Source organism: Homo sapiens, chromosome 1 (genome assembly GCF_000001405.40).
Source record: "Homo sapiens chromosome 1, GRCh38.p14 Primary Assembly".
Lineage (NCBI taxonomy): Eukaryota > Metazoa > Chordata > Mammalia > Primates > Hominidae > Homo > Homo sapiens.
The window spans coordinates 110133000-110356593 of NC_000001.11; the positions used below are offsets into that span (position 1 = coordinate 110133000).

A 223594-nucleotide genomic window follows, 5' to 3' on the forward strand; every position below is an offset into this window, starting at 1 on the left:
TTAGCTTTGAAATCCCTGGCCTCAGGAGGACCAGCCATGTGCTTCTCATTTGCAGAGTAGAGGGGAGGCTGGATCTGCTGGCCTGGAGCAGTTCCTAGGGACTGGCCTGGCAGGCTGGAATGCCCAAGAGGTTTTGAGGGGGCAGGAGAGATGACCTGGAAATGTTTAGGATACCTAGTTTATAGAAGAGTGCTTCTGGGACTTAGAGGCTGGAAAAGCAAGGCCCTATTTGCAGACCTGTACTTGGGGGTTCAGCCTCGAATGGAAACTTATTTCCTTGACTCCAGGCAGCTGAGAGTGAGGACACATTAGGCTGGGGATTCTGAAATGGGCAGAATAATCCTCGGGGGCAAACACTGAGTGGAAGTCATCTTGATGGGAGGGGATGCCTTTCCCACGGGGCACCTGGGCAGGTCTCACCATTCTGCAGTCACCCCCAGCATAAAATATGAAGTGGAACAGCTTCCCTGCCAGATCCCTGGGAGGCTCTGGCTCCGTTACAGCGACTCGATGAAAATATCTCTGCTCAGTGCTGAGAACTTGGTCTTAGTAATTGACTTGTATAATGTCCAAAGACTATGCATGTAACTGGCCCAAAGTGATGCATCATCTTTCGCAAAAAGATTCATCATGGAATCTGCAGCAGCCTCCCATTTGTCTGGAGCAGAAATAGGAACAACTCCCCTTGCCAGGAGTCATCCTTTGTCTTCAAAGCAAATTCCTCCATGGTTGGAAGCTTCCTGGGCCCAGGCTGAGGCCTATGGCCAACTTCCTGGCCAAGGTCCCAGAGTCCCAGCATGTCTATCTCAGGAACCTCAGCCACAGGCAGCAGCTCACAGAACGTGGAGCACTGGGTTTAGGAGTCCTGAGTTCTAGGACTGACTCTGCCATCAGCTGGCTTGTGACCTTGGACAAGTCACTGAATACCCCCGGGCTTTTCCTTCTCCATCTGTAAGATGGAATTTGTGATTTCTGCTTGAACTATCTCACAGGAGAAATGGATGAGGAATTACCCATCACCCACTGTGTAGAGGGGCCCCATAGTATCATGGTTTAGAGCATGGGCTTTGGGATCCGAAGGATCTAGGGTCAAATCCCAGCTCTGTTGTTTGGTGATGTCACATTGGACGAGTTTCTTAACCTGTTGAGAAAGTGGGGACACTAACAGTATCTACTCTGTAACGTTGTAAGGAATAAAATGAACGGATGCACAAGGAGCGCTTAGATTATGCACTCGGGTATTAGCTGGAGCTTTCATTGTGTACCCAGCTGCCTGGGAGCAAACAGGAAGCATGAGTGCAAATGTTTGTTGTTATAAAACAGCTCCATCACTACATGTCATATCATTTAAACGAACCCTTCAGTAACTCAAGATGACGAAACTGAGATTGGAGAAGGTAACGACTCACACAAGGTCACCCACCCAGTCAGTGGCAAAGGCAAGCTTTCAACCCATTTCGAACTGAGTCCAGGGCTTGTGTTTTTCCTGACACACACTGGCTTATAATGTAGTTGGAGTAGTTGGAGAGAGTCAAGATGTTCAAGTGAGTAACAGTAAGGATGCAGAGCAGCGATGTGCAGCATGTGTAAGCATGGGACTGTAGGGGCTTGGGCTTATTTTCCACTTTTGCCACCTTTTAGCTGTGTGATCATGGACAAGTCACTTACCCTCTCCAAGTCTCATATATGTCAGATTCTTGGTACAGTAAATGGTGTTCCATGAGATACTTCTCACTGTTGCTGTTAAAGGCAGGGTGTGCTGTGTGCTGAAGGATGGTGCTGTGGCCACGCATAAGTGCTGGAAGAGTTGGCCTGTGGAACATCACTCTGGGTTGGAGGTGATCAGGCAAGATAGGTAGGAATGACATTTAAATGGGACTTTGAAGGACAGAGAGGCTTTGGATGAGTGGAGCCAAGTGGGAGGACCTCCTGGGCAGAAGGGATGATGCACAGAAAGGAGCTAGGTATGAAGTCTCAGGAAAATTCGAGGTGAGGTGGAAGCTGGAAACCCACGAGGAAATGCTCCCATTCATCCGCCTACTGTAATAGAAGCTACTACCTTCAAAATCACTTTCTATGTGCCACTTTGTAATCATCGCGTCTACTGTTCACAGCCATTCATCAGGGCAGGTGACATTATCCCCTTTTGCAAGATAAGCAGCTGAGGCTCAGATAGACTAAAGAAGGTCCCCAAGGCCACGAAAGTAAGTGACACAGCCAGGACTCAGATTCAGGTCTGTCTCCAAGGTGTGCCCTGTCTGCACTGGCATACTAAATACCAACCCCTCCCGGGCCCACCAAGATGACTTTGTGCTTCCATTCAATGCCCCTTGTTATAAGCCAGGGGAGGGGTTTATAGAATTAGGTTGGGCATTGTCTCAGGACTCCAGCAGCTTGCAGTTCTGGTAAACACACACAGCATGGGTGCTCAGCTGGTTGAGAAGCACAGAGGAAGTGTGGCATTCACACGGGCTGGCACAGCCTCCCTTATCAGACTACGTGCTGTCACCCTTCCAGGTGGGAGGAGGCTGTGATGGTCAGTCTACTCTGCCGGCAAACAGATGTTGGGGTGGGGGCAGGTGAGGTGCTCTGCCCTCTGCTTCATCCCTGCCTTCTGCCCTTACCCCTAAGATCCACCAGGATGGCATAAGTGAAGAAGGAGAGAGGAAGAGCCTCAGGCTGGGACACTCTGGCTGCTACCAGGCTCCAGCATGGGGAATTTTAACCTCCGTGAAGCCTGCTGGACTGCTGTCTCAAGACCAGGTGGTGATAAAGCTCACAACGGCTGCTGACGGTCTTCCGGCCCCGTGATGATGTCTGCTTTGTTCTTGGTCTCTTTCAGGAATATTTCAATGCAAGTATTTTTTTGTCTTCTCTGAATCCATCTCTTCCTGGACCCTCACTGCCAGCTGCTTGCGCCCACGTGATTGAACCATATGAATCAGCTATGCGGTTGGCAGCCGACCTATCTGAAGGCTTGGCCACCTCAGTCAAATATACTCTCCCCTACCCCGCCCACTTAATTCCTGCTCCACTATCTGATGCCCCTGAGAATGCTCCTTCTCATCTGCCTGCCAGGCCACCTCCTTCTCCTCACCTCCTCCTGGAAGCCTTCCCCAACTCCAGTGGCCTGTCCTATTTCTAGACCTGAGAACTCCCTAGAGCATAGCTTGTTGGGTAACAAGATTCTCTTCTACTTTCTTATCCATACGTACGTAAGCATGGGAGGTCTGTGAAGGCAGGAAGCGTTCTTTTCCTGCCTCTTCATCTTATCCCCAACACCCAGCAAGGAAGGGTACAGGACTTGATGATGTTTGAGGGATTCAGCAGTGGAGGCAGATCTGAGACATTCTGATCAAAAAGAGATTTCCATAGATTACCAAGGATGACGTCTAACTTTGCTCAATAATGCAAGACCTCTCACGATTTATTAGCCACTGTCTCCCACATTTATTGGCCAAGGGGCCAGGACTGAGCCTTCGCACAGATGAAATGATCTGTTTTTACCTCCTTTGGAGGACCTATGACTCCAGCTGTGTTGAATCACCTGGGTGCAAAGGTACCTAAAGTTCCACTCATCAGAGTCACACTTAAATCTGTGGCCCACCACAGACCCCAGCCCAGAGGCCCCAGTTAGATGGAGAGGAATCTGACAATGACAAATAGCCTGGTTCTTGCCCCAGTTTTGCAACTGACTTGCTGTGTGACCTTGGAAGAGTTAGTCCACCTTTCTGAGTCTTCTTGTTTTCATCTGTATAATCAAGGGTGGTGGCCTAGAGGATTGTTACGATGCTTTCCAGGTCTAAACCTTTGATTCTCTGACTCAAAGGCAAGGCTTCTTGAATAAATATATTCCTCTCCTGACAGCCAGCCTGGGGAAATAGATAATTCTGTCAGAGCATCCTTGCACTAAACCTAGAGCTCTGCAGTCTCCCCCAAGGCTGGAAACTTTATCTTTATTCATTGTTCATCCTTGTTCTCCCTCTCTTTGGCTCTCCCTCCAGCCGTGTTTTGCTACCCCACCCCCAATCCAGGACACTGCAACCTGTCATGAATGAAGAGTGGCTGGTCACATGGCCCGGTCACCATGGCGACGGATCCCCGCAGACGAGGTAGGCATCAAAGTCACATGAGAACCCCGGAAAACTGGCTGAGGTATTTATAGAAGCAGTGGCTGGTGCCTTTATGGAAATGGGTCTATATTTGACTCTGGTACTGAAACCTCCATGCTGTCCCTGGGGCAAGGCAGGTTTTGCATCTGATTCTCTCTCCTCATGCCTGGTGGGGCAAACATTCCCCTCCCCTTCTTGTTGTCTCCTGGCAGAACCCCCCCACCCCTACTCCCAGCTGATGCCGGTCCTGCCAGAGCTGACTCCCCTATTCTGTTTACATTGAACGATGCTTCCTTCCAGGCTGGAGTTTGGGGCCCCAGGATGCTGGGTGTGTTGGGAATTTGGGACCCCTTCTTCACCCTTTTCCCCATGTACAAACTGGAGGAATGTCCTTGCTGCTCTCTAAATATTAGAGGGATACTGCTTTCCTCAAAGACTTTGCCACTTGTTTCTTCCTTAAGAGTTTGGAGGTTGCTGGTAAAGGGAGGGAGGATATTTCTGAGTCCAAGCCACAGAAAGGTTCAGCCACCTCTGCCCTTCATGGGTATGATAGTCGTGTTCCAGAAAAGCGAGCCAGCAGGAACTGTTGTTTTTGAGCACTCACTTTATAAGTTATCTCATGTAATTCGCACCACATCCTATAACATACTGCTTTTATCCCCATTTTACAGATGAGGACGAGGACGCTCAGAGTCCGTGTGAGAACCTGGGTCATCCAATCCTAAAGTCCATGCTCTTCCCAAGGTGCCCGGCCATGGAGTGTGGCAGACAGTGTGCTCAAAAGGAGGAGGCAGGAGGGAAGGCTGGTGCTGAGGACAGAGCCGAAGAAAGGGCAGTCTAGAGGAGCAGGGAGAAATGCATTTTGTTATTTTAATGAACAGGTAACACATGCACACAGTCAAGAAAAAGAAATCAAACAAAATTAAAATAAGTCCAATACTAAGTTTCCCTTCTCAGCGTCGTCTAGTGTCCGGTCCGCCTCTGCAGAGGAAGTCACTGTGGCTGGTTTCAGATATTCTCCTTCTAGAGATCTCATGTGCATATAGGAGCAGACATGGATGTACTGAATATATATGGTACAGACATATGGCATGAAATTCAAAAGGCGGATGATGAAAAGTAAATCTTTCTCCCATGCCTGCCCCCACTCGTGTAGTTCTTCACCCTAGAGGCAAGCGCTATTATGTTTCTTACGTACCATTCCAGAAGTATTCAATGCCTCTATAAGTACATGTTTCATATACAAATGGCCATACCCGCTCTACACTATTCTGCCTTTTTTTTTTTCACGTAACAATGTGTCTTGGAGATGTTTCCAGATCAGAACCTATAGGGCAGACCTGTTCACTTTAATGGTTGCAAAGAATTTCATTGCTGGAGGTACCATAAATTATTTAAATGGTTTCTTGTTGATAGACATCTAATTGTTTCCTTTTTTTTTTATTACAAACACTGCTACAAGGGGTATCTTTAAACGAATCTCTTTAAACAAACACATGTGCAAAATGAGTATGTGACTTCATAATCTTGATAGATATGGCCAAATTGTCAATGGGTATGTGCCTTTATAATTTTAATAAATATGGCCTAATTATCTTCCACAGAGATTGTATAATTTAACTCTTCTCTCATTAGGAACATGTGTGTTATTAACTTTTTGTCATTTGTTTTAGTTATTTGCCAATATAATAGGTAAAATGGAATCTCATTATTTTTCAATTTGCGTTTCTCTGATTATGAATGAAATTAAACATCTTTTTACATGTGCAAGGGCCTTTATATTTCATTTTCTATGAGATTTCTATTCATATCCTTTTCTATCTTTTTCTTACTGATTTTCAGGAGGTTTTTGCTCATCAAAGAAACCTGTCCCCCTTCTTTAACAATCACTCAATGAATATTTCTGAACACCTACTATGTGTCAGGACTGTTCTAGGCGCTGGTGATACGGCTTTCATCTAGTTTGCTTTCATCTTCAAACAAATGAACAGGAAAGTGAGTGGAATGCCAGATGGTGATACGTGATTTCAAGAGCAATAAAGCAGGATGAGGCAAAGGGAAAACCAGTGATGATGTCATATTTAGAGAGGTCTCACCACCCATTTCACCCAACATGATAACAATTTTTTCTGTGTTTTCTTTTTCCATAGTATTTTTATGATTTTTAAAAGAATAATTGGACTTTGCAAAAAACAAACTTTTTTGACACAATTGTACATATTTATGAGGTACATAGTGATGTTGTAATACATATAATGTATAGTGATCAGATCAGAGTAATTAGCATATCCATGATCTCAAACACTTATTATTTCTTTGTATTGGGAACATTCAATATCTTTCTTATAGCTATTTGAAATCATATAATATATTATTGTTAACTGTAGCTGTAACTGTAGTGCTATAGACACTAGAGCTTATTTCTCCTATCTAGCTCCTATCCCTCCCTTCTCTCTACCCTTCCCAGCCTCTGGTATCCCCTTTTGCAAAGAACAAACTTCTGACTTTGGTAATCCTTTCTATTGTATGTTTGCTTTCCTATTTGATTATTTTCTACATTCCCTCCTTCTATTTCCTTTGGGTCTATTTTGTAGTTCTTTCCCTGCATTTTTGAGATGGTTGCTTGGTTCATTGATTTCAACGTTTCTTCTTTTCTATCTATTTAAAGCTATAAATATCCCTCTATATACTGCTTTTGATGCATCCCTGTGGCTTAATTTTTTTCTTTTATCAATATTGATACATCTACAATTTATTTTGGTATGAAGAGTAAGGTAAGGAGTCAGACTTACTCTTTTCAAATGACCAAATCAATATCATTGATTAAAAATCCATCTTCTGCTCATTTAAAATATAACCTTTATCATGTTCTAAATGACTGTATCTGAGTTTACTTCTGGACTGTGTGTTCTGCCTCATGTATTTCTCATAACTAAGTCCACATTAATTTATTTTTATTTACTTATTTATTTATTTCTGAGACGGGGTCTCACTCTGTCACCCAGGTTGGAGTGCAGTGGTGCCATCTCTGAGTCCACACTAATTTAAACTTGCAGCTTTGTAATGTGTTTCACCCTCTGGTAGGCTAATTCCTCACCTGACACCCACTAATTCTCCCTTTCCTAATTCCACTGCTTTTTCTTTGTTTCTTTTTCTATATGAGTGTTAGTTTAACTAGCTTGTTTAGTTAAAAAGAAGAAAAGCTTTTGTTATTTTCACTGGGGTCATTTTAGAATTATGGATTAATTCAGAGAGAATTAACATGTTTCTTCTGTTTTGTCTCCCACTCTGAGGACATATAATTTCTTTTCCTATGTTCACACCTTCTTTTGGATCTCTGAGTAGCATTCGGAAGCTTTCTTCACATAGACTTTCTAGAAACCTTTTAAAGTTTATTCCTAAGTATTTTTCTTTTTTGTTGTTGTTGCTATTGTAACTGAACCATTTTTTATATCTTCTTACTACTGGCTGTTGTATATCTGAAGGTGTAGATATTTAATAGGTTAATTTTGTATCCAACCATGTTACTGAATTATCTTGTATAAGTTTTTTAGTTGTAAATTATTTTTTATTTTTATTTTTATTTTTTGAGACGGAGCCTTACTCTAGCCCAGGCTGGAGTGCAGTGGCGTGATCTTGGCTCACTGCAGCTCTACCTCTCGGGTTCAAGCGATTCTCATACCTCAGCCTCCCGAGTAGCTGGGATTACAGACCGCACCACCACACCTGGCTAATTTTTGTGTTTTTAGTAGAAACGGGGATTCACCATGTTGGCCAGATTGATCTTGAACTCCTGACCTCAGGTGATACGCCCACCTCGGCCTCCCAAAGTGCTGGGATTATAGGTGTTAGCCATCGCGCCCAGCCAGTTGTAAATTATTTTTTAAATGAGGCTTTCAGCCTTTAAGGGAAGAATGCACATTATATTTAAAACCCCCAGGGTAAATGGCTATTTAAGGATTCGATGAGCTAATAAAGGTAAGTTGCTTAGAGTAGTGCCTGGCACATCTTCTGAGCTATCGCTAATAGCAACAGTGATAATATTGCCTTGACTGTACAGAGTTTCATCTCATTTAATCTTTACAATGACCCCCATGAGGTTAGAGGACAGATTTTACTTCCATTTTCCAAATAAAGATTCTGAAGGTCACATTCTTTTGACATAGTGATATGTCAAAAGTCACCTGTTAGGCCAGACATGGAGTGGCTTACGCCTGTAATCCCAGCACTTTAGGAGGCCAAGGTAGGCGGATTGCTTGATTCCAGGTGTTTGAGACCAGCCTGGGCAACATGGCAAAACCCCATCTCTACAAAAAATACAAAAAAATCAGCTGGATGTGGTGGTGTGCACCTGTGGTTCCAGCTTCTTGGGAGGCTGAGGTGGGAGGATTGTTTGAATGTGGGAAGTGGAGGTTGCAGTGAGCTGAGATTGCGCCCCTGCACTGCCTGGACGCAGAGTGAGACTCTGTCTCAAGAAAAAAAAAAAAGTCATCTGTCAAGGTAGTGCTTGGGTCAGAACCTGAGTTTTTCTGACTATATACATCACATTGTCTTGAGGAAAAGAAAGAGAGGGGAATCTTTTTGTAAAGTGAAGCGTCCTTTAGAATCACTCGTTCCAAAGGTCTGCTTTGATTTTCACTCTGGATGTTCACACATAGGTATGTTTAGCTGGGGGCACGCCTGCCCTGCTCGATAAGGATTCTATAGAGTCAGATTCTCTAGGGGCAATATGCGGTGCCTCTGAGCTCCAACAAGCCAAAGAGGCACGCTGCCTTTGGAGTTTGGGCAAGGGGGCCTGACCTCTACTTGCGTGTGCCTCTTGGTCCTGTGAAGAGTTGTCCAGTTGTCCCCTTCATCATGGGGCATGGTGGTTCCGAGGCTCCTCTGAGTCATGATGGAGGAAGGTGAGGTGGTGGGCATGGGAAAGGATTTGGAGGCACTTCCTCTTGGCCTCCAGGGCCTCTGACCCCTCTCTGCCCCTCTCTGCCCCTCTCTCTCCTCACATTCTGCCCCATTTCTCCTCCACCTCCCCCAACCCTGCTCGCCACTGGGGTTTGTTAGTGTCAGGAATCCTCCTCAGGCCCTGCAGGGAGGCTTCCATTTTACAGTCTGAATGAAGAACTTTCTAGAAGTTCCTGTGAGGTGGAACCTGGGAATAGAAATTGAGGTCTCCTCTGAGGGAGTAGGGATGCTTCAGAAGGGTTCTGAAGTTTCTACCTCCCATTTAAGCCTAGATAGAAAGTCATCCCCACAATGTCACTATCATGCTCTAAAGCTCTCAGTGGCTCCCTATTATCCTCTGACGTAAGTAGAGGCTTTCCACCATGACATGTCAGGCCTCCACATTAGAGAATCAAGATCACCTTCCAGCTTTAGTTTCCACTAGTTCCCTAAGTCCACAGCTTCTAAATGGCACACCTGGATCCAGACCCAGGTCTGTGAGATCGGGGACATGCTGATCTTCATGAGCTAATCCCTGCTTGTTCTCTGTTTCTTTACAGTGGTTTCCTAGCTCTGATAGGAAGCTAGATGGACTTGTTTAATCATTTTTTGTCTGAAAAATGTAATTCTATTAATGCATCTCAAATTTAAGTTTACTGTTTTAGTGGCTGTTTTACATTGTTGCCTCATTTTTCTTTAGCTTGGAATAAACTAAAACTCTAGGTAGTTTTCATATAAACTCTGATGGAATTGAGAGATGTATATGGAGAGAGAGAGAGAGTATCAATTTTATTTCTTTCTTCAAAGCAACATAACAAAGTCCCTTTGTCACTGCTTTAGGAAACATCAGGAAACATCTCTTATATCTGAATGAAGTTTGTCACTGTCTCCTTTCCTCTGGGGCTGCTTTGGGGCTCTTATTAGGCCCTGGTCCCTACAGAGGAAAGTTGTTTAGCTCCTTGACATCTTCCAAGTTGTCCTTGGCTGACTGTAAAACCTTTCCTCTGGATTCTGCCAGGAGCTGGCTGAACTTAGCACAGTACCTGACGGACAGTAGATTTCCCCCAAATATGACTTGCTGGACTTGAAACCCAGACCACTGCCTGCAGACAGGAGCAGGTGGGCATGGAGATGTGGGAAGGGCTGCCACATCCAAGCTTGGCACCAGGTGGGCCACGGGAGAAGGGGCAGCTGCCCACTCTCTCCTGAGTCTGCCCGAGGAAGTCCCTGTCCCCTTTCAGATTTTCACTGCTCCCCGCTCAACACATGGCTCATGTTGGGACAGGTGACCTTCTGGACAGCCTGGCTTGCAATGCAGAGCTCCCTCTGTGGGATCAAAGTTCTGTTCCATCCACACAGGATCCCTGGATGAAGAGCTGTGACCTGAAGCATCCCTCCCCGCCGCCCCCCGCCTTCCAAGCTCCTGATCCCGCCCCTCACAATGTTGTCATCTTCATCATCATCATCACAGCAGCAGCAGTTTACATATATTGAGTCCTCGCAGTGTGCCAGGCTGCTGTTATAAACGTGTTGCTTGGAAAAATCTCATTTATTACTCAACACCCTGTGAGGGAGGGAACTGTTATTATCTCCATTCCACAGGTGAGGATATGCAGGCCCTGAGACATCCCAAGCTGGTAATAATGGGGTGAGACGATGAACGCTGGCACCTCCACTCCTGAGCCGAGTTTTTAACCACATCCTCAGTGTGCTGTCTTACCATGCTGCCCCCTCGTCCCTGCCTCTGAGAGCTGAAGCTTCATGTCTCCTCATTTTCCAACCCAGGATGGCAAATGTGCTTCATTTCTTCTGCTGACTCCAACTGATTGGTGATGTAATGAGGCCAAGTAGGGTCTCAATGGGAAATCAAACCAAAATGTATTAGGGATGGTGGCCATGGGCAAGGAAAGGGAATGAAGGAAACTGAAGTGTCATGGATGTGGGTTAGCCCTGTAGAAGCATGGAGCTCATGTTCCAGGTCCCAGTTTCTACTTCCCCCAGGGAATGACACTGGCATTTGCCTCTTCCTTCAGGTAGAATGCCACCTACCCACACGGATCAGCTTTCTTCTCAGAGGCCACAAGAGGATAACCATATCTCAAGGCACCACACAGCCGAGCATTCATTCTACAGATACATTTATACGGTAACGATGGTGGCTGGGGACTTTCTTATCAGCTGTGTTTGAGATTTTGAATGCTAATTTGGTGAGGTTTACTCATCCTCTTTGCTGATCTAACACAATCTAGGAGGATGGGGTTCTTATGATGGCTATGGGAAGAGGCCCCTCTTACTGCTTACTGGGTGAGGGAAATCTCAAAGGTGTGGAGGAGCAGGTGGATAAGTGGTCCCCGGTCATCTTGCTACTTCCACACTTATTCAATGATTACATGGCTGTTCTGGTTATTTATTGCTGCATAACAACTCGTCCTACAGTGTAGTGGCTTAAAACAACAGTCATTTTTTCTCCCTTGTGGTTTCTGTGGGTCAGGCGTTTAGGAAGGACTGAGGGGCAGTGGTTCTGCTTCATGCAGTGTCAGCTGTGAGGCTTGGCTGGAGGCTGGAGGAGCTGCTTCCAAGATAACTCACTCACATGGCTGGCAGGTTGGGGATGGTTGTAGGTCAGGAGCTCAGCCAGGGCTGTGGGCTGAGGGCCTCAGTTTCTCTCCCATGGGCCTCTCCATAGGCTGCTTGGGCTTCCTCACAGAATGGTAGGTGGATTCCAAGAGCAAGCATACCAAGACAGAGATAATGGAAGCTACTGTGTTCTTATGGTCTGTGTCCAGAAACAAACATGATATTAATTATCTTGTTTACATAGTCTCAGAGCATAGATTCAAAGGGAGGGAATATAGACTTCACTTCTTGAAGACAGCATTGTCAAAGAATTTTGAGGCCATGTTTTAAAACACACACAGTGAGGAAACTCTAATAATTGTGCCACCAAGAACAAAGGAGAGGGTGTATCTCAGCAGCTGTATGTTTAAGACACTCAGAAACACAAACACGACTTAGGTGAATTGCAATTTGGGTTGTTTCCATGTCCTGGGAAAAGGCCAATATGTTCTCCTACATCTTCCTACTTAACATATTTGGGAATAGTATCTTTGAGGCTATGTAGCAGGAGATGAACATTAGGAACATCACTTCAATGCCTTTCTTTTCAGGAAAGCAGGCTTGAGTGGATGGGGGATAGCTGGGAAGGAAAGGTTAGCCAGTACACGTGTCTCCTCTTTCAAGGAGGACTAGTGCTGGGATGAGTGGATTAGGTCATCGTGTTGGATCCACCATGTTTGACAGGGTTGCCCAGTGTGTAAGCTTTGACTGAGCACCTACTGTATGTAAGTCACTGTGCTGGGGCTGTACGGCATGAAGCTATGAAGAAGAAAAGATCCCTCCCCTGTAAGGAATCACACTCTAATTTGAGAGGAAGGCATAGACACATGAAGGCAGACTTATGTTATAAAGCCCTAAAGGTCGGGATTGAGAACAAGGACTTTAGACCCAGGATGCATCTCACTGTATGGCTTGGACAGATTATTTAACCACACTAAGCCTTGATTTTCCCTTTAGTGAAATGGGAATTTGAATAATACTGACCTTATAATATTACACTGTATAAGTTTATGTATTTCCATATGCCATAGAAAAGGAAGAATTTGTTTTCTAGATGCTCAGAGGAGAGTTGGCCACTGACAGCTGGAGTGTTCAGGAAGATTTCATGGTGGAGGCCTTTCTTCCCATTTCCATCTCAGCCCCTTCCTGTGGCTTCAGGCCCACCTCCCCATGAGTGCTGTCATCGAGGACACCTCTCAGGCTTCATCTTTTTAACTTTGCTGCAGATTTCAACACTGTGAACTACCTTTCCTTCTTACAATTCTCTTTCTTTTGTGATACATGTCATCTTCTCAGCTCTTGACTCTTCTCTGTCTTCTTTCCTGCCCCTCCTGCTCCTCAGAAATAAGCATGTCCTGCCAAGCCTCTATCCTCATGACCATCTTCTGTGTGCTTCCTCAAGAGAGTCTCGCCTTCCCCCAAACCCTTTATGGTTATGACTTCCAAGTGTGTGTCTCCTGCCCTCTTTCCTGGACTTTCTACTCATATTTCTAACCACACCTTAGGTATTCTTTCATCAACTATTTTTTTTCACATTGTTTTTCTTTTTATTTAAACAAGGTTGAACTTACAAATCAAAGCAATATGGGAGTGATTTTAGACTAGCAATATTATTTTTAGTTATTCAGATTTCATCAACTATTTATGGACAGTCTACTGTGTGTTAAAGTTGGGCATGGCCTCTGTCCTGTGGAGCTTCCACATCAACCAAGGAGACTGTCCCTAAGCAACCAGTCATGCCCTCAGTACTTAATTACAATTGTGACAAGGGCTAAAAAGGAGAAGAAAAGTCCAGCTGGGAGGTTGACCCAGTTCTTCTCCATGGTCAGGAGAGGGTCCAGTTCATGGTGAACTCTGTTGGACGAGTGGGCAGGCAGTGAGGGAAGAGAACAAGGGGGACTGAGCAGATCCCTGTCAGGGCTTATGGGCTAAAGTCTGAGTCAGGAAGGAGTGGGGGGGGTAGGAAGAGCTGAAAGAAGGGTGGTGTATTACAGGGAAGTCCATGGGGGGAAGGGTGTGAGATGAGGCTGGAGACAGGGAAGGTCCCTGAAAGACATGCTAAAGATGTGGGTGCAACTCTGCAAGCTTAAAAAGGTTGTGATTATATTTGTACTTCTAAAAGATCACTCTTGCTGCTATGTGGAGAGAAGGGAGTAAGACTGGAGTTAGTGTCAAGAGGGGACTGTGAGTCCAGGTGAGTGATTATTATAGTTTGGAATAGGCAGTTGGGGGCGGGAGGTGGTGGCAGCAGAATTAAAGAGAAACGACCAGATCCCAGAGGTATGTAGCAACTAAGATCTCCAGGATTTACTGATAGATTTTATGAAAGGGGAAGTCTCAAGGGTGATTATTGGGGTTTTGGCTGGCTCAACTATTCACAGAGCCAGGGAGCACAGGAGGAGAAGCAAGAAGCCAACTGCTGAATGTTCTGCAGGGTAGATCTTTGAATGTTGAGTTCATTTCTTCAACATGTGTAGCTCTGTGGAGCCAAGTGGAAAGGTGGAGTTGGAGGGTGAATATGTGGAGCTCAGAAGACTGTCTGGAATGGAGACAGACATGCAGAAGTCATCAGTGTAGGAGATGGTCTAGGAAGGGTACAGAGTGAGAAGAGGGTTTGGCTGCGAGACGTCCAACACTTAAAGATCAGCAACGGAAACTGAGGGGTGAGCAGAAGGCTAGGAGGAAAACCTGGGAGCGCAGAATTCCAGAAGGGGAGGGAAGAGAGTGTCAGAAGGAAGGAGAGGGCACCCACAATAAGCATTACAGAAAGGTCAGTAAGATGAGGACTGGAAGATGTCCTGTGGATTTAGTGACACAGAAGTCACTGGTGACCTTAGTGAGACCCTTCTTGGCAGCATGATGGGGCAGAAGTGTGTTAAGGAGTGTGTAGGGGTGAGGAAATGGAGGCAGAAAATGAAGAAATGAGGGATGAGAGCCTAGTGACATTTTTTTTTGAGATGGACTCTAGTGACATTTTAAAGGAAGATATTTGCATATGCTCTCGAGCTGCTAAAAAGCATCCAGAGAAAGGGAAAGTTAATGAGACAGACAGGAGAGACTGGATTAACTAATGGGTAGCTGAGGTTCTCAAGAAGGTGTGGGGCCATGGGACCCAGGGGACAGGTGGAGGCTGGTCTACAGAGGAGAGACTCTCCCTACCATATCCAGGGAAGAGGGAGAAGAGGGTATGTGCAGATGGAAACGGTTTAATTCTCGTTGGAAAACCGAGGGGTCTTCCAAATGAAGTAAGGCAGTTCCTGAGACAGCAGGGAAGTATGACGTGGGGGGAAAGTAGGATGAGTGTTTGGGGAGAGTTCTGGTTGGAATGGCCTTGATCAGAGTGGGGAAGTAAGTTGACCAGAGAATTACAGGGAAGTCCTTAGGAAGTGTGAGGAGCCCACTTGAAGTTGGTGGCCATGAAGGCAGACAGAGACTGGTCTGTGGTGTGTTTCTGTCTAGAGAACTTGGCACAAAGAAACCAGGTATTAAGTTCATTCAAGGGTGGGGTTTCACTGGGTAGATGTGATAAAAGGCAGTGAGGCAAGGGCATCTTCTAGTTGTCACCTTGATATCCCACAGACATGTCATTTTCAATATGTCCCAAATCCATTATCTCTTTACCTTCTTCCCCAAATCTGCTCCTCTTTCTAAATTCCCCATCTTGGTTAATAACAATACAATCACCTAGTAATACCCCTAATAACAGTTATTTATTAAGAACATGTTATCAGATATGATAACAGATATTTTACTATTTTTTTTTTTTTAGAGAAGAGCACTTGCTATGTTGCCCACGCTGGGCTTAAGCAATTCTCCCAACTTGGCCTCCCAAAGTGCTGGGATTGCAGCTGTGAGCCACCGTGCCTGGCCAATAACAGATATTTTAGAACAATCATCTCATGATCATCATAACAACCTTATGAGGTATGTACCATTCATTTTACAGACACGGAAACAGAAGTTCAGAGAGGTTGTGTCACTAGCTCAAGGTCTCTAGTAAATGGCAGTCAGGATGAAAACTTAGATCTATGAGGCTCCAAAGTCCTTCCCCTTTCCATGACCACACCACCTGTAAGTTCTCTTGCCTTAATACTGCCTATCTCTGATAGGTTCCTTCCTCCCACCTCCCATACCACGTCAATTGTCACATTCTATTTGTTCATCTCTGTCCTGTCTCTTGCTACTTCCTGCCATGCCACTCCACCCCATCTGCTTCCCTGGTTGCTTCCACCAGAATGTAAACCCTATAAGGGCAGAGATTATTATCTGTCTCATTTTTTGCTGTCTCCTTAGGGCCTGGAACAGTGTAAAGTAACCATTAGGCTCACTAAATAATTGTTGAAAGAATTTTTCTATCAGGAGATAATTCTCTATGGGTTTATTGTGTTCCCACAAGTCTTGTGGGCAGAGGCACTGATGGCTTTTTTGTTCCCATTATCTTTTAGAGGATGGTTGCATAGCAAACAGCCTCCAACGATAGCGTCTCCCTCTAGTGGAGAGCAGTTCTGTTTGCTGTCCAGTATAATAAAGATATGTCTAAGGCAAATGTCGGGCAAGTTTGCTTGCAGCGCATTATAAAAGATTGAGGTTTCCTAAGCTTGGAGTTTCTCAGTGTGTGTGGTCCAGTCTCATGTCCCACCCATAGGACTTCAGAGTTAAGGGAAGGTGATCTGAATGTGAAGCTCTTGCAGCCTGCTGTGCCATGAGTAATTAAAGTCCTTTGTGTCTGGCCCAGAGTTTCCTGTCTTCTGATGGCATCCATGAAACTGGCAGGGTAACTTAGATTGTAAGTGTAAAATCTCAGACTCTTCAGAGTTCTTGACAATGGCCCTTACCACCTTTCACTAAGACAACCTCCATCTCCCATTCCTCCCAAACACCTCCCTTGGATGCCAAAGGCCCCCTTAGTGTTCCCTAGAAGAGAGATAATTCATCCAGACTCTCATAACAGCCCCCCAAGGCCCTGGCAGGATGGCTCCTGCCTCCCTGTCTAACTTCACCTCTCATCATCCCCACCCCTGCTCCAGCTCAGGCAACCACCACCCCACCCCACGCATACGTTTCTACTCTCTTGCATCTATGCCCTTGCCATGCTGTCCACTCCACAGGGGTCATCCTTCTCCCCTTCTGACTGTCCATCCTTTAGGCCAGGATCTTCCAAGAGGCCTACTCAGAGACCAGTCAGAATTTCCCTGTCACTGTCTCCCCACTTTACTCATCTTGTACGGTTCTCCAATCCTTTCGCTTTGTACTGTAAAGACCTGGGTCAACCCACACTGCCTCTCCAGGAGGTTCCCTCACGTCTGTGATCCTTTCAGCCTCTGCAGCCCCTGGCATACAGTAGGTGCTCAACAGATGAGTGATGTCCTAAGAGTTGACCTGCACAGGGAACGGCCTTGCAGAATGGTAGGATGGAAGGACGGAGGAGTGGAAGGACATCTAGAGGAAAGGGAACAGAAGCACGGAGGTGGAAATGTCTAGGGCAGGGGAAATAACCACATGAATTGAGATTGAGTTCATTAAAGAAGGCCAAAAGAGGTGAGTCTGAAAAGAAGAAAGTGAGGCCCAGGGTCCAGGAGGGCTTTAACCATTGGGGCCCCATTCCTCTCCGAGGGCAGAAGCCCTGGCGAGGGCTCCAGGGTCTGCATCCCCTGACCAGGGGCCTCAAGAAGCTAAGCCCCCTTGCAACTCCCTCTCCCGCCCCACGCCCACCCTCTCCGCCTACGTCGGCCATCAGAGCCTCGCTCGCTGCCCGAGAGCCTCGCATTGACGCCGGCCCGCGCGTGAGTCAAGCCTGCGTCACGGCGCCCCGCCGCCAGGGTGGCCTTTCGGAAAGCGAGGGAACAGTGCGCGCAGCGCTCCGCCCAGCTCCGTTCTGCTCCGCAGAGCCGGCGCTGCCAGGGCGCAGGGAGGGCGGCACTCGGCCCCAGTCTTCGCAATCCCGCGCGCTCTCTCCGCCGTGGGACCTGGGTCCCCGCGCCGCTCCCCTGAGCCCCGAGCGCGCGGCGGGCGGGAGCCAGGTTGGGACTGGTGGTGAGGCAGGGAGTGAGGAGCGAGCGGAGTCGCGTGCGCCGGCGCGCAGCTCCGGGTCGCCCCAGCCCCAGCCGGGGGCCTGTGGCCCGGGGGAGGAGCTGTGCGTCCGCGACCCGTCGGGGATCGCAGCTGCTCGGCCGGAGTGCACGGGCCGAGTCTGCGCGACTACCCACGCGTGACAGGTGAGTCGCTGGCCGCGCCCCGCCTGGCTTTACCGGGCCGGCCACTGCAACTTTCCCTGTTCTGGCCCCGCCCCAGCCAGGGAGGGCTGAGGACCAAGGTGTGAGGCGGCGCTGCCCCCGCATCCGCCCGACCCTGCGCTCGTCCCGGGCTCCTCTCGCCGCTCCAGCCGCCGTTGCCTGGCGACGGAGCCCCGGGGCCCGCTCTCCTTCGCGCATCGGGGTCCCCAGCGGCGTACGCACGGGTTGGACACCGGGCTTCAGCTTCTGGTGCTCAGAAGGGCCCAAGAACTCCGGAGGAAATTGGGCTTAGCTGCGGAGGCAAGCGCCCGCGGAGAACCGGAGGGGGCCTGTCCGGCCCATCCGCGGCTTGAAACTGCGCGCCCAGGGCGCAGTTCCACTGGGAGCCTCTTACGCAGCTGGAGACCCCAGCCCCAGCCGCTCGGCCTCAGGCCTGTGACCTTGACAGTAACATTGGCAAGCGAAGCAGAACTGTCACGCCCGAGATGAATATTTAATTCTCAGTCCTGGGGCTGGTCCTCGCTGGATTCGGAGCTAGCAGAGAGCCCTTCCTCCCTCGTGGGAAGCGCATCTGGGGAACGGAATGGCTGAGACAGGGGACGTGCGTGTGGTGCCCATCTGGAGGGGGCGCCGTCCTGGCGGGTCGAGAGGCCTCTGCTGCATTTATGCCTGTGTGCGCCGTGCTCTGAAGCGATGCTGGATGCTCGCAGTACTATGGGTGGGCCGCTCCCCAGGGGCGCGGCTGCCTTGGAAAGAAGCGTGATGTTTCCTTTTAAAGCCCAGACAGCCCTGTCAGAAATCAAATTCAGAAATCCCAAGGCCATTCACCTTACAGGACCTAGGCCCTGTCAAGTTGGCTTTAGAAAATATTTTTTGATGCCATTCCTCTTTCCTTTTTTTTTTTAAGAAATACTTTAACAGGCCTTTTGGATTACGAGATTTCTAACCAGAGCTACCTTTGGGCAATTCAGCTGTGAACTTGAGGCAGATGGGGGTGGGTTGGGGAGACAGGGAAGTGGTAATGAGGAGGAAGATTCTTTTCCGGGCATTGTCCTTGTTAACAGGAACTTCAGGAACAAAGACAATCCTGTAATGGCTCCAAAAAAATTCGGCCAAAACTTTAGTTAGCGCCTAACTGTTAAGGCCTTGCTGGACACGCTCACTGATGTCTGGAGAACAAGGTCAGAGTGTGTTGAGGTTAACAGTGGGGAGTTCTTGTGTCTCGTTCTGTGCTTACATTATCCCATGGCTCTGTGAGGCGGACCCATCACCTGGGCAGGAAGAGCTTTGAGGTCACACCTGATTGTCCTTGGCCATGGCTCATCCACGAGGACCGTCAGAGGCTTTAGCTCCACTGCCGGATTTTTCTCCAATGGAACATCTGTGGCTAAGTAGGTGGTTGAGTTTCAGCGAATCCCTGAAGCTCAGCCTGGAGGGTGACTCAGTGCAGGAGGCAAATGGTGCCCACCAGCTCTGATTGGAGTGAGTTTGTTTGGCCTGAGTCACACACAGAGTCGTGTGTCAGCTGTTTGTGAGTTGATTGGAGTTCTTTAGCAGGACTCGTGAGCAGGAATGGCCTGAGCCCAAGTGTTTTGGGCAGAGGTGGGCAAGTCCTCTGAAGGAGCTAAGCAGAGCTCTGGCTGTTGAGCAAGGGTCCTGGAGCTCTGACTCCTTGGGAAGGTGAGCAGGGCCAGGCTGGGCTGGGCAGGGAGATGGGGAGAGGTGAAGGGGAGGGTAAGGAAAGGCTCTGTGATTGTGGTCAGAACTGGGCCCAGTGTTCTGCCATGTGCCAGTGGGGTGACCTTGGGCAAGTCAATTCACCTCGGGAGTCTCAGAGTTTCCTCAGTTGTAAAACAGGGATGCCTATGATATTATTTCTGCAGGCTTATTTTGAGCCAGGTGCTAGACACAGCAGGTGCTCATTAGATGTTAGTTCCCCATCCCTTCCCTTATGGGCCTTAACCAGAGGCAATTCTTTCTCTCATTGCTTCTGCTCCATCATGAAAGGGGTTGTGGGGACACATGAAGGTTCGGTGCTTCCCATGTGATTAAGAAGGACCTGTAACTCAGCTTCACATAGACCTGTTTCCAACCCTCAAGTCTCCCCATGAGACCCTAAATTGGGAAGCCTGCTTAAGAGCAGGATTAGTGTTGGGGTAGGGGTGGGGTTCAGCTGTGCTGGGTCTGCTGGCTGCCCTTGGCCACCTGCAACAGCTCTGGGGTGACTCCAGCACCACAGACCTTGACTCCTTGGGGTTGTTTCTGACTGTAGCCTGGTCCCAAGCTGCAGCACGTGCTGGGTGGACTTCAGGGGTCACTTCTCTTTGTTCAGGTCTTACCATCCTCCTCCCCACCCATTCTATCCATAATAGAATTGAAAGTTACAAGAGAACTGTTCAGGAGAGCTGAGACTGGCCTCTCCTGGAAAGGAAAGTGAGGTGTGTGATTCCTGTTTTCCTGAAGGACCCTGGGCCCCTAGTTTTCTCCGTCTATAAAATGTCCAGATTTGGTGCTGAGCTAAGATGTGTGTGCCTTAAGAGTGAAGGAAATAAGGGGATCCCCAGTGCAGCAAGAAAGAAGCCATGCTGGCTCAGGGGACTCCAATCTGCTACTGGAAATGTGTGTGTGTGTGTGTGTGTGTGTGTGTGTGCATTGCATTCACCATTCATTCTGTAGCCAATGCCCTCCCCATTGGATCCAGGAGCAAATTCCAAGGATGGCAGAAACAGAGATGAGAAGATTCCAGAGAAACAGGTTCCTTCTGCCTGTGTACCCTCCCTTCCTTTATACTCCTTTTCTGTCCAGGTTTGCTGCAGCAGGACAATTCATCATTAATCCCTTTAAAGCTGCTAAGATAAGCAGCAGAATAGTTTAAGGGGAAGATGGATTTAAGCTTTTTTGCTAGAACTAGCTCTGAGTTATCACTTGCTCCCAGGCTGAGCTACAAGAAGTCCTCACAGCCAAACATCTGGAGCACCAGGATGGGGGAAAAAAAACCTGTCACCTCAGCCCCTGTGTTTCCCTCCCCTGAATGATGTTGCTGGCTGCCAGAGGTCAGAAGCACAGAGCCATAGGTAGATGTGATTGCTAGAGCAGTATCCCAAACTCAAGTGGGGCAGTGATATGTAAGGAAATGCCTACTTTGCATGCTTTTAGGAGGGGTGAGTGCTGTTCTGGATTCCAGTGGCTCACACTGTGCTTGGCACAAATTGATAATATCCAGTTGCTTATTGAGGCTTCTGTGCTGTGCTAAGTGCTTTATTCCCAGACCATCTCATTTAATCTTCACCACAATCCCAGGAGACAGATATTGCTATCTCCAGTTTACAGATTGTAAAATTTAAGGTTCAGAGAGGTTAAATAATTTGTTCAAGGTCACACAGGTGAGTGGCAACTAGAGAATTGGAACTCTATCAGTCCAAACTTCATGTTCCTAACCTCTATGTGATACTTTTCCGCAATACATTCTTAATAAATGCTGACAACCTAGGCATTTACCCAAACAAGATTGTCTAGAGCTGTGGGTCCAGTTTTTTTAAGTTAGTGCCCCGGGAAAAGGGGAAATCGGCCTGTACTAATTGGAAATTGGTGGAAAACAAACATAACCAAACGTCCAAGGTTTGGGGAACATGGTATTTGGCTCCAGGTGGGTTGAAATACAGAAAAAGATCCCAGGCTTCATCTTGGTGCTTTCTTGTCCTTTCCCTGCCCTTCTCTTCCTGACCTCTACTGCCCTTGACCTCATTCCCTTAAAATCTGTCTAAGCTAGGGGTTCGTGTGTAGAGCAGTGAGAGGAGTCAGAGCCGGTGGATGTTGCCCTGAGAATTTCTGCATATGCAGAATCAAGGACGGCCACTTGCTGATGGGAGCTTGGTGGGTCAGATTTCTCTGCTGAAGAGTGTATGCCAGGGATTTGTAGCAGTTTCTGGTGAGGCCCCAGACCCCAGAGAAAACTACTAACACTTCAAGGTTATTTACAGCAGCTGCTGGCAGGGCTGCTTGGGGAGATTCCACTTGCTTCTTCCTGGTCTTTTCCCACAGAGAGCCCACTTTCTCCTCACTCCAAAACTCTGCCACACGTGTCCGTGGCCGTTCTGGGAAACATGGCACCTGATTCCTCCAGCTTCTCTGTCTCTTCTCTTTCTCTGAAAAATCGCCATCCCCAGAACAGGCCCATGCTGTCCTAGCCTGCCCATCATCTCCAAACCACCTGAGATCTCAGTGGGGAAGTTCCTGAAGGTGGATAACTGAATGTAAGTATTAATGCTCCTCACTGGCAGTGGACGAAAAGGACTTCCCAGAAACCCTTGCTTCATAGGCAGCCATTTTGTGGAGATAAGTCCTTTGATAATTCTCTTTCTCTTCCTTCTCCTCCTCCCATGAGTGATTCTTAAAACATTGCTCATTTATGGGCAAATCCAGTTTTTTTTAAAAAATACATAGTTAGACGTTCAATATGTACAGAAAATTCACATGTAAGAACATAAGCTCAGATGCAATATGAATTACTGTATACACTTACTCTCATGTTCAGAACCAGGTATGTTTTGTTAGAGAATAATTCTGGGTCAGGTGAGTTCTAGGCTGCCTGAGTCCCTAACTAGGGAGTTGAGGCACAAAGCCCTGTCCAGTCTATGTCCTCTTGTGGAGTGGGAGTGAGGCACATATAGAGCAGAGGAGTGAGTACCCCAGCTCACAGGCCCTGGGGTCACCTCATTAGCTGCAGTTGTCCCACTGAGCTGCCACTCTGCCTTCCCGAGCCTACCTAGCAGTTTATTTGAAGATAACAAGTTGCCTGTCACTGTACGCCATCATTTCTAATTAGTGGTTCAATTAGAATTTCTGCTGGATTCTGCATCCCACCAATTTACCACCTTCTATTTTGCTTGCAAGTGGAATTCACTGGTCCACACCCCAAAATTCTGCCAGTTACATTTTTCTTTAATTATAAGACTCCTGGGTTCCTGAGGCTTTAAATCCCACACCAGCTCTAAATGGAGCAGAAGCAATGTTTGCTAAAACTACCTTGCAAGAGGAATGAATAGTCACTCGATAGGGTGGTTCCAGAATGTACTGCCAAGTGAGTATTCATTGAGGACATGGGTCTCCCTTCCTTTGCCCAGGTCTAAAGGAAGGAGAGCAGATGTTCTGTACTGCGCAACCTGGGGCTGGCTCGCAGAATAGCCCGGTGGGCGCTGTCCATGGTCCTGCCACACCACTGGGGCCATCTGCCTGCTAGTAATTTGGGACTCCACATAACAGCTGAAAGGAATCTCCTTGACCAGTTCCCCAAATTGCTTTATATTGTGAGTTTTGGAAGAGAACTTGGTCAAGTGAGGAAGATCCTGCTCTCTGGGAGAAATGGTGGTAGATGAGCTCAGTCCACTGTTGACTTCCTGAATGTATCATTTTGCAAGGCTGCATGGTGCACTGCAGAACTTCCCAACCAGTGCCACAGATGGGTAGCATGTGGCCCAGAAATAATGATGCCCTCATCCCTTGGAGTAGCCTGGGATGGCCTAGCATGGTGGCGCCTCCTCCGTGTACCCCAGTGTGCCATGATAGTGTTATTTTCTGTGTCATGACATGCAAAAGATTGGAACATACCAGTATGTCAAAAAGAATATAGCTACAGTTTGGTAGATGACAGTCTGAATCCCCGCTCTTCCATTTTATGGCTGGGTAATCTTGTACATGATAGAGGCTTCTTTGTCTTGAAGATAAGAATTGTATTTTATCGTAAGTTGTTGGGAGGATAAATAACACATGTAAGCACAGTGGGTCACCTGTGGCTTGTCCCAATAGGATGCTTTTCTGCCCAGCCCTCTACAAAGCTGCACTGGAGGCTGATGAGAAAAGAGACACAAACCCTTCTCATTTTCAGGAAAGAGACATCATGTTGGGACTGTAATTAAGGGTTTCTGATCACTATTCCTTCAAGAGCTCTTCAGCAGTCCGTTTGGTAACTCAGGTAATTGAACACCCTTGGTTCCCTCTGTCTCTTTCTAAGACAACAGAAAATAGTGGTTTTAAGAAAATCCAGGTCAGATTATTTTGGCAGATGCTGTGAGGACTCATCTGTCCCCATGGTGGTCCCCCCATGAATGAGGAAAGAAGGGAATGAGGCTTTCACTAGTTATTCCTGGACTTTTATTTGCACATCTGGTTTGTAAAATTTTTCTTTTTCCAAATTGGTATACTCTCACAGGTCCTTTATCTGTCTGAGACCTGGTGTGCCCTTCAGCACCTCACGTCCTCATTTCCCTTTCTCTTCAAATCTCAAGTCTCATCCAACAGCCTGATCCATATCACCATCATCGCTTACCTACCCTCCCTGTTTCTTCACTTGTCCTACCAGCAGCCATTGATCCCTATAAAAACAGTCAGGTCAGGCCAGGTGTGGTGGCTGACACCTGTAATCCCAGCATTTTGGGAGGCCGAGGGAGGTAAATCACGAGGTCAGGAGATCCAGACCATCCTTGCCAACATGGTGAAACCCTGTCTCTACTAAAAATACAAAAATTAGCCGGGTGTGCTGGCATGCGCCTGTAATCCCAGCTACTCAGGAGGCTGAGGCAGGAGAATCTCTTGAACCCGGGAGGTGGAGGTTGCAGTGAGCCGAGATTGCGCCACTGCACTCCAGCCTGGGCGACAAAGCAAGACTCCATCTCAAAAAAATAAATAAATAAAAATAAAATAAAATAAAAATAAAAATAGTCAGGTCACATTACTCCTCTGCTTGAAAACCTCCAACAGCTTCCCATTAGCCTTGAAAGAAAACCCCAACTCCTTTCCATGCTCCTTGAGTCCTGCCTGTTCTGGACACTCACTGTCTTCCTAGCCCAGCACCTCCCACTCTTCCATTGTTCAGGGTGCTCTAGGCACATGGCCGTCTGTCTGTTCCTTGTACTCACCAGGCATGCAGGTCCTGCCTCAGGACATTTGCACTTTCTGTTCCCTCTGCTCTGAATGCTTTCCCAGGACATCCACATGGCCCACTCTCTCACTCCGTTGAAGTCTTTATGTCACCTTATCGGAGCATACGTCCTTACCCCCATCTCTGTTGTAGCATCCCTGCTGTGCTCCATCCCCTCATACTCTATATTGTATGTGTTTATTTGATATATATACTATCAGATATAGTGTATGTTTATATGTACACTATAAATTATATATTTGTCTGATTTCTATTTGTCCCTCTGCACTAGAAATAAATCCAATGGAGCAGGGACATTATTTGCTCTGTTCTCTGTTGTACTAGAACAGGGCCTAGAACATAATGTTCAGCAAATATTTGTTGAAAGAAGTAAAGGAAAAGAAGGAGGGAAAGAGATTTAAAAATATTTTAAATGCCATATTTTAAAATCCCATATTTCAGCAGTACCTCTAGTTCATAGAAGTCGCTGGGCTCTATTCTCCTTCCAGGCCAAAAGGGGAGTAGAAGTCGGAGAACTGAGCCCCAGTATCCCCTGTCAGCCCACTGTGTCCTTGGGCTTGCACGTGCATGTCCCACCCAGCTCCAGGGCGTTGTGGGATGTGGGTGAGTATGCCTTGATTCCTGGCTAAGCCCATTTCCCACATGTTCTCACATGAAGGTGGTAGCTGGCACTGGTTGATGGCATGCCCCTGAGGGCCTGGCCTGAGTTGAGCATAACTCTTTTGTTACCTCATTTTATACTCATGACAACCCTACGAGGTGTAGCATCCTTCATCCCTATCTTTTCAGGTCTAGAAGGTAAAACCAAGAGGGGTTATGTACTTTCCCAAAGACCAACATCTCATAAATGGCAGAGCAGGACTTTAGGTTTTCCTGGCTCTAAAACCCATGATAGCATTGAGGTTGAGAGTCAGGCTCCAGGGTCAGTCTGTCAGTGCAGATCCAGGGGCTTTGGATGACTTGCCTTATTTCATCAATTCCAAAATGTGTATTTTTGCACATTGCCACATCTTAAAATCAGGACATGACATGCAATCAATAGCTGTTTCAAAATGGCTGTGGGTCTATGGCAGCTCACCCTAGTTGGGTGGGAAACTTTGATGAACCCTTTCTGGTAAGTTCAAGAAAGTGCCAGCATCAAAGGATCCTAGATTCAATGAAATATAGGTAATTATCCCTCTCAGCTTCCATGTCTTCATTTGTAAAATGGGAGTAACAGTGGTATCTACCTGATATAATTACTGGCGGGATTAAAGGAGCTAATATCTGTTTGGTGCTCAGCATGGTGGTTGCCACAGAGATGGGACTCAAGAATTATGGCCTATGTGCTGTGTTGTCATTGTTATTATTACTACACCCCACTCTGCCTTCAGAAGTTCCCCCAGTGGATCCCTCAGCACCTGAATTCTAGTAAAGAGAGAATGCATGGGTTGGGGGGGTGCTTTCTGGGGCTGCCCTTGTTTACATGCACACAGAGCATGCGTTCTCCCACGTGAGATGGTAAAATGGAACCACAAGATCTGTTTGCACTGGCCACACCCACATTTTTCAGTGCCAGTTCCTCCCCCTCTGGACCATCTGCCCCCTTTCCTGCTTCCCTTCCTTCTTGACAAAGAAAACAAGATATTGACTCAAGAGAACAGACTCAGCAAATGCAACAGGAAAGTAAGAAAGGGCTGCAGAAGTTGCCACTGGCTCCTCAGCTGGATTTCTTGTTTGGAATGGTCCCACAAGTCCCAAGCCATGCTGTGTGTCAGGACTGTGCCCACCCAAAGATGATTTCCCTGAGGTGAGGATGGATTCTGTCTACAAAGTAGGGAAGGTACAGCACAAATACTGGCTCTTTTGAAAGTGGCCAAAAGTCACAAAGGGATGGCCAGGCTTCTTAGTGTATCCTGGCTTTCAAACTGTCACTTGGGGCATCCTTGGGGCATGATATGGTCTTGGCATCAGAATATTGCATCAGAAAATGGAAAAAACTAGAAGTTGGAAAAACACATCGGACTCCAGGAACTTTGGGGTGTTCAAAAATGGATCAATTCATTTATGCACTCATTCAATTCCATCATATCATATTTATCATGCTCATATTATGATAAGATACCAGGATTTGGCCTTGCAGAAGCAAAGATGGTGTCAATTGAGGTATGAAATGGAAGACCAAAACACAAACCCGACAAATCTGTGAAATGGAATAAAAAGAAATCACCACTCTGTTCATTTGATTTTTCAATAAGCTTTTCTTTCTCTTTCTCCTTCCATCCATGTGGTAACCAGATGCAGCTGGTAGGTAAGCAGGCAAGCACTGCTCCTCATTTTACAGATGAATAAGAAACAAACTGGCTTCCAAGTCTTGGGGCTCTCCCCATGTGTGCTGCAGGGCTGCACTGGATTAGAGTCCCCCTGGCTGGGACATGCAGACTTCCGGTAGGTTCAAATGTCTCTCTAGTCACTGCTGTTAGTGTTTTACCCCGCCTCTTTGTTTCAAATGTGAGGCAGTAGTAAGATTTCAACATGGCAAGCAGGTTGTTCTCAGAGGGTTGGAAGGCAGGGACCCTAGAACACCTGTAAATACCATGTTCTGCCCACAGAAATGTGTAGGATAATCTGTGTGTGCGAAGCACTGGTTGGGTAGGAAGCAGTGAAGGGTGGGCACAAAGCTGAATGCACCTTCGCTCCTGCCTCAAGGAGATTGCTGTTCAGAAAAGGGATCAGGCGTAACGACAACTAGTTGTACCAGACAGCCAAATAGTAAAATAGTGTAAAAGGGTGTTACAAGGAGTGTGCTGAGAAGGGCAGAGCGTTAATGCTCACTCACAGACTCGCAGGAGTTGTCATAGAGGCGAGGCAGGGGACCTAGAAGGCTTCAGCTGTCAGGGGATGGGAAGTGGTTAGTCTAGAGTGAGTGGTGAGTGGGCTGGGAGGAAGTGGAAGCCGAGGCCCGGGAGATAGAGGGGGCCCAAATGCCTGGGAAAGGGCCTTGGGCTCCCTTCAGTAGGCAGTGGGAGTGGGGTGGCGTGGCATTTCTAGAAGATGCCACTGAAGGCAATGTGTAGGATGCCAGCGGGGAAAGTGAGCTGGGAGCCTGCTGTAGGCATCTAGCCAGAGAGCAGGCTTGAACTAGAGCAGAGGGGTGGGAAGAGGACAGAGCTGAGCACGCCTACAGGACTTGCAACACCTGGTGGGGGTGGAGGCAAGAGAGGTCAAGAAGGGTGTGGGGTCCCTGCCTGTGTCCTGGGCCAGCAGCATCCAGGGGCAGCAGCCTCCAAGTCAAGGCCAGGCCCTGTCAGGAGCAGTTTGCCCCAGGTGACTGTCAGAGGTTTTAATAAAACAATTAAAAATAATTTGTGTCTCTGATAATAGTCCGGCCTGTTTTGGGCTCAGTAAAAGCTCAGGGGCTCTGAGGTAATTAGGAGAACAGTTTGGGCCACAGCTGCCTGTCATGAAGAAATCAGGAAGCTGCCAAGCATCCTCTGACTTGGTTTCTACTCACCACCAATTATACCTGAGTTAGATGTTGGCTTTGAGGTCCTGAGTGGGGACCACTTCCACTGATTTCCTCTTCTTGGGGGCTCTTCAGGGTGCCTGTTGGAACACCCTGAAGAGGTGCTTTTTAAGGATGTGCTTGGCCACAGCCACTCTTTCCAGAGCCACAAGACCCAAGGGTAGCAGGATCAGGAGCACGGGGAGGGGCGGGGCAGGGTAGGCACTGTGGTGTCTGTGGTCGTTGTAATTAGGTGACTGCCTGCTTCCCCAAAGATGGTGGCTCCCCCACTCACCTCCCCTGGGGAGTCTAACTTGGAAAATAAATGATTCTCTTTGTCCCTTGAGTTACCTGAACCTTCCCCAGCAAGAAACACCCCAGGCCCAGGAGGTGGGTGCTCAGGGAGCTGCCTTCATCATTACAAAAGTGCCCCTCTTCCCTTCTCCTCCTCCCCGGCTGCTGTGGGGTGGAGGGGCTCCAGGCTTTGTCCTGGTGCCAGGGTGAGAGCAGCCATCCCCCACCACCTTGAGCTTATTGCCGGATGCTGTGCTTGAAAAATTTTCGTGGAGCCCTCACCCCTCTGGCAGGAGATATTTTTACCTGTCTGCCTCCCAGTCACACTATTTTTTCTCCTTTCAAGAAGATTCGCAGTTCACTTGCTCCGACCTCCTTCTCTCACAGGAGCTATTCTGAGCTGCAAGCCACCTCTGTTGCTAAGTGACAAGCTGGCACCAAGGGCCTTCTCGGCACTCGTGCCCCTCTGCGCTGTGCTTTCAGGGATGGAGGCACTCCTTTCAGAGAGTACCTTGCAGCTTCATCATCCGACGTGTTGCTCGTGAAAGCCACTTCACAACCCACCCCAGCTACTAAGGGGGGGATAATTAGAATACGGCTGGGCTGGCTGTCACCACATCTCTACCATGCTCCAGTGGGCTCTCAGCTGATGGAGGGTGGCAGGGCAGACAGAACTTACCTTTCGCATCCATTGTTACAGGTGCCTGGGGCAGGTGGCTTCTTGCTCACACCCATAAGCAGGAGGGACTCTCAACAGATATATGCTAGAGCTGAAGGGGGTCTTGGAGGCCATCCATGCCAACCCATTTTACACACAGGAAAACTGAGATCCGGAGAAGTTAGGGCAATAGTACCAGTTTGCACGGTAGGTTGGTCAGGCCCAGCACCTAGCTGGCCTGCTGATGCCTGGATTATGGCTGGTTCCATGAGATACATGGGTACGGGAAGAGAGGAATCGCCCCTCTCAGGGTCCTTCTCTGATCCTGATGCTTCTCCCAGACAAGGCTTTGGGGTCATTGGCTGGGTACACTTTGGATTCCCAGGCCCTGCCTGCTCTAAAAGCTCACCTTTCACCAGCACATGGCTTCAGGGAACTGGGGGTGGAGCAGGGAGGGTTATTCCAAGTCACTATTTCCACTGGGGTATGAATTGAATGAGAGCTGAAGAAGAGGTACCATTCATGAGCACTTCTTGGGTGCCGGCATGGTTCTAAGACCAGTACAATGTATCCTCCTCACAGTATGGTGAGGTGGGCACCGCTGGCACCCTCCCTTGACACATGAGGAAACTGAAGCTCAGAGAGGCTAGAAAAGTTGCCCAGGCCAGGTGGCTGGCAAGCAGTGAGCTGGGGTTGGAACCCAGGCCATCTTACTCCTGAGCAGGATCACCAACCCATGTTGGTAAAAAAAAAAAAAAAAAAAAAAAATGGTTTTAAGCGGTCTCAAGCTATTCCAAACATGAGGTACATTTTAATAACAATAATGCTAAACTTTTAATACAGGCCGTGTTTTTATTAATAATAATATTGCTGGTCTTTTGGGTCCAAGCTGGTAGCTGCGGGACCTTTGCCTGGCTTCCTTTGACACTGGGGTGTGGTGCATGGTAGGACTTTCTAGGGGGTGCCCTAGGTGGACACCAGTTCTGGAGAAGAAAGTGGGCATTGCTGAGGTGGTGCAGGATGCTTCTCTCCACCCACCTCCACTCCCATGGTCAGCTCTCCTTGGCCTTTCTTGAGAAGAAATGGGATTGATGGGACCAAATATCAATATGGGGACTTACATATTTTTTAAATGCATAAAGGTAAACAATGCAAGGCTTCCAGGCAGTGGCTGCTACCATTTGGGTCCTTTCTGTGTGCCAAGCTCTATGTCAGGCACTCTGTGTGCGGCTGCTCATTGGACCCTCACAGCAGCCCTCCCTGGGAGATGGGAGCCATCATTAAATGCAACCTTTTCACCCATGAGGAGACAGACGCTCACATAATTAAAGTGCCTTGTCCAAGAGCACACAGCTAGTGTGTGGCCAAGGCCCCAGGGCTGCCCACCTCCCTCAGAGCACCTGCCCCAGTCCTCACACACAGCACAGCCGTGCTCCTCCCTCCCCAGCACACCTCTCCCTGTCTCCGCCTCTCATTCTGCCCCGGGGCTCTGGCCACCTTGCTCTTCCTGGAATTCCCAGGGCTGTTTCCTTTTTGGGAGCTTTGTGTCTGCTGTTCGCTCTGCCAATGCTCTTTCCTGTCATTCACGCCTCTGCTCAAATGTCACTTCCTCAGAGATGCCCTTCCTGACTGCCCCCCAACCCCCGCATCCAGCATAAAAGAGCCACCTGCCAGCTTGCTCCACCCCTCCGGTGTGACTCCCCTGGAGTCACATGGAGATACATGGAGTCACCCCATGTATCACCCCTGGCCATTACATTATCCATCGATTTCTTTAGTATCCGGCCCTTCCACATGAAATGCAAACTCCACAAGAGGAGACACTTTGCCTGTTTTGTTTGCTGCTGTATCCCTCACACCTAGAACAGAGGCTGGCATATAGGAGGCACTCAGGAAATGTATGTCAGGTGAGTGAGTGAGTCAATGAATGAAGTGAGAACTCTCAACTCCAGGCCTGTCTGGCTTCACAGCTCATGCCTCCCACTCCCACACCCAGTGATCTTCTCCCTGTGTCCCCCACCTCTACTGAGTCTGACTCTGTCCCAGACAAGGCTCTGTTCAGGGTGTTAGGAGAACCTGAGTAGCTTTGGGCAATTCAGTTCCTCTCTCTGGGCCTCAGTTTGTTCAGAGATAAAATGGGAATGTTGAGTCGGACAATTGCTAGGGTCCCTCAAGCTTTAATTTCTGAGTCTGACCCTGTTGTCACCTGGGCATATTCACTGGACACAGAGGGTTCCAGTCATGACTGCAGCCCAGCCCAGTGCCTCAGCCTGGAGGTTTGTGCGAGCCCTTTGCATCCTGCAGACCTAATGGCACAGGAGTTCTTGGGCCCCCATCCCTCAGTGCGGGATGCGCATGGCGTCAGTGACATCTTGGGAAGAAGGAGGAAGCTCGTATTAGCTGATGCCCTGTGGTTGCTGGATGCTGCTGTAGGTATCCTCCTTCTGCTTTACCAGAATGTCCTGGAGTCCTCTTCTTTTAAAATGATGCTTTTTTCCTCCCAGCCCTTTCTCATCTTGGTGACCGAAGCTGCCACTCACTAGGCTATTTATGGAGAAACATGTGCTCCAATTGGTCAGCAGCAAGATAAATTCTGCAGACTTGCAGGAAACTCCCTTGGTTTTCTCTAGTTGTGGCTTGATGATCAGTAAATCATACCTAATGCACTGCTCTGATCAAACCCTGCTGCAGGCAGAGTGGCTGGAGACAGGCTCTGAGCCAAGGAACTCTAGTGATTGCAGGCTCCAGAGGGACCCCCACCCTTCTTCCCAGATCTCATCTTTAGTAACAGCTCTGTATGTAAGCTGTAGGGGACGGGGAGATGCCTTGACAGGCAGCCGTTTCTCTGTTTGCATGCCCTGCAGACGGGGACCTGCTGAGTGAGGAGAGGAGCTCGCCCTGGCAGCCCAGGCAAGGACACAGGCCTCTCCGTTGCGTAACTCCTAGGGCCGTACTTCACTTGTGTAGCACAGGCAACACGGCAGCCCTGGGGGGAGGCCCAGGGCTGAAAGTTCCACAGATGCACAAGTGCCACCCGTGGGGCACCTTTTAGGATGCAATGGGGTGTTCAACTGACCCACTGGGAAGTGAGTCCCAGCAGAGAGCTTCTTATAGGGAATTCTGTGGTCCTCTAACCAGGCTGGCCCTGTCATAGTTACCCCAAAGCCTAACCCTGTCTATGCTTGAGGTGTGAGGGGGCAGTCACTAAAGACTCACTGTTCCCTTGGAAGAGGAGGGCAGCAGGTGTCACCTGCTAATGTGGTCCAAGACCTGGCCTACGGAGGGCTAGCCAACCCCATAAACCTCCCAGTTTCATTACATGTGTAACAGGGCCTGGCTGGCAGGTCTCCTTGATGGTCAGGCCTTGGCTGGGGTCAGCCAGGATGTCTGGGTCAAGGCTGGCAGGAAGGACGGGCCTGGCCCTTGAACTGCACAGCAGCCTTGCCTGTGCCATTCAGGTGGCACGTACCTACGAGGAGAACAAACGGAGCCCAGCTTCCAGAGACAGCTCTTTCCCTTAATAAAGTAATTACAGAGCTGGGTAAGTTACATCCCTAGAAAGATGCAGGGCAACCGCAGGCTGGGGTGTGTGTGTTTAATTTTAAATCCTCCAACCTTCCCTTAATGAGGGGGTGCCTTGAAATATAACGGAATGGTGGAATTCTTCAAAGGCTTCGTTTTCTTGGTGCTTTATTTCTTTAAGGGAAAGCATGAAAGACAAATGAGGACTGGCAGGAGTAGGGGAGGGTTTTGCCTCCTCCGCCCATGTCGTGCAGACATTATCTGCTGTAAAACTGTCGCTGAAGGATGGAGAACCAGCTCTTGGCTGCAGAAGTCCTCAGATAATGTCAGTGCTGAGCAATGACCCAAGATTCATTGGCACTGAGCAAACAGCCCTTGGCTTCTGGTGCCAGAATCTTTAGCTGAGCCTGGTCAACCAGTCCAGCTAGGGGAATGGAGATGCCATCGGCACTGGTGTCCAGGGGCCCCCTGGTGATGGCTCAAGAGCCTTTTTTTTTTTTTTAAATCACCTGGGGATCCTGTAAAAAGGCAGAGATTGATTCAGGAGGTCTGGTGCGAGCCTAAGATGCCCCTTTCTAACCAGTTCCTGGTGCAATCCCTGCATTTTGAATGAAAAGGCCCTAAGGAAGGAAGGCGCTGGCTTCCGTGGCTTCCGCCATGTGGTTTTGGCTAAGCAGAACACCTGGAAGGGGAAGGCTGTATGGGCCTCCAAAGGGGCTTGAGCACTCTAAGCTCTGCAGTATGGAAGAGGGAAATGTCTTCACGGATAATGCTCTACTTGGGTTCGGAGTATGGCTTTGCCTATTTTGCCCCTTTAGGTTTACTTTTCAAATAATGCTCGGGTCAAGCCTCTGGAGAAACTGAGTCTGTAGGCCTTGAGCTCCTCACCGGGCAGCCCCTGATGGGGAGCTAGGGCAAGCTGCATATATGAGGCCCTTGACCTGCCTCACAGTGTGATGGGGAGTTAATTTGGGTTGTGTCCACGTTGGGCTCCTCACCTTCCTGGTGTGGTCAGATAATCCTTTACTGCTCACCTGGTTTCCTAGGTCCCTGAATGAGAAGGAGCTGACAGCAGCTGAATTCCATCTTCTCTGTGTGCTGGGGAGCAGGGCTACACGGCCCAGGTGGCATCAATGCCGAAGAACAGCAAAGTGACCCAGCGTGAGCACAGCAGTGAGCATGTCACTGAGTCCGTGGCCGACCTGCTGGCCCTCGAGGAGCCTGTGGACTATAAGCAGAGTGTACTGAATGTGGCTGGTGAGGCAGGCGGCAAGCAGAAGGCGGTGGAGGAGGAGCTGGATGCAGAGGACCGGCCGGCCTGGAACAGTAAGCTGCAGTACATCCTGGCCCAGATTGGCTTCTCTGTGGGCCTCGGCAACATCTGGAGGTTCCCCTACCTGTGCCAGAAAAATGGAGGAGGTAAGAGACAGCTCTGCCTGCATCAGGGGTCCCCTGCAAATAGGCCGGGGATGAGGGGTAAAAAAGAACACCCCTTTGCTGAGGCAGAACTGGAGCCCTTGTAGGTTGGAGCTCAGGATTCCAGAGTAAGACAGCCCAGGAATAGCTATAATGATGGTTAGTAGCTACCAAGAGACTACAGGACATGATAAGAAAGTGGGCTCTGGCCCCAGACTGCCTGGGTTCAGATTCCAGCCCTGCCAATCAACTTTGGGACCTACTACAAATTGCTTAACCTCTCTGTGCCTCATCTGCAAAATGAAAATAATAGTAGCTCCTGCCTCATAGGATAGTTGGGAAGATTAAATGAGCTTTACGTGCAGAATGGGCAACACGCTACCTGACACGGTAAGGAGCACCTGTTGGCCATTATTACTAAATGCTTATGAGGTACTAGGCACTGTTCTAAGGGCTTAATGGATATTAGGGCTAAGTGCCTGAAACTGCTGATATTTGAGCATCTTAGAACAACAAAGCACCAATTTTATGTGATTCAACCATCGAATCCTCCCAACAGCCTTATATGAAGGAGTTGTTATCATCCTTGTTTTACAGACTACAATACTGAGGCACAAATTGGTTAGATAACTTGTTCAAGGTTGTGGGTGATCAAGGTTACAGCTAGTGATAAAGTCAGGATGCAAACCTGGACAGGCTTGCCCAGAGCCTGGGCACTTAGCCTCCACACCTATTGCTTCCGGGTAGGAGGGGCCTTCACACTGCCCCCTAGGCTTGAATCCCTCTTGAGGATGTTGCCCCTGGTATCAAACCACTACCACCACTTCCAGCCCCCAGGAATTGTCCAAAGGCAGCTTTCCCTGAAACCAGAGATCAACTAACTAAAAATAAAGAAAACCCCAATAGGCTGGAAACAAAGAGTTTTGCAAGCCCAGACCTCTGGTCCTGGGAAAGTCAACTAGCAAGAGCTCTTGTGCTCCTGAGTCCCTGTGCCTGGCATGGCATGCTCCAGCCTGTTGGGTGGCCCCAGCTTGGCAGGCATTTTACCCCAGTCCTTCCTTCCTTGCTTGTGGAACTCTTGCCATGTAACCTTTTCCAAAGACGCAGTCCCCTCCTCTCCAGGATGCATCTTTCCCTAGTTTAGAAGGCCACATTTGGCTGGGAGGCTTCTCCTTTCCAGTTTCTTTTGAAGGGCAGGGAGTGAGAATGCCCACCTGAACTCTTGTGATTGAATTAGGCCAAAGGCTTCCATCTTTCCCCCATAGCATGTTATATTAGCTGCATGGTCTCCTTGCTTGAAAGATCTTTTTTACTTTTTAATAAGTAACTGTCAATCAGAGCTTGTGGCCTGCATGGCATGGTAACTGAGTTGATGTAAGACTAGCCCAAAGCAAAGATATACAAGTATATGGTTTCTTTATGCCCTGTGAGATGTTGAGAAGAGCTCCAAGGCAACCAAAATGACTTCAAAGGACGTGTGGCATTGGAGGACTTAGCTGGGAACTTCTAACCTTGTTCTTTCTAGCTTAGATGATCAGTTCTGCCTGGGCACTTGGTGATGAATTCCAGAATCCCTTTCTATGCCACACACAAGCACTCACACCCAGGGCAGTGTTCTTGCCACAGTCTGATTGTTCACAGTGACACCAATCACCATGGCACCAGACATAAAGAACTACCCTAGAGGAAAAGCATTGTCAACTCTCAGAATTCTGAGCTTTCCATTCCACATTCCTGCCTTCCTTTTTCTATCTTCTCTGATTCCTGCAATCCCTTTTTATCTCTACCTTTAACTGTCCAGTATTTTTACAGGTTTTTCTTTGTTTGTTTTTTGAGACAGAGTCTATATCAAGTTGTCTTAAATATTTTTTAGGAGGAGGCAAATTATCACAGGAAGGAGACAGCTGTTTGGTCTGAGAGTTGAGTCTGTGCTTTTGAGCCATAGTCGATGTAATCAAACTTTGCATAGTTCTGGACAGAAACTCTGGAACACTCTCCTTAGCTCCACGAAATGTTGACATCTTCCTAGTTTGCTTTTTCTTCTGTTTATTTTTATGAGAAAAAGGCAAATGTTCAACCAGTGCTTACTATGGGTAAGCCACTCATTCAATCTTTGCAACAGCCCTGTGTGATAGGTGTTGGGTCAAAGCTTATGAAATGGCCATTTTTGTAAGTCAAAAATGGTCAAATATCAGCAATTTTATACGTAACATTTTCATCCTCTTTACCCAGATGAGAAAACCAGCAGCACAGAGAGATTAAATAATTTTCCCAAAGTCACACAGCTAGTAAGTCATTAAAACCAAGAGGTCTGACTTCGGGACCTGGCTCTTACCACCAAGATGGTCTTTTAAACCCCAGGAATAACCTCGGGGTTTGCCAGAAGTAAGGCTTAGAATACTGACCGAGGCATAGATGATTAGAGATCCAGAAGGCCTCAGAGATCCTGGATCCTGGCCCTGTCCTGATAAATCTCCTAACATCCTGAACAGTGCTCCCCGCTATTCGGATGAACAACTTTAGGCTCCTGAAAGCTGTTGAAACATAAAAGGAAATCCAGTTGTGTCCCCAAGTTGTATTTTCTAAGGCGGAAGAGGATGCTGTTGCATTTCAAGTGATTGCAACAAAGGTTGATATGAAAAAATACCTCTTATTAACCACAAATTCTGCCTATCTTGACCGCGGCCCCCTGAGCACTCTGGTTAGTTTAGGCCTTGGTGTGGTAGAGAGACCTGCAGTCACTTCAGGGCCTGGCGGCCTGCCTGAGGTGGACAGAGCCTGGATGGTGAGGGGCCAGTACCTTGTCTTTGCTCTCCCACCCCTGTCACTCTTTGGCGGCAGTTACCTGGAGGCTTTCCCTGGTTCTTTGGGGAGAAAAAAGAGGCATCCATAGAAGGTGCCAACCCACTTTGCAGACACCCTGAAACTCACATCCCTGCACATCTTGCCCCACCCAGAACACTGGGGCGAAATACAAAACCAGTGAGGCTGGCTGGGCGCAGTGGCTCACACCTGTAATCCCAGCACTTTGGGAGGCCGAGGCGGGCGGATCACGAGGTCAGGAGATCGAGACCATCCTGGCTAACATGGTGAAACCCCGTCTCTACTAAAAATACAAAAAATTAGCCGGGCGTGGTGGCGGGCGCCTGTAGACCCAGCTACTCGAGAGGCTGAGGCAGGAGAATGGTGTGAACCCGGGAGGCAGAGCTTGCAGTGAGCCGAGATCGCGCCACTGCCCTCCAGCCTGGGCAACAGAGCAAGACTCCCTCTCAAAATAAAAACAAAAAACCGGTGAGGCTGTCTCCGTTTGCCTTCCTGCAGCAGATCACTTAGCTTCTTTTCCATTTCCCCACACCCAAAACCAAGAGACCGAGTTAAAGACAGACCCAGGGGTCTAAGCATGTGGCCCTTTGGGCCCTCTCTCCTTTGAGCCCTCTCTCCTTTGAGCACCATGATGGGGCTGCTTGTTAGTGACGAGTTGAATGTATGTGTGCGTGTGCATCTAGTGAGTTAGATGCTGTCATATAAAGCTCGGTGGGTTGCCTCCCCGATGGGCTTTCCTGACTAGCTCCATTGGACCCTGGCCCATTCCTCAGCATGTATGTGCATGGTTGGCTTGTGTGACTAGTCTGTGGTGTGTGTGTGTGTGTGTGTGTATACATGTGTGCTCATATTGCTCACGTGACTCTGCCTGCCTCCCCGGCAGATCGTGAACTGTTCTAGGATGGTGTCTGTGCCTACTGTTACTCCACTGTCCCCCCGCTGCCTGTGCAAGGCTCAGAGTGGACCTGCAGTAAATAGCTGATTGTTGCCAACTGCCAGAATTTGTGCCTAGGAGATGGCTGATTGCCAGTGTTCATTGGCAGATTGGGCACACGTTGGTGAACATGTGGGATGTTATGTTATGGGGGCAGAGCAGTGTAGCTGGGGGCTTCTGGAGGCTCTCTACTGGCAAGGCTTAGTCAGAGGGTGCTGGGTGACCATCAGGGCCCTGGTGACTGGGGCTGGCCTGACAGTGTTTGACAGACAGGCAGGGCCTTGCTAACAGGACTAGGTTGTTGGCACAGCTCTCAGCAGGGTGCACTCATCTGTGTCCAGACATGGTTTTAATTCTCCTGCTAAATGCCCTGTCACTTGGAATTGAGATTGTTTCTGCAGTGAGGCCCAGGACAGCGAGATTAATTTATCATCTGGAATCTTTAGCGAGACCCATTCTATCCTTTATGATCCTCCTGGCTATGCTTTCCTGAACTGCTAATTTCTCTCCCATTCCTCTCAATTAGCTGTAGATTAGTGGCAAAGCTGGTCAGACCCCCTCTCCCTGGAGAGCTTCCAAGCTCAGCTTCCCTGGAGCTGCCCAGTCTGCTGTGTCAGCGTCTGGTTCAGACGCTGGGAAGGCTGCACCCGGTGTCTGTGCATCTGGGGGCGAGTAAGCCCCCATGCCATCTGGGGCTGCTTCTCTGTGGTCAGGAGGGGGTGTGAACAGCTGTCCACGGAGCGCCTCATGAGGTGAGTGTGTCTGCTGCGTGTGGCTTGACATGTGGATTCTGGAGAGGCAGTGCAATGTCTGTCTGTTTCTGAACCTAGCCTTGTGAGTTGACATACATACACTTCCTCCCTTAGTGTTTCGGGTCAGGGGAGTCAAGGGGGAGAAGGAGGGTCTGGGTGGGCTGCTGTGTGGTAGGCCACACGTATGGCCACATCATTCATGGAGGAGCACCGGGACTGGTGACAATTTGCGGATGACCAGAGATGTGGCTGAGACTGGAAGACATGGCTGCGGCCCCTTCCCTCACTCTGCTGCTGTGCTCCAGAGCCCCTCTGCCATCCCTCTGCTCTCCCCACAGGTGCTTACCTGGTGCCCTACCTGGTGCTGCTGATCATCATCGGGATCCCCCTCTTCTTCCTGGAGCTGGCTGTGGGTCAGAGGATCCGCCGCGGCAGCATCGGTGTGTGGCACTATATATGTCCCCGCCTGGGGGGCATCGGCTTCTCCAGCTGCATAGTGAGTCAAGGGCTGGGGCAGGCACTGAGTGGGAGGCAGGGGGCTGCTCCTGGGCATTGGAGACGAGGTCACCGAGTTTCCAGGCCAGAGTCCTACGTCAGGACAAGGGCAGGGAGGGGGATCCTCAACATGGGAATTACTCACAGCTGGGGTTCCAGGACCCCAGTCACCATGTTTCCTAAACTGAGAGTCGACCACGTTGCCTGAAACAGCATGGAAGATTTGCCATTGGTGCTAAGGAGGAAAAGCTGGGACATATTCACATGGGGCCGCCTGGGACAGCTCAGCCAGAGTTCTCTGGGAACATATGGACTAGCCCAGATGCCCTTCTCTGCTTATCAGTCCCTCAGCTCCCCATGAGGGAGGTCCCTCCTCTTTCCTTGGTCAAAGAGTATTTTAAGCAGGCAAGCAGGGAGCTCAGGAAAAGGCAGGCCTGGGGCTCAGGGTCTCCTTGCCATTTTGCTATGCCAAAGAGCAGAGTTGGAGAACTTACACAGGAAACTTAAGGTCAACCCAAGGTGGGTGAGGCTTTGGAACAGTGAGAGACAGGGAGACGCCAGTGGCCCTGGATGGAGAACTTTGTGAGGTCTCCAGGCTCATCCACAAGGCTACAGATGAGAACCTGCTCAGAGCTCTACGTGAGGAAACAGCATCCCTTAAGGGCAAAGCCTACAGGGAACCATGCTCACTGCTCACACCTGGGATAAAGACTGAAATGAACTTCTGGAAGGGACTAAGGATTCTGCCAGGCCTGGCAGTAGGGCCAGCCCAAACTTGCCTCAGGCAGAGACTGGGAGAGGGCCTATTGCAGCCCCCTGCTCTCACGTCAGCCATCAGCTTTGCACTGGCCAATGCCGTGTATTCTGCTGGGGCTGGCTGTGTGCTGATACACAGGAGTGTGTGTATGGTCTCCCACTTGGACTGAAAGAACCCAAGTAAAAGAAGTGGGTGTCTCACTCTGTCTGTGCTCCCAGAAGGGTCTGCTCTATGAGCAGCTGCTCCTGCACACATGTGCTCAGGTGAGACTGATGAAGCAAGCGGCCCTCAGCTCTCACACTGGCGCCAGTCTCACTGATGCAGGAGACAGCCAGGCCTCTGGAAGGGACCACCCTGTGTCCAGAGTGGATGCAGCAAATCCCTGCCCATAGAAACATTGCTTTCAAAGAAGCCCCTTGGACCCTCAGGCAGAGTCCATGCACTCCTATTTTAAATAAAATTCTACCAATGTTAGTTATTGTGTTTCCAAGAAATGACAAGTGCCATCTTTCTAGAGGCAGGCTGCTAACATGCCCGAGAGAGTGGAATCCACAAGAAACACCCACAAAGTCTCTAAAAGCACAGCAGTCTGGGTTTGTTTACCATAGGGGCCAAAGCTGTGCATGCCTTCACAGTCCTGGAGGGCATCTCTGTCATTACAATCCCCAGTCATCAGGAAATGAGGAGGAGAAAGTACTTCAAGTATCTTAGAAGAATTTCAAACTGGAAAGGATTAACATTTTAAGAGTTTGTTGCTTAAAAGAGAGAACTTTAACATCTGAAAAATTCCTTTGTGGATTTCCTGAATACCAGATGAATGGAGCGTGAATGGAGCGTGAGGGGAGCTCCTCCACGGCCCGCACCCTATCCCTCCTTGCCTCTCTTGAGGCTGTGCTGCTGTGTTTATGGCGCTGCCGACGTGCTGGGCCTCGGGTGGAGCGTGGGGGCAGGGTGGAGTTGCCTGCAGCCTCAGTGACCCCGCAGTGGGCTTGTCCCCAGGTCTGTCTCTTTGTGGGGCTGTATTATAATGTGATCATCGGGTGGAGCATCTTCTATTTCTTCAAGTCCTTCCAGTACCCGCTGCCCTGGAGTGAATGTCCTGTCGTCAGGAATGGGAGCGTGGCAGGCAAGTATGGGGCCCAGCTGGGGATGCCAGCCAGCCCTGTCCCAGGAAGGGGTCTCACAAGCTTAGCGCACACATTTGGAATTTCAGACTTGTTGTGTCCCCTTGGATAAGTCACTTAACATCTCTGATCCTCATTTCCCCTTCCCCAGTGGGAATGGTCTCTTTTCCAGCCTATTTCTGACAGGATTGAATAAGACAGTGAGTGTAGGTAAAACTCTGGAAAGCGTGACTTTAACTGTTATTACTCACCCTGTTATTCCACTTCACAGATGAGGAGACTGAGGCCCAGAAGCGACTTTCCCATGTTCACACCACTCATCTAACCAATGATCTGGGATGAGAATCCAGGTCTCTAGCTCCCAGCTCAGGACCTTCCCCGAGGAACTTTAGGCCAATTCAGCCTCACGTTTCCTCCCTTCCATAGAGAGACATGGGCAGCAGGAGGCATGGGTGGGAATCAGCCAGGCTGGTGTGTCCTGAAGCCTCCCAGACCCCAGTGGGAGCCTAGGATTCCTCAGGGTCTGCCAGATCCCGGCTAACCCAAGATGAGCACAGCCCCTCCCAGCTGCCCACCCTCAGCAGCTCCCTCACCCACTGCTGCCCTGAGTGGTGGTCCAGCAGAGGAAGTGACCCCATAGGCCCTGCCACTGAGGCCCTGTGACCTTTGCTGCTATTTCAGTGGTGGAGGCAGAGTGTGAAAAGAGCTCAGCCACTACCTACTTCTGGTACCGAGAGGCCTTGGACATCTCTGACTCCATCTCGGAGAGTGGGGGCCTCAACTGGAAGATGACCCTGTGCCTCCTCGTGGCCTGGAGCATCGTGGGGATGGCTGTCGTTAAGGGCATCCAGTCCTCGGGGAAGGTGAGTGCTGAGGGGGGCACCCAGGACCCAAATGGGGAACAGCAGAAAGGCACAGAGGGCACAGGGCTAAGAATTCCAGGCTGCCCTTTGCAGGGTCTTCTGGGTGGATAACACAGGCCCCCAGAGGAGGGTGTGGAAGTATCATTCCTATAGTGTTGCTCACCATGGACAGCCTACCCGGAATGGAATAGCTGGAAAGTCATTGCCCTGGACCCCAGCTGCTTCCATGCTCAGATAACTCAGTCCTGCTCTAATGCAAACATTAGAGAGGAGGAAAACTAGAAGTATTGACCCAGGGACGTCTGTCTAGATTCTAGACCCTCAGGTTCCCAAGAGCAAAAGCCCTAGAAGAGCCTGCTTTGAGCAGTTCTTGGTGAAAACCAGCAGCTTGCCATGCCTACAGCTAAAGGGCCCTTTGAGCAGGTAGACGCTATGAGTGAAGGGGGCCTTAGAGGCCTCAGGGGGCAGCTCCATAGCAGTCTCTGAGGGGTAGACCAGCCAAGCCCCACACCTCTTCCCAGCATTTCAGATCCCCTTTAAATAAGGGCCCTTTCTTACTTGTCACATACCAGTATTCATGGGCTGCCAGGGATGAGAAGGATTGGATTAGAGATCCTGTATCCCAGACTACTCATTTTACAGATGAGGAAAGTGAGGCCCAGAGAGGGGAAAGCACCTCAGCTAACATCACGCAGCCAGTCAGTCTCAGAGCTGCAACTAGAACCCTGGCTGTTTGAGGCTTCGGGTTCTTTTCCAGATTTGATGAGCAAGGAAGCTAAGCTCTAGAAAGGTAGAGTGACCCCAGCCATTGACCTCTTCCCTTTCCAGAGGCTGAAATAGTAGCTGATGCTTTGTGGCACTTCTCAGGTACTGCCACCTGTATGAACGCATTTGGTCCACAACAACGTTATGAGTTAGGGATGATTACACCCATTTTAGAGATGAGGAGATGGAGGCTCATGGAGGTTAAATGAAATGCCTGAGGCCACATGTTGGTAAGTGGTAGAGCCAGGGTTAGAACTCAGGCAGCCTAACACCAGACTTGCATTCTCTTAGCCTTTACACCACCCTGCCCAAACAGCCCTCTTCCTTTGTTTCAGTGCAGCAAACATTTTGTGAGCATCTCGTGTGAGGCCATGTACCACGCACGCAGGGATATAGACATGTGCGAGAAATGCTGTGGTAGAGAAGAGCACACGATTCATCCTCACAAGGGGCTAGGGACTTCTTCAGATGTCTTCTGTTTGGGAGCCGTGTCTATAACCTCCTGAAGGTCTTCCGTCAAAGGAGCTCTAAGGACAGGGGAGATCCTTAGGGGGCCCACTGGGGGAATGAGACATGGGAGAATGAGGAGGGGACAGCAAAGGACTCCCTTACCCCCTTGGCAGCCCTCTGGGGTGAGGAGGCTGTTAGCTCAGCCCCAGAAGCTCTGGAAGGGAGAAAACCAACCCCGGGCACAGCCATGCAGACTCCAGCTTGTCCTGTTCCTGCTTCTGCCTTGGCTCCATGCCAGATGTGTGGCAGTTTTGGCCCTCTGCCCAGGGGTTCCAGGGCTCTGTTTTCTGCTGCCATCAGGGGCGGCTCATGTGCCCCAGATGTGAGCAGGGATGGGGGGTGCCAGCTGCAGGAAGGGCTCTGCCTGATGGGGGTTCCCTGTCCTCTCTGCAGGTGATGTATTTCAGCTCCCTCTTCCCCTACGTGGTGCTGGCCTGCTTCCTGGTCCGGGGGCTGTTGCTGCGAGGGGCAGTTGATGGCATCCTACACATGTTCACTCCCAAGGTAAGGGTTTGGGGCTCCCACATGCCAGGGAACAGCAACAGGTCTACTGGGCCTGGTCAGCTTCCTGCAATTTCATGGAATTTAATGCACTCCGAACACCTGCTATGTGTTGGGTATCGTACCAGGCCCTGGAGAGATGCACAGGGAAGGGGGCATGGGCCCTGCCCTCCAGGTTCCAAGGAGAGGCGTGTCACATCGATTTGGGTGAAATTAGAAAAGGCTTCAGAGAGGAGGTAACATCTGAAAGAGCCTTAGGGAGCAGGTAGGATTGCAGTGAGCTGCCATAGGACATTATAATCAAAGGGAACTGCATGAGCAAGGGTGTGGGAAAACACTGGGCGTGCTTGAGGCAACAGTGGGAAGTCAGGTTTAGCTAGGGTATGAGAGCAGGGAGCTTCATTCATTCATTCATTCATGGGGGCTTTCATTGTGTGGCAGCAGGAACCAAGAAGATGCCTAAGAGAAGAAAGCTCCTGGGAATCTCCCCTTGTACCCAAATCAGAGGAAAGAAGTTACTATTTTATTAAAGATAATAGACTACATGAGTGGTGACTTTAACCTTACCAAAGCCATTCACACTTCCTCTTAATTCTCTCAATAGCCCGGGGAGCAAGATGAGCAGGATCACTGTTCACATTTCACAAAGGGTGCAGCAGAGGCACGGGCATCCTGAAGATGTATACCCAGGTTCCCTAAAGACGGTCTGTCTCCACCCATGGCCTTGCCTCTCTATGACCCTTCAGACCACTGGGCACAACTGGCATGCCTCAGTCCATGGAGGACTAAAAGATTTTCAAATGCAGATTGGCACTCCCTCTAAGTTGCCCCAAGCCCTGTACATCAGAAACCCCAGCTGGTCAGGCTGAGAGTCCATCTCTAAATGCCAGCTGATCAGTAGCAACCAGCAGGGACCTGGTGAGACTATAGCCCATGGGCACAGGGTCAGAGCTCTGTCAGGCCAGCTTGAAGGCCTCAGTGTTCATTGGTGCCACCTTGCACATGTGTGTACACACACACACCCCTTTACACAAACAGTTCATGCAGGATGACACAGGAAGAAGAACCCAGATCTGATAGGGTTGGAAATCCCTGTAGGCTCCTGATGTCTCAGGGGTAGTACTGGCTAGGGCACACGCCACTCCATAGTCACCAGACAGTGCCTAAATGGTCCCTCAGTGTTCTTGGATATAACATCAGAGGTTTACACGTGACCAACTTCAAAGGTCCACTTTATGAAGCACTTAATGAATCTCCTGAGGCATGAATGTGAATCCTGAGCCATGTGGCTGGCCGTAGGGTTGTTGTAAACACATGATATCTGACAAAGAAAAAATAAAAAACCTGGTTTCTTTGGGAGAAAATAGCCATGAAAAGAAAGCCAACTGTTTTTAACAGATTACAACTGTATTTCTAGAACCATGATCAGTCTAAAACGTTCACTTCAGTTTTCCAATTCTACTTTACTAAACTTTAGGAGGAAATTATATGCTCTGGTGTTGTTCCTGAGTGTGGACTTTTACAGAGGTCTCCAGATGGGCCCCTCAATGTTGTTAAGGGCCCCCTGTATGTAACTCTAGGAGCAAGAGGAACAGATTCACAGGAGCAGCTGCTGGTCCCAACACACACAATACTGCTCCCCACTGGATTCAGACACACTTTATCTCTTTAATTATGAAATATCTCAGGCATGTAAACACATATCTAATAATAGAATAAAAATTCTTAGGAAATAAAATATTACAGATGCCATTAAAGTGCCAGTGTAGCCCTCCCTGATCCCATTCCCTTCCCTTCCCAAAGATAGCAACTGTCTTATTCCATTCCTGCTGCTACAACAAAAATTCCTTAGACTGGATAATTTATAAACAATTGAAATTTATTGCTCACAGTTCTGGAGGCTGGGAAGTCCAAGATCAAGGCACCCAGCTTCAGTATCTAGTGAGGACTCTCTGCTTCAAAGATGGTGCTTTCTCACTGCATCCTCACATGGCAGAAGTTCAAGGGAGCTCACTTGAGCCTCTTTTTATAGGGGCACTAATCCCGTCAGGGCTCCACCGTCATGACCTAATCACCTCCCAAAGACCCCCACCTCTTAATCTATCACACTGAGTATTAGGTTCTGTCATGGGAATTTTGAAGGGATACTAACATCCAGATTATAGCAACCACTTTCCTGAATTTGGGATTTGTCTTGATCATACATTCTTTGAAATTTGTTATACATATATGTGTATCCATAAACAATGTTTAGCATTTCTGCATACCTTTAACCTTTACATAAATGACATCATATTATATGTATTCTGCAACTTGCTTTTATTTTTGCTTAACATGATTTTCTAAGATTTACCAATTTTGGTGTATAGCTCTAGTGCATCAGTTTTCATGGATGCATAGTATTTCGCTGTAGGACTAAACTGAAATGTATTTATTCATTCTCTAGTAAATGATCATTTAAGTTGTTTCCAGTTTTCACCATTGCTAATAATGTTACAATAAACACTACGCAGGTCTTCATGCATACATGTTTCTCTAGGGTATCTATGTTTAGGAATGGAATTGCTGTCTCAAAGGGTATGCATATCTTCAGTCTTATTCAATGTTGACTAAATTGCACTCCCAAATGGTTGTATCTGCTAACACTCCCACAAGCTGTACATGAAAATCCCAGTTGTTCCACATTTGTCAGTCTTCAATTTTTGCCAATTAGGTGGATGCAAAATGGTTTATGTACACTTTGAGCAGTAGGGGGTGCTTCTTTCCTTCCTTCTTCCTTTCCCTTCCCCTTCCCCTCCCCTCCCCTCCCCTCCCCTCCCCTTCCTTTCTTTTTTGAGTTGGAGTTTCACTCTTGTTGCCCAGTCTGAAGTGCAATGGCACGATCTCAGCTCACCACAACGTCCACCTCCCGGGTTCAAGCTATTCTCCTGCCTCAGCCTCCCGAGTAGCTGGGATGACAGGCATGCGCCACCACACCTGAGTAATTTTGCATTTTTAGTAGAGACGGGGTTTCTCCATGTTGGTCAGGTTGGTCTCGAACTCCCGACCTCAGATGATCCGCCCGCCTTGGCCTCCCAAAGTGTTGGGATTACAGGCGTGAGCCACTGCGCCTGGCCTTGGGGTGCTTCTTTCTAAAACAGTTTCCTGGATGTTCAGGAAACCATGTGAATCCACTTTGGCATTTGCAGAGGCCAGGGTCTTCATGAGACTTTAAAAAATCAAATCCAGGAGCCAGGCACGGTGGCGTGTGCCTGTAATTTCAGCTACTTGGGAGGCTGAGGTGGGAGGATCCCTTGAGTCTAAGAGTTAGATACCAGCCTGAGTAACAATAGTGAAACCCCATCTCCAAAAAATAATTAATTAAAAATCAACATAAAAATAAAGTGACTCTCCCGAAGCTACACAGCTGGCAAGAAGCAGAGGCAAACCTGAACTCATGTCCACAGACTCCACATCCCATGCTCTCCAGCTGATAAACTGGCTTCATGAAAATTGGTGGCTGAAGGCCAGGTGGCAAGAGTGGAGGGTTAAATAGAAACGTCCCCTACCTTACAATTTCATCTAAAATCATTCCTTCTTATATTCCTGGGAATGGCTAAAAACAAACCCACATTTTGGGGGATGGGCAGGAGAGGTTTTGCAGGAACAAAAACCCCAGCACACTACTGCTAATCTGCCTTTCCCCATCTTACACCCCATGGTTGAGCTGAGCTGGCTGAGAAGGAAGCTCTGGGGGGCTCCATCCAAGCCCCCTCAGGGAGTCAGGCAAGTGAGGCCAATGGTGATGGCTGGGGTGAGGTTCCTATTTACAAATCCCTCCAAGTCATTTGCAGAAAGGGTAGGCCGACTCTCAGAAACAATGGCCTGACAGTCTATATGTGGCAAACTACTGTTGCAGAGCTGTGACTGTTTTCAGCACAGGATTGGGGAGATATGAGGGGTCCTAGGAGCCATTTCAAGTTCTTGCCCTACAATGATGCTGTAAAGTACCAGGTCACTGCCCTAGCTGCCCGTGCTGTGCACTGCTCCATTCATATAGACTATAATATAAATGACATCCCCAGGGGTCATGCTGTTTGGTACCTCTGGCAGAGTCCAAGAATTTTTGGCCAGGGCATCTCAGAGCCCATGTGGGAGAAGCATAGGCTCTCCATAGATTGTGCTAAATGACCTGGAAGGCCTTCCCTTCCATAGAGCCTTCCAACATCAGAAATAATTCAGGCTATCGGACCTGGACTTTGCAGTCCATGTCTTCAAGCAGACAGTTACCGGGTATGATGAATGCGATGTGGCCAAGCTGCCATGATGACCCATTAGCATCGTTGGTAGGACAGTAACTCGTGTTGACGGCTAATGAACTTCTTGAATTCCTCGGGCAGCTTTTCTCCTGATTACTTTCTTTCCATGTAGGTAAAAACCCAGGTCAGCATGGGCTACCTGCAATTAATCATGTGATTTGCTTGATATAAAGTGGTAGATTATGGTCGGATTTTTAACCACCAAAATGTTCAGAGAATGTTTATCAAAATTACAACTGTTCATATCCTTCAGCCCAGCAATTTAACTTCTACATATTTGTCCTACAGATGTACTCATACGTAAGCAAAATGATCAGTGTACAATGTTGTTCATTACAGCATTTGTTTTAGTGGAAAAAGATTGAAAACAACCCAAATAACCATCATTCACTTATTCATTCAACAAAGGTTTATTGAACACCTGTTACGTGCACTGTTCCGAGTCACGGGATCCAGCAGTGAACAAAGCAGACAGACTTCCTGGTCCTCATGGAGCTTACGTTCTGGTGGAGGGAGACAGATGTTGTCAGATAATATAAGATAAAGAATTGTCATTAACTGTTGATGCCAAGGGGAAAAATAAAGCAGAGAAAGGAGGTTTAGGGCATTCGGTGAGAAGAGTTGCAATTATGGACAGTACCGTCAAGGAACGCCTTGCTGAGAAGTGACGTATGAATGAAGACCTGAAGGAGGCCAGGGAGCAGGCTATGTGGATATTTAGAAGTAATGCATTCCATCCTGAACAGAGGGAACAATGAGTGTGAAAAGGACTTGAGACTGGCTGTGGCTGGCATATTCAAAGAGGCCAGTGTGGCTCGAATAGGAGGGGAAGGAGGTAGGACGTATGGTCGGTAGTAATGTACAGCCGGATCATGAGGGTCCTGTGGTTAAGGTAAGAAGTTTGACATTTACTCTGGTGAAAAGGGAGCCATCGAGAGTTCTCAGCAGAGGAGTAGCATGATCTGACTTCTTAGGACGATCATTCTAAGCCTCTTAAGTGGCTTCTGTAGAAAATCTGAGGGAATGAGGACAGGACAGGGAGACCTGTCAGGAGGTCCTCCAGGTGAGAGATGACTGGGGTTTGAGCCCAGGTGATGGCAATGGGAGTGATGAGAGTTGGTTCGATGGAAGATACATTTCAGAAGCAGAGTCAAAAGGGTTTGCTGTTGGATTGGTTGTGAGGTGTAAGAGGAAGAGAGGAGTCAAGGATGACTGTGGCCCTTTACATGAGCAGTTGGAAGGATGGAATTGACATTCATGGAGATGGGGAAGACAGTGGAGGGAACAGATTTGGTGGGGAACATCAAGAGTACTCTTTTGGACATGGCAGGCTTAAAATATCTAATAGATCTCCACATGGAGATGCTGAGGAGGCAGTTGGATGTATGGATCTAGAGGTCAGGTGTGGAGGTCTACATTTGGGAGTGCGGGATAACAGAGAGAATTTAAAGCCACAGATTGGTTCACAATCACCTAGAGAATGAACAAAGACAGAGAAGAGAGCTGAGCACTGGGGCCCTGGTGTTTAGAGGCTGAGGGCGGGATAGCTGTGGGTGGGCGGTGGCGGGGAGGTCGAAGAATAGGAGCAGAGAGAGAGACAGGCAGGCCGACAGACAAACAGACATTCTAGATGCAGAGTGAAGAAAATGTTTTAAGAAAGAGGGAACAATCAGCCATGTCCAAAGCTGCTGAGAGGTCAGGTGATGAGGTCTGAGAATTGACCGAGGCACTTGGCAACAGAGGGGTCACTAGTGACCTCAACAAGGGCTACTTGGGTGGAGTGCTGAGGACAAATCTAATAATAATGGGTTGAAGGGAAAATGGGAGCGAGGAATTGGAGACAAGTAATAGATACCAGTTATTCTCAGGAGTTTTGCGATACAGGAGCAGAGAAATGAGAAATGGGATGGTAACTGGAGAGGGTCATGGGGTCAAGGGTGTTATTTCACAATTTATATGATAAAAATAATCCATCATACACCACTGGTGGGAATGTGAAATGGTATAATGGCTTTGGAAAACAGCGTGGCAGTTCCTCAAAAGGTTAAACAGAGTTAGCATATGACCCAGCCATTCCACTCCTAGGCACATATCCAAGAGAACTGAAAGCATGTTCACACAAAAACTTATACACAAATGTTCATAGCAGCATTGTGTATTATAGCCAAAAAGTAGAAACAACACAATGTCCATCAACTGATGAATAAATTTTTAAAATGTGGTATATGCATACAGTGGGATATTATCCAGCCATAAAAAGGAATGAGGCAGTGATACACATTGCAACATGCAACTCCTGAAAACTTTAAGCTAAATGAAAGAAGCCAAACACAAAAGACCACACACGGTATGAGTCCAATGATATGAAATGTCCAGAATAGGTGAATCCATAGAGAAAGAAGGTGGATTAGTGGTTAGTACTGGGCTTGTGGGGAGGTTGGGGGAGACATGGGGAATGACTCTATGTGTTTGGGTTTTCTTTTTGGGGTGATGAAGAGGTTTTAAAATTGAGTGTGGTAATAGTTACACAACAGTGTGATACGCTAAAAACGATTGAATTGTGCACTTAAAAAATTCAAAAAAGAGAAGGTAGTTTGTGTCATAGGAGAGGAGAAATAAGCAGGAGGGAGAGACTGCAGTGCTCAGCTGGAAGAGTTGGTCTCAGCTAGGACCACACACAGTCCCCATAGTAGCAGGAGGGAAAGGCTGGGCCACGGCGCATGGACGCTGGCAGGTGAGATGCTGTGGGAAGGAGCTCTCTTCTGATTGTGTCATTTTTCGCAGTGAAGTAGGAGACAAGGTGATTGTCTGAGAGCAGGAAGGGAGGAGGAGGACTTGGAGGGCTAAGGAGGAGTGAGTGTGAAGTAACTGTGTAAGAGATGGGAGAAATGTGTGGGCAGTGGCAGCACGAAGGGCCCCCTGGAGGCTAGGGGTCAGGAGTGTGCAGTGGACTCTCTAGCATGGAGATCGCCAACACTTCCGCAACTCCAAGATAGACAGTTTTTCACATTTGAACATCTCTGAAAGCACGCTGTTTCCGACGATCAGTGAGGCAATTATACAAGCCTGTTTTTTCTGTTTTTGTTGGTTTTTTTTGACGGAGTCTCGCTCTGTTGCCCAGGCCAGAGTGCAGTGGCGTGATCTTGGCTCACTGCAACCTCCGCCTCCCGGGTTCAAACGATTCTCCTGCCTCAGCCTCCCAAGTAGCTGGGACTACAGGCATGTGCCACAATGCCCGGCTAATTTTTTGTATTTTTAGTAGGGGTTTCACCATGTTAGCTAGGATGGTCTCGATCTCCTGACCTTGTGATCCGCCCACCTCGGCCTCCCAAAGTGCTGGGATTATAGATGTGAGCCACTGCGCGCAGCCCAGAAGCCCGTGTTTTACAATGGATAGTGCTTATTCTGTAGCAGGCACTTTTGTGTGCACTTTGCATATATAAACCCATTTAAACCTCCTAACAACCCTGGAGAGGTCGGTACTCTCATTATCACCACTGTGCAGATGGGAAAACTGAAGCACAGAAAGGGTGGATAACTGTAGGGAGGAGGCTATGAGTGGGCAACAGCAGAAGGGGCAGTGTGCCAGGAGCTCTGGGACTCTGTGGGTTCCCAACTTAGCATGTTGAGGAAGTGCCGAGGCTGGGAGCAAGGGCAGTGGCCCCAGGAGTGTGGAGAGTTCCATGACCACTCTGATGTGGACAGTAGGGAAAAAGAGGAACACACCCACACATATTCACGTGCGTGTATGTATATGTGTATGTAATGTATGTGTGTGTGTATACTGCTGGTATACGCATAAAATATCACAGGGGGGTACACCGGAAACTGACATCATGGGTACATCTGGAGAAGAAGAACCAGGTGTTACAGGATACAGGGATGAGGAAAAGGAGACTGAGGGATCGGGGTGTGCATCAACTCCTAGAGAAGAGAAGTGGGTTCTCTGCAAGTTCTGAAGGCCCAGGGGTGGAGGTTAGGGGTGGAGCTTCTTGACTCCCACAGTTAGAGAGAGGGCTTCTCAGCAGGATGATGAAGGTGGCCCAGCCTCATTACCAGAGCGTGGGCTCTGGAGCCAGACGATCTGGTTCAGACTCTACCTCATCACTCAGCAGTTGTTGGGCAAGTTCCTTTGCCCTGAGGGTCTCAGTTTCCGCAATGGCAAGATGGGGTGGACAGTGGCACCTCCCCAATGGGGTTGTCGGGAAAGTGCTTAGGACTGCTCCTGGCAAGTGGAGAGCATGTGGTAAATGTTAGCTATTATTATCCTCGTCCCTTGTGAAGGTGACACTGTTCTTGGGCAGCGGGAGCCCAGTGCTCCAGTGCCATCTGGTGCTTCGTGGCCCCGGCTGGCTCCACACCAGCAGGTGCACAGCAGTGCTGAGAAGCAAGGTGTGTGCTCCTGTCACGCATGCGCTCAGGCTAGGGCTCAGCAGCTGCTTGTGGGCTCAAAAGCATCATCATGCCCACGAGTCAAACGCCTTGATACACTTTGTTTCCCTGAGTGAGGAAGTAGTTCAGCCATCATGCTGAAGAATTGGCAGGAAGCTGTTCCTCTGTTTTAGAGCAGACACCCCGAGGAGGGGGCGAGCCGCCTTTTCTGAGGGAAAAGCCCATTGCCCATCCTCCTCTTGCAGTCACATCCTGATGCCTGGAAGGGGCGTGGGGTTTTCTGAATCTGGCCGGGGGTTCATCCTCTGTTGTTGCTTGTTAGAATCATGCACCATCACCCAGGAATCCTGGAAAGAGCCCCTTTAAATGCAAGGAACAATAAGCATTCTGTACTGAAGGTGCCAGGCTCAATTTACCCCCAGATTAGCACTGGGCATCTGTGGTCATCTCCATCAGCAAGAGTACCCCTCTGAGCTGCAGGCTGGAAGGGAGGGTGCCCAGGGACCACCTGCACCAGGCACTTTTCTCCTCAAAGGTCAAGTTCACCCTCAGATGCTTTCCTGGGCCCTATCAACATCAGATTTGGTTCCATCAATTTGCTGGGTGATACGTATGTGGGTGATAGGTATTCATTACACTATCTTCTCTGCCTTTGTACATTTTATAATAAATATTCCATAATTTTTTAGTGGAAAAAGAGCAATCTTAACAAACAAATTTTTTTTCTATCCAAAGTTGTTGAATATTCCATCCTCCAAGAAATCTCCAAGCTATATAGGGCCAGCTCTGATCTGCAGTTTGGGATTGTGGTATCCTCCCAGGAGTGGCTGCCTCCATTTATGAAATTTGACCCTGAAGTGTGACTAGGCTGAGGAATTTATTCACATCTTTATTGATCCTAAACCTTTTAGGTTTAGGGTGTGATGGAAATCTTAATGATGGTATGAATTTGGGTCTCACAGGTAGTCTGGACCTTTTTGTGAAAATGATTGACATAGATAAAAAAGGAAATAATTACCAAAAAAAAAAAAAAAGGAAAGAGAAGAGGAAAGGATAATAAAATGAAGCCAGTATTAAAATAGCCATGTTTTAGAAAGTAGAAGTTTGAAGTCCTAAGATCGTCCTCTTATTCTAGAAGACAGCATCTTAGCCCAAAAGGCTGGTACAACTTTGTAGCCCCTTGTCTGGTCCCTCCTGCTCAGCTCACAACTCATAGAAAAAGGTCAGCTTTTGTCTAGTCTCTCTCTCTCTCTCTCGCTCCCGACTCTTTCCTTCTCTCACACGTGCCAGCACTGTTCATACAAACAGGAGAGGAGATGGGCTCCACCCCTAAGCACAAAGTGTTGAAAGGAAGACGAGACACATAAACCTGTGACGTGGGTATTGACAAGAGCTGTGAGAGCTCAAGGACCAGAGGCAATTAGGAAAAACTTTAAAGAAGAAATGATATTCATGGTGGGTTTTGAGAAATTTGTAGGAGTTTACCAGAAAGTGAGTAGGAGGAAGGGAATTTCAGGAAAAAATTACAGCCTAGGCAAAGGCCAGAGGTGTGCTTTTGAAGAGGAGTAAGTTACCTGCATGTAGAATGTTCAGAACATAAAGGAATGGAAAAAGATTTTCTAGAAGACAGTGGGGAACCATCAGATATTTTTCAGCATGCAAGCGACGTGACCAGAGCTGTGTTCATCTTGTTAAAAAAAAACAAAAACAAAAACAAAAAACCACTTCAGCTAGATTAAATGTAAAAGTTTAATTGAGCAATGAACAATTCGCTAATCAGGCAGAACAATTCGCTAATCAGGCAGAACAATTCGCGAATCGGGCAGCCTTCCGAGCCAGAGTAGGTTCAGAGACTCCAGTGCAGTCATGTGATGGAAGAAGATTTATGGACAGAAAAAGGAAAGTGACTTACGGAAGATGGAAGTGAGGTGCAGAAACAGCTGGATTGGTCACAGCTTGGTGTTTGCCTTATTTGAAGTTGGTTCGAGCAGTTGACCACATTTGATTGGCCAAAACTCAGTGATTGGCACAAGGGTAGGCTACAGTCTGTTTACACCTCCACTTCTTACAGTTCATGATGTACAGAGAAACCTTTAGGCCAAACTTAAAATATCTAAGGAGGCAGCTTTAGGCTAAACTTGATTTAATAATCTCAACATACCTTCTTTTAGAAAATTTCATAATTCTTCCTAGTTAGAACTCACCAAACTGCTCAGAGCCCTCCCATGAGGTGCTGGTTTCTAGCCTAGGAGAAGCGCCCAGGCTCCAGCAGATTGTGGTAGGGCTGTTGTGATTGACATTTGCGAATACCAGAGGAGGCCAGCCAGCATGCCTTCCAGGCATAAGTCACCCTTATGCCCATTTCTGGAGCATTCTTGAAAAATTATTTTTCAAAAACTCACCCAAGAGATGGGAATTAACACAAGTCCTTTCCCAGTGGAACTATGATTGTTTTCTTCTCCTTTTCTATTCTCCAGATTTCTACTAGGCACAGTACAGGCCCCCATTTCCTTATCCACAATACCAAAATCCAAATAGCCATGAAAAACAAAAATTGGTTTGGTTTGGTTTTGATCCTCCAGAACTCACTTGGAAGCAAAATGACCTGCACAGATGTGAGGCTATTTATAGTCTTTATTGATTCACTTGGTGTGAATATTCATATTTTGCTGCAGAAATACTAACGTGTTTGATTACAGGGTGCTGCCCCAGACCCTGCTGGGGGTGATATGTAATTAAGTAGCATATGCATCACATTACCTTTCTAAAATTAAATTAGAAACAAAAGCTTGTATTCCAAAACCAGTCAGCCCCCAGGGCTTTTAGATAAGGAACCGTGGGCCTGTATTACATTTGTAAAGAAGGTAACATTTCATCTTACTTTAAAAACCAGACATCCGCCTATGCAAGGGGGTGGGCCCCCAGCAGTACAGGACAGCCCTGCCCTGTTTCTCTGGTCACCTGGCTCTCCCATGCTCCGCTGTGGCTATTTTAAACCCTTCCAATCCTTCACACCCTCTGACCTTCCTTCCGGCATACTCATCCCCAGCAGATGATTTTGCCTCCTGCTTTACAGGGAAAACAGAAGCTGCCAAGAAACTCCCTCAGATGACAGAGACAGAAACCGACCATAAAACCTGCCTGCAGCTGCCCCATCCTGTCCTCCCTCCCTCCTCTCTCAAATGAGCAGCCCAAGGGTGGTCCTATGGAGGACAGCTTCCCACCCCATCCCGATCCCTACCCTCCAGCTTTTCAAGACACTCCATTGAAAACAAAAACAAAAAAGAAATCAAGACAACATATAAAAATGCAACCCTTTGTTGATTTCATAGCCTTCTCCGGATACTGCCCTTCTCCTGATCCGAGGCTTGCTTCTCCGAGGACCTGCTTACCCACATTGCCTCCATTTCCTCCCCTCTGCCTCTCTCTTTTCTTCACTTCCCCTGGCTTCTTGCCAGGGAGCAACTCCGAGGAAGCCTCTGAAGCCCCCTGTGGCCTCCTGCGTGGACTCCCTCAGGGTCTTTCACTGGCAGCACTGACCCTTCCTCCTCCAGGCTCTGGGTTTTCCTCTTGCCTCTGCTGCTTCTCCTTCTCTGACTCCCTTTCAGGAGACTCTCCCTCTTCCCTGCATTCAGTGTTGGAGATAGGAGCAGGCTTTTGCTTCTTATCCCTCTGTAACTACAGCCACAGCCTCAGCTCCTGCCAGCACACCTGCTACTCAGAAAGTCTATCTCCAGCTTGTCTCTCTCTGGCTCCAGGCTCATCTGTCCAGCGGACCACTTGGCATTTCATTTTAGATGTCTTAAAGACACATTCAGCTCAACCTTTGTAGAACTAATGTCCTGATCCTCCCTGCCCAACACCATCAACCTGTTCCTCTCCCACTGTCCCCATCTCCACCTGCTCAGGTATGCAGGCCAGAGACATGGCCCTCACCTCGGCCTCTCCCTCTCCAGCATCTCCCATCTCCAGTCCATCCCGAAGGTCTCCTTGGTTTGTCCTGCGAAGATCTCTCCATTGGCACCACCCAGCCCCTTAGCAAAGCCACTGTCCCCTCCAGCCTGGACCCCAGAAGCCGCTTCCTCGAAGGTCTGCTGAATCCACTTATTTCTTTTGGAAATGCACATGATTGTGTCCCCACTTCTTTAAACCCCTCGGTGGCTTCTTGGGTTAGGTGCTTTCTTAGGGTGAAGACAGGATCTGTACAGGCCTTTGATCTAACTTCTCTCCTCTCCCAGCCCTACCTGTGCCACCCCCACCTCGTCCTCACTGCTTCAGCCACCCTGGCACCTTCCATTCCCTTTTACACACCATCCTCTGTCCTATCTCAGGACCTCTGTCCATGCTTCTTCCCGAATGTTCTTCCCTCCCCTTGTGGCCTCGCTTTCATCAGCTTTCAAATGTCAGCTTGAGGACCCCTTCTTCTGGGAAGCCTTGCCTGGCCTCCCAACTTGTTCAGATCCCCTTCTTATGGGCTCTCCAAGCACTGGGTGCCCAGCCTTCACAGCCCTTGTCACATTTGCAATTTAGCATTTGTTCGTGGGATCATTTGACCAATGTGTCTCTCTCCAACTAGAATGTAAACTTGGAGAGCCTGATTGCTTCTATTCCCCATGGCCTCTGCATCGCCTAGCACCAGGCCTGGCCCACAGCAGGTGCTCAGAGATTGATGGATGAGTGGCTACATGTCATTGCCACAGGGAGGCCTTGACACCTTATACCTAATAAGTACACAGGGGTGGGCTGGGGAGAGGGTCTCCTCATAGATGCCAAGGGGCCCTTAGATCCTTAAGGCCTGGGTTCTGGGCTTTCTTGGTGGACTAAAGATGGTTTTACTTATTTTGTGCTGGATGGGGGACCTTAATCTCCCCTGGAGTACACATGCTGTCTGACCAGGCAGTCCTCCTGGGTCTCCATTTGTGCCCAGGCCCTGAAGCTCAAAGGCTCGACTACCATCCCCCACCTCTTTCCCCTCAGCATGGGGGTGCCGCCCTCAGCCTCACTGCTCTGCCAGCGCTCTGAGCTTGCCAACATCTCAGCTGTTGGAGTGCTGCCAGGAGTTGAGACATGCCTAGGAAGCTGCTGAGATGATGGCAGGTGGGCCCTGTGTCCTGGATGTTATTTAGGGCTGTGATATTAAAGACAGCTAAAGTCCAGACGGACCCTAGAGTCCAACACCTCACTGTTCAGGTGAGGACTTACCCACAGGTACTCAGAAGGGGCAGCCGGGCCAGGACCCACACAGGGCTTGTCACCACAGGGAAGTGAACTCTCTGAATTGGCTCCTTGCCTCCTTAGTCTGTCTGGAGTGAGGTCACTTAGGTTCACCTCAGCAGCAAAGGTCACAGGGGAAAATGCTTTAAAGAGTATAGGTGATAGAAAAACTGAGTCAGGAGTTGGTGCTGGGGCCGGGGGCGGGGGCCTGGCCCAGAATATCTATATTTTAGTTATCACTCTGCCCCGACTAACCAGCTCCATTACCTTGAGCAAGTCATTTCATCTTTGGGGTCTCAGTTTACCCTTTAAAAACATGAATAGTAATCCTTGCTTCCTGCACCCCCGCAAAACACAAAACACCCTGTCCTGACGAGGTCAGCCTCATTCTGTTGGGATTGAGTGCCACTACGTACAGGCATTACTTGTTGCTATACATTTGATCCTCACGTTCACTCCGAGACTCTATTACTATTCCCTTTTCTTCAGATGAGTAATCTGAAGCTCATAACACAGTCAGTGCCACTTACCAAAAGCTTCATAGCCATTTAAAGATGGGAGTCAGGATTTGGATCTGGATCTGTCTGAGACTCTAAAGCTCTGTGCTGGGTCCAAGGCTTGGTCCCTGCCCCAAGGAACAAACAATAAAAGGAAAATAGGTTGGAAAGGGGCTTTGGAAATTGCTCCATGCCATCCCAATGCTGTTGCAGTTCGGGCTCCTGTCAGGTGTGAGGGCAGATGGAAGCTTAGGCGGAGGCCCTTTCTCCAGGAATTGTCTAGGTTCTGTGCTTCAGGTTGGGTGATGGTGGGGAAAAGCAGGCGGTTTGGGTTTTTTTTCCTTTCATGAGGTAGAGGAGTTTGAGGTGGAGAAGGCGTCAGGGAGATTCTGGTATTCTCAGTTTTCTTGTGCTGCTGTGCAAGCTGTTCACTGCAGGACTCTAGGAGGCACCTGTCACACTGTAGTCCAAGTGAATGGCACTCTCTAGAGCTGTGTACTACATGACCATATGTGATGGCCTTGACGATGTTCCTTAGTATGATGGCTGCATGGGAAGCCATGGTAGCAGTTAAATTACTATGTAAGCACTCAGCATTTATGTTGTCTTACCAAGTCCTCACAGTCATCCTCTGAAGTTGATACTCTTGTGATCTGCGTATTGGGGAAACTGAGGCTCAGAGGAGTAGGGAAATTGCCCAAGTTCACACAGCTTCTTACCACTATGGGCTGCTGCCTCTGAACTCTGTTGAGGCTGAGAAAGGGGGTGTGCACATGAATAAAACCATCCCCTCTGTGTCTCTTTTCTTCCTCCTGCCTTGGTCTTCTGCCATAGCTGGACAAGATGCTGGACCCCCAGGTGTGGCGGGAGGCAGCTACCCAGGTCTTCTTTGCCTTGGGCCTGGGCTTTGGTGGTGTCATTGCCTTCTCCAGCTACAATAAGCAGGACAACAACTGCCACTTCGATGCCGCCCTGGTGTCCTTCATCAACTTCTTCACGTCAGTGTTGGCCACCCTCGTGGTGTTTGCTGTGCTGGGCTTCAAGGCCAACATCATGAATGAGAAGTGTGTGGTCGAGTAGGTGGCATCTCTCCTCCTGTCCCTCCTTCTCCCTGTCTACCTTACCTGGGAGTGGGCAGGGGTGGGGGCGCAGGTGTGCATGGGGAGAGAGGTCCCCTCCACTCAGACTGAGGAATGGAGATCAGAGGAGCACTCTCTGTCCCCAGCTCCGGGCCACAGGGACAAGCTCAGAGATGCCTCTGTCAGTGACCCATGAGGTTCCCACCTGGGTGCCTGGGAAGAGCCTCCAGGATCTCACCCATTGCCCACCCCTGCCTTCTTACCTGGTCCTCTCGGTTTTGTGCTGCAGGAATGCTGAGAAAATCCTAGGGTACCTTAACACCAACGTCCTGAGCCGGGACCTCATCCCACCCCACGTCAACTTCTCCCACCTGACCACAAAGGACTACATGGAGATGTACAATGTCATCATGACCGTGAAGGAGGACCAGTTCTCAGCCCTGGGCCTTGACCCCTGCCTTCTGGAGGACGAGCTGGACAAGGTGCGGGGACAGGCTGCCCTTCCCAGGACAGGCAGGAACCCAGAGAGCAGCTGTGGCCGGCGGGAGCTTGGGCTCAGGCCTCAGGATGCTGACAGGTAGTCATTAGTTTACTTGGTAAGCAAGGATCTGCTGTGTGTCCAGAGGGAGTGAAAGGGAAGAAAGGTATTGGCCAAAGTCCCTGCCCAGAGGTAGGCTTGAGCCTAGACAAGAAGTAGGGCAGACACACACCTCTCAGAAGTCACAGTAAGTGTATGGGACGATGTTTCCATTTACTGAGTGGGCTTCTCGTGCATCAGTCACTGCCACAGGTAATATACTCAGAACAGTGCCTTGACATGGTGTGCATCAAAGAAGTGTTGAAGTTAGTGTTTGCCCGTTGCTGTCTATCTCTTTTGACGCTCAAGACAGCTCTATGAGTTGAGTATTCATATTGTTCCCTACCTTACAGATGAGTAGCCTATGAGATGGGGGGCTTGATCAAGGTCTCATAACTAGTAAGTCAGAGAGGCAGTTAGTTGGGTCCAAATCCAGTTAGTTGGGTCCAGAGCCCATGCTCAGGATCACCTCTTGATGCTTCTGCCCCTCCCCAACCTGTCCCCATTCCAATCTCACTGCCATGATGACTCTTAGACTTTAGGGTGGTGCTGGGGGTGCTGACTCCTCCTCAGTGCTCAGGCCCATGTTAGGACACCTTGCTTCTATTTATACTTACATAGCTGGACACTTTCAAAATGACTGTTCTGTTAGAAGGGGTAACAGGAAAGGGACATACCCACAGCATCTTGGGAACCAGGCTGGAGCCAAGGCTCACATGGGGCGGAGCCAGCTCCCATCAGCCTGGGTCAACCCTGTCCTTCATGGGACTGGGGAAGGGGGTGCTTTCCCTGGGCTCTATGTTAAAAGTCAGCTCCATTGGATGGTACCATCCTAATGCTGAGGGAGCTGCATCCTACACCCCAACCCTTTCCCTGCGGATCAAGAGCAAAAGAGCCCAATCTCGGGCCCACTGCCCTGGTTTCTTCCCCAGGTAACTGGCAGCATAAAGGACCTCCCCTTTTCACATTCTCTGAAACCCTGCTCAGTTCTCATGGGCATGGCCTGGTTCTCTGAATTAAACTAGGTTTATAGCAGTGTTTTCATACAATACAACTCCGATAGCATTCAAATGACAAGATTATACACTCACTTAGTGGGGAAGAAATGTTCCCTTACAATCACTGAACATTACAGGGCAACGTGTAAGTGACAGGGGGCAGTGTGTGGTCACCTGACCCACAAGCATGGCCCAAGCATTAAAGCAGTGATTCTCTACCTTGGCTACCCATTAGAGTTCCTGGGGTATTTTTGTTTGTTTTAAAAAAAAACTCTGACACCCAGCTTCACCCCAGACCAATCCAGTCATTGTCCGTGGGGTGAGACCCAGGTGTCGGTGTTTCTAAAGGCTCCGGTGTGCTTCCATTGAGAGCCGAGGCTGAGACCACTGCATGAAGATCTGCAGTTCAGAAGTTCTGAGCTGGGAGCGGCCACAGTGTGGCTGGAGCAATCAGGAAAGACATCTTAGAGGAGCAGGGTCCTGAGCTGGGTGTATTTCTAAACATGAGCATCTTCACTTGAATCACCTAAGCTCCTGGTACAACCCGTAGATTCCAGGTCCCACAGGTGAACTCCCAAGTTGGTGTTTTTGAGCTACGTCTAGGGGATTCCAATGCCTGCTAAAGTTCGAGACCCACTGGCCAAAATCAACAGGATTTAGGTGGAGGTGGGAACCCCTGTGAAAGAGGGAATAGTTATTCCAAAAGTTTGAAGGGCAGAGGGAAGGAAGCAGTGGGCTCCCCAGGGAGGGGTGACCTCACAGGCCCTGCTTTCCACCCCACCTTCAGTCCGTGCAGGGCACAGGCCTGGCCTTCATCGCCTTCACTGAGGCCATGACGCACTTCCCCGCCTCCCCGTTCTGGTCCGTCATGTTCTTCTTGATGCTTATCAACCTGGGCCTGGGCAGCATGATCGGGACCATGGCAGGCATCACCACGCCCATCATCGACACCTTCAAGGTGCCCAAGGAGATGTTCACAGGTAACTCCTCCCTGCCCCCATGCCCAGGCTCTGCAGGCTGCCCTTGTGGACAACAATTCCGTTCTGGCTTCTGACTGGGTCCTTCATGACCCCACACCCAGAAGGCTCCACCCCACACTGGGACACAGCTGGAGCCTGGCTGTGCCACTCAGTGATTAGCACTCACAAGCCAGGAAGAGAAAGCTACTTGGAAATCTGGAGCAAACATGAGCCGGGAGGCCTGCATCTAGGCCCCTTTGTTAGTTCACTTGCCCCTCTCCCCAAGGGCCTGCTGAGTCGTCTTGGGAAGTGGGTGCTGAGTCGTCTTGGGCAGGGGCACTCACTGGCCTTGCGCCCTGTTCCATCTTTGTCACTCCAGTCCCGGGCTGTGTCCACAGTTCCCTTCGGGGTTTGCTGCGTTGATCTAGGGCCCATAGAGGGATACCTCTCATCTGCATCCCTAAAGCGGGGTATCTTTCTGTTCTCAAGTGGGGAAACTGAGGTGGAGAAAAAGACTGGTAACAATCAGATGAATCATTTAAGTTAAATACAGCAATTAAGTAGCGCACCTGCCACGGGCCAGGCCCTGTGCTGGGGCAGAGGCATGGGATGAAAGTTAGACACAACGCCTTCCTCAGGTGCTCCCCGACTAGTAGAGCGGGGCTCAGAACCTGAGCATCTGGATCCCTCGTGCAGGACTGAGCCTGCTGGCAGGAGGGCTGCAGGCATGCTTTGGGGAGGGATGTGATGGGAGGGGCCTGGGTGCCCCCGAGACCCCCAGGGCCCTGCCCACCCTGCACCTTTGCCCCCAAACCGGCCTCCCGGCTCTCTGTAGTGGGCTGCTGTGTCTTTGCATTCCTCGTGGGGCTGTTGTTCGTCCAGCGCTCCGGAAACTACTTTGTCACCATGTTCGATGACTACTCGGCCACCCTGCCACTCACTCTCATCGTCATCCTTGAGAACATCGCTGTGGCCTGGATTTATGGAACCAAGAAGTAAGAGGAACATGGGGGAAAGGTGGGATGGGAGGAGGGGTCTGTCCTATCATGACTCCCTGGAGAGGCAGATCATAGAGTCACAATGGCAGAGCTGAAAGTGCCCTTACGGATCATTTAGGGAAACTGAGGTGTAGTGCAAGGACATGGCTGCCTAAGGCCACTTGTCCAGGGAGAAACAGAGCCAGTCTGAGGACTGGGTGTCCTGGGTGCAGGTCCTGGCATCATCCTTAAATTACCACAGCACCTTTCCTGGGTACCAACTCTTCAGAACTCTGTTAAGTTTTTGTGAAGGGCTTAGTGGGTCTACAAGAGGCCCTTGCCCTCCAAGAACGTGTAGACTTCAGCAGCCTGGTTCACAATTGTAAGGGCCTAGATAGGGGTATGAGATGAGGTATGATTTTGGCCCCAAGTTTGGGGTTGTGCAGGGTAAGAGGATTCAGCTCTAAGAAAGGATTGGGTCTCACAGCCTAGGCCTAGGGCAGTTGTACACTTACTGTAAACTCTTGGCCTCATCCCTCATGTTAGGGCAAATACGTGTTCCCAGGAGTTCTAGAACTAGGTCTCTCTGACTCACTCAGCATCGACCATGACCACATTGTCCTTGTCCTTGGCAAGACCCACCTCCACTAACCCACTTGGTCTGACCCTCCCTGATGCCTGGACCTGGTTTGGCAGTGGGGCTCTTTCACAGGGGCCGTCTGCTTCCTAGGAGAGCACAGGAGGGGACAGGGAGTGGGGGGAAGGACACTCCTCTGCTTCCACCTGCTGTGGGCCAGGGCTGTAAGACACTGCCACAAAGGACTCTGGCTGATTTTTGTGTCCTGGACTCCTTCGGCAGTCTGGTGATGTCCCTGTATGTTACTTTAAATGCATAAGATAAAATGTGTAGGGTTATATAAGAAACTTATTATATTGAAAAATAGCAAAATATCATTTAAAATTTGTGATATAGTAATGTATGAGCACTTTATTTTTAATGCATTGTTACAAGATCTAGCTATAGATCTAATAACAGTGGTAACTTTGAAGTAGTGATGAAAATCAGCGATGACTCAATATTTTCAATAACTGGGATGTAATATGAAAATATCTGTAATCTATTGGTGACAGTCACAGGTATTGTTAATACTACTGTGTTTGCTTGCATTCATAATATAATAGAAAGTAATGCAAGATTTTAGTTAGCGGTTATTGAGGTAAAGATGATTCTTTTGTATGCCATTCAAGCACAAGCCTGCCTGCCTTCCAGAATTCTGCTCACCCCTTGGTGAGAAACCCCTGAGTCAGGGCAGCTCTCTACCTTTGGACTCTAGAGAAGTGCACTTCTACTGCTTTTCCAGCAGGGGGAGCCTTCAGCCAGGCCAGTGTGAAAGGGCTAGGCCCCTCCCTGAACACACAAGCTGTCTATACATAAAACAGACGTGCACCTGCCCAGGGTGTGTCTGGTGGGCCCTATCATATCTCTGGATGGGGTATGATGTGACGGAATCAGAAGAGGTTAGAGGAGGACAGTAGAGCCTTCCCAGAGGCCAGCCAGACCACACACAATGAGCACTGAATGTGAAGAATAGAAGAGCCCAGGAGGGAGGGACTGGGAAACGAAGACTTTCTGGAGGAGATGGTGATGGGGGAAGAGGGAGGTGTGACTGAGGGATGCCAACTGCTGGACCCTCTGCTATGCCTGGCAGGTTCATGCAGGAGCTGACGGAGATGCTGGGCTTCCGCCCCTACCGCTTCTATTTCTACATGTGGAAGTTCGTGTCTCCACTATGCATGGCTGTGCTCACCACAGCCAGCATCATCCAGCTGGGGGTCACGCCCCCGGGCTACAGCGCCTGGATCAAGGAGGAGGTGAGGGGTGGGGCCCCAAACCCCAGGGACATTTGCATCTTCTCAGGCCTTGAATGCAACCACTGATAGGGATACACCTTTCTAGGGCAGCTGCTATGTGCCAGGCCTTGCCAGGTGCCTCACACCTAAACCGCAATCTTACAACAAGCCAAAGACAGAGGTGGCATCATCCCTGTAGCACAAACGGGGACACCGAGGCTCAGAAAGATTAATGCACTTATCCAGTCTTTCTAACCCATATTCTCTCTCCATGCCTGTGGAGTGGAATTAGTCCATTTTATAGTAGGAGAAACCACCCTAGACCCTTTCACCAAGGTGACCAGGTAAACCCCCATCCTTGGCTGTGCCTGGCCAGGATGGTGGGAGGGGAGAGGAGTGGAAGGCCATGGGTGAGGGCAGGAGAGCAGTCTTGGAGGGCCTGGGCGGGGAGGGCTGTCACAGTGCCGGCAGCAGCCCTTAAGGCAGCCCACCCGCAGGCTGCCGAGCGCTACCTGTATTTCCCCAACTGGGCCATGGCACTCCTGATCACCCTCATCGTCGTGGCGACGCTGCCCATCCCTGTGGTGTTCGTCCTGCGGCACTTCCACCTGCTCTCTGATGGCTCCAACACCCTCTCCGTGTCCTACAAGAAGGGCCGCATGATGAAGGACATCTCCAACCTGGAGGAGAACGATGAGACCCGCTTCATCCTCAGCAAGGTGCCCAGTGAGGCACCTTCCCCCATGCCCACTCACCGTTCCTATCTGGGGCCCGGCAGCACATCACCCCTGGAGACCAGCGGTAACCCCAATGGACGCTATGGGAGCGGCTACCTGCTGGCCAGCACCCCTGAGTCGGAGCTGTGACCACTGCCCAAGCCCTGCCCGCCTCTCCCCCCACGCTCAACCTGCCCACTTGTCCAGGCCTGGCCTCTTTCTTGAGGTGGCCACCAGGCCCAGGCCAGGCCCTTTGCCCAAGAAGAGAGGGTCTGCCCTGCCTCACTCCCCTCTTCAGTCCCAGTAGACTCTGCTCCCTAGCCCTGAGCAGGAGGCTGGGAGCAGCTCTGTTTCCTAATTCAGGACCCCACTCATCTAGCCCTCCAAGAGCCTCCGCCAAATTGTAGCCATGTAATTGGAACAACCCATAAGGCCTGCTTCCCAGTCCATGGGAGATTCCAAGTGGCCACTGCAGGAGTCACTCACCTCCCTCTCTCCCTGTAACTTGCCACCTGCAGTTCTTAGGGCTGTGGGGTCAGATGGTGGTGGTGAGAGGCCTTGGGGCTGGGGAAGGAGAGTGGACTTTGGCTCACTCTGCCATGAGAACAGGACACCATCCTGCCCAGCCCAGACGGGGTTGCTCCTGGTCCAAGAGGCTACCTGCTCCAAGGCGGAGGGTGGGAGCAGGTGTGCCAGGGCTCAGGGCTCAGACTTGGGAGGGCCTAGGCAGAAGCCCCAAGTTCTGTTTTCTGAGGTATGTGCTGCCCTTGGCTTCAGCATGAGCCTTGGTAGCAGAAGGTGAGGAACCTCCTCTGCCCTGGTCCCTGGGTGGAATCTTCCCATGTCCTTGGCCCTGCCTGGGGTGTGTGGTGTGTGCTCCTGCATCTTGTCTGGGAGTGCAGTGACCGGGACCAGAACCTTCCCCACCTCAATTAGGGCTTAGCCATCTCCCTGTCCCCAGCACCCCTCCCCAGCCCACAGTGGTGGCCTCTGCCTCTTTCCTGGAGAGAGAAGGACAGTGCACGGAGAGGTTTCCAGAGCACAAATTGTTGGTTCCTAGCACAAATTAGATGGTTTGGAGCACAATGGTGAAGCACACTCCCCTCCCTCCTCACCTGGGGTCCAATGTTCTGTCTAGTGGCAGCTTTTCCCCTGGAACAGGGGTCCCTGGAGTTCACAGGCTTATCCCCAGGAAGCCTCACTCCTGGGGAAAGACAGATAATTTCACTGCCCCTTTGAGCCACCACTCACTCTCCTTATTACACAAGCACAGCCGCCCAGTGTGCACATCATGTGCAGACACCTTGGAAACCTTTCCCAAGCCTTCCTGGCCCACAGTGGCCAGTGCCATAGGCAGTGCTGTGGACAGTAGAGGCTGCCAAAGGCAAGGGCTGGTCTTCAGGATGGAGGCCAGCCTGTGCAGAAGGCTGCAGCTGACAACAGCGACCCCACCTGCCATTACCTTCAGGGCCTCCTCTGGAAGAGAACCCATTCTCAGAGTGCAGCCAGGGAGGAACCTGACCCAAGAGTAAATGTCTGCAGAGAGATGGATGGATGGATGGATAGATGGATGGATGGGTTGGGGAGTGGGGGTGGATGGATGGATAGATGGATGGATGGATGGATGGATGGGTTGGGGGGTGGGGGTGGATGGATAGATGGATGGATGGATGGACGGATGGGGTGGGGGAAGGAAGGAAAGGAGGGAGAAAGGAGGGAATACTGGCTCCATCTTTGAGAGCTCTGGTGGGCAGGGCAGAAACAGGCCACAGTGCTCAACCCGGACACCCTCACGAAGGGTCGCAAGTCACTCTTGTGGCTCAGATTGCTCTTAGGACCTGGAGGGACAGACCAGAATCAGGGTCCCCTCCTTTACCCCTGAGTTCCTTACTGTTCCCCCAAGCCTGGGAGCAGTCTATCCCCCAACCCTGCCATCTCCCTTACTCATCCCTCTTCCACAGCTTCCCCTTTCTAGCCCCCTCTGCCCTACCTGTCTTTCCTGAGTGTTTGAGGGGAGAGAGAGACCCACATCTCCCCAAAGAGATGAGCTTTTGGGGCACAACATCCCACCGCAGTCCCCCTCACCCGACAACACCTCCTACCTGGCCCCTTGCCAAATCCCAAGCAGAATTAGCAACAGGAAAAGCAGAGCCCCAGGAGAGACACTCTACTATATATACTCTTCTATATATTCTGTTTCTATTGTATATTCACTCTGTACATGTGGGTGTAAATGCTGTTAAATGACAAACCCAATATTATACTGTGGCTGGTGGACTATTTTCATCCTCAGTGCTGTACAGATCTATTTTCATTGTATATTTGATATATTTTTAATTTTGTAGCGTGTGGCTGGGCCAGGCCCCAGCGGGAGGGGCTGAGCTGGGGCTGTGTGCTTGCTAGGTGTGGGCGCGCTAGTGCTCGTTGTAGCCTTTTGCTGTGTCTTCGCTGTGTGTTAGACGTAGGGCCTAGAGCTCGGGGTGTGTGTGTGCGTGCTGTGTGTATGGTGTGCACATACGTGAGTGTGGGTGTGTGTAGCGTGCTGATCTGTGACTCCCAGTGTTCACCACCTTCCTGAAGACCACGCTCCCTCCCCCTGCCTCCTCCTCCTCCTCTTGGCTCTATTGGGAGCCTCAGGGCCGGCAGGGTGCTTCGGGAGCCCCCTGCTACGGGGAAAGGCATGTGTTTCTTGCTGGTGACTCATTGCCTTCACACCACTGGGTTTGCCAGAAACAGGGAAGGAGGGCGTTAAGGGAAAAAAAAAATCCTCAAATTTATTTACCAGTCAGCTTCTTGCTGTTCCCAGTAGAATCGCTAGCTCTTCTCCAGAGGAAAAGTACTAGGATTCTTAAGATGGCGAGACCCCAAGAGGGATCTCATAGCACTGCTGCATTTGCCGTTGACGCAGTCCTGACAGTGTTTGAAAAGGGCCGCCTGCCCCCTCCCCACTGTGCTTTTGATGCCTTTGGAGTCAAAGGCAGGTGGGGTCACCTGATGAGCTAAGATCCAGCCCCAGAATCCTGGAGGAGCAGGAGGTAGCAGGAGAGGACCAGGTCCCCAAGTCCCTTCACAGGGTCCCCACCCCCACTGGCTTTGGTGCTGTCCACACAGTGCCCACCAGAAGGCAGAGGGAACTCCAGGGCAGGGATGTGCCTGAAAGAGTCAACAGTCCCCTGATCCCCTACCTCTGCCTGCCCTCCAGCCCCATCACCAGCTTCTTGCTCAGGGAGACTTCCGCCCTCCTCACTGAGGCAACATGAAGCCCGAGGCCCAGATGGGGGCTGAACAGGTAGGGCACATCAGTTAATGCCAGTGAGGTCAGCTTCTGCCCTCCAGCAATACATGTGCAGGGGTTGCTGCTTTCCCAGTGCCAGGAGAACCCCCGCTCCGAGTCAGCCTGTGTGGGTCATGAGGCTGGGGCCCAGGAGACACGGTCCCAGGCACTGCACAGGCCTGCAGTATTACCAGGCGGAGGGGCTGCTTTTCTGCCCTTCCTCACCCCCACGCCCCACCCCACTCCCCCAGAGTACTCCCCACTGTGAAAAGAGCTGGAAACTAAACTGGTTAGAATGAACCTGGCTCCCTGAGCATCCCTGGATCCTTCAAATAGGCCCTGAGATGTGAGGTCTGCTGCTTCACTGGGGCCCGATGACTTTGGCTGGGGGAGGGGGCCTAGGGCCTCTTCTCATTGAAAGCTCTGCTTTATACAGACCCAAGCATACACACCAGGCCGTCACTTTGGGTTCTGGCATAAGTTCAGAACAATTCAAGTCCATGTGTCCCATGGCTGGTCAGAGCCCTGGGTCAAAACCACTCAGCCCAGGGGAGGGGATGAGGCATTGTCACCCTAGACCCCTCTTCCTCTCTCCCCCACCATAGTGTGCAATAAAGTGTCTGTTCTTACCAAACCCTTCTTGCCTTTCTCACCTGCTCTTGCAATGAGGGAGAGGGAAGGGTGGCCAAGGATCCTGCGGGAAGCTTTGGGGTGAAAAGCTTGGACTGGGATGGGTGGACAGGACTGCTGAGGGGGGTTGTGGGTGCTGGCTGGCTGAGGAGCAGCGCGGGGAGTGTGCACAGGTTCATATCTGTATTTTCCTATGAATTGTCCTAGGTATTAACAATGCACACACTTGTAGAGGGCCCTATTGGGGTCCAGCGATTCCACATGTCTAATTTCCTGTCATCTTTGCAACCGTTTCCTAAGGGAGACCCTTTGCTGGCTACATTTTTCCAGGTGAAACTGCATCTGAAATTAGGATGGTATTTGGTGGTCTCTTACAGGACCCTGTAGGGGAAACTCCTGTCCCACCTGACTACCAGGAAAAGCTATACTTGTCAGCCTGGCAAGGGTGGGGTGTGTGGAGGCCCACCTCAGGGAAGGACAGGGGTGGGAAGGTGCCAGTGTTGAGAGGTCTGACAGCAAGGACCAGGACTCTCTTGGGTGCTGGGTTGGGGGGGGGGTGGGCTCCCCTGGAACAGGCATATTCTAAAGTTCTGCCCCTCTCTTCAAGATAGCTATCCCTCTTGCAAACTTCAGTAGAAGGTAAAGACGAACTAGGGGATCTGACATCACCTCTGTTCTAACATTCCAGCCCCAAGTATTCATTTATTAAACACCCACTGAATACTCAGCACTGTGAAGAACGGACTGTGCTGGTGGCTGGGAAGCTCTTCTTCCTGCCTCACCCTCTAGGAGCACCGACATTGAAAGAAACAAGAAGTCTGGCTCCTGGAGGAGGCCTCACCCCCACCCCACCCAGCTCCAGGCTGGAATGATGCTGCTTGCACTCAGACGCACACAGCCAAGGACCCTGAAGGAACCTGCCATTTTCTTCTCTTGCCATAGAAAGTGTTGTTCCAGGAATAGCCACCAGATGGCAGGAAAACCTTTCTCGCCAGATCATAGTCTGCTTGCCTTCCTCTCTGTCATTTATTCCTTTGTGGGTTAGTTTATTTGTTGAACAAACATTTATTACGTACCCACCCTGGACAGGCTCCATGCCAGCTATAGATGAATAAAGATAAAATCAGCCCCTGCTGTCCTGAGTTTGGCAGAGGGAGGGGACCGGCCCTATAACTCCACATCTCCCCATGTATCTTTCAAACCAGGAAATGGCCTGGTGCTGAAAGTCACTCCTTGTCAAGTATTCAGTCTTTTGGTTGAAGGTAATGTTTTTGGTTGAGATGCAAGCCCTCTTGCCAGGAGGGGCACACAGATCCACCAAGATGCAGCATAACAAGGGCTTTGGTTCCAAGGAGCTCTAGAGTCATACTTCTCAAGTTCAAGTTCAAATGCCACCCAGCTTCCTGCTTCCTGGGAGGCCTTGAGCGAGTCATTTAATCGCTCTGAGCTTAAATGTCCTAGTCTGTAAAACAGACATAATAAATAGATTCAATGAGATAACACATGTTGGTCCAGTTATCTATTGCTGTGTTCCAAGTTACTCCAAGTCTGAGCGGCTTAAAACAACCATTCTATCTCGCAGTTTTCTGAGTAAGGAATTCAGGCAGGACTCGTCTGAGCAACTCTTCTGGTGGCAACCAAGGTCACTCAGTGATATTCAACTAGCAGCGAACTAGTCTGGAGGGTCCAAGGCAGCTGCCCTCACATTCACTCAAATGCCGGGCACTCCAGTGAGAATGGCTGGAAGACTGAGTTCAGCTGGGCCTGCCGGCCAGAGTGAGCACCTACAACTGCCTCTCCAGCATGGCTACTTGGCCAGACTTCTGACTGAAGGGCTTAGGGTCCCCAGAGAGACCATTTCAAGAGACAGGAGGTGGAAGCTGCCAGGTTTTTAAGGCCTGGGGCTGGAAAATGGCACAGTACCTCTACCATCTTCTGTGGGTCACAGCATCTGCCCAAATAAAGGGGAGGGCACACAGAAGCCCCCCTTGTTGATGGGGAGTGGGGAGAGTCTGGCTGCCCATGTAATGGGCTGATTCTAGAGTGTTAGGGATCTTTGTCATCAGTCACCTGCACATGCATGGAAGCCTTCTCCTGAGGGGATGTCAGCTTAGAGACACAGAACTGGGACACACAGCAGGTCATTTCTGGTGGGGAGGTGAGTGGTTAAGTTTGGGCCCTGGGTGGAGGGAGCAGTCAGAGGAGGATGAGAAGGGCATGCAGGAGGACAGGTGAGGCCACTGCTTCTGCCTCAGGTTTGCCCCAGGGCAGGTGGCATGAGTGGTTTGAATCATGGGTCTGTCGCCAACCATACCACCTTGGGGAAGCCACTTTAACCCTGGAATCTCCATTTTCTGATCTGTAAAAGGAGGACGACAATAAAATCTCTTCCTTAGAGATGGTATGAGGGAAAAATGAACTTCATCAGTAACATCTACTGGAATACAGTATCGACTTCTTTCCATATGGGGATACAATAGGTGCTCATTAAATATTTCCTTCCTTCCTTCTTGCGATCCTGGGCAAGGCCATGGGGCCTACTTCATTCTGGGGGCCCCATCACCCATGCAATGAGCCATCTCCTAAAGCTATTCACAAAGGACAGTTTCAGCCTAAAATCCAGAGAAGCCAAGGAAGGAAGGCAGAAAAGGAACTCTCTCCAGGAAAGGGAGTACCAGAGTGTGGGGGTCTCACTGATCCTGTACATTATCATGTTCACCCCAGCAGTCACCACCAGACAGCTCCAGTCATAGGGACTTGGGCCAAGGCTAAAGTATTCCACAGACCACAAGGCTATTGTGGGGTTTTGTTTTTGTTTTCTTTGTTGTTGGTTGGCCCCAAATTCTTTTTAATACTTCTCCCATCAAAAGTGGAGTCTATGCTCCTCCTCTTGAATCTGGGTGAGCAAATGCTTCCTGTGACCAACAGGGTATAGTAGAAGTGATGCTATGTGACTTCCAAGGCTAGATTAGGAAAGGCCGTGCCACTTCCACCTGGTGTTCTAGGGATACTCATTCTAGAGGCAGCCAGCTGCCATGTAAGACAGCCAACCACCCTGAGACTGCCATGCTAGGGAGGCGATATGTTTGCAGATGCTTAGGTTGACAGCTTCAGCTGAGCTTCCAGCCAACAGCCAGTGTCAACTGCCAGCCACATGAACACAGCATACTGAACGTTTAGCCCAGCTGAGCTTCAGATGTTTGCAGCCCGCTGACATCTGATTGTAGCTGCATAAGAGACCCTAAGCAAGAACTGTTCAACTGAGCCCTTCCTTATTTCCTGACCCATAAAATAATAAACAAAATAAAATGGCTGTTGGGTTTATATCACTACATACTAGGGGTAATTTGTTTCATAACAATAGTAACCAGAATATGAACCTTAGTGATTATCTGGTCAAACCTCCTTGTACAACAATGGGGGAAACGGAGGCCCAAAGAGGAAAAGACCAGACTTCCCACAACCAAGCAAGGGGAAGATCGGGGCCAATGCCTGGGTTTCTTGACTCCCAATCTAGTGCACTCTCTGCCACACAGCAAGAAACTGACAGGGAGGACTCCTCCCCCGCCACCCCCCGCCTCATTAATTCCATGCATCAAGCAAGCATGAATCAGGTATTTTGAGTGCCTGGGATTGTGCTGAGCACTGGGAATATACAAAGGACCAGGCAAGAGTCCCTGGCTCGCAGAGGCAGTCACAATCTGACTTGGGCATCTCCCTTCCTGGCACACTCACTGGTGCCAGGCACGCTGCTGCATTCTTTAATTACATCATCTTAGGTGGGAAGAAACCTTGAGATGGGAGAAGACTATGCCTGTCATTCAACCACAAACCCTTACAAAGATTGATCCATGCCAGGCACAGTCCTGGCTGCAGAGCATAAAGACTCAGTGGGGATCTGCTCTCTGTCCCTGGGTCTGAGCTGCCTGGGTTCTGGGTCCCTCCATTCTGCCCAGGGCTGACCCAAGCAGGGAAGAATCCCTGGACTTCAGGAGCACCCAAGAGGAACCTGAGTTTGGCCTGTCTCTCCAGACACCTGCTTCCCCTTTCCCCAGGATATTGCTGGAGGGGACTGGGCCCATCAGGACTAATTAACTCCTCTAATGGAATGAACCAGTTTTTCCTGGAACTTAGCCCAGGTGGGAGCAATCTCTACTTTTCTAGATGGAGAAATGCTAAGTGTCAAGAGGTCTTGCCAGCCGGACCCTGGGCTAGCGTGCATGTGGCAGGCGCGGTGGCGGGAGTGTGCTGTCTGGATGCAGGCTGAGTTCCCAGCCCAGGAGCCTTAAACAAGGAGGCCTCTAGGGTCCACTCAGCTGGTGGCCCCCGTATCGTTCTCTGTCCTTGGCCCAACACCAGCCCTAGCTCCGTCTCTCAGAGTTCGCTGCTGCTGCTTAGGCCTGACATCCCTAAGCGGGGGGAAGGTGTCCATGAGCTAACACTCAGGTCCCCTCCAACCCTATGACTCCAGGTCCATAGTGTATGAGGCCCTGAGCCCTGCCCAGGCCCGAGCTTCTGATCTCTTCTCTTTAAGAGCTGGGCCTTCAAAGGCCACCTTTGAGCCCCAGATACAACTTCACTGGGATTACCACAGCAACCCAACCCTGCTTTCAGTCCTGAGGCAGAGCCATTCTACTGATCTTCACAAGACCTGAATTACTAGGGCTAGGTTCTCCCCAGAGCCCCTCCCCCACCAACCCCCCTCCCCCCAAAGAAGGCTCTCACATTTGATTTGGAGCCTGCAAGTCTCTGCAGGCTGCTTGGGGTTGGGGGAGGCAGGATGAAGTGAGCTGAGACGCAGACAGGAGGCTGCCAGCCTGCTCTTGCCTTCCCTTCTCTTGTTCCCCCATGAGCGGGGAGGCCCTATCACCCTCTAATGAGTCTGATAAAGCAATTCAATTTTCCAGGCTGGGAGAGAGTGAGGCATGCTGGGAAAGGATGCTGGCTCCTTGGCCTGGACCTGAAGGAGGGTCAGTCCCTGGCAGGAGCTAGAATACCAAAAAGGGAAAGTGTGAGCACCAATGGATAGAACCTTGCCTTGGCCTGGAGCCCCTCACCACAAACAGGTTTCAAAGAAGGAAGATGGAGAGGAGATTGGATGGCTCCAGTCATCCTAAAGAGGCTGAGCCCATACAAAGCTCCCAGTGGGGAAAGGGGAAGGGTAAACGGCTTTGATTTCAGGCTTTCAGCTTCCTACGGACAGGGTCAGCGTCGGCACTCAGAGGGTGAGGACCTTATTATGCGGGTGGAGGGGGGGCCTGGAAAGGGTGCAGGTGCTTGACAGCCTCCATCGGTGCCCCTTTAGAATCTCCCATGGCCCTCTCTTCCTATTCTTTCACCACACCCTCACCCCTGATGAGGGAAACCCGCTGTGGCTGACACCTTCTGTGAACTGGCTTTCAGACAGGTGCTCTTCCCTGACAGCCTGAAGAAGCCAGGGCACTAAGGAGAGGACAAAAGAGAAAAGGTGAAAATGAGGGAAAGAAGCTTGGGGAACTAGGAATTTCCAATAGTGGCTGCTTTGTGGTCTTGCTTAAGCCTGTCAGGTATCAAGGTCTTGGAGGAATGAAGAAGGGAGGGAGTAGGCAGAGTCCCAATGGCAGAGTTAGGCTAGAAGATGTACCTGAGGTCCTGGAATCAACAGGAAGCCCAGAATCAGCTGCCACCCCATCTGCCCACATCACAGCCCCCAGAGCTCAGGGCGAGGTCTGGAGCCAGGATGTTCTAGCACCACCAGAGGGCAGCACCCTCACATCCATGGTAGGCTGTGTCACAGTAGCCTGGGCAGGGGGCTCTCCTATCCTTCCCCGGCTCTGTGTTTTGAGGGAACACCAAGACCTCACACAAAGAAATGATGGGGACAAGTCCCATAGTGCTAACTGCAGCATATCGACTCCCTCAGAGAGGTACACGTAACAGGTGAGCCCAGAGTTCTAGAATAAACCTTCAGCAAGGGTGAGGCATTCTCTGGAGGCCTCAGGACTGAGGCTGAGCTCCCCTCTCCCGAGCTGGTCAGTGCACAGAGCTGGGAGTCCTGGCCCCATGCACCTTTACCCAGCTGCCTCTCTCAGGCTGGGCCCTCTGTTTTTGTCAGCTCTTCCTAGGTTCCTATGCCTGTGTCCCAACTTTCTGATCTTCCTCCCTTCCCTCTTGGCCTCCTTTTTCCCTGGCAGCTTTCTCCCTTTACCCATCTCCCCAGGTGCTCATCACTATCCACAAGCACCGCAGAGTGGAAGCACCAGTTGGGCAGATTTACTAGGATGAGTGGCTGTTTTATTCACTGATGTATTTCCAGTACCCGGAACTGCTTCTGGCATATCGTAGGTATTCAATAAGTGTTCATTGAGTTAATAAGTCAATCAGGGGTGGGATACTATGGGTTTTGTCCCCTTGCCTACTACACTCCCTTTGTTACAATTACTGAGCTCAGTCATCCTGATGAACGGAAAGCAGGGGAGAGACCCCAAGGGACTTTGCCAGGACACGGACCAGATAGGACTTGAAAGTTATTCATTACATTAATATTCTGTGGTTCTTTCTTCCTCACTCCAGTTTCTGGCCTGTCCCGGGTCTTCTCTTCCCAGTCACACTTGGGATATTTCTTTTCACTGCAGCAAACTCAAAGACAGCTAAACTCTGAAATACAAACATCAGTTTCGAGGAGCAGGGACTGGGCACAAAGGGGGTGCCAGTAAATGTGTGTTTCTGATTAACTCACCTCCCCTGCGTGTCAGTACAGATCATCAAAGATCATTGTCATTTTGGTTTTCTGGCCTCATTAATAATGAGACTTTTGCTTGTAAAAATCCCTTGCATTGGCACTGAGCTTTTAACCTTTCCTGAGACACACATAGGCCCTTGTCTTGTTTTTCTCAGTTGAGCTAGGTACTGCCTGATCTGGAACTGGGAAGGTGCACAGGTGTCCAGGGCAGGTGTGTCATTCACCTTTCATTTCTGCCTCAAGATCTCTTTACATCATCCAGACAGGCATGGAGGCTGCCTGAAGCTGTAAAAAAGAAAAAAAAACCCAATGGGGATTAATATGAAGATGTAAAATAGGTTCTGGACTTAACAAAAACAAATGAATCTGGAAATTGCTCTTGGGATAGGGCCAGTAAAGTCCTGTTGGTGCCTACGTTTTGGGTATGGCAGCTTCTCAATCACTTAGCAAACAGGTTCTCAGAGGCAGGCACTGTGGGAGCTATCAAGATGAAAAAGCACAATGCCGCCTGCAGGAGCTCAGGGTTAGGGAGGGGAGAGGAGACATATACACAGGCAAAGTCAAATTGTAATGGGTAGAATAAGAGTAGAAACAGGAAGGGGTCATGAGGCAGGACACGGGCATTTCCTATGTGGACCCCAGAGCAATGACGAGCAAAGGCTTTAACTAATGACTTTTCAGGGCCACCCACCCACTCCACATCCATAAAACATTTCGCGATGAACACAGCCAGAGCTACGGTTTCCTTCCATCCGGCACAAGAAGCGCTTCTCTGCCCAAGGCCACCCCGTCCTCCATTCCATCGCGGGGACTTTGGTGGCTGGGACAGAGGCGGAGAGCATCAAGACCATGGGTGTCTTGGGCTACGTTGGGCCTCCGAGGCGCAGGATGCGGGGCGGGGTGGTCAGAAGGCCCCAACACGGTCCCTGGGAAAGGAGAGGGCAGCCTGATCCTCGCGACAGCGTCTCTACCCTCTTTCTTCCTTGGCCTTCCGTCAGCCGCAGTGAAACGGCAACAGTGCGACCAGCTTGGCGGGGAGGGGGCGAGGGACGAAGCAAGAAGAGCCGGGCGGAGGTTAGAGGTCAGGGGTCGAGAGCGCTTCGGTGTCAGCGGGCTGCGGTGGGAGGAGCTGCGGGCCCGGGGGAGGCGCGGAGCAGGGCTGAGGGGGGCGGGAGGGGTTGCCGGCGGAAGCGCGCAGGGGCGGCGCGCTGGGCTGGGCACTGGCGGCGAGGAGGTGACGCGCTTGGTTGGGGCTCGGCTCCGGGGAGGAAGACTGCGCTCGGTCGCCAGGGCCTGCAGTGAGTCGGATCGGCCCCGCGCTGCGCCGCGCCCCGCCCACCCCGCCCCGCGAAGGGCGCGTCTGGGCGAGGCGGGGCCCCGGAGGAAAAGGCGCCACTGGGGCGTGGCGGCCGCTGCCAGCGCCGGAGGGAGACCATGAGCCCCTAGGGCCCCAGCCCACCGGCGCCGAGGCGCCCCCTCCCCTATGCCACCTCGCGCCCGCCCCCTGCCGCGCGCGAGCCAAGGCCGGCGCCCCGCCCGGAGATGGGCAGACGCGTAGATGGCGTGGCTCCCAGCGCCGCCAGATCGCAGGAACCAGGCGCCGGGGCGTTGCGCTGAGGCTCCCTCTCCGCGCGGCCCGGGAAGCCTGCAGGTGTCCTTGGCCGCTCGGCCGCCGCCCCCGGTACACCTTCGCCAGTGCCCAGAGCCCGGCTCCCCAGAGCGGCCCCGCCCCCCAGGCTCGGCGCCGCGCAGGACGCCCCGTCTGAGGCACCCCCGCCCCAGCGCGGCCCCCGCAGCGCTGCGCCCGGTCCGGCGCAGCTCCCAGCCGCGGACGCAGGACCCGAGGCTCGCTCCTGCGGGCGCGCTTGTTTTCCAGCTGCCGCCTCGCCCTGCGCAGCCCCCGCCCGCCCGGCCGCCGCTCTCTGCTCTGCCCCGCCTGCCTTCCTCGCCCGGCGCTGGATTTATGAATGGGGGGAAGAGGCCACATGCCGCCGCCGCCGCCTCGTGTTGACCGCAAGCAGCCCGGGCCCACGGAGCTCCGGCTGCCGTGAGAGTGTCGGCCTGGCCCCGGCAGCCGCTCGGAGGACTTGTTGCTGCTGCGCTGCCGCCGCTGCGGGGAAGCCGGCTATTCCGGGGCTTGGTGCGGTCTTGGAGCCGGAGGGTGGCCCGTGTGAGCGCGAGCGCCCCGGACCTTCGCGGTGCGCGTGGACTGTGCGCTTCCTCGTCTTTGGTCGGGGTGAAGGCGGGGGCGTGTCCCCGGCCCAGAGCGTTTGTGTGTCCCGTCGTAGCGGGGGACCGCGTGTGTGCTTGCTTCTACTTCCCCGGGTCCTCCCTCTCTGCGCCTCCCTCTCTCCGGAGCTTCCTGCCCTAACCCCAACCACCTGTGTACCGGAGAAATCCAACTCCTCCCGCTCCGCGTCCTAGGGGGATAGGCAGGGGCAAGCCCAAGCCGCAGAGGGGGCCGCCACCGCCTCCTGCCTCCTCTTCGTCTCCTCCCCCTCCCCCGTCTGACGCTGCCTCCTCGGGAAGGGTGTTTGGAGGGCAGCGGCCGCCCCAAGCCGGAGCCCCGCAGCGCTTCTTATGATCAGCTCGGTGTGTGTCTCCTCCTACCGCGGGCGCAAGTCGGGGAACAAGCCTCCGTCCAAAACATGTCTGAAGGAGGAGATGGCCAAGGGCGAGGCGTCGGAGAAGATCATCATCAACGTGGGCGGCACGCGACATGAGACCTACCGCAGCACCCTGCGCACCCTACCGGGAACCCGCCTCGCCTGGCTGGCCGACCCCGACGGCGGGGGCCGGCCCGAGACCGATGGCGGCGGTGTGGGTAGCAGCGGCAGCAGCGGCGGCGGGGGCTGCGAGTTCTTCTTCGACAGGCACCCGGGCGTCTTCGCCTACGTGCTCAACTACTACCGCACCGGCAAGCTGCACTGCCCCGCGGACGTGTGCGGGCCGCTCTTCGAAGAGGAGCTCACCTTCTGGGGCATCGACGAGACCGACGTGGAACCCTGCTGCTGGATGACCTACCGGCAGCACCGCGACGCCGAGGAGGCGCTCGACATCTTCGAGAGCCCGGACGGAGGCGGCAGCGGCGCGGGGCCCAGCGACGAGGCCGGCGACGATGAGCGGGAGCTGGCCCTGCAGCGACTGGGCCCCCACGAGGGAGGCGCGGGCCATGGCGCCGGGTCTGGGGGCTGCCGCGGCTGGCAGCCCCGCATGTGGGCGCTCTTCGAGGATCCCTACTCCTCCCGGGCCGCTAGGGTGAGTGGCAGGAGCCCGTGTCTCCCCATCTTGGGTCTGCAAGGGGTCCGTGGTGGGTGGTGGGTAGGGGCCGGGAGGAGCAGGGACCGAGCCTGACTTACCTTACCACCGCAGATTGTTCCCGCCTTCCTCTCAACCCCCCTCCGTGGCTCGCAGGGGAATTACACACTCCCACCCTCTCCCCTGCACGCTCCATCAGGAGATTGCACACACTTGACTTACTACTTGGACCCAGTCCCAGCTGCCTGCTTTGCCGCATCCCCTCCAGTGAGTGGGGTGCCCAGCTCAGCTCCTCCACCCCCTTCTTTGGTCTGCACAGGCTGCCCTATCTTCAGCTGCCCTCCACTCCACACAGGACTACGGTCCTGGAAGAGCTGGAATTTGGTCTTCTGATGGGGGCAGGCAGGGTTGAGAGGAAGGAAACTAGGGTGGGTTTTGTTAGATGCTTCCATGCCGTGCCACCTCATTTACATCCTCCCAGCAGCTCAGTGTGCTCACAACTATGCACTTCAGAGAGGAGGATATAGGCTTCAGCATCTTAAGCTCAGAAGAGGCAAAGCTGAGACCACAATCCGGCCTCCTTTCCAGGTTTAAGAAAGGCATTCTTTCTGCCAGGGAGGATACCATGCCCCTGAGGCTTCCTGCACACCTGGGATGTCCTGGCCTCAGCTGGGGTGAGAGGAGAATTAAACACGAAGGGCCTAGCGTTCTAGGCTCTGCAGGCTCCCACGGCCAGTGGCCAGCCACAGGCTTCCTGGTGATGATACCAGATTTTTGTTGCCGCTTCTTTTCTTTCTGCTGCAGCACAAACTGTCTTTCCAGAAAGCCCTGGTTCAGGTTACTGCTTGAAATGGGTGTATGAGGGAAGGGGGAAGCACAGGTTGATTTAGGCAAGACCTACCGCCTCCTCCCCAAGTAAATCCAGTTTCCCTAACTCCTTTAGGTGAAAGGGGAGAACGGGGGAGGTGCTTCCCCCATTATGCTTCGACAGCTAAAAAAAAAAAAAAAAAAAAAAAAAAATCCCTGAAGGATGGCTTTAGATTCTTTAAAGAAAGAAAACTCTGGGGGCTGGTGTCGGATCTCATGGTCAGCAGCCTAAAGCCTGGCTGGAGTCTGTCTGGGAGACAGGAAAGAGCAATGTAACTTGTTGGGTCTGGGGACTGCTGCTTGCTGTGGAACCTGGTTGGTTCCTCCAGCATCCCAAATTGTCATGTTAATGAGTCTCAGAGCACCCTCCCTTTCCCAGCACCCCTGTGCTGGACTCCTTCCTAGTCATAGAAGAAGGCAGGGTAGGGAATTGGGGAACAGGCCTGCAGGGAAAAGCCAGGCTGGCATAAATGCCAGGCCAGGGCAGATGCATCTTCTGCCTGGAAGAGAAGGGAGGAGCAGAGGTCTCAGGGGCCATGGCATACCGGGCTGGGGCTGCAGGCAGCCACGAGAAGGCAGGGATCTTTCTCAGGACTGACAACAAAGCTAGAGGCAACTGTCTGGGTTTCTTTCCTTGCAGCCCTGAGACTGGCTAAGAAGGTGAGGGCATAGTGATGCCCCTGGCCTGGGTCTGCTGTGAGTTCTACAGACTTCTCATGTAGGTCACTAACCTTGCTAGTGTTAGCACTTGGCTGTCTGCATTAGGGGAGAGAGGGCAGGCACACATCATTCAGACTCTTTCAAAGTTGGGGGTCGGGGAGGAGAGATAGAGATAGAGATGGGGAAAGGGGACAAACCAGGGAAGCAGGGATGAGATGAGGTGGTTAGGGGAGCTAGGCCCTATTTCTGAGCATTCTGGGACTTCTAGGGGCTTTTCACCTGCTCTTCTTCCCCTCTGGAATTCCAGGTGGCACCCCACATATCATTGAGTTTATTTTCTTCCTAACTCACTGCTGAATGGCCAAGCCAGGGGGCCTCTTTGAGTAAGCTCAGAGCCTGGCCTGCCCCTGGAAGTCTTCCCAGGAACCCAGGGTGCTTTGCCCCTTTGACATGGAATCACATCAGCCCAGGCATTCCAGTTGAGGTCTTGAAGTTTATGATGGAGCAAGGTTAATTCTTCCATTTAAACATTGAGAAAACCAGGATTCAGAGACATTAAGTTTCTTGCCAAAGACATTTAACTAATAGCAGAGGCAGGAAACCACCCCTAGTTTCCAGCCTTCTGGTTGTTCATCCTGATGTGAATATCTGGATGGAGCTCTGGCCAACACATGCACTAAAAGAGGACTTGCCTCCTGCTCAGGAGCCCAGGCAAAGGCAACCCTCACCTGCTCCCGGGACACACAAGTGGGAATACATAATTTTTACAAATTAATGAATAACTGCTCATTATTGAGCACCCCAGACAGATACATTGCTGTATATACTTTACATTAATCTCTAATCCTCCCAATAAACTTAAAACCCGGTGATTATCCCCGTTTAATAGATTGAGGCTGTGAGAAGGTAAACAACTTGCCTGAGATCACACAGCCAGATAGTGGCCAGGCTTTGAATCAAAGCCAGAGTCCCTGACTCCCAAGCCCTTGCTCTTGTGATTACAACACCTTCTTTCCACTGAACTAGGCTGTTTTTGAGGCAGAGAGCTTGTTTCTTACTGTAGCCTGAGAAATGTCCTTCTGAGGTTCTGTACCTCCTGTGGATGACATCAGAAAACCCAGGGGCAGATGGAGACGTCAGAAGGAAGACTTACTGTATTACCCCTCCAGGCCTGAGGGTACTATGCCATGCGGGGAGTTCTGGGGCTGCACTTTCCCCCCTCCATTTGCCCCTGGCTTGTCACACTGTCCCATCCTTCCCAGCCCTGTTCCCCCCGGTATATGTGCTACCTTCCCTCGCTCACAGCTACCTCCTCCCTGGAAGGGCCCGCAGCACTGTGGGGTGGTGGGCGAAGAGGGAGAGAGGAGCAGTGCTCTGCCCTGAGGCGTCCTTTCGCACACAGCAACCTGGTCATTTGAGTAGTGCGTTATGACAGGAGCAAAACGATACAAATGGAAAGTGAACTGAGCTGATTATGAGAGCCTGTTGCCTAGCTACAGGCCTGGCCCAAGGAGCTGTTCCGCTCAGGCAGGCTCCTGGACTGGGATGCTCACCCCTGCTCCACTGTGCTGGGCCCATGGGCAGCTGCTGCTGTGGTTCCGTTTCTGTGGCCTGAGCTGGGAACAGGTACGAGGGGCAGGGCAGAGTGAAGGCTCACCGTGGAGACTTCACAGCCTCAGGGGGCCCAGTGGAGGTTTGGCAGCATCCGAAACTTTAGAAACCTGCACCTTCTTTTCTGAGAGCAGACAAGAGGCCTGGAGAATGGGGCCAGGATGCCCTTCCCCTACCCTAGTCTCCAAGGTCTCCAGGGCAGGGCTGGCTTTAGCTCAGCTATCAGCCTTATTAAGGATTACAGTTCCTCTCCTTTGGCTAAATCAGCACATTTTTCCTGTGATGTTTCCCTTTTGAGTAGAGGAGGGGACCCACAGGAACTCCCTGCTCCAGGAAGGCAGCTCCAGCAGGGTCTTCCCCTTTGTTAAGTGTCAGTTACTATGTGGGAGGCTTGGCCTGTGCTTTCTGCTACTACTCATCTGGCCTAGGTGAGGCAGATATTGTTAACATCTGTGTATCAGTATACAGATAAGGAAACAGGCCTGGTGGGGCTTTCTCAAGGTCGCACCACTTGTGGTAGAACTAGGATCCAAACCTAGGTCTCATCAATCTAAGTCTGTGCTCCTCCTATGGCCTCTGGCTCCTGCCCAGAGAGGATCTCTGGTTTCCAGAGGGTGGCCCCTCACTGGAGAGCTTCTTCCTCCACTCTGCTCTTATCTGTTCCTTTACTTCTCACTCCCCAGAATTGGTCAAGGATAACCTCTCTTCTCACTGTGGGATTTCCATAGGAAAAATGAAGGGAGGCGTGGCTGGGAGAAAAGACTAAGGGAAGCTCCCTGGCCCAGGCAGAGCATGAAACCAAGGCCTTCTAGGAAAGGAGCAGAGCTGCATTCCTGCCTGCCCGCTTCTGAAGTTCCCTGGCTTCTCTGGTCCGGGCATTGCCTGGGGGACAGGTCAGTGATCACGACAGGCTTTAAAGTGAGGGCCAGGACTCACTGATGCTGTGCCCTCTGAGCTAGGGTGAACCAGGAACCTGAGCCCAGGAGGGCAGTACCCTGGCTTTCTGAGCTCCCCAGGAGGGCAGTGCCAAGCCTGCCCGGGGCAGCCCCTCCACCTCCTTCCTGAGGAGCAGGCAGGGGCCAGGCTGAAGGCTGCAGGACTCCCTGCAGGCCCTGCCCGCAGGGCATCCTCCCAGTTTCCTCTTGGGTTTGTTTTCTTCTCTTGTTCTGAACAGATCAACATTTGTCTCTGAACATCTTGTCTCTGAATGCTGAGGTGTTTCTGGTTGTCACATTAGGGGTGGGGTGTGGAGTAGGGAAGGGGAGAAAGTAAACGAGCTATTTTGGAGACTCGGGGGAAGAGCAGGCAGGCAGGAGCAGAGCCAGGCAGCTTGGCCTTGAGGGTAGGAGACCCTGGGCCCTTCACCCCCACCCATGGGCAGTGTCAGCCTGGGATGCTGGGCACCAGAGCTCTGTGCAACCCTCATTCCCTGTGCGTAACTGACTTGCCATGACCTCTGGCCCTGCTCCCTGCTGGAATTTTCTTCAGGCTAAGGGGTGGTCACCTGGCCCCTAGCAGGGGTCCTTATCTGGAAGTGGACCTGGCTCGCTCTGGAGGGCAGCAGAGGTCCTAGGGCCCCAGCACCTAGAGGTATTACTGGGCATATACCCTTGTCACTTTGTCCCAGTCAGTGGAGCTGATGACCTCTTCTTCTGACAGGCTCATCAGGACCAGGAGAGAGAGCAGGGGGTCACCTTGGCCCCAGTCATTCAGAAAACACTTACTGCGTACTTACCATACACATGTGGGGTTCTAGAAATCCAAAGATGAGTCAGAGGGGGCCATGCTCCTGACAAAAGCCAAGTCGGGTAGAGTAAGTGGCAGTCAAGGGAAATTAGGTGACAAGAAATGGCAACAGTAATACAAGACGGATCATGAGAGGTGCCACAGGAGTCGTAAGAAAATAAAGTTCAATAGGAAGTGAGAGGAGGAATCAATAAATCCCACCTCTACGTGGGATGAGGTGTAGGAGGTGTTCAGAGAGGCTTCCACAAGGAACTAGAAGTTGAATTGGGTGGGCCTTGTAGGATACTGACTTAGTGCCTTAAATAATTTTTTCAAAGAGTCACATTATAAATACATACATAAATAAATAAAATTTCCATGTGGGTAGAGCTAAACCATATGCAGCGTTAGGGAAAGGGGGAATTTTCTGGTCAGGTGACCAGCTCAAGCAGAGCTTGGACAGTGTGGGGCCTGGGTGGGCAATAACCAGGAATTCCATTTGACTGAATAGCGGGTTCTTGGATAGTGATCCGGGCTAGACTGAATTCCTTCTGGGGTAGGGACTCATCCGTTCTGGGCAACCCAGAGGCCCTGAGAGGCCCCAAGTGCTGGCTCGTCGGAGGGTGAGCATAGGTAGAGGTGGGTTCTGGACACTGGGACCAGAAGGTCCTGGCTCAGCATGGGGTGGGGGCAGGGCCAGGTCCTGTTCCTAGGGGCACCCATGGAGGGGAGAGGAGGGGATGTTTCTCTGCTGGGACCTAGGCCTTAGTGCGGGCCCTCAACCAGGAGCCAGGGATAGCTCAGAGATGCTTTGTTTGGCAGACCTTCTCATTTCCTGCCTCTTACCCCCGGGACTGCCCCACTGTCTTCCAGCACTGCCTGGGCACAAGGATCTTGCTTCCCTGGAAGGCTCAGTCCCTCAGTCCCTCACCCCATCCCCACAGATCTTACTCTGCCAGTGTCTTTGGCTGTGTTCTCAATTTTCCCTTCTCCTACACTTCATCCTTAATATAGGTTTTTGGGCCTGAGTCTCCTTATGTTTATCTGTCCATCTGTCTCCCTGGCCCTTCTTCCTGGGCTCTCCTCCCCTGCCCCCGCTGATTGTATGCAGTTCCCAATGATTGGTGTCTGTCACCTCTCCCCTCGACCCAGCCTGTGCCAGATTCCTGGAATGCTCTAGGCTTTGTGCTGAGTTTTACAAGTATCATTTCTTTGCATCCTCAAAACAACTGTACCAGGTAGATACTACCCTCATCCCCTCAAACATAGCAAGCAGATTGTAGCCTCAGGACCTTTGCACTACTCATCCCTTCTGCCTCGAACTCTCCGGTTCTTCGTATGACTCACTCCTTCACTCTTCAGGGCTGTTCAGGTGTCACCTTGTCATTAAGGCCTTACCTGACCTCTCTATTGGAAACAACTCCCCTATCCTCCCACCCGTTATCTCCTTTTTCTCTTTATTTTTTTTCATAACCCTTAGACCACCTGACATACTGTGTATTTTGCTTGTTTATTTGTTAAAGTCGGCCTCCACTAGAATGTAAGGTCCCGGGGCAAGGGTGGTTGTCTGGTATTTTCCCAAACACGGTGTCTTGTACTTGGTAGGCGCTCCCTTTTTCACTTTATAAATGAAGACCTTAAGGCTTGGAGAGGTTAAGGAACTCATGCAGGTCTCATATGCAGTCAGTAGCAGAGCCCAACTTGAACCCAGAAGTGTGTGGCTTTACATTTCTAGGGACAGTCCAACGGTGGGGTTGGTGGAGGAGGATGGTAATAGGGCTGAACAACTGGGCCTTTGGAGAGGGGTGAGTTTTCAACAGGACACAGGAGCCCAGGGGGCGCAGGGAGTTGGGAGGAGAGGCGCTCTCCTGCTTAGAGGATGGGAGCCTGCTGTCCAGGGTGCTGAGACCCTCCTGCATCCTCCCAGCAGGAGAGGAGCTGCCCCTGGTGGAGCCAGTTCACCGGCAGTTTTCTACTTGGGAAGTTTTGCCTTCCAGCAGAATCCATGCCCTTTGTGGTGGAAAGAACTAGCAGCTTCAGCCATGAAAATCAGGACAAGCAAGCACTCCTCCCTGGGCCTCAGTTTCTTCATCTGTAAAACAGCAGAAATGGAGTTGAACTGGATAACTTTCTCAGTCTCCGTTTTTCACTTCTAAAAAGCAAAGATTCTGTGGTATTTTGGCTCCAGATTCGGCTCACCTTCAAAAGCTGCACGCAGAGGACCCTAACCCTCCTCAACTCTTATCTCCATTTTATGGAGCACCTATTGGGTGCCAGGCATTTACCATGTAGAAGCTCATTTAATCCTACCGTAACACTGTGAAGGGGGTACTAGTACTGTCCCCATTTTATATAGAGGAAACAGGTGCAGAAGTTACCATTCATTTACCTGGTTGAGTGGCAGGGCCAGGATGAGGAATCCCGGAAGTCTAAACCCGGGCCCAAGGCTTCTAGTGTAGGGTTCCTTAGCTGTTCTCTGCCCTTAGTCTGTCAGCACAGGGGCCCATGAGAGGGAGGCTCGGATCTCCACTGCCAGCTCTGTAGGATGGCAGGATGGTCCAGTGGGGAATGAATAGAAGGCTCAAGGCTGAGGCTTTGGCCTCTAAGCAGGGTGGTGTTGCTGCAACCACCTCTTCTTCCCTTGGCCCCCTTTAGTGCTAGGAAGCCCTAGTCAAGGGAGCTGTGTATCCCTGCCCACAGGGATACACAGTGGATACACAGTGTGGACAGGTGAAAAGGCCTGGTGAAAAGCACCATTTGCAAGCAGGGTCAACCACTTATGAAATAATTCAGTTTGGGGAGCAACATAGGGCAGAAAGGAATAATTTGGGCCCTGAAGGGGAACCTGTAACCTCAGGACCCACCTGGAGCAAGGTGCCACAGCTCAGGCCGCATCTCTGTCTCCTTGGGGAGTGAGGGCTTCTTGGGGCCTGCTGAGTGCCTGCTGCCCCAGCCCTGGAGAGGCCACAGTGGAGATTGAGGCCCCACCAAGGTTTCAACAAAGGAGGAGGGGATTATACCTACCTGCTCGGTCAGAGGGGCCAATTGGAAAGAGCTTTGAGCTGAGAGTCAGGAGACTTGGCCTCAGTGTGATCCTGAGCAAATCATCTGCCCTCTCTTGTGCCTCTATTTCACTTAAAAAATGGGCACACATGACCACTCTTTAGCTCCCCTCCTCTTCTCAGGGTGGAGGTGAGGGGTAGCAGTTAATAGTAGATGGAACAGTTCTGTGTTTTGAAAAAAAGCAAAGGTGAATGGACAGACAGGAATCCAGGGGGTTGTTCCCTAATCCAGGATGTGGCTGGTGCCCACGGGGCCTGAAGGACTCTCTTGCCTGCTGCAGAATGAGCCCATGGTGGTGGCAGTTGAGGAGGGTAGCAAGGCAGGCTCCCTGGCCCTGCTATGAGAGGATGGCCGGGGCCATGCCGCCCTCCCTCCCTCCCTCCCTCTGCTCACCCTCTTGGCAGCTCTTCCTGAACTTGTTTTTCCAAGTCACTAATTAACTTCACGCTCAGTTTCCCAGGTGGGCCTACTCTCCTGGCTAACTTTTCCTCAGAGAGCCAGCTTCTGCTTCCCATGGTTCCTGGCAGAATTGGGATATGCTGTCCCTGCCCCTTACCTCAACCACTCTGTTTTTCAGGAGAGAGGGTGGTGCCAGGACTGGACTCCTGGCATGGCCACGGCCACGGACAGGCACTTTTGCCAGCCCACCTAGGGATGGCCATGGAGAGCCCACAGGCTGGAGCCATTTACTTAATGCCCATATCAGCCTGTATTGACTTGGCAGCCCCTTTCTCAGAGGAGGAAGAATGAGGCTAGAAAAGGAACTTAAATTTACCTTCACAGGGGAGAAGCAAGCAGGAAAAACTCCAGCAGTGTCGTAAAATTGGGAAAGTGTGTCTGTGTAATTGTTATTACACATGCATTTCATCTCCATTCACCCCCTGGACCTAGCCTTCTCCTTCCATGCTGTTTCTGATCAACCCATCCAAGTTAAAGTGCGAATGAGGTACAGTGAGGTGTGTGATGGGGGACCTGTCCTAAGCCTGAGGCACACTTTCCCACGGGTGAAATAGCAGTCATCAGGGAGCTAACTGGGAACAGGATCAGTGATTCAGAGATGGCTTTCCCAGGCCTGTGAATTGACCCTGCCTGGGAGGTGGTGAAAACACTGTGGTATGACGAAAAGGTACAGCCTTTGAAGTTAAACAGTTCTGAGTTCAAATCTGGTTTTCATCCCTTCCAGGCTGTGTGACCTTAAGCAAGTATGTAACGTCTCTGATGTTCAGTTCATCCTGCATAAAATGGGATGATGAGGCGTGCCTCACAGGGTCATTGGGAGGATTGAAGGCGATTGAAGCATATACAGAGTGCTTAACAGTACCAGGCACAGAAGAGACAGCTGATAACTGTTCATTCCCAGATTTTCCCCCTCAAACTTGCTCCTGCTCCAGTAGCCCTGGAGGTGCTGCTGCTTGCTTCATTTTCCCAGGTCCCCTTGTATTCTTCATTGGTGTTTTGCAGTACTAAGAACAAGGTATGCCCTCCCCATCCCAGTGCAGACTCCCAGGGAGGAAAACCTCTCTGAGTCCTCACTGGACAGGGGACGGGCACATGCCAGTGCCTGTCCACACAGCCAGGTGGAAGTCAGGGTAGGTCAGGCAGGCATGGGGATTACCAAATGGTACCATGAGGCCACAGACCTCCCTTACCCACCTATTTAGGCTCAGCCGTCTGGTCAAGGAGGAAGCCCAGTCCAGCCATCGTGCAGGACAGGCGGCAGCAGGAGGCATGAGACTGGACCCCATCAGTGGGCATCCTGACAGTGGTGGATGGCACGGCATGAATAACACATGAAGCCTCCATAATTGGTGTTATTACACATGCATTTCATCTCCATTCATAATGATTGGACACTTAAACCCAGCCGCCGTTCCTCTGCCGAGTGCTGCTGTCATCCTTCTAGCCGAGATCCCAGCAGCTGTCGAGATCAGCCCCTGCCACTCTGATGCTGATGCGTATGGTTCCTTTTTCTTTGGAGCTCAGAGTTCCAGGAAATGTCAGTTTGTGGGAAGGAGTGAGACTGGTTCTTCTGACCAGACCACCCTCTCAACTGCCATGGTGCATGTTGTCTGCCTTTAGGGGCTTCCTCACCATCTAGGCAGTCAGCGGGGACATCCTAAGGTGAGAGGCAGGAGAAGAGACTATGGATAATAGGCTCAGCCAGCAGAAAGTGGTCCAGGGTCATTCCTTGCAGCAACCTGCCTCGGAGCATTCCTTCATACAGTGGACTTCAAACTAGTGTGCATTAGGATTACTTAGAAGGTTTGTTAAAACATTGCTGGATCTTACCCTTGGCATTTCTCACTCAGTAGCTTTAGGTCAAGTTTGAAATTTGTGTTTCTAACCAAAGGACCAGAGACCTAATGCTTCTGGTCCAGGACCATACTTTGAGGACCATTGCCTTAAAGCCCAGTTACTGCAACTGTGGTGCATGGACAGAGCCTCACCTGAGTGCTTATTACAAATGCAGAATCACAGGACCTGCCCCAAGCCTCTGGATCAGGAATGCATTGTAACAAGATTCCCATTGCAGCTTGAGAAGCCTTAAAATGCAAATGGGTCAGAGGTGGGCAGAGCTATCAAAGGCAGGTCTAGCAGCTGTAGATACCTGACCAGTGTTTCCAGCCAAGAGCAGCTTCTATCTTTTGTGACAAAGATTGGGAAACATTGCCCGAGAGCCCCCAAGCATATGGATAAAGACCCTCTGAGGAGGGACTTCCAGCCCTGACTCCATACGTTAATCCCACCTCTCACTCTGGAATGCCCTTCCTGGTAACCTTCATGCAGAAGTCCACGTCCCCAGCTGGGCCCATCCATCCCTGTCTGACAGCTGCCCCCTGCTCTCCTCCCCTGCCCATAGGTAGTGGCCTTTGCCTCTCTCTTCTTCATCCTGGTCTCCATCACCACTTTCTGCCTGGAGACCCATGAGGCCTTTAATATCGACCGCAACGTGACAGAGATCCTCCGCGTAGGGAACATCACCAGCGTGCACTTCCGGCGGGAGGTAGAGACAGAGCCCATCCTGACCTACATCGAGGGCGTATGTGTGCTGTGGTTCACACTGGAGTTCCTGGTGCGCATCGTGTGCTGCCCCGACACGCTGGACTTCGTCAAGAACCTGCTCAACATCATCGACTTTGTGGCCATCCTGCCCTTCTACCTGGAGGTGGGGCTGAGCGGCCTGTCATCCAAGGCGGCCCGCGACGTGCTGGGCTTCCTGCGCGTGGTGCGCTTCGTGCGCATCCTGCGTATCTTCAAGCTCACACGCCACTTCGTGGGGCTACGCGTGCTGGGCCACACCCTGAGGGCCAGCACCAATGAGTTCCTGCTGCTTATCATCTTCCTGGCCCTGGGTGTGCTCATCTTTGCCACCATGATCTACTACGCTGAGCGCATTGGGGCCAGGCCCTCCGACCCTCGGGGTAATGACCACACCGACTTCAAGAACATCCCCATTGGCTTCTGGTGGGCTGTGGTCACCATGACGACACTGGGCTACGGAGACATGTACCCCAAGACGTGGTCAGGCATGCTGGTAGGGGCACTGTGTGCACTGGCTGGCGTGCTCACCATCGCCATGCCGGTGCCTGTCATCGTCAACAACTTCGGCATGTACTACTCCCTGGCCATGGCCAAGCAGAAGCTGCCCAAGAAACGGAAGAAGCACGTGCCACGGCCGGCGCAGCTGGAGTCACCCATGTACTGCAAGTCTGAGGAGACTTCCCCCCGGGACAGCACCTGCAGTGATACCAGCCCCCCTGCCCGGGAAGAGGGTATGATCGAGAGGAAACGGGCAGGTGAGATTAGGGGTTGGGAAGGAAAATCCCTTTTCCCCCAGTGGCCTAGGGAGTTTCCAAATGGACCTCAGACCTTGGGATTTGGCATGTGTTTTGTGTGGGGCTTCCCTAAGCATAAAGATGTGCCTTTATGAGGGCAAAGTGTTGAGGCCGAATTTCTCTGTCCTCTGGCTGGGTCTCCGATAGCTTCCCGAACATCAGATCTTTGGAGTGAGTATTCCACCCAGGGTAGGGTGTGATGGGCAGTACATGGGGCTGTATATTAGATGCCCTGGTTTTAAATCCAATCTTGGCCACTGTGCTGTGTGCCCTGAGGCCAGTCACTCACCCTCTCTAGGCACCTGTAAAATGGGAATAATATCATATCCTACCCTCAAGACTTTGAGAGACCCAAATGAATGACAGATATGAAAGTACTTTGGGAAGTCAGAACCACATTACAAATGTCAGGTACTGTCAATATTAGCCAGTGAGCAGGGCAGCTGTTCTTCCAAGGTACATCAACACATGAATCACTTCTTTGCAAACGTTCGAGTCTGGTATCTTGGCCTAATAAATGTGATAACGTAATAGCAGTGGGAGGCTGCCTTCTGTTCAGCACAAGCTAGATTGAGTCCTGGGCTCAGGGTTTGACATGGGATGGAAAGGAACTGAGGAAGGAGTGGCCCAGACAGTGTTGGGAAGGGGAGGAACATGGAAGAAACTGATATCTGTGCCCTGGAAGGGGAGAGCCTGGGCATCTGAATCCTGTCCCTCAAGGATGGGAAAGGCCATCCCAAGAAAGCTCATCTCCGCCCCTGAATCAGGAGTTGGGAAATGGAAAACTGCTTAATCCCCAGCAATGTGAACTTCGGTTGGAGAGAGGGAAAGGCATCCTGACTGTTATGTGTAGGCTGGGCTCCTGGGAAAGGTATGGAATTCCTGGTATGGGGAGGTGGACTGGAGCCAGGAGACTAAGGCTAAGCTCTGGGGCAAAGTGGGACTGACCCTGCAGGAGAGGCGCCTAGCTTGGGACACTCACCTATGGCCTTTGGCATGTGCCTATCATACATGCCCGGGTCCACTCATTCCCGGGGGTCATGTCAGGGGCCTGGGTCTTCCGAAGGCCTTGATAGAAGAGCATCCATCAGGCTTCCCATTTCTCCCCCACCAAAGTGGCACTGCTTCCTAATTTGTGAATATTAATTTCCCGGGGAATTTCAGCTGCACTCTGAGGCCCATTCAGGGTATAAAGAGAATCCCAGTATTAAAACGTAGAAGTCCTTAGGTCAGCTCCTCAAGGTACACTTAACTGTGGCCCTATCAGCCTTGCCCTTAGCCTGACCCTGAGAGCAGCCACAGTAAGGGCATGCCTGGCCAATGGCAGGGCCACTGTCTTCAGATAGAGTAGCACCCCCTTCTCCAGATCCAAGGGCCCAGCTTCACCTGTGCTACTGCCTGACAGAGGCAAGGGGTGGAGACTAAGCCCACAGCACTTGAGAGCTGCGTCGGAGCTTTTCTCATGGTATCCTCCCCAGACAAAGGTCAGCCCTAATTGCGGAGGGCTCTAGGTCTTTTGGGCACAGGACTCTGGCCTAGATGCCTAGTGAACAAGAATTACTGTCACCCAGGGAGAAAGCATGGACGCCACTTTATAGGTTTAACCCTTGCCGTGCCACCCCTCACCGCTAGCAAGCCAGGTATTCTCCACGGGAAAGCAGACTCATCCAAGAGTCAGCCTGAGCCAGACCCAAGGAGGAAGTAGAGTCTGCGGACTGCTTTGGGCTGATCTCCTGGGGCAGCCGTCAGCAGGCAGATTTGGGGAGTCACTGCTGTAGGGCATCTGCACTGTGGCTTCATCCCTGAGGAGAGACCCTAAGCTGAGGCTGGGAGGGAAGTCAGTCTTCACACCAAGTGTAGCATCCCTGCCTTTTGCCCTCTGCTCCCCGGCTCTGGCAATGCTGCCTCTCAGGTAGATGCTAGGCCCCTCCCAAGGTTGAGGAAGTAACACTCTGGGTCTGGGAGACCCCAGATGACCCATGAGCAAGGCTCAGGTCGCCCCTCATGCAGCCTCCTTTCTGTGTGCCCCCTTCAGACTCTAAGCAGAATGGCGATGCCAACGCAGTGCTGTCTGATGAGGAGGGAGCTGGCCTCACCCAACCCCTGGCCTCCTCCCCGACCCCCGAGGAGCGCCGGGCCCTGCGACGCTCCACCACTCGAGACAGAAACAAGAAGGCAGCTGCCTGCTTCCTGCTCAGCACTGGGGACTATGCCTGCGCCGATGGTAGTGTCCGGAAAGGTATGGCTTCCCAAGCTGGACAGGTGGGGAGCCCCCACAGAGCTGAGTCTCCCGAGTCCCCCACCAAGAGCCTGAGGTCCCCCCCTCCCCTGAGACCGTGGCCGCCATCTCCTCTGCCTTGGATGCACCCCCACTTTTAGAATGGGTACCTGATCTCCCAGTCCCTGGATTAGAAAGGTCTTCTCCATCTCAGAAGGGCACACGGCTCCCATCCAGCTGCCCATGGGAAAGAGCAGCGCTAGAGGGTAAAGGGTGCACAAGGCCAGGGTCCCTGCCCCGTGCTTCCATTGCATCTCTTTTTCTACCTCTGGTTCCCGCTGCTGCCTTCAGGCCCCATTCCACAGGGTCACTGCCAGCCTCTCCCTAGGCCTCCCTTAAACACAGCTAAGGCTTCCCAAGTAGGTGACCCCTCGAGGTGCCAACAACGTTCAAGAGTCAGGGAGCCCCACACAGGCCCTGCATCCTCCCATCCTGCGCCAGGGGTCCTGGAGCACAGGATGGGCAGACTTCCGTCTGCAAGCACCTAGAGGGTGACTGTCCTCTTGAGGCAGTGCCAGAGATGACCAAGGGGTGGGATAGGTGGGCAGGAAGAGTGGGTCCCATCTGAGGAATGTTCTGAGTATTTGGAGAGAGAGGGAGCAGCCCATCCTCTGCTTGTCGGAAAAGGCTGAAATTCCATCCCCAGGCCCCAAGCCTGCGGCAAGGCAAGGGCAGAGGTTGGGCTGTGGAGCTAGGGATTCCTGGCCTCGGAAAGCGGGTAGGAATGATCAAGGATGGTGGAGGGCCCGCGGTGGCTGAGAACCAGGGGTCTTAGGACCAGGCCCTCCTACCCAGTTTTCGATCACTTATTCGTCTCTCTTGCCCTGTCCCTGTTACCTAACCTCACTCAATGTTCTACCTCTTTCTAGAATAAACCCTGACTCCCTCCAAAACAGAGCTCTTCCCCAGGTTCTCTGCCACTTCTTAACCAGCTGGATTTCCCATCCCCCACTTCCCTCTGTCCCCAAACCCCAGACCCAAACTAGGTTGAGTGAGGAAGGGGCAGTGGCAGCTACAGGAATAGCCTGTGATGCCTCTGTCCCTCTGAAGATGTCCCAATGTCCCGTGGCCTGCCAGCCCATGCAGGCTCTGTGGGCACCTTCTAGTTTCTTTCCCAGACCTTTCAGTACCACTCTCCCCATGGAAGCCCCAGGCCACCCTGAGCCTAACCAGCCCCTGAAAGGTGTGTGTCCAGCTTTGTTGGGCATGTGTTCTGTGGACTGGCAGAAATGGGAATAGTGATCTGGTGCCTAGAAGGAAGTGGTCCAGCAACCCCAGCAAAAGGCAGCAGATGGAGGGTGCTCAGACCTCTACCCTCGCCTGTGTTCCTTTGTTCACCCCCGTGTCCTATCCTTGGGCCTGGATTTGGCCTTCTCTCCCGCCGACCATCCCAAACAGGCAGTGGCTTCCACTGTGTCCTTGTTCAGGCCCAAAGCCTTGCTCTGGCTGGACCGTGCTAAGCAGACAGTCTAGAACGAGTGGTCCCTGTGTAGGACTCGAGCACACAGAGCTGAGTGCCACGCATCCCTGCTTTCCTCCCTGGGCTGTGAGGGGCTCAGTGGAAATAGGTGTGGAAGAGGCCGTGAGGGTACCAGTCAGGAGGGACCACGAGGTACTGGGAGTGGACTGCACCTGGGGAAGGAGTTTCACCGGCACGTGCACGGGGCAGGAGAGCCAGCATCTCACCATCCAGTATCCCTGGGGTGCCTGTGGGGCCTGTCTGCTCTGTTTTCAAGATGCCTCCACACTGCTTCTTGGCAACAGGCATGTAGCTCAGCCAATTAGAGTGACCTTCGAGAGGGAACAGGTGGGTTGCTGGGAAACAGGCCCTGCTAAGCAAGCGTGGCAGTTAACATTGCCAAACTCCCAATGCACACTCGGCAACTTTCTCCACGCCGTACCGTGCCGCACTTCTCCACACTCAGGTTATGCTTAAGACCAGGAGTGAGTGGGTCTGGGCCTCCTCCACACAGGCCCATGTATCAGAGTGTCAGTTCCCTGGGAGGATGGTGGCAGGTGCTAATTAGGGCTTCTTAGAGTCAAGAAGGCTGATGCTGGAGGCTGTGGGGTCTTTGTCTAGCTGGGCTATCAAGGAGCTGGTGGGAAGCTTACCTGGGGGCAGGACAGGACAAAAGTCAGCTGGGTGTGGGGCCCTGGAGTCTGTCCTCAGGAGCCCAGGAGACCTGAGGCCAGGGAGAGTCAAGGAGGGCCAGGCCCCTCCACACCAGCCCAGGGCCACCCGCCCTGCAGTGTCTCCTGGAGCGTGGACCCTGTGGAGCTGCGCCCACTGACCCATGTGCCTTTTCTTCACCAAGGCTGTGGAAAGTCCCGGAGTCTAAACAACATAGTTGGAGCAGCTGGAACCAGCCTGGGGCTGTCTCCACTGGCATCGCGTTACAGCTTGCCCTACCCTCTGAAAAAGTTCCTGCTCACCCCCTTCCACCCCCTCACCGGCCCACCCCCTGGTCACTCTGCCCCTTAGCTGCACCTTCCCCTCTGGGCACACGCGCACAAACAGGCACCCTTCCATGCCCTCAGCGCTCACTCCCCAGGGCCCACGCGGGCAGCAGGAGGGAGCAGGGGGGAGCAGTCAGGACAGAGGAGAACTTAGGCCCCCGAGCCTGCCCTCCATAGCTCCAAGCTTCCCAAAAGGTTCAGCTCTGGAACCGGAGAGCAAAGGGGAAAGCAATCCCAGAGCTTCTCCCCATATTGGCCTCTTCCTGGGCTGTAGGTGCACACCCCGGACCTGTCTTTCGGCCTTGCCTTCCTCTCGGGGTCCCACCAGGGCCAGTCTCAGCCACCAGGCGTTTATGTGTGCACAGAGCGCCTGGGGCCAGTCAGCCTTGTTGGGGAGCCACGCCTATGTTAATATCTTTAATCACTGTGAATGTATTTCCATTCCTCATAGCCTTTAACCAGTAGCCGAACAGCCTGTCTGTCTGTCTGTCTGTCCACCCCACACCCAGACCAGCAAGGAACAAGGCTGTTATGTCGGGCATCTCTGCTGGTGTAAAGGTGGTTTGACTCCTTGGAAGAGCAGTGCCTATGGGCAGTGCTGCCCTGGGAGAAGAGGCCTGATGTTTTCTATCCCTGGCTTGGGGCGCAGGTAGGGGTCCCTAGCGTTGTAGCTTCAGGCTTGGTGCAGGCCGTGGGCGGGCTGCCTAGGCGAGGGAGGCCCTTCCCTCAGGAAGCCTCTGCCCAGATTCAGTGGTGACTCCCACTGGCGGCACCTGGTGTCCCTTCTGCGCCCCGAGCTGCAGCATCGCTCTCCACGCTGCTTCCTCTGCTTCTGCGACAGTTCTTCTTCCCTCTCCCTCTCCCTCAAACTCCCAGCCCTGCCTCTGAGTCACCTGCCATTCCCACCCAGCCTCTGCGCTCTGTATTCCTGCCAGAACCGGAGACTCATCTAATTTCTATAATTAAGTGTATTCATTTACCTAACGAGCCCAGGAGCACAACAGGTTTGTGAGTCACTGGGTGAGCAGGGGTACACCTTGCGCAGGGGCAGCTGAGGGGAAGTGTGGGGACAGAAGCCATCTTGCCCCCACCTGCTCCTGCCGCTCCCGGGAAGGGGGCCCTCCACAGCCTGAGGAACAAGGTTGCCTCAGCCAAGACGTTTCCTCTTTCACCTGATGGGAATTAGACCTGACAGCAGAGCCGTGCGCCTGGCAATTTTTAGAGTCAGATTATGCAATTTTGCGGAGAGAATGACTAAGTAAGGTCCAGATCTGCTCCTTCCATGGTCAGCAAAGATAGGATGGCAGGGCAGCGTCGGGGCTGGGCAGAGGCTGGGAAATCTGAGGCTCCCCAAAAGGCGGACTGGGCAGAGCAAATTATTGCATGGGGTTGGGGGTGTTGTGTAAAGCCTGTGCCCGGAGTGTCCCCATCTCGGCACCTCCCTCAGTCTTGGGCAGACACAGAAATGTCCTTCTGGAAAGGTCTGTTCAGAGTGGGCACTGGGATACCCCCACCCTGCAGTGGTTTGTGGGGCCTGCCTCCCACTTGCTCTCAGAATGAAGTGACCTGACCCATAAGAAGTGAGAAGAGGGGATGTGGGGGCCTCCATGCAACTGCCCTTCAGGAGGGAGCAGGCCCTTGAAGTGACAGGGATGGGGAAGCCTGTGGAACAGGATGGAGATGCGAGGGCCCCTCCCCCAACAGCGAGAGGACTCCCTGGCATGGAGGGCCTGGGCTCTGACAGGGACACAACGAGCCGGGTGTGCAGGTTCACAGGGATGCCACCACTGTTTTCTCCTCTGACTTGCCTTTCTGGTTCAGGGAACCGAGGCCGCTATTTCTGTGGCAGCCCTCAAGTTGTCAGGAGCCCAAGTTTCCACGGCACCCACCGCCTCCTTCCCTCTCTTCCCTCCCACAGGGCTGGGTCTGGCTCATGGCACCCCTACGGTGGGCACAGATGTCCCTGGGCGACAAGATGCAGCATTGCCAGGCTGGAGCCCTAATGCCTCGGGGAGCTGGCTCCCACACATCCCTCCTGGCTCTCTGGCTTCATCTGGGAGAGATAGAACCCAGATAGCAGGAGGGCTGAGTAGACTGTCTGCCCTTACAACCTCTCAGCACCTCTGGGCCTGCCCAGGGCCCTGGGAAAGGGCAGGGTGAGCCCAGGCATTTGCAGAACCCCTGCATACCAGGCACTGCCACAGGAAGTGGCTGCCTGTACAGGCGTCAGGCTCACCCAGGCCTTGAGCCTCCCTCCTTGAGAGAAGGCTCTCTCCCACCCACCATCTGAGAGTAGAGTTTGTTTTCCTTGGGCTAGACTTGGACCTGCACCCACTACTTTGTTGTCAGATGCCTTTCCCCTGCAGCTGGAGCTCAGCCCCTTCCCACAGAACTGGGAGGCAGTCTGGGTAGGAGTTCACAACCTCGCCTTCCAGTCTGTAGCAGGGTTACTGGCAACCTAGAGACCAATTTTCAGGGCTTCTGAGAGGTAGAACCAGAAGGAAGGGCACTGCAACCTAGAAGCTGGCTGACAGGAGCCAGAGGGGAGGCCATGGACTGGCTGCAGGGCCCAGGCTGCCCTTTCACAGAGCTTCCTGGGAGAGGAGGGCCTGCTCTGCTCTGGCCAGCGTCACCCTCTGAAATCCCTGCCCCACCCCTGGTGGGTCAAATAGGTAAGAATCCAGGATGAGATTCCTAGGAAGACCCCTCCCCAACTCTCAGAGGTCCCTGAGGATGGAGAGTCCATGGAAGCCAGTGGAAAAGCAATCTAAGGCCATTATCTCAGTATGGGCTGCTCTGCTCCCTGGCTTCTGGGACACTTGACAGCCTTGCTGTGACTCCTTCTGTCTCATCCTAGACCCATCCTAGACCCCTCAGTAGCCCAGGCATTCTCACCGGTGCATCTTAGGGCCTAATTGCCTACTGGGAGCCCAGAGGCACTTCCCTGTCCCCTAATGAGTGGGGATCAGTGGCAGGTGTTGCTTAAGTTACGCAGACAGGAGTACAGGGCAAGACCACAGCTCTGTCTGCGTGTCCTCAGAAATGGGGCTCTGAAGAACCCTGAATTCCTCTGATTTCAAGGATAGTACTCAGAGGCCCAGAACACTTGTAGGCAAAGGGGCAGTGTTTAAGGAGGTGGCTGGGGCATACAGTCTTAAGAAGATGGAAACAGCATCACCCCAAGATGAGGACACCCCTTCCCTAGAAAGGTGATGGAGGCACCCCGAAGCCCAGGATGGAAGCTGTGAGGTCTGGATGCCACATCTGCACTCCACCTTGACAGGAGGCCTAGCCCTAGACCTCAGACCCGAGAGCTGCAGGGGTTGTCCCAGCGGGTCTGGAACTCCCACCTCCACTGTTGACCCAGATCTGCAGCTGGGACAGCAGTACTCCTACCTGCCCTACCTGTGCTCCCACTGGTAAGGTAGGGGAAGGAAAGGCCCAGGTGGTAGACATCCCAGGCTGAGGGTGGGATCCCAAAAGGGCTCTCTGAGGGGTTGGGTTTCTCAATAAGGTACTATTTCCTGACCTTCTCTCCTGAGACAGGCACATTCGTCCTCCGTGACCTTCCCCTTCAGCATTCACCTGAGGCTGCATGCCCTCCAACTGCTGGGACTCTGTTCCTGCCACATTGAGGAAGGGGGCTGGGCACGACATGGCATCATACTCAGGAGCCTTCTTCACCAGCTCCTTGGGACAATGGAATATCCCAGGGTGGTGACAGCAGATGGAGCTACTTGGGGGAGAGCTCAAGTTGGTCAGGCAACAGCTGGGGTGATGGCCTGTGAGCCACAGGCCACATCAGGAACTTTCCCCACTGCCTCCATGCAAGGCTGCAGAGCTATGGTCCCTTTCTCCACTGCACTGGAGCTTTGAAGACCTAAGAGGCTAGTGGTTCCTGGAGCTAGTGGTTACCTGAACAGGTATGGCGATGAGCTACAACATCACCTGAGTCACCAGAGTTGGGTTGGCAGAGGGGTGAAGGGTTCACCCCATTCCCTGACCCATCCATGCTCTTCCTGGCCTTTTAGCCCTGGGTTCCTCATGCCTTCCAGCTCTGCTCCTGGTCTACTCCTTAGCCCACACCCTGTGGGTCAGCAGCTGGCTTCCTTCTAACGTCTCATTCTTTGTTTCTCCCTTTCTTTTGCTGAACTCCCTGTCCCCCCAACCCCAGAAGGCAATGTTGAGCCGAAAGCGTGCGTCCCAGTGTCTCACACCTGTGCTCTTTAAACACAGAGACCTGCCAAGACGCCCTCTCGTCCAACTATGCCCAGGCTGAAGTCCTCACCCTCTCTTAAAGCGGCACCAACGTGAGAGAGACAGGCAGACAGACAGAAAGCCAGAGGCTTAGGGAAACTCTGGAACCCAGACAAGAATCTTTTCGCTGGGAAAGACTCAGATATCCTTGTTTGCACAGGACTGGTGGAAAATCTCCCATGCGACCCTCGGGGCCCAGAGCCATCTGGGTCTGATGTTCTGTTCCATTGTACATCGAAGAGATATATATGCACATATAGTATCTATATTCATACATATTATACTCTTGTGTGTAGTGCACGTGCTATTGGTGGTTTGTCTTCTTTGTTAGGCTGTGTCTCCCTAAGCCCTTGCCCCACCCAGAGTTTCCCGTCCCCTTCACTGATTTCTGTTGTTTCTGCTGACTGTGTGGGTGGAATGTCCCAAGAAAAGTGCATCTGGGAATTGCCAGTCCAGCTGGGTAGTCCCAGGCTCCTGTCTTGGGGATGTTTCCCCTGTCAGCAAGTAACCTGGTGAAGTCTATTGAAGGCCAGACTGCCCCCTAGGGTCACTGCTTCACTAGCCGCACCCCACCCCAGATTGGGGTTCTACCTCCCACCCCACATCCTCGTTGTGGGGGGACTTCCAGGGGCTCCTCTGCAGCCTCCTCCACTACTTCCTCCACCCCATCTATGTCCTTGACTTAGGGGGGCATTTTGTCTTTTTTAGATTTGATTTTGTTCTCTCTCCTTTGTCTGTTTGTTGTCAAAGATGCTGCTGGGCAGACAGGCAGGGAAAGGATCTGTCTGCCCATCTGGCCCAGGGGGTCCGAGAAGGGAAGCCTTGGGCAAGAGGAGACCAGTTGCAATACTGTACTTCCTGGTCAGTGGCCAGAGGATGCGTGCAATAGCAGAGGCCAGGTGACCCCTTCAGCCTTGGCCTCTGCCCCTCCCTTGGCCCTCCCTCCCTGCTCCTCCCTGGTGTTGGTCAGTCCTTTTCTAAAGCTGTCCCCTCGTGTGTGTCTGGGGCATGCCCAGGCTGGGCCCTGTGCCCTGTCTGCATGCCTCCAACTGTCATGCTGTGCTCGAGCCCCAATAAAGACATCTGGAGCATCCTGCTGCTCCTGCTGTGTGAGCACCTGCCTCTGCCTCTCCTTTCTGGCTCTGTGTCTATTGGGACCTCCTGGGGCTCTCACCCCTGACACCTGAGGAGTGCACACACTCAGCATAACCCCACTCCAGCAGGAATCATCAGTGTGGCCTGACCCCTGCATTTTACAGGGAGAGACTAGTGCTCAGAGAGGGCAAGTCATCTGCCCAAAGCCACACAAAGAGGACTAACCCAGGACCCCGAGACCCAAACAGTGTTCTAATATCCACTGCTGTCCCCAAGCCCCTGCCATAACATGGAAGAAAAGACTGTTCTTTGTTTAAGGAATTCCACTGCATTCCGTTTGTGCAGGGGGCCTCCCCTCCTCCCTGCAATTGTACCAGTTCTAAATGGGCCAAGACCCTGGGGACGCCAAAGTTATTGGCTGGATGGCTGATGAACTGAGGCCAACTAGAGACTGGTGGCACAACTGGGGACCACTTAGGGATGGAGAGTGAACACATCCTGGGCCTGGATAGGACGGGGAGATGGTGAGTGATGGTCAGACGTGGCCCTTGGCTCTCACTGTTGTTATCCCTCTCACGTTCACATAGGGGCACACGCAGGGCCAGCTTCATGGGTGTGCAACCTGTGCAGCCACTCAGAAGGGCCCCATGCTGGGTTTAATGCTTGGCTGTCACCATCATGAAATTAATAATGGTTGAACAGGGGCCCTGCGTTTCCATCTTGCACCAGGCTCTGGCGGGTCTGGTTGCCTGCTTGCCTCTCCTTATTCTTGTCTTACTCCTCACTCTTACTCTGGGCATCTGTGTAGGACCATAGGGGCCTCAATTCAAAGTCTTGCTTTGCTGCTTGCTAGCTGGGTGACTTGGGGGTGACTCACCGAAATGGTTTCCCTGTTTGTTAGGGAATAATGATGGCCCCTGTTTCAGAGACAGAGTGAAGAGCCTGGCCTGGTGTCATGTGTCTACCTGTGATATGACATATAGTAGCGGCACAGTGTCAGCTCCCTCCCTGCCCTGTTCCTGTCACTCTCAGACTTTTCTCCACAGACTTCTGAGATCTCCGTGTCCAGCTGCACCAAGAAAGGACAAGAACACACCCGGGAGCTGTCTTGGGCAGTGTAGAACAGCAGGGTGAGGACGGAATGGCCGAGGAGAGGGAAGAAGCCAGGGGAAGCCTGTTCCTGAAGTGTAAGGAAAGATCGGGCTTGGAGCCTGGGCCAGCCGAGGCAAGGGGGTGGCAGGCAGCCAGTGTCAATTAAAGATAAAATTTCTCCTCCGGTAGTGGAGGGCAAACAGTGGCTGTGGCCCCCCTAGACAGGAGAAAGCCATTTGCAGCCAGGCTGGCCTTGGAAAAGCTTGGCCAGGCGATAATGGGACGGGATGCGCTGCTGACTCCATAATGATATTACGCATCAGGGCCCACGGCCAAAGTGGCTGTTTTTTCTGTAGATCGATGTGGAACCATTTCATGGTCAGGGGCTGAGAACCCAGCCAGCAGCAGGGGTACTAGATGCCAGAGTGGTCCTGAGGGGACTGAAGGGGTGGCAACTGGGGTCCCCAGTGACCGTTTCAGGCTGCTGGAAGAGGAGGGGGCAGTGTGCAGGAGGGTGGAGGGGTGGACGAGAGAAGCAGCAGACTGCCCCTCCTCCCCACCTCACAGAAACAGCAGGCCGTGCTGTCAAGGAAGAAAGGGCTCTGGCTTCCTCCTGTTCCCCAAAGCTGGAGTCGAGCCCAAGGTAGGGAGCTGGTTAAAAGAACAGGACATTGTTTAAAAGAATAAGACAGACTTTTGAAGTCAGGCAGACTTGGGTTTGAGTCCTGACTCCATCACTTCCTTGTTGTGTGACCCTGGGCAAGTTACTCAGCCTCTGTGAACGTCTATTTCCTCATCTTTTAAATGTAGTATCTGCCTGAGGCCGTGTCTCTCTCATTGAGCCATGAGGAGAAATGAGTCGGCGCCTGTAAAGCCTCGCGCACAGTGCCTAGCACATAACCATTGCTAGAGGGAGAGGGGAGTATTTTGGGGCAACTCACTCCAGTAACAGATGACCAGTTTGGTTTGATGACCTCACTTTTCAGTGAATCAGCCTCATTTCACTGAAGTCCTTAGTCCTTATCTCCTTGTGAAGGAATAAGAGGGGATGATTATACCTAACAGCGAACATTTATTGAGTGCTGGGCAGTACATTTCATGCTTATAAAGATGCATTCCAAGATTGATGTTATCCTTACCTTTGTTTTACGAGGAGAAAACCAACACAACAATGTCAGGTCATTTCTCCAAAGTCACACAGCCATTAAGTAGCAAAGCTGGGATTCAAACTCAGTCTGGCTCTGTGGGTCCAATGCTTAGCCACTCTCTGAACTGAGTGGGGCTTGTGAGTCATAACCTCCAGTGTAGGAGTTTGTGCTTTTAGTGTTATTTCCTTAACTGCAATTGATTCTCATAGCAAAGGTATTGTTTTCCCCTTTTACAGATAAGAAACCAAGGCTTGGAGAAGTGAATCATTAAACTCACTCTCCCTTTTACGTGTATGTACCCCACCCCACACACACATAAAGCGAGGAGGAATGTCCTCTTGGGATTCATTCATTAATTAGCAGCAGGCAACACCCAGCTCAGTGACTGCTTGGTTCCTTCCCTCTGCGACCCCACTGGAGTTTTATTCTCTGACGCACAGAAGTGGGTAAGTGGGGGTAGGACTGCTCTGGAACCCAAGTTACATGAGGAGTGGCTCAAGCTGGAGAAGTCTTGGAAACCTGATCCCAACTACCAGGTGTTTAAAGGGTACCTGTGGGGAAGTGGGTTTAGATTCTTCTCTGATTGCAGAGAGCAGATCCGGAAATAATAGGTGGAAATGTTAGGAGGGCAGATTGGGTTTAAATTTTAAAAAATCTTTTTTTAATGAAATTTTTGATTTGTAATTTTTGTGGGTACATAGTAGGTATATATAAGAACCTTATTTTCTGTTGTTTCCCTTGCTATTATAAATTTATTACTGCCAGTCATGGTGGCTCATGCCTGTAATCCTAACACTTTGGGAAGCTGAGGAGAGTGGATTGCTTGAGGCCAGAAGTTTGAGACCAGCCTGGATAACATAGTGAGACCCCATCTCTACACAAAAAAAAAGAAAAAGAAAAATTAGCCAGGTGTGATGGCATGTGCCTGTAGCCCCAGCTTCTCGGGAGGATTTCTTGAGCCCAGGAGGTTGAGGCTGCAGTGAGCTATGATCATACCACTGCACTCCAGCCTGGGCGACAGAACGAGACCCTGTCTCAAACAAACATTTATTTAATACAAGGTATTGGAAACCATCCCCATACCAAATCAACAGGGAATCCCCTGTCACCCTTCCTCAGTCCCACTTTCCTCCCCAGAGGTGACATGGTTAACATCTGGTGTGGGTCCTCCCAGGCTTTTTGGAAAAAAAAAAAACTTTCTAACAAAATTACCAAATCAAAATGGGTTTCCCTGCGGGGTAGTGAAGTTCCCTTCCCTGAAAATGTTTGGAGACACAGTGGATGATCATGTGCTGCACCAGGGTTCGTGGGAAGTATTTCTGCTCGGCGTGGGAGGTGGAATTAGAAGACTGTTTCCAATCCTAAGACTTTCTGACTCACGTGGCACACACAGCTAGTTAGTGGTGGAGGCAGGTCCAGAACACAGGTATTCAGATGGGGTTCAGATGAACTCCTTTCCTAGCAAGATTTTCCTTAAATTCTTCTCTGCCTCTTCCCAGCCCATCAGGGATATAGGGCAGGGCAGAGAGACATCTGTGTCTCCTCTAGTCTGGAGCGAGGGGAGTGTCCTGGGCCTGGGTTGTGATGCCATCCAGTGCCCACCCTCGTGGGGCTCCTGTGGCATTATTGCAGTGAGCACTTTCTTTCCGTTCCTGGCTCCAAGCCCTGTGTGTGCATACACTGGTACCCACACAAGAGGTAGCACGTGAGCTGGCTCAGTCACTTGGGGCTGTGGTAACCGCATTCAAAATGCAGCATCATGCTAAAGAGCCGCTGGGGACTCTGGGGACAAGGCTGTCTCCGACCCAGCTTTAGGGGGTGAGGAGAGGGAGCCAAACGGCTACAGCTGCAAGTCAAAGAGGTCAGAGGCCTTCTGATGTTGGCACTGGAAGCCTCTCCTTTCTTTCCCCACAGGTTATGGGGGCTTCTCCACTCCCCGCTCTTACTTGCCTGCTTCTCCAGGGATCCCTAGAAGAGCAGTGGTTAGCAAGCATATGCTATAGCCATCAAATACGAGTCTACAGAAATGTAGGCTTCCCCTTGGGGCTGAGTTAGGGCCTCTGCTTCTGAAATGAGCAACCTCTGGTTGCTGGTGGGGGCTAGGGCTTGCTCCCTTTCTCTCCTCACATACTCTTTCCTGGGTGACCTCATCCCCTCCCATTGCCTTAAACATCTTCCAGGTACTGGTGTCATCCACTTGTGTAGTTCCAGTTCAGAAATCCCGTCAGCTCCATTCATTCATTTGTTCATTCATTCAGCAAACATATGTGGCATCTCTGTCCCAGGTACTGCTCTACAACCTGGGTGTACAATAGGGACCCAAACAGACACTCCCTTCCCCATGCACTCCCTGCTCACAGACACACCTGCGTGGCAGTGCCTGGGTGTCTTCACAGCTCCCTGATGCCGAGCTGTGATCCCACCCTTCTGCCTCCCTGGTCCCCCTCAGCGTGCTGCCACCATTCACCTTGAGGCTGAGATAGATGTTGTCAAAACCACCCTCTCATTCCTTAATTCACTCACTCATTTTTCGTGCATTAAATCTTTATTAAACACCTGTGAACTCTGTCCTCAGGGAAACAATGGTGAACAAGACCAACAGGATCCCTGCCCTCATGGGACTTACATTCTAATCAGGGAGAGAGGCCAGAAGACCAATAGATAAAAAATATCTCCCACCCGTATTCCAACCTATTACCAAGTTCTACATTTCTAGCTCTGCAGGAGCCTCCTCCCAGGTCTCCCTGGGTCCCATCTGCCCTTCTGCCACCAGTCTCCACCCAGTCACCAGAGAGAGAGCTTCTTAAAATGGAAACTGGATCAGATCATGTCACCCCTGCTTAGAACCCTGTCAATGGCTGGGTTCCCACTTCGTGTACAATCCAGACTCCTTAGGAGGGCCTGTGATGCCCTGCTGCTCCTCATGGCCTTCCTGCCTCCGCAGACCTATTCATGCCCCTGCTCTCAGCCCCTGAGACCAGCAGCTCACTTTCCTGTCAGTTTCCCACACATCCCCAGCTCTCTCACCTTCAGTGTTTTTCCACTTGCTTTTCCCTCACGGGGACCACTTCACCCCAGTCCAGCCCCACCCCACCTCCTTCTCTTGGCTGAGAAGGCCTGGCTGTAAATTTCACTTTCTTGGTGAGGCGTTTTCCCCTCACACATCCACGCCCCTCTGCCTCTGTCAGTTTCCATCACTGCAGCCAGTGCATTTTCTTCATGGTACTTACAGTCCTTTGTAACTATGAATTGTGTATTGCCTGCTTCCCTGTAAGTTGCTAGGGCCTATAGGGGCTCGGTAAATATTTTATGAACAAATGAATGAATGGGCTGGAGATAGGCCTGGCATGAGCAGCTGCTGAACTCCATCCTCTCTTATTCCTCGCAAGCTGTCTCCAGCTGGCTTTTGCACCTCATTTCTAGGGCATTCCTGGGAGTCCTTGGGGAATAACATGAACGCTCTTCTTTTTACATTATGCATTTCCTGCCTGAGAAACTGTCAGAATAATGAGGAAGCCTTGGAGAGAGAGTTCCCATAGCCCTTCCTCTCTCTTCCTTTTAGAACCTACCATTTTCTACCTGGTACTTTTTGGTACTTGTCAAATTCCCCTTCCCACAGTGGCGAGTTGCTCAGAGGTGCTGGTTCATCCCAGCTCCCACTCGAGGGCCTAGCTTAGTGGTCCATGCAGAGTAGGTGCTCAGCGAAATGTTGAAGTGAATGAAGGATATGGTGAGAAAGGAAGCAATGAGTAAGAAGGAAGAGTGAGAAAGAAGGAAAGAGGAAGAGGAGGGAGGGGCAAAGGGGTTGATGAAGAGTGAAGAAGCAGAGGGAGGGAAGTGAGGTCAGGGAGTGGGAAACGGGGAAAGAGAACCCTGGCCCGGTGTCCACCTCAAGCCAGCACCCTACCCCACTCCTTCCAGTCTTCCTGGACTCGGAGCCTCCCAGGCCTGCCCCAGCCTTAGGTGGGACAGCAGGGTTCCTCCAGCCTGCCACTGACACCAAGGGCACCCTGAACTCAGCTCAGACCCCAGGCTGCCCGGAGCAGGAGAGACTGCTCCTGAAGAGACTTCTGCAGGGACGAGAGCCCAGGATTCCTTAACCTGAGGCCCAGCTCCATCCCTGAGATCCCTAGAGACTCCCCTCAGCTCCCCTCCCCTCAGCTCCTCATATTGAGCCCCTGATCCAAGGACGATTAACTCCAAATCCAGCATCAGTGATCAAATGTTCATAGCAAACAAAGGAAAACAAACACCACCTTTCCTCCTTGCCTCAGCCCTGGGGCCCCAGAGGCTTGGCTCAGAGACAGGTGCCCTGCCTCCTCCCCACGCCCGGCACAGGCCTGCCAGCTGCCCCTCGAGAAGACCAGGGGCCAGCCTCAGAGGCCCGGAGGATCTGTTCCCAGAGTAGCTGTTGCCACAGTGACCCTCCCTGGGGTGGTGGCTCCTAAGCTGCCATGGGAGGCAGAGCTGTGCCACTACCACGACGACCACCACCACCACCAGGGCTGCCACCACAGCAAAGCTGCTCCTGGGGCCTCCCTCCTAGTTAGGCTGCCGAGAGACCAGTCTGTGCTATCCTCTCACCATGCCAGGCAGCCACAGTACCAGGGAACAGGAGTCACAATCAGCCCCCTTCCAACACCCCGGCAGCATCCCGCTGTCTGCCCCAGGACCCGCTCTTCCCCTGAGGGGATGACACTGCCCCCCTGGAAAATTGATTAGGGACCTCATTTCTGTCAGCACCCCACTAGAGATGGCAACCAGCTCCCAGGGCGCCTGGGGGCGGGATGTTGAGGGCAGCAGGGAGGTAAGAAGGCTCCAGTGATACCAGGCTCCCTCTGGGCCTCGGTGCTAGGTGGTGACAAGCTGGGTTTCCCTGGACAGGACTGGAAAGTTGCTCTCTAATACTCTCTATCTTTCTGCTTGGGTTCTTTCCCACCCCTGCCAGAGGCTCTTGCTAACTACTGTCCCCTTACATACTGGCACCTAAACATAAACACACATTTCCAGAGTCGTCCTGCTCTCTTCATTTTCTGACCTATGCACAAGAAAGTATTTTGTGTCAGTCATCAGCACTCTAGTATGAATTTAGGGTCCATGTATATTTTATTTCCCAGGAGATAGGACTGTTGACCTTCTCTCAACTTGTGGAGTGACAGCCTTGTTCTCTGTGATAGGAAGTCCTAGCACCAGAGAGCTCCAAGCAGGATAGATAATTTTTTCGATTAGGAGAGGAAGAAATCCAAAACTTCCTGTGTGGGTCAAATTAGGGGCCAGAGCTCTACAAGGAATTCTGGCCTGACTCCAATTAACAAAGAAGGACGTGGAGCGCAAAAGAGAAATCCAAAGTGATATGCAATGGAGGCTGCCTCTGTCTGGAAGATCTTCCTGCTCCTTGTGCTCCCCTCTTACATTCTACTATTGTGTCCTCAGCCTGGCAAACTCTTACTCATCCCTCAAGGCCCACTCAACTGTCACCTCTGAGAATCCTTCCTGGGCTCTCCCAGGTAGAATTCCTCTGTCCTTTATGCTCTCACAGAACCTTGAATATTCCTCCATTATAGCACTTACTGCAGTGATAACTTGTTGCTTGTTTACTCATTTATGGATGCTTTCCTTATTAATGTTTTTACCTCCAGCCCCTGCTCAGTGGTCAGGAGCTCAAAGGTGAACAAAGGAATGAGTGAATGAGTAAGGAGTGAATGAATTAGCTGCCCTCTGCTGACTTCTGCCCTTCACCCCTGTCATTCTAGTCCATGGTTGGGTTGTAAGATTTGTCCAGAATAATTATCCGGGATGCTGGACCTCTCACTCTGCCATCCCACCACCATGTGCCAGCCAAGTCTCCTCTCACCCACGCCACCCTCACCATCAGTACTCCCTTCCAAAGTTCCCCATTTCCCCTCAACTCTCCAGGCTTCAGCCATCTGGGCCTTTCTTTCCTGATGTTAGTAGCTTCAATTTACATCACAGTTAACTTGGAACAGCGGGGGGGGCTATATCCTGGGTCCTTTCTCCCTCCGTCTGCTTCCTTCTCAGTCTTCATTAGTGGTGTTCTGTGAGCCTCCCACCCACCCCAACTCTCCGAGTGCTAGTTAGGTGCTCAGGTTTGTGCTCTTGGATGAAACTCCTGCTACATAAGTGGACATAGAAAAAGAGGCTGGCAAGGGTTGTTTCCAGAGGGGTCTGAGCCAATCCCACGCTGTTGCTGGGCTTGAGGTTCCACATCTGTGAATGGGAATTAAGCTTCCCCTGCCTTCATCCAAGGTGGGATGATAATTAAATGAGAGTGGATGGATGGGTCCTTTGGAACTCCTGAAGCACCACTGGAGGCAAGGGATTATCATTCTTCTGGCTTTCTCTCTGTCGAGGACTTGGGTGTTCCTCCAGAGTCAGAGGGCAGGTGCCTCTGGAAGGTATAATAGCTAACGTGGATTGAGTGTTTACGACCAGCCCAAGCCCCCTACATGGCTTAATGGATCAGAGCAGCCCCAGGAGGTAAGGGCTCTTTTTATCACTCACATTTTACAGGTGAGGAAACTGGAGAGTAATTTGATGGAGATCTCACAGATAGATTTCACAGGCGATTTTGACCATGCTTCTACACTGGCTCTGTGGCCAGCCCCTTGGCACCAGCACCACCACTGCCATCGATTTCTGGTCCACGGCCAGATTGCTAATTCTGGCTCCACTGGCTTTGCCACTTGTGAGCTGCGTGACCTTGGGCAAATGACTTAACCTTTCTAAGCATGGTCTGTGAAATGGAGAGAAGGAAACATCTCCAGATTTTGCCCAGAGGAGTAAATGGAGGTGGGATATGTGAAGTGGCTCTAGACCCAGGCAGTAAACAGTGCTCAGTGTGTGTCCTTCCCTATTGACACTGACAGACCCTGCCTGGCAGGCCTGAGCACAACAGAAGCACTAGAAGTCCTTTTCCAGAAATTCCTTGCTAGGGCCTCTCACTGTGGACTGAGAGGATGGAGGCAGGTCCAACTCGAGGCAGGGCCTTGGGACACCAGTGCTCATGAGACAACTCACTGTCATGACCATTTCCGCCTTAGCGACCCAGAAGTGGTGACACCTGTGTGCTTGCTTCCCGAAGCAGTGAGAAGCCAGACGGAGACCCACACAGCTGCTGGCTCTAAAGGCTGCTCCCTGCACGTGGGCACCTCAGCCCCACCTTCCATTCCTCTCTCTAACCTGCTTCCCGGACCTGCTGGGGCCAGGAGCTGCCCCAAGTCCTTTCCACACACACCTGTGAGCTCCTGGGAATGAGATTAAAGGAGGCAGGGAGGTGAGAGGAAGCACAGGGGAAGACTGAAAGCAGATCTCAGAAGCTGAGAAGAGGAAGATGAAGAGGAGGAAGAGGGAGAAGGGAGAGTGGCAGAGAGAGGAGCAGTAGCCCGCGGAGCAGGGAGAGAAAAAGCAGGTAGGGAAGGGGGAGGGGCAGAGGAGGGGAAGGAGGAGGGCCTGCACCCGGCTGTGGGCAGAGGCTGCGGGGCCTAAAATGAACCGAACAGGCTGGAAATAGAACAGCTGGGCAAACCCCAAACGCTTTGTTTGGGTGTCTGCTGAGCAAGCACGTGAATGAGAAGAAAGGGGCAACAATGCAAGGCAGAAGTGGCTCATTTCACTCTGGAGGCAGGTCAGAACAAGAGGCATGTGTTCCAGTCCAGCACAGATTAGTCGGGGTTCTTTTTCCGGGATGTTTTCTTTACGTAATCATTATTTTTCACAGGCTGGCTTGGTGGCGGGATTAGCCTGACGCCACCCCATCCTTGGCAGGTGGAAGGTTTGGGTTACTTTGAGACCAAGACCACTCTGGGTTCTTATTCTAACTGTGGATGCCACCGGCTTCGGGAGAAGAGATCTTAATCCACTTTCTAAATGGAGGTTTAGGAATCTAAGCTGTGTAATGGAATACTATTTCCCTTATTAGAACAAACCCTAACTCGGGTGCGGTGGCACACGTCTGTAGTCCCAGCTACTCAGCAGGCTGAGATGGGAGGATGGCTTGAGCCCAGGAGTTTGAGGTTGCAGTGCACTATGATGCACCTCTAAATTAGTCACGGCACTGCAGCCTGGGCAACATAGCGAGACTCTGTCTAAAAATAATAATAATAAATAACAAAACCCAGTTCCAGGATGGATCAGGACTAGCCTGAGGGGCCCTGCCTGTCTCAGCTCAAAGAACTGCACCATGCCTCACACACACCAGCACACTTCGCCCTGGGAGGTGCCCAGGCCACCTGAGGTTCTGCCATGGGCTGGTTCCTTCCCTGATCACCAGCAGCGCCACCTCTGTGTTTTTCCCCTCCTCTCCCCACAACCCCCAACACACAATATGAAGAACCTTCAGTCCAGAAATTAGACATGGGACCAGCAGAGGCTATGAAGGTAACTGGAGCCAAGTGGCCCCCAGAGCTGCCATTTAGCCCAATCCAAGGTGTCTGCACTGTGGGGCATTTGCTTCATCACTGACTTCTCTAGAATTCAGGTCAGCTCTACTTGGGCCTGAATGTGGACAGGAATTAGGGGGCCCGAACTCCAGCCTCGCTTCCACCATGGGCCGTGCAGTCTTTGGCAACTTGCTTAACTTGGCTGAGCTTCAGTTCCCCGTTTGCAAAATTGGGGATAATACTGCCCACCTCAGCGGGTTCTCATAAAGCTCCAATGAGATCCTGTGTGCCTCCTACTTAGCTCAATAACTTGACATTCTATAAGGTTTAATTTCCTTCCTTCCTCTCTCCCTTCTTTTCTGAATGAGCTCTAAGAACCTTCCCCAATTCACTAGAGAACCTTTGAGGAAAGCTAAATTGAGGAGAAAAGGAACACAGCCCAGCCCACAGCCTCCCCATGAGGGGCTGGGGCTGGAGGGGTAGGTCTGGCGGAGGAGGGAAGGGGAGACATGAGTGATCAGAAGGTCTCAACCTAAGTGCTGGCGGCTTCTGTGACAGAGAGGCAACTGAACCTGTATATGGTATTTGGATCACAGCTGGAAATCCGGCTGGATTTTGGCTTTAATAAAATATTTGACATTTTGTGGAGCTCAGTTTTAAACATGGGGCCGAGAGCTGGCAGACCTAGGTCCATTCCTCAAGTTCTAACTCAGTTCACCCTGCTGCTCTGGGCTTCAGTATTCTCTGCTCTCCCTGTCGTCAGATGGCATTCACATGAAGACCCAGCTGGTGATCAATTCGTGGCAAAAAGTGTCAGAAGCTAGAAGACTTATCTCCGGTCAGTGTTTTCAACATGGTAGTTATCCTGCACGTGGTGATTGTACAACCCTAAGTGGAAATAGGACCCTAAAGTCCACTCTCTTCCAAGACTAGCCACTTAGAAACATACCAGCAACCATAAGGAAGCTGATTTAAGACCCCTTGGCCCCGCTCCCATAACACACGCCCAACAGAGTTGGCTTGACTATGGAACCATCCCAAAATCTCTCCTCCACACTGCCTCTTCTCTTCCTCTTCTCTTCTCTTGGCCTGAAGAAGCTTGCTCAGTGCACGTATCTTGTCTTCAGGTAGAACTAGAAGTTGAACAAGTCAGTTTCCTCTTTCTGACATTGAGAGGGTGGGTATCAAGGAGGATGTTTCAGAGAACGAAGAGGTTCTTGGCTCTTTGTACTATCTGTGCCTGTTCCAGCTCTAGCTGCCCTTGTTTGACCTGCTTCTTGCAGGAGGTAGTGGCCAGCATCGTAGGGAATGCCCATGAAGTACTCTGGGCTTCTCCGATGTAAAGGGTGAGAAAAATCAAAGCCAGCTCTTATCTCCATCCAGATGGTGGGGATAAAAACAGTCCAAGCCCGTTTCTTGCCTCACTTGTCCAGTGGCTAAGCTAATGCCAAACTGGGATTTCTCTGACCTCATGTTAACCCGACCTCAAGGCTGCCAGAGTATCAGCTACTAAATCACCAATCTATAAAAGTCATCTTGCAGCCTTTTCCAGATCCCAGAAGGAGTCTTTACTCCATCCTGACCTCAGAAGCCACCTTGCATCCTCTGCCAATGCTTTCTTCTTCCTGTATTTAGGAATCACATCTATCACTTGGGGTCCAGAAAACATTTTTAGCTACCAACCATGAGTCAGACTTCATCCCCATTTACAACCGTGTGACTAGAGGGTAGGGAGTTGGAGAAGATTCCTCCAGCCACAGAACAGCTCCTTGAACAAGCTTTTGCTAAAAGACAAGTCTCCTCATGCCCTTCCTTTTCCGAAAAGTCTTCTCTGACTCCCTGCTGGATAAAGGTTAGAAGCTTGAGCGTGGCTTCCCCAGAACCTTCACCGTCTGGTCCCAGCCTCTCTTTTGGGCCTCAGTCAGTCCCTGCCCTCCCTCCCACACACTCGCACTCCAATCCCATGCACATAGAAGTGTTTGAATGTATGTACTTTCCTGCTTTGGGTTACACGCTTCCCTTTGCTTGGAGTGTCCCCTGGCTTTCCTCCACCTGTGAATCTGCTCATCCTTTGTGAAGTCTTTTCTTTCTTTTTCTTTTCTTTTTTTTTTTTTGGTACACATTTATTGGGTACAAGTGCAATTTTGCCACATGCCTAGTTGCACAGTAGTTATATCAGGGCTTTTAGAGTATCGGTCACTCAAATAACATACATTGTACCCATTAAGTAATTTCTCATTGTCCACCCCTCTCCCACCCTCTCTCCCTCTGAGTCTCCATTGTCCGTCATTCCACTCTCTACATCCATGTGTACACATTTTTAAGCTCCTACTTATGAGTGAGAACATACTTGTCTTTCTGTGTCTAACGTATTTCACCTCTTGTTCCGGCTGTGTTGCTGTAAACGACATAATTTCATTCTTTTTATGGCTGAATAGTATTCCACGTGTATGTGTATCACATTTTCTTTATCTACTAATCATCTATTGGTGGGCAGGGCATTTAGGTTGATTCCATGTCTTTGCTATTGTGAATAATACTGCAGTAAACATACGAGTGCAGGTACTTTTTTTTTTTTTTTAGGCAAGATCTAGCTCTGTCACCGAGACTGGAGTGCAATGATACCATCACAGCTCACTGCAGCCTTGACCTCTCAGGCCCAAGTGATCCTCCTCTGAGTAGCTGGGACCACATGCCATCATGCCTGGCTAAGTTTTAATTTTTTGTAGAGATGGGGTCTTGCCATGTTACCCAGGCTGGTCTGGAACTTCTGGGCTTGGGCAGTCCTCCCGCCTCAGCCTCCCAAAGTGTAGGGATTATAGGTGGGAGCCACCAGGCCTGGCTTTCTTCTAGATATATTGATTTCTTCTGTGAAGTCTTTTCTTTTTTCTTTTTTTTTTTTTTTTTTTGAGATAGTCTTGCTCTGTCACCCAGGCTGGAGTGCAGTGGTGCAATCTCAGCTCACTGCAACCTCTGCCTTCTGGGTTCAAGTGATTCTTCTGCCTCAGCCTCTCAAGTAGCTGGGACTACAGGTGCGTGCCACCACGCCCGGCTAATTTTTGTATTTTTAGTAAAGACGAGTTTCACCATATTGGTCAGGCTGGTCTCAAACTCTGACCTTGTGATCCACCCACCTCAGCCTCCCAAAGTGCTGGGATTACAGGCATGAGCCACCGCACCTGGCCTTGTGAAGTCTTTTCTAATCCACCCTGTCCCACTGGCAGAATGTTTCGCCCCTTAGCCAGTGATATGCCTTTACAAGAGCATATGTTGCACTAGATGTTTACTCGGCTGCTTTCCACAGGCCCTTTCAAAGGCCATAGATTAGACCCACCTTTCCTGTAGCCCTGGCCAATTAGATCACAGAGACCTATGTAGATATGGTAGGAAAAATGATCCAGAATGTAGCTGTGACCTGGAGGATGCCTGCATGTTCCTTCAATATCATACTAAGGCTTTGTCTGTCATGAAGATTATTAATTCTCTAGAAGTGTGCTATCAACAGATGGCTATTGAACACTTGAAATGTGGCTAGTGCCTCATGTCAAAATGACAATATTTTGAATGTGTTAAATAAATTATTAAAATGAATTTCTCCTGTTTGTTTTTACTTTTTAATGTGGCTACTAGAAAAATTTAAATTATACCCCTGGTTCACATTATATATCCACTGGAAAGTGCTGCAGTAGCAGACAATAATTGTTTGACTTTGTCATTTGCTATTATTAATTAAGGGCTCAAAGTGTGAAGTTACATGTTATAGGGTTTTGTTTTTGTTTTTGTTTTTGTTTTTTTTTGGCCTGTTAGAGATTCAAGTGATTTGTATCCAGTAGGAAAAATAACCCCAGTTTTATTTTTCTGTAGGACATTAACTAGATTTGTATTTTTTAAAAAATTATTTTGGCGTGCCTTTTAAATCCCAGTTCCTCAAATGCTCTTTGAATCAACTTTATTATCGTATTGTTTCCCTTGTCAGTTAATGAGTTCAATAAAATCTTTGATACATATTCATACTTTAACTGTATGAGACTTGTGTTTCTAACTTTTTGGAAATTATACTTTGACATATCTCTGTCTCCTGTTCGGCTTGATGGCAGAGACTCAATTATTAACATACCTAGTATTAAGTAGGGACTCAGTAAATGTTGAATGAATAAGAAGCACTTGTTTAGAATTGAGGTCGAAAGTTTAAACTGCCAGCCAAACTTTGTGGTGGGATCCCTATCAGCCACATGTCTGGAGAGTGGCAGATGCAGGAAAGATGAGACGTTTTCAGGATCCTGAACTATTTGGGTGGTTTCCCAGTTTGGGGGGCCTGTGATCCCAAGGGAATGCTGGCCAAAGCAAGTCCCTTCTGTCAGCTCAAGGGTGAGGTCCTCTCAGGCTCCCCGCCCTTCCCACCCACCTGGGGTGCTGCAGGAAGTATGGAGCCCAGATAGGACTCTTGTCCCTTCCTGCCCCATGGCCAACTACATCACTATGAAGATTCTGTAAGACAACCCTAACTGCTTCTCACCATCTGGACACAGAGGCACTTTTGTTGTTAGAGGTCAGTAGAAGAGCAGGCCCCTTTTTTTCTGGGGGCTCTGGAAAAAATTCTTTCGGTCCTGCATCCTGGCAGACAATTGCAAGAATATGTCTCTTCCCCTTTACCCTCCTGCCCATCTCCACAATAAGGGATGGCAGGCTGGTAACTGAGGGTGAAAGTTGCTTGCAAATTCCTTGAGGAGAGAAGCTGTTGATTTGTATGCCTGGCACCTGGTTAGCACGTTGCCTGGCATACAGCAGACACTCAGTGAATGCTAATCCACCTCCCCTCCCTCGGCCCGACTTCAGCACCAGAGCCAGCTTCCTTCCAATGAGTCTGATATATAGACTCCTTGGCCTGGACAGAACACTGATTAATCAATCCCCCCTCTGGGAGTCTTGAGCAGGATCAGCTGATAATTAGGCATCAAGCTCAGAGTTGGTGACCTTTTAGAAGTGTCACTGCTCTTGTCTGCTCTCCTTAAAAGAAAAGAGAAATTGGTAGAGGCTTTGCTTCTGGAGAATAAAAGCATTGCTTTAAAAAATTGTTGCCAAATAGACATAACATAAATTTATTATTTTAACCATTTTTTTCAGTGACATTAAGTACATTCACATATTGTGCAACCTATATAGCCATCCATCTCCAGAACTCTTTCTGTCTTCCCAAACTGAGACTCTGCACCCATTAAACAATGACTCCTCATTCTCTTCTCTCCCAGTCCCTAGCAACCAGCATTCTACTGTCTTTGTGAATTTGACTAAGTACCCCATATAAGTGGAATCATACGTTTTCAAGTCCCACCTTGAAGCTGTTATCAGCGAACACTTTCCTTAATTAAAAATTAACACCTTAGCAAGAATTAGTCTCTGACAACAGGAATGGGTCATCACTCCTTTTCTCATGCCAAATGAAACACTGTCTTCCATATGGTTCCCAGACACAGCTCCCCTTTCCCGGGCTCCCCCACCTCCCTCCTCCCACATGACCAGGCCTCGCACACTCATCTGGCTAATGCCTACTTAGCTCAACGCTCTTCTCCAGCCAGAAGTCCAGACAGACCCCTGGAAGGGGTCTCTCCTCCCTCCTCCATGTCCTCCAGGCTGCCATCTGGTAGGCCACCCTGTATCTTGCCCTACTGCCTTCTACACTCACTCCCTCTGGCCACAAGCTCCCTGAGGGCACAGTTCCCACCAGTCTCTTTGTATGGCTTGCACCTACCAAACCAGGCCTTTGAGTTGCTTAGAATAATTCATATGTCACATTTGGCACCACTGCACAAGCCTGGGCCATTTTGTGATTAGAAACTCCCAGGAAAAAAGATGGAGTTATCCTCTTGGAGAAATATGCCTGCATGGTTGGTGTAAGGAAGGGCCAGGGGCACTGTCAGTGTGGATAGAGATTCCTGCCCTGAGGAAAAGCAAATTGCCAAGGGGATGAATTAGTTTTGAGACCTTCAGCACAGTTATTCCTTCCTTTATTCACTCAGTCATCCTACAAACATGCAGTGGCACTTGCTCTGAGTGAGGCACCCAGCAAGGCCCCCAAGGGAAAAGAGGAAAGGAAGACCCCCTACACAGCCAGTCTGCTAGGAGAGGCCCTGGGCTTCTCTAGGAGGAGGAGGAGAGGAGCGGCTGGGGTAGGGGAGGCTAGGCCAAGCCCATCAGGTGGAGAAGCAGGTGGCTGTTCCTGAAGCCTCAAGCCCATGGACTGCCTTAAAGCCCTGGCCTCACCTCCTGGAGGCTTATCTATACTCCAGCTTTTGAGGTCAGTTCTGGGGGACGGGACTAGGGCCATGTAAGCAGGCAGAGAGGGGAGACAGGTCCTAGGCAAACAGGAACAGTCAGGTATCCCTTGTGGCAGTTGCTTCTACCCAGAGGGTGGCAGGGGAGTGCCTGCAGGGTAGAGTGGTCTACTGGCAGGAGTCCCTATAGGACCTCCATGTGAGGGGCCCCAACATCACTGCATGCTAGTCCGGCTTGGCTTAAAGAGTCCACTTAGAGGACTTCAAGCTCCACAGGCCACGAACGTTGTTATGGTTTGGCTGTGTCCCTACTCAAATCTCATCTTGAATTGTAGCACCCATAATTCCCATGTGTTGTGGGAAGACCTGGTGGGAAGTAATTGAATCATGGGGGCAGGTCTTTCCCATGCTGTTCTCACAATAGTGAATACATCTCATGAGAAATGATGGTTTTATAAAGGGGAGTTCCCCTGCACACTCTCTCTTGCCTGCCGCCATGTAAGACATGTCTTTGCTCCTCCTTCACCTTTTGCCATGATTGTGAGGCACCCCCAGCCATGTGGAACTGTGAGTCCATTAAACCTCTTTCTTTTGTAAATAACTCAGTCTCAGATGTGTCTTCATTAGCAGCTTGGGAACAGACTAATACAAACATGAAGTCTATAGTAGAAAGTGACAGAATTTGAATCTGCTCAGAGGGTAAGCATTTGGGATTATTTACCCAAGAGAGAAGGAGGAACTTAAGTGACTTGGTTATCATGATTATTTTTAAGGTGTTAAGCTGACAACATTAACTCGAATGGTCCTCACAGCAACCCTATGAGAGGAGCAGGGCAGAAACAGCGATCCCATTATGCAGGCAAAGACAACAAGGCACAAAAGGTTAAGGCCCTTGTTGGCCACTCACTTCATCAGTAGAGGAGTTGGGGTTTGACCCCGGTGTTTCTGTCCTTGGTCCAGGGTCCTTGCTCAACCAGCCTGCCTCTCCTTACTTCATGGGTCTAATGGGGGCCCCACATTAGGGGGACTTTGAGAGCAAGCCCATGATGGTGAGCGCTCCAGCTGCTCCAGGCAGCCCTTCTGATGAGGGGCTAAAGGAGGGAGCAAGGGGTGGGGCAGGCTCTGAGTCACTCCAGGCCTGCACAGCCCACCAATCTCTCACCTCCACTCCTAATCAAGGTGCCCAGAACCCAGTAAGCCTGGAGCTTGAGTTCATTTATCTTATCAGGCATTGGCACGGGCAGCTTGGGGAGCTCAGAGGCCTCCTAGCTAGGGAAGGATGTCCAGGTTCTGTGACTGTCAGTGTGCCCCTAAGAAAATAAATCCGTTAAAATGATTTCTTTTTCTTTCCAACCAAGAAATGAGGTTCATAACCCATCCTTGGCTACCAGAGAACAGTCCTCTCTGAATTCCTTCCCTACCTTGGTTACAGCTGTTAAATTGGTCATTTGGGTTTCAAAGGATGAAAGTCTGCCCTGCAAAACCTGTGGTTGGGCCTGGTTAACTCACTGGCTCAGGCCTGAGAGAAGGGTGGAGAGAGGCTTAGCTTCCCACTGGCTGTCTTGAGCACAGATGGAACTTGCCTGGATAGAGCACTCAGAAATGCTCTCCCTTGATCACCGGAGAGAGGTTGGATGGCTCAGCTGAAACCCTGCCCCTCTGCTCCAGAAACTTCCTGATGCCCTGCCTCCCGAGAATGGCTCTGGTACAATATCACATTCATTGAGCATCTACTCTGTGCCAAATATTTTACATATCTCATTCAATTCTAACACAATCCTTCAAAAGAGATATTATCTCCACTCTAAAAATGAGAAATCTGAGCATCAGGGAAGTTAGGTTAACTTGTCTGGTCAGGAAGCTAGTGAGTTGCAGAACCATGGCTTGGATCTATTGTAATCTCACCACAGTCCCTTCAGGTATGTGTTGTTATCAACTTTTCATAGGATAGGAGAAGAAATTGGGACTCAGATAGGCTAATTATAGGCCAATTATGCTTGCCCAAGGCAAGCAACTCCCCAGCGTATGTTTGTGATCTTATCTCTCTGCTCTCCCAGGCAGGCTGATTCCCTCACCCCATATTTAGTGGGGCCTCCATGCTTTTGCTAGGTCTCCTCCACTCAACACTCTTCCCCAGCCCCATCTTCTCAGCCAACTCTCTGAAGCTGGTATATCTTCCCAGTCCAATGCACAATGGCTCCCTCCACAAAGCCTTCCCTAGCACTTGGGGCCATGCTGACCCCATGCTGATCATCCCTTCCTCCCCTTTCCAATCTCCAACCACATTTACTGACCATGAGGGCACTTCATTGTTGTCTGTTTATGCATCTTCTTGTTTTGCACATGTGTGCCTTGTTTCTGCCCACTCTGGTCTTCCCTAAAGAATAACAACCAATCATGAGAGATGTCTCATTGCTTACAGCCCTGAGATGTCAACTCTAGATTCTACAAGTGTCTTCACAGTGGAGGCCACATTCATGCATCTGCCACAGCATCTAGCATAGTGTCAACCACAAACAGAGTGTTGAATAAATTCCACACATCTGTATGTTATTGTTCAAAGCATTTGAATGTCCCCTGTCTTGATGCATCCTCCTGAGAACAGTGTGAGGTGGTGTCCAGGCTCTGAGGGGCTAGTGCTGTAGCTAAGGTCAGTGGGAGACCCGGACCAGGACCCAGATTTTCTGATCCTGAGTCTAGGGCTCTTTCCTCTGCTCAGGCCACAGATAATCAACTGTTTCTTGGAACATGTTCCAATCAGCTTATTTTCTCCACTGTTCCTTCTTCCACAGAGCCATGAGAAGGGAGCCTTCCTTGTTGACGGTGTTATCAGACTGGCTCTGAGGGCAGCAGAAGTCAGAGGGCAGGGGTGGTGAAAGCATCTCAAGTGAAGCTCTGAATGAGTCTAGCCACCTGGCTAGGCTGAAGTCCTGGTCAAGAGAGGCCTTTCCCATTTCTCCTCAGGGGTTCTTGGGTCTATAGGGCCCCCGCCCTACTTCACGGCCATGCAGAGAGCCACCAATAGAGGCAGGTGATCAGTTGCAGACCAAGCTCCAGGTACCCTCAGGATCCTTCCTCTAGCAGGAAGGGGAAGGAAAACCCTCAGAGGCCTGCTACTGCTTCTTCATGAGAAGGAAGAAATAGGCAGAAGTCGGGGGGGGGGCGGCGTTTCTGTTGTTGTTTTGCCTGCAGGGTTCCAGGAGGGAACCCCAAGCAGCTCTGCTGTGGATGTCCCCCATCAGACATATCTGGAGATGCTTTGTCAGAAAGGAGGATTCGGTTGCATGAAACCATTCCCATTCTCAGCTAGACAGCCTGCGGGATTTGGGTGCATCCAGGAGACCAGCCCCTTCTCTCTGCTCTAAGCCAACCAGCCAGCCACAGGATCTGACCCCTGAGGCTTGGGAGGATGGTCAGGGTCACTGTGGCATCTTCATGTGATTCAGTGCATCATTTGCACCTCATGTTCCTTCATTGCACCCACTGCATATCCAAGAACATCCCCAGAGAGTCATGGTCATTTTCCATTTCTCCATCTTGTGGCTTATCTGCCATGTGGAGGAGGCCAGGTTGGAGTTAAAGACTGGGGCTGAGTGTGTGACACCTGCTTTTTGAGAGCAGCCCTGGCATAGGCTGCTTGCTCTAAACTCTGTACAGCTTCCTGCCCTGGGAAATGCAGAATTAATTGAATGACATGTGCAGTGATTACGGGAACAAGGAGATGAGTTGGGGGGAGGACTGTCTGTAGATCCTGCCAAGGAGACTAGGAATATATTCAAACCATCACCTTATACTGAGCTCCCTCAGCAGGTGTCAGTGTAGCAGTCACCTGGTCTATCCCAAATACAGCACCTTACAGCCTGAGCACATACTTTGCAGAGCCAGCCAGAGCCTCTGGGAGGCCCACAAGAAGGCTGCAGCAGTGCTGTAGAACAGCCCACAGCAGTTGTAGCAATGCCATTCCAGTCCATTCCATTCCATTCAATTCCGTATTAGCTCACCACCTACTATGTTCTGGAAAGGGTGCCAACATTATAAGTAAAATAATCTTCAAGTTGATGAAACTCACTGCATAGCATAGGAGACATCCAAGTATATACAGATAGCATTTCTGGACTTGCAGAGATGATTCTCATTTAAGACATTTGGTAAACTCTGGTGAGAGCAGGGAACATACACTCTCTTTTATTCACCCCTGTAATCCCAGTGCCTGGCACAGAGCCTGGAGCAGAGTAGGTGCTTAATAGATGGTTGGCAAATGAGCAAATGCCTAGATCGTCGGAGTTGGACAAACAAGTTCCCTAGAGCTCTGCAGGGAGTTAAGATTCAATGTGCTCTCTGTTGGCCGTCCCCCTGGAACCCCCTGGTTTCCTCTCAGGAGGTCCTCTTCACTTCACCGTCTTCTCTCCAGCTCACCCCTTCACACTTAGGCTCTGCAGTTTTGCATTCAACACCCTACTCCATGTCCCCAGGCACAAGTTGCCAAAGATAACTAATATTAGCAGGTTAGAGTCAGCACAGATATACTTTAAGATGCTTAGCGGGGCTGGAGAGTCCTAGACAGAGCCGGGTGTATTTTTAGCTCTTTGGGTATCTGGAAAGGTATTGAGATGCAGTCATTGCTACAGACACCCAGGCAAATCAGTATTCTGCTACTGGCCTCCCCATACCAGGCAGTTTCCATTCAGTGTCTCAAAAGCAAGGGTTGCCATGGAGACTGAGTGCCAGGACAACCGAACTTCCTCTCAGGAAACAACAGCACAGGTGGAGCTCTGGGCCAATGGGGATCAAGAAGCTTCTCAGATGGCCACAGCTTTCTCTCCTGAAGGCAAACGATGGCAGAGGTCCCTGGCACCCTCAGAAGGGGTCAGCCAGAAGATGGAGGACACTGTCTCTGGAACTTCATTCAGGGAGGGGTTGATTCTATTTCTCACTCACACTTGCTGTGGACTGCTTTAGTTCTCTTCCTGGCCCTTCCTTCCACAAAGGGATTTGGCCACCCAAGAAGCAGTCTAGAAGCTGCTCAGGGAGGAAGGTGGCAGGGCCATTTTGCAGTAGAGGCTAGTTCTGGCAAACACCTAGAACACAAGCTCTGCAGGAGGCTGGGGGAGGCCATGTCAGTCCTGCAGCCATTAGAATTACAGTAGCCCACTCTTCTGGGTGGCACTGTACAGGACCATCTTATCCTATTCTTGCTATCATCTGGGGAAGCAGCCAAGACAGGTGGCATGATCTCCACTTTCCTCCTGCATTCGACAAACATTTCCTGTGTACCTGACATGTTAGACAAGCGAGATGAAAACCCAAGGCTCCAAGAGGCTATGAAACCCACCTACAGTTACAAAGCTATTAAGGGTGGAACCAGAAGAGCACCCAGATCTCTCCAGTCCCTAGATTCAGAGGGATATGAGCCCAAAGAATCTGTTAGAGAATATTTACTGTGACCCTCACACTTCAGAGAAAATAAACTGAGGCCCCGAAAGAACACATAACTTGGTCACTCAGAACTTGTAGTGGAGCAAGGCCAAGATTCTTTTGCCCAGTCTTCTCATCACCCGTAGCTCTTCCCAGATATTCCAGCTTTTACTGGACATCACGCTGTGTCAGGCAGTGGATCAGCTAACAATTACATTTAGTTGTGATTAATGAAGACCTGACCACAATGACTTAAACAGGGGCTTACGTCTCACTCATAAAAGTCCAGAGGCGACGGAGGCCTTGCTCGCTCCAGGCCCGGTCACAGTGGTTGTAGTGGAAGAAAGACAAGTCTGCAGTGGACGGGAAGCGCCGTCACGCCCCGGTATTACAAGGACAAGCTGAAGGAGGACCTGGGCGTGTGTCTGTTGCAGTCCAACTGTGTGGTCCAGGAAGGAAAATCCCCTCTGCAGTGTTTGAAGGAAGGATACTGCAAAGCTTTGAAATACTCATTTTTTGAGTATAAAAGATCAGTGTTGGATACCAGGTCAAGAATCAGAGGAAGAAAGGGATATTGATACATTATGTTGAAGCCAAGATGAAAACAACAAAGGATTTTCTCTGGTTATTAACACAAAGAAGCCAAAACAGGAAACATACTTTTTACTACATCTGTTTGGTTGGACCAGTTTTCCCCTCCATGGAACACTGAAGAAAATGAATGAGTTCTGTTTTTGAATATGTATAAAGTAAATGATTCTCTTGATCCAAGTTATTTTTAGAAGAAAAACCTAATTAAACAGTTATGGGTTGGGAGCATAATAAATGTGTTTTCAGAATTGTTCTAAAGCACAGAGAATGGAAAGATTGTTATTTGCAAACTTGACTCTTCAATTGAATTACACAATTTGTACAGGCCACTGATGTGACTGACACAGTTGATAACATGGAGCCTGTCCAGAAGACGTCAGTTGGGAAAGTTTAGGGTAAAACTTTTTCTTTAGTTCAGTCTTTCCTGTCTAGTTCTAAAATAAATTGTGTTTGATTCCCTCCCCTGCCGCAAAAAAAAAAAAAGTCCAGGGACCGGGTGCGGTGGCTCACGCCTGTAATCCCAGCACTTTGGGAGGCCAAGGCGGGTGGATCACGAGGTCAGGAGATCGAGACCATCCTGGCTAACATGGTGAAACCCTGTCTCTACTAAAAATACAAAAAAAAAAAATTAGCCAGGCAAGGTGGCGGGCGCCTGTAGTCCCAGCTACTCGGGAGGCTGAGGCAGGAGAATGGCGTGAACCCAGAAGGTGGAGCTTGCAGTAAGCCGAGATCGCGCTACTGCACTCCAGCCTTGGCAACAGAGCGAGACTCCGTCTCAAAAAAAAAAAAAAAAAAAAAAGTCCAGAGGCAGGTGTTCCAGGGCTGGTATGGCAGCTCTAACCAAGTCATCAGGGATGCAGCTTTCTTCTAGCTTTCTGCATCACTGACTTTTGCACACAGCTTTAATCCTAAAATGTCCAAGACTACAGCTGGTGTGTTAGCCATCACATCCATATTTCAGGCAGGAAAAGTGAGAACAGAAAGGAACAAAAGGACATGACATGCATGCCTGACCTGTCTGCCCCGTTAGGAGTCTTTCTGCAATCCCATCCAAGTTCTACTTATAATCCTTTCGCACTTGCCAGTAAGGGAGGTTAAGAAATGTTGTCTTTTACCTGGGCACATTGCTATGCTAAATGGATTTGAGCTTGTGGTAGGAATGAAGAATGATATTGGGAGCAACCAGAAATTTCTGCCATAGACACTTTCCTAGGCACTAAATGGAGATACTATTCATATATCTAGAATCTGTATCTAGATTTGTATTTCTCCTAAGATTTATGAAGGGTTTTTGTTTCCTGCTTCTTTTTTTTGAGACGGAGTCTTGCTCTTTTGCCAGGCTGGAGTACAGTGGCGTGATCTCGGCTCACTGCAACCTCCGCCTCCTGGGTTCAAGCGATTCTCCTGCCTCCGCCTCCTGAGTAGCTGGGACTACAGGCACACGCCACCATGCCCAGCTAATCTTTGTACTTTTAGTAGAGACGAGGTTTCACCACATTGGCCAGGATGGTCTCGATCTCTTGACCTCATGATCCGCCCGCCTCAGCCTCCCAAAGTGCTGGGATTACAGGGGTAAGCCACAGTGCCTGGCCATTTCCTGCTTCTTAAAATTGTTCTATACTTTCTAAATTTTCTTCAGCGTGTATGTGTTGATTTCACAATGAGAGAAAAACACCCATCCATCCTCCTTCAAATCATTCACACAGATGACTATTAACCCTGCCCAGAGTCACCTAGGCTATGCTGCTTTTACGAGGAAGGCACAAAAATTCTTAAAACAGGATTTGAGCAAAATATCAATTCTGTTCAGCTTGAATGAAATCTACCATATCACCCTATGAGGAGGCATGGAGCAGAAGTGGTGAATCCTCCAAGGCACTGATGAGAATCACAGCTTCATGCACAGCCAGCTCCCCAGCCCTCAGCCTCCCCTCCTCCTGCTCCCATCTCCTCTTGTCTGGGAGTACCTCCCACACAAGGTCTTCTCCACGCTGAAATCCAATGCCCTCAGGGGCTTCTGGGCTGCATGCCCATCTGGACTCAGAGCTGAATAGCAGGGGTGGATGCTGTGGCTCTGTGGGTAAGGCTCAGCCTTTGCACAGCCTGTCACAGATGGCTCTGTTTATTTGTGAATCGGAGGTATCCTCCTCAAGCACCCAGAAGGTAGGTCAAGGACCTGGAGGAGTCTCCTTTTCCCCACAGTAAGCCAAAGGCTGGGCCCAGGCATCCTGACCCCTACTGTCCCCAAGGAAATTGTTCAGGAATGAATCGTAGGCCAGCTCAGCATGTGACTAGGGCACACGGGGAACCCACCGGAACACTTTCTCTCAGTGTGCTGCTTGTCTAAGGCATGATGAACAGGTGTTTGAGAGGGGACGGTGGACAAGCAAGGATCAGTCTATTCCATATGGAATTGAAGCATGGGTGCTTAATTCATGAGAAGAGCCCAGACATTGCTACTTATTCCAGAATCTTTCCTCCCCTTCATCTTACTAAATGGACATCAATTTTACTTGGGGCTGTAATGTGTTCAGTTGATACCTGATCTCTCAGACTCTCTTGCAGATGTTCACAGTGCTGGACCTTGAAATGTAGGTTCAGGGCTCTGGGAAGGGTATGTGTGCCTGCAAAGAAAGGCCCAAGAGGCTGCATTTGGCCTCACCCTTCCCCTTCTTCCTGCCTGGAGGAGGAGATGCCTGGGAATGAAGCAGCTGTCTCACACTCCTGAAAAGGAAAGCTCTATGCTAGGATGGTGGGGCAGGAGCTAGAAGGATCTGAGGTTCTTCTTGACTTTCTTGACAACATCTCTGGACTATCTACTTCCTGATTTCTTGTTACATGACACAAATAAAAGCCTCATTTGGGTAAGCCAGCATGGTTGGGTTTCTAGTACAGGGAGCCAAATACAATTTTAAGTGATGCCTAAAGATTGTCAAAGAGGGTGCCTTTTTGTGTGATTGCAGACTCGCCAACCAATGTGCATTTCCTGTCCAGGTTCTGTCCTCAGGCTCACTTCCTCTTAGGTAAGACCTGGCCAGGCTGCATTGTCCCAGCAGAACGCCCAGCAGGCCTGGGCATGCATCTCAGATGAGGCTGAGCTCTTTGACTGTTCATCTGTATTTATCACTATGGGGGAAAGTGAAGAATAAAATACCATGGATTGTTTTTACTCCTCTCAAGAGACAATGTGGAATACAAGAAAATACATCTTGGCTGAGAAGTCCCTGAGAATTAAAAATTTGATCCTCCTGAACTAGGAACAGGGGGGCTTTTCCCTCTCTTTATCAAACCATTTAGGGCATAAGGGTGCTTCCCACTGAAAGCCCCATGGATTGCAGATCTTGAAAATCCTTTGGGATCTGTAAGATGTTAGGACTTTGTAAAGAGGAATTGATGATCTTAGACTAGATAGTGTGAGAAAAAAAGAGGAAATGATGAATATATCATCTATCAGGTTTCAGGTTTTTCTCAATCAACCAACATCTTTTCAAATGCCTACCATGTGTCTATATAACTTTCACAAAATGAACAAATGTCTTTAAAAGATTCCTGCAAAGAAATTCGGGTTGGAGATAATATCAATAGTAAAAGCATAAAAAACAAAAAGAATATTTCTGGGGTGACCCTTTTCTTTCTTTATAAGTTCTTTGTTAGCCACTTTATAAGGCAAAAGCAATGAGAATCCAATCAGATCTGAAAAGAAGTTGACAGAAAAATGCAACATTTAAAAAACAATTGTCTCTTTGGGAGGTCGAGGTGGGTGGATCACGAGGTCAGGAGATCGAGACAATCCTGGCTAACACGGTGAAACCCCATCTCTACTAAAAATACAAAAAATTAGCCGGGCACGGAGACGTGCGCTTGTAGTCCCAGCTACTCGGGAGGCTGAGGGAGGAGAATGGTGTGAACCGGGGAGGCGGAGCTTGCAGTGAGCCGAGATCGCGCCACTGCACTCCAGCCTGGGTGACGCAGCGAGACTCCGTCTCAAAAAAATAAATAAATAAAAAGCAAAAACAATTCTCTGAAACATGGTTGCCATTTATTATTGTTAATGAAGGATATTGTCCTAAGAGTTTTTGTCTTGAGATATTAGCTAATGATAGCAGAAAATTTCCCAATTAGTAAGATATTTAAAAATTAAGCATCTAGACCATGAAGAAAAACTTTCTCAATTTTTTCATTGATGCTTGAAGTCATTACAATGCTTAATCCGGTATTTAACATTTCATTAAATCTAATGATAAACATATGCGTGAATCCTTTAGTGTTCTTAGTAATTGCAAAACACAAAAAGCCATATGCCCTTAGGGAAACACTTGCTTTTTCTACCATGAAAAATGGCTGAAATAAGACATGAAAAACAATATGGCAATAAAAAATGCAATCTTTTGTCAGCAGGCATTATTGACAGATGCATAAAAAACATTGCTGAAAAAATTTTAAATGAATATTAGGACAAAGTATGCCTGATAGGAAATCTGCTATATATTTGATTTAAAGTATAGAGATTTCTAACATCTCAGTTAATGGGATTTGCTACATTTTGTTGAAATACGAGAATTATATGATAAAGCACTATTTTTGAGCCACTAAAGGGAGGATGAGTGGGAAAAGAGTAAATGACTTCCCTAATAAAAACGCTTTATAGAAAAAGTATTGACTGGAATAAAAAGAGGGATCTGGTGTGGTTACAAAGATAGAACCACACTTAATATTCCTTTACTGGGCAGCAAAGAAGTTAAAGCCATATGTGCACAAAATGCTGTGTTGTCATTGATGATGTTAATTTTATAAAAAGAAGGTCTGTAAAATATAACAGAATTCTTATAACACTTTGAAATGGGATATGGAGTGACCAGGGAGGTCTTTTGATTCCCATAAAGGTTTACCAATTTTCTCATGGCAAGTACTTAAGGTTTATCAAAATTAAAAAGTTACTTGTTTTTCTTATACAAAACAACAAGCATTCCATTTTAAAGGTGATGCTTTATTATCTTTTAAAAATTGATGACATGCTAAGGAAAAAACATTTGAAAACAGATGTTTAGATGTTTCCATCATTACACAATTTTGCCCAAAGCACTGTTTTGTAATACCTTTAAATCTCTCATACCTGTACACTTAAAAAAGGATTGGAAACAAAATTTTCTACCTTATTTTAAAATCTTGTGAATGAGGCCATATGTTTTGATTCCATTTTATTAGAACTATAAAGATATAATTATATAATAAATGCTTATAAAATACAAAGTTATAAAAATATTTGTTTGCTTAAAAGAACAGACTCTGGGTGCTATAGCAATTATGTGATGCTTATTGTATACTGCCTTAGACTTCTGGCTTCTTATCTTGAACACCTGACCTCAAGCCATCCTTGAGCGCTGGGATTACAGGCATGAGCCGCTGCACCCAGCCAACCTCTGGCTTCTTATGGAGTACTTTGTCTTTTGATGCAACTGGGAGCTCAGTGACTGCATCTTCTTCTTTCTGTGCCTTTCCTCTTCCCTAACTTCCCCAACCCTACCCTGCCCCAGTGCCTACCTCTTTGATCTGCAGCCGCTGCATTTGTGAAAGTGAATTTGAAGTTCAGGCCAATAGGGAGTTTCCAGTTCTTGTATCATACATTTTAAGGTCCATTTACTTGACCTACTCTGGCTCCCAGAAGCCCATAGGATAAGCTCTAATTTCTTAGCAATACAGCTGTCCTTCTGCCTCACTGTCTCTATCAACCTTGTCAAACCCACCTTTCTCCAATACTTCTCCAGAAGCCCTTCCTCTCCCCTACTAAGTGGAGGTCTAGATTTGTGACAAGGTACTTCTTAGGTCCCATTTCTTCGGCCCTCACCCCCTCCTTTTGGTCTTTTCCTCCTCTGAGGGCTTTCCTATAGTGCTTACCTGCACAGTCAGGACTGATAATAAGCATTTGTCGTGATGAGGACGTCCTGTCTTTCCCGCCTGTCAAGCCTTGAGCATCTGTGGTGAGACTCCGCGTAACCCCATCACCTAGGATAGCCCTGTGAACAACAGAGGATGCTGTGCACAGGCCCTGTCAGGAAATGCTCATTGGTGACAGCATGACCTCTGGTGTCTGTTTCATGACCTGTTTGCATCTGTCACTTGCACATTTTTCTGTGGTGGAGGGAGTTGCCATGTGCTGTGGTTCTAGAATGGCTGCCTGCCTGGTGGCAAAGGGAACATGTGGGTCAGCAGTGGTGGGGCTTTTCAACCTGTTTTGGGGACAGCCAGCTATCCTGAGCCCAGGAAACTGAGGGCTGGATGCTGGCTCATCCCTTGGGTAAGAGATACGGTAATAACAGCTGTTCTGGGCCAAAATACATTTAGTGACATCTTGGGAGATTTTGGTGCATGAGGCATGCTTTAAAAATACATGAGAATTTAAGGGTTTTTTTTTTTCCCACATCTGCTGAGGAAACATGTCCACACATCTAGGCTAATATTAGGGCTGTTTATTTCCTAGGGTTGACATTTCCTTGGCTGTCTAAGATTGCTGCTGGAGATAGAATGACCGATATTCACTTTGGCATCCTTCAGCCAGAAAGGATGATCAAGGTTAAATAGGAGCACGTTTGGGCAACACAGACAGACAGACACCCAGAAATATGTACGCCACTCCAAACAGGGTCATCATCTGACCCACAGTGTTGCTGGGGCTCAAAGTGGCCCTTACATAAAGGACTCCAGTTTAGAGGGTACATTTCATATGGGAGACTGATTGAGAGGTTCAAAAATCCAGTTTTATACATAGAATAAGAAACAGTTCTTCCCGTGGGAAAGACTACTTTGGGGAACAAATTGAGGCCTGGAAGGCAACCAGCCTTCCTCTCTAAAAAAAAAACAATCTCTAGCAAGCTTTCAGTGAGGGGGGGGAGCTGAATGGGGGTCTCCATTTGGGGAGAGTCCTTCTCAAGCATCTCTACCTCTGGGCTTTTTCTCTCCTCTGGGTACAAAGCTCCCCCATTCTCCCTGGTCAAATGGATGGGGTGGGGGAATCTCTTTCCCATGTTATTCTTGGTACAACTGAAGAATTCCAAAAGGGACTTTGCATACAAAAAAAGAGAAAAGGTGTTTTTTTAACTGAACAGGTGTCTTCTGGCCCCGGGCAGTAAAGCCAAACACTGACATTGGGACTGCAATGAAAGAAACCGAGGCATTTATTGTAGGGCACCAAGCAAGGAGAATTGGGCCACTAATGCTTAAACCCTGAAGTCCTCAGTGGCTTACAGGTAAGAGTTTTTGAAGGCAAGGAGACGGAGGTTACAGGCAAAGTCATAAATCAATACATAGAGTCTGTGCATTGGTTTGACCTAAAAAGGCAAGACATCTCAAAGTGGAGGAGAGAGGAACAGGTCATAGGTGGATTCAAAGATTTTTTTGATTTGTGATTGGTTAAGGAGGCTTTGTCTAAAAATTTGGAAGCAAGCAGAAAAGAATTATTAGCTCTGGCTCATGGGCATGACCTCCTCCAAGCCCTTCAGGAAGAATTTTAGAAGAAAGAACAGAGGTCAGAGTTCAGTCCTTAGTCCCCCCTTATCTGAGGTCGATATGCCAGCAGATCCATTTAGTAGGGGTCCGGGTTTCTGAAAAACAACTCAGGAACATATGTTGAGATGTTATCTTTAGTTTCTAAAGGGAACCAAACATGACTTTAACTTCCTTGGCTATTGTTTTAAGCCACTGTTACCTTCCTGCTTACCAAGTTGCTTATTTACTTCTCAAGGCTAGCTAGGAGCCTGCAATTTTCCTGGAAGGAACTCAAGATTTTTCTTTATTTAGACCCCTAAGAGGGATCCCTACTCGTCTCTGGAGAAGGAGGGGGAGAAAGAAGGGAGAGAGCTGGCTGGGCGCAGTGGCTCATGCCTGTAATTCCAGCACTTTGGGAGGCCAAGACAGGCGGATGGCTTAAGGTCGGGAGTTCGAAACCAGCCTGGTCAACACGGTGAAACCCCATCTCTACTAAAAATACAAAAATTGTCCAGGCATGGTGGCACACACCTGTAATCTCAACTACTCGGAGGCTGGGGCGGGAGAATCACTTGAACCCGGGAGGCGGAGGTTGCAGTGAGCCGAGATTGTGCCACTGCACTCCAGCCTGGGCAACAGAACCAAGACTCTGTCTCAGAAAAAAAAAAAAAAAAAGGTGGGGGAGAGTGAAAGAAAATAAAGTACAAAACCACTTGCAATCAAAACAGAATTTATTGATGCTATACTAGTAACTTCTTTTACCCTGTCCCTTCCCCCACACTCTGAGCATCTTCAGAGAAAGATCTCGTTTATAGTGTTCAGGTTCTTCCTAGGCTAGAAGCCTCGGAAAAATAAGTTTACAAGTGGCTGATGAGTGAACAGTAGAACTCTCAGGCTCCCTGAGTTTCCAGCAGCAGAAATAAAACATAAATAAAATAAAATAAAATAAAATAAAATAAAATAAAATAAAATAAAATAAAATAAAATAAAATAAAATATTCCCCACCCAGAGGATGGCCCCTAGCAGTCAGGTTTTAGGCTGCTAGAAGAGGGCTCCCAAAGGAGCTTTTAGAGAGGGCTGCCCAAGAAGTCATCCAGGCCCCTGTTCCCAGGCAACACTGAGGAACTCTGCACTCCTCTGGGCTGCTTGAGTTTCTTGCATTACAACAGTACTTATGTCAAAAAGTTAACCATCTCTGGTTTGGAGAGAAAGGCCCAATAGTCATCATCTTCCATTTTAGCACCAGGGAGCCTGTTCTGGGGCCCCGAAGAGGAACTCAGAGCCAGGGAAGAGGCCCTTGGAGGTGGGTAGGACAGGGTAGGTCCTGCCCAGCACTAGACCCTCTCCTCCTGAAAACACGGAGAAACTGGGCTGGTGGTGCTCCAGCCCCAGAGAGGCCCTTGGTTCCTTTGTTGACCCTCCCAAGTGACTTGTTGCACCTACCTTCCTACCTTGTTTGTCATTTGTTCATTCATTCATTCTTTCAGCACAGATAGACCCAGCCTACCATGTGATAACACTAAACCTCAGAGCACCGCAGGAATACAAAAGAAATACATGTAGCCTTGTTCCCTTTTCACATAGAGAGCTAGGGACAGGGTGGGGACTGCCTCTTGAAGTTCCATGAAGGCAGAAGAGGCACTGTGGAGCATTTAATAGATGCAGGCATTCTTCTGCTTAAGTACAATTCACCCAATTCCCCCGACAGCTCTGGAAATAGGGGGAGAAATAATGGGCAGGGAAGCAAGTTAAGTGGCTGATCAGGGACACAAGTACTGGCTTTGTGGTAACCAGATCCCAACACTGTTGCATGGGGAGAGAGTCTCAGTTGACTGAAAGGATCAGATATTGAAACATTCATAGCCGCAACACCGAAACTGCACCCTGGAGGGCTGAGTGAGGAGGGGAGGGGCTGGAGTGCAGAACAAACCTGGTCCCACAAATAAATCCAGCCCCAGGACATCACTTTCCTAATGAGAAGCAGCAAGAATTTCTGCAAGGTTTTTGGAAGACCCTTTGGAAACAGTCATTCATTGTTGGTAACCCTCACTGAGTCCTTAGGAACAGCCAGGCTTGCTCTAAGCACTTTACATGGGATAACTCCTTTAGTCTCCCTAGCAACCCTAGGAAGTAGGTACTATTACTATTCTCATTTTGCTAATGAGGAAAGGTAAAACGACTTGCCCAAGGGCACAGAACCTTTAAGTGGCAGGGCTGGGATTTGAACCCAGCCTAGCTCCAGCCTCTGCTCCTAGCTATAAGTCTGCCACAGCTGTTGTTGCCATTCTTGATCCAGATTGGCCCCCTTGCTCTTTGTATGGGCCCCATTTCTTCCCCTTAAGTCTTGGCATCTGTACCCCAAGGGACCCGAATACCAGGAGAGACCTAAAGTCTGTGTTCCCCGGACCCGAGGACCCCGTGCCTTGATGTGCCATTGTCATGGGGATGTTTGCCCCTTCTGATGTCTCCTTCTTAGCTCCTGGTTAGTTCTCTTGAAGCATCCCACTTTCTCACTTTGGCTTGCAGGGCAGGCTGAGCAAACACCATCTGCCAAGAGGCCTGCAGCAAAACAAACTGCAGCAGCCCCAGAGGTCTTGTAGCTTCCATTTAGCAAGCAGCCCGCACGCCTCTGTGGGCAGAACCCTTGGGGAGAGGGCTGCTATTCATCACTTGTTTGGCTGTGGGAGGCTCAGCAGTCTGTGTAGGGTGGGCTTTGCTGGGGAGAAAGGTGCTGGTTTTCTGAGAGCTGAGGAGGCCACTGGGAAGGTTTGGGGCCCAGGAGGGCTGCTGCTGGACTCCAGGTTGCTCAGGATCAACGTCTTTTCTCCATTCTGATGCAGAAGAACCATGTGCTTGCTTGTTTGCTATTTATACTGCAGTTGCTGTCTAGGGGTTTTCTTTGAAGGGAATGAATAGACTCTGAGGCTCTAAGTACATTTCTGGCTCAGTGCTGTGCTGCACACACCTCAGTTCAGCTGATACGAGGCCCGTCCTTATTCCCCGCTGCCTCCATGTCCTTCTGGAATCCGTACATTCCAGATAGCACCACTCCCCAATGCCTCCACCGCCCACATGAACACACTCCTAAGTACATTTACAATCCGGCTCCTGCTTCCTTCCCTGGCCAGCAAAACTTCATTTCAGCCTCTCTTAGGATTAGGTTATGCCCTTAGCCATCATCTTATTCTGTTCCTTTTAGCAAGATGCGAACCTCTACATTCTGTCATTCTTAATCCTCCTTGCCCCACTTCCTATGTATCTCACCACCAGGAAGGGACTGAAATCGCCTTTGCAGAATTATAAGTAATGAGAGAAATCTAACATGACAGACTCCATCTTGCTTCTAACCTCACAGGCTAAATTGGTTTTTTGCTTATTCTAGTCTGGAGGCCAATATAACTATGAGAGGAATTTGGTTTACAGTTAAACTTTGAGGCCAGAAAAACTGCCCCTTCCTTGTTCAGAGATTGAAGTCGCATTCGTAATACATGGTTAGAATCATGGTAAGGGCTCTAACTTTGCTGAAGAATAGGCATAGTTAAGCAATAACCTGCCATGACTTAGCATGCTTTTCTAGAAGTTTTTTACTACCCCCGAGTCATGTAAGCAGGGGTCACAAGATTTATAACTTCCCCAGCTATTCCTATATAACATCACTATTGTGAAACCTAAAGAACTTCCCCATATGTATCTGAGATATTTTTGAGATTTTTTTTCAGATTTGGCATTTTGGCAGACCAAGAGATAGATGCCACCTGGTCTTGAGACCCCCTCCCAGTACCTGACTCAGCTGCACAAAGGCAGCTTTAGACACCCCTGTGATCTTATCCCCTGTCAATCAATTGTTTCAATTCTCCAGCCCCCTGGCTGCCAGAGTGCCTTTAAGAAACTCTAGCCTTGGCCGGGTACCGTGGCTCACGCCTGTAATCCCAGCACTTTGGGAGGCCGAGGCGGGCAGATCACGAGGTCAGGAGATCGAGACCATCCTGGCTAACACGGTGAAACCCCATCTCTAATAAAATACAAAAAATTAGCCAGGCGTGGTGGCGGGCGCCTGTAGTGCCAGCTACTCCGGAGGCTGAGGCGGGAGAATGGCGTGAACCCGGGAGGCAGAGTTTGCAGTGAGTCGAGATCGCGCCACTGCACTCCAGCCTGGGAGACAGAGCAAGAGACTGTCTCAAAAGAAAAAAAAAAAAAAAAAGAAAAGAAAAGAAAAAAAAAGAAACCCTAGCCTTGGAATTCTCGGGAAGACAGGCTTGAGAAGTTTCTCCCGTTCTGCTCATGTGGCTGGCCCTGAGATTTTATTTTTTTTTTTTTTTGAGACGGAGTCTCGCTGTGTCACCCAGGCTGGAGTGCAGTGGCGCGATCTCGGCTCACTGCAAGCTCCGCCTCCCGAGTTCACTCCATTCTCCTGCCTCAGCCTCTCTGAGTAGCTGGGACTACAGGCGCCCGCCACCACGCCCGGCTAATTTTTTGTATTTTTAGTAGAGACGGGGTTTCACCGTGGTCTCGATCTCCTGACCTCGTGATCCGCCCGCCTCGGCCTCCCAAAGTACTGGGATTACAAGCGTGAGCCACCGCGCCCGGCCTACCCTGAGATTATTAAGCTCTTTCTTTGCTGCAACAACCTGCTGTTCTCATTGTTTTCTTCAGGGCAGCAGGCAAGAAGAACCCATCAGTCTGTGACAGGGCCATCTTTTCAGAAAGCAAATCTCCCTGGGCCTTCCTGTAGCCTGGTATTTTGTTTTTTTCATTCAGGTTTATTAAAGTGCAATTTACACCAAGTAAAATACAACTCAAGATTTTTGACAGACACGTCAGTTGAGTAACCACCACCACAATCAAGATACAGAACAATTCCATCACCCCAAAACATTCTCTCATATACCTTTAAAGCCAACAACTTCCCCCATCGCCAGCTTCTCACAACCACCAATCTAATCTGTGGTGGTTTTATTTTTCTCCCCTCTGGTTTCGCCTTTCCCAGAATGTTACATAAATGAAATCTGGAGTCTGGCTTCTTTCACTCAGAGAGACTCAGCCATGTTGTTGCAAGCAGCAGTAGTCCATTGCTAGGTAGTATTCTGAAGTATGGATGTACCACAGTTTATCAGTTCACCAGTTGAAGGACATTAGAGTTTCAAGTTTGGGGCAATTATGAATAAAGCTGCTATAAACATTCATGTAGAATTTTTATGTGAACATATGTTTTCATTTCTCCTGGTAAATACCTAGGAACGGGATTTATGAGTTGTAAGGTAAGTATATATTTAACTTTTTTTTTTTGGTTACCAGATCTCAGGCAAGAGGATATATTTAACTTTTAAGAAACTGCCAAACTGTTTTCCAAAGTGGCTGTATTATTTTGCATTTCTCCCAGCAGTGTGTGACAGATCCAGTTATTTTGCATTTTTACAATGTCAGGTATTGCCAGTTTCCCCATTCCAACCTCCCTCCGTTCTAAAGATGTGTTACATGGCACTTTTGTGATCTATTTTTGTGCTGCTTTTTCTCAAGTGGCAGTCCTAGAAGGCAGGAAATGGGATTTGTTTATTTCTATATTGCCTACACAGAATATATCAGGGTAGGAGCTCAATATATCTTTAACACATGTATGAATGAACACATGAAGCTTTCTAGGTTGCTTGGCAGTTTCTAGAGGACAGAGCTACTGATGCTCCATCCTTCTCACCTGGAAAAACACTGACGTCCAACTGGCTTCCCTTGGTCATGAGCAGTTCCTGATCTACCTCTGTCCTCACCCCTTGTTGAAGTCATGCCGCCCTCAGACTCTCCTCTCTGGGTCCTTTCTGTTTGGATGTTGCCTGCTGCATTGGCCTCATTCCTCTGGAAATAAGCTGAGTGCAGAGAGGACCTTCCCCTCCAGTACCAAGTTATGGTCAGCAGATCCCTCAGGGAACAAGCTACTGGAAAGATTTAAGGACTGCGTGATTAAGAGAGGGAACAGCCATGAAAAACAGTTGCATCTGCCTGAAGATCAAACCAAAGCTAAGGAGTTGGATGAGGCTATACTAATAATCTCAGGGTGGACTTAGAGGCAGCCTGATGACCCTGTCCACATAGGCACTGCGAGTCTTACAAGTTGTCCCCATATGTGTCTACTGAACTTCTTTAGGGAGATAAGCTGCTGACTGGAGGGTGTGAGCACAAACCAGGAGGCTGAGCGAATGACCTTCAAGAAAGGAACAAACAGGTGCAAGGGAGCTGGTTGTGAGGAAGATAAATAGAAGCAGTATGTGCAAGGGAAACAAGGCTACAAAGGTGGGAAGGGATTGCCTCCAAAGTGGGCCTGGCTCTTCTCACCCAACCACACTGCATCAGAGGTGAGCAGCCTATCAGGGCCTGAGGTCTGAACACAGGATGCCTGGCCTACCCTCAGTTGCATTGCATTTTTCAGCCCCTGCAGACTGGCTCTGCGGTGGCCTCAATTCAGAGGTACACATTCCAGGACATTGGAGGAGTCTATTGATGTGGAAGATCAGCTCTTCAGTAGATTTAGACCCTGGGGGGCTGAATGGAACCCTCTTGAAAGATCTTTTCAGGAAGGCTTGGAAGCCAATGGAAGGATCCTGAGGATGACAGTTCTGGAGAGGGTAGAAATAGAAAACAAACAAACAAGGAATGACTCTCCAGAGTCAAAGGCATGCAATTCTCCTTGTGTGAACTGGCAAGGGCTAGATGCCACTCAGACCCTGGAGAAACTGAGCAAAGAGAAAAGAGAGGTTAAACCTTCAGAGGTGGGAAGGTTGTGAGAGTTCAGGGCATATTCCTGGAGGTGAGTATAGCTGAGCACTGATGGTGTGGTTGGGTGAAAGCTGGATAACAGAAGGTCAAGAAGAAAAGAGCACTAAAGATCATCTACTCCAAATTCCCTCTTTATACAGGGGAGAGATCTGAAGCTTAGGGTGGGGAAGGGATAGCCCACAGTTACATTGCTAGTTAGTAGTAGAGCTAAAACTGGAACCCAAGTCTCTGGACTCTTGAGAGTAGTTTTGAATCCTGGCAGCTCATTAGAAAAATCTAGTCTAGAAAATTTCTCTTAAAGAGCAAAAAGCTAAGTATGGGAAGCAAGACTCATGTGAACCCAGATCTGTTTGGACTGGTTTATTCCTATCCCAAATACCTGCACTTGTGTAGCCTCTGATTACAGGGGCTTAAGCTTGTGAGTTCAGTGCCAGCAGACAACTTTCTCATTCTTTAGAAGGCCATTCCAACAAAAAGTGGGCTAGCTGCCTCTGGAAACATTTAGGTCCAGTTTTGCTAGGAAGCAAACAATCATGTGGGGGCTGTTTCTATTGCAGGGTGGGGAAGAAGGGGGTTGAGGTGTGAGGTTGGGGAGGAGACTGTCCCCATCGCATGCTTTGGGAATCTTCCCTCTTGCTGCCAACTGTACAGTGACTCTGAAAAGCATCTGAAAGAGGAGGAGGAGGAGGCTCCGTTCACACATGAAAGGCTAAGACTCACTTAGGTTATAACACACACTCACCCATAATTACCCCATATTCCTCTAAATTGTCCACACCATGATGGACAGATCCCCCCTTCCCGCCACAATTTTCCCTAAAGTTGTGGACCTCTGATGACCTCGAAACTGATCTAACATAGTAATTTTGTTCTGGGGTACCTGGCCCACTCCATCTTCTTCTGTGATCTGTCTTGGATTGTAAGCCCTACTGAAGGGACCAGCTGGACTGCCTTATGTGTTCTATGTGACCATCCAGCTACAGCTGGTTGGACCAGAATCAGATCCTGTCTCAATGTTGAACAATCTATTGGCTGGTCAGCAGCCAATCAGATTCACCCTCTTGAGAATTTCAAGTATGTGTTGCACAGCCAGAATGCAATCAGAGCTCAAAGGTTACTGAGGGTTGGGAACTTTACCTACAATCAATGCTGTAAACAGGCTGAAGTCATTAAGAGGCAGAGATGCTTCTTGAACAAGCTGCAGAGAGAAAAATGGCCCAAATGTATGAACAGATGAGACCATAGAGACACCATAGAGGCCCCAGAGAAAGAGAATCAAAGAGAGGGACTATAAGTCATTTCAAAGAGGGCTTGGATGGCTATGAAACCAGAGCTCTTAAGGTTATAATAAGATTGAAATTTTCCATAGGATGCTGTAGTCACACAATAGTGCTGTTTTCTTGAGGAGACAGAAGACTTAGCCACTCATAATCATGACATCTCATTCATAATAATCCATGATTGGAGGTGTGGGAAAGTGAATAGGTATCTTACAGTTAGGGTGAGAGAGGAAAAGAGAAAAAGAGGGGTTGGGGAGAGAGAGACAGAGAGAGGATACCTTGAGCCCTAACAGTTCAGATTTCCCAGATGCAATTTTCAAAATGATACTGGCTGCACTTTATTTCCATGAGCTGTCTTAGAACCTTACAATGACTACCTTGTTCATTTTGGTTTGCTTTTCTGTCCTTTGCATGCAGTAAATTCATCCTAAAATTCATTTATCTAAATGTAATCTGATTTCCTTGTATTATAAAAATGCTCACTCCCAAGTCTCCAAGGGATAGTCCTGGAGTTGGTTGTGGTGTCTATGTAAATCTCCGCAGTTCCCCTGACAATTGGCCTTGGCAGAATGAAAGACCATTAAGAAGCTGAGCAAGGAGAGGAAGGAGGAAAGCTTCACCTCTGTAACTGCATATAATGTTTCCTGGAGAAAAATGGACCCAGGAGCTGAAAGAGGGCATCTAGTTAGAGCTACAGAGTGCCTTTCATTGACCTGGTGTGGTCCCTAGAGAGAAAGTGCTGTGTGTTTCCTCAACTGGTTCCTTTACTCATTTATTGTACATAGATATGGGCCTGACCCTAGGCTTGGTGCTAAGGAAGCAGATAAATACAACACTAAACCTTCACTAAATCATGAGTTTCTGCTCATGGTTTAGTGGAGACACTTTGGCATTCTATTGGTACTGCAACAAAACAGTCTGCCTTCTGTGAGAGTTATTTATCTCTGTGTCAGTCTCTTCTTTGAGACGAAGAGTCTGGAAAGAACAGGGACCCTGGGTTATCATCTCTCCTTCCCTCCGCTGACACTAATGCCGAGCCTGGCACTCAAAAACTGACCAGAGAATTGGCTACCAGGTTTGGGCTGTGGATTTGAACTGTGTTGCTCCTCCCTGCCCACTGATGGCCACCCTGGCCCTCTCCAGCAAATCGTGGAACTATGTGCTCCTGGTCACAGTGGGAGGCTAAGGAGCATTGAGGAATGTGGGTGAAACCACTCAAATTCATTCTGGGGGAAGAGCTCAAAGCACATGCCCACTGGATATGGGTGAGTGGTGTCTGTAGGGAGGTGCCCTGGAACTTATAGATAAAGCCACTCACCTAGGAGTAGAGCAGGTAGCAAAACTAGTTGTCTCTAAGTTCTCTGGATGCCCTGAGTTTTCTGAGGGAGTCATCCAAATTTCAGAGTCTGCACTGGTGGTAGAGAGGTCTCAAAACACTCCCAGAACCAACCCAGGAACATAAGGAGCTTCCTTAGGACTAAAACGTTATTAAGAACTTAATGTGGAAGTCATAGACAGAGCAATCAGGCAACAGAAAGAAATAAAAGGCATCCAAATTGGAAAAGAGGAAGTCAAATTATTTCTGTTCACTGATGATATGATCTTATATCTAGAAAGCCCTAAAGACTCCTCCGAAAAACTCTTAGATTTGATAAATAAATTCAGTAAAATTTCAGGATACAAAATCAACATACAAAAATCAGTAGCATTTCTATATGCCAATAAAACTCAAGCTGAGAAGCAAATCCAGAACACAATCCCATTTACAATAGCCACCAAAACAAAATTACCTAGGAATATATTTAACCAAGGAGGTAATACTATTCAGCCATGAAAAAGAATGAAATCCCAATGAGGAAAACTACAAAACACTGATGAAAGAAACTGTAGATGATATAAACAAATAGAAAAATAACTCATGCTCATAGATTGAAAGAATTAATATTGTTAAAATGACCATACTGCCCAAAGCAATCTACAGATTCAGTGCAATCCTTATCAAAATGCCATTGTCATTTTTCACAGAATTAGAAAAAACAAGCCTAAAATTCATATGAGACCTAAAAAGAGCCCAAATAGCCAAAGCAATCCTAAGCAAAAATAGCAAAGCTGGAGCCATTACATTATCTGACCTCAAATTATACTACTGGGCTATAGCAAACAAAACAGCATGGCATGATCATAAAAATAGACACAAAGATCAATAGAACAGAATTTAAAAACCCAGAAATAAAGCCACATACCTACAGCCAACTGATCTTTGAAAATGTCAACAAAAATATACACGAGGGAAAGGATACCCTTTTCAATAAATGGTGCTGGGGAAATTGGATTGCTATATGCAGAAGAATAAAACTGGACCCCTGTCCCTCACCATATACAAAAATCAATTCAAGATGGATAAATACTTAAATGTAAGGCCTGAAACTACAAAAATACTAGAAGAAAACCTAGGGCAAACTCTTCTGGACATTGGTCTAGGCGAAGAATTCATGACTAAGACCTCAAAAGCACAAGCAATAAAAACAAAAATAGACAACTAGAACTTAACTGAAATGTTTCTGCGCAGCAAAAGAAATAATCAACAGAGTGAACAGACAACATGCAGAATGGAAGAAAATATTTGCAAACTATGCATCTAGTAGGATACTGATGTCCAGAATTTACAAGGAACTCAAACAACAACAAAAGCAAAAAACAAATAACCCCATTAAAAAGTGGGCAAAGGAAATGAATAGACATTTTCAAAAGAAGACATACAAATGGCCAAGAAGCATAGGAAAAAAATGGTCAACATCACTAATCATCAGGTTTTAATGCAAATCAAAACCACAATGAAGTATCATCTTATACTAATCAGAATAGTTATTATTAAAAAGTCAAAAAAATAGATGTTGGTGAGGATGCAGAGAACAAGGAATGCTTATACACTATTGGTGGGAATGCAAATTAGTACAACCTCTATGGAAAACAGTATGGCTATTTCTCAAAGAACTAAAAATAGAACTACCATTTGATCCAGCACTTCTACTACTGGTTATCTACCCAAAGGAGAAGAAATCATTATATAAAAAAGATACTTGCATTTGTATGTTTATCACAATAGCAAAAATAGGGAATCAACCTGAGTGTCCATCAATGGAGGACTGGATAAAGAAAATGTGATATGTATATACCACGGAATACTATTCAGCCACTTAAAAAAGAATGAAATCAGCTGGATGTCCCTGTAATCCCAGCACTTTGGGAGGCCGAGGCGGGTGGATCATGAGGTCAGGAGATCGAGACCATTCTGGCTAACACAGTGAAACCCCGTCTCTACTAAAAATACAAAAAATTAGCCAGGCATGGTGGCACACGCCTCTAGTCCCAACTACTCAGGAGGCTGACACAGGAGAATCACTTGGACCCGGGAGGTGGAGGTTGCAGTGAGCTGAGATCACGCCACTGCACTCCAGCCTGGGTGAAAAGAGACTCCGCCTCAAAAAAAAAAAAAAAAAAGAAGAATGAAATCATGTATTTTTCAACAAAATGGATGGTACTAGAGACCATTATCTTAAGTGAAAAAAACTCAGAAACAAATTCAAATACCATATGTTCTCTTATAAGTGAGAGCTAAATAATGTGTACAGCTGGACACAGAGTGTGGAATGATAGACACTGAAGACTCTGAAGGGTGGGAGTGTGGGAGTGGAGTGAGGGATGAGAAATTGCTTAATGGGTACAATGTACATTATTCAGGTGAAGGTTACACTAAAAGCCCAGACTTCACCACTATATAATATATCCATGTAAAAAAAGCTGCACTTATATCCTTTCAATTTATACAAAAAAAAAAAAAAAAAAAAAAAGGACCTTAGTGTTCTGTGACCTTTATACGTGAAGAATGGGTTAATAGAAATAGCTGGGTTTTCATGGTGTTCAGGCAAACAGGACACCAGGACCAGAGAGAGAAAGAGAATTTCAGTGTCTGCAGCTTTTTCAGAAGGAGAGGGAGCCCTGCCTAGTCCTCATGGGTACCTGGACTTCTTGGCAGGACTTTTTCTGGAGTGAAGACATAGGTACCTAGCTCCCATGGCATAATATATTGACCATCAAAAGCATAAACCAACCTCCTGTGCCCCACATTCTGCCTCAGGACCATCCAGTCCAGCCTGTTTGGGTTCTATTTCTCATGACAATTCTGATTTACCATCAATCTCTTAGGAGGCTCATTGGCATGTGTTAGTCCTATAGGGCATCTAAATGCAAGAGCATCATCTTCAGGCAGAGAGAGCAGGACATTTTGTATTCAACACATCTTAGAACAGCCCCAGGAGCTTAGTATCTCATGCAGGAATAGTGTTATCATGTCACCAAGCCAAAAACAAACTAAAGACTGACAAACATGGACCTCCAAGGGGAAGACTGCAAAAGTGAGTTGATAACAGACAGTTGCCCCCAGAAGTTCTCAACAGTGCTGAGAGCCGGGTCATATGTATATACCAATACCACCCACACATTTTTCATTATCAGAGACTCAGATTTTACCAAATTGCAAAGGACATATAAACTGTCTTCTGAAGCCTCTGCTTTCAGCATTACCTTCCACCCCACATCCCGCTGAAATCTAAATTTAGCCATCTGTTTTCACCATTCCAATAATCACAGGGACTTAGGCTTACTTGATAGGGGTGATAATGTAAGTGAAGTCAAGAAAGAACACACATCATTAAAAATGTTCAGGGCCAGCCAAATGCCTTTGAAATCACTTGCTTTTTAGCTGGAAATGTGAAATAGCATAGTGGCAGCAGGTCTTGATGCCCTCATCAGGAAGATAATAGAAATGTAATGCTATTCCCTGTGTCACTTTTAATGCCACGGGCAACTCTGGGCTCTAACAAATTAGCATTGGGAAGTCCTTTTCTTTAAGAAAGAAGAAAATAAGTTTTATTGGTGAAATGGACAGCCCACCACATTTCTTATTCCATCACCTTACCTGTCCCTGAGATAGCTCATCTGCTACCAACCTTGGAGCTCTTCCTCTCTAGATGAAACTTAGGGCCTTCGTCTTCCTTCAATACCAAGATCTATAAAGTCTGACATTCAAGTCAGTGGCACTGCCATGGGAGCTGAGAGTGACAGTGCTTCTATCTCCAAAACCTGGTACACGCTGTTCTAAACCAGATTCCAGGAAGGTCGGAGTGGGAAGTAACATCATAAAAGGCCCCAGACCCAGTACCCCCAGGAGAGGGGACAGAAGCAGAGCCCTCCTCCAATTAAATGTAGGCTAACTCTAAAAGGTTTTATATAGCTGTGCAAAAGTTGTATGATCTCACTAGGTGCAGATTTATAAGACCCTTTCTTTTTGTGTGGGGTGTTATTAGAAGAATTCTTGGGCTGGGCATGGTGGCTCATAGGCCAGGCACACTGGCTAATGCCTGTAATCCCAGCACCTTGGGAAACTGAGGCAAGATTGCTTGAGCCCCGGAGTTTGAGAGCAGCCTGCGCAACTGGCGAAACCCCATCTCTACAAAAATACAAAAAATAGCCGGGTGTAGTGGCATATGCCTATAGTCCCAGTTATTTGGCAGGCTGAGGCAGAAGGATCACCTGAGCCCAGGAGGTCGAGGCTGCTGTGAGCTATGATCGCATCACTACCCTCCAGCCTGGATGACCGAATGAGATCCTGTTTCAAGAAAGAAAAGGAAGGAAGGAAGGAAGGGAGGGAGGGAGGGACGGAAGGAGGAAAAAAAAAAGAGAATTCTCCAGGGAGAGTCACCAAAGAACATACTAAATGTCCCTTGGGCAGATCACCTTTCTGGACCTCAGTTTCTTTATCCATAGATTGAGATGATATGAGTCAATGGTTTTGAACCAGGGGTGACTTTGCTTCCTGGGGACATTTGGTAGCATCTGGAGATGGAGGTGTTTTGGGTTGTAACAATGAGAGGGAGTATGCAGTGCTACTATCATCCATGGATGCTGCTGATCAGCCCCCAATGCACAGGCTCTGTGTGCCCCAACAACAAGCAAGTATTTGGTTTAAAATATCAATTGTGCCAAGGTTGAGAAACCCTGGAGTAGATGATTTCAAAGTTCTCTCCCACTTATAAGAATATCTTCCCTTTGGTGTGAGTATTAAAAACCCACGTGAACATGTATAATTGGGATCCCTGAGTTTTAATGGCAAGGCCCAAAATTTATTTCAGGTACCAGGAAGGTGCCCTGCTTCTGTGCCTACGTCCTGAACTCACCTTCCTAGCCAAGCAGACCCAGGGCCATCTGCTGCAATCGTATCTGTCATCCCGGGGTCAGCAGAACACCCATCATCATGGAAGGCATTCCCAGCTAGAGAAGCTTGATGGGAAGTGGGGACAGAGGTATCACTTGTCACTGGGCTTTTCTCACTGCCAGGTTCCTCTCATTATCTGGTGAACTCTGTTCCTGTCTGTCAGCATGCCACTCAGGGGCCCAACTGCAACCTTTCTTCCGTCTCATGTCTATTTCTTTCCTCTTCTGGGACTTAGGTCTGCCGGCTCTGAAGACTCACCTTCCCCAGGGGTGGGGAAGCTCTTCATCACTCCACCCACCAGGCTTGGATTCATAGTCCTAAAGAGATTCAAGTTGTGGGCTTTTCTTCCAGGATATAAATGCAAGGAAAGGCTTGATGTGCATATCAGTGGAACATCTGTGCCACTTCTCTTTCCTGCACCCATGGCAGACATCACTAATCATCACAAAACCTTTCCCCATTGAGCTGGAGCATGGCTAAACATGGCTCTCTACAAAGCCACTTCCAGTTGATAGAGTCGGCATTCTGATTTTAACCAACTCGCCATCCTGTTCTCTGAACCATCCAAGTGAAGATAATAAGGGTTGGGAGAGATAATGAATGAAATGAGATTCTCAACTAGATTGTAAGTTCCTTGCGGGCAAGGGCAAGTTCTGTCTCATTCACTTGTCTGTCTCCAGTATACACAGGAGAGACCCAATAAACATTTGTGGAATGAATGAAGAGCCTCCCATGTGGTCTCCCTGAGATGCACACTCCCCACCTGACTCCCTAAAATTGGAATGGACTCCAATTCATAGCTTTCCATCTGGACTAATGCTGGATAGAGTGATCCTGGGAAAGGAGAGATTTGAAAGAGCAAAGATGATATAGTGAGCTCTGCTCTCAGATGTAAAAGGGGAATGCAGGACTGATGTTTTCCATTATTCCTGAAAGAGTGATAATGGCTATGAGAGAGAGCTTTGAAAGAATCTGGTACCTGTGTCACTTCTCCATGTTAATTTTTTTTTTATTATCCCCTTCCTGGTTCCCTGTGGGCTTTAGGAATTTTTTTTTTTTTTTTTTTTTTTTGAGATGGAGTCTCACTCTGTTGCCCGGGCTGGAGTGCAGTAGCACGATCTCAGCTCGCTGCAACCTCCACCTCCCGGATTCAAGCGATTCTCCTGCCTCAGCCTCCCCGAGTAGGCACCCGCCACTACGCTCAGTTAATTTTTTGTATTTTTAGTAGAGACGGGGTTTCATCATGTTGGCCAGGCTGGTCTCAATCTCTTGTGATCCACATGCCTTGGCCTCCCAAAGTGCTGGGATTACAGGTGTGAGCCACCGCACCCGGCTGGAATGTTTAGGCTATCATTTATTGAGTGCTGTGTTCCATCAGCTTTGTAAACATTGACCCACTAGATGATCACAATAGGTTGGTTCTCTTTTTAACCATTTCGCAGAAATCGAGGCACAGAGAGGTTAATTACATGCCTATGATGGCCAGCTAGAGGGCGACTAAGTTCAGGTTCATACCTAGGCCAGTGTGCCTCCAAAGCTGGTCTTTGTAAAGCCCTTCAAACAGAGAGATTCTGCGTGCTTGTGCTTGGTGGCCACAGGGTGGGAGGAGATTGTGCTCTGTCTCCCTGCCAAGGTTGAAGACTCTGGGGGAGGGAGTGGCAATGGGAGAAGCTAAGGGAAGGTGTCTTCCCTGAGACCTTAGGGAAGGCGGAAACAAGTCCCGTGAAATTGGCCTGGATAGGAAACAGGTCCTCAGTCTACAACTCTGCGAAACCCCTGAGGACAGAGGCCCAGCTCAGAGGCCCAGGTGAGTCTAGCCTGGTCCGCTGCCCACAATCCCCTAATCTCCTGCTACACCATCGCCTAGTTATCTACCCCAACATTTGGGTGGCCAGATTTAGCAAATTACAGGATGGCCAGGTAACTTTGCAATTCAAATAACAACAAATTTTTTTTCAGTATAAGTATGGCATATTTGGGACAAATACTAAAAAATTATTTGTTGTTTATCTGAAATTCATATTTAATTGGGTGTCTTGTATTTTATGTAGCAATTCTATCTACCATCCTTGGCCACCTCCCACACCATCCCCTGGTCTGCTGCCTTGCTATTCCCAGTGGAAATTCCTGGCCCCACGTAGACCAAATTGCTGTGTCACATTCCCTACCCAGAGCTGCCCAGTGATCTTTACCCAGCTTAGTTTCTCCAGGAGCCCTCCTCGAAGCAAACAGTTGCATCCCTGAGGACAGGACCGTGAGCATCCTGCCCCAAGTCACTCAGATCCTCCTGGGGGTATTAGGTTCAGGCTCCCTGTGGTGGTGGTGGTGGTGGTGCGGGGGCTTCTGGATAGCAAGGTAAAGAAGCTAATGAGACAAGAAACCTTGCCTCATAATTTGGAAAACTTCATCACTTCCCTGGCTCTGGGCCAAAGCAATCATTTTAAGGTGCTTGGAGCGGGGAAGGGGGACTGAGAGGAGGGTGGTTTGCTGTGGGTTTCTCCTCCCAGACTTGCCAGCTGCAGACAGGATATGGTTAATGAGCTGTGGAAGCAGAATTCACCCAGGAAATGATGTGGGGCCACCCTACACCTGTTTCCAAAGGCTGTGGAGCTCCAGGCTTGGAATGAGTGAAATCTGAAATCTTACTACCTATTTGGGGGCTCCCACTCCTCTCTTCAGACATAAATACAGAGATGGGAAAGGACTTGACAGGAACCCATGGACTGAGGAAGATAGCAATGGGGGCGGGAAGGGGGAAGGGGAATTAGAGGAGCTGTGCTTTCTTTATCTGACTCCCCACATATGTAAAAACACACACACACACACACACACACACACACACACATACTGCACTTACAGCTCAGGAGCTGGGGAGCTGAGCTCTCATGCCTATTCTGTGGCTCATGGTGAGCCAGTTGCTTCCCTTGTCTAGGCCTCAGTTTGCTCATCTATAAATTTTAGGAGAAGGGCTAGAATCTCTCCGGCCCAGCCTGCAGAGGTCCAGGAATTTGGTATCCCCACCTAAGTATGATCTCTCTGAGAGCAGGGACTTGGCTTCAATCTCATGGATGACTGATCACTCAGAACCCAGCCAGCCTCAGGGAGAGTCCAGCAATGCTGGCTTCTGCTGCTGCTGCTGTCCCTAGACCTGAAGACTGGCCACAAAACCAGAGGCATTTCCCAATGTGTGAGCCGGGGCCTTCCCAGGCTGCGCTGGCAGAGGCTGCAGGGGAACCAGGAGCCTAAATTCCCAAGCAGGCAAATTACCCACTGAGCACCCTGCACCCTAGTGCCTAGGGACCAGTCCAGGAGACAGGGCAGAGGAGGACACATCTGCCAGGTGGCTCCCAGGGTCCCACCCCCGAGTCATTCTCATACTCAGTGCCACTGTTAATGCCTTCCGCTTTAGCTTAATTAAGCCATCTGCCCACATTAAATGGTAAATTATCTCAATCACTCCCTGGATCCCAGAGGGGAGAAAGAGATGAAAGGAAAATGTCATCCCTTGAGTGGAGCTGGAGGACTCTGCCCCACCTGTGATGACTTCTCCCTCAGTGAGAGACAGCCTCCAGTGTTTACAAATCCTTCTGTGTCCTTGAAAATCTAACTCCACCTGTCATCTCTCTGCTTCTTTCTCTTCCTATAGGGAGGAGCGAGGCTCTTACATGTCTGACCATGGGTAGGAAAAAAGATGAGAGCTTTTCTGTTTTTCCTCTACCTTAGGGGTGCTTGAGTGTCTGTAATGTTGCTCTCTTCCAATAAGCCTGTTATTTTTGCACCCCTGTCAGCTCTCAGTTCTGCTGAGGAAGCACTGTGCTCCCACTGAAGTGACCTGTGAACACCACTCTGCTCTGCAGGCATGTGGCCAGAGGCTGGAGGATGGAGGGATCTCATTACAGGCATCTGTGGGTAAGTGGGGAGGTGTCTCCCAGGGTAGAAGCACCTTCTTCGAAGGGTTGCTGTGGACCAGGGGATGGCCCTTGCTTGGCTTTGCAGTTCCAGACATTGGATTTATAAGCATGCTCGTAGTTGTTCAGGTTCAAGAACCATTGACTTACAGTCACTAAATCCCTAAGAGACTGATGAACCTGAGTCCAGTAAAAAACTGGGAGACATGACTTAAGAGAGATTGACTCACAGTCACTAAACTTCTAAGAGACTGAGTGTCTTGGTTCATTTTGTGTTGCTATAGCAGAATACCCAAGGCTGAGTAATTTATAAAGAAAAGAGGTATATTTAGCTCATGGTTCTGCAGGCTGGGAGGTTCAAGAAGCATGGTGCTGGCATCTGCTTGGCTTCTGTGTGGGCTTTCTTGCTGCATTAAGACATGGTGGAAGATCAAAGGGGAAGTGGACATGTGCAAAGAGGTAAATTTCAAGGAGTGTCCTGGTTCTATTAAAGCCCACTCTCAAGGGAGCATTCCTGTGAGAACTAGTTCAGTCTCACAGAGAGCAAGCGCTGACTACCACCAACCATTTATGAGAGATCTGTCCCCACCTGTCACCGGGCCCCACTTCCCAACACCGCCACATTGGGGATCAGTTTCAACATGCATTTTGGTGGGGTCAAACTCAAACCATAGCACTAAGGAGCCCACGGTAAATGTAAAATGGTGAGTATTCCTACCAAGTATTCCCTTTTTGGTACCAAGCTTACCCAGAAAACTAATAATCAGAAGATTGCTTACTGAGTTCAGAACAAAGAGACATTAGGTCAGGGGATAGGAAATTGTGATTAACGATGTCTGGTCCAGAGCCACTTGTCTCTCTCAGTGGAAGTGGAGACACACTGACTGGTTGTATTATTTGACTGCCCCTTTTCTGGACGCCTAGCAGACCCAGATCTTCAGTTGCCCTAGGCTTCCTTCAGTCAGACTGGGGACTACTGACTGGGCCCCAGCTCTCTTTAGCTACGTTTAGTCCTGACGACTTTTTTTGGACTTGGGTACTTCCCAGTCTCTTCATTATGCATTTACAAAGCATCATTTAGAGTGGGTCTTTTCTATGAATTGTTAATGCTTAGCTGTTGTACTTTCTTGAAAATGACTGAAGTCCCAGGTTCTGTTAATCTCTTTCTGTAGCTCCCTAGCTACACAGTTATTTTATGAATCATAAGTCATGCCCCCGGATCTCAGACAGACTTCATATGCTATTTCAGGGCACATTGGGCTTCTGCTGAGGCATCACTAAATGGAACCACTTGCTAACTGTGTTACTTTGGGCACAACACTAAGCCTCCATGAGCCTTGGTTTCCTTGGGATAAAATGGGGATATTAATGATGATTTCACAGGGATACAAAGATCAAGGGAAATAGTCAAGTGTTATATCTTGATCATGTATCAAAATGGGCTGTGACCTCCTTACAGTGACTGTCATCAGTCAGAAGCCTCAAGGGATGCTTTCCCAGACAGAAATAGTCTTGTGAATATGCTTAATTTGTTTATTCACAAAACATTTATCAAGCACCTACTGTGTGACAAGCATGGTACTTGCAGTGAGAGAATAAATTTTCTTAAATGCTGAAATAATTACTTTACCGTGAGAGGTGAGGGTAGTACATTGACAACTAATATTGGGAACTTATTGTGTGCCAGAGAGGAAACTGATTGCAGGTATCATTTTATTGAAGTCACACAATAGTCAAATGAGGTAGACACTTTTACTACTCCCATTTTGCAGATTAGCACACTGAGCTAATCAAATTCTTTAAGGTCAGACAGCTTGTATATGGTATAATTAGAACCCCGATCTGAGTGGCTGCAAAGATCATGCTCTCAACTAAACTCCAGAGAGGGATAGATTACAAGTGCAAAATCAAGATTGGTACAGATTAGACCCTCTTGCACTGTGTGTGTGATTTTCTTGCATGGTTATTAAATGTAATGTGTTGTATTCAAACATGACTGTGAGTTTAAGGCTACAATGTTTGGGTGAGTAAAAGGAGTATCTCCTTCAATAGGGTGAATAGTGATGAAAGAGCCCATAATGGAGACAAAGAGGATTCTCAGACTAGAATTCAGGAAGCAGAGGGAATGCCCCACGTAGGTGTGGCCTCCTGGAAAGTTAAGTGCAAAGGCAGCATCCACCACTTTGAGGTAAGCAGCAATCAGGAAGTGGGAAAGGGGCAGTGGGCCAGGGAGACCTGCCATCTCTCTTAATAAGATCCCAGACCTCCAAAACCAGCATATAAGGGGACCTGGGCCTCACTGCGTCCAACCCAGGGATTCATACTCCCCTCAGGGATGTTCTGACAATGACTGCTGCCTCTCTCATTGGGCTTCACGTCTAAAGGTCCAGCCCTTCTGTCTAAGGGACAAAAGATTGTCTTTAAAGCCTATTGCTGAGTGGGCAGGGTGTCTTGAAGTCATGTTCTATGGTCATATTCTATTGCCTGCATTTATTTTTTCTCTGTTATTCCTAAGCCTTTAGTCAAGTCTCATGTAACTGGCCCAGCCTGATTTCACCAGACAAAAGGAAAGGTCTTGTGTTCAGGCTCTAATTGGAGCATTAAAAAGATTGCAGGCTCCCTTCAGCTTTGTGGAGAGAATGTATTCCAGGTTAGAGTGTCCTCTGCATCCTCATCAGGAGATATGCTGGAATGGCCTTGTCACCACAAGACTGCCACGAAGCTTGTGAAGTTCACGGAATCACTTTAAGGCCCCAACCCACCCTCGGGCCCCAGCAGCTGATGCCCTTGCTCTCAGATTCCCATCATGGTTCCAGGTGGTGACTATTACCCAGTACCATACGTTCCAGACTGTGCCCATCTCAGGAGCCAGCTTGACAAACTCATCCCTAGAGTTTGTCAAGAATGCAGAGCCTTGAGCCTACTCCAGACCTCCTGAATCAGAATCTGCATGTTAACAGAGGCCAGATGATTCAGAAGCACATGGAAGTTTGAGATGCACAGATCCAGGGCAGGAGCTCTTAATCTGGGCCCATGAGCTCAATGGGGGAAAAATAGTATTACGTCTTTATTTTTTTATTTTTATTTTTATTTTTGAGACGGAGTCTCGCTCTGCAAATTTATTCTCTCACTGCAAGTACCATGCTTGTCACACAGTAGGTGCTTGATAAATGTTTTGTGAATAAACAAATTAAGCATATTCACAAGACTATTTCTGTCTGGGAAAGCATCCCTTGAGGCTTCTGACTGATGATAGTCACTGTAAGGAGGTCACAGCCCATTTTGATACATGAACAAGATATAACACTTGACTATTTCCCTTGATCTTTGTATCCCTGTGAAATCATCATTAATATCCCCATTTTATCCCAAGGAAACCAAGGAGTGCAGCGGTGTGATCTCGGCTCACAGCAACCTCCGCCTCCTGGGTTCAAGTGATTCTCCTGTCTCAGCCTCCCAAGTAGCTGGGACTACAGACACACGCCACCATGCCCAGCTAATTTTTTTATTTTTAGTAGAGACGGCGTTTCACCATGCTGGCCAGGATGATCTTGATCTCCTGACTTCATGATCTGCCCGCCTTGGCTTCCCAAAGTGCTGGGATTACAGGCGTGAGCCACCGCGCCCGCCCACATCTTTATTTTTATCAATCACTAACCAAACATTAGGATTTCCTTCCATTTTGGATGTAGCTTGCAAATCACAGACGTATTCACGATACTTTTGACTTTGTCACCGATAGAAATCATGGATATTTTTGTAACACATTACAGTTGTTTTAGACATCTCAAAATAGCATATATATTCACCACTACTTCAAAATAACAATAGCTATTAGATATGAAGTTATATTATGCTATATAATAGCAACCAAACTTATTATATCACAAAATTTGAAAAATATTTTTGATAAGGATTTCAAAGGACATGACTTCCCTTATTATCCCATGTGTTTTACTTTCTGCATTAGAAACTTTATTCTGAGAAGGGCTCACCAAGTTGCTGAGGGATCCATTACACTAAAAAGGCAAAGAACCTCTGCTCTAAGAATCACAGCAGGGCCGGAATAGTGTTTGGAGAATTTCAGACATGTGGGGTGAGCATTACTTAATCTGGAAAGCCCCAGAAGTCACATGTCCCCGCAGATAGGCAGCCTTCAGAGCAGACCTGACTGGCAGCTAGAGGTCTGCTTCAATGGCTTCTTCATTCTCCCTTCATTAAAAAGTAGGTTTGATAAGGCCCATGCTAAGGAATAAAACCAAGATTCCAAGTAGGGAAGATTGCTCTTGTCAGCCCAGCAAGAAAATCAGCGACCCAACTGAAAGAATATCAAAGATTATTCCTTTTATCAGCCCCTGTAGCCCCTGTCAATTTCCCCGCAGTAATCCACAGAAAAACACTTAAAAGGAAAATCACCTGTGTGCCTGTCTTTAGGGGCAGAAAGGAAGGAGCCAGTAGGGACACCAGCTGCCTTTGCAGCCGGAGGGGTGAGGAGAGTCCTGGGGAATGAGAGTGGGTGGTGATAGCTTTAAAAAGAAGATCCTGGCTGGGAGCGGTGGCTCATGCCTGTAATCCCAGCATTCTGGGAGGCTGAGGCGGGTGGATCACCTGAGGTCAGGAGATCGAGACTAGCCTGGCCAACATGGTGAAACCCCATCTCTACTAAAAGTAAAAAAATTAGCCAAATGTGGTGGCACACCTGTAATCCCAGCTCCTGGGAGGCTGAGGCAGGAGAATCACTTGAACCCAGGAGGTGGAGGTTGCAGTGAGCCGAGATAGCGCCACTGCACTGCACTCCAGCCTGGGTGACAGAGCAAGACTCCATCTCAAAAAAAAAACAAAAACAAAAAAGAAAAGAAATCCCTTTACACTAGGCATAAGGAAAATATAAATAAATAAAAATAAAAAGAAGATCCCATGGTAGGGGAGCAGCATCCCTAGACCTGAGGGAATGGTGGGGGTGTCTGGGTGAGATGTGACCCTGAGGCCAACAGCAGGCCTGAGCTGGTTGGTCCCCAGAATTCTCTTGAGGAGAGGGAAGCGGCCACCCCTGAAAAAAGCTCCTCTGGCAAGAGTGTAATGGAAGGGATAGCAAGATCAGGGGTCAGTGCTTCTCCCTGGCTCCTCAGCTGGAGGCAGGGTGGGTACAATGAGCCATTCCAGGAGCTGGGATGGACCAATAGCCCTGTGCTCTTTGGGGGCCTTGAAAACATGGTCCTATAGGGCTCCTGGCAAGATGCTTTGGGCCAACAATGGGGCTCTCTAGGGTAAGACTAACCTCGCGCTGTCCTTTATGAATAATGATAATAACTTCACAAACTGTTTAATATTTTAGACTTTTCAAAGTTGCCTTAAGGCAACCTGATATGGTAGTGGAAAGGGACCAAAACTGAAATCTACTTCTGCCCATGAAAAAGAAAATAAAGAAAGCCATAGCCAAATTTCTTTGGCCCTCTTGAGCTTCAGTTCTTTCCATCTGAAAGGTGGGGATAATAATAGCTGAGGAACCTGCTCAGTGATTTGTGTGCAGATCAAATGGCGCATGGGCACGAAAGATGAGGGCTTTGCCATGGAAGTGGAAGGTCCTGTTTCATCTGAGCACTGTCACCTCCTGTATGAGTTTCCTAGTGCTGCTGTAATAAAGTGCCACAGTCAGTGGCTTAAACCACAGGAATGTATTGGCTCGCTGTTCTGGAGGCTGCAAGTCCAAGACCAAGGCATTAGCAGGGTTGGTTCCTTCTGAGGGCTGTGCTTCTTCCTTTGCTTCTAGTGGTGGGCTGGCAACTGTAGGAGTTTCTCAGCAAGTAGAGGCATCACCCTGATCTCTGCCTTCATCTTCACATAGTGTTCTTCTTGGTAGGGTGTCTGTGTCCAATTTCTCCTTTTTATAAGGACACCAATCATACTGGAGTAGGGGCCTACCCAAATATAATAAGACCTTATCTCAACTAATTACATCGCAACAACCCCATTTCCAAACAAGGCCATAGAATGAGGGAGGGGTGGGACTTCAAAATTTGAGTTTGGGGCCAACACAATTCAGCCCATTACACTCTGTTAGCCCATTGATGCTCCTTGGCCGTGGGGAGCCCAGAACACACAGGTCAGGTACAGAGGATGGAGCAGGGTGGAGAAGTTCCAACTCTTCTAGGCAGATTCTGCTCTCAGATGAATTGAGGTCTTCCACCACTTCTTTTATTAAGCACTTAAACTTTATTAAACATCTACATTATGCCAGATATAGAGAATATAAAATGAATAAATTATTGTCCTTAACTTCAAGGGAAAAGAGAGACAGACATGTAAACAAATCATTGCAAGGCAGCATGATTCACACAATAAGAGATTTATGTGGCAAAAAAGACAGAGTCCAGGACAGGATTGTCAAGGAAGGCTCCTAGGAGGTGGTAACATTGGAACTAAATATTGAAGACAACTAGGGATTTTCCAGGCAGGCAAAAGGCAGAGACATTTCAACTAGACTGAAAGCACCACAGCACAGAAGTGTAAGAGCCTGGCTTGAGTAATAGTTTGGCTGGGCTAGAGATGGGAGCAATGGGAGACAGAAGTCAGAGGTAGGTTAGGGCCAGGTTAAGGGGGTTATCCACCACCCTAAAGAATGTAAACTTTAGAATGGAAATCCTATAGGACCGCCATGGAAAACTTTCTATGCTGTAAGTTCTGAAAAGTCAATGATCTCATTGGTTGTGGGAGATGAGGCCAGAGTACTAACATAGCAGACACTCAATATATATGCAACAAACACATGAATGAATGAAAGAGTGAATGAATGAATGGTTTTAAGCAGAAGAGTGGTATGAGAGTCATAAGAGTAGGGTGCATATGGAAGCAGATAAACACAGTCAGGATAATTTGCTGTATACCAGGCAAGTGCTGTGAGGGCCTGAATAGCCTCCAAGAAGAGCAGAAACACATGGCCTTCAATGGGATGGGAAAGGGGGGAAAAGGTGAAACTAATGGTACATCTGTAGGGGTCTTAAGATGGGATTTTTTTTTTTTTTTTTGAGACAGGGTCTCACTCTGTTGCCCAGGCTGGGGTGCAGTGACACGATCTTGGCTCACTGCAACCTCTGCCTCCTGGCTCAAGCAATCCTCACACCTCAGCCTCCTGACTAGCTGGGACCACAGGTGCGCCAAGAATACAAAAATTAGCCACCATGCCCAGCTAATTTTTGTATTCTTTGTAGAGATGGGGTTTCACCATGTCACTCAGGCTGGTCTCAAACTCCTGGGCTCAAGGGATCCTCCTGCCTTGGCCTCCCAAATTGCTGGGATTATAGGTATGAGCCACTGTGCCTGGCCTTAAGGTTTGAATTTGGAGGAGTTCCTGCCCCAGACCTCAGCCATCTCTGGGGTGCTACTTCCCGAGGGAAAAGAAAGAAGAGGCTGTAGGAGGCACTCTTGCTGAGAAGCACTGAAACCAGCAAAGAGCAGGAGGAGCCAAGAACAGAGCTCAGCTGCCCCAAGGCCAAAAGGAAGATAGATGCCCAACTGTGGGCCTGAGCTAAGCTTGGGGAATTTGGAACGCAATAGAAGGAAAAATGGGGCTACAGCGGGTTGAATAGTGTCTCCCCAAAATTCATGTCTACCCAGAACCTTGAAATGTGACCTCATTTGGAAACAGGGTCTTTGCAGATGTGAAATGAGATCATACTGAATTAGGGTGGGTCCTAAATCCAATGATAGGTGTCATTATAAGAGACAGGAAAGGACACAGACACACAGGGAGGAAGGCCATGTGAAGAAGGAAGCAGAGATTGGAGCTGTGCTGCCACAAGCCAAGGAAGGCCAGGAGCCACCAGCAGCGGGAACAGGTAAGGAAGAGTTCTCCCCCAGTGCCGTCACAGAGAGCATGGCCCCACCAACACCTTCATTTTGGACTTTTGGCTTCTGGAACTATGAGAGAATACATTTCCCATTGTTTTAAGCCCTTGAACTTGTGGTACTTTGTTATGGCAGCCCCAGAAAACTAACACAGAGTCAGAATACAAGGGGCTGGTGAAGGTTAGGTCAAATGGTCAACCATTGAGTAGGGACCCAGGCAGGAAAGGAAGGGACATCAGGAGGAACTGGTAGACTCAGAGAGGTCTAGGGCTGAAGGTCTTGAGGAAGAATGACAGGTTTGGGGAAAAGCTGAATGAACAGATTTATATCCTGAGGGTGGTATATTTAAAATTAAGATTTTAGAGGTGTCTGTTGGACAAGAAGTTGTAAAAAAAAAAAAAAAAAGATTTCAGAGATGGAACAGTTCCAGGTGACTATAGGTGTAATCAGATTAATCTCTTTTTTAGTGGAGAAAAGCTGCCTGACAACAGATTTACCCAGCCTGGCAAGACAATTTATCCTCCTTGGAATCTGCGCTTTAAATCCAAGGACTAAAGAAGAGCCTATGTTCTTCTGAGAAATTACTATTAGCTCCCTTCATGTCGAGGCATTTCAGACACTGCCTGGGAGTTTTGTGTTTTAGGAAGGTCATAGGGGTGGGGGACAAGGTCTCAAATCTCAGCCTGTGGGTGAGTCTTCCCAGGCCTGGCCCAGGCTTTCAGAGAAAGGCACCCCCCAGAGGCTTTCAGAAAGGTGTGCTTGTCTGGAGACCCCTGGGACATTAGATGGCAGAGAAAATAAAACCCACCAAAATGGCAAGGCAAAGCTGGGCCATTTGAGGAAATTCAGAAGGAAAAACTCCAAACAGAATCTGAAGGTAATAAAGTGACAACTCTACTGCAAGCCAGAGAAATTCTCAGAGTTGCCCTGGGGCCAGGAATTACTCAATTAAATAGCAAAAGCCCAGAGGGAAATGGAGAAACAGTACCTCTTCCTCCTTTACCTGAAGCTCTGCTCCCCCTATTCCCTTCACCCCATATGCCCTCTGCTAGCAGCTTCTCCCCGCAGGCCCTACCCTTAGACCAGTCTGCCATCACATCCCAGCTGTCAGTACATTCCTCCTTTCCCACTAGGACACGAACACTGATGGATCTTCTCTCCTCCTGCTCCTCTCTGGCCCTGGTCCAGGCTGTTTTCTATCACTTTCTCTCGGGAGCTTTCTAGCTGAGCTTTCCTATCACTTTCCCCTGGGGCGGGGGAGGGTCTCATTTCCACCTTCTCAAGATATTGTCTCCTATTATATATTTATTTTTTCTTTTTTAGCTATCTCCTGCGGAGAGGGTGGTCTCCTACTATTTAAACAGAAAAGAGTGTTTGTTTTGAGGGAGAGTGGACAGGCAATAAGGAAGTTACATTTCTTTCCTTACACAGTGCCTGAGCCAAGAGGACTCTGGCCCTAGTATCCACGTGACCAGAGCATCCTCAAGCCTGCCTCGTCAGCCCCTGCACTGTCCCCCAAAGGTCCTTGCATTTGCCAGCCCAAGACTGTCAGGGGCATAACCCTCTGACCATATCCTCACACTCTCTACCTTTAGCTCATTCTCCTCTCCCTGTGGCATCCTGGGCACCACTTCTTCCTCTCTCTCTCCCTAGCCCTTTCTCCAAATCCCCCAAGTGGGAGGGATAGGTTGGGAGCAGAAGGCTGTTTAGCTTTTACAAGCCCGGTGCAAGGATCTGCTAAGAACTATTCCAACGACCATGTTTTCCAGAACAGATTTTGTATTTAATCAATGAAGGTGTTTCTCTCCCAGCAGACAGCTAATCTCCAAGAGCCTCACATTCATCTTCTCTCGGTATTTACTCAGATGGGAAAAGTGGCTCCTCTTACCCTTACTGCCTGAAGATCATTCTTCCTTTCCCCAGCTTCTCCCCATTCACATCGGGGAATTGTACTATTCGACCAGCTCTCTCCTGTGCGAAAAGTCAGAGGCGAGTGAGAGGATGGTGACCTGGGGAGGCAAAGTGACAGAATATGTCAAAGAGCAGTGACAGTCTCTAGGTTGTAAGCTGCCTGGGATGGCATGGGGGATGGTGATTATACTGAGTCACCACTGATGAAATATTTATTGAGCTGTAAAGGAAACACTCCAGGGTAAAGCAGAGAAGCAGTAACTGATTTAAGATGCAGAAGTTCAAGTACTCACACCATTGCCTCACTGTGCAGGGACAGCAAGTTCTTTACCTTCTCTGGGTGTCAGCTTATAGGCCTGGGCTGTCAGGGCTGGAAGGGAGCAGACAGAACCTTTATTGGAACCTCACCTATTAAAGATGGGGCATTGGTGGGTTGCTGATGACAGAACCTGAAAAAACCTACTCCTCTACAGCAGGTCGAATTCATGACCTGAAACTGAATACTTCCAGCATATTTGTTCAGGGTGTAGATGGGAATAAAGTATCTTTGCAGTGCTATGTTCCCTCCATCTTCCCAGACATCTGACACCCTGAAAGCCATCCACAGCTGTGGAGCCTGAGCGACACCTTGATTTGTGTTGTCACCTGACCAAGCCTAAAGACCTCCAGCTCAGTCCCCCACCTTCATCCCACCCCCCACATGATAAAATTCAGACCTCTCTCCTGAAAGGCAGAGGTTAAACATTCGGGACTGTTTCTGGCCGAGGACTTCTTCCAATTTAAATCCCCACTGTGGGCTGTCTCCCCTCATTTCATTTTTCTAAAGAGGCAGAGGCTCTTTTAAAAAATAATAAAATGCAATTTATGTGATTTACTTTTCTGATCTCTTTGAGAAACAGAGAAATATAAAAGTGTGTTCTTAACTCCAGAACCACTCTTTTTGCATAAATACCTCATTGGGTGGCTTTCTAATTGTGATTTTCCTGAGTCTCCCTTCATTGGATCTGCCGGAAGACTTGTCAGGGAACCTTTAGTGAGGGTACTTCTTCCTATTTTTCTTCTGTTTTTGGAGGCATGCACATTATGCATAACCAAAACAATGGCTCAATTGTGTTTAACTTTGTATTTTGATTGTTGAAAACAAAAACAAAAAGTATCGATGTGTATGTGGCTGTTTGTAGTGAATTCATTGCAGAATGAGGTTGTCCGCGTCCTTAACAAGCTAAGGGGCAGGAGGCACCCTCTCTTATTCTTATTCTCTTCTCCAAGAGCAGTAGATAATTTAAGCACAAGCCTATTTGTGAAAGAATATTTTGCTTAAGTGCCATTCACCTGAGTCTTGGAATTCCTTCCCAAACGTCAGGTGTTCTTTCAGCTTCCAAACTAGCATATGTATCCATTAGTCTGACAGATCACCTGAACACCACTAAGAGGTGTGGTGTTTTTGCTTTCATTTCTCCTGCTGGGAGAAGTGGCAGTTCATGTGTCATTCAGTATCTCACATACTCACACGAGGCAGGGGGGAGGGGGAAACGGGGAACTGTAGCAATATTTAAAGATGCTTTGGAAACCAACCGTGAACACATCAACACCACGACATCTACGATTACTTGCTGTTGGCCCTCGGACACATTTAAGAGAAAGAGACAGTCACTCTTTTTTTCTTAAATGATATACACATAGACAGTTATTTTTATTCTATTATAATTGTCTTTTACCTTTATCTAGTGCTATGTGGAAAGGGTTTGCATCATAGATTTTTCCCAGCTTTATAATATACCACAAGCTCCTACTTCCCTGCTCCTCTCTAATCAGTATTCTTTCAAGAGTTCTTTGGTGAAGCCAGCTATCTGAAACTAAAATGAACCAAACCCATATCACTGGTGGTTGGAGAAAACCATGGCCAAAACGATTGTGGCAGGTCTCAATCTTGGGAGTTTTTAAGAAGGAATGTGCCAGAGGCCTTTCCCAAGAATGGAGTTTTGTTTTGTTTTGCAGAGGCATTCAATGTGTCTGGTGCTCGCTGGCCACAGCAGTTACTACCACAGAGACTTCTGGGAGGGGCCGTTGTGTTGAAGGAGGCTCCTGCCTGAGGGACAGCATCAGGTAGTGGGCTCTGTAGAGTGAGAACCAGGTGGACGCCTTCTGTGCCCAGCTCCGAGTCCTGCACCACGCCAGGACTGCCCCGGCCAAGGGCTACTGACGCAGGTTCCACTCATTCCACTGTGTGGGGGGCCTTGCACCTCTCCTAGAAGGGCTCCTGGAGAAGGAATTGGAGTTACGTACAAGTGACTCCAATTTATGGGAAGCTTTTCTTTTTTTTTCTTTTCTTTTTTTTTTTTTTTATACAGAGTCTCGCTCTGTCTCCCAGGCTGGAGTGCAGTGGTGTGATCTCGGCTCACTGCAAGCTCCGCTCCCCGAGTTCACGCCATTCTCCTGCCTCAGCCTCCTGAGTAGCTGGGACTACAGGCGCCCGCCACCACGCCCAGCTAATTTTTTGTATTTTTAGTAGAGACAGGGTTTCACCTTGTTAGCCAGGATGGTCTCGATTTCCTGACCTCGTGATCCGCCCGCCTCGGCCTCCGAAAGTGCTGGGATTAAAGGCGTGAGCCACCGCGCCCGACCAATGGGAAGCTTTTCTAGATGAGATTGGATTAAATTCCATGTGATTTCTCTTTCCCTTTAATTCAGGTTGGGACTCGTTTCTTTCTGGTGGATCACAGCTGCCCAGATGTTGCAACTGATTTTTATGTTTCTGTAGAGAAGTACTTTTCTTTAATCTTCAGGATTTTTTTTGCCACCAAAAGAAAACATGGAACTCTGTGTTTCCTCTTGATTATGACTTCCCAGTGTTGACAGTTAAGTCCTTAGTGTTGCAGGTCCCAGCCCACCAATACTATATCAAACACTGTTATGCACATAATGCAGCACTGTGATCTAATTTAAATAATACTTTTTTATTAATTATGCTACTATATGTAATATACATCAACACTTTCGCCATATAACCTAGGTGATAACCCTCTTTTAGTTACCTGCCAAACTCTGGACTTGGTTTATATTGCAGTTAACACAGTTACAAAGTTGTAATGGTGTCTTTTTTTCCTTTGTAACGGAATGTGTAAATCAAAGTATATACATTGTGTGGTGTTCCCGTTTCTGGAGTTTCATGAGGATTTACACATGGCATTCAGTGTTCTGTATAGATCTGCATACCTTTGTAAATTCATCTGTTAACCCCTCTTCCTTTGAGAGAGCACCGGCGATGGTCGTTAACTCCTTGTATTTTCTCTCTCTCCTACTGGTTATTCTATTTTTTTTTTTCTCTCTCTCTGTCGCCCAGGCTGGAGTGCAGTGGCGCAATCTCAGCTCACTGAAAGCTCTGCCTCCCGGGTTAACGCCATTCTCCTGCCTCAGCCTCCCACTAATGGTTATTCTGAATTAAGCACAGACATGTCAGCTCAGTTGCTTTATCATGAATAATGTGTGTGACCTTGCAGTTCTTCCACAGTTCAGCAAACAACTGCTAGCTTCACTGACCAAAAATTAAGTAAGGAAAACGCAGTTTTTAAAATGATCCATCTTTTAACAGCCGAAACCGATGTGTCTATGGTGCTGCATCTTGCTGTTGTACTTCTGAAATCAGACCTGTGTGAATGATCATTTCTGACTTAACTGTGAGATGCTCACGAGTACCCTTCCTGTTGTTTTGTTAGTGATGAAATCAAGACTATTTATTTGGAATATATACAACAGTGTTTTTCCATTGTATTTCATTTGCAAAAGTTGAGAACTGCTTTCTCTACCTTTTGCAAAATAATTGATATTCCATATTGGATTATCAAAGACTTCAATATGGTGAACCTGTTAAACCTAGAAATTGTATTCATCCTTTCATGACTGTGGCCTGAGTTCCCCAGCCCCTCTCCTCCTTTTTTTTGGATGAGATTTAGCACACTCTCAGTTATTTAAACATGCAACATTTCTTAAGTATGTATGTTGAGGCCATCTGAGCTCATAGCTGATTCAGTAACCAGTTTCATGCTGTGTCATTCACACTCACTACTTTATACTGCCATGGTGAAAATGTGGAGGAAAAATGTATCCATGTGTGTCTGGGAAGCATATACACTTGTATATTTTTTAATACTCTGATTCTGTAACATTTCCCAGTTTTGTTTTGTTTTACAGAAAAAAAAAGTGATAAAGCAATCAGAAGACCAAGAGGTTTACTGTTGATGCTTAGGGTCGTCTGACCTTGGCTGGCCAATAGACCTACACGGCCAAATTAATTTATGAGAGTAATAATTTTTCAAAAGCCAATTTTTTTTCTGTATTTTCTTTGTGAAACTGCCAATATCATGAATAGAAAGGGAGAACCATAAAGGAGAAAGAACGTGATGTTCAGTTATGATCGTGTGAACCTAAAGAAAAAACGTGGAGGCAGGTGCCATCAGCCGAACTCTAGGGACTTGATGGTGTTGCTTGGAAGGCATCCATACCTGCATTTTGCATTCTTTGTATGTAATCATATTGCCAAAGACAAACTATTTCATCATTTCTTGTAAATAACACTCTTCCACAGACCCACCATAAAGTTTCTGTGATGCATTGTCTTCCAGTTGCAATAAAAATTACTGAGTTGCATCAATTGGAAAAAAACAAAAAAAAAAGATAGGGCATTGGACTTGGAGAGGCTGAGCTGCTCCAAACTGTAATTCCAGATGGACGGAGGCAGGGACAGCATCAAGAGCCAGCCTCCAGTCCCTGGCCACTGTCCTGTCTATCTGCTAATTAGTTTGGGAAAGACCTGAACCTGTTTGATCAGCAAAGAAGCCATTGGCCTTCCTTCCAAGTAGCTCCAAAAGGAGCGGCCTCAGATGAACATTAGGAGGCTTGGTCAGGTCCCAGCAGGAAACAGAAGGATCCTCAACTGGGATTATGAAGGTAATTGCATGAGGGAACCATTTGCAGAAGTACGGCAAGGTTAAGGGAATCAACAAGGAATGCTGAGACAGGTAGGGACCAGCAACAACAGGAAGCTCTTCCTACTCTCAACCTGAGGAGATGCATGGAAGAATGGAGTCCTCAGGACCCAGAAAGTGTTGGAGCCATGCAAGGGGGCTGCCCAGAAGGAGTTGTAGTCGTAGAATTAAAGCAAGGCAGGGAAGGAGGGAGCAGAAGAAACATCCTGACCTGTCTCCTGCCTTTGATCTCCTGCCAAAGCTTCCTGTTAATCTAACCCAAACTGGAAGACAGAAGACAGGAGAGCCCTGTGATACTATGCACAGAGATTTGTCTCCTGGAGCATGGAGCAGGCAGAAAATGGATCTTGGACTGGGAGCAAAGCAAAACTGCAAAACCAGCAGATGGGGTGTTGTAGAAGGTGCACCCCAGTAGAAATAACAAGTCCTTGGAAACCAGTAGTCAGTATGAATCCTGAGTTTCCTGCTTACTAACTGTGTGATCTTGGGCAAGTCACTTTACTCTCTGAGCCTGGGTTTTCTTCTTGGGGCTAAGTATACCCTGTTGATGGAGTAGTTGTGAGGATTAAATGAGACACCTTATGGGAAAGTGCCGACCATGTACAAGGTTCTTATAAGGATTGTTTTTCCTTCCCTTCTGAGCCCCCCTTCCAAGCTCTGCTGGACTGGAGGCACTGGAGTAGAGTGGAATGGAAGAAACACACAAACTTTGGATTCAGACCCTGGCTCCACAGCTACCAGCTGCATGACTTTCCACAAGTCACTTAACTGCATGACCAGGGGCAGGTTATGTATCCTCTCCAACTTTGTTTTCTTAATGGTAAAAAGGGACTACCCAACTCATAACATTGTTGTGAGGATTAGAAATGATGTAAGGCACCTACTAAGGTATTGGGCTTATGGTAGGTAAGCCCTGGAATTAGACTAATTTCAAATCCTATTTCCCTCCTTATGAACCATGCAATCTTGCACAAGTTTTTGGATCTCTCTGAGCCTCAGTTTCTTCATCTATAAGATGGGGATAATAAAAGCACCTCTTTTTTAGGGTTGTTGATAATGAAGTGAAGTCATGGGCACACAATGTGCCAGGCATAGAGTTGGCCCTCAAAAGTTTGTTGTTATTGATCATTACTATTATAAGTCTTATGATGTTTCTTGTGTATCTTTCCCCAATCAAGCATCCAACCCTTCTACTCAGACCCCCAGAGTCTTTGCTGGAGAAAAGCAAGTAGGGAATGGGACCAGGGGAGACAGCTAATTCAGAGGGGATGGGTTCATGGCATAAGAATGGCTCAGCCTGCTTGGCAAATGCCTTTGCACATGCATCCAGACATGAGGTGCAGTTGAAAACTCAGCCTGTAACTCTTTGGCCTTCCTCTATCAGGTTGCCCAAACAAGAGGATGGCCTGCCCTCCAGCTTTCTCACCCTCATCCTGGGCTGCCTGATGCCATGTTGAGACTGACTGGCTTTCAGTTAGATAAAAACAGAGGAAAAGGGGGAGTGTACAGTATGTCTAGACTTGACACTGTATGCCCCAATCATAATTTGCTGAACACTTACTATGTGCTAGGCATTGTGGAGACTTAACATAATTAGCTCACATCAATTTTGGCAATATTTGAAATTAGCCAAATTGAAATAGTAACATTAGTAATACTGGAAGTTAAAGCTCAGGGAGGTTGAGGAACTTGGCCAGCATCACATAGACAGTAATTGGCAGAGTCCACATTTGAAATCAGGTCTGATTGTTCCCAAAGCTCAAGCTTGGGCAGCCGTGCCACGTGGCCTCCCGGAAGGATGGCTCATATGTTGAACATCAACACAAGTGTTTAGGGAGAGTGTGGGAAGACAGGAGTGAGGAATGAGCCTGGAACAGATGTGAGAACAGCATTGTCTGCCATTGCCGGTCACTTCCCTAGGAGGCTTGGGGACTGAGAATTTCTGAGGCTCCTTTCCCTCTGATATTCTGTGAGCCAGACCCTAACTGCCAGGGTCCTGGAGAAGAGAGACAAAAATTCCTCTTCCCAAGGCCCCAGAAGCTGGCCTCTTTCCCTCCTCCCCATCCTAGTTCCTTAGGGCTCAGATCACCTTTTCCTACCCTGAGCTGCAGAAAGTCTCTTAGCTAATGGTTTAGTGTGCCCCAGAGGGTGCCTAGAAAAAGATGGTGGACTTTCAGATGGGGGCCAGGAAGGAGGGGGCTTTTCCTTACATCATAATGCCCAGGTGCTTTTGAGCCCTTAGTCTGTCAGCCTCTCAGGCGAAATCTGTGGTCTTAAGTGTAAATGGACTGGCCAAAGGGTTGTGGGGAGCAGCAGCTGGACTGCTACAGCCTCTGTTGGCCTCTTCAGAGCACACATACTCTTCTTGGGACTTCTGCAGCCAGGAAATGTGGGAGCTCAGAGCAGTGAAGGAGCTTAGCCATGGGGTGGGGGAACACACAGCCCTGGGTGCCCCTCAGAGCTGGACCCCCCAGGATGTTCATTGGTTTCTTCATGGATTCCACAGTTTTTGAGCATTTATTTTAGGTGAGCCCTGTGTAGGCAAAATCAGATAGAATCATGCCCTCGAGTTGCTTAGATATCATAGGGGAGATAAAACGTGCAACACAAAAATACCAAAGTGCTGGGCACAGTGGCTCACGCCTGTATACCCAGCACTTTGGGAGGCTGAGGCAGGGGGATCACCTGAGGTCAGGAGTTCAAGACCAGCCTGACCAACATGGTGAAACCCTGCCTCTACTAAAAATACAAAATTAGCCGGGTGTGGTGGTGCACGCCTGTAATCCCAGCTACTCAGGAGGCTGAGGCAGGAGAATCACTTGAATCCAGGAGGTGGAGGTTGCGGTGAGCAGAGATTGCGCCATTGCACTCCAGCCTGGGCAACAAGAGTGAAACTCTGTCTCAAAAAACAAAAAACAAAACAAGCAAAAACAAAACAAAACAAACAAAAAACAAACCAAAACAAAACCCAAAGCATGGAATGTTATCCAAACCTCTTCTTGGCATTTATAAGTATCTGAAGGGATCAGAAAGACAGCAGGTAGGGGAAGGGGATGCTTCCATAGCACTTACTGTATACCAGTCACTGTTCTAAATGCTTTGCATACATTAACTCTCATAATCCTCACAACCACCCCATCATTCTACAGATGAAGGAACAGGCATAGAGAGGCTAAGTGACTTTCCTCAGGGCCTAAAGCTGGTAAGTGGATTTGACCAAGGCTGTGTGGCTCAGAGTCTGTGCTCTTATCTAGGTTATTGTGCGGGGATCCTGCCTTGCCCTCAGGTCTTATCACCTGATTGTTAAAACACAATGATAAAAAAACAAGCACTAATATTTTCACCTGTATTATGCTCAGTTGTTAAAAATCAGTATATCTGCAACATGTTAATATGTGTCATTGTTAGATTATAAGCTACAAAGAATCTCATTCAGCTATACTCATTGAGTGTCTGCCAACAGCCAGGCACTGCTGTAGCTGCTTAGCATATTCTAGGTCAATTTACTTCTTGTAACAGCCTTGGGAAATAGGTGGCAATTTCCCCCTGGGTTCCAAAGGAAGAAAATGAGAGACAGACAGCAAAGATATTTGCTACACCAGTAACTCCTGGAACTAAGCTTTGGACATAGTTCTTTTAACACCAGCTTTAACTTTTACTGCTTTTAATTTTAAAGATGAATATTAATATGGTTAATCTTCATTATATAGAACCACATACAGTGTAGCCTATACCTAGTATCTTTTTCATTTGTTTTTGCATGTGAAGTAAGCTTTATTTAATTTTTTTTTTTTTTAGCACTAGCGTCTTAACTCCTAATATTAAAGAGCATGGAATGTGGGCTTTGAATTTGGCTCTGAGTTCAAGTTTTCTGGTTATCAGTATAAGGATACAAACTTGGGCAAATCTCCTCAAATCACAGTCTCCTCATCTATAAAATGGGGATTATAATAACCAACTCCATGAGGTTATTGTAAGGATTACATTAAATTTCATACAGAAAGAGCCAAGAATTGTGTATGATACCCTATATACCCTACAGACTCAGCAAACAGTAGCTATTCTTTATAGACAGCTACATAGCATGGGTCCAATAAATATGTCATGGAGTGATGGGTCTTATGCAGTCCTCTAATACACATCTTCATTTCATCCCATCAGTACCGTTGGGAGATAGATATTCTCATTTCAGAGACAGATATCCCACATCTAGTAGATGATGGAGCAGAATCTCAAATGCATATCTCCTGACTTGCCATTCCAGTGACCTCTCTGCCTTCCCTCATCTGTTCAATGGGGACAATGGCAATGCTAGTCTTACCATCCATTGTGAGCCTGGGAGATTTGCGTGATGGGACAGTTGCCCAGAAGGATCACAAAACATTAATGGTGACCTCTCTGATGGTGAAGACAGGTGAGTGCCTCCAAGACACATGTACCAAGGTACTGTTCTAGAAATATCAATCCTATGAGGTATTAAAAAAAAAAAAGTTCCTTAGCCAAATTTGTTGGCTATGGCCACTGGCTATGGCCAGTCCTATCTCAGAAAGCCCCTATTTGGCAAATAAGTCCTGACTTAGAAAATCCCTAGGTCTGCAGCTTAGTTAGAAATTCAGTATCTGGAATCTGGCTGTTGCACCCAGGTGTACGTGGTTTGAGTGAAGGTTTATTGGTTAAGATATTGATGATGGCCCACTACCTCCTTGGGTTAAGAGGAGATAGACACCTGAGAGAGAAGAGACTCCTGTTCCCCTCACCCTATGGGACCCCCATTTAGCATTAGCTGTGTGAGCCCTGTGATTCAGAGTGTATCTGTGTGAGGTTGGATTTATTAGTTGATCTTACCCTAGTCTTTGTCTAACCAGTTGCCTTCCATCTTACACTTGGTCTTAGCCAAAAGGCTGAGAAGCAATGCCTTCTAACCTTTATCTGAGATAAGTAGATGTTCTCCACCATCCTGAGCACTATCTTAGGGTTCTGTATCTGCTTGCCCTAAGCCATGTTGATCTTGAGTTCCCACACCTTTCTTCTTGGAATATCACAACGTTCATTAACATATTAGGGCTCTAAGAAATGTGCTTTAGTTAATCACGGGTCTCTTTGTCCTACAACACCTATTAATAGCCTACAGCCCATAGAACACACTTTGGGAAACACTGTCCTAACGAAAGAGAACCCACGTTCCATTGCCTAACAGAAGGGAATCCAAATTTCACACACACCTTAATGAGCCTCCACTTCTGAGTAATCAATAAGAAGGCATTAAAGCTTACCATGTGCAGGGGTCTGTGGGATGGAGAATGTGGGAGGCTACAAAGCTGTGCTGAGCCCCCAAGCCTGCTCTCGAGGAATCCACAACATGATTGAGAGAGATAAAACACCCACATAATCAAGGCTGAAGGAGGCCGAGTGTGGTTTAGTGCCAAGGATGGTGTAGGGAAGGCATCAACGTTGCTCTAGGAGAATTCACCCAGGGAGCAGACCAAGGGACAGAGAAGGAGTTGGGAGGCAAACTGATGATAGACCTGGCACCATGGAGGTTCTTTCAAAGGACAAGTTGGTCCCAACTTGGAACGAAAGAAAGCAATCCCAAGTGAGGCTGAGAACCCAGCCAGGTACGCCATCAGGTGTGGAGGAGGAGGCTTGGCAGGGCTCTGGCTGAGCAAGCAGCAGAGCAGTGGAGAAGCAGCCACAACCAAAGCCCTGCAGAGCAGGAGCATCCATGAATCAGATGTGGAGGGGGATGGAGGAGGCTGTGGGAAGTGGGTCCCAAGAGGGCAGTCCAGAGATGGGGGAGAACATGCTGGCCCCAGCTTTGGAGTCTCTGACTCTAGGTTCATGAAGGGCAGAGTGGGTAAGGAGAAAGGGCATGCACCAGTTGTCCATGAGACTTCTTTGCATGGCTCTGTACACCAGAAAACAAAAAATAAAACAGCGAGGACAACGAAACTGAAGTCTGAGCTCAGCTTCATCCAATAACTATGTATGGAGCACCTACTCTGTGAAAGAGACTGCACCAGCCCCATCTGGGTCTCTGCCCTTGAGAGTAGAGGGCTAGGGGTAGAGGCCACATGTGGGAAACAACAGCTTAATACCAATTTGTAAAAAGTGCTTGGTAAACTCTACCAACTGTAGGTCCTGCATTCATTCTCTCATCTGGCTTTGGGCAAGAGAAAGCTTCCTGGGCTGGTGACCAGGGTGGACTTCATTCCATTTAGCCAAACTGATATGAATGAGCCCAACATGTGCTGGTTCCTAGGAGTGGGTTCAGGGACAGATAAGGAAATTAAAATTGTAAGGCCTCACTTAGGTGCTGTGACAAAACCAAAAAGATCCTAGAAGCGTCTGATAGGCCCTTTTTGGTTCTGTCAAAGCACCTATGACTGGCGTTAGGGAGACAAGGGCTATGCCACAGAGGTAGTATGCCCGAGCAGATCAGAAAGGCAATGTGGAGTAAGGGCGCTGCCTGGGAAGAAAAGAAATTGGCAGACTTTAGAGGTAGCTCACAGGGAACTGTGAATAATCTTGGCCAAGCCCAGAGGATTAGGCCTTCCATAGGACCATCACAGCTCAGTGTGGAGTAGAGGAGAAAAGCTGAGCATCCCAGCCTGGTTAGAGTGTGGGCTGGAGAAGAGGAACAAGCATGACAGATCTTCCAAGGCATGCTAAGGAGTCTGGCCTCTACTGGGGAGCCATTGAACATCCATTGGTGGATGTTGCAAGGGGCAGGATACCATTAGCTTTGCCCTTTAGAAAGAGCTTTCTGGACTGGGTGCAGTTGCTTATGCTTGTAATCCCAGCACTTTGAAAGACTAAGGCAAGAGGACTGCTTGAGCCCAGGAGTTCTAGACCAGCCTGGGCAACATAGCAAGACCCCATCTCTATAAAAAATACAAAAATTTGCCGGGTGCGGTGGCACGCACCTGTAGTCCCATCTACTCAGTCGGCTGAGGTGGGAGGATCTCTTGAACCTGAGAGTTTGAGGCTGCAGCAGTGAGCTGTGATTGTGCCACTGCACTCCAGCCTGGATGACAGAGTGAGACTCTGTTTCAAAAAAAAAAAAAAAAAAACAAGAAGAAAAAGAAAAAGAAAAGCTCTTTCTGGTGCCTCAGAGAGCTGGTGCAGCCAGAGGCAGAGGACTCCGGTGAAGCTTAAACTGGGACCTGAGGGTGGCTTCAGTTCTGGCGTATGGAGAGAGTGGGTCAGCCTTCAAGACTGGGAGAAAACTCTGGCCTTAAGGAAATGTTGACTCTGGGGATGGAAGTAAGAAGCAGGCTAGACCCCACTTGGCCCCTGGTCCATGGCCCCTGTGGCCACACTGTGCTCCATCTCTTTCCTATCAACTCCCTTTCACCACTTTCAAATACTGTTTTGGGACCAGCCAACCTTGTATCCTGTAGAGAGGATAAAAATCAGCCGTGCCCCAAAGGGGAGGGAGGATAACAGAGGAGATAAAGAACTATGAATCAACAGAGGAGGGGAAGGATTCAGTGTAGGTTCTGCCCCTCTAGCTTGGTGCCTGGGCCAAGAGGTGGGCAGGGGTAAGTCTCAAGGGTAGAGCAAGCTCCAGGGACTCAGATGTTGGCTTTGAAGCACTGGCAAGGCAGCCCTGTGCCTAAAGTTCTCTCAGGGACCAGAAATGGACAGTCACGTCTGTTGATAATGTTCTCCTTCAATATTCTGAAGTGACAAGAGGATGTGAGATGATGACAATAGGCTTCGAAGCAGAGCTGATTCAGCTGATGTGGGAACCACATGTTAACATGTCAGAGACGACATGTTAGATTCAAAATGAAGCAGGGTCTCCAGGACACTGGATATTAAAGCATTTATAGTGTAGGTAGTCTGGGTACGGAGCAAGTGAGTGGCATTAGACAGTCTGGGCATGTAGTAGGTGAGTGGCAGATGAAATTACATTTCTCATCCTTGTGTTATGACACTTTTCCCCAAGCATCTTGCAGAATGCTACCACATCAGGCCTCAGTGCCTCAGGTCCTCCTACTGATAATGGGGTGGTGACCAAAGCCCTATGACTGGAAACCAAGGGCAGAGAACACAAGGCTCAAGCCCCTTTTGAAGCTGCAGAACTAGGACCATGAAGATTCAGTAATGCTTCCTGGCTGCCTAGCACTCTGCCCAATCTCTCTTCCCTACACTGTGCTGCTCAGTCTCAGAGACCCACAGGAATAAATGAGAATATCAGAGTCCAAAATCTGCCCAAGCCCAAGGGTAGAACTACATTGCCATCCACCAGGGTTCATCCACAGGGCAAAGCTGGGATGAAGCTGAGGGCCCAGGAGTGGTAACAGGCAGAGAGAATGAGGACATTCGGCTGAAATGACTATCAGCTACTTTACTTCTCCTGGTCTGAAACTATGCCTGTGCTGTCTAGTACAGTAGCCACTAGCCACATGTGTCTGATTGGATTTAAGTTAGTTAAAATTGAATGCAATTACAAATTCAGTTCCTAAGTCACACTAGCCACACTTCAAGTGCTCAGTCGCCACATGTGGCTAGTGGTTACCTTATTGGATAGCACAGGTGGAGAACATTTCCATCACTGCAGAAGGTTCTGCTGGATAGGTCTGTGGCACTCCAAAGTAAGATCAACACTAAAATCAAGACTCACCTCTTACACCATGTACAAAATAGGCTTTTCTGTCTCCATTTCCCTTTTCTCATGTATAGCCCTTCCTCCTTTCTTTCTCTGCGCTCCTCCTCCTCACATGCCTGGGGTTCCCTGCTCCATTGTGGCCAGACCTTTGCAGGCAGTGATATTCCTTGCCTGCTGACCTCTCGGTTAGCTCCTCCTCCTAGACCTTGGCTTCCTGGCCCCCTTCCACAAAAGTGGAGCACAGGAGAATTGCACAGGGAGCATTGCAGTGTGGAGTGTAAGTTCTGGGCCTCTGCCTTTTTTCTCCCCTGGTGACTTGGGCTGGACCTAAGGTTGCCTGAACCTGCCTCATCTGAGCCCAGAGCTGGCCCTAGGTTACCAGGCCTCTCTTCAGAGGGTCCTCTAGACCTTGAGAACACCCTTCCCCTTGGCCAAGAGCTTCCCAGTTCTTTGAGCCTCCAAGTCAAATACTCCTAGCATGTCTTCCCTGCAGGACACCATGCTCCTAAGGTGAGGAGATGGGTGCCTACTAATGCTACCCCATGGTAGCATTGGGATGTTGTCCAAGCTCCCCGTGTCTTTTCCATCTGTTCCGTTCTCAGGTGCTTCTTCCCAATCCTCTATCGCAAAATGTCCTCTGTGCTTTTAGGCATGTGACAGAGATTGCTGATTGATCACCAAATCCATCTCACCTTCTCTGGCATATGGCTAGGCTTCATTTCCCAGGCTGCCTTGCAGGTTAGCTGTGTTCTTGGGAATGAGTTTTGGTCAGTGGAGTGTGAGGTGATGTGTGCCACTTTCAGACCTGACTGTAAAAACATCCCAGTGTGGTCTCAATGTTCTTTCTTTCTGCATCCACTGGACACCAAATCCCAGGGCAGCCTTGGTTGGAGACGGCAAAACCATGGCCACCCAGGTCCCTGAATAACTGAGTAGAGCACAAGCCCATGCTACCAACCCGTACCTGCCCTGGAGTGAAAGGAGCCAGGAGACAAGGCGCACTCACATGTATACATATATGTGCACAGGCTGTCATCACATCTGGTTGGGGGTGCTCCTCTGGGCTCCTGGCCTGGTACTATTTCTAGTTAACAGGCAGGGCATGTCTGCCTCAAGGATCTGTGGATGAGGGGCCTTCTGCTTCCCCAGACACCTTCCTGTCCATGTCGCCTTTCAAGTTAGTCTGCAAATTGCTTTGGACAATCTTGCTCAGATCCTGAGGCCAGAAAGAACATTTCTTTCCCTGCAGGCCGATGACTTGACTCTTGCCACTTGGCAAGCTTCTTCCTCTCGCTGTGGAGAATGGGGCCAAGTGATGGTCAGAGGAGGGACCAAGGACTCCAGCTGAGACCAGATCTGATTCTAAGTGGTCAAAGGAGCCCCTGACCTTGGCCATCCCTGCATACCTCTTGCAGATAGAAGCCCCTGTGTCAGCAAATTTGGATTCAAGTTTCAGAGACTAGATTTGATGCACAGAAAGACGCTGCTTGATTTACCAAAGAGGCACAGGACAGAAGGCCTTCCTCGGACTGTCTCTGGCAATTTCCCGCTGTCCCACCCTAGGGATGAAAGGGGCGGTAGTCTCCTCAGACTGTGTCCATGGGTCTGGGGGTCCTTCCGCTTCCACTACTCTGTGATGCCTGCTGGGTGGGGTCTTCGGTGAGGCACATGCTCCAGCGAGTCTAAACTGCGTTAGAAGTAGTTTCTTAAACTACCTTAGTCAAGTGCTCATCAAGCCACAAATGAACAGCTGCCTCCTGCCTTGAGCCCGATGCCTGGATTATTCATCCTTTTTGGCTTTCAGATCCTCTTTTTGGATCCAGGCAGATACTGCTCCTTCCACAGCCACCTTAGTTTGTAATGTCATCTTCCCAGTCACCCCCTCCCCACTCCTGGCCCTTTTCTCTTTTTGGCTGGGCACATCTACCTCTTCTCCAGGCCCCTCCTTTCATCCTGGATAGAGTCTCTGGGGCATGGCTCCAGGCTTCTCTTGCTTCTAATCAGTTCCTTTCCCCCTTATCCCAGCAGCCTCACATTCATTTTGTTGGCTCCTCTCCATTTTACTGAGCTTTCCTTAAAATATCTCCTTCCTTTTTATCTATCTCTGTTCCATCCCCTTGGAAGTGTGGTCTTTAGTAGGCCCTTGTTTCTCATGCCTCCTGGGGCTCTTTCCTTCCTCATTATGACCATCCACCTTGTCCAGGCACCACCCTGCAGCTACTAGAATACATATCACTGATGGAGTGTGGAATATGTGCCAGGCACTATGTAAATGCTTTGCCTGCATTTTTTCACTTCATTTCCTCATAATAACCCCTTGACAGCAAATGCTATCACCCCCTTTTAGAGTGAGGAAACTGAGGGAGAACCACAGAGGTTGAGTAATTTGCCCAGAGCCACAGTCCGTGGGAGGAGGAATTCCAATCCAGCTCTCTCATGCTCCCTGTTCACCCTGCCTCACACACACTCCAAGTCAGCAGATATTTATGAAAAGTCTACTGCATACAAAGTGCTGTGGGTAATAGTTATGTGGGGAGGAAACAGAAAGAAAATAAGATTCTGTCTATGCCCTCAAAGAGCATCGCCTAGGGTAGGAGACATGCATACGTATGTATAACACTACATGGAAAGCCTAAGGGTTAAACATAAGCACAGTTTCTGAGCGCTTAGGAGAGGGAGTGGCCTAGCATGAGAGATGGGAATCTCCCTACAGGAGGCTCTTGCTTCTTTGAATCAAAAATCTAAACATGGAATGAGAGTGCATTTCAGGCAGGGATGCTCCAATCACGACAGGAGAGCAGGATTTGTTGCAGGGCATCTTAGATGTTCAGTACTTGAGCTCCGCATCAGATTCCTGATCACGTTGGCCTTGGACAAGGAATCTAACATCTTGAGGTATCAGTTTTTTAATCTGCAAATTGGAGGATGCATACTACCTGCGTCATAGGAGTGCTGGGAGGATTAATTGAGATAGCACATTTTGAGTAAAGAATTGAGCATAATAATGGGTATGTTTTAAGTGCTCAGTGATTATCATTCCCATAACCTTTCTTCTTGCCACAAAGTTTCCCACTCCTATGCGGTGAAAAAGGGCATTTATTGAATATCTCCTTAGAATGAGGTGGCTTCACATGGGTTAATTCATTCAATTCTCATAACAAAGCTGTAAGTTTTGTTTGGTGTAGTTGGTTGTCATCATTTTAACAAATGAGGGAACCCAGGCCTGGAGGGCTCAGCAATTTGCTCAAGGTCATCTGGTTAAGAGAGCCTTCATCAGGACTCCAGTGGCTCTGCCTGGCTCTGTAAGGCCATGTATTTTCCCTCTGCATGAGTCACCAAAAAGTCCTGGAGTGGAGTCACCAAGCGGAAGTGGAGGCATCAAGATCCAGGTGGACCTCAGAGTACATCAGGCCCCAAGATGTGGGCCTGTGGAAGGAGAGAGCCTAGAGGACTACTTTAAGTTAATGCTAGGCATTCTCCTGGTGACCCTGTGAATACTGAGCTATTTTCCTGCTCACAGTGGGGATAGGCAACCAGAGCATCTGGTTTTCCCTGAAAATGTCTACATTTCCACCAAAATCTGGCCAGTCTGCATGTGATAAAGGTAGGAGGATGTTGTCTACCCTTGCTACAAGGTAATAGGAGGACACTGGGAGTTGGCATCTTGATGTAATAAACACAGGATTCGAAGATAGATAGACATGGGTTCAAATCTCAACCCCAAGCCTTGGAAGCTGGGTGACCCTGCATGAGGCACTTCTGAGTGGCCCTTGCTTTTCTGTCTCTAAACACGGATGATCATAATCATACCAGTCTCCACTGACTCCAGACAGTGGTCATTAGATCCAATGAGTCAACACATGGGAGTACACTTTACAGAGTCAGTTATAACCAGGCATTAGCTGTCAAATGAATGAGTCCGGTATCTAGGAGAGTTCACTGCCTGAGGAAGGAAATCCAACCAATCCCCTGCCTGAGAGCCGAGAGCAGCCAGCTCTAAGGCACCTCCTGGAAGATCTTGCAGCCCTCTGGCACTGAGTTCTTTCTTCTCCAACTTCCTACCCCCACATGTTTATAGTCCACACCACATCTAGTTCTCACAGTTCAGAAAGTCCTCCAAGCCAGCCCATCTGAATCCTTTAATGACCTGCTCCTTCCCTGCTTGCTTTCCTTTGCAGAGCCTCCTTCTATCAATACTTTCCCCCTCACATGGAATCCATCCTCACACAGGCCTTTCAGGAGGAAACTTCCCCTGGGCCCCTGACCAGTGTTTCTTTTCAGAGCTTCATCATTTCCCAGGTGGCTGAGGTTGTAGATTTCAAAGCAAGGCCACAGAACGTAAGCTCCGGGCTGGTTTTCACTGCTTCTGCCAGCCCTGCTGCTTACCCTCACACGTCCCTGAAAAGCTTTGGCTGGAACCAGATGCCAATAGGCTAAGGTCCCTGTTGCCTGGCCCTCCACAGCATCCAAACCAGCAAACCAGGGGCTTCCCTGGGGCCGAGTGACCTTCTCTGGGAAGTAGGCCAGAGCTCAGCAAAGTGCTGCCTCTTCAGCCACTGTGACTGTGTGACGCCTGGGCTGAATCCCAAAGAACGAGGGCCCAGCTCTGCGGCTGAGAATCTCAGTAGGGGCAGGGCTACAGGGACCTCCATGGTCAGCAAGCTCAACCTTGTCATTGTCCAGAGGAGGATACTAAGGCCCAAAGAGGCTTGGCAATGTGGATAAGGTAGCAATCTGATAGCAGAGATGTGCTAGGCCATGGTCCTCTCTCCCAGCCCAGGGCTATTTACACCACCCAACAGCTCCTAGTGCCTGGACAAGAAGACTCCAAAGCCCAGCTTCCGATTCTTTCCTTTTGAGTTGCTCTTTGGCTTTCCCAGGGAAGAAGATGGCTGTTTAATTTATTCATCCTTCCAATTTCAGATTAAGAGGGACTGGAAAGAACAGGAGCTATAAGGTAAATACTATTAGTGTCCCTATTTTATAGATGGGGACACTGAGACTTGTAGATATCAAGTATCTTGCCTAAGGTCCCACAGCCAGTACATGGTGGTGCTGGAATTGCAATGCAGGTGACTGGCTCTATCACATTGTGCTGCCAGCACTACACACCTGGTGAATTACCCCTCAACCTGAGAAGCACTTGCTGCTCCTTGGAGCCCTAAAGGATAGGCTGGAATGAGGAAAACTCAGTCTGTCTCCCATCTGGGGTTGGGTAACACAAGCAGTGGCTAGAGTTTAGTAGAGAGGATGTATCCAAAGAGAAATCCCCAAGGAGGCAGAGAGACTCCAAGATTTGAGCAGCTCACCATAGGGATCGAGCCACTTTCTCCAGATGGTCACAGATGAGGATTCTAGCAGCAATTGCAAATGAGAGGAACTTTACCTCTCCTGGTTCCACAGTTCTCTGAGCCTCAGTTCTATTTATTTTTTAATCAGTAAAACTGGGAACTCAAATTACTTGTCCAAGATTCCTTCCTCATCAATAGCAAACAAGTATTGAGCACGGTGCTGAGAGCCTTTACATAGCAGCATCAGCACCCACCATCCCTCCTGGAGAGGAATGGGCAACAAAGTCCTTGCTTCAATGTCTTAGATTAGTTGAGAAAACACATTTTGAAGAGTGCATAAACTGGTCCTTGCTTGCAGGTTCAAGTGGCCCTTCTAACCGTCAGAGTCCATAAATGGAATGGGAATTTGGGGAATGGCTCCTTCCCATTCCATCCTCCAGTTTCCTCCCATTCCAGGCCTATTTCACCTCCCTGATTTCTTAACCCTCAGACTTCAAGAGGCCACGCGAGCCTTCATACACTGCGCATCTTTCTGCAGCAGGACTCTATGGGGGCCAGAGAAGCCTGGGGAGAGGTGGCTCCACGTGCTTTACCCAGAACAGCATTCCTTCAGGTTGAGTTCACCCTGCCCAGACTGACAGCATGGTGGGCATCCACTCTTCGCTTCCATTCTCAAAAAAACATCTGCTTCAACTGTTATCCCAAGCACACAGTCCCCCGACCAGGATGAGAGAGAGCTGGGAAGGAGAAAGAATCGCAATCTGCACACTTGCTTCATTATTCCACTTAATACTCACAGTAGCACCACCAGTTTATAGAAAAGGAAATCAAGTCTGAAAATGACTTACCCAAGGTCCCATGACATATAGATGGAAAACCAGGACACAAAGGCAAATCTGACTCCAAACCTGCCTCCTAACCACTCAGGTATCAGATTTGGCATTCACCCATTCATATCCAGAGAGTTAGCCTTTTATGCACTTCCAAATGGGGGTTTCAGCCCAGCCTAAGGAGAGCCTCAAACTCCTTTAGTGAAGTCCAGGCATTCTCTGAAGCAAACGGCCCCACCCATCCACCGTGGCAGGCCTGGCCTCCCATGGCTCCTCTGTGACATGTAGACTGGGCTGTCCCTGTTACTTGAAACACTTTGCTGGGAAGAGATCCCTTCAGCCTTCTCCCTGAGCCATCGCATGTTATCAGCCTCATCCTTCCTTCCTTCCCCATGCAGGAGGGAGCGACTTTGCCAGTCCAGAGGTCTGAGGTCTCAGCCTTGCCAGGTGACATCTAGGGCCTCATAGCCCTTGCTGGAGAGGTCCTTGCTGGAGAGGCCCTTGCCGGAGAGGCCCAACATGCTCACAACCCTCGGAATGTTTGCAGCTTGGCAGGACTGAGTGACCCAGTTTCCCCGGCAGGGAAGCTCACTTGGCTAGTGGGCTGTGCAGGGTTTGGCATCTGCACGTCTCTCCTGCCCTCTGCTGGTCACCAGGCAGGAGGCTTGCCAGGGCAGGCAATCCCACACTGTGTCCGCTGTGGGAATTGACTCTCAGGCCTGTAAATATTTGCTGAATTAACTGAATGAATGAGTGTATCATGTACAGTTCTAGGCTTTAGGGCCTAAAGTGGCCGAAGAGACAGGAGCTACTCTGGGAAAAGAGTGAATTCTGCTGAGCTGGGCCTGTGTTCCCAGCAGGCCTCCCCCTATACTTTCCTCCTGCGTCCCTGCATAACCAGCTCTCCGCTCCCTCAGAGGCGCTCCCCTCCCTCACAGCGTGCTGCCATTCTAGGATGAATTAGATCTTCCCAGGCCCAGGTCAACTAGTTTCATCACCACCTGACTCGTTACATTTCCTCTACCACATTCCCATGGAGTGGTCTCAAATCTCTGTTTGAATGCCTCCAATGGCAGGCACTCACTATCAGGTAGCCCTTTCCACTTTCCGAGAGCTATAATCAAAAGAATGCTCTTCTTTTTTCACACTAAATCAGCCCTGACACTTCCACTTAGAGACCCAGTTCTTACCTGTTGGTCACTCAGAAGTCTGACCAGGCCACCCTGTGACAGCCTTTCAACTCCTTGAAGACGGCAGTCATATTCCTGAGACTTCTCTTCTCTCCCCGCAAACACACTGGGCTCTCTACTTCCTGCCATTTATCTTAGTAAGTCTGGAAGACTCGGACAATGACTCTCCAGTGGTGGAATTCTAAAAGATGAAGGTATTTTCAGTCTGAAGACTTTCTGCACTTGAACTTAGCCAAAAGGCCAAGAAGCGAGTCTGAAGACCTTCTGAAAGGCAACTTTCTGTCTACTCTAGGAGAAGTCCTAAATCACAAAATGGGATAATTATTTGGCCACAGCTTGCAAATTTACAAAGCTCTTTCATAGGCCACCATCTCAGTGTGTAAAAGTATCATCATCCCAATTTTAGGGATGAAAACAGCAAGGCCTCACAGAGGAAAAATGCTTCACTGGTGATCATACAGGAAGCAAAAGCTAAGTGGTACTCAGACTCAATCTTCTGATTCCAAGTCTACCATTCTTTATACAAAGGCATTGCTGCTTCTGCCTTTTGAGAACGTAAAAAGAAAAAAAAAAGGCAGATAACAAGTATTGAGCACTTACTATATGCCAGACATTGTTCTAAGGGGCTTAATATTTATTAACTTCATGTCCAAAATGACTTTGTAAGGTATGTATGTACACTTATTATTATTCTAATTTTATTTTCCAGGGTTAGTACATTCAAAATCCAGGACACTAACCAGTGCAATTCAGCTCAAGAACTAACACTTAACCACATCACCATGGCTCTCCATGCTTGCCTAAGTTTATACATACATCCATCTTTGTTTCTCTCCTTGCCTCTCATTTATCGGACCAATGATACTGTGGAGAAAGTTAAAGAAGAGTTCCCCAGTGGTGGGAGTGGGGAGACTTTCCTTCCTTTCAAGGCAGTGAACCAGAGGCAGTGAATCCTAGCTCTGCCACTTTTCAGCAAGTGACCTTGGGCCAAGTTATTCAACCTCCCTCCTCTCCTCGGTTTCATCATCTGTAAAATGGAGGTGCCACCAGCACCGACTTCATTGGGTTTCCGTGAGTTATGAGTTAATGTTTTTGTAAAGTGGTTAGAGAAGTGAATTTCTATTACTAAATTTGGACCCTCGGCTGTTTGAGGTGACTGGGGCAAAGTCTAGAGGGTGGGTAAAAGCAGGCACCATCCTGTGGGAACACAGAAGGAAAGAGCCCTGGAGCCCAGACGGAGGATGGGCTGGGGGAGGTGGAGTGGAGAGAGAAACTGATGGAGAACTGGGATGACTTTTGGTGGGATCTGACCCTTTCATGGAGTCACAGTTTCTCTGAGTTAAAAGTATCTTTCTAGGGCATCTAATCCAGCCAAGCAGTGGAGCAGGCACAAGTCTCCAGTCTCAGCCAGAGGCCTTGGAAGATGAAGAATTCCATTTCCTAAGACTGGGGGCACACTGCATTAAAATAAATGACACTTGGTAGGCTGGAGTTGAGGGAGGTTCTCTCTGGCCTCTTGAAGAAACTAGACAGCAGGGATATAAGGTCCAGATGCCTTTACACCTGGCCTCAATTTGGTCTCATATTCTGTTTTCAGGAACAATACAAATCTGTAGCAGAACTACATGAGTTCCAAGCTGATAGCACACTGATAATAATAGCTAATACTTATGAGGGATTCCCATGCACTAGATGCAATTCTGAACGCTCACTTGTGTTAGCTCATTTAATTTTTACATCATTGCTTTAACGGTATTAGCCCCACTTTACCCAGGAGGAAATGGATGCACTGGGAAGTTCAAACACTTGATCATCATCATGCAGCAAGTTGTGATCAAAATCAGAGGATGAGAACCAGACCCTCTGACTCCAGGAGCAGTATTCTTAACTATTATAAAAAGCCAGCCATAGGCGGATCACTTGAGGTCAGGAGTTCAAGACCTCCCTGGCCAACATGGATGGTGAAACTCCGTCTCTACTAAAAATAAAAAAATTAGCCAGTCGTGGTGGCGGGCACCTGTAATCCCAGCTACTCAGGAGGCTGAGGCACGAGAATTGCTTGAACCCGGGGGGCAGAGGTTGCAGTGAGCTGAGATTGCACCACTGCACTCCAGCCTGGGTGACAGCGAGACTCCATCTCAAAAAAAAAAAAAAAAAAAAAAACCCAGCCATTATCCTCATTTCAGAAATTATTGAAATTGTGTATTAAAGAATATTCATTTTGAAAAAGTAACCAAATCTTTAAAGGCTTCAGAGAAGCAGATTTCTCTTGTAGCTTGTGGCAGCATTTTCTCAGAACTGGACGGGGCCACCAGTAGCGTCCTTCATTCCTATATCCGGGTGCTTGTTCCATGCAGTCATGGTATTAGGTTCTGGGGATGCTGCACACAGTGACACACACTCAGTCACTGCCCTGATGGGGTTTTTACAACCTGGTGAGGCAGAGAGATACTGGTCAAATAGTCACACCAACATATAATCCACAACTACAATAAATGCTATGAAGGAAAAGACTAGAATGCTCTAAGAGTGCATTATGGGTAGCAAGAACTGCCCTAGACTGGGGTGTGGGGTGGGGGAGGGATGTGTCAGGAAAAACTTTGCCTGTAGGTTTTTATATAAAAGAATGTCTTTGGGCTGGGTGCAGTGGCTCACGCCTATAATCCCAGCACTTTGGGAGGCTGAGGAGGGAGAATTGCTTGAGCCCAGGAGATTAAGACCAGCCTGGGCAACATAGTGAGACCTTGTCTCTACGAAAACAAAAAATTAATTAGCCAGATATGGTGGCACATGCCTATAGTCCCAGCTACTTGGGAGGCTGAGGTGGGAGGATCACTTGAGCCCAGGAGGTTGAGGCTGCAGTGAGCTATGATCAGCCACTGCACTCCAGCCTAGGTGACAGAGTGAGACCCTATCCCTTAAAAATATATATATTTTTCTAAGGTTATTTCTGAGTTAGTGTAAATAATGGACATGGACTCAAGTTTCAATTAGAGTTTCAATACTTAGACACAGGAAAGCTTCACCAAGAAACTTCTGAGACTGCATAGTCCTGGGGTAAAGAGGGTCAAAAATGCTTCTGGGGTGTCCATAGTGAGCTGGCATGAAGGAATCTTCATTGATCCCAGGAACTTACAGTGCTCTGGCTTTTGTTTCTAGAAATGACAATCCCTACACATTCACGGCATGCCCCACCCAGCCTTTAGTAGCAGAGTGATGTTAGGAGCCCTGGCTGGCTCTGGAGCCAGATGGACATGTGGTAAATTCCTTAATTTCTAGAGTCTTCAGTTTCTACTCTATAAAATGGGTTGATAATAATATCTACTTGCAGGGTTAATGTGAGACATAAATGAGATAAGACATAGGAGGTACCTGAGAATTATGTGGATCGCAGCAAGTGTTCAATCAATGTTAGCTAGTATAGCCTCCAACTCTAACTACAAACGGGCAGGATAGTGAGATGAACCTGTATTTATCTCAAGATAGAACATGGAATTTCATTTCTTTCTAAGCAAACCATTGCTTATTTCCACATCATTGTTTCCTTCTTTTCTTCCTTCCTTTCCTATTTACCTGCCAATTTACATTATCTAATTTTATAAACCTTCATGGGAAAAGGTCACGTGACAAAAAATTGCTTGGTATTTCCTATGTGAAAAGACAAAAGAGAATCAATATGGAAATTGAATTCTGTTCAACATTCCCAATGGTTATTTATAAAATTTACCCAGAGGGAGAGAAAGAATTCTAAATATAAAAATCACATAGAAATTTCCATTTAGGGAGCCCCAAAGTACTTTATTTTTAATGTATTATTATGATTGCAGAGGCTATTGTTAAATTTCAGATGCTGAGGTAACGCTGTGGGGGTGGCAAGAAAACCTGCAGGTGGATTTCACCCACAACATCTCTGGGGCCCGGGGAAGGGGCCCGGGGAAGGGGGTCTTCATGAGTGGCTTTCAGAGCTCAACCACACTCTAAGAAGCTACCTTGATGGTGGCTCCGGGCAGTGCACTTCAGAAATGTTTTTCTCTCTTTCCACATTGGAAATGAATCGATAAAGAAAAATATGACTCCACAGGGGATTCCTGCTTAGGTGTGTCCTGTGTGTGTGTGAAAGCTGCATCCAGATTCCTGACCCTCTGAGGGCAGGAAAGCAGCTCCTGCTCCCCCAGTCTCTAATAGAACACTCTATCACTTATCTCCCTCCCTCGACAATGGCTGGAATGCTGCCTCTCCAGGCAAAAGTAATTGCTAACCATAACTATACTTGACATTTGGACAACACTTTATAGCCACTAATTAGTTAAATGCACACAGCACCCTGTGAGAACCAGAAGGATCCCAGCTCTACTTCGTGGAGGGGAAAGGCCGGGTGGGGAGTAGGACCTCAGATGCAGCTTGAATCAGAGAGGCAATGTTTCCGGGACCTGCTGCCACTCCCTGCCCAGCACCACAAGCTCTGGGCAGCTATTAATAACAAGGATGTTAGTTTTCTTCTCCCTCAGAAAGACAATGAGGTGAAGGTCCCCTAAAGTATTTCTTCTGCTATGGTAATGGTAATACAAACAGTACGGTCAGCAATCTCTGCATCAGTCCGAAGCCCTGGTTAACTGACTACCAAGCACCTTTTGAGCTCTGACTATACATATATCTGTACTTCATCTGTGCTGAATATCGTGGGGAAAAGGCAGGCCTCCATTCCTTCCCTCAAGGAGCTCATAACCTAGCTGCACTGGAGTGGGGCAAAATAGCGGCCATGAAATAATCAGAGGGTAAGTCAACAGGAGAGAATGATGTGGAACGAAGTTTACTGAAGACTGAATGAAGGAAGGACTTGTTGCTCCAGCTCCTGGGAGTGCTGTAAGTGCACAACCAGCAGCTGTCAGCCACTCGGGGATTTCCTCAACTGCAGAGAGCTGCCTTGCCCAAGCTCATGCTCCTTTCCATGGTGGCCCATCCAATGACTGGACAATGCAGAAACATAAAAGCTCATCCGTCTTAGCCCATTGTGGGACAACTCTGAAGGAACATTCTAACTCCAGAGCTCCTCACTGAGTCAGCTGAGGCTGTGTTGGGCCTGTATTGCAGCTCCATTTTTTATCCTTCCCAATTCTAGTTCCTTCTCTTCCCTGCCACAGGTGTCCATCTCAAAGTAACCCCTTAAGAAAAACCCTGCATGCTAAGCTCTGCCTCAGAGTTCACTTCCCAGGGAACCCAATATTAGAAATTTAGATAAATGGACTTCAGTTAGGGGCCCACTCCAGAATTAGGAAAGTGGGATGTGGAACCAACATAAAGGAAGAAGGAAAAATAGGACTTTGTAGCAGATTATTTTCAGAGAGAGAAAAGTCAAAGATAAAAGGTTTTAGTCAGCCTGTGCAACATGGAGAAACCCTGTCTCTACAAAATATACAAAAATTAGATGGGCATGGTGGCGTGTACCTGTAATCCCAGCTACTTGAAGGGCTGAGGTGGGAGGATGGCTTGAGCCCAGGAGGCAGAGGTCACAGTGAGCCGAGATGGCACCACTGCACTCCAGCTTGCGTGACAGAGCAATTCCCTGTCTCAAAGAAAAAAGAAAAGAAAAATGTTTTAGTCTGTTTTTTTAAAAAGTTATCATATTACAATAATAATAATAATAATAATAATAATAATAATAATGGGATGGAGGTTTGTTGTGATAAATTCTCTTTTAGACTTGAGTTGACAACAAAACTTCCAAGTGGAGATATCTTGGGGGTAATTGTGTATATAAAATAAGTCAATTTGGGAGCTATGTTGATTGTTTTTTCCAAAGATGGCCACAACACGTGTTCCCATCCCACATGTTCTTCTATACTGTCAACTGGCCATTGCCCTCATCAAGAAGTGGAGTCTAATTCCTCCCACCCCACCTTGAATCTGGACCACTTGAGACTGCTTCAACTAATTGAGTACAGTAGAGGAGATGTTGTATGACTTCTGAAGCTAGATCAGAAAAGGCCATGAGACTTCTGCCTGGTTCTCTTGAAATGAAGCCATATGTCATGTAAGAAGTCTGACTACCCCCAGACTACCCTGCTGGAGAGGCTGTGTACAGCAGATGACAGCTGGCATCAACTGCCAACCATGCATCTTTATTTACCTTAGCACAGACAAGATAAATAAAGCCCCAACCAACATCCAACTACAACTATGAGGGAGACCTCAAGTGTGAACCACCCAGCAGAGCCCTTCCCAGATTTCTGACCCACAATTGTTTTAAGCTGCTAAGCACTGGAGTAACTTGTTATGTAGCAATAGTAAGGGGGAAAGGGTCATTAGCAGAGAAAAGAATAGAACCTCATCATTCTGTCTTGCACAATACCTTCCTGTCTTCCAGTCTTGCTCCACCCCACTCTGCCCTGCTTCACCTACCCTACCCTATCACTATCTACCTTCCACATAGCCACCAGGGATCCTTCTTAAGCAGTTCCCAGCTAATCTGATCAAATCACTTTTCTTGAAAACCTTCCATGGTCCCTAATGGCTTGTAAAGGTCCTCAGATTACAGTGTGCATTCAAAAGCATCTATATGATACACAGTATGTATCAGTAATCATCTGTGTGATGGTTAATTTTTGTGTCAACTTGATTGAGCCACAGGGCGTCCAGACATTTGGTCAAACATTATTCTGAGTATGTCTGTGAGGGTGTTTCTGGGTAAGACTAACATTTGCCGGGCACAGTGACTCACACCGGTAATCTCAGCACTTTGGGAGGCTGAGGCAGGCAGATCACTTGAGCCCAAGCATTTGAAACCAGCCTGGCCAACATGGGGAAACCCTATCACTACAAAAAATACAAAAATTAGCCGGGTGGGCATGCTGGCAGGCACCTGTAATCCCAGATACTCAAGAGGCTGAGGCACAAGAATCGCTTGGACCTGGGAGGTGGAGGTTGCAGTGAGCTGAGATCACACCACTGCACTCCAGCCTGGGTGACAGAGTGAGGCTCTGTCACAAAACAAACAAAAATACACCTAACATTTGACCTAGTAGACTGAGTAAAGCAGACTGCCCTCCCTAATGTGGGTAAACCTCATCTAATCAATTGAAGACCCAAATAGAACAAAAGGAGTAAAAGGAAACTCCTTCTGCCTGACCACTTGAACTGCACATGGGTCTTTTCCTGCCTTCAGATTCCCACTAAAAAATTGGTTGTTCTTGGGTCTCAAGCCTGCCAACTTTCAGAATGAAACTAACATTGAGGCCAGGTGCGGTGGCTCACACCTGTAATCCCAGCACTTTGGGAGGCTGAGGCGGGCGGATCACCTGAGGTCAGGAGTTCTAGACCAGACTGACCAACATGGAGAAACCCCGTCTCTACTAAAAATACAAAAAATTAGCTGGGTGTGGTGGCACATGCCTGTAATCCCAGCTACTTGGGAGGCTGAGGCAGGAGAATCACTTGAACCCAGGAGGCGGAGGATGTGGTGAGCTGTGATTACGCCATTGCACTCCAGCCTGGGCAGCAAGAGTGAAACTCCATCTCAAAAATAAATAAAAGAAATTAACATCATCAGCTCTCCTGAGTCTCAAGCTAGCTGATTGCAGATCTCGGGACCTCTGAGCCTCTATAATTGCATAAGCCAATTCCTTATAATAAATTATATATATATGTATACACACACAGAGTCATGAGCCACATAATGAAATTTTGGTCAATGACGAACACTGTCTTACAGGACAATGGTCCTATAAGATCATAATACTGTATTTTTGCTATACTTTTTCTAGGTTTAAATATGTTAGATACACAAATACTCCTGTGTTACAATTGCCTACAGTATTTAGTACGTTAACATGCTGTACAGGTGTGTAGCCCAGGAGCAATAGGCTATCCATATAGCCCAAGTGTATAGTGGACTATGCTCTCTGGGTTTCTTTAAATACACTCTATGATGTTTGCAGAACGATGAAATCACCTAATGATGCTTTTCTCAGAATGTATCCCTATTGTTATGTAACACATAGGATCCAGGAATTTGCTTTTTAAAACAACATCCCCAAAACAAAAACAATAAATAAATAAAAATAAAATAAAATGGAAAAAAAAAAACAAGATCCCCAGGTGATTTTGATTTTGATTCTGACACCAGTTGACAAACCTTAACCTACAAAATACAGTCCTTCAGAGCCCATTATTCTACACCCCCTTTTGTTAAACATAAAAATCTCACCACCATCCTCAAGAAGACAATGGTTTTGCTGCAGAACCTCTGGAACTTCTATATTTACCTATATTTATCCAGTTTTCCTAGTTTGAGCTTTAATTTCTGTAATTCATATTATGAAAACAATAATTTTATTCTCATTCTTGTTATATAAATGTATAAAATTGAATCTATAAATTAATATTTTATGTAATGTGGTTTTAAATATGCATGTTTGTAAAATTTATAAGTTAAATTGCAACAGTAGGAATACATTTTTCATATGCAATCCCCCTTCAGATACACATTGTTCCCTTCACCATCCCCTTCCATGCCTCCAGAGAACGTAATACTCTGCCTCACTGTGTTGAAAACCACTACTTTAGCTAGTGAGGGCTCCCTAGAGATCCCTGTTTGTGCTGTTATCTCCACCTGGAAGACTATTTGTTTCTTTGACAAATATTTGTTGAAAATTTAGCACGTGCCAGGCATGGTGCTATGCGATGTACCCCCTCCCCCCATAGAGAAGTAATCGATTCTTTCTCTGAGGGCCACAGGCCCTGAGTGTGCACTTCTATAACAGCCTCTCCACTCCATGATATAGTTAGCTGACTCCTTCACTACACTGTGCAGCCTCTAAGGTCAGGGACTACATCTTGTTCATCTTTGTATCCGTCACTGGCACAGTGCCCAACACCCAGTAGGAACTCAATTAATGTGGAGGAATGAGTTAATAAACCAATGATGATAGTCCAGTGTCTGGCACAGCATAGATGACCAATAAATATTGGTTGAAATGAAATTGAATTGAAAGTGCAGGTCACAGAAACAAGGGCAGAAAGAATTTAAAGAAAGAGGAGTTGTGACACTGTCAAAAAGATACCAAAAGATCAAAGAGGGTTAGCACTGGGGTGAAAAAGAAAGAGAAAACATTGGATTTGATGAAACTGAATTTAATATTAAGTCCTAGCATTAGCAGCGATGGACAAAACATTTATCACAAAACCAACAAGATCAGTATTTAATTGTCTTCAGCGTGTTCATGGTACTTCTTTAAATCCAGTTACTAGGTATGTAAGTTCCTGTGAATGGTGCAGGTTTATTATGCCTCACTCTTTACTACATAGCCAGTTAAAATGCTCACACATAAAGATCTACTCACACTTGAATTTTAGGTTTAACAATAAAATTGTATTTTCTATGAAAAGATGAGACCACCAGCTAAGGTGTGATCACCCCAGATACTTTCTCTCTCCATTCATTCACCAAACAAATGTTTACTGTGCTACATACTGTGCTGAGTAGAGTCCATTCTTCAGCTAACTGTGCAGGTTCTATTTGTAGAACTTGTTTGTGCTTGTGGCGCCATTTAAAACATTTTAAATCCTAGACTTGCCTGGATTCCCAAGGCAGCTTGACTCTTGGGAAATTTCTCTCTCTCTCTCTCTTTTTTTTTTTTTTAAACAGAGTCTCACTCTGTCACCCAGGCTGGAGTGCAGTGGCGTGATCTCGGCTCACTGCCACCTCCACCTCCACCTCCTGGATTCAAGCAATTCTTGTGCCTCAGCCTTCCAAGTAGCTGGGACTACAGGTGTGCACCACCACACCTGGCTAATTTTTGTATTTTTAGTAAAGATGGGATTTCACAGTGTTACCCAGGCTGGTCTCAAACTCCTGACCTCAAGTGATTCGTCTGCCTTGGCTTCCCAAAGTGCTGGGATTACAGGCATGAGCCACCGTGCCTGGCCAATTCTTGGGAAATTTCTCTTAGTACACATTTAGAACACTTCCTGCCATTTGCTGCTTCCAGAAACAGCACTAGCATTGGCATCCAAGTTGTCTCTCTTAAGTAGAAGTGCTGCCCCCAGTAGGTCCTGGTTTATATCCTGTGGTCAAATAAGTTGAGGGCTTCTTTACTGCAGGATTTGACAGTCTTTTATATGAAAATATGTGTGTGGGGGGTAGAGATGGAGGCTTAAATAATATGGTATAAAGTGTTTTCTAAAGTCATTTGACTTTTTACTCAACTTCATTTTATAGGATATTTGAAAATATTATCATAGATTACGTTCATTCATTCACTCAGCAACAATTTTTGTGTGCCAATTATGTGCCTGGCAGTGTGCTGAGACTGGATAAAATGGTGACTAACCAGACATACTGTCCTGACATTATGAAGACTTGGGGGGAGATACACATGAATCAAATGCACTAAACTGTAAATCAAATAATCATAAGAAATATGAAATTGTAATTTTGACAGGTGCAATAAAGAAAAGTCACATTACATGGCCAAATGAGAGCCTATAATAGGGAGCTTCAGTCTGGTCAGGGAAGGCTGCTCTGAGGAGGTGACCTGGGGCTGACATCTAAAGTATGAGTAGGAGTTCACATGGGGATGAGGGTGGAGAAGAGCATTTGCCCCAGGATGGGATAGAAAGAAAGCCAGTGAAAGAATGGAGAGCAAGATGAGGCTAGAATGATAGAAAAGGCCACACCATATAGGGCGCTATAGGCCATGTTGGGAATTTGTTTTTATCCAAGGAGTATGGAAGCCATTCAAATTGCTGAGTGGAGAACTCATCAGAGGTGAGCCAGAGTGAATCTAGGTGAGCTGTTTAAAAAGCTATTGAAGTGGTTCAGGATGGTGGTAACTTAGCCTAAGATGACGGTGGTGGAAGAGATGCTGAAAAAAATCAATTCATGTGTCTAGATCAATCCCTCTTCTACAAAGCAGTTGAACCCACACAGAGCTGGCTTTGTAATAACTCATAGATAACCATTCACTTCTCCAGAAATCTCCCCTCTGTACCTAAAGGATTGGGAATGGGGAAAGAAGTGGTCTGCTGTTACCTCAATTCATTCAAGCAAAGCATTGTGCAGAAACATGTCTTAAAATTAGAGATGTTCTCTGGAACATCTATTATTAGGATCTAAAAAGAGCCCCAGGACTCTCTTTCCAGCCTAACACCCACCTGTAACCATGCACTTTGGGGCCTACCATTTACTCTTCATGACTGCAAGTTTGATTTATGTACCTGGGAATTTCAAAGCTGGGAGGGATTATAGAAGTTATCATCACCCTCAACCATATGCAAAAATTCCTATATTTCTGAAAAACATCTCAAACAAGAGTCAACTCATTCTATACCCAATTATACTAATTATTAGCATCACAAATACAAGTCTTTCATCCTGTCCCCAAGCCTCTGGGGTCTTTAGAGTTTAAGCATCATCTCACAACTGCCCATAGCAATTCCTGACATTCTTACAGTTACCTACTCTCTTATTTACTCACAACAACTCCAGTTTACAGAGGGATTAGGTGCCATGCCCAAGGTTACACACTAAGGACACTTAGAGTCAGCACCCCTCATAAAACATTGCTTGGAATGTAATCAGAATTCTATACTGTGCATTCTGTACTGTCTGGAATGTTACAATGAACACATATAACTGGCCTGGTTTTCCCAGTCTGTGCTGGTCTACTTTCACTAAATTTTTATACTTGACAACTTTTTTTTTTTTGACAGATAAAATTCTATGTATTTATCGCATACAAGATATTTTGAAGGCTTAACTTATAAATATTTATATTTTAATTATTCATTGACTAATTTTTAAGTGTACCTGGTTTTTGTCCCCATATAAGCAAATTCTGGGTAGGAATCATATCATGATTTTCTCCCTGTATTTTAACTATTAGGCACATAAAACATGATTAATAATGATTAATTAGTTGATTTATTAAAGGAAATCACAATTTTATTTTTTTTTTGAAACAGAGTTTCGCTCTGTCACCCAGGCTGGAATGCAGTGACGTGATCTTGGCTCACTGCAACCTCTGCCTCCTGAGCTCAAGTGATTCTCCTGCCTCAGCTTCCCGAGTAGCTGGGACTACAGGTGCCCACCACCATGCGTGGCAAACTTTTGTGTTTTTTGTAGAGACGGGTTTTCGCTATATTGCCCAGGCTGGTCTCGAACTCTTGACCTCAAGCAATCCACCCGCCTCAGCCTCCCAAAGTGCTGGGATTTGAGGTGTCAGCCACCATGCCCTGCCTGGAACTTACAATTTAAAAATTTCATGGCAATACTGCTTTTACTCATGCTACATATATACAAACATTTGCAGAAATCCACTTTTTTGCTTTTTTCTTTTTTGAGACAGAGTCTCTATCTGTCGCCCAGGCTGGAGTGCAGTGGCTCGATCTCAGCTCACTGCAACCTCTGCCTCCTGGGTTGAAGCAATTCTCCTGCCTCACCCCGCTGAGTAGCTGGGATTACAGGCACACACCACCACACCTGGATAATTTTTGTATTTTTAGTAGAGACAGGTTTCCCCATGTTGGCCAGGATGGTCTTGAACTCTTAACCTCAAGGAATCCACCTACCTTGGCCTCCCAGAATGCGGGATTATAGGTGTGAGCCACCGTGCCCAGCCAAAACTCCACTTTTTTTCTACTAGATGATTTACAGCTGTTTCAAGAGGCTGGATTTCTCTAAACTTTGTCTCATCTCGCTAATAGTGGGCTCACAGAAATAGCTTGTGAGATCTCAGAAGTTGATTGCATTTGTGTGACAGACTTGATGTGCTAAAACACCCCAGAAAATATCTGAATCTACCACGTTTTGTCCAACTGAAACACAGTTGGCTGGGAGCAGTGGCTCATGCCTATAATCCCAGCACTTTGGGAGGCCAAGGCAGTCTTCTATGTAATTAATTTTAAAACCATAAAAAAGAAGAGGAAAAAGAAAAAAGAAACACAGTTGGTAACAGATGTACTCATATTCTATCAACTTTATAACCATACCAGTTTTTATAGGTGGGTGGAATTTCAGATGTGAGAGATAGGAAGACTACATAGAATATACTCTGAAGAGCTCTTTAAATTGATATCTCCACCAGACACTAGAAACAGCAAGAGAATTTTGCCTAATACCCAATAAACAGCTGAAAATCAAACTTTTATTGTCTCTGACTGTAGACGCTTTGTCCAATAATTGAGAGTCCCTGAATCTCCATCTCCTTTGCAAAACACCTAAATTTTGCCTCTAAACTGTCCACAATCAAGTGAAATACTCTCTTGTGGTTTCTATAAACTACTGAGGTTAAAGTACCATTCTTGAAGCAGGCAATTAATAACATAGTTATTGTATATTTCTACATTACATTTCTATAGAATTGTCTGCACCACTTGTTATCAACTTTCCCGTTAAAATATTGCACCTATTCACAACAAAGAACAGGAGAATGGATATTGGTTACACAACAAGCAGTGTCATCCACAATATGGAAGTATGACTTAAAATCAAATACTTTGCACAGACTGTGGTGGCAGCCAGGGGATCAATCAGGGTACACATATTATTCTTCTTAAATATTTGTAAAATATATTAGATCTCTAAGCCTCAGTTTCTTTTTCTGAAGAAAAAGGGATTATAAGCCTACCTGTCTCCTGGGGTTGTTGTGAGGGTAAAGTAAGCTAATGTGAGGAAAGTTTTAGTGGAGTGCCTGGCATGTAGTATGTGCTCAATAAAGGCTGGCTTTTATTTGTCAGTGAATGGATCATGTGATGATTTATTTGTTCACATTTCTACTTTGGGAAGGAGAGGCAGCTTCTCAAGACCCATGTCATTTCCAACAACGTGTTTGACATGGGATACAGTGGAAAGTGTCCAGTGGTGGCAGTCAGTGGACTTGAGTTCTGTCCCTTGCAGACTTATGTGCCAAATTGGGAAAGTCACAAAACATAGAATTACAGGACTTGACAGGGAGAGATTCTGTCTAGAGAATCTGGGGCTCCTGAATGGTGCCACTGCTCCTTTCCCTTCAACTCTACTGCCTCCCTCTTTAAAAACAAAACAAGGAAGGCTGGGCATGGTGGCTCAAGCCTGTAATCCCAGCACTTTGGGAGGCTGAGGCGGGCGGATCACAAGGTCAGGAGATGGAGACCATCCTGGCTAACACAGTGAAACCCCATCTCTACTAAAAATACAAAAAATTAGCCGGGTGTGGTGGCCGGCACCTGTAGTCCCAGCTACTGGGGAGGCTGAGGCAGGAGAATCGCTTGAACCCAGGAGGCGGAGCTTGCAGTGAGCCGAGATCATGCCACTGCACTCCAGCCTGGGCAACAGAGTGAGACTCCATCTAAAAAAAAAAACCCAAAAAACAAAAAACAAAGCCGGGTGCAGTGGCTCACGCCTGTAATCTCAACACTTTGGTAGGCCGAGGCGGGTGGATTACCTGAGGTCAGGAGTTTGAGACCAGCCTGACCAAAATGCTGAAACCCCATCTCTACTAAAAATACAAAAAATTAGCCAGGCGTGGTGGCAGGTGCCTGTAATCCCAGCTACTCAGGAGGCTGAGGCAGGAGAATCCCTTGAACTTGCGAGGGCGGAAGTTGGAGTGAGCAGAGGTCGCACCATTGCACTCCAGCCTGGGCAACAAGAGCGAAACTCCATCTCAAAAAAAACAAAAAAACAAATACTACCAACGATAATCATAATTAGCTGAATTTTAGTTTTCTAAATCTGCAATTTAGTGTTCTAATCTGCAATTAAGATATTAATGTTTGTCTTTACTCATATGATTACTGTGAGAATCGAATTAGATAATGTAAGTCAAATCATGAAATGACATGCTATAATCGAATCCTACTAAGTACCATGGACTTTACATGCATTGTGTCATATAATTCACCCAGTATGGAGCTGTGGAAGAAACTGCTGGTTGGCCCCAGTGTCTGCTCTTCCCCTTTTCCTTAGATATAAAACCTCTGCTTTTCAGCTGGGCTAAAATAAATTTAAAAATACACTTCCCAGCCTCTCTTGCAGCTAAATGTAGCCAGATGTCTATGTTTTGGCTAATGAGATATAGGTGGAATTTTAGTGTGTCACTTCCAGGTAGTGTTGTAAAAGGAAGCTGGCATGCTGCTGTTCCTCCCTTCTTTCCTGTTGGCTGACTGGAATGCTTATCATGGCTGCAACTTGAGAAGCCATGTCAGATCATAATTCAGTAGAAGTGCAGAGCCACAAAATAGAAGGAAATAATCTGTTCCTTGAAAGTTTTCTGAGTCATTTAGAGGAAGTTGGAGATATCCCTTTACTTTACCCTTTGTGAACTGGAAGTATCTGAGACAGGTCTCAATCAATTAGAAAGTCTATTTTGCCAAAGTTAAGGACGCATGCCCGTGACACAGCCTCAGGAGGTCCTGACAACATGTACCCAAGGTGGTCAGGGCACAGTTTGGTTTTATACATTTTAGGGCGACATGAGACATCAATCAATACATGCAAGATGTACATTGGTTTGGTTGGGAAAAGTGAGACAACTTGAAGCGGGGAGGCAGCTTCCAGGTCATAGGTAGATAAGAGACAGATGGTTGCATTCTTTTTAGTTTCTCATTAGCCTTTCCAAAGGAAGCAATCAGATATGCATTTATCTTAGTGAGCAGAGGGATGACTTTGAGTTCTGTCTGTCCTTTGTCCGCAAGGAATTTCCCTGTGGACAAATTGTGAGTGAGGTATGTAGCTTTTTTATCTTAGTAGCTATCTTTTTTAGGAATAGAATGGGAAGCAGGTTTGCCCTAAGCAGTTCCAAGCTTGATTTTTCCCTTTGGCTTAGTGATTTGGGGATCCCACAATTTATTTTCCTTTCACACCTTAAGTATTTCAGCATGTGTTTCTGACCTTAAAGGCATTATCTTAATAACCCCAGAACACTGATCAAAATCAGGAACTATAACATTGGTACATTACTATTAACTAATTCATAATACATATTCAAATTGTATTAATTGTCCCAGTACAGGTTGAGCATCCTTAGCATGAAATTTCAAATGCTCCCAAACCCAAAACTTTTTGAGTACTGACATGAAGCCGCAAGTGGAAATTTCCACACATAAACGTTAACACAAACTTGGTTTCATGCACAAAATTATTATTACTTTATTTTCTTTTGAGACGGAGTCTTACCATATTGCCCAGGCTGGAGTGCAGTGGCACCATCTTGGCTCACTGCAACCTCCACCTCCCGGGTTCAAGTGATTCTCCTGTCTCAGCCCCCCAAGCAGCTGGGATTACAGGCGCATGCCACCATGCCCGGCTAATTTTTGTATTTTAGTAGAGACAGGGTTTCACCATGTTGGCCAGGCTGGTCTCGAACTCCTGACCTCAGGTGATCCGCCCGCCTTGGCCTCCCAAAGTGCTGGGATTACAGTCATGAGCCACCGCGCCCAGCCACAATTATTTAAAAGTTATAAGATATATATGAAACATAAATGAATTTCATGTTTAGACTTGGGTCCCATCCCCAAGATATCTCATTATGTATATGCAAATATTTCAAAATCCAGAAAAAAAAATCTGAAACACTTCTGGACCCAAGCATTTTGGATAAGAGATACTCCATTTGTTTTGTGCTTTATAGCTTCTTTTCCCATCTAGGATATAAGGTAGCATTAGGCATTGATTTTATTGACATGTCTCTCGTCTACTCTGGAAGAAATTCAACTTCTATAATTAAAAACTTGATAGCTAACTGGAATAAAGCGAATTTTCTTAAGGTAAGGATAATAAGAAAACAAACAAAATGCGTAATAAACATCATCTTAAATGGAGAAACGTTAGAAGTACTCCTTTTAAAATTAGGAATAATAAGCCAGGTGCAGTTGCTCACACCTGTAATCCCAGCGCTCTGGGAGGCCGAGGCGGATGGATCACCTGAGGACAGCAGTTCGAGACCAGCCTGACCAAAGTGGTGAAACCCCGTCTCTACTAACGTAGCAGGATGAGCTGCAGACAAAACCCCTCAGACACCAGGTTAAAGAAGGAAGAGGCATTATTCAGCTGGGAGCATCGGCAGAATTGCGTCTCAAGAACCGAGCTCCCCAAAGAAAGAGTTCCTGGCCCTTTTAAGGGCTTACAACTCTAAGAAGTCCACGTGAAAAGGTCGTGATAGATTGAGCAAGCAAGAGGTGTGTGACTATGTCCACAAACACTAGCGGCAGGGGTAAGCAAGGCAAGTATTTCTCTATACCATTGTCTGTGATCTATAGATAGCACGAGCAGTTAGGGTGGGTGTTAATCTTTTTTTTTTTTTTTTTAAGACAGAGTCTTGCTCTGTTGCCCAGGCTGGAGTGCAGTGGCACAGTCTCGGCTCACTGCAAGCTCCGCCTCCCGGGTTCACGCCATTCTCCTGTCTCAGCCTCCCGAGTAGCTGGGACTACAGGTGCCTGCCACCACGCCCAGCTAATTTTTTTTGTATTTTTAGTAGAGACAGGGTTTCACCATGTTAGCCAGGATGGTCTCGATCTCCTGACCTCGTGATCCGCCCTCCTCGGCCTCCCAAAGTGCTGGGATTACAGGCACGAGCCACCATGCCTGGCCAGGGTGAGGGTTAATCTTTAACCTACAGGCCTGGCCAGTGGCGCCGATCAGTCTGTTATTTTTCAGTTTTTACTTCCTCCTTTTCTTTGGAGACGGGACAGGAGGAGAAATGGCCTCTCTCCTCACTAAAAATAGAAAAAATTAGACAGACCTGTTGGTGCTCAGGAGGCTGAGGCAGGGGAATCACTGGAACCCAGGAGGCAGATGTTGCAGTGAGCCAAGATCATGCCATTGCACTCCAGCCTGGGCAACGAGAGTGAAACTCTGTCTCAAAAAATAAAAATAAAATAAAATAAGGAATAATAGTGCTCACCATCATTCTTTCTATGTAACATTCTATCAAAGATTCTATCAGTCAAAGTCAGCACAGTAACACCAGAAAAGCAAAATCATAAGGATTAGAAAGGAAGAAATATTCTTACTATTTGTAGATGATATGACTGCCTACATAAAAAACTAAAAGGGGGTCAGGCACAATGGCTCATGCTTGTAATCCCAGCACTTTGGGAAGCCAAGGTGGGGAGATTGCTTGAGCCCAGGAGTTCAAGATCAGCCTGGGCAATATGGTGAAACCCTATCTCCACTAAAAATACAAAAACTGAGGTGAGAGGATCACCTGAGCCTTGGGAGGTCGAGGCTGCAGTGAGCCGTGATCACACCACTGCCCTCCAGCCTGGGCAACAGAGTGAGACCCTGTCTCAAAAAAAAAAAAAAATTTAGCAAGGGCCTGTATTTCGAATCCTGACAACAGACAAATAAAAAGCATAATTTAATTTAAAAAGACACCATTACCAATAGTTACGAACCATACTAAAAGAGATGCAAGAGTATTCATCAAGTATACAAATTTTGCTGAAGGAAACGAAATAAGACCTAATTAAATGAAAAAATCCATATTCACTGAAATACTTTTTTAATAAGGAAAAATAATTTTTTTATAGGGAGACTTTTTTTTGTCTTTTTCTTTCCTTTTTGTGGAGAACAGGGTCTCGCTATGTGTTGCCCATGCAGATCTCAAACTCCTGGGCTCAAGCTATCCTCCCCTCTCTGCCTCCCTAAGTGCTGGGATTACAGGTATGAACCACTCTGCCTTATAATTTATAAGAAAGAACAAAAATTTAATATAGTCAAATACTGGTGGCAGGGTTGGGGAAAGTGATGAGGATTTCTTAGACAAGATACAGAAAGTGCTAACTATAAAATGTTGATAAATTCAATCTTATTTAAATTAAGAATTTGTATCTTAAATATCAGCTTAAATTGTGTGAAAAGATAAGCCACAACTAGAAAAAGATGTTTGCCATACATACACTCTATAATAAAGGATTAGGATCAAGAACATGTGAAAAACTCATACACCTATAAGAAACATACAATTCAATAGAGGAGCAAAATACATGAGTAGATATTTCATAGATGAAGAAATATATATGGCCAGTAAACTTATAAAGAGATATGCAACCTCACTAGTAATCAAGGAAATAAAATATCAAAACCACAGAGACATGCTATTTTATGTCCATTTGATTAAAAAAAGTTATAAAATGTTAGTGACGTGGATCAATAAGATCTCTTATACACTACTGATGAGACTGTAAATTGCTAAACACCACTTTAGAAAACAATTTGACATTATCCTGTGAAATTGAATATTCAATATAACCTTTTTTTTTTTTTTTTTTTTTTTAAGAGACAGGGAGGGTCTCACTATATTACCCAGGCTGGCCTTGAACTCCTGGGCTCAAGTGATCTGTCCACCTCAGCCTCCTGAGTAGCTGGGGTTACAGGCCAGCTTCAATATAACTTTTTAATCCAGTAATTCCACTCCTAGGTATCCTTCACCTCTCCATCCTATCCCAGGGGAATTCTTGCATGTGTGCCTCAGGACATATGAATGAGAATCTTCATCATAGCACTGCATTAGGCCATTCTGCGTTGCTATAAAGGAATACACAAGACTGGGGTAATTTATAAAGAAAAGAGGTTTTAACTGGCTCATAGTTCTGCAGGCTGTACAGGAAGCATGGTGCTGACATCTGCTCAGCTTCTGGTGAGGTTTTGGCCTGCTTACAATCATGGCAGAAGGCAAAGGGGGAGCCAGCATATCACATAGTGAGAGTGGGAGTGAGAGAGAGTGGAGTGACATATACTTTTAAACAACCAGAACTCTGGAGAACTCACTCACTATCACGAGGACAGCACCAAGCCATGAAGGATCCTCCCCCATGATCCAAATGCCTCTCACCAGGCCCCACCACCAACACTGAAGATAACATTTCAACATGAGATTAGAGGGGACAACATTCAAACTATATCAAGCACTCTTCATAATAGCACAAAAAGTAAAAAATACTCATAGCCCAAATCAAAAGAAGAATGGATATATAAGTAGTAGTATATTCAATATAATGGAATATTTTACAACAATGGAAATAAACTATAGCTACTATGTATGATAACATGCAAGAATCATAGTAACACAATAAATGAAAAATGCAAATCTCAGGAATTATATATAGTGTGTTGTTCGAATACACGTTTGTATAAAGTTCAAAAACAACCGAAATGAAAAGAATATACTTTTAAAGTATGTGTGTGCACACATGTGCAAGCACACACACGTGAACTCTTTAAAATTCCTTTAAAAATTCCTTTACAAGGCAAGGATTGTTAAATGCTAGATTCAGGATATCTATGAAGATGGGCAGTAGACAGGATAGAGGAGCAGCATTTAGGTAGATGTAAATTACTGATAATTTTCTATTTGTTTGAGTGCTGGATTGAGTGCTGGGTTCAGGGATATTCATTATGTTATTAATAAATAATAAACATTGAATGGCCCATATATGGACCATTGATGATTGTATACCATGAATTAAAGATTACAATTAATCCAATTCTATGTACCCAAGTTCAAAGAGAAAATATATTAATAATAGCAATCATTTATATAGTGCTTACCATGTGCCAGGCACTGTGCTAAGCTCTTTATATAGTTTAACCCATTTAATTTTCCCTGTGAGGAGAAAACCAAGGCCCAGAGAGGTTACCAGTAACTCTTCTGAGGCCCATAGCAGAGCTGGGATTTAATCCAGGCTCGCAGCCTCCAGAGTCTGTACTCTTAATCACTACCCTATAAGGTGTCTAAATAAATAAAAGAGATAATTATATTACAGCTTAGTCATGAAAAAGTTATAGCAGAGTGCTTTCTATAACAATATTAAAGGAGGAACCACATGGACAGCTCTGTAAGGATACTAAAACCCCCTGAATTGTATTACTTTGAGTGGGTAAACTTTATGGTATATAAATTATATCTTAATAAAGCTGTTAAAAAAAACCCTCACAGACCACAAATAGTGATTTTGTAACACAAACTGGGTCCTGAATGCTTGTTTGCTACTTGTGGGACTTAATATTTGCCTAAGGGTAAAAAGATACACTTTTTCTGGAGACCAAACAACATAAACCTCACTGTCAAGACACCACTCATTTTATGAAGGAAGATGAAATAGAAAATTTTAATCTGCTATCATGGATAGGAAAAAATTTTCAATTCCCAGCTTTAGCCTCTTTTTTGCATCTGCCAGGAAATTGGATGGCTCTCAACTCTCAAGATAAATTTCATATTGCAGTTGTAATATTTTGTGCGTATATTGAGGATACACAAACAATAAAACCTAGGAAAGATGAGGGTGGAAAGAGGACATTTGATTGAAAACATACACATAAGTTTAAGATGCCAGTATGTTTTCAATCTTTATTAAGCTTAATTTATATACCATAAAGTTTATGCATTTAAAATACACAATTCTAAAATTAGCTGGGCGTGGTTGTGCATACCTGTAATCCCAGCTACTTTGGAGGCTGAGGCAGGAGAATCACCTCAACCCGGGAGGTGGAGGCTTCAGTGAGCTGAGATTGCATCACTGCACTCCAGCCTAGGCAACTGATCAACACTCCATCAAATAAATAAATAAATAAATAAATAAAGTATACAATTCAGTGGTTTTGTTTTTTTTTTTACTATCCTTACAGAGCTGCTCTGATGCTCAGGGAATCTGCTGGTAACTTAACTCTGTTTTCTTTCATTTTTTTCTTTTTTGAGACAGTCTTGATCTGTCGTCCAGGCCGGAGTGCTGTGGCACCATTTCAGCTCACTGCAACCTCTGTCTCCTGGGTTCAAGCGATTTTCCTGCCTTCGCCTCCCGAGTAGCTGGGATTACAGGCATCTGCTACCAGGCCTGGCTAAGTTTTGTATTTTTAGTAGAGACACGGGGTGGGGTTTCACCATGTTGGCCATGCTGATCTCCAACTCCTGACCTCAAGTGATACACCCGTCTTGGTCTCCCAAAGTGCTGGGATTACAGGCGTGAGCCACTTTGTCCAGCCCTGTTTTCATGACCACCGAAAATCCTCCTCACCTAGGTCAGCTCTCCTCACAAATCTGGCCATTGATCACAAAGAGATCAAATGAAAGCTCAGGTTGCACCTTAACAATTCCAACAGCAACAGCAAAAGAAGGGTTCAAAGTCCTGGCCAACTAAACCATGGGTCACTTTTATCCACTTTTACACATGTGCCCTCTCTAAAGCACACATGTAAACAGAGGATAAAACCTAACTTGGTTGGGTGCAGTGGCTCACATCTGTAATCCCAGTGCTTTGGGGAGGCTGAGATAGGAGGATCACTTGAGGCCAGTAGTTTGAGATAAGCCTGGGCAACATGGCTAGACCCCATTGCTACAAAAAATTAAAAAATTAGCTTAGTGTGGTGGTGTGTGCCTGTGGTCCTAGCTACATGGAAGGCTGAATCGGGAGGATTGCTTGAGCCCAGGAATTTGAGGTTGCAGTGAGTTATGACTGCACCATTACACTCCAGCCTGGGTGACAGAGCAAGTCCCTGTCTCTAAAACAAAAACAAAAACAAAACAAAACAACAAAAAAGAAAAAACAAAAAAAATAAAAAACTCACTAAGCAGCTTTATGCTTTAAAGCAGGGGTTCCCAGACCCCAGGCTGTGGACCAGTAATGGTCAGTTGCCTGTTAGGACCTGGCTGCACAGCAGGTGAGGGGCAGGGGAGGGAGCATTACTGCCTGAGCTCTGCCTCCTGACAGATCAGCAGAGGCATTTGATTCTCAGAGGAGGGCTAACCCTATTGTGAATGGAGTATGTGAGGGATGTGGGTTGTGTGTTCCTTATGATAATCTAATGCCTGATGATCTGAGGTGGAACAGTTCCATGAAGCTGGTCCCTGATGCCAAAAAGTTTGGGGACCACTGCTTTAAAGAACACAAAGGATTTTCAGGTAGTATCTGCTGGAAGCCAGGGGAGGGGGTAATTTTGGGGGCAATAACACAAAGGAAATGAAAACAATCACTTATTTTAACTACAGCATGGATCCAACTTATTCATTTGTTGTGGAAACACACACACACACACACACACATACACATCACAGGCAATATTTTGGCTGTTACTCTTAATGGAATCTAGGCCTTTTCCATCTAACCATAAAACTTACTAGCACTCTTGGCTCCAGGCAGATTTCCAGTCCCCCTAGGCAAGCCTTTGTACTATAGCCAGCTGCAGGCAGTAGCTTCCATCAAGCTCCCTGGTATTTGAAGTGGCAAGCCACTAAACTTGGCATGCCTCTGGTGCATGTTCACACAGACTGGGTGTCTGTTTATCTCCCTGAATTATTTCTCTCAAATCTTGTGCTCCCTCAACCCCTATCTTGAAGTTTGGAAAACTACTGATTTGGTCATTATCTTTTTCTTTGATCAGTGAGTCACCTTAGCAGGTCTATTTAGGTTAAAAAGTCACTCTGGTGCCTGGTTTATTATCTCGATTGGTTATTACATTGAGTAATCAGATAATGGCTTAACTTCAATTTCCATTTGTGGTCTATTAATATAACCTTGAAACAGATTTAAACCCAGCTATAACTTTTTATTTCATGCTTTTACAAATAATGTGTTCATGTGTTTTTTATCCTCCAGCATCCAGATTTTTATCTTTAAATACCATCTCCCACTAAAAGGAACCAGAGCTCTCTGGAGAAATGGCTGATTCCACAACTGGGGCAGGAAATGTATCAGGTAAGTCTGGAAGAAAATAATGGAGAAAAGAAGAGTGGGAAGAGTGATGCAGATGAAACAAGATTGACATGATTTGATAATTGCTGAAATAGGGTGTTGGGTACACATGGGAGTTCTTTAAAGTATTCTTTTATATATTTTAAACTTTTTCCATAAAAATAGTTTAAGGAAAGTTAAAAATGTTATTTTTTAAACTGAAGGAGTAATAGCGCCCTTTGTAGAAACAAAAGATTTCTACAAAGAAAAGTAAAGTCTCCCTCCTACTCCAGACCCTCGCACACCTCTTCAGGGCAATCCTAGTAACAATTTCCCGTGTATTTGTCAAGAAAGTTTCCATGAAAATATATTTTTTAAATGTACATACTCATAAATACAAACATTTTTAAAACCACAAATGGTAGCGTATTATACACATTATTTTATGCCTTATGAAGTTTTATTTCCCATTTTAATACAATGAAGATGTCTACACATTACAATATTGTGGATTTTTATGCTTTACAATTGAGCTTCTTCCTTCGAGTTTCTTTGATCTAATCAAGAGATAGAAGGCCTCCAGCTTCACATTCCTCACGATTATTTACAAAAAGAAGGATGGCTCAGCCAAGGCTAAATTTAGGTTACAGTCCCTAATCTTAACACAGTTTTTAAGTTTAGGTTTCAGCTTTTGGGATATTATTGTTACCTTGAAAAATGTCACGTTTAAAAACACCTCACACCCTCTACTATAGATTGGATCTTGGGAAATAGGGTTGAGGACCGGATCAATACAAGAATCCTCATAACCTCCGCCCCGGCGCGAACCTGGGAGGGCTGCAGACAGTCTAAAGGCTGTGGTGACCTCAGCGCTGCGTCCCTCCAGCAACCGGCGAGTGCTGGGGCACAGGCCATACCCCCCTAAGCTCGGCATCGCCTGCACCTCTCACAGGTGCTCTGTCCGCCACAGTAACGCACTATGGAAAGGAAAGTTGTACGGCGAACGACTGAAGGAGCCAAACGAGGTGGATCTGGAGCGGCCGCAAGGTGCCTGTGCTGCTGGCTTTTAACACACAATAAGAGTGCCAAGGGATACAAGAAGCCACAGGGGGAAAAACAAGTGACATATCTGCATGGAGCCTAAATTTCGCTTGGTGATTTTCAGGGTAGAAGCATTACATATTAAAAACACTGCTATTTTAGGGGAATACAGAATTTAAAAATCCACACAGATTCGCAACATAAAACATGCCGCCCAAAGACACGTCCGCGGTGTCCCGACAGTTCCGGCTCCGCCCGCGGGCCACGAGGCGGGGAGCGACGGTCACTCCCCTCGGTTACCCGGAGTACTTGGGCGGGAACGGGTAGCTCGCGGGAGAGACGGGCTCCTGGGCGAGGGCTGCGTCTTAGTCGCCCTGCTTCTTAGCTCTCGAGGTCCCGCGTGTTACGTGTTAGCACCGCCCGGGGGCGTCAGCATGACCCGAGGCTGCAGGAACCGTGAACTCTCTGCCCCGCGGGCCCAGGTGACCGCGGGCGGCGCTCTCCCGCGCGCGGGGGGCGGGGCTCCCCCCGGCTGTTCACTCAGCTACCACAGCGACGTAAAATGGTGTCCGCTAGGCGTCCCAGGACGGCTTCCTGAGGGACTGGAGGGCCCCGACAGCCGGAAAGCCTGCCCCGCCCCTTGGCCGGCACAGGTACGACGGCGGGGAGCTCAGAAGTTTCGAACTCCAAGGGCCGAAGCACAGCCAAACACCCCACGGAACTTAACAAATGTTTGTGGGGAGAACGCCGAAAACGCGGGGAGGCGGGGCTGGCGCACAGTCACCCTCTCGCGACATCTAAGTGACGTCGCACAGCAAGCACGTGTTCTAGTCTTTCACCTTCAGTCAGCCTCCTCCGTTATACAGGCCTACCCCTTTAAGCGAGTGATGGACAGTTATTTCAGCCTATCAACTTCCTTGCCGACATCCAATCAGATTTAAACTTCTTTTAGCCGCCGGAGGAGTTGGAAAAAGGGGGTCGAAAGAGGGAGCTTACCGTCTCTCGCGATATCGCTGTGAGCCTGCCTCTCTGGAAAAAACGCCGAAACTGATGGCCCGACCTCCCAAATAGTGGTTTAAAGGACGGGTTTATAAGCCAATGAAAGGGATAAGGAGGTGGGTTGCTGCTGTCACTGAGCAAGAAGTACCGTTACAGGGCAGACTTTTTGTCCAATCAACACCTCAACACTTTGGGTCACGTGACCGCAGAGTGCGAGGGGCGGAGCTACAGTCTGGCGCGAGGAACCGTTAAGATAGACAACAAATGTAACCAATGAGGTACTCCGACTAGGGGGTTGGGAACCCAATAACAGTGGTTGGGCGGGCGCCTTCCTGGAGCGCGGGGAGATGTAAAGATAGACAAATAATTTTCCCAATGAGACTGTAGAAGAGAGAGCAATTGGCCAATGAGGACTGCGGGGCGGGACCCTGTGCCGCGGCGGAGTCCAAGATGGCGGCGTGCGGTTCCGCTGTGTGAAACGAGCGCGGGGCGGCGGGTTACTCAGCTCCGCGGAGACGACCTCCGACGACCCGCAACAATGAAGGGAAAAGAGCGCTCGCCAGTGAAGGCCAAACGCTCCCGTGGTGGTGAGGACTCGACTTCCCGCGGTGAGCGGAGCAAGAAGTTAGGGGGCTCTGGTGGCAGCAATGGGAGCAGCAGCGGAAAGACCGATAGCGGCGGTGGGTCGCGGCGGAGTCTCCACCTGGACAAGTCCAGCAGTCGAGGTGGCAGCCGCGAGTATGATACCGGTGGGGGCAGCTCCAGTAGCCGCTTGCATAGTTATAGCTCCCCGAGCACCAAAAATTCTTCGGGCGGGGGCGAATCGCGCAGCAGCTCCCGGGGTGGAGGCGGGGAGTCACGTTCCTCTGGGGCCGCCTCCTCAGCTCCCGGCGGCGGGGACGGCGCGGAATACAAGACTCTGAAGATAAGCGAGTTGGGGTCCCAGCTTAGTGACGAAGCGGTGGAGGACGGCCTGTTTCATGAGTTCAAACGCTTCGGTGATGTAAGTGTGAAAATCAGTCATCTGTCGGGTTCTGGCAGCGGGGATGAGCGGGTAGCCTTTGTGAACTTCCGGCGGCCAGAGGACGCGCGGGCGGCCAAGCATGCCAGAGGCCGCCTGGTGCTCTATGACCGGCCTCTGAAGATAGAAGCTGTGTATGTGAGCCGGCGCCGCAGCCGCTCCCCTTTAGACAAAGATACTTATCCTCCATCAGCCAGTGTGGTCGGGGCCTCTGTAGGTGGTCACCGGCACCCCCCTGGAGGTGGTGGAGGCCAGAGATCACTTTCCCCTGGTGGCGCTGCTTTGGGATACAGAGACTACCGGCTGCAGCAGTTGGCTCTTGGCCGCCTGCCCCCTCCACCTCCGCCACCATTGCCTCGAGACCTGGAGAGAGAAAGAGACTACCCGTTCTATGAGAGAGTGCGCCCTGCATACAGTCTTGAGCCAAGGGTGGGAGCTGGAGCAGGTGCTGCTCCTTTCAGAGAAGTGGATGAGATTTCACCCGAGGATGATCAGCGAGCTAACCGGACGCTCTTCTTGGGCAACCTAGACATCACTGTAACGGAGAGTGATTTAAGAAGGGCGTTTGATCGCTTTGGAGTCATCACAGAAGTAGATATCAAGAGGCCTTCTCGCGGCCAGACTAGTACTTACGGCTTTCTCAAATTTGAGAACTTAGATATGTCTCACCGGGCCAAATTAGCAATGTCTGGCAAAATTATAATTCGGAATCCTATCAAAATTGGTTATGGTAAAGCTACACCCACCACCCGCCTCTGGGTGGGAGGCCTGGGACCTTGGGTTCCTCTTGCTGCCCTGGCACGAGAATTTGATCGATTTGGCACCATACGCACCATAGACTACCGAAAAGGTGATAGTTGGGCATATATCCAGTATGAAAGCCTGGATGCAGCGCATGCTGCCTGGACCCATATGCGGGGCTTCCCACTTGGTGGCCCAGATCGACGCCTTAGAGTAGACTTTGCCGACACCGAACATCGTTACCAGCAGCAGTATCTGCAGCCTCTGCCCTTGACTCATTATGAGCTGGTGACAGATGCTTTTGGACATCGGGCACCAGACCCTTTGAGGGGTGCTCGGGATAGGACACCACCCTTACTATACAGAGATCGTGATAGGGACCTTTATCCTGACTCTGATTGGGTGCCACCCCCACCCCCAGTCCGAGAACGCAGCACTCGGACTGCAGCTACTTCTGTGCCTGCTTACGAGCCACTGGATAGCCTAGATCGCAGGCGGGATGGTTGGTCCTTGGACCGGGACAGAGGTGATCGAGATCTGCCCAGCAGCAGAGACCAGCCTAGGAAGCGAAGGCTGCCTGAGGAGAGTGGAGGACGTCATCTGGATAGGTCTCCTGAGAGTGACCGCCCACGAAAACGTCACTGCGCTCCTTCTCCTGACCGCAGTCCAGAATTGAGCAGTAGCCGGGATCGTTACAACAGCGACAATGATCGATCTTCCCGTCTTCTCTTGGAAAGGCCCTCTCCAATCAGAGACAGACGAGGTAGTTTGGAGAAGAGCCAGGGTGACAAGCGAGACCGTAAAAACTCTGCATCAGCTGAACGAGATAGGAAGCACCGGACAACTGCTCCCACTGAGGGAAAAAGCCCTCTGAAAAAAGAAGACCGCTCTGATGGGAGTGCACCTAGCACCAGCACTGCTTCCTCCAAGCTGAAGTCCCCGTCCCAGAAACAGGATGGGGGGACAGCCCCTGTGGCATCAGCCTCTCCCAAACTCTGTTTGGCCTGGCAGGGCATGCTTCTACTGAAGAACAGCAACTTTCCTTCCAACATGCATCTGTTGCAGGGTGACCTCCAAGTGGCTAGTAGTCTTCTTGTGGAGGGTTCAACTGGAGGCAAAGTGGCCCAGCTCAAGATCACTCAGCGTCTCCGTTTGGACCAGCCCAAGTTGGATGAAGTAACTCGACGCATCAAAGTAGCAGGGCCCAATGGTTATGCCATTCTTTTGGCTGTGCCTGGAAGTTCTGACAGCCGGTCCTCCTCTTCCTCAGCTGCATCAGACACTGCCACTTCTACTCAGAGGCCACTTAGGAACCTTGTGTCCTATTTAAAGCAAAAGCAGGCAGCCGGGGTGATCAGCCTCCCTGTGGGGGGCAACAAAGACAAGGAAAACACCGGGGTCCTTCATGCCTTCCCACCTTGTGAGTTCTCCCAGCAGTTCCTGGATTCCCCTGCCAAGGCACTGGCCAAATCTGAAGAAGATTACCTGGTCATGATCATTGTCCGTGGTGCGTCCTAAAGTCCATGTGTAACTTGTATTTACTACTTTGACATGGTTCCTGTTTTGTGATGTGTAATGGGATACAGCATCAGATGCAATTTTCTTTTTAGTTGTTAGTTGTAGCATTTTCTTTTTTATATTTTTATAAACGTCTTTAAAATAGAAATCAGGACAGTTTAGCTATTTTTTTGTTTGTTTAGCTATTATTTTAAGTGAAAGGGATGCCCTAAAGGTAGCAGGCAGGCAGACAGATTTGCTTTAATTAGGAGTTCCCACCCTTATGAGTAATTTTTTTTCTCTATTCAGTTGTTTTTTTTTTAATCTTGAGCTTAAAAAATCCTCAGAGTTACAAAACCAAAATTTTGAAAAGTCAGAATTTGGAGAAAGGAGTCCACTGACCATATAAAGAGAGTAATAGCCACCTAAAAATGACTCGATTGGTGTGTAGGTAAATAATTCTTTTACCAGAAATGTGTGTGACTGAAATTTGATCAGGGATCTCAAAGATATGCTGGTAAATTGTATAGCAATGTAATTATTTTAATCAGGTATTTGAGTATTTCTTAAGATACAGTTTATTCCCAGAGAGTTTGCTTTAACATGCATTTTTTAAATCATTTGTTCTAGAGTTCTGTATCCCATATATGCACTTTTGGTTTGTAGCAGTAACTGTTCAGTAAAAATTAAGGACTATGTTACAAACCATATATGTCTTATGCTTACACTAGTATGCAAGAAGTGAGTAGGTGCTTTTAAAATCAGAATTCTTTGGTCAGTTATTGGTGTGTGGTGGTGTTTTTACTGACTTTTTCAGAGAGGTGTAGCAGGTACAGTTCTAATCGTGCATATTTCGAAACTAAGTGTTCTTCATCAAAGATGAGTTTTTGTTTTTGTATCAATTCAAATTTCTGGTTTCAATAATAGAAAGAAGAGTTGTCTGCAGGCTCATAGTCATCTTTTATTTCAGTGGGCATTTAAATCAGCCATATTTGGATTGCAGAATTTCTTAAAAAGTCATCATAAAATGCCTTTGACATGCTCTTTTAAAATTTTGCTTGTCTTTTTATTTTCATATTTAAACAGTAGTGACATTACATTATTGAAAATGTTTTGAACATCTTGGAAATTTTATGTTCAATATTCTCACTGCTGTCCAGCTACGGAATTGAAATGTCAGTGTAGGAAAACCTTTTTTAATTGTTTTATTTTCCCAGACACCCGGAATTAATACAGGATCATTTAACTTAGCCTCACAGTTTTTTTTTTTTCAAAGGTGAGATGATATCAACCTCTGGTTCTCAACAAGGACTTTTGCTGCTTAACAGTAATGGATTTTTTTTTTTTAATCTATCCCCTCTGTCCCACCCCTAATTTGTCAGGTCATTAGTAAGTATATTTTTCTCCCTTGATTTAAGTGCTGAAGACTTCAGCTAAGGCCCTTGATATTTAATTATGATTAGAGACTTTTGGACCTTCTGGATCATGGTCATGTTTCTGTTCTATGAAAGTGACTTAACTTGAAGCCTGGCAGAACCCAACTGTTTTCTTTCTGTTATCAAAGCTGGTAGTTTTGAAATAGCACCAATAATAACCCAGGGAAATGTCATGTAATTTTTATTTTCCATTATGACAGGTGTCTAATGCATGTCAGCACAAAAGTGTCATCACTGCTGTGTCATCCCTCTTGGTTTTCACTATGCATCTATAATTTTTTAAGTTTGCAGGTTTTGTGGGGGTTTTTGTTTGTTTGTTTTTAAACTGGAAAAACTAGCCATTTTGAGAGAAGGAAGGTTCTAGGCTATGAGCATGAAGGTCCTTGTGCCTCTTGGGAAAATACCTGAAATCCTATAATGAAGACTTTTGATGCTTCTTGCTTTCAAAAAGCTGTGGTTGGTTTGGAGTAGACACCTGTTCAGAAACTAATGCAAGTGTGGAGTCTACATACGTGGGCTCATAGTATAATTTGTGGCCAGCTACATTTTTCCAGTTTAAATAAACTCACTAACCATTAATTTTTGAATATCTTTTGTTGAGATAGTTGGACAAATGATTTTGCTCTTTTGGAGAGTGAAGTCCATGACATCTAATTTTACTGTCATCCAAAATGTGTGTTTTATTTCTTTTCTTTTACTTTCTTTTTTTTTGTTTGTTTTTTGTTTTTTGTTAGTGTGACAGCGTACAGAAGAGTACTGTGTTTTTGCTCCATGTTTGTTTGAATCTTTACCTGACATTGCCGCTTTTGTTAGGTCTGGGCAATTTGTGCTTCAGTGTTTTTGAAACAATGGCTTGATACCATTTCTAAATGTATGTATTATAAAAAACTAATTATGTTTAGTTGGTCATTACCTACAGAGTGCCATAGTCCACATGAACCTCATATTTGTACTGCCCATTCTTTTGTGCAGGTTCATAATATCCATAAAGTATCTAGTTAAACCTTAAGAATTCAAATGAAAGCAAAAGTCTAAAACCGGTTCTACTTCTCATTAGCCAGGATTTAATAATCCCAACGTTGAATGTTCTTTGTAACAACCAATTTTTTTCTATCTTTCTTCTTTAATTATTTTAATGTAGTTGATTTTTCTGGAACTCAGTTAAAATGAATGGAAAGAAAACTTCAGGATATCATTTAATGACTATTAAGTATTATTGGTAAAAACGTGAAGATAAGACTTTTAGATCACAGCTTCAAATTTTATGGAAAATTAAGCAAGCAATACCTAGCCAATAGTTCTGCTTAACTTTTTGGTTAAGTATTTTGTTGGGATTCCTATAAATAATTTTTCACACAAAGTTTTAAATTTCTGGTGTACTTTGACTCTCAACTGAGAGTGGATAGAGTTTTTCTTTTGAGGATTACATCTTAAAATGTCCATCGCCTGGCTGGTTATAAGCATTTGTCACCTTTTGAAGGTAAAATATACTCTGGCCCTTCTTGACTCAGTTACAGGTCATTTTAGGTCCAGTAATAAGAGTCAGGTGTTTGGTTATTGCTTTCAGAGTCAGACATTGTTTAGGTTTATTTAAAAACTATTAGCAGGTTTTCACTGACAATGCTTTTTTAAAAATAAAAAATGTAAATCCACTTTTTTAAGGCAGATTGTTCATTATGCATATACAGCTTGAACTATAGTTTGGGTCCATATAGGAACCAATCACCAAAAACTCTGGTAACAGAATTAGGAAATCCTCTTGAGAAGAGGGCCTTAATGACCTTTTATGTGAAAAAAATTTTGGAGAGAATTTCTGGACATTTTTTTTTCTGTCTCTCTCACAGGGTTTGGTTTTCAGATAGGAGTTAGGTATGAGAACAAGAAGAGAGAAAACTTGGCGCTGACCCTGTTATAGTGGTTATAGTGGTGTCCCTAAAGGGAGGAAATGATTTCAGGTAACCACAGTGAAATGTTAAGCTGAATGAAGAGTTTTATATGTATGGTTTAAACAGAGTTGAAAAGTGAGATTCCTGAAGTGTTCTTTGGCTGTTTAACAATTATTTGTATGAGTGTTTTATTAAAATAACGGCTGCTGTCTTTGGTAACATAGATGAGGGTGGATTTTTAAATGGCTTTGTATCGACCCCTTTCTACAATAATGGAGTAGTCTATGTTGCTCCATATAAATTACAGAATGAAAATAGATGGGGCAAAAGTTTGACTAAACTTTACCTTTTTATAGTTTCACTTTTTAAGTTATATTTAGAATATATTGATAGATTATAAATTGATTGTGAAACTTTTTTCTGAATTTTTTCAACATGTTTTACTCAGTTACATGAGTTAAAGGATATTTTCAGTCCTGTTATCTTCAATTGCAGTCTTTAAAAAAACCCACCCTATTGTTCTACTTGTTATATGTCTATTCATACAGTAAATTCATTTCAAGGTTTATGCCAGTGGGTATTATTGGTGCTTTTTGAAGTTGAGGTGAACCATCCAGGAAGGTCTTGTTAATGTTATGTTCATCTATAATGGCATAGGGGAAATATATATATTTTTAATATTGTAAACATTTGTACTGAATAACCTTTTTTTCCCCCCCTCCGCAAGCAAAACTGGTTGAACAGCGGATGAAGATATGGAATTCAAAGCTCTAATGGACCTTTTTGAAGAGAAGTTGTGGCTTATGTGGAGTTTACATGGGCCTCTGATGGAAGAAAGCTAATCTGTTTAGTATTTGTGCATTTTACTAAAATGGCAGCTTAAAGTTGTGTATCTGCTATTGTGATGCCAATGCCGGTGTTTTAAGTGGAAAAAAAATGACCTCTTTGATTTGTGCTGTGTACACAAGATTTCTGGAAAAGTAAAGAAAAACCCTTTTTATGGCTCACACAGCTTAAGAGTAGCTGTCTCTCAAACGTGCGCTCACAGTTGAGCTGCTTTTGTTTTATTCTAAATAAATTGTTTCTTTTGAGGAAAATGTTTTTCTGCCTGGAAGTGAATTGACGGCAAACCTTTGACCCCTTTGTTTGCAGCCGAGGGGGTGCTTGCTGCTGCTCAGATCTTGTATGTCTTGAGCAAGAAGCAGGGAGACCATCAATTTCATTTTGACTATCACGGTGTGTCAATTCTGAAGGATCACTAGTGTTACTGTTGACCCCCTTTGTTTGCAGTGAAGGGGATCATTTGCTTCTCGGTTCTCAACGTGATGAGGAAATGGTGCTGTTTGCTGGCACGCAAGAAGCCGGGGCAGGCACCCTAAGCCTCACCACAGTGCCTGAGTCGGGGGCTTTTGCTGGTTTGAAGAGCTGGAGTTGCTGAAATTTAAGTTTTGATTTATTTTGTTCACCCATCACGTTTGGCCTTAGTTTCATTTTTAATTTGAAGAAAAGTTTGAAATTGCTTTATCTTGCACTTAACATTTGCACCAAATTGCCAAAAGAAGGAGAAATGCTCCGTTTGCTTTTTAAATGTTAATGATGATGTTAATAAAGCCTTTCCTGACACATTTGAGGAGCTCCTCCGTCTCCAGGGGCTTCTTACCAGAGTTATGCAGTGATGGGTTTAGTTCTGAATGGATGAAGAGTTCCTGAGAGCTAGCGTTTGTAATTAGAACCGTTACTTGGTATCTGTGCCTTATTTGACCTTTGGTTCCACATGCCTTGGATGTGCATGCACCGTGACGGTTTCATAGGTACGAACGCACACTCAGGCCCAGTCACTTCGGTTGGTAGTACAGATTGTGAGGAAAAAGATGGAGGCATCCTTAAGGAGGAAAAATGTTTGCCTTTAGTTCCTGCATTATCCTGTACAGAGGGGCTCCTGAGTTTTGGAAGCCTGTTCCCAGTACAGGAGAACAACTCCCCTGTTTGCAGCAGGAGACTTCAGTGCACGGTGACAACGCTGGAGTTCAAGAGGAAGCCAGCAATGCTGCACCATTGGCTTCAGACACCATTGTTGTTGTTTGCCAGTTTTAAACTTAACTAGTTGCAGACGAAGACCACCTTGAAATGCAGGCTTGTTGGGCTTGTTTTGAATTTTAACCTCGGATGGAAGAGCCCTAGTGCTGTCTGTCTCCATGCGGGATGATGATTGCTAGGCAACAGGTGATTATCAACAAAGGATGCCACGGTTATACTCTGCAAGGTGGTGTTCCAGTGGCAAACAGCTGTATAAACTCTTGTAAACAGGTAAGAGGGTTTTTAGAGGTCAAAATGCATTATAATTAATAGGGTGAGGGCTTTTAATGTTTTGGGTCTGTTTCTCTAGATGGAAGCCTTAAGGCACTCTGCTGCCATTACTAGCTTCCTTCACCGAAGTGTCATATTTCAGGTCAGAACTTTTGTTCTACTTGATATTTTTAAATTTATTTTTAACATTAAAAAAATACTTTTAATGTGGGAGCCAAAGTTTTAAAATCTTGGTTATGGATTTGGGACCTATAGCCTTTATGTCCTTTAAAATTTTGACATTTGCTGTTAACCTTGGCCTTTACCCTTAGTCATGATTTAATGATGCAGGAGGACTTACTGCTGTAAAAACGTTGCTTGTTTACGAATACTGATTTCTAAACTTCAGAGTTAAGACATTACAGTGTATAACAGCAACAAAAGTATGCCATCAGATTGTGAATGATACATATTTTAGCCAGGATTTTTTCTTTCTTTCTTTCTTTTTGTCCCACAGAGAGATTATAAAATTAGGCAACCTTAACTTTAGGGAAATTAATAAGCAGTGTTGAGAAGTCTGGCTTTTTTTTGTCTCCCCTTAACATTTTCAGTATTTATTTAGTTTTACCAGCCTTCTGAGCCCTTCTTCCCCACATTAATCAAGTTTGAAGCTTTGGCAACTTATCACAAGCCCAGCTTTTTTAGTATATAATACAACTTAGGTTTCCTTGCTTTATTTCAAATGGGATCAAAATTTTTGAATAGAATTGTTATTTTTTTCATCTCTTCTGGAAGACATCCAGTATCTAGTAACTACAATAGCTGATCTATACTAGCTACTTTTTCCACAAGATAGAGCTCCTTGGATTGTTTTGCTAGGCAGCTTATGTACCCATACTTTGATATAGTAAAAGGGAAAAAATGAAGTACAGTGGAATTTTTCAGGTTCTCAGTGTGTCATAAGAATTTTTAAAACAGCTGGTTATGAGATGATGGCTGCCATCTGAGGCTTTTCTAAATGGTCTCTCCCCTGCATTTCTTTAAACATTTTATACTTGTTGGAAATGTCAGTTTTCAGTGTGTTTTCTTTTTCTTGCTAGTTCACACCATGAGCCTGCTGAGTGGTTTTTTCCAGTTAGTAAGCAAATATTTTAAATCACTATGGAGATTTAGAAAGATTATGTTACACTTTCTACATATTTCTATATGTCTGGTATCTTTTTAAAGTTTCAAGCTTCATCTCTCTAGTAAGAACAAGGAAAAAAAGTTGCAGACAGGGCATTTGTTTATTTGTGTATAAAACCATGTCATACAAAATGGGAAGGTACACAGCATGACAGTTTTTTGAAATTACTCATGAAATCATTTTATTTATTCCCAGCTGCACTGTGAAAAAAATTAACTGGACTGAGTGTTAGATTCAGTGTTCTGGTTTTATAAATTGGAAACTTCTCTTTTGAAGTATTTGTGTGGTTTCCCAGTGTCCTTCATATGATCTAAATTTAGGGTTCTGTAAAGGAACTACTTCCAGGAACACCTCCAAGTTGACTTGGGCTCGATTTGAAAAGCTTTGTTGTTAGTACTAAAATTGAAAATGAGGATTACCCTGATTTCAGTAAAACAACCCAAATTTTATAAATTGCCACTTCCATAGCTTAAGTTGTATAATTGTTTATAAGCTGTTTATCTGAGGCAATATATTTAGTGTTTACAGCTTATAGAGCATCTATTTTTCTTCTGACAATAGTATATCTGATTATGGCTTCTGACCATCATCTCTATCTCCTATTTCAGTTTAGTCTTTTTGAGCTTCCCTGTTTAAAGATCCTTTAACTTAATAACTTGAATTATCTAGTTTTAAAATCTTGGCAGAGGAATTTATTGAATAACAAAATTCCTTCAAACCTCAGACAAGTTTGGTCTTAGCAATAAATAAGTTATTTTGATCAATCTATTCTCTTCAGCAACTTGTACTCTTAATTGGAGAAACTATTAAACAGGTGAATAGTTAATTTCTAATGATTTTTTTTTCCTGTCACCCAGGCTGGAGTGCAGTGGCATGATTTTGGCTCACTGCAACCTCTGCCTCCGGGGTTCAAGCGATTCTCCTGCCTCAGCCTCCTGAGTAGTTGGGATTATAGGTGTGTGCTGTCACGCCTGGCTGATTTTTTGTAATTTAGTAGAGACAGGGTTTCACCACGTTGGCCAGGCTGGTCTCGAACTCCTGGCCTGAAACAATCCTCCCACCTCAGCCTCCCAAAGTGTTGGGATTACAGGCACGAGCCACTGCGCCCTGCCTCTAATGAATTTTTATGGGTGATATAGGTGTATGAATGAGCATATGAACAAGTTACTTGAAACTGGGATGGTCAAGAAAGGCTTTACAAAAGAATTTGTTAGAGTAGGACATGGAATGGTGGAGAGAGATTGGGATGGACGTGTCAGGCAGACAAGCATAAGTAAGAATATAGCAGCTTATGGATTGATGGGAAAGATAAGATGCAAACTGAAGCCTGGAATACTAGTAAAATGATTGGGTCAACAAAAATAGGGAATCCTGAAGGGTAGGCCAGTTTGAGGGGTGGAGAGTGGAAACAGATCATTTGGGGCACATTGATAGCAGTCATTTATTGACTGTCTACTTCAAGCCAAGGATTCTGCCAAGTACTGTACACACATTGTCTCATTTAAGTCTCACCACAGACCATAATTTGACAGTTTAGTGATAGAGCCACAGTTCTAACCAGGCCTTTGTCCCAGCTAAGGCTCTCTTGGTTACCGTACTCGTGGAGGCTAGGAATGAGATTAAAGCTGCAAACCTGAAAAAATGGGCAATGGATTTCAAACTATAGTTTATGAACATTGGCAGTACTTGGGAAATGTACAGGCCCTTGGTACCTCCCTAGACATTCTGGAATTTGTTAGGACCAGCATGACTTAGGAGTCTTTGTTCTTTTACAAACCCCTCAGGTAATTCTGATATATTCTGTGGTCAGTGGGCCATGTGTTGAGCAACACTGGCCCATAGAGAGTAGAGTACTAAGGTAAACTTAGGATAATGTCATATTTGAGGCATGGGAAGAGAAGATGGTGCTGGAAAAAAGCCTAGATAGGAAAAAAAGAATTGTGTTGTCTCAGAAACTGAGAGGAGCTTCTAGAAGATAACTTTAAAGCTGTTGCAGCAGGCAAGGAGAACAAAACTGCAATTGCCATGGAATTTATTACTTAAAATTGCCACTTAAGTAACATAACAGTTTTCTAGTCATGTAATTATTTCTCCAAGAAACTCAATCTAGATTACTATTTAATTTTGCCTCATAACAGTCCTGAAGATGGGCCACTGTTTTGTTTATGAAATGCTAAAGGGACACCAGAAAAGTTTTGTGACTAACTGAAGGATACACAGCCAGGAACTGATTGAGGTATCTTTGAGTTTTCAGATGTCTATCTAAAAATACTGTGACTATAGTCTTAAAATTGAAAGTGATGCTGGGATTGAGTGTGTACACATGAAACTTATTTCCATTAATGGACCATCACCTATATCTACTACTCCTAAGTTATCAATAGGATTGAGACAAAGGCATTATAGGTAAAGTTGAGTGTATCTTTGTCCTGTAAATGATTATTTTGAATTACAGTATCTATACTGCATTTGTGTTTGATAAGTATAGCCAATGAACTATTCAAATATTTGAGTACATATTATATATCAGACATTATTCTAGATCTTGGGAGTGTCTTTGTGAAAAAAAAAAAGAGACGTTTTTCTCTTTTCTTGTGGAGCTTACAGTCTGGTGGAAGAAAGGAGGTGGTAAGCTATAAATTAGGGCCTTTAGGCTCCAGACAAAGGGTTTGGATTGTATTCTAAGTGCTGATTGCTATGGGAAGACATTGTAGGTTTTTAAGCAGAGAGTGATGTGATTTGATCAATATTTGACTACCTGTCTGAGGAAAGTAATAAATTTCCTTCAAATGCCAAAGAAAATAAGTTACTTAGCATTTCACAGATTCTCTGTCAGATTGTAACTATGTTCCTGTTCAGAGATCAGCACTGTTCTTTTATTTAAATACAATAATAAAGATTTTATTTCTTTTTAGGGCTCATAGTTGTTGACCATTCTGAACTTTCAAAGCAGTCTCCCTTCTGAAGATGCCTCATTTTCTGAATGTGCTGCTTCATATTTTCTGCTTTCAATAAACTGTCATGACAGTTTCCACTGTAGTCATATATATGACTGATATAACACACTGACCATGCTTTCTATATTTCATAACTTGCAGTTTTTCTAGTGATATTTAACCAGACTCCCTTGCTAAAAAATAGTTTAGAGGGTCTTTTTGTGAAATGGCTGTTATCCTATGCAAATAAGATACATGTGTGTATACAGTTTTTAAGTGCTGAATTTATCTGACCTTTCTGAGGTAACCAGCAGATTCCTTTTTACCTAGGAAAAGGACTTAATGAAAAATTTTTATGCATAAGCCTAAGTCATTACACTAGTGTCTGCAATATAATTATTACAGGTAAAATTATTAACACTTTGGGATGCTGTATTCGTATATGTTTTTTATTACACAGTTTAAGACCTATTGGGAAAATTAATGTTTCATAAAATTGATTTTCATTTTAGCATATAGAAATTGACTATCAGAGGCCAGGCACAGTGGCTCACGCCTGTAATCCCAGCACTGTGGGAGGCCAAGGTGGTTGGATCATGAGGTCAGGAATTTGAGACCAGCTTGGCCAACATAGTAAAACGTGTCTCTACTAAAAATACAAAAAATTAGCCGGGCGTGGTGGCGCATGCCTGTAATCCCAGCTATTCGGGAGGCTGAGGCAGGAGAATTGCTTGAACCCGGGAGGTAGAGGTTGCAGTGAGCCGAGATCACACCATTGCACTCCAGCCCGGGTGACAGTGCGAGACTCCGTCTCAAAAAAAAAAAAAAAATTGCCTATCAGGCTGGGCGCTGAGTCTTGCACCTGTAATCCCAGCGCTTTGGGAGGCCGAGGTGGGAGGATTGCTTGAGCCCAGGAGTGCAAGACGTATCTCTTAAAAAAAAAAAAAAAAAAAAAAATTGAGTATCAATAGTTTTACCTAGCTCCCAAGATAAGTATCTTTCTTTCTTTCTTTTTTTGTGATGGAGTCTTGCACTGTCGCCCTGGCTGTAGTGCAATGGCGTGATCTTGGCTCACTGCAACCTCTGCCTCCTGGGTTCAAGCGATTCTCCTGCCTCAGCCTCCGGAGTAGCTGCAATTATAGGTGCCTGCCACCACACCCGGCTAATTTTTTGTATTTTTAGTAGTGTTGGGGTTTCACTCTGTTCACTAGGCTGGTCTTGAACTCCTGACCTCGTGATCTGCCCACCTTGGCCTCCCAAAGTGCTGGGATTACAGGCATGAGCCATCGCGCCCAGCCTACGATAAGTATCTTAATATATGCCATTTGTGTATATTTATGTACAGAAACACTTCAGTAAACTAGACCCCTTAATTGTAATTTTTCTGCATTCTATGGCAGAGGTCTCAACTCTGGCTGTACAATGGAATCACCTGAGGAACTTTAATACCAATGACTGGGGCCCACTCTCAGAGATTCATATAAATTGATGTAGATTGAGTGGGTTTCTGCAAAGGCCCAGTTTTGTTTTCATTTTGTTTTAAGTGCTCCCAGGTGATTGTAACGTGCAGTCAGGGTTGACAACCACTGCTCTAGAGACACATTTTATACCTACAAACACACACAATCAGCCTTTTAAGGATTGCTTGAAAATCAAAACACAAAACTTTGAGAATGTAATTTGGGTTCAGTACAGTATGTATATTGCTCGGTCTTCTAGAATCTGTTATTGAAGTGTGGTCCTCAGACCAACAGCATTAGTCTCAGCCGGAAGCTTATTAGAAATGCAGAATTGCAGGGCCTTATCCCAAACCCACTGAATGGAACAAGATCGTCAGGTGATTTGTACATATATAAGTTTGAGAAGCAGTACTTTAGATGTAGATATAAATGTTCTATGTGATAAAAACTGATAATTAGAATCTTCTTCCATGTGCATAGGATTCTCAGATTTGTGCATTAGTCAGTGACATTTACTATAAAGCATTTTTAAAAATACTTTCAACAAGAAAAGTGGAACAAAGTAGTTCTTACTTAGTGAGCCTCAGGTGACCAGAAAATTACCAGAGGTCTCTGTCACCAAGGTAGGGGAAAGGGTTACTATTTTGCCTATCCTAGTTGGTTGGTTCTTGATTACTTTGCTCTGCTTATCTCTTTTCTTGCCTTCCCATTCTATCCTCGTCACCTGTCTTCTTTATGAGATAGAAAATGTTACTTTTTTACAAGTACAGGTGCAGATATTGGAGACACTCTGCTAATAGGTGCCGCAGGATTTAGGAAATTTGGTAGTGGTAGGTTTAGAGCTTTCTGTGAGGGGATAGATATGGGCAGGATTGAGGAATGGTTCCTAATTGCCTTTGTTTCTTAAGTGTAGTATACTAACTTCATAAATCAATTTTCCTTACATAACAAGAATCAAATACCTATTAAAGTACACAGTGACAAATAATGTATTAAGATTCATATGTATTGAATGGTTCAGTATGAATGCTCAGAGACAAATAATGTATTAAGATTCATGTATTAAAGGGAATGGTTCAATATGAGTGTTCAGATAGTACTCTAAATTGCAGTGTATCAAATTAGGTTCAGGAATGACATTTTTATTTTATTTTATTTATTTTTTTTTTTTGAGACAGTGTCTCACTCTTGTCATCCAGACTGGAGTGCAGTGGTACAATCTCAGCTCACTGCAACCTCCACCTCCAGGGCTTAAGTGATCCTCCCGCCTCAACCTCCCAAGTAGCTGGGACTATAGGCATGCACCACACTGGGTAATTTTTGTATTTTAATTAGAGGCAGAGTTTCACTATGTCACCCAGGCTGGTCTTGAACTCCTGGACTCAAGCAATCCACCTGCCTCAGCCTCCCAAAGTGCTAGAATTACAAGCATGAGTCACTGCGCATGGCCAGGAATGACTTTTTTTTTTTTTTTTTTTTTTTTGAGACAGAGTCTTGCACTGTTGTTCAGGCTGGAATGCAGTGGCACCATCTCGGCTCACTGCAACCTCCGCCTCCCAGGTTCAGGTGATTATCCTGCCTCAGCCTCCCGAGTAGCTGGGACTACAAGCACGAGCCACCAAGCCTGGATAATTTTTGTATTTTTAGTAGAGATGGGGTTTCGCCATGTTGGCCAGGCTGGTCTTGAACTCCTGACCTCCTGCCTTGGCCTCCCAAAGCGCTAGGATTGCAGGCATGAGCCACTGTACCCGGCCTGATACTTTTAATATGTAAGTTTTTCATACTCAGAGGCACATGAAGAGATAAAATAATGTGTAAATTTTTATGATAAAAGAATCTCAAATACATTCACCAAGCAACCATGTGGATTTCAATTGAAAAATTGTACTCAATCCCACAATTTTAAAATTTCTAAATTGGTATATGTGACTTAGAGGGATTTTTTTTCATCAAGCACAACAATGCCAACGTCTCTAGAAGACTTTTCAAAGGTTCATTTGTAATTTATAGATTTCTCCTAGAAATGAGAGGTTTTTAGTGGTGACTTAACCTATGTCATCATTTCTCCTGACAAATTTCATTTGTGAAGTTTACCCTTTGCAGTGCTGTAACCTTACTGAAAGTTCACTCCACAAAAGGAATGGATTCATCTGAACTTTAAGGTTTAGTGAATGAAACTACTTTATAATGTATGAGTGCTTTTTTCCTTTAATGTAGTAGTTTAAAAGGGTTTTGGACCTTCAGAGACACCCTCTCTTCTGTTTGCTGCTCCTTAATTTTAGTAAAGTCTGAAGCCCTAATAAAAATTTTTTTAACATGTGGTGTTAGATCTCCCTCCTCAATTTTTTTTAAAGCCAATTTTAAAGGGAGCATTTCTAAGTACAGTAATTGGTTAAACATCTTTTTTCCCCCTGGGTTTCTTTTTAGGAACTACTGACAAAAACCTATAGTCGACTTTGGGATCTGACTTTATTATTCAGCAACTCAAAGATGAGTTCTAATTGGCAGACTTCTGGCACTGGCACTTGTCCTCCTGTTTCTATAGAAACTGGGTTGGAAGTCAGAGCTGCACAAAGGGAAAGGGTAAGTTTCTTTTAATTCCATATTTATAAACCCATATCTTATTAACTGTGACATGTTTTCAGTTTTCACATAAGAATATACATCCTCGAACTAGAACTCAAATATGTACTACTTATTTTCACTTGAGTGGAAACTGACATCAAGTCACTAAATATAATAGGAGGGTTTAAATATGGATTTATTTTTCTTGTGACTGACTTCACATTTCTTGAAGCAGTGAATTCAATGTCAATTCGCACTTTGAGCTATTTTTAATTTGGGGGTCAGAAAATTGTTTTTTATTATCTTAGATCTTATTCTCTTGTACTTCTCTGGTAAGTGAAAATTGGAAGGACATTTTGAAAGTCTGCATGGATTATAAAATCTTGTTGTAGCGAAGTCTGATTCTTCTTTCCATTATAAAGTACTATACTACTGATCAGTTTTTTTAGTCTCTCTACTCTCTTAGCCAAGCAAGATGAGTTCGTCTGTTGGGGCACATACATTTGTTTTCACCTGGGCAGACACCCATTATTTGTAGAACCTAAGACACCTGCCAGTTGGTGAGTCATCTTATTGCTAT

General features: G+C 47.7%; 4 protein-coding genes, 3 long non-coding RNA genes and 1 pseudogene across 18 annotated transcripts, besides 25 other annotated features; 5 read left to right on the forward strand and 3 right to left on the reverse strand.

Annotated features, from left to right (window-relative positions):
* Positions 17490 to 17539: a silencer, noted in NCBI's record as "silent region_1168". NCBI's record gives its function as "represses an Ori minimal core promoter by ATAC-STARR-seq in GM12878 lymphoblastoid cells {active_cell/tissue: GM12878}" and the evidence as "EXISTENCE:reporter gene assay evidence [ECO:0000049][PMID:35858748]".
* Positions 17495 to 69203, forward strand: SLC6A17 (solute carrier family 6 member 17). Its single transcript, NM_001010898.4, has 12 exons — positions 17495 to 17884; positions 33844 to 34216; positions 39061 to 39218; positions 40974 to 41100; positions 41780 to 41961; positions 43630 to 43740; positions 58973 to 59214; positions 59507 to 59699; positions 61580 to 61772; positions 62587 to 62746; positions 64438 to 64600; positions 65077 to 69203. The coding sequence occupies exons 2-12, from the start codon at positions 33931 to 33933 to the stop codon at positions 65443 to 65445; spliced, it is 2184 nt and encodes a 727-aa protein (NP_001010898.1). The 5' UTR covers positions 17495 to 17884; positions 33844 to 33930; the 3' UTR covers positions 65446 to 69203.
* Positions 19168 to 19462: an enhancer, noted in NCBI's record as "tiled region #9728; HepG2 Activating non-DNase unmatched - State 22:ReprW". NCBI's record gives its function as "activates a minimal TATA promoter and a strong SV40 promoter by Sharpr-MPRA in HepG2 cells {active_cell/tissue: HepG2}" and the evidence as "EXISTENCE:reporter gene assay evidence [ECO:0000049][PMID:27701403]".
* On the reverse strand, positions 32949 to 35852 carry SLC6A17-AS1 (SLC6A17 antisense RNA 1). Its single transcript, NR_183667.1, has 3 exons — positions 35428 to 35852; positions 33832 to 34194; positions 32949 to 33315 (listed from the first exon to the last, which is right to left on the reverse strand). It is a non-coding gene; the product is annotated as an SLC6A17 antisense RNA 1 (long non-coding RNA).
* Positions 64548 to 65048: an enhancer, noted in NCBI's record as "H3K4me1 hESC enhancer chr1:110740169-110740669 (GRCh37/hg19 assembly coordinates)". NCBI's record gives its function as "activates a minimal SCP1, AML or CMV promoter by ChIP-STARR-seq in naive H9 embryonic stem cells {active_cell/tissue: H9 hESC(naive)}" and the evidence as "EXISTENCE:reporter gene assay evidence [ECO:0000049][PMID:30033119]".
* Positions 70047 to 70096: an enhancer, noted in NCBI's record as "active region_1462". NCBI's record gives its function as "activates an Ori minimal core promoter by ATAC-STARR-seq in GM12878 lymphoblastoid cells {active_cell/tissue: GM12878}" and the evidence as "EXISTENCE:reporter gene assay evidence [ECO:0000049][PMID:35858748]".
* Positions 74913 to 74972: a silencer, noted in NCBI's record as "silent region_1169". NCBI's record gives its function as "represses an Ori minimal core promoter by ATAC-STARR-seq in GM12878 lymphoblastoid cells {active_cell/tissue: GM12878}" and the evidence as "EXISTENCE:reporter gene assay evidence [ECO:0000049][PMID:35858748]".
* Positions 74983 to 75032: a silencer, noted in NCBI's record as "silent region_1170". NCBI's record gives its function as "represses an Ori minimal core promoter by ATAC-STARR-seq in GM12878 lymphoblastoid cells {active_cell/tissue: GM12878}" and the evidence as "EXISTENCE:reporter gene assay evidence [ECO:0000049][PMID:35858748]".
* KCNC4-DT (KCNC4 divergent transcript) lies at positions 75451 to 76988 on the reverse strand. The gene is made up of 2 exons (NR_046546.1): positions 76612 to 76988; positions 75451 to 76205 (listed from the first exon to the last, which is right to left on the reverse strand). It is a non-coding gene; the product is annotated as a KCNC4 divergent transcript (long non-coding RNA).
* Positions 76995 to 77674: a silencer, noted in NCBI's record as "silent region_1171". NCBI's record gives its function as "represses an Ori minimal core promoter by ATAC-STARR-seq in GM12878 lymphoblastoid cells {active_cell/tissue: GM12878}" and the evidence as "EXISTENCE:reporter gene assay evidence [ECO:0000049][PMID:35858748]".
* On the forward strand, positions 77315 to 151081 carry KCNC4 (potassium voltage-gated channel subfamily C member 4). Of its 11 annotated transcripts, NR_036437.2 has the most exons (5): positions 77315 to 79178; positions 89965 to 90901; positions 92976 to 93179; positions 99222 to 99598; positions 99912 to 101045. NR_036437.2 is itself a non-coding variant. In XM_006710625.5 (4 exons), the coding sequence occupies exons 1-4, from the start codon at positions 78501 to 78503 to the stop codon at positions 149570 to 149572; spliced, it is 1857 nt and encodes a 618-aa protein (XP_006710688.1). In that variant the 5' UTR covers positions 77315 to 78500; the 3' UTR covers positions 149573 to 149650. The 11 variants fall into 11 exon arrangements, 10 of the variants coding, with proteins under 10 accessions (XP_006710688.1, XP_011539703.1, NP_004969.2 ...); XM_006710625.5 differs by lacking the exons at positions 99222 to 99598; positions 99912 to 101045 and adding an exon at positions 149535 to 149650; XM_011541401.4 differs by lacking the exons at positions 99222 to 99598; positions 99912 to 101045 and adding an exon at positions 114250 to 115685.
* Positions 78912 to 79800: an enhancer, noted in NCBI's record as "H3K27ac-H3K4me1 hESC enhancer chr1:110754533-110755421 (GRCh37/hg19 assembly coordinates)". NCBI's record gives its function as "activates a minimal SCP1, AML or CMV promoter by ChIP-STARR-seq in naive H9 embryonic stem cells {active_cell/tissue: H9 hESC(naive)}" and the evidence as "EXISTENCE:reporter gene assay evidence [ECO:0000049][PMID:30033119]".
* Positions 82152 to 82231: an enhancer, noted in NCBI's record as "active region_1463". NCBI's record gives its function as "activates an Ori minimal core promoter by ATAC-STARR-seq in GM12878 lymphoblastoid cells {active_cell/tissue: GM12878}" and the evidence as "EXISTENCE:reporter gene assay evidence [ECO:0000049][PMID:35858748]".
* Positions 101923 to 102423: an enhancer, noted in NCBI's record as "H3K4me1 hESC enhancer chr1:110777544-110778044 (GRCh37/hg19 assembly coordinates)". NCBI's record gives its function as "activates a minimal SCP1, AML or CMV promoter by ChIP-STARR-seq in naive H9 embryonic stem cells {active_cell/tissue: H9 hESC(naive)}" and the evidence as "EXISTENCE:reporter gene assay evidence [ECO:0000049][PMID:30033119]".
* Positions 102424 to 102924: an enhancer, noted in NCBI's record as "H3K4me1 hESC enhancer chr1:110778045-110778545 (GRCh37/hg19 assembly coordinates)". NCBI's record gives its function as "activates a minimal SCP1, AML or CMV promoter by ChIP-STARR-seq in naive H9 embryonic stem cells {active_cell/tissue: H9 hESC(naive)}" and the evidence as "EXISTENCE:reporter gene assay evidence [ECO:0000049][PMID:30033119]".
* Positions 103436 to 103545: a silencer, noted in NCBI's record as "silent region_1172". NCBI's record gives its function as "represses an Ori minimal core promoter by ATAC-STARR-seq in GM12878 lymphoblastoid cells {active_cell/tissue: GM12878}" and the evidence as "EXISTENCE:reporter gene assay evidence [ECO:0000049][PMID:35858748]".
* Positions 110913 to 110962: an enhancer, noted in NCBI's record as "active region_1464". NCBI's record gives its function as "activates an Ori minimal core promoter by ATAC-STARR-seq in GM12878 lymphoblastoid cells {active_cell/tissue: GM12878}" and the evidence as "EXISTENCE:reporter gene assay evidence [ECO:0000049][PMID:35858748]".
* Positions 129869 to 129948: an enhancer, noted in NCBI's record as "active region_1465". NCBI's record gives its function as "activates an Ori minimal core promoter by ATAC-STARR-seq in GM12878 lymphoblastoid cells {active_cell/tissue: GM12878}" and the evidence as "EXISTENCE:reporter gene assay evidence [ECO:0000049][PMID:35858748]".
* On the forward strand, positions 139485 to 139608 carry LOC124900436 (uncharacterized; annotated as a pseudogene).
* Positions 151082 to 153375: 2294 nt separating the features above from the next.
* RBM15-AS1 (RBM15 antisense RNA 1) lies at positions 153376 to 206172 on the reverse strand. Its single transcript, NR_036595.1, has 4 exons — positions 205998 to 206172; positions 185766 to 185883; positions 159388 to 159508; positions 153376 to 155572 (listed from the first exon to the last, which is right to left on the reverse strand). It is a non-coding gene; the product is annotated as an RBM15 antisense RNA 1 (long non-coding RNA).
* Positions 153811 to 153860: an enhancer, noted in NCBI's record as "active region_1466". NCBI's record gives its function as "activates an Ori minimal core promoter by ATAC-STARR-seq in GM12878 lymphoblastoid cells {active_cell/tissue: GM12878}" and the evidence as "EXISTENCE:reporter gene assay evidence [ECO:0000049][PMID:35858748]".
* Positions 161542 to 161700: a silencer, noted in NCBI's record as "fragment chr1:110837163-110837321 (GRCh37/hg19 assembly coordinates)". NCBI's record gives its function as "represses an EF-1alpha promoter that drives an FKBP-Casp9 reporter gene in an ReSE screen in HepG2 liver carcinoma cells {active_cell/tissue: HepG2}" and the evidence as "EXISTENCE:reporter gene assay evidence [ECO:0000049][PMID:32094911]".
* On the forward strand, positions 201266 to 206004 carry LOC124904276 (uncharacterized). The gene has a single exon (XM_047437983.1). It carries the CDS (start codon positions 205436 to 205438, stop codon positions 205940 to 205942), a length of 507 nt encoding a protein of 168 aa, XP_047293939.1. The 5' UTR covers positions 201266 to 205435; the 3' UTR covers positions 205943 to 206004.
* Positions 205057 to 205246: an enhancer, noted in NCBI's record as "active region_1467". NCBI's record gives its function as "activates an Ori minimal core promoter by ATAC-STARR-seq in GM12878 lymphoblastoid cells {active_cell/tissue: GM12878}" and the evidence as "EXISTENCE:reporter gene assay evidence [ECO:0000049][PMID:35858748]".
* Positions 205347 to 205616: a silencer, noted in NCBI's record as "silent region_1173". NCBI's record gives its function as "represses an Ori minimal core promoter by ATAC-STARR-seq in GM12878 lymphoblastoid cells {active_cell/tissue: GM12878}" and the evidence as "EXISTENCE:reporter gene assay evidence [ECO:0000049][PMID:35858748]".
* RBM15 (RNA binding motif protein 15) lies at positions 206378 to 213678 on the forward strand. 2 transcript variants are annotated; one of them, NM_022768.5, is made up of 3 exons: positions 206378 to 209269; positions 212540 to 212650; positions 213309 to 213678. In NM_022768.5, exons 1-2 carry the CDS (start codon positions 206407 to 206409, stop codon positions 212608 to 212610), a joined length of 2934 nt encoding a protein of 977 aa, NP_073605.4. In that variant the 5' UTR covers positions 206378 to 206406; the 3' UTR covers positions 212611 to 212650; positions 213309 to 213678. The 2 variants fall into 2 exon arrangements, with proteins under 2 accessions (NP_073605.4, NP_001188474.1); NM_001201545.2 differs by lacking the exon at positions 212540 to 212650.
* Positions 206387 to 206686: an enhancer, noted in NCBI's record as "active region_1468". NCBI's record gives its function as "activates an Ori minimal core promoter by ATAC-STARR-seq in GM12878 lymphoblastoid cells {active_cell/tissue: GM12878}" and the evidence as "EXISTENCE:reporter gene assay evidence [ECO:0000049][PMID:35858748]".
* Positions 206717 to 206836: an enhancer, noted in NCBI's record as "active region_1469". NCBI's record gives its function as "activates an Ori minimal core promoter by ATAC-STARR-seq in GM12878 lymphoblastoid cells {active_cell/tissue: GM12878}" and the evidence as "EXISTENCE:reporter gene assay evidence [ECO:0000049][PMID:35858748]".
* Positions 206717 to 207545: a biological region, named in NCBI's record as "H3K27ac hESC enhancer GRCh37_chr1:110882428-110883166".
* Positions 206807 to 207545: an enhancer, noted in NCBI's record as "H3K27ac hESC enhancer chr1:110882428-110883166 (GRCh37/hg19 assembly coordinates)". NCBI's record gives its function as "activates a minimal SCP1, AML or CMV promoter by ChIP-STARR-seq in naive H9 embryonic stem cells {active_cell/tissue: H9 hESC(naive)}" and the evidence as "EXISTENCE:reporter gene assay evidence [ECO:0000049][PMID:30033119]".
* Positions 206917 to 207366: an enhancer, noted in NCBI's record as "active region_1470". NCBI's record gives its function as "activates an Ori minimal core promoter by ATAC-STARR-seq in GM12878 lymphoblastoid cells {active_cell/tissue: GM12878}" and the evidence as "EXISTENCE:reporter gene assay evidence [ECO:0000049][PMID:35858748]".
* Positions 208207 to 208772: an enhancer, noted in NCBI's record as "H3K27ac-H3K4me1 hESC enhancer chr1:110883828-110884393 (GRCh37/hg19 assembly coordinates)". NCBI's record gives its function as "activates a minimal SCP1, AML or CMV promoter by ChIP-STARR-seq in primed H9 embryonic stem cells {active_cell/tissue: H9 hESC(primed)}" and the evidence as "EXISTENCE:reporter gene assay evidence [ECO:0000049][PMID:30033119]".
* Positions 208288 to 208582: an enhancer, noted in NCBI's record as "tiled region #11911; K562 Activating DNase matched - State 2:TssF, and HepG2 Activating non-DNase unmatched - State 2:TssF". NCBI's record gives its function as "activates a minimal TATA promoter and a strong SV40 promoter by Sharpr-MPRA in K562 cells, with weak activation in HepG2 cells {active_cell/tissue: HepG2 | K562}" and the evidence as "EXISTENCE:reporter gene assay evidence [ECO:0000049][PMID:27701403]".
* Positions 213679 to 223594: the final 9916 nt, after the last annotated feature.

Coding starts and splice junctions, on each gene's coding strand:
- KCNC4 (XM_024446790.2), top strand. CDS start 78,501: ATGATCAGCTCGGTGTGTGTCTCCTCCTACCGCGGGCGCAAGTCGGGG. Junction 79,179..89,964: donor ACTCCTCCCGGGCCGCTAGG/GTGAGTGGCAGG, acceptor CCCTGCCCATAG/GTAGTGGCCTTTGCCTCTCT. Junction 93,180..95,533: donor CGATGGTAGTGTCCGGAAAG/GTATGGCTTCCC, acceptor TTCTTCACCAAG/GCTGTGGAAAGTCCCGGAGT.
- LOC124904276 (XM_047437983.1), top strand. CDS start 205,436: ATGACCCGAGGCTGCAGGAACCGTGAACTCTCTGCCCCGCGGGCCCAG.
- SLC6A17 (NM_001010898.4), top strand. CDS start 33,931: ATGCCGAAGAACAGCAAAGTGACCCAGCGTGAGCACAGCAGTGAGCAT. Junction 34,217..39,060: donor GTGCCAGAAAAATGGAGGAG/GTAAGAGACAGC, acceptor CTCTCCCCACAG/GTGCTTACCTGGTGCCCTAC. Junction 61,773..62,586: donor GCCCAAGGAGATGTTCACAG/GTAACTCCTCCC, acceptor GGCTCTCTGTAG/TGGGCTGCTGTGTCTTTGCA.
- RBM15 (NM_022768.5), top strand. CDS start 206,407: ATGAGGACTGCGGGGCGGGACCCTGTGCCGCGGCGGAGTCCAAGATGG. Junction 209,270..212,539: donor GGTCATGATCATTGTCCGTG/GTGCGTCCTAAA, acceptor TCTCTCTCACAG/GGTTTGGTTTTCAGATAGGA.